The 210,739-nt window shown below is 40.7% G+C and overlaps 2 protein-coding genes and 1 pseudogene across 5 annotated transcripts; 2 read left to right on the plus strand and 1 right to left on the minus strand.

Annotated features, from left to right (window-relative positions):
- Positions 1-41,862: 41,862 nt before the first annotated feature.
- SIK2 (salt inducible kinase 2) lies at positions 41,863-162,691 on the plus strand. The gene is made up of 15 exons (XM_010334583.3): positions 41,863-42,142; positions 55,565-55,681; positions 60,031-60,094; positions 125,683-125,844; positions 136,975-137,099; positions 137,541-137,664; positions 139,360-139,580; positions 141,117-141,269; positions 149,364-149,528; positions 156,436-156,664; positions 157,136-157,420; positions 157,557-157,720; positions 158,458-158,568; positions 159,603-159,694; positions 160,739-162,691. Exons 1-15 carry the CDS (start codon positions 42,008-42,010, stop codon positions 161,358-161,360), a joined length of 2,769 nt encoding a protein of 922 aa, XP_010332885.1. The 5' UTR covers positions 41,863-42,007; the 3' UTR covers positions 161,361-162,691.
- On the plus strand, positions 141,276-149,350 carry LOC141584828 (large ribosomal subunit protein uL3 pseudogene; annotated as a pseudogene).
- A 2-nt stretch (positions 162,692-162,693) lies between the features above and the next one.
- PPP2R1B (protein phosphatase 2 scaffold subunit Abeta) lies at positions 162,694-208,301 on the minus strand. Of its 4 annotated transcripts, XM_074400570.1 has the most exons (18): positions 208,142-208,301; positions 207,204-207,294; positions 206,708-206,808; positions 199,792-200,024; positions 198,780-198,927; positions 192,971-193,126; positions 192,659-192,773; positions 191,883-191,953; positions 190,748-190,882; positions 189,752-189,925; positions 185,621-185,681; positions 180,761-180,915; positions 179,937-180,079; positions 179,482-179,573; positions 174,593-174,718; positions 171,174-171,203; positions 166,464-166,513; positions 162,694-164,455 (listed from the first exon to the last, which is right to left on the minus strand). In XM_074400570.1, exons 1-18 carry the CDS (start codon positions 208,253-208,255, stop codon positions 164,363-164,365), a joined length of 2,088 nt encoding a protein of 695 aa, XP_074256671.1. In that variant the 5' UTR covers positions 208,256-208,301; the 3' UTR covers positions 162,694-164,362. The 4 variants fall into 4 exon arrangements, with proteins under 4 accessions (XP_074256671.1, XP_003923772.3, XP_039326304.1 ...); XM_003923723.4 differs by lacking the exons at positions 162,694-164,455; positions 166,464-166,513; positions 171,174-171,203; positions 174,593-174,718 and adding an exon at positions 175,998-179,043 and having other exon boundaries at positions 208,142-208,298; XM_039470370.2 differs by lacking the exons at positions 162,694-164,455; positions 166,464-166,513; positions 171,174-171,203; positions 174,593-174,718 and having other exon boundaries at positions 175,998-179,573; positions 208,142-208,299.
- Positions 208,302-210,739: the final 2,438 nt, after the last annotated feature.

Raw genomic sequence — 210,739 nt, forward strand, 5'->3', positions numbered from 1 at the left:
ATGATTGTGCCACTGCACTCCAGCCAGAGTGACGCATAAGATCCTGTTTCAAAAAGAAACCAACCAAGGAAAAAAAAAAAAAAACTCATGTAGAAACGTATTTCCCAATGTGGCAGTATTGAGAGATGGGGTCATTAAGAGATGATTGGGGCATGAGGGCTTTGCCCTCATGAGTGGATCAGTCCATTCCTGGAATAACGGGTTTTCACAGGAGTAGGACTTGTGGCTTTATAAAAAAAGGAATAGAGACCTTAGCTAACACCCTCAGGCCCCTCACCATGCTATCCCCTGCACTGCTGCCTCAGGACTCGAGAGAGAGTCCCCACCAGCAGCCCCACAACCTTGAAATTCTCAGCTTCCAGAACTATAAGAAATACATTTTGTTTCTTTATAAATTACCCATTTTTAGGTATTCTGTTATAAACAACAGGAAATGGATGAAGACGGCCACTTAAAACCATATTTCCCAATCTTTTTTTCCACTGTGACACACGTGACATAAAATGTATGTATCAGACAACCACTTGAATCTCTTCACTCGACAAACATTTCTGTTTGCTTGTTTGTTTCGTTTTTGAGACAGAGTTTTGCTTTGTTCCCCAGGCTGTGGTGCAGTGTCATGCGATCTCAACTTACTGCAGCCTCCATCTCCCAGGTTCAAGCAATTCTCCTGCATCATCCTCCCAGGCAGCTGGGATTACAGCATGCACCACCACACCCGGCTAATTTCTCTATTTTTGTATTTTTTATAGAGACAGGGTTTCACCATGTTGGCCAGGGTGGTCTTGAACTTCTGACCTCAAGTAATCTGGCTGCCTCAGCCTCCCAAAGTGTTGGGATTACAGGTGTGAGCCACCGTACCCAGCTTCGACAGGCATTTATTGAACACCCACCGTGTGCCACACACATATAACAGCCAGATTTCAGATGGAGACTTGGATAAGTTGGGTTGTAGGTTATGTGCATTTCCCAACATGGTAGCTGTTAAGGCTGTTTTCATTCACTTATTGAAAAGTTTTAAACTCACATACTTTGTATCAGGAAACATGCTAGGTGCTAAGCAAATAATACACACAGACTCCATCTCACAGAGTTTACATTCTAGTGGGGAAAAAAAGATACATCAGAACATAAGTGTGTAGAAGAAAGTTTGCTGTAATTTGTTTTTAAAAATTATTTACAGCTCTATTCTCTCTCTCCCTTGCCCTTCCCATCCCTTCCTTTCTGTTCCTGAACACTTGGGTCCTAAAGTAAAAGGAAGATAGGCACCTGTGCTCCAGGAGGTGGCGGGGGGGAGACTTGGTAGTTTAATTGGGGTGTCAGGCCCTTGCAGGGTGAGGAAGATGTCCACTGGTGCAGGTGTAGCCTGGATAGGCAAGGAGGCCATCCACACAGGAGATGGGCACCAGCAACAACAGGAGACTGGTAGCACACAGCAGGACTGATGAAATCCGTAAGCTTAGGATACGGAGAGCAGGTTTTTTCACTAGCAGACAAGGCAGATACAGATATAAAAAGGGAGAAAACTCTCCTGGACCCTATGGTGTTGATCAAAATTAGAAACGCTGGTGTCACCGCATGGTTTTCAGCATTGAGTGTACACAAAAATATATGTGTATGTATGTACATACATCTTTCTTCTAGCTAGTGCCCTGATTGTGGCTCCTAAATACCATTGTCCACTAAAATAAACGAGAGATTCTTGAAAAAAAAAACCCTGGCTGATTCCAGGACCAGAACAGAGAAAATACAAGATTGGCTTGGAAATTATTTAAGTGCCAGAAAGCAAGGAAGTATTCAAGAATGATGGGAATATGGGCTGGGTGCAGTGGCCCATGCTTGTAATCCCAGCACTTTGGGAGGCCAAGTCTGGTGGATCAGTTGAGCCCAGGAATTCAAGACCAGCCTGGGAAACATGGTGAAATTCCATCTCTTTAAAAAAAAAAAAAAAAAAAAAAAAAGGAAGAAGAACGAATTGGATATGTCAGTGAATTGGGTAAGTCTTAAGGTAATGAAAGTCAAAGAATGACTGAGTAACAGCTCTAAACTAAAGGACGGTAAGGGAACATGACAACTAAAGGCACCACTTGATTCTGAACTGGATCGTTTTTGTTGTTTGTTCAAGACAGAGTCTCGCTCTGTTGTTGCCCAGGCTGGAATGCAGTGGCACGATCTCAGCTCACTGCAACCTCCACTTCCTGGGTTCAAGCAATTCTCCTGCCCCAGCCTCCTGAGTAGCTGGGATTACAGGTGCCCACCAACATACCTAGCTAATTTTTATATTTTTAGTGGAGATGGGGTTTTGCCATGTTGGCCAGCCTGGCCTCGAACTCTTGACCTCAGGTGATCCCTCTGCCTCATCTCGGCCTCCTAAATGTTGAGATTACAGGCATAAGCCACCATGCCCAGCCTGGATCATTTTTCTATAGGAATATATTGGAACATCTGGCAAAACATGAATGGGGTCTGAGGATTAAATGGTAGTAATGTATCAGTGTTAACTTCTTGATTTTGGTGGTTGTATTGAGGTTATCTAAAAGAAAGTCCTTGTCTGTAGGAAATACACATTAGAGTATTAAAGGATGATGGGACATCATGTTGGAAACTTACTCTCAGATGATTCTGAGAGGAAAAGTTCTTTATACTGTATTTGCAACTTTTCTTAGTTTGAAATTCTTTAAGGAACAGCATCTGCAAACACAGGTACTAGAATGGTTGGTAACAGATTACTTGTGGCACACCTTGCGTCTACGCTCAGCACACTGTTTGCCATGTTGTTGGAGTTGAGAGCATCTACGAACCTTTGATTCAAGATAAAAATAAATCATTGGTAAAGCTTGTCAGTCAGTACCCAAGCCCCATACTCAGGCCCAGTCCCCAAACCCCACCTTTGCCATTTCCTTACAGGCTACAGGGAGCCATGATGACCCACCCCACAAAAGTGAATCCAGAGATTCCTTTCCTCCAGAATTTTCTATCCCTCCCATGTGAGAACAAATAGGTTGTGTGATCTAAGGTGACTTCCTGCTCTAAAATTATTCAATATGATTCTTTTTTAAACTGTTTGAACATGTTATGCCCACGTTACTTCTGAACTTGTAGTAAGACACACCTAATGGTGGATAGCAAACTGAAGACAGAGGTCTCAAATGAGGTCTAGGAAATTGCAAGTCCAGAGATGGAGAAGCAACAGAGCCAATTATTCTGTACTGCCCCTTCCTTCTTTCTTCCAAAGAACAGTAAGTGATTACTAATGGCTAAACAATCTGAAGTTATTCTTGAATCTTGAATTTGAACAGCAGAAAGGAATAGTGACTAGAAAGAGTCTTCAGGGCACCAAGAGAAACTGGTTTTTTAAAGCAGAATAATACCACTTATAACAAGAGTCCCCAGCCACCAGGCCGATAACTGGGACCCATCCCCGGCCTGTTAGGAAGCAGGATGCACAGCAGGTGGTGTGTGAGCTTTACTGCCTGAGCTCCACCTCCTGTGAGATCAGTGGCAACATTAGATTCCACTGTGAACCCTGTGAACTGCACATGCGAGGCATCTAGGTTCCGTGCTTCTTATGAGAATCTGACTAATGCCTGATGATCTAAGGTGGAACAGTTTCATCCTGAAATCCTCCACCCCCATGGAAAAACTGTCTTCCACGAAATCTGTCCCTAATGCCGAAACGGTTAGGAACTGCTGATGTATAAATTTTCAGCAAAATTTATATCCCTTCAGGGGATCAAAGTTCGTGCTGCTCCCTTCTCTGTTTTCAGCTCCCCTGTGCTTGATTTAAAGTAGGATCAAGGCTGGGCACCGTGGCTCATGCCAATAATCCCAGCACTTTGGGAGGCCAAGGCGGGCGGATCACCTGAGGTCAGGAGTTCAAGATCAGCCTGGCCAACATGGTGAAACCCCATCTCTACCAAAAAATACAAAAATCAGCCTGGCATTGTGGCTCATGCCTGTAGTCCCAGCTACTTGGGAGGCTGAGGCAGAAGAATTGCTTGAACCAGGGAGGTGGAAGCTGCAGTGAGCCGAGATCGCACCACTACACTCCAGCCTGGAGGACAGAGCAAGACTCCATCTCAAAAAAAAAATAAAAATAAAAATAAAAAAAGTAGGATCAGGCAGACTTCACCATTGCTTGACATTGATATTAGGGAAAAGGCCTGTCAGGATTTTTGTGTGATGCAACTTTGCCAGGAAGTTCGAGGCTGTTTTGCTTTCACCACCAGGTGGCAGTATTAGACTGCCATAGAAATTTTACCTAATTATAATGACCAATTTCTGGCAAGCAACTGTAGAGAAAAGGGAGGTAAGGATATATGGAGAAATAAGAAAATACAATGCAAGTTAAAATCCTGTGTTCTGGAATCAGGTTGTTGAGGTTATAAGTCCTATTACTGCTATTTACTGGCTGTGTAATCTTGAACAAACTACATTATTTAACCTCGGTTTCTTCATCTCTAAAATGAGGATAACATTACCTACCTGGAAATGCTGCTATAATCAAAATCACAAAATGTGCACAAGTCGCCTGGTGCATTTCATAGGTTGAATTTCGTCCATCACCACCACCACCCTCAAAAACAGTATTGAACTCCTAACCCCAAATCCCTCAAAATGTGACCTTTTGTGGAAACAGGGTCATTTCAGATAAACTTAGTTAAGATGAAGTCATTAGTGTGGAACCCTGTTCCAATGACTGGTGTCCTCCAAAAAAGGGGAAATTTGGACACAGAAATGCATACAGGGAGTGCCCTGTGAAGATGAAGGTAGAGAGCATGGTGATGCTTCTACAAGCCAAAGAATGCCAAAGATTTTTGGCCAACCACCAGAAACTAGGCAAAAAGTGCAAAACAGACTTTCTCTTATTGCCTTCAGAAGGATCTAACCCTGCTGACATCTTGATTTTGAACTTGTAGCCTCTAGAATGATGAGAAAACATTTCCGTTGTTTAAGCCACCCAGTTTGTGGTACTTGGTTATGGCAGCCCAAGAGAACGGATAGAGCAGATAAGCCCTCTTTAAATATTAGCTAGTATTAGTCCTGTAGTCTCAATCTAATTGTACAGAGACAACAATATTGCTTTTACTGTAAATTGAAGTTCATTATCCAGGTATCATGGGTTTACATCTCCTGCCCTTTCCATACAGAATCACGGCATTCTGTGGAGCTACAGAGGGCAAAACTAGGGCAGAGACAAGTCACAGGGAGGGGGGGTTTCCATGACACACAGGAGGATGCCTGCTTACAATGAACACTGCAAGACCTTCACCCCTCCAGAGGCTCACAGAGAGACCACATGAGCCCTTGGGAGAGGGGAGGCTTCCAAGCCCCCAGGTGCAAGTTTTTGCTGATTGATGTGCTATCAGGAGTGACACAGGTGTGGGCTCTTATCGCCAGAGGGCTCTTATTCCACCTGATGGTCGAAACAGATTGGATGCCAAAACCTTTGGGACCCCTCCATCTCATCTCAATGCTCGCATCTCAGCCACTTTCCTTCGAACATATAGAAGCTGGGAATAGAAAGTGGGCAAATAAGGTTGTTGGTAGTTTGTTTCTTTTTCTTTGGTGGGATCTGGAATCCCTACCAGCTGGTTTTATTAAAGACTGAGATCAGCTAGGTAGGATCAAGGCTGAAGAACCCCAACCCCCAAGGCAATAAATAAGAGTGTTGAATAAATTCAGCTGGAATAGGCAGCTCTGAAAGTGACCACACATGGCAGACAATTCATCCCAAATCTTCCCTTCCACAGGCTCAGAAAGAGACTTGACCTTGCTGGGTTGGCTGGGGTGCTGTCAGCAGTCAGCGGGATTTGGAGCTGCCTCTATTGTATGTATGACAGAGAAAACAGGGAATACAGTTGGTCCTTCACATTCCCAAGTTCTGCATCCAAGGATTCAACCAACCATGGGTTAAATATATTCGGAAAAACAAAGCAAAATGAACTCTAAGAAAAAGAAAGCATTTAAGAAAGAAAGAAAGAAAATATTTAAAAAAGAAAAAAGACCAGAAAATGTTATGTTGTTGTTGAAGTTAGGCCTAGATGGTTACATCTGTACCCAACATATACAGACTCTTCTTTCTTGTCATTATTCCCTAAACAATACAGTATAACAACTGTTTATGTAGTATTACAGCATATTAGGTGTTTTAAGTAATCTAGAGATGATTTAAAGTATACTGCATGTGGTGGCTCAACCTGTAATCCCAGCATTTTGGGAGGCCAAGGCAGGAGGATCGCTTGGGCCCAGGAGTTCCAGACCAGGATGGGCAACATAGGGACCCACCGTCTTTACCAAAAAAAAAAAAAAAAAAAATAGCCAGAGGCTGTGGCGCACACTTGTGCTTCCAGCTACCAGGGAGGCTGAGGTGAGAGGATCAGTTGAGCCCAGGAGGTCGAGACTGCAGTGAGCTACAATCACATCGCTGCACTCCAGACTGGGTGACGGAGCAAGACCCTTTCTCAAAAAATAAATAAAATATATGGGAAGATGTGCTTAGGTTGTAGGCAAATATTACATCATTTTATAAAAGGGATGTGAGCATCCGTGGATTTTGGTATCCACGAGGGCCCTAGAACAAATACCGTGCAGATACTCACGGGCAATTGTATTGCCTGCCAGGGTGGCCCCAAAAGTCCCACACCCAGGTTGATGCCACAAATTGCCTCTAGGGCAGACCTCTCCCTCAAGATGGATTGGAATTTTAATCAAGAGGAATTCTGGATAAGATGGTCTTGTTTGGATCCTGATTTGAACAAGCTAATCAGAAAGAGACAGTTTGAGATAATTAGAAAAATCTGAACATGAACTGACTATTAGAGAAAATTAAAGATTTTTTTTGTTTTCATTAGGAGTGATAATGGCATAGTGGTTTTATGAAAGATAAAAGGTCTTATCACTTAAAGATGACAGTAAAATGACTCAATTTCAGCTGGATGTGGTGGCTCATGCCTGTAATCCCAGCTCTTTAGAAGGTCAAGGTGGGCAGATAACAAGGTCAGGAGTTCCAGACCAGCCTGGCCAACATGGAGAAACCTTGTTCCTACTAAAAATACAAAAACTAGCCGGGTATGGTGGCATGCACCTGTAACCCTAGCTACTCGGGAGGCTGAGGCAGGAGAATTGCTTGGACCTGGGAGGCAGAGGTTGCAGTGAGCAAAGATCTCGCACTGCACTCCAGCCTGGGCAACAGAACAAGACTGTCTCAAAAAAAAAAAAAAAAAAAAAAAAAAAAATGACCCAATTTCTTGGGCCTGTTTTAAAATATGCTATTAGATTGATGCAAAAGTAATTGCAGTCTATGATACTACTTTCTCTTTTTTTAGACTGAGTCTCATCGTGTCACACAGGCTGGAGTGCAGTGGCATGATCTGGGCTCACTGCAACCTCCACCTCCTGGGTTCAAGTGATTCTCCTGCCTCAGCCTCCGGAGCAGCTGGGATTGCAGACGCATGACACCATACTCAGCTATTTTTTTTTTTTTTTAAATTAGAGACCAGGTTTCACCATGTTGGCCAGGCTAATCTTGAACTCCTAACCTCAGGTGATCCTCCCCACCTCGGCCTCCCAAAGTGTTGAGTTTTCAGGCATGAGCCACCATGCCCAGCCTGCCATTACTTTCAATGGCAAAACGCTCAATTACTTATAGCAAGATTAGGTAGACAGAAATGAATAAAACAAGATCAGCAAACTGATCTTGTCTTTTAAATAAGTGAGAGGCATTTGGTGGTTCATTACGTTATTTTCTCTCAACGTACATTTTTATGTATGTGTGAAAGTTTCCATTTAAAATAAAAAGAATGGGAAGGAAAAAAGAATCACAGTTCTTTCTCCTGCTGAAGAAAGAACTTCTGTTGGGGTGTAAAAGAGAAAGGCTTAGAAATTCCACTGAGTTTCTCCTCACAGTAAATAATAAAGTGGAAGGAGAAACACTACGAGAACTAGTTTATCATGCACCCAACTTCTGCTCTCTCCCAGGGCCCATGATACTATAAACAAGAAGAAATCTTAATTCACAGAACACCGACTCTGTACCAAGTACTTTCACAAACATCATCTTTGTTAATACTTAAAACAATATTGCTCAAGTAGATGTGATTGTATGAATGAGACAGAAAGATCACCCAGTCAGTAAGGGGCAGGGAGAAGAGGCCTTTTGGTTTTGTTGCACATTCCACAAATCATTCCACAAATAGCCAAGCTGTGTATCCCACGGTGGAGGCAAACGGGGATGTGATTGTTTTTTTAATTTGTATTATTTTTTCTATTTATAAAAGCACATGTGGAAATCACTTGCATTTTTTCACATCAGCCCTCCCATTTTTTCATCAACATACGTGTCTTAAGTACTTTCTGTGTTTCCAACACTGTGGACATGAAGATAAATAAGGTCCTACCCTCAAGCTCGTCACAATTCAACTGAGTAAGCAGAGCTGGAAATGTCACTGTGTGTTACATGCTCCCACGGGGTGTGTCACAGAGGCAACTAGCAGCCACAAGGGGAAACCTGATGTCCTACCTCCTCCTCTTCACCCCACCAAGTCTTTACAGAAGTTCCAGCAGCCCATGGAAGCTTCTCCAAGCCCCTGGGCAAAACTTGCCCACTCTTGTTTCCTACAGCAAACCCTTTACCATGGCATCCTTCACAGTTGAACACACCTTAGAATTCACGTTCCTCTGGGTCACCCAATTGCAGGAACTACCTGCTATTCATTGTTGTGACCCCCAACTTTTAAGGCATCGGCTTGGACTTAACTGGCAATCAATAAATGCATTAAATGAAGACAAAAACCTTTCCTGGCAAGTACAACCAGTGTTAATTTTCCACCCTCCCAATTGCCTTTCAATTTGTCTTCTCCTTATTTTACTAACTAGAAATATTCAATCTAGAATCTTTTAACAGAAATCAGTGTTTTTTTAAAGTATCTACAAAATAAAGAAAAATCCAAAGATTGAGTCACTTTCTATAAAATATTGTTTATTTCATGAAATCCAATACAGAGAGATCCAACATAAATATTTACATTCTATGAAGTTGCTCTGCTCTAGAAAACAACTAGCCAGCCCATGTTTTTGAAAGACTGTTCTGTACTGTTTTGTTTTTGAGAAAGAAACTGCCTCCCTTTTGGAAGAGATCGCATTTTCCTCCCCCTTTATTTCTAGAAAGGAGCTTGCTCCAAATGGCTTTTTGAGGGTCAGTGAGACATTGAACAATGAATAAGTTCTTAGCATCTTGGGATCAGCTCTTTTTTTCTACCAATCTGTCCTTTCTCTGTGCCCTCCCCAAGCTAACGTCATACTTTCCTGCTTTTCTACTAAACATCATGGTGAATGTTTCCTCTGTTGATAGATGCCCACAAAAACAAAAGCCCTTATCACCTCATGAGTTTTAAGAATCTGCTCCTGGATACAAAGATGTGTCATCTGTTATGTGCTGCCAATGGAATGAGCAGGGAAACCAGGTGAAGGAGAGAGTGTGAGACATAAAGCCAGCCCCACCTGCCCTGTGGATTCATAGGGAATCACTTTCGTAATACGCGCAAGGCGGCCATTTATAAGGTTATAATGCATTCCTAAATGGACAGATGTCCCAGCATCTTCCTTCTGATCTAAAACCATCAATGACTTCTTGCTGTCTACAGAACCCAGTTCAAACTCCTTAATCCAGTATCCAGTGGCCTCAGTGATCTGGTCCAACTAACTACCTAATCTTACTACCATTCCTGTGATGTCAGTCAAGACTCATTGCTGTCCCAGAAACTCAGCACACATTTTCCCTTTGCTGTCTCCAGTTGCCCTCCTTCCTCAGACTGGAGTGTCCTTTCCTCAATTCTTTATATGACACATCCTACCCATCTGTCAAGACTCAGTTAAATGCCACCTTCTCCTTAAAGCCTCTTTCTTCTTCCAAAGTCCTTTAGCTCTTGGCCTGTTTCTGCCTTTCTCGTCATTCTCAGTATGTTTTGTGTATAGGAAGGGCATAGAACAACAGGAGGAAACACCCTAGGACCTAGAAATAAAGGGGCCATATGAGAATTTAACCATGGAAATCAATTTGTGTGTGTACAATGACTCACAACTGAAGAAGTGTCTCCAAGACATCTAAGCGTGACCCTCAGGTGAAGACTAGCTTAGGTCTGTAGTTACTGGAGAGTAGATGATATTCATGTGTCTATTCAGTGAATAAACAAATATGTACGGAGCACCAAAATGACAGTTACTGTGCCTGACAGTGGCGATGTGCAATAGGGAATAAGATACAGTTTCCACCCTCATGGCAGTTATACTCGTATAGTTAAAAGCCAGATTAACACGAACATTGATGTAAGTTACTATCATCAATGACTTACACAATGATAGGGCTGTGATAGCGATATGGCCGAGCCCAGGATACAGATACTTCCTAGGGAAGGGGTTGCCCAAGGCAAGAATGTGGCATATATGCAGGATTTCAAACAGTTCAGCATGATTGAGCTGGGGGTATTGGGGGGGTGAGTGACAAGAGGTGAAGGGGGACAAGACTGAAGGGGCTACAGAAGCTTGATAGTAAGTGGATTCATAAGCCTTGCTAGGGAATTTGGACTTCAGCCCCTTGCTGATTATTCGCCATTTGCCATCTCTCACCAAATCCCTGCCCACATCCATTTTCTACCCTACTCAGACCTGCTCTGTGCCCCAGCAGGATGACCCCTGCAGGCTACATCACCCAGCTCCCTTGCCAGATGGTTTCTTACAATTTGGGCAATGAGAGGCTACAGTAGGTCAGCTGTGGGCAAGGGGAGTGAAAAAAAGGTCATGGTATTGCTTGCACATTCCTTTCATATCAATAGCAGCAGTTGCACCCTCTACAGTTCAACCTCCACCAGTAGGCCCTTTCTCCAGCTCTCGATGTTATCCGGTAACTCTACTTTTTCTTCCTTGTCCCCTTCTAGCATGGTAACAGCTTCCTACTGTTGCTAACAAACTCATTCATAGTTTGCATTTTTAACTCTATCCATATATCTGCAAGCGGTACTTTCATTAAAGTCTCTTCTCTCCCTCTGAACCATCCAAGTTGAATTCTGTTTTCTGACAAGACCCTAACTGATACAATCTCGTAAGTTATACGGAGGCATTCAAGTGTAGGGAGCCACACACAAAAATATGGCAATCAATGCGTGCCTCCAACACTACTTAAGGGACAAGGCCCTCAAATTTTAGCCAATCTATTCTCAATGGTAGCACCCTGTGTATTGCCGAGATGTGTGCATCAGCAATCACAGACCAGGAACCTCTGAATCTTTGAAGTAAGCCCCAGTTCTGATGCAAAATTGTAAAGGCAGTCTTATATACATAAAAAAGCGCTCTAACAACAAATAAGGAAATAGGACATAGTTGCTTTGTTCTGCATGATATTTATTTTGTTATAGACACCACTCTGAGGCCGGGCATGGGGGCTCATGTCTGTAATCCCAGCACTTTAGGAGGCTGAGGCAGGAGGATCACCTAAGGGCAGGAGTTCGAGACCAGCAGGGCCAACATGGTGAAATCCGTCTCTATTAAAAACAAAAAAATTAGCTGGGCATAGTGGCAAGTGCCTGTAATCCCAGCTACTTGGGAGGCTGAGGCAGGAGAATCACTTGAACCCAGGAGGCAGAGGTTACAGTGAGCCGAGGTAACACTGCCATACTCCAGCCTGGGCGACAGAGCAAAACTCCATCTCAAAAAAAAAAAACAAAAAAAAAAACAAAAAACAAAAAAAACAAAACAAAACAGTATGAGTTTGGTTCCTATAACTTTATCTCCAGAGTCCAGTCCATTCTAAGACTCTGCAAAGAAACTGGATCTTCAAATAAACTGGATACAGGTTATTTTCTATCCCAAGACTCCATGTATATCTGCTGCTCCCTTTCTTACAGTATCCGTTCTGCCCCATTCTGCTCTGTCTGAACTCTAATCCATCCTTTACAACTCAGCTTCAAGGTTACTTTCTCCATTAGGCCTTCTCTAACCACTATATTTATCTGTCTTAATTTCGTGGAGCAACATAAAGTCAGGAACTTTGCTCACCTTTGCATCCCCAGCACCTAATTCAATGCCTGGCCCACAATTTGTCTTCCTTACTGGGTTGAAAGTAAATTGAAATCACCATATTTGCCTGATTCGTTTTTGTATCTTTCCAGAATGCCTAGAACAGTGCCTTGTACACAATAGGAGATCAATAAATATTTGTTAAATACATAAATGACAAAATGTAACAAGTGTGTTCTTTCTTCCTATACTTCAAGGGAACATACAGTAAATAATCATGATACCAGAGCTAAACAAATCCACAGGAACCTCCCAGGAAACCAAAACGTGCAAATGTGCCAGGAGGTTTTACACAGTAAGTCCATATGGGGTTTAAAACACACACACACACACACACACACACACAAGTGCTGTAGGACTTTATTGTGAATTGAATCTGCCAATATCAATGCTGAAAAAGCCAACCCTGAAGCTAAATACCAGCATTTGTTTCCCAAACACTGATTAAAACAAATATTTTTCAGTTGCCATAGCTTTTGGATCTATTTTTGACATGCACACTGAATGCAGCAAATAACATGGAAACTCTGGCTCCCTTCATTGCTGCTTGATATTGAGGATTCTAACTGCCCTAGTGAGGTCAGAAAACACCAGCTACACAACCACAAAAGGTACCTTTCCTTGGTCCTAGGCTGCCAACTGCAGTACTATTTTGGGGATGGTTCGTCATGTTTACTAGCTGCACATGCTTTAAAGCTGAATACAGCCTCAATGCAGCCTTTAAGTTTGGAAACTAGTCAAAATTAGACTAAGTCTTGTGTCTTTGTAGGAAAGCATTGACAATACCTCTTTGACGCACAGTGTAGCCCTGATATACAACTTTAATTTTTTACTGTGGAAATTTAAGAACATATCCAAAATTAGAGAGAAGATTAAAAGGATCTGAAGTACCTTTCACTCAGCTTAAACGACTATCAATTGTGAAAGGAGAACTCTGACACAAAACCATTAAGAAAATAATTTTTACTTTCACTATTCTGTAAGGCAGATCATACCTCGGAACAACTGAGCTATTTAAACAAAGAACCCAGCAGGTGTTTAGAGAAAAACACAGGAGGTTACCAAGTGTACAGTTAGTCTGTTCCTCACATGGCTATACTGTCTGCAAGGGTTATCACCTATATGTAGATATTAATATTGCAAAATCAGGAACTAAATTGTTTGCCTTAGGTCAGCAGCTTACAAAAAAAGGTGTGGGTCTTCAGTTACTGAAAACTGTTAGGGTGTTTCTGCCTTTTTTAGTACTTTTAAGAATTCCAAGAGTTTGGGGTTTTGCGGGTACAGGGGTGGGTTTTTGTTTTGTGTGTGACTGTGCTATACAATGTGCTAAGTCAAGATGGCAGCAAGGCAAGATATCATTCCTGCTTCCTCAGCCCCTCCTTCTGGCCACCGGCTGCCAAAGTGTAGATTTGACTACACGGGTTTGTTCAGAAATTTTCTGATCCATGTTATTAACTTGATGGGTTTTTCTCTTTGACCAGTTTAATTTACATAGGCTGCCACAGAAGATGTTGATTAATACTAGGAGATTTCTTTGCTGTATGGTTTTAAAAATTAAAGCCTTAAAATACCAAGGCTTAGAGAATTAACTTCTGTCTAGAGGTTTCATAAAGCCCCTAGTCAGACTTGGATCACATCAGTTTTGCAAATGATTTTAAATTGTTGTTCTCAGTCAGCTTGTCCTTTCTAGGTCTAAGAGAAAAAAGGGATCCAGTTTGCCTGTTTGCCTGGACCACGCTTTTCCTCAGGAACTACATAACTAGGATGTCCTTCCTTCTCTGAGGTCCCCAAGTCTGTCAATGTTCCTGCTGTGTCAGCAAGTGGCGTTCTTTAGTAACTGTAAAGCTGAGATTTCACTAGCCAGCGAGCAGGTACAACATAAGTTTCCTGGGAGGATTTTGTGGGCATCATTTCCACATATCAAGTACAGTCACTGTTTTATTTATTTGTTTATTTATTTAGAGATGGAGTTTCACTCTTGTTGGCCAGGCTGGGGTGCAATGGTGCAATTTCAGCTCACTGCAACCTCTGCCTCGTGGGTTCAAGCCATTCTCCTGCCTCAGCCTCCCAAGTAGCGGGGATTGCAGGCATGTGCCACCATACCCTGCTAATTTTTGTATTTATAGTAGAGACAGGGTGTTACCATGTTGGTCAGCCTGGTCTTGAACTCCTGACCTCAGGTGATCCACCCACCTCGGCCTTCCAAAGTGCTGGGATTACAGGCATGAGCCACCTCGTCTGGCCCAGTCCCTGTTTCTTAAAGTGAGCTTATCATGCCTAATTAAGTCAGACTTGCTTTAAAATGTGATATTTCTTGCATGGAAACTGTGACAAATTTTCTTTACCTAACCATATCCCAAGACAGAGGTGTACTGATCCTATGTAAATAATGACATGGTCATGAAAAATAAAGGGAAAGGGCACTTTAAGAGTAACCACTGTTAGATGCCATTTTACAGAACCATTTTTCTCAGAACCATTTTTCTTAGATTTTTCTCTTGATTTATCGACTTATAATCTATACCTGAAGATATTTTATAGATTTTTTCTGAATTCTGAGGGATCAGTTGTAATGAGATACCATTTAAAGAAGATTTTGTTCCACTTTGTATAGGGTTTGTTTATTAAATCGAGAATTAGTGATAGATCAAGAAGAAAGAAAAGAAATGTTGTTCTCATGTGTCAAACAATATAGATTAGCCCAAGCGAATTTTCTTGGGTTTTTTTTGTTTTGTTTTGTTTTGTTTTGTTTTGTTTGTTTTTTTAAGATGCAGTTTTGCTCTTGTTGCCCAGGCTGGAATGCAATGGCGCAATCCTGACTCACGGCAACCTCTGCCTCCCAGGTTTAAGCGATTCTCCTGCCTCAGCCTCCCAAATAGCTGGGATTACAGGCATGCATCACTGTGCCTGGCTAATTTTGTATTTTTAGTAGAAACCAACATGGGGTTTCTCCATGTTGGTCAGGCTGGTCTCCAACTCCCAACCTCAGGTGATTCGCCTGCCTCGGCCTCCCAAAGTGCTGAGATTACAGACGTGAGTCACCACACCCAGCCATGAATTTCATGTTAATTTATTTCCATCCTGCATCATTAATTCTTGTTTTCTAATCTTAGTTTAAGCAGCCCTACTATCACAAAGTCATCTGCTTCTGAACTAAATAAAAGGTCCTAGAAATGCTCAGTCACATAGTCCAACCATGGGCTCCTGATGACAGTGTCAGCTTATACTGGAAAGCCTATGTCCATGAATCTGCTCCATTTAGTGTCAATAGTTAAAAGAACCTAGTTCAGGCCATTGCTGAGGTTATGATCCCTTTGATGTTTCTTCCAGAAGACTCCATTATTGATTTATTGCTTAATAGCAAGGCTGTTTAGATAACTGCAAAGGAAAAGAAGAAACTACCTATTGATAACAAGACTGAATGGCTTGGGTTAATTTACTATAATAACAAACAGTATCTACAATAAGAAATATGAGACATAATGCACAGTATTTTTTAAGGATTTAATCAACAACAACTCTGAAGGTAGTAACATCATATAGACAACAAAGGCATTGACAGATCTCCAGGAGTTTTTAATTTATCCCACGGTGTGTATTTTATTGTAATCAATTGACACAGGTATTTTAAAACAGAAAACTTTGAATAAATCTTGCTGACAGTTATTGTGCCAGTCTTCATACCTTACCTTGAGTATGCTCTATCCATCCTGAAAGACTACAATTGCTGAAACACCTTCATTTTAATATTAATAACATGCCTTATATATAATTGACCTAATATTAATAATATGCTTTGTATATTTTTTGTATATTGACCTCAGGATGTTGGTTTGCTAGCTCTTCCCATACTGCGGGCTTGGCAAATGCTCTCACAAATACAGAGAATTCCAAGTATATTCGATGACTTCCAGCACCCCTCCTTTTACAAAATGAGAAAACAAATCCTTGATGTTGTCTAAGAAAGAAACCTCAAAGTATAGCTTGATTGTAAAAGATATCTTAACAGTTCTATTATTCAGAATATGGGAAAAGCCAACATAAAAAGTTACAGGTGGTGGCTCATGCCTGTAATCCCAGCACTTTGGGAGGCCAAGGTGGGCAGATCACAAGGTCAGGAGTTAGAGACCAGCCTGGCCAACATGGTGAAACCTTGTCTCTACTAAAAATACAAAATTAGCTGGGCATGGTGGTGGGCACCTGTAATCCTAGCTGCTTAGGAGACTGAGGCAGGAGAATTGCTTGATCTCAGGAGGCCGAGGTTGCAGTGAGCTGAAATCATGCCATTGCACTCCAGCCTGGGTGACAGAGAGAGACTCCATTGGGGGGCGGGAGGCGGGAGTTGTCAAAGGAGACAAGATGGGAGTATAAATGATAACTGCCTAAACATGGAAAATGGTTACAATCTTGGTTATGGTGAAAATACACACTAGTGTATAACAATAGTAGGAAGTGTAGTCTTTTCAAAAGCAGATTTTGTTTAAAAATTGTTTCAGTGAATGATTTTAAAAATCAGACAAAATGTTATCAGGCTTCAAATAAGTATATTTTAGTGACACCTGGAATCTCTGCTAGTTGAGCACAGAATAACTTTTTGTTATTTCTTGTGATATGGTTTGGCTCTATGTCCTCACCCAAATCTCATCTCAAATTGTAATCCCCAGGTGTTGAGGGAGAGACCTGCTGGGAGGTGATTGGATCACAGGGGTGGTTTCCCCATGCTGTTCTCATGATAGTGAGGGAGTTCTCATGAGAGCTGATGGTTTTATAAGTGTTTGGAAGTTCCCCTTTTCAGTACTTCTCTCCCTCCTACCACCTTGTGAAGAAGGTGCCTGCTTCCCCTTCACCTTCTCACATGATTGTAAGTTTCCTGAGGCCTCCATGGCCATGTGGAACTGTTAGTCGATTCAACCTCTTTCCTTTATAAATTACCCAGTCTCAAGTATTTCCCTCCCTCCCTCTTTCCCTCCTCCCTCTCTTCCTTCCTTCCTTTCTTTCTTTCTTTTTTTCTTGACACAGTCACACTCTGTCACCCAGGCTGGAGTACAGTGGTGCCATCTCAGCTCACTGCAACCCCTACCTCCTGGGTCCAAATGATTCTCCTGCCTCAGCCTCCTGAGTCGCTGGAACTGCAGGTGCTTGCCACCATGCCTGGCTAATTTGCATATTTTTCGTAGAGATGGGGTTTCGCCATATTGCTTGAACTCCTGAGCTCACGTGATCCACCAGCCTTGGCCTCCCAAAGTGCCGGGATTAGAGGTGTGAGCCACATCACCTGGCCTCATAGGCATTTCCTTTGTAGCAGTGTGAGAAAGGACTAATACACTTGTTACAAGGAGATCATATACTCAAAGCTCAATGTTCTTCTGAAATATTTAACTTTCTCCTCCTTATCACTTAAAGTTGACTTTGCTCAATGAATGTAATATTCTATTATTTAGACATACAAAATGCATTTAAACATACAAAAATAAACACATATACTTAAATGGCAAACAAGAGGCTTTAAATTTTAACTTTAAAATATATTGATCTTACCAGAATATTATGAGGTAATGTTTATCCACATTAAATTTACCATCTTAGTAAAACTATAATGCTTCTCTTGAAAAATAAATGGGGCCAGGTGCAGTGGCTCACACCTGTAATCTCAGTACTTTGGGAGGCCAAGATGGGCAGATGGCCTGAGCCTATGAATTCAAGACCAGCCTGGGCAACATAGGGAGACTCCCATTTCTATAAAAGAAAATTTTTAAGGAAAAATAAATAGACAAAATACATCCATTATTTTGTGTATGCATTTGTATCTCTTTGGAACAACTGTGTAGCTTCAACTACTATGCTTAGTGCTATGATGTCACTTAAAATGTTCTTTATCCCTATGTTTCCCATAGTGTTAGTTGAATCTAAAGGCTTAATCAGATTCAGACTCAATCTTTTTTGTTTGTTTTGTAAGATGTGTAGAAAATAATATAATCTTGTCCAAAACGAGGTCTGGCCTTTGCCCTCTATTTGGGGAGGTAATTCCTAAACCGTTGAAATTTCACAATAGGAGTGGTTTTGTTTGTGTGCACTCCTTGAGTTAAACTGGATAGTGTGATGGTGTGATACAGAGTGGGAGGTTTGAGTCACACATAATCAGCCATCAGCTCTGGAGGGGCTAGAGATGGAGAAGTCATGCAGGCAGCTAACCAAATAAATCTCTGGACGGGAAGGCTCAGGTGAGTTTCCCTGCTTGGCAAGAATCTGTGCATATTGTCATACACTGATAATGGGAAAGTAATGGTGTATATAACTCCACAGGGAGAAGATAACTGGAACATCCATATTTGTAACTCTTCTAGACTTTGCCTTATGTGATTTTTTTTCCCTGGACTACCTTTAATCTGTATCCTTTAGCTGTGATAAACCATAGCCATTAGTATAACAACTTCTAGTGACTTCAAGTCCTTCTAGCAAATTATCAAAACTAAGTGTGTTTAAAAAAAAGAAAAGAAAAGAAAGAAAGAAAGAAAGAAAGAAAGAAAGAAAAGAATAATAAAAAAAAAGAATGAAGGAGAGGAAGAGGAAGAAGGAGAGAGAACAGGGGTGTTGCTTTATTGCCTGGGCTAGAATGCAGTCTAAAAATGGGTATGCCTATAACTGTGCTTAATAATGAAGACACGAAAAAAAAATGAAGGAAGAAAATAACAAACAAGCAGCCAACCAATATTTCATTTAAACCTGCAAGTAGGTGTGATGTGGTAATGATAGGAGTGTGTATTTTGTGTATTTAAAGTGGAGAGATCTATAAATGTTAATTAAGTTTACTTGTTCAGGGGCCGGGTGCGGTGGCTCAAGCCTGTAATCCCAGCACTTTGGGAGGCCGAGGCAGGTGGATCACAAGGTCGAGAGATCGAGACCATCCTGGTCAACATGGTGAAACCCCGTCTCTACTAAAAATACAAAAAATTAGCTGGGCATGGTGGTGCGTGCCTGTAATCCCAGCTACTCAGGAGGCTGGGGCAGGAGAATTGCTTGAACCCAGGAGGCGGAGGTTGCGGTGAGCCGAGATCGCGCCATTGCACTCCAGCCTGGGTAACAAGAGCGAAACTCCGTCTCAAAAAAAAAAAAAAAAAAAAAAAAAAGTTTACTTGTTCAGGATCTGAGTTCAAGTCCTGGATGTCGTTATTAATTTTCTGTCTCATCAATCTGTCTAATATTGATGTTGAAGTCTCCCACTATTATTGGGAAACTTAATAATATATGTGAGTTTAATATTGCCATTTAATGTTAGCTGGCTCTTTTGCCCATTAGTTGACGTAAATTCTTCATTATGTTGATGCTCTTTACTTTTTGATATTTTTGGTATTTTTTGGAAAGGCTGATACTGGTTGTTCCTTTCTATGTGTAGTGGCTCTTTAAGAAGCTCTTGTAAAGCAGGCCTGGTGGTGATGAAATCTCTGAGTGCTTGCTTGTTCACAAAAGATTTTATTTTTCCTTTGCTTATGAAGCTTAGTTTGGCCAGATGTGTAATTCTGGGTTGAAAGTTCTTTTCTTTAAGGATGTTAAATATTGGCCCCCACTCTCCTCTGGCTTGTAGTGTTTCTGCTGAGAGATCTGCTATAAGTACGATAGGCTTCCCTTTGTGGGTAACCTGACCTTTCTCTCTGGCTGCCCTTACTATTTTCTCCTTCATTTCAACCCTGGTGAAGCTGATAATTACATGCCTTGAGGTTGGTCTTCTTGAGGAATATCTTTGTGGTGGTCTCTGTATTACCTGGAGTTGAATATTGTCCTGCCTTGCTAGGTTGGGAAAGTTTTCCTGAATAATATCCTGAAGCGTATTTTCCAGCTTGGATTCATTCTCTTCGTCACATTCAGGTAAACCTAACAAACGTAGATTAGGTCTTTTCACATAGTCCCATGTTTCTTGGAGACTTTGCTTGTTCCTTTTTATCCTTTTTTCTCTAATCTTATCTTCTCATTTTATTTCATTACGTTGGTCTTCGACCCCTGATATCCTTTCTTCTGCTTGATCAATTTGGCTGTTGAAACTTGTGCAAACTTCGTGAAGTTCTCGTGATGTTTTTCAGCTCCATTAATTCACTTATATTCCTCTCTAAATTATGTATTCTTGCTAGCATTTCATCAAACCTTTTTTCAGAGTTCTTAGTTTCTTTGCATTGGGTTAGAACAAGTTCTTTTAACTTACAGAAGTTTCTTATTATCCACCTTTTGAAGCCTGCTTCTGTTAATGGAACACACTCGTTCTCCATCAAGCCTTGTTCCATTGCTGATGAGGAACTGTGATCCCCTGTAGAGGGAGAGGCATTCTGATTTTGGGTATTCTCAGCCTTTTTAGGCTGTTTTCTTCCCTTCATTGTAGATTTATCCATCTGTGGTCTTTATAATTACCATCTTTATGATTGAGTTTCTGAGTGGACGTCCAACTTGTTGATTCCCAGCATCGGAATCTGAGCAACCCACTGCGCTAGTTAAAACAGCGGCATTAAGATTGATGGTGCTTTTCTGACTCTGCACCAAGAACCACCGAACCAAGGCAAAACCACCTCACCAACCCCAAGAGACAGTTGGTGACCTGTGGGGCTCCTCCGCTGGGAATCTCCTGGTACATGAGCAACAAAAATGTGTCTGAAAGTGTGGCATCCTCTCGTTCTCTGTGCCTTCACTGGGAGCTACAATCCTGAGCTGCTAGTGATCAGTCATCTTGGATCTTTCTCGGTAAGTGTGGTTTTGAGAATCCCCAAATTTGCAATTGATGCCAGAAGTAAGGGCAGCTTTGTGAGCTGTTCCCCAAACTCCCCACAAGACTACTGCACTGTGGTGGTGTCTAGCAGGAGGTTCATGATATCCAGTTGTTTATTTTTCTGCTGTTCTCAGCCACTGATAATCATTGCTTATGGTCACTACCTCTTTTAAGACTGCAAAATGGTGATATTCTATTTATATCCTTTCTTCTTTATTAACTTGAGTCTTCCCCTTCATCAATTATTTGGTTATCTGATATAGGCAATATAAAAAAGATAGGGAAAATGCTTCTTTTATTTACCAGTTTTTAAAATTAAGAGGTAGTTTTTGCATTCTTCAAAGTGACCAATGGCATTTTAAAAATCTTTATGTCATGAATTTAAGCATCAGTCATTACTGATGTTCTTCTTTGACAACCTGTGGCCAAGGAGAGTGTATGTAAATTGACTCCTGTCCTTTTGACATGATCCTAGTAATCTTTCATAGCTTGCTTCCTTATTTTCTGGTATCACAAGATGTTCCAGGTTTTTCTGCCATATCTTCTGATTCGAACCTGGAATCAGATATTTCTCTAAGAAGACTGTCTCAAGTTAGGTTCTTCCAGAAAATCGAGTCTGAGTTGAATATTTACATGCAATTCAGGGAATGCCCTTAGAATTAACACCTATGAGGGAAGGGCAAAAGTAGGACTGGGCAGAGAAAGCAGTGGAACCGCAGTGCAGTCACAGCCAATCCCACAGAGAACACTGGAGATGGTCTAACCCTCTAAGATGTCCTGCCTCAAGGCAAGAGAGCCTGACCTTTATAATCCACATTAAGCCATCACTGGATATGGGCTGCCTCTGGGGAGAATGGTATATAACCTTGGGTGAGGTGCCTCTCTTCATGTTAGGGAAGTGGTTCTCAATCAAGGCAATTTGTCCCCTAGGGGACATTTGGCAATGCCTGGAGACATTTTTGGTTGTCACAACCATAGGTAGGGTGCCACTAGTGTCGAGTGGGTAGAAGCCAGGGTTCTGCTAAACATCTTCTAATGCACAGAACAATCCCCAACAACAAAGAATTATCCTGTCCAAAATGTCAATAGTGCTGACACTAAGAAACTTTGGTTTAAGGCATTGCCCAAAGAGTGAGTGATTCAGGGACAGCCAACAGCCACCACTGTTCCCAGCATCCCCCCAGGCCTCAGTCTGAAAGGAGAATCTGGATGGCAAACCACAGCATCCACTACATGTCTTGATTACTTTTAGAGAAAACTAGTAGATAGAGACCTCTGTCTGGGAGCTAGGAGTACTTGTCGCCTCTGCTTTGGTATCTATTTCTAGGCCTGTTCAGGGGAGAGAACTAGGAAATTATCTTTTTAGTACACATCCTTCATTATGCCAATATTTCCAATTCAAAATCAGGACTCTGATATGATCTTTCTATTTAGAAGGTATAATCCTTCCATTTTGAGAAGCTTGGAACTAGTTGACCCTAAGAAGTTTTCTGAAAGCCATCTCGGTAAAGCCATTTTTGAATGTCATTAAGTTTGCATATTAGGGGGTTACAAAAGTAAAGGAAAACTTTGCAGGAAAATATTCAAAAATAATTCAAAATAGGGACCTAAAAGATCATCCAAAAAAAAACTCTGATTTTACAAATGAGGGAAAGAAGGCCTAGAAAAGTTCAGCAGACTTAATCTAAGGTCTGCAGCTACTTAGTGTCCTAACCAGACCCAGCATCAGGACACTAACCCCTCATATTTGTTATTTTTTCCTGCCTCAGCACTCTGACTCCCTAGTATTACCTCTCCCATCTTGCAGAAGAAGAAAATAGAGCAGAGAGGGACTGAAAAGGAGACGAACCTCACTCCTTTTTCACAATATATCTTAGTGGAACTGATAACTCAGATCTGTATGAAGAGAACTGAGCACAGATCTGTAGGAAGGAAGTGTTTCTTATCCACTGTTAGTGGAAACATCTGTTTAGTTGTTTTTCCAAAGCACTGTTAGATTTTGCTGTGCCTTCCACATTCTCTCCTGCTCTCTTGCTAATGATCAAGAGCAGTTACACACCAGCAAGGCTGACCAGGGTTGGGACGTCTTAGCAAAGGAAGAGTTCAATTAACCAGTCCATGCAGGGAGAGAATGATTGATTTGGTCTCATTAGCAGCATACACAAAAACAATCAATTAAGCTGGCAACATGGTGTAATGCCTTTTCAAATGAAGGTAATCTTTTTTTTTTTTTTTTTTTTTTTAGTCAGGGTCTTGCTGTGTCACTCAGGCTGGAGTGCAATGGTGTGATCACACGTCACTGCAGCCTCAACCTCCCAGGCTCAAGAGATCCTCCACTCTCAGTCTCCTGAGTAGCTGAAACTACAGGCATGCATCAACATACCCTGCTAATTTTTGTGTTTTTTGTAGAGATGGGGTTTTGTCATGTTGGCCAGGCTGGTCTCAAACTCTTGGATCTAGCCTGCCTCAACCTCCTAAAGTGCTGGGATTACAGGTATGTGCCACTGTGCCTGGCCATTAGGAACCCTCTTCTTTTACTCCTTTCCTTGGCATACTAATCTGAACTCTTCTTATCCTAGTAAATTGTTTATTATTTCTCTAGGGCTTCTTAAACTTTTCCACTGAAGTACTGAGAGAGAAGAATGAAAGCTACACAACACACACACACACACACACACACACACACACACACACCCTGGTGTGCACTCAAAGCCCTGGGAAAGTGACCCAAAGCAAAATTATTGGGAAATGCAAAATTTTTCCAAAGTCCTGTGTTTATCTTAAATATTCATTCAAGTCTCAGAACCTACTCTGTTTTTCTTAATGAAACAGAAGTTTAAAAGGGAAATTGATATTTCAGAACATGCAGTATGTTTAACAAGGGCTTTGAGAAATCCCTTCCCCTCCCAAATCATGACATACCTCTTATATCCCCATTTAAGAAACTCAGATTGAGAAATCACTTATATAATAGACTTCTATTGCTCTGAGTAGAATTCATATTCTTAAAAGTGGTTTGTCATTTTTTTTAAAACCCTGCATTCTATCTACTTATGAAATTTCTATTTTTCTTGTATTTATTTTACCAAAATCACTAATTTTGTTTTTTGGGTTTTTTTAAGAGATAGGTTCTTACTTTGTCACACAGGCTAGAATGCAGTGATGCAATCACAACTCACTACTTCTGGGCTCAAGCAATCCTCTTGCCTCAGCCTCCCAAGTAACTAGGACCACAGGCTCATGCCACCACACCCTGCTAATTTTTAAAATTTTTTGTAGAAATAGGATTTCACTATATTCCCCAGGCTGGTCTTGAACTCCTAGCCTCAAGCAATTCTTCCACTTCAGCCTCCCAAAGTGCTGGGATTACAGGCATGAGCCACACCAGGCCCAGTTAAGCTGTAATAATTAAGATTTTCATATAATTTGTATTTTATCAACAATAGTGATAAAAAAGATTGAAATTATAATATAAGTATATTCAAGGTGTATAAAATTTTACATTTTTCTTAAAAGTATAATCTAAATATAAAAATTTAAATGTGAAATCGTTTTTCATGTATTGTCAAAAAGTTATCCCTTCTAAAATATTGAAAAGCATCTATTAAAATCAAAAGGCAAAATATAAATTAAACTTTGTAATTTTTAAATGGGGATACCACAAACTGCAAGCCTTTATTTTTATTTTTATTATTTGAGACAGAGTCTTGCTCTGTCACCCAAGATGGAATGCAGTGGCACAATCTTGGCTCACTGCAGCCTGTGTCTCCTGAATTCAAGCAATTCGCCTGCCTCGGCTTCCAGAGTAGCTGGGATTAGAGGCATGCGGGGCCAGTCCCGGCTAATTTTTGTATTTTTAGTAGAGACGGTGTTTCACCATGTTTGCCAGGCTGGTCTCGAACTCCTGACCTCAGGTGATCTGACTGCCTTGGCCTCCCAAAGTGCTGGAATTACAGGTGTGACCACCATGCCTGGTCCAACCTGCAAGGCTTTACGGCATTCAGATGCAGCCACCTGCTGTTTTGAGGACATAAGGCAAGAGATGTGGAGGTTTTCCTGGGGCCTAACCAGTGTTAGTGGTAAGAGCAGACATTTAGACGTATGGCCATGCTGTGTCAGTGCTGAATGCCAAACTGAGAGAGGGGTTATGTGCTCTTTAATAATATGTGTGTGTGTCCAGGGGTGGGGCAGGAGTGGTTGTGGGTGGTTTATGATACGCAGGGCCTTCTAAGCTCCAACAGTTTTCACTTGTCCCAGTCTGAGGAAAGTCTGAAGTCTTCAGAATATGAATGCATAATGGATAAGGGAAAATGATTCTGACACCCCAGCCCCAACCCTCACCATTCTAGAGAGCACACAGAGTTTACAATATATTACCTACCTACCCAGTGAAGTTAGTATGTAAAGCAGATATGATTATTACTACTTTACAAATAAGGAAACTGTATTAGTCCATTTTATACTGCTATTAAGAACTGCTGGAGACTAATTTATACCAAGTGAAGAAGGAAGAGCCCCTTATAAAACCATCAGCTCTGAGCAGGACATAGTGGCTCACACCTCTAATCCCCCACACTATGGGAGGCTGAGGTGGGCAGATCACCTAGGGTCAGGAGTTCAAGACCAGCCTGGCCAACATGGTGAAATGTAGTCCCATCTACTCAGGAGGCTGAGCCAGGAGAATCACTTGAACCTGGGAGGTGGAGGTAGCAGTAAGCCTAGATTACACCACTGCACACCAGCCTGGGTGACAGAGTGAGACTCCATCTTAAAAATAAAAAATAAAAAAACCATCAGATCTCGTGAGAACTCACTCACTATCACAAAAACAGCTTGGGGGAGCCTTCCCCATCATCCAATTATCTCCACTTGGTCTCTCCCTTGACACATGGGGATGAATTAAATATGAGATTTCAGTGGGGATGCAGAGCCTAACCGTATCAGAAACTGAGACACACACTAAAATGAAGTGACTCTCCCCTGGTTAGCTAGCTACAACATGGTGGATCCAAGGGCAGAACTCAAGACTCCTGGCTCCTTGCCCATAGAAGCTGGCTGCCTCGGGTCTCACTTCCTGATGCTCAAAGTTGCTTCTGTATTACTGTCAGGGTTTCGTGGTCAAGTAGTGTGTGAGTTGAAAATAATAAAAGAACCATATTGTTTAGCCCTTTTCAGTGTTTAGGGATTTGGAGGTTCAGAGGTGGAGGAAAAGGGAAGTCATTTTAATAGATGTTTTCTGAACCTGATCATTGAACTCCAACATCTTAGAATCAACATGTCCTGAAATGTTTCTGGTCAAATAGTGATTATGGGCACAAGAGTAAAATTACTGTATTTAGTCTTCTGGTTCGTGGTCAGCATCTTCTTTTATCCTTTTGATTTGGATTTCCTTGGGCTACTGAGTAGGGATGTTTTCTGTTCTTACGTGGCAATTTGAGAGGGGTAGCTAAGTAGCATAATTGTTATTTACCATGTGGTATGCACTATTTGGGAGTTGGGGGCTGAACCTGACAGAAAATTAAATGTGATTTCTGCCCTCAAAAGTCCTCATTTTACTCTGATGAATAGATTTGACATGTAAACACAGGAAGGAGAGGAGAGCACCATTTTTAGGGGAAGTGGATAGAGATATATGCAATAAGATAGATATCTGTGAGTACCTAATACATTTAATTGGATGATGAATTGAAGAAAATTAATAGACTATGTTTAATTTTTACTGTTGTGTATAAAGCAAATGCTACAGATGCTGCCTCTAAAACTGATCTCCACACTTCCAATCTTATTTCTCCAAAATTATGGTATAAGTCCAGTTATATGGCATCTACCCAAAAGCCAGATTCTTGGTGACATTTTATCTTCTTCACACACACACACATACACACTATATATATATACACACACATACACACTTCTCTCTCTTTCCCATTGCCAGCTCTCCTCTCCAAAGACTCAGGGCACTAGAAATAAGCATCTTTGTTCACAAGGATGGATGGTTGTATGCCTGTTTAGAAAGACATTTATGACAAAATGTGGCTGACCAGTAGAGGGGGCATGGGACTTAACACTTGATGTTCTTTAAAGAAGTAAGAAACAAAGGTGCTTGAGTAAGGTCACAAAGCAGAATTAATTAGGTGTGTAGCAAATTTACAACTGCTAAAAAAGTTTGTGAACGTTCTCTTTTTATATTCCTGTGTGGGCATGTGGAAGAGGAATGTTGTGCAGACTCCAAGAGTGAATCACTCTTGATCCAACAGTGCATGACATTTCTTACTTGATCTCTCTTGAATTCAGATTCTTGTTACTCAATGATATATATGTGACTTCATTTTAACACAGCTTTTCACTTCATTTTAACACACATGTAAATTCCTCAAGTTGCTATGGAACACTTTCTGTGGCAAAACATTTAAATGTTAGGTCAACTTTTACCTTCATATATCTAGATATTGTTATCCATCCTCAGCAATAACTACTCTTAGTGGTACCTTCATGAGTAACATGGTCTTAAGTAACTGGGGGCCAGGCTCTAGAGTCAAACAGATGAGACTCAAATTCTTGATTCTATCATATGCTAGCTTCATGGATTTGAGTAAGTTATGTTAACTCACTACGCTCTGATTGATCTGTAAAAAGGGGACTATAGTAGTAACCAAAAACAGGATTATTGTGTAGATTAATGATAGCTAATAGTAAAAACAAAATACGGTTGGGATAGTTGATGTTTTTCTGCTCAAGTGCACAGATTATCTTTAATTTGTGACACACTGTTTTTCATCAGTCCAATCATAGCACCCTTTTGTTTTTATTTATATATACTTACGTACTTATTTATATATTTGTTTATTATGAATAAAAATATGAATACTTGTAAGCCAACCACCCAATATAAGAATTAGAACATTAACAATCATACAACCAACTATGAGCTTCCCCTCAATCCATTTCTCTACCTTCCCTTCCTTGAGTCTCACATTTATGGATCTCACATTTGATTTTCAGAAGTTCTTAATTTTAATATAATCCGATTCATTAATATTTTCTCTAATGGTTAGAGGCTTTTTGTGTACTTAATATATTCTTCCCTAGCCCAAAGTCAGAAAGACATATTTTCTAATAAAATTTATAAAATGTTACTTTCAACATTTAAGAACTTAATTTATGTGTTTATTTTTATATACGGTATAAGGTAAGGATCAGTGTCATTTTTTTTCCATATAGCTTTTTTTTTTTTGAGACTGGATTTTGCTCTGTTGCTCAGGCTGCAGAGCAGTGGTACAATCACAGCTCACAGCAGCCTTGACCTCTCAGGCTCAAGCAATCTTACCACCTCAGCCTCCTGAGTAGCTGGGACCACAGGCACATGCCACCATGCCCAGCTAATTTTTTCGTAGAGAGGGGGTTTCACTATGTTGCCCAGGCTGGTCTGGAACTCCTGGGTTTAAGTGATCCACCCACCTCAGCCTCCCAAAGTGCTGGGATTACAGGTGTGAGCCACTGCACCTGGCCTAGACAACCATTTTTTACAAGTCCATTTATTGAATAGTCCCTTCTTTTCCCATTGATCTGCCGTACCACTTCTATCATATATCAAAATTCCATATATGGCCAGGCATGGTGGCTCATGTCTATAATCTCAGCACTTTGGGAGGCCAAGGCCAATATATCACCTGAGGTCAGGAGATTGAGACCAGCCTGCCCAACATGGTGAAAACCCATCTCTACTAAAAATACAAAAATTAGCTAGATGTGGTGGCACACACCTGTAGTCCCAGCTACTTGGGAACTCAGGCAGGAGAATCACTTGAACCTGGGAAACAAAGGTTGCAGTAAGCCGGGATCACATCACTGCACTCCAGCTGAGTAACAGAGTGAAACTCCAACTCAAAAGAAAAAAAATTCCATATATACATGGGTCTGGTTTCTGAATTTTCTATTTATCCGAAGTTTTGTATATTTATTTCTGAACAAATCCCACACTATTTTCATACACTATAGCACTATTTTCATGTATGATTTTCAAAGTAAATCCTGTTATTAGTAAAACAAAACTAGATCAATAAACATTGTTTATTATCCTTGTTTTAGATTTGTTAATTTTGTTAACCATCTGATCTAACATATTTGCTTCTGGTGGCATCTATAATCCAAGTTGTTGCTTTATTTTGAACTGACGGCACTCCTGAGATGTCTCATTACTTTGGCCTGTGAGTATATATTTCTCTGATCCTATCAGCTATTCTGTTTGAGCATTCATAATGGAAAAAAACAGTCTGTGTCAACATCCAGTGAACTCAAGGAGAGGGGAAGGGACAAACATTAGGGTGGAGAGAGCCAAGCACCAGACTATCATAATTAATTGTTTAGGCTGGGTATCATGCCACTGAGCAACTCTTTAAGTCAGGGTCCTATCTTTAGACACACACTATCCTCCACCCATCAAGGAGAAGCAGCCTGAAGAGAAGGCACTTCTGGATTCTAATTCACCAGCCCTAGGGGATGAAGGGTGTGGTACAGTGGGAGAAAGATGCTCATAGTCATCCAATCCCCACCAGTTTTCTATTTCTACAGTCTAGCTTCTGTTCCGTCCTGACTGTTTTCCTTGCGTACACTATGTCTCTAAGCCTCTGCTTTCAATTTCCACAGAAGTCTCCTGCCCCAGGCAACAGATATACATCCAGATACACACACATCTACACACATCCACAGATATACACAGTACACACATGGAAATACCACATACCAATTCAAAACTTGTTCCTCCAAGATTGATCTTGGGGTACACAGCTAATTCTTTATCTTGGCAAAAATCAGGGGTTTACATACTGGACAAAATTGTGAAACAAGTATCCCCTGGGACCTTAGGTATGCTAAGACAACCCAAGGTTTAAAATATCCTTCACAATGCTTACCTACCTGAGCCTCCCATTCCTATCATCCCCCAAAGGTTACTGCTCTGTTCTTTGCTTTCTTTGCATTCCACTTACTGAAGCTTATCTCTCCCCTATGCAAATACCTGATTAACCCAATTGCTATGGTCTGAATGTACATGTCCTCTCAAAATTCATGTGTTAAAACCTAACTCCTAAGATAATGACATTAAGAGATGGGGCCTTTGGGAGGTGATGAGGTGGTGAGGGTGGATCCCTCATGAATGATATTAGTGCCCTTATTAAAGAGGCTGTAGAGAGACCCCTCCCCCTCTTACACCCCAGGAGGATGCAGCAAGAGGCACCTCTATGAGGCAGAGAGCAAGCCCTCACCAGAAACTGAATCTGCTGACTCCTTGGACCTTGGACTTATCAGCCTCCACAGCTGTGAGAAATAAATTTCTATTACTTATAAATTACCCAGTCTAAGGTACTTTGTTATAGCAGCCAGAACTAACTAAGACACCAACCGTGAAGCTAACGGGAAAAAAAATCAGAATAGCAGAGAGGAAGGGGAGGCTTTTTCTCCAGGTAAACTAAATACATTTTAATCATGGCTTCTGGAAGTCTGCCACATTTGCTTTGTTTAATCCAAAGGAATAAGATTATGTAGAAAGGAAGTAGCAGTATGCTGGAGGACATATTTTAGACAAATATAATATTTCAGCTTTCAAATCTCACTGTGTAGAATCACATCTCCATAATATTAATTCCTAGTGATGCTTATAAGCTACCAACAATTATAAGTTGACTCTTCCCATTTCAAGTCTCATGGGTCACAACATTCATCATGAATGAGCACATACTGGACCTCACGTAATATAGTGCCCCTCCCTTTCAGCCCCATCCCTCTGCTCCCTCATCACTTCCCAGCTGGAACACTTGCAGCTTCTCACCTCAAGATACTCAGACATTTTGTCCCTGGTAAGGCTCCCTCCTCATCTCCTCACTCTCTCCAGCTGATTCTTCCCATCTCCCCTTAAATTTCATTTCCTGAGGAAAACTTAATAACCCCCAACCCCCAGAGTAGATCCGGACTACTAGGAAATTATTTTAGAGTATTTACTGTAATTATGAATATGTAAAAGAGTGAAACTGGAATAATACACTGGAAAGCAGAAAATAGCGAATTTTTATTCAGTTTTTGAAGAAATATATATTAAGGACTTACTATGTACCAGGTATTGTGTCAGGTACTAGGAATACTGTGGAGAAAGAGGCAGACCCCTTCCTCTCACTTGAACCACCCATTCTTGAGGATATCTCCTGGATCTTATCACCATCTAGAACAATATCAAATTCAAATATGCCAGCACAGAACATCCCTTCTCAAGATCTCACATTCTCCCTCACTCTCATCTAATTTAAGCTCCAGACCCTTTTTATTTTTTTCCTTTTAGAGACAGGGTCTCACTCCTTAACCCAGGCTGAAGTACAATGGCATAATCATAGCTTACTATAGCCTCCAACTCATGGGCTCAATGATCCTCCTGCCTCAGCCTCTTGAGCAGCTAGGACTATAGGCACATACCACCATGCTTGGCTCACTCCAGACATGTGAGCCCACCATTTCTCCAGCCTCATCTAAAGCCTCCTACTCCTCCATCCTCACACTCCCTGCAGATATCTGCTTCCTACCTCACAGAGGAAACAGACACCAAGGTTAAACTTCTGCACTGTGCACTTCCCACTTACCAGCAAGCAAAGCTGCCCTTGCTTCCTTCTCCCACTCACATCAGAGTAAAAGAGGGGTCTCCCTCCTGACGAAAGAGTCTCTTCTGTTGTAGATTCCCTTGCCCTCAATAGGTTATCTCTAATTACCTTTATTTCAACCTTTTTCTCTTCTGGCTCTTTCCAGAAATACTTAACTCTACCAGTTAAAACACACACACACACATTTTCATACACTCACACACATTCACACACACACACATACTCACACATACACACTGACCACCAAACTTGACTCTGCATCCTCTTCTATCTTCATTCCTTCACAGACTAATTTTTTAAAAGATTGATCTACACTCATTTTTCTTCATCACTTCCCACTATAGCTTGGCTTCCACCCCCAGAACTCTGAAACCCTCTGCAAAGATCATCAATTATCTCTTTGCAACTAAATCCAATGAATTCCTTTCAATCTTCATCTTGCTTGACATCTTTTCAGAGATTGAAAGTACTCCTTCCACCTTGAAATTCTCACTTAAGGTATCTTTTCCCTAGACTTTAAGGTAATTTTTCCCTCTTTATCCATTCTCCTGTTTCTCTGGTCTCTACTCTTGGTGGGGAGGCGATGCTTCTCTTTATTTGCTCACTACTGTGGTGCTGAATAAATACTGTAGGATTTGCCTTTTCCTTCTTCAGTTTAATTTTTTTAAAGAGATGAGGTCTTGCTATGTCACCCAGGCTGGAATGCAGTAGCATAATCATAGAGCATTGCTGTCTTGAACTCCTTGTCTCAAGTGATCCTCCCACCTCAGCCTACTGAGTAGCTGGAACTACAGGTGCACGCCACCAAGCCCAGCCTCCTTCACCATACTCCCATTGAATAATAACTGCTCACATTCTTGACTTCAACTATCAGTACTACCAATCTATATTTTCACCCTAGATTTCTCCTCTGAGAGCCAGAATTATGTATCCAGAGCCCATAAATGGCAATGCAAAAAATTTGACTCCTATCACAACTCATTTTGCTCCAGCATACAGACATAATATGTATTGAATTCTGCAAATTAGTTAACAGTCTTCCATTACATCCTTATAAATATTAGACTCTAATGATTAGAGGAATAAAGACTAAATGTCTAAATGAAGTCGATTACATGTTCCTTGAGGGCTGGGACCATATTTCATCTATCTTTACATGTTCAGTGCCCAGCAGAGTGAATGGCATGTGGTAAACTCTCAATAACTGATTGCATCTGTTCACTCCAATCAATGACCTGGCAGCAATCTTCAACATCTCCCTCCCTTCATTCCTCACATCTTATCACTGCCACAGTTGGAATTGATCACTTCAGCAGTTTCCTACCCAGCTGCAACTTCAGAATTTCTATATAGAAGGGTTTAGGAGCAGCAGTCTAGCTGAAGGGACAGAGAGGGCCTCCCATGACCTGGTCCCAGGTGTCTTCCAGTTTTATCTATGGACACTCTCATCACTGAATCTAGATGTTTACAACTGATGGTACTTACCTGAGCATATCATGCCTCTTCCTACCTTTGGACCCACTGCTCATTCTGTTTCTTTCTCTTCAAATGCTCATCCAATCTTTTTTCATCCAGCCTTACTAGGCCTTTATAACTCTTCTCAATTTTCATCTTTTGGAAGCCTCCCTTTGAATTGAGCTGAGTGGCTCTCCTTTGAGCTCCCTGTGCAAACCTTTCATCTTAGCTCTCACCACATCACATTAAAATAGTTTGTCTACCCTCTTCACAATAATCCTCTGAGGTAAGTACTATTATTTAGCACTATTTAACAGCAATTCAAGCAGAGAGAGGTTAAGTAATTTCCCCAAGGTCACCAGTTAGTAAGTAGTAGAGCGGAAGTTCACACTTAGGCAGTTGGATTTTACAGCTCCCTCTCTAAACCATCAAATTATCAAGGGCAAGAACCGTGTTTTACTTATGTTTATATCTCCGATGCCTACCATGGTGCCTAGCACATGAATGCAGTGAATGGCAAACTAAACAGCACTTGTTAAATTCTGCTAAAAAGTTTTGAAATTTCAAAACTTACTGAGATATGATGCTCACCCTAAAAAAAGTTCATGACCTAGTAGAGCTGGGAAGATTAGTAAAATACTCCAATAATTGACAGGAATGAACTAAGGGGAAAGTAACTGAGAGTTAAGTAGCTTATCCATTGAAATATTGGTATTAGAATGTCACGGTGCCTCTTTAAAATCTTTTTTTTTTTTTCCAAGAGAGGATCTTGCTCAGTCACCCAGACTGGAGTACAGTGGTGCAATCTCAGCTTACTCCAATCTCTGCCTCCCAGGCTCAAGTGATCCTCTTGCCTCTGCCTCCGGAGTAGCTGTGGCTACAGGCGCATGCTACTACATCTGGCTTACTTTTGTATTTTTAGTAGAAACAGGGTTTCACCATGTTGGCCAAGCTGGTCTGGAACTCTTGACCTCAAGGGATCCACCTGCTTCAGCCTCCCAAGGTGCTAGGAGTACAGGCATGAGCCACCACACCTGACCTCTCTTTAAAGTCTTTTTCCAGCAGCATGAATATAGAATCTTCCTAGAACTCAGGGTTATATGAAAAACCAGATCAGGCACAGTGGCTCATGCGTGTATTCCCAACTACTCAGGAAGCTGAGACAGGAGGACTACTTGAGCCCAAGAGTTTGAGACCAGCCTGGACAACATAGCAAGACCCCATCTCAATAAAATAAAAATAAAACAACGACAACAAAAAGAAGCGCCAAATCAAATGAAGGTGGACCAATAAATTATGGAAGTTAAATTGGAAGATGTTTAGTGGCCAGGTCTAGGACTGTGGCCCAGGCTTTCCCCTATTTACCAGTTTACCAATCCACAGTCATGAACCTACTATGAGCCATACACTTAGCCATACGCTTGTACTAAGAGCGATAACACAAAGAAGAATGACTCCAATAAAGATATAGAAAACAGGTTGGTGGAATCTGTGGATAGCTTAGAAAACTAATGATTAGGTAATATGATAGATGGCAGAGCAAATAATCAAAATGATTCTTTTATCTGGAACAAGGAGCAAAATCAACAAGATGACATCAGAATTTCCATTTATATTTTTAAAAAATCAATTGTCTAAGAAAATTTTAAGGTTGACTTAATGCAATAGTAATTGCTATTTTTAAAGACCCAAGGGTTTTAGCTGGCCTTTGGTCTTAACTATGGGATGTGGCTGCTAAAACATCTAGCCCAATTTTTGGCTGAATTAATATGAACATGGAGTCCAGATCAAGGGAACCAATGTATACAGTCAATGGCCAGTATTCTGTACTGCTTAGACTACACCTGGAATACTATATTCAGTTTTTTGAACAGTATTTTAAGAGAGACATTGAAAAACTAGAGTCTAGAGAACCACAAAAATAAGGGTAATCATAGTCAGCTAGACGGTGAAGTTGGGAATGTTTTGCCTGGAAAACTGAAGAAAGGATATGAGAATACGTGTGTGTGTGTGTGTGTGCGCGCGCGTGTGTGTGCGTGTAATCTCTTTGTCCAGAGAAAAGAACTAAAATCTATAGGCAGAAGTTAGAAGCAGATATGAAACCAATAATAAGGAAGTGCTTTCCATTGATGCTGTCTCACAATAGATTGTGTTCCTGCATGAAGCAGTAAACCAAGGCTTAATGTCACCCAACAAATATTTAGAAATTTATGTTTCGGATAAGAAGATGAATTCATATGATACTATCTAAGACCCCTTTTACATTTAAGGTCCTGAGAAAAGCTGTCATCTGGGAGAAGATAAAAAATTTTTTGAAATTATTTTAAGAATTAGAGAGAGTCACATATTCTTCATTTAGAGAAGATCCATCACAGCTAAAACCAAACTAGGGCATGGTTACCCAAAGACTTTCCTCTTAGTCCTGCTTTTGCTGCACCCCATAAGTTTTGGCATGTTGCGTTTTCATTTTCATTCGCCTCAGGATAATTTTCATTCCCCTCCCCACCTGCCTTTTTTGAGATGATGTCTCACTATGTTGCCCAGACTGGCCTTGAATTCTTAAGCTCAAGCAATCCTTCCACCTTAGCCTCCCAAGTAGCAGGGATTACAGGCACGCACCACATCCTGGCTCTGATTTCCCTTTTGATTTCTTCTTTGGCTCATTGGTTTTTCAGAAGTATGTTATTTAATTTCCATGTATTTGTGAATTTTTAAATTTTCCTTTTGCTACTGATTTCTAGTTTCATTCCCTTGTGGTATGAAAAGGTATCCCAGAAAAGATACCTGGCATGATTTCAGTCATCCTACAAAAAGACTCATTTTGTTATCTAATTTGTGATCTATCCTAGAGAATCCTCCATGTGTGCTTGAAAAAAAAATGTGTATTTATATGTAACCATAAACAACTCTGAATAGCCACACCAATCTTGAGCAAGAAGAATAAAGCTGAAGGTCTCACACTTCCTAACTGCAAAATATATTACAAAGCTACAGTAATTAAAACAGTATAGCACTGGCATAAAGACAGAAATACAGACCAATGAAATGAAATAGAGAGCCCAGAAATAATATATGGTCAACTGATCTTCAACAAGAGTGCCAAGCATACAAAATGAGGAAAGGATAGTCTCTTCAACAAATGGTGCTGGGAAAACTGGATATTCACATGGAAAAGAATAAAACTAGATCCTTATACTATATAGAAAATCAACTCAAAATGGATTAAAGACTTCAATGTAAAACTTTAAATTATAAAACTCCTAGAAAAAAATGTAGGGGAATATTTTCTTGATATTGGTCTTGGCAATGATTTCTTGGATATGGCATCAAAAGCACAGGCAATGAAAGCAAAAATAGACAAGTGGGACTACATTAAACTAAAAAGCTTCTGCACAGCAAAGGAAACAATCAACACAGTGAAAAAGCAACCAGGGAATCAGAGAAAAAGAATTGCAAGCCATATATGTGATAAGAGTTTAATATCCAAAATGTGTAAGGAACTCCTACAACTCAATTTAAAAAAAAAACCTGATTTTAAAACAAGCAAAGGACTTGAATAGATAGTTCTTCAAAGCAGATACACAATTGGCCACTAGGTATATGAAAAAGTGCTCAACATCACTAATCACCAAGGAAATGCAAATCAAAACCAAAATGAGATAGCATCTCACACCTGTTAGTGTGGCTATTATTAAAAAAAAAAAAAAAGATAATGAGTGTTGGCAAGGATGTAGCGCAATCAGAATGCTTGTATACTGTTGGTAGGAATGTAAATCAGTACAGCATTATGGAAATCAGTATGGAGGTTCCTCAAAAAATTAAAAATAGAACTACCATATGATCCATCAATCCCACTTCTGGGTATTTATCCAAAGGAATTGAAATCAGGATCTTGAAGAGATATCTGCACTCCCATGTTCATTGCAGCATTATTCACAATAACCAAGATATAGAAACAACCTAAATGTCTATCAATAAATGAATGGAAAGAAATATATACACACACACACACATGCACACACATACACACACAACAGAATATTATTCAGCCTTAAAAAGGAAGGAAATCCTACCATATGCAACAACATGGATGGACCTGAAAGACATTATGCTAAGTAAAATAAGACAGTCACAAAGACAAATTCTGCATGATCCCACTCATATGAGCTATCTAAAATAGTCAAACTAATAGAAACAGAATAGAATGGTGGTTGCCTGGGGCTAGGGGAGAAGGGAGAAACAGCAAGTTATTTAACGGGTATAAAGCTTCAGTAATGCAGATGAATAAGTTCTAGAGATCTGAACAATATAGTGCCTATAGTTAATATTGTATTGTACACAGAAAAATTTAAGAGAGTAGACCTCAACTGTTCTTACCAACCCCCGCCCAGGCCCCTGCCCCTGGCACACACACATGGGAGAAGCGGGGAGCTTTTGGAGATGATGGATATATTTACTACTTTGATTATAGTGATGGTTTCATGGGTATATGCATATGTTCAAACTCATCAAATTGCATACATTAAATATGTGTAGCTCATATGTTAAGCACACCTCAATAAAGCTATTTTAAAAATAAAAGTGCTAAAGAAAGTTTTCTTTAAATAACCTCAATCCTTTATTTCCATAATAGTACCTTACATGTAATGGCATCCCCATATTCATTAACCTGACTGATTGATGCTTGTTTCATGAATAGCTGTACTTTATACTTATCAGAAGCCCTTGGAATGAGCACAGGTCAGTGTTTTGGATTTTCTTGTGTACTTTCTGTCTTTGTTAATATAAGAGGCAAAGTAGTCATTCTAGCATTGTAATCTACTTTTTTTAAGCAAAGTCATCTAATAAAGATTTCATCAGTTTTTTATTTGAACTAAACCTAAATCCAGGCCTAAGCCTATTATTATATTGACTTTCCTTCAGTTGGGAAATGATAAAACAGTAAAAATGCAGACATTGTTCATGATCAAGGAGATAAATAGTACATATCTTTTTTTCAAGTTCACAGGCTGTCTGCTTCAGCAAAATAATATACAGCATTGTGAGTCACCAAGTCTTCTTTCCTCACATTTCAGATCACTTCTTCATTACCTCTTTGCTAACTCCTCTCCTCATTCTACATTATTTATAATTCCACTTTATTCTAAATATGTTATAGAATTAATTCTTAGTCTCTCACCCTCTTAATTCTTTGTGTACACCTTTTTACCTTTTGAAGTGTTATGTTAACATTTTTTAACAATCTCAATGCTAAATATCATAGACTCACAGCATCAGCTGGGAATGCTGCATCTGAAAGATCAGGCAAATTGGTATTTGGTGACAAGAGCGCTTTATCTCATTGGCACTAAAACTAGAGATGAAAAAGAAAGATGAGGATTGTATGACGCTCCCTTTCTTCTCCTTCTCCCTCTTATCTTTTATTCTTTTTTCCTGCAGATGGGTGCGTGTGTGTGTGTGTGTGTGTGTGTGTGTGTGTGTGTGTGTAAGGAAAGAGAAAGAGGAGAAAGAGGGATAGAGGAAGAGAAAAGGAAAGCAAGAGTTGGATAATAATAATTGATAAAATGTATACAGCTATCATTTAATTGGAAAGAAAAGTACATAGGAGACATACAGGGTTGAAATAGGACAGGGAGAAGTAGACCTTTTGGATTAAGGAAATGGAGTTGAATCACAGAATCCAAGATTGCAGTATTCTAAATTAGTCCACATATATGTATTTCTTCAGGCTTTCATTTACAGCCTACCAGTAATGCTGAGTAGCACACCCACTGCATTTCCACATGAGCAAGCTGATTTTTGGAATAGCCCCTTCTGTCTCTTCCCTCTTTCTGGCCTCCTGTTCTCTAAATTGTAGACACCCAGAATGGTCACATTGAACTCTGGCTTTCCAAAACCTTTTGATACTCTCTGTCAACCCTTTTCTTCTTTCCAGTCCCAAATCAATTCTTATTCCCAGACTGTGCAAGTAGGTGTTTGGCCTGGTTATCTAGTTTAAATACTCAAATGAGTCCATTTCTGTCCAACAGATATACTTTAAAGGATGAGGTTGTTCACTCTAGTGGGTCTCCATGTGTATTTTCTGAATCTTGAGTAAGTGACTTTTCATCAGATTCCCAGAGGAACCCACCCCCAGAACAATTAAAATATAATCACCTAAGTGGCAAAATGCACATGGGAACTATTTTTGAACCGGTATACATATGTAGGTTCCTGACTTAATTGGAGTACCTCTCACCTAGTTAGAGGACCACTCATACACCACTCACTCCCATCAATCCAGAAATCTGATCAGTCTTACAGTCTTCCCCCACTCTCCCCTCACTTTTGCAAACAACATACCTCATAGTGGAATAAGGTATTGCTTGGGGAGAGGGAAGAGCAGAAGCACATTGAGCAGTGGAGGTCCCAAAAGCCATCTTGCACTAAATATATATATTTATATAGTGTATTTTATTTTAAAGAATATATTATCTATAATGAATATATTTACACATTTATTATGTATATTTATTATATTATATGTTACATATTTATTATATATTTTTTAAAAATAAAATACACAATATATTAATTTTCATTAAAAAATTAAAACCACAGAAAAGTTTTACCTAGATTTATCAATTTAACATTTTGTCACATTTGCCTTACCTATCTGTGCTAAACCATTTGAAAGTAAGTTGCATATATCAAAAGGTTTTTTTTAGACAGAGTCTCACTCTGTCACCCAGGTTGGAGGGCAGTGGCGCCATCTCCACTCACTGCAACCTCCACATCCCAGGTTCAACTGATTCTCCCACCTCAGCCTCAAGAGTAGCTAGGATAACAGGCGAGTACCACCACGCCCGGTTAATCTTTGTATTTGTAGTAGAGATGGGGTTTCACCATGTTGGCCAGGCTGGTCTTGAACTCCTGACCTCAAGTGATACACCCATGTTGGCCTGCCAAAGTGTTGGGATTACAGGTGTGAGCCACTGTGCCCAGCCCACAATTTTATACCTAACTAGTTTAGTGTGTATCTCTTAATAAGAGATACTTTTTTATAATCACAGTACAATTTTAAAAATCAAGAAGTTTAACACTGAAACAATATCTAATATGTAATCTATAGTCAAATTTCAGAATAGTTCTGAAATACTCCTTTATAGCATGTTTTTCCAAGATCACATGTTGCCTTTAGTGGCATGCCTTTTTAAATCCCTTAAATCTAGAATGGTTCCTCAGCCTCTCTTTGGTTTTCATGACATTGCTGTTTTTTAAGAATACAGGTCAGTTGTTGGGTAGAATGTTTCTCAGTTTGCATCTTTCTGATTGGTTCTAGATCATAATATGCATTTTTGACAGGAATAATACATAAGAGATATTGTAACCTCAGTGCCTCACATCAGGAGGCACGTGGTGTCATTTTATCACATAATTGGTGACATTAATTTTGATCATTTGGTTAGGATGGTGTCAGATTTCTCCACTGTAAAGGTACCTTTGTTAACCCTTTATCATGAATAAGAAATCCAAAGACTATGCAAATATCTTGTTCTCCGGCCAAATTTCACTCAATGATCTTAACATCTATTGATAATTCATGTCAGAATCCATTATTACTGTAATGGCCAAACTATTTGCTAATTGTCATTTTTCTAACATATATTAATTGGCATTCCACCGTCATTTCACTTCTCCCCCCTTTATTTATTTAAAAGTTAAAAGCAAGTATGCTCTATGGGTTCTTTTTAAAAATTCAATGTGTTAGAATCCATTTCCACCATTATTTATTCTTGATTCTCAAATTGTCTCAGATTTGGTAAGGGTGAGCGCCTTCAAGACATCTCTTTTCTTTTGACATATCTTCCTTGACATAGCAAAGAAACCTCCCTGCTTTAAGGCACAGGATCTTTCAAGGGCATTTTGTACTTTCCCTGTCTCTGCCCTCGAATCAGCCTTCTCGCCACGGAGTCTGGCTCCTTTAGGTGAAGAATGGTATTTAGAAACCAAGATATGAAGGCACATAATACATTTCAAAATATTAAAGTGTCATTGTCCCTGTTTCCTTGGGTCATATTTGGAAGCGTGGTGTGATTTATAATTCTACCTCTAGCATTAGCTGTGTGACCTTGGCAATTCCCTTTTTTCCTTGCGGTCTGCTTCGTCCTCTGGAGAAAAAAAAATTGGATTACAGAAATATTTCTTAACATTTTCAGGGTCACCAACACGTTTGGGAATCTGATAGAAGCTACGAGTCCATCTCCGCAGAGACATGCTCACATAAGCAAAAACTGGCCTATGCTGTAGGGAGTTCCAGACTCGGAAGCTCATTTGAGGCTCCAAATCTCTTGGAATAAGTGATCTCCAAGGTCTCTTCAGCGCTGACATTCTGTGAGTCTATAAGCGACCGTACTGCTGTCAGAATGACTCCTCGGAGACATCAAAGCGTAGAGGGGTTTATTATATATAGAAACGAGATGAGAAAAGGATACAAAGAAAAGAGCCTGTGAGCAACGCATTGCTCAGCCACAGTTCTTTGCAGGTGCCAAATTTAGGGCTGGTTGTACCTGTAGGTGAGAGGTTTTGGCGGGAAGGTCCCCGGGTGGGCGGAGAACGCCGGGATCGGGAAGGAGACCTCAGGCCGCATCCAGGTCTCTGCACCGCTCTGCACGGTCCGCCAGGGCTCGCTCTTGCCCTTTGCCTGGAAGGCCGAGGAAAGGAGCGGGCCGGGCGGCGACCCCGCCCCTGGCAGCGGCGAGGCAGAGAGGCGAGGGGAGGGCGTCTGAGCCCGGAAGGAGTGCGCTGGTCCGGCCCGCGCCCCTCCCCGCGCGCCTTTCCCCACTCTCCCCCTCCCGCCGCCGACAACGGCGGTGCTCTGGTCGCCATGGTGACCAATCCAGGCCCGGGCCCGCCCCCGCCCCCCTTCCCCGGCCCCCTGACGTCGGCGCACGTCAGCGGCGGCGCGCGCCTGGCTGGGCCCTGCGGAGCGGGAGGGAAGGAGCGAAGGAGCAAGCGGAGCGGCCGTCGCCCAAGCCGAGACGCGCTGCCAGCCCTCCCGCCTGCCCGCCCGCGCTCCTGTCCGCCGTGTCTAGCAGCGGGGCCCAGCATGGTCATGGCGGATGGCCCGAGGCACTTGCAGCGCGGGCCGGTCCGGGTGGGGTTCTACGACATCGAGGGCACGCTGGGCAAGGGCAACTTCGCCGTGGTGAAGCTGGCGCGGCACCGGATCACCAAGACGGAGGTGCGGCCCGGGGCTTGGCGGGAGCGTCGGAGGCGAGGGTTCGGGAGAGGAGCTGCTTACAGAGAGGGGCGGCCGCAGTGGTGGGACGGGGGAGCCCCGAGAGGCCGCGCCACTGGCGGAGGCGAGTGGGCCTGGGACTGTGAGGACCCAGGAGGTGCAAGGGGGTCGGTGAGCAGCGAAGGGATTGGGCCCTGACACCCGGACCCGAGAGTCGTCCGACTGGAAACGCCATCAGCCGGGGCTTTGCTTTCCCCTACGCCACCCGCGGTGGCCACCCGGAATTTCGCCCAGAGCCCCCCAGTCGGGCCGTGACCTGGTCTGTGGCCTCCGCTCCGGAGCCCAAGTTCCGCGTCTTCCCTGCTTTCGGCTGGGGGTGGGGTGGGAGGGGAAGTCTCGGTGTTCCCAGGCTGCGCCGTGAGAGACGTCGCCGGCCCGAGGAGGGGACCGCCTGTGCTTGGGCTCCGCGGATGGGGGACCGTGCGGCCCCCGTGACCCCAGCGCCCCTCCCCTGCCTAGCGAGGAAGGTCCCCGTGGCTGGGAATGTCCGCACGGCCACTGTCCATCTTCTCTCCTTCTTTTTGCCCCACGGTGTCTCTAATTTGGTGTCTGGCTAGCTTGATCTCTTGCCTGGGGCATTTCCATTTAATGCTCCAGACAATAGAACTGGTTAAAATGGTCATCTCTGCACTTGCACAGTAAGTGGGTTGATCTTTCTTATATAGGGTTGTCCCTGTACCAGGTGTGCATTCTGGCTGTAATACGCATTCTTTAAACCACATCAGATTCTGCCTCTACTCATAAAGCCCTCAGCTGCTTCCTGACGGTGAATCCTGCACTCTCTTCATTGCACATTCTAATGCACCGCACATATTCTCTCACAAGTCTCTGTTCTTACCTAACCCGCCCCCCTTCCTTCCACTGCCTCAAGCTGCTCTCCTCAGGGTCTCTATTTTAAGACGTGCAAATTAAATACCTTAGAAGAACAGTAGAAACAAAACCATTCTTTAGAATAAAACCTAGTCGTTTTGACATGCTCTACTCTGCCTTATTGTAGTTCCTCCTGGAGTTTCATCCTTTTCCTGTGTGTGTGTGTGTGTGTGTGTGTGTGTGTGTGTGTGTGTGTGTGTTTGCCCTCCGGTTTTGCTCCTATTCTCCTCTTGCCCTTATTAGTACGAATGTACTAGAGTTTGAATGTAGCGTAAAGTAGGACTTTTTCAGAATGACTTATATAAGGCGAGGGGCACTTACAAACCTGAGTGATTTTTATAGTTGCAGTTGTACTTAGAAGTTTTGCTTAATGCCCATTTCCAGAAGGAAGGGGTATATGTCATTCTGTCTTCTTTACTTTTTGCCTTCCTCTGCTGATCCTGAAACGGTCCAAATCTGACTTGTCTTTTAGAATAAGGACCAAGGTCAGATATTTTCTTCTCACACATTTACCTGTTAGCAATTTAGATGCTTTGTAATGATAATGGTAACTTGACTATAGTGATACTGATAAATCTTTGCATAGTTTAATCTGATCTCAGTATTTTTTAAAATGAAGAAATCGGTTCCATTCCTCTGCAGAGCCATGGCCTAATGCCATGGCATTTCCCTTTAAGTTACATAAAAGAAGGCATTTTAAATGCACATTTTATGAGCCCTTGCTTAATGTCTTTCTAAAAACAAACAAACTGTGAGTTATAGCGAAGTCCTACAAAACTTTTGAACTGTAGTATATTGTGTGGTTGAATTCCAAATCCATCAGTTGACAATATTTTTTTCTCATCGGCTCTTACCGGGATTAGTAGCAAGATTTAATTAAGTCATCTATTATTTATCAGGTCAAATTTAGTTAATACAGTATCTATTTAAGAGCTTCGTAAGTAGAATGACACTATCTTGAGATTGACAATTCAAATGGTGTCCCTTTTAAACTGATATATCTTAAAGAGCTAGGGGGCACTATGGAGTAACGTCGTGGTTTGGTTATCTGAGTAAGATCAGTGCATTCATTTGTAATTGAAAGCACTGGTCAGATCGTGCAAGAGGACTTAGATCCTAAATCATGTGTGTAGTATCTGTGTGTGAATTGATTGACGTTAAAAGCTAACTGTTTAGTCCACAGAACCCATTTCCCTTGTGCTTTTCTGAAGAAGTTGTTATTAACATATAAAAAGAAATAGTGTGAATTTGACTTGGGTGAATGTGAGTATCTGTAATTTGGTGGGTATGATTGGAGATACTAAGGTAGAGAGGGGTAAGTAAAATGTCAAAGCAATTGAACAGAAAAGTTCTATAGATCTCTAGGTTGTAAAGTTGTTCTGAATTTTTTTTTTTTTTTAAGATGGAGTCTCGCTCTTGTTGCCCAGACTGGAGTGCAATGGTGCAATCTCCCCTCACTGCAACCTCTGCCTCCGGGGTTCAAGTGATTCTCCTGCCTCAGCCTCCCAAGTAGCTGGGATTACAAGCGCGCATCACCACACCTGGCTAATTTTTTGTGTGTGTTTTTGGTAGAGACAGGGTTTCACCACGTTGGCCAGGCTCCTTTCGAACTCCTGACCTCAAGTGAGCTGCCTGCCTCAGCTTTCCAAAATGCTGGGATTACAGGCGTGAGCCACCTTGCCGACCCGGTTGTTTCTTAAATTATTCCACTGGAGTAACAATTCCATTGTTAATGAGGTTTTTTTTAACAGCAGTTATTTATCCTTATTCATTCGCTGGATAAATGTATTTTTTAATAAATAAAACTACCTTAAAAACTGTAAGATGGCTACTGAAAACTTTTGTTTTAAATTCAGTTCTCGTTGCTGAACATACTACAGTAGTTATCGTGAGAACAATGAATATGGTATAAATAAAATATCAGCAAAATATCACAATTATACTTATTACTAATAAAAGTTTCTTCATATACTATGCTTTAACATCGATACAAGTTTGTCTTTTAAAACTTAGAGGTATTTTTTCCCCAGGTTAGATCCTGAGGCAAATTTTAGGTCTCAGACATCTATGTAATGAACATTTGGACTCTTATTTTTAATTGGCTCTTCTCTGTCTCTTGTTCTATGTCACTCACAAATGATGTATATCTACGGAACTTGGGAGATTCAAGTCTCTCTTTTAGAAAAAAAAATAGTAGACAAATTTTGGTCAAATCTATCATTTTGGTCAAATCTATCAAATAGTTTAACATTGTTTATGAAATATAATTACATCATCATCTGAAGTGGTATTGTGTTAGTTCTCTATGTGAATTTTGCACACAAAAGGGAAGACAGGTGGTGGTAGAATTCAGCTTCCTAATACACTTTGTAAAAGCTTTGTAGTATTAGTTTGTGGTTTATGAATTAGAGATGCTAATTTTATAAAATTAGGATAATGGGAAAAGATTAATAGCATGTAAGCTGTTAAACTTTCAGGCAGTAGTGGTTACTTGTTTGCTGTTCTGCGAGTGTTCTTAAGCAGTTTATTTTACCAATACTATACAATACTAGGAAATAACTTTTTCCTTGTAGTTAATGGTATAGCTAGTTTTTTGTCTCTTAAGTAAAATTCTAGAAAAGCCAGTTGTACACTTAAATTTTTTTGTATTCTATTTAAGAAATAGTTTCTTTCTTGTTGTTCAGGACGAAAGAAAGAAAAATAAATAAATAAGTAGTATCTTACTATAATATAAAAAATAAGAGTATAATGAACAAAAAAGTGTACATATAATTCCTCCACCAATGGGAATAACCCATCTTTAACATTATGACACTAGTCTTTTTATTTAAATGCATTTTTTCCACATGAGAGCACGTGGTACATATATATAAATTTTGTTCTTTTTTTCAACTTAATATTATAATATAAGCATTTTGCTTATTATATATAAGTTTATAAAGACATTTTTGTTAGCTGCATGGTGTTCTACCTTGTGGATGAATATCATTTTACCTAACAATTCCCTTATTGATGAATATTATATAGTTTTCAGTTTTTGTTTATAGCAAATAATTTGCAGTGAATATTTTTGTGTCTATAGCTGTGTGTACATTTTACATTTTTGGGGAGGGGGAGGAGGAATTGCTGGTAAAGTCCGAAAAGGAAATTTACTAAGTAACAAGGTATTATGTTTACATTAAAGAGTAGTGTATTTTTATTACCAAATCTGTCATGTTTATTATTGAAAAATTAAAAGTATAAATAGGAGGCCAGGCTAGATGGCTGACACCTGTAATCCCAGCACTGTGGGAGGCCCAGGCAGGTGGGTGTTTTGAGGCCAGGAGTTCAAGACCAGCCTGGTCAATATAGCAAGACCCAGTCTGATTAAAACACACACACACACACACACACACACACACACACACACTCTATAAATAAATGAAAAGAATTCCCCGTAAAATCACAACCCGAGAGATAGCCATAGCTAGTTATTTTCAGACCTTTTCTATGGTAGATAACTGAGTTTTTCTCAATACCATAACTCTTATATTGCTTAGCTAAAGAGCATGGAAATGTATAGTCTATGGAATCTTAAAGATATTTCATAGAGATTCTATAAATGACCTTATTAAAATGGCATGTGGGTGTTAGGCTGCTTACTTACCCAAAGAGAACTTGGAATGCAAAACTGTTAACAAGGACATTCTGAAAACTGCATTTGTTTGCTGGAAAGCTTTCTATATGCATTTTGGGGATTTTATAGTTAGACATAATTCTTTACTACCTTAAAATGTAAGATTTGTTAAAGGTTTTCAAAATTGTTAAGGTATTAAAATTGCATTTTTATAGCAAAGGTAGAAACAAGAGAAAGGCATATTACACCCTGATTATGATGTTTCTTGAAGAGAACTCATTTTTAAAATACTTTTGAATTTTCTATTTTGCTTTAAAATTAATTTTAAGGCTCCTTTCAGCAGTCTTGGTATTAATCTTGTACTATGAAATATTCCAAATATCAAGAAGCAACTGTACTATGTGCAACAGAAGCACTTGTTAGCAAGTAACTCAATCACTGATATTTGTATCTAGTCTTTTGTATGATCTTTGTGTATTGAAATTAAAATTATATTTGTCATGGAATATATATGCTTTCATAGAATTTTTCTCTAGTTTACTGGCACCCCGGACAAATAGTATTTGTTAGATTATTCTGCTAACTATTGTTCAAAATGATCTGCTCTTTTTTGGGAGTAAAGCAAACATGCAAAGTAAGAGTTGTGTAAATGTTTATATTCTGTAGAAATTTTAACTTTAACAGAGTTTAATGTGTTCTGATTTTAAATCCTCTGGGAAATTCTCAGTACCAGTCAATTAAGAAAACATTTATTTGGAAATAACTGAAACTGGCCTATCTTCTTGGATTCATTTGATTTACGACTCACTGCTGATTGCAGATTCATTTCCTTGGAGGCAAATGGGTTCCAGAATTCATTAGGCTATCTTTCTTTTCGCTTTATTGTATGTAGTACCTCTTCTTTCTTCTACCTTCCACCTCCATCTTTTCAAAATAAACTATATAAAGGGTTCTTTATTCCGAACATTGATGTAGAATACTTTCCCATCCTTCACAGAGAAATAGTCTGTATATCCAGTTTGCGGTATTAGAAGATTGAAAGATAAACTTGGGAATTCCATCAGAAACTCATTTAAAATTTTTTTTTTAAATACTTTAAACAGATTAAGAGATGAACATTAGACGAATTAAACTGAGGAACATTCCTAAAATTTATTTTAAGTTCTTCTTGAAAGTAAACGTAGTATTTATGTGATTTCTCCCAGTTACAGAAGTCAGTGCATCTTCATTGTAAACATTGTTGAAAAGCCCAAAGAAGAAAATTAACATCCTTGTTTACTACTCTCCAGACCCAGAGATAATGGCTGTTAATATTTGGTTCATCTAATTCTAGTTATTTACATATATTTTTATGTGTATAATAAGTTGATGTCATGTATATGTGACATAATCTGTTTTTTACTTAACATGTTATTAACATTTCCCCAAGTTTGAAAACTATGTATAGCAATGGTTAAATAGTATTTGTGCATTTGACTATCCATCTTTTATTTAATCAATTTCCTATTGATTGCTGTTTCTCTTCCTAAAATAATGTTTCACAGAATATCCCTCTACATACATTTTTGTGCATGTGTCTGATTATTTCCTCAGTGTAATTGCATAGCAATGGAATTCTTGGGTCAAGGAGTATATTCATTACCTATCTTATGGTGTAGGTTGCCAAATTACCCTCCAGAAAAGGAATACTCATTAATTTTCACCAGGAAGAACTCACATTTGGCAGGAATATTATTTTCTAAATCTCTGTCAGTTTGATAACAGAAAGTAATATTCTTTGCTACTTTTAAAATTTTTTTCTACTTTTTAAATTGGCAAATGTTTATATTTCTGTTACTTTAATTTGCATTTCTTTGATTACTTTGTACAGTTTTATATGATGATTTGCATTCCTTTTATAAATTCTTTTTGTCCTTTGACTCATTTAATTGTATTGTCTTTTTTGTTGATTTGTTTAAATACTTTTTACGATAGGGGATTATTTTTAATCACTTCTTTTATAGTCTTAAAAATTCTCAGTTTAATTTTTGTGAGTATAAAACCATAGGACCATTTACCTTTCTTCCAATCTGTTTTTCTTACCTACTATTATAAAAGTCAGATCAATTTTTGTGGGGGAGGTAGGGGTCAGGGTCTCGCTCTGTTGCCCAGGCTGGAATACAGTGGCGAGATTACAGCTCACTTTAGCCTCCACCTCCCAGTCTCAAGTGATCCTCCTACCTCAGCCTTCCAAGTAGCTGGGACTACAGGTGCACACTACCACACCTGGCTAATTTTTAAATTTTTTTGTAAAGACAAGGTTTTGCCATGTTGTCCAGGCTGATCTTGAACTCCTTGACTCAAGCAGTCCTCCCACCTTGGCCTCCCAAAGTGCTGGGATTACAAGCACAAGCCACCATACCAGCTGTCAAATCAAATCCTAATGATAATTTATTATTTGAATAATTTTAAAAGCCAAATTTACATTGGACAAAAGTCTACTTTTTATTTATTCTGAGAGGGTAACTTGGGAATTCTTTGTTTTACTGCTGACTTTTACTGCTTTTAGAAATTGTTTCCTTATAGACCACACACTTGCTTTTCAATCAGATGATAGGCCAGTAGGTTGTAATTCCACCAGTGATTTGTTGTATAAGTTGAAAAGTGTATTTATTTTTTAATTTCAAAGGTCTAGCGTATGGTAGGGCTAATACTACTTGGTACTTCAGAAGGGCATTGTAGAAATTAGTATGTTTGCAATAGGACTGGAGCAATATTATCTAAGATAACAAACACATGTTAATCCCTTCTAATTTCTTATTAGAAGAGTAGTTCTTATTGTGTAATTATTTGTAAAATCTCCAAAAGCTACTTTTTTTGGTTTTAATCTGTGGATTTATAGAACCCAAAAGCAATTTTTATATGTATGGTTTCTTTAAATGCATGAGATTACTATTTCTTTTATGAGAAGTTAATTTTTTTTTTTTTTAAATCAGACAGGATAAGCTGGGCGTGGTAGTTCACATCTGTAATATCAGCACTTTGGGAGGTAGAGGTGGGTGGATCACTTGAGGTGAGGAGTTGGAGACCAGCCTGGCCGACATGGTGAAACTCCATCTCTACTAAAAATACAAAAAGTAGCCTGGCGTGGTAGTGCATGCCAGTAATCCCGGCTACTCGGGCAGGAAAATCACTTGAACCCTGGAGACAAACTTTGCACAGAGCCGAAATTGCACCACTGCATTCCAGCCTGGGTGACAGAGCAAGACTGTCTCAATGGAAAAAAAAAAAGATAACATAAACATTTTGAAAAATGAAACAATTCCTTTTATTCATCAGTTTAATACTTTTTACATTTCTCTCTTACATTTAATTCCTTGTCCTCCTACATAAAATTTGTATTTTATATAGTTGTTACTTTCATATGTATTTTTTTTAATTTCACATAGTTAGAAACATTTCCATTTATATGGTCTTCTTAATATTTAAACCATAAAATAATATAACCGTTTTCTGAAGAATTTTGAAAATGAGAAAATGAAAACTAGTATTTCTCAGATGAAGAAGTTAGTATTTGTGATAAGTAACTATGTCATTTTTACAGGGTTTTTTCCTTATTAGAAAAGTAATACATGTTCACTGAAGGAAAATTGCACAGAAAGTACAAAGCAGGGAAAGAATAATCCATGATCTTTTTACTCCGATAATATTTTTGCCACATTTGCATCTCGTTTTTTCACATCTTTTTCTTCTCATACCTTATGCTGAGACTGCACTGATATCTCATTTTTTAGTACTCTATTGATTATATGTACACATAAGACTGGGGAGGTGGCTCACACCTGTAATCCCACACTTTTGGGAGGCCAGGGTGGGAGGATCACTTGAGCCTAGGAGTTTGAGACCAGTCTGGGCAACATGGTGAAACCCGATCTCTACCACATATATACATATATACAAAAATTAGCACACTGTAGTGGTGCACACCTGAAGTCCCAGCTACTTGAGAGGCTGAGGTGGGAGTATCATTTAAGCCTGGGAGGCGGAGGTTCCAGTAAGCTGAGATCATACCACTGCACTCCAGCCAAGGCAGCAGAGCAAGACCCTCAAAAAAAAAAAAAAAAAAAAAAGTACACATATATCTTTGTCATCATTTAAGATTATTTCCTCAAATAATTCTCAGAAGAAGAGTCCTTAAGCTACATGAAATGGATGATTTTTAAGGTTTATAATAAAGACTGCTGAATTGCTTCCCAGAAAAATTATAATCTATTTTATATTCCTACTAACAATATCTAAAATGAACATCTCATTGAACCTTAGCTGACAAGGTTATTTATTTTTTAATCTTTGTGAATATGATATTTTGTTTTTAATTAATATTTCCCTGAGTATTTGGAAGTTGAATATTCAGTGTTGCTACTTTATGTGGGATTTAATTTGATAATGATCATTCTAGTTTGTCCTAATGCTCTTCAGTTTATAGAAGGAAACTTTCTTCAGTCCTTTAGTAGAAGGAGTATTCATTTTTGTATCGTCATATAAATTTATTGAAGATTTTTTTAAAGATGACGTATGTAATTAAGAATTAGAGAGTTGATTAGATGAACACGAAAAAAGGGATCTTTCCATTTGTGGAGTTCCCTTCTTGACCTACTTTCTTGTTATTTTGTCCCTTATTCTATGTTCAGAACTAAATAAGAGAGGGGATGTAGAGAGGAAGTTCCTAGAAACCTAAGTTTATTCTAATCCTTAAAATGAACTATTGGAACACAACCCTTTTGCAAATTAAGGACTTTCAGTGCACCTTTGGGGAAATCCTCAAACACAATTTTTTTTGTTGATAAAATGTGTTCATCTTCTTCTTACAGACCTATTAAATTCTTTAAGGGTAGGAATCAAATCTCATATATTTTTATATCCCAGGTATAATTCCTGGCACACAAAAGGTGCTCCGTAAATGTATTACTAATAGACGCTTTGAAATAGTGAAAAGATTGAAGTTGGAGTTAGAAGACCTGGGGTTTTTCTCCTTTAATTCATTAGAGTTTTAAGACCTTTGTAGATTATATGACATTATTTGAAAGTCATTTTCATCAAATCATGAGTATACTGCTTGTTCCATTTACTTCACAGAATTTGGAAATAAATGAGATAAAACTTAAAGTATTTTTAAAAGTGCTGTGCAGTTGTGAAAGTCATTGCCATTGTTAGTATTATACATATTTCTGGGAAGTACTTGATAGAGAGCTCCATTGTTAAATTACCTGAATGACTTTGGCAGAGACTGCTAGCTGATCACTGAAAACTCTACTGTTTCCCCTTCTTTCTGGGCCTACAGCTGGACAATTTCTATGCCTCCTTTGCATTTAGGTGTGGTCATATGCCGAGTTCTAACTAATGGAATGAACAGAAATAATAGGCACCACTTCTAGGCCCTGCCCATAAAATCACCTGTGAGGATCCCTTAAAGTTCTTTTTTCCTTCTATCTTGCTGGAATGGAGACCACCCTCAGGTTAACCTTGGAAGCCGCAAATTAAAGATATTAAAGCCTCTTTGAACGTCAAATGCCTGCCAACTTCATTCATCTAGTTCTGCTACATGAGCAAGAAATAAACTTGTATTGAGTTTAAATCATATGTTTTAGGGTATATTTGGTAAAGCGGTTAGACTACTCGTGTTACAAGGAACATGTTAATTCATGCTCTGCTTTTTCTTTAGAGAAGTATAATCCGCTTATAATAGTTCTAATAGCCTTAGAAATAAAGGATAGCAATGTAAATATATATATAAATGGTCACAGACAGATGGATAAACTCGGTAACCCAAGATAAAATTGAAGCAAGAATTATATCATTTGAGAATTATTTTGTTAAGTTAAACAATGAGATTTATAATTTTTTATTATTAAAGTTTAATTAGATAACATTTTTAACTTTTTAATATATGTCATATATTTTTCACTTTTTCATTGTTCAGGCCAAGGTTCCAAAAGGGTATAAAAAAGGAGATTTATCTGGGTAATACCTTGCTTTAATTGATATTTAGTATCCAAACTCTTTAATCCCATTAAATGCGATACTCAAGATATGTACAGTATAAAATTGTTGCATGATTCCTATCCCTCCAAAAACTGTGATCTCTTCTCTCCGTCTCTTTCTATTACATGATTGTGACCCATGTCATTATGAAAGTTTTTTGTTGGTTGAGGATATTCAATTAGACATTTATGCTTTTATCTGGCAGCTGTTACCCAAAGTAATGGATAATAATGAACTGTATCATAGTCTTAATTGAGGGGGGGTTTCTTTAAATATATTTAGGTTTGAGGTGGTCCAATAATATTTCTAATGGGAAGTATAGTATTAATCAGTCTACTTATATTTTGATTTTGGTAATAATTAAGACACCACCAAACATAATGAAAACAGCTATCACAGAACCCATGTCCTTTACTGCCTAGAAAAGAAGCTTTGTTCTTGAAAGTATAATATTCTTAGGCAATACATTTTATACATTGATTAGTAATCGGATTTACCCTGGGAAGCTTGGAGCGTTCTACAATTAAATCAGGAAACAACCTGTGGGCAGCAAGTTAGAAACAGAGAAAGGTAAGAAATGAAACTTAATAGAGCTTTAGGAGATAATAGCAAAGGATAGAGCAGCCACAAGGAAAGAAGAAAAAAATTACAGTTGACCCTTGAACAAGGCAGAGGTTAGGAGAACTGACCATCTCATGTACTTGAAAGTATAATATTTTGCTCCCCCCAGATTTTTTTTTCCCCGTGACGGTGTCTCGCCCTGTTGACCAGACTGGAATGCAGTGGTATGATTTTGGCTCACTGCAGCCTCCACCTCCTGGGTTCAAGCAATTGTCCTGGCTCAGTCTCTCAGGTTGCTGGGATTACAGGTGCCTGCCACCATGCCTGGCTGATTTTGATGTTTTTAGTGGAGACAGGATTTCACCATGTTTCCCAGGCCGGTCTGAAACCCCTGACCTCAAATGATCAGCCCTCCTCGGCCTCCCAAAGTGCTGGGATTACAGGTGTGTGCCCAGCCTGACTCCACCAAAATTTAACTACTAATAACCTACTGTTGACCGGAAGCCTTACCAATAGCATAAGCAGTCCATTAACACATATTTTGTATGTTACATGCATTATATACTTTATTCTTACAATAAAGTAAGCTAGGGAAAAGAAAATGTTAAAATCACAAGGAAGAGAAAATATTTATTACTTATTAAGTGAAGTGGATCATCATAAAGGTCTCCATCCTTATTATCTTCACGTTGAGTAGGCTGAGGAGGAGGAAGAAGAGAAGTTGGCCTTGCTGTCTTAGGGATAGAAGAAAATTTGTCTATCATTGGACCCATGCAGTTCAAACCCATGTTGTTCAGGGTTAACCATAATTGTATAAATAAGAGACTGAAGGAATTATGTGAAATGGCAAGCTGAGTCCTATTTTCTTGGATACCTTTTGGAAGCATTGAGCTATCATGGCATGTGCAATTGCTGATGTTAAAAGTTATCCTCAGCTGGGCATAGGAGTCCATCTCATAAATAAATAAATAAATAAAAGTTATCCTGAGGCCAGGTGTGGTGGCTCATCCCTGTAATCCGAGTACTTTGGGAGGCTGAGAAGGGAAGCCAGGAGTTCAAGAGCAGCCTAGTCAACATAAAGAGACCCCCATCTCTATTTAAAAAAAAAAAAAAGTTACCCGAAACAATAACATAAGGCTAAATTATGTTTAGAATACCCTTTGATATAATTTGAAGTACATTTTAGAGTTTTTTCAAAACTTAAATTTGGGTGATTCTCAATTATCTGAAAATTTATTTAAATCAGGATATTTTCCAACCAAATATCTACTAATTTTAATAAATTAGTTCCTTTTAATTGCATGATAAAAGCATGTAATCATTGGTTTCTGCCTACTTAGTCATTTACCTTCAAATATAATACCTTCAAATTGTTAACCTTGGAATTTCTGAAATAAAATTCCTTTTACAAAGTTAAATTTTAGTGTAGTTACTAACATTTTAGTTTTTGCACTTAAATTTTTAAAAGAAAATCCAGTTGGTATTTCTTAATGTAGTGAGTTTTGATTTTTTTATTTTTAATTTTTGAGACGTACTCTCAATTTGTCACCAGGCTGGAGTTCAGTGGTGCGAGCTCGGCTCACTGCAACCTCTGCCTCCTAGGTTCGAATGATTCTCCTGGCTCAGGCTCCCGAGTAGCTGGGACTACAGGCACATACCACCAGGCCCAGATAATTTTTAGTAGAGACAGGGTTTCACCATGTTGGCCAGGATGGTCTCAATTTCTTGACCTCGGGATCTGCCTACCTTGGCCTCCCAAAGTGCTGGGAGTACAGGTGTGAGCCACCGTGCCTGGCTGAGTTTCAATATTTTATATTCAGCTTTTTGTCTGTATTCTTTGAAACTTACCACTTGCTTTTCTAGGAAAATAGTATTTCACTGCAACAGAAGCTATCTTCTGAACTGTCTTCTCCTTTGCTGATTATTTGCTTATAGGTATTTTACAGTGGGATGATAAATAGTTGATATAGCTCCTAATTTAATAAAATAAAGATTTTATTTTTTCAGTTTGTACAGAAGTAAAAAGACCCATTACCATAGTACTAAAAGAGAAACATGTTTTCTTAAAGTAACTTTGCAGCGTTATTCTTCATAGCACTCTGAAGACACTGCCAAACAACATTTACTGCCTTACATGTGATATTAGTTTAAGAAATATTTGTTGAATGAATGAGCATTGAATTTAAACTAGCTATCATCAGGGTCAGGAACCTACAGGTGAAATCTCATGTCACTTATTGACTAGAAAATGTTAACTTTGGTATACTAATTGTATTTATTTGTGTTCTGGGATACAGGTGGCAATAAAAATAATCGATAAGTCTCAGCTGGATGCAGTGAACCTTGAGAAAATCTACCGAGAAGTACAAATAATGAAACTGTTAGACCACCCTCACATCATCAAACTTTATCAGGTATGACTCAGCCTGACACTGTCTCCATTCATTCCACAAAATAGTTCTCTACTTTGTATCATGATTTTTCTTCTTATATTTGTTTTTCTAATCAATGAAAGAAAATAAATGTATGCTTTTTGTAACTGAGTACATCCATTTTTCTATATTGTCTTTAAACTTAAAAATCAGAAATCTTAAGTTATCTCACAGACTGCAAGTTACTTTAAAAGTTTGCCATGTGGGCCAAGCATGATGGCTTATGCCTATAATCCCAACACTTTGGGAGGCTGAGGAAGGAAGATTGCTTGAGACAAGACTGGGCAACATGGTGAAACCCCAGCTCTACCAAAAAAAAAAAAAAAAAAAAAAAAAAAAAATATATATATATATATATATATATACACACACACACACACACACACACACACACACACACACGCAAAAATGAGCCTTATGTGGTGGTGCACACCTGTAGTCCCAGCTACTTGGGAGGTTTAGGCAGGAAGATTGCTTGAGGTTGCAGTGAGCTATGATGATACCACTACACTTTAGCCTGGGTGAGAAAGTCAGACACTGTCCCTTAAAAAAAAAAAAAAGAAGTTTGCAATTGTATGTTTATGATACCCTGCATTTTAACTGCAGGGTTTTGGTGCTACTGCCTAATGAGGATATGGCAGTTTGCTTATTTAAAAAGAATATGTTTTATGAAAATACAATGGCTAAACTAGTGTATTATTCAGTGGCATACTTTATAATAGATAGGACTACATTTATTTAGTTATTTGGCTTATTTTAGTAGAGAAAATAAATTTTCTGTTTTTTAAAAAATCAGTTTTGTTATAATAATTTTTGTAAAATGCACCATTTTAAGTGTAAGCTCTCAGGTTTTTAGTTGTTTTTCACAGCTTTAGGGGGTGCAAGTGCAGTTTCGTTATGCAACTATATTGCATGGTGGTGAAGTCTGGGCTTTTAGTGCACCCACCAACCATCCATGGTTTTTTAAAGGAGCATTTTTCTCAGATTTTTAAAGAGTAGTTTATGTTTAAGGAGGATAATATAGTACAAAATATTGAAAAAATATGTATTTCTTAACATGCAGAATTTTTCTGTTGAAAACCTCTTTTTAAACTGAAATGTTCTAATATCCTGGCTCATGACTTTGATCTCCAGAGTGTGATGTGTACACTCATGATATGCTGGACTCAGCCTGTACCGGCTTGTTGAGAGTTGATTGTTAAACTTTCAGAAGCTTTGCAGGCCAATTAACATGATGTTAGTAGCTCAAAATGCTCATTGGTGGGAATATTTACATCACAGTAATTGGTTTACCAATCAGGGCCTTTTTATTTTTTGTCAGAAAGCTGGTTTACTGGCACACCAGTATGTGCATTCAAATGGATTAGCACAGATGTCCTTGGGAGTATCAGAAGAAAATATTAAACCTCTAGTTATGTTTATTTTTTATATTTGTTTTCATGTGTGTATTTTATAATATACATAACATTTTACAGTGGCACATGTACGTAATGTGTGTGTAAATATACATGTGTCACCATGTATGTCGTGTGTGTATATATATATATATATATATATATATATACACATATATATTTGGCAACTTTATTTGTTTTGTGGCGGAGTCTCTCTCTGTCACCCAGGATGGGGTGCAGTGGCAGGATCTTGGCTCACTGCAACCTCCACCTCCCGAGTTCAAGCGATTTTCCTGTTTCAGCCTCCCAAGTAGCTGGGACTACTGGTACCTGCCACCACGCCCAGCTAATTTCTATATTTTTAGTAGAGATGGGGTTTCACCTTGTTGGTCATGCTAGTCTCGAACTCCTGACCTCAGGTGATCTACGCACCTTGGCCTCCCAAAGTGCTTGGATTACAGGCGTGGGCCACCGCGCTCAGCTGGCAACTTTGTTTTTAATGGATTCCCATAGGAATCATGTTTATTGTATTTTATTTTTTTTAGAGAGTTTCACTGTTGTTGCCTAGACTGGCCTTGAACTCCTGGGCTCTAAGGATCCCCCTGCTTCAGCAAGGACTGCAAGTGTATGACAGTGTGCTTGGCTCTAAAGCAGTGGTCTCCAACATTTTTGGCACCAGGGCCAGTTTCGTGGAAAGCAATTTTGCTACCTCAGCATTCGATTCTCATAAGGAGTACAGACCCTAGATCCCGCACATGTGCAGTTCACAGTAGGTGTCACACTTTATGAGAATCTAATGCCACTGCTGATCTAACAGGAGACAGAGCTCAGATGGTAATTTGAGCAATGGGGAGCAACTGTAAATACAGGTGAAGCTTCATGGAGTGGCCTGGTTGGCAGCCCCTGCTGTAAACAACTTTTATTGATAGAGATTTTCAATTAAAAAATGTGAAGACCATTGGCTTATGATATGCCTCCTGAGAATGAGAGACTATGATGTGCCATTCAAAGCATTTCCTAAAAATTCTAAAACTATAGAGGCCTCTTAGGTCAAATTTATATCAGATTAGCCCAGTGCAGTGACATGTAGTCCCAGCTACTAGGGAGGCTGAAGCAGGAGAATCTCTTGAGCCAAGGAATTCCATGCTGTAGTGCACCACGATTGCACCTATGAATAGCTACTGTACTTCAGCCCGGGTAACACAGAAATCCCATCTCTAAAAATAAATAAATAAATAATTCCGATTTCTTCTCCCTTTAAACTTTAAAATTATTACCTTTTTTTTTTTTTTTTTTTTTTTTTAGAGAAAAGGTTTTGCCCTGTCACCCATCCTGGAGTGAGGTGGCACAATCATAGCTCACTGCACCTTTGAACTCATAGACTCAAGTGATCTTCCCACCTCAGCCCTTCCTCAACTAGCTGGAACTGTAGGCACATGCCACTATACCTGGCTAATTTTTTTATATTCTTTGCAGAGACAGGATCTCACTGTGTTGCTCAGGTGTTCTCAAACTCCTGGGCTCAAGTGATCCTCCCATCTGGGCCTCCCAAAGTGCTGGGATTACAGGAATGAGCCACCCGTGCCTAGCCATTTTTTTTGTTTTAATCCTAAAGAAGATACTTTTAAGAAACTAATTATATTCTTCAAAGTCTCTGATTAACCATAAACTAAACTGAGGATCAAACTAACATAATTCACATAATAATTCTATCTGTTTGAGGGAACTAATTGGTTATAATTGATTTACTGATTTGTTTAGGCCCAAACTGTAGGTAGTTCTTCGTTTGCTGGCCTCATGGAGAATAGTCTTAAACCTATATCTTAGAAGAAAATTAATTTTATTTCTTTCAGTAGATAGCAGTTAGAGTGTTACAGAGAAGCACTCTAAAAATTGTTCATCTTGAATCTAAACATTCTTTTCCTTTTTATTTATTTTTATATATGTATATGTTTTTTGAGACAGTTATGCTCTGTCACCCAGGCTAGAGTGCGATGGTGTGATCTCAGCTTACTGCAACCAGTGCCCCCCGGGTTCAAGTAATTATCCCACCTCAGCCTCCTAAGTAGCTGGGATCACAGGCACATACTACCACACCTGGCTAATTTTTGTATTTTTTAGTAGAGACAGAGTTTCACCATGTTGGCCAGGCTAGTCTCGAATTCCTGACCTCAAGTGATCCACCTGCCTTGCCCTCCCAAAGTTCTGGGATTATAGGCATGAGTCACCATGCCTCGCCTTATTTTCTCTTTAAATAGATATCTATTTAGTGTAGTTTGAAAAATCAAATATATGACGATAACACACTTCTTTCTGAATCTAGAAAAATGAATTTTAATAAAGGTATTTAACAGTAGAGCCATGAATATGAAACTTTTGAACAATGTTTTTAAATTAGAGTACTTTGTAACAATATTAAAATATAGTATAAGGAATGTCACATTGTGCCAGATTAGCTAGGCTACAGGCCAGGTGAACTAAATTATTCTATTCTTTTAATCAGAATCTACCGTGATAACATAGAACTAGAAAAGTCAGTGAGGAGATGTTGAAAAGTTGATCTGCAAAACTCCTATTATCTATACTTACACTTCTCAAACTTTCATGTGCATAAAAAATCACTGGGCAATTTTGCTAAAATGTAAATTCCATTTCAGTATGTCTGGGATGGGGCCTGTAATTCTGAATTTCTTACAGGTAGTTGAGTAGTGCTACTACTGCTGGTCCATGAACCACACTTACAAGAGCAAAGATCTCAATTTTTTCACAAACATATTAATCATACGGATATTGTCAGGCTTATAAACTTAGCCATCTTCTGAATTGTTCATAACTGTGATTCTTTTATTAGTAGTTTCAATTAGGTAACTCCATAGAATGTTGTGGAAAATTACAGTACATTTTCTGTCAGACTAATATGGAATTATTTATCAATAGGTAATGGAGACCAAAAGTATGTTGTACCTTGTGACAGAATATGCCAAAAATGGAGAAATATTTGGTAAGCTTTTTCCTTTAAATTTTCTATTAATTTGAAAAATACACTAATCTGCATGAATAGGATATTTTCTATTAATTTTCTGCTTATTTAAGTGTTGGTAATATAAGAAAAAATTTTAAGTGTTAGAATAAAGTTTTCAGTAAGGTAAAATAGGAAATATAACTTATTTTCTTGTATTTATTATATTAAAGGTACTACTTAATTCTGTTGTCTCTTAGAGATTGGAGAATCAAACATATTGAGGAACTTTCTTTTTTTTTTTTTTTTTTTTTTTTTTGAGATGGAGTTTTGCTCTTGTTATCCAGGCTGGAGTGCAATGGCACGATCTCAGCTCACCACAACCTCCGCCTCCTGGGTTCAGGCAATTCTCCTGCCTCAGCCTCCTGGGTAGCTGGGATTACAGGCGTGTGCCACCATGCCCAGCTAATGTTTTGTATTTTAAGTAGAGACGGGGTTTCACCATGTAGACCAGGATGGTCTCGATCTCTTGACCTTGTGATCCACCCGCCTCGGCCTCCCAAAGTCCTGGGATTACAGGCTTGAGCCACCTCGCCCGGCCTATTTTCTTTCTTTTTATCATCCTTTTTTACCTTACTTTCCATAGGAAAGATTAGTCAGTAAATGTTTATTAAGCTGCTTCTGTGTCCCAGGCATTTTACTAGGTATTGGGGATACTCTGGTGACCTAAGTAGCACAATCTCTGTTATTGTGGATCTTAGTTTAGTGAAGTATTCACTATAGCTTTAAGACTTCAGGCAAGTCACCAAACCACTCTGGGACTTGATTCTTTTATCTCTAATGAGAAAGTATTTGATTAGTGTTTATGATTCATTTTAACTTTAAAAAAAATTTAAATATGCTATTCTAGCTTTCACCTAAAGCATCTGTTTATTTTTATTGTGTGGAATCAGAGCACTGTAGTTATCTAAATCTTTTTGTTCTTAACTTAAATCCAAAAGTATTTTTTAAGCAGCTTTATTGAAGAATAATTCATGTGTAATAAACTGCACGTATTTAATGTGTACAATTTAATAAGTTTCGACACACATTTGTGAAACCATCACCACAATAAAAATATCCATCACTTCCAGAAGTTTCTTTGTGCCCTCTTTGTAAGTCTCTTGTCCCATCTGACGCCCACACAACCGCTGATCTGTTTTTTGTCACTGTGGATCAGTTTGTATCTTTTGGAGGTTTATATAAATGTAATTATATAAGATATATTCAAATGTAATCATATAGGATATATTCTTTTTTTTTGGTTTAGCTTCTTTCCTTTATTATGATTATTTTGGGATTCATCCATTTTATTGTGTATATCAACATATAATTTCTTTTTATTGCAAGTATTATATGAATATATCCCAATTTGCTTATTCATTCATTTATATGTTGATAGACATTTGGGTTGGTTTAGGTTTTTGGCTGTCATACATAAGTTACTGTGAACATTCATATACAAGTGTACACAGTCTACCTTCAGGTATTACCACTTCACATAGCACAGAACCTTGGCTAGGCGCAGTGGCTCATACCTGTAATCCCAGCACTTTGGGAGGCCAAGGTGGGTGGATCACCTGAGGTCAGGAGTTCAAGACCAGCCTGGCCAACATGGTGAAACCCATCTCTACTAAAAATACAAAAATTAGCCAGGCATGGTGGTGCATGCCTGTAATCCCAGCTACCAGGGATGTTGAGGCAGGAGAATCACTTGAACTTGGAGGCAGAGGTTGCAGTGAGCTGAGATCATGCCACTGCACTACAGCCTGGGTAACAGAATGAGACTTCATCTCAATTTAAAAAAAAAAAAAAAAAAAAAAGAACCTTACATGAGTGTACTTCTCTTTTGCCCCTCCTGGCCTTTATGTTCTTGTTGTCATATTTTACTTATACCTATTTTATAAAGCACAATACAGTGTTATTTTTCTTTAAACAATTACCTTTTAAAGAGATTTCCATATTTTTTGAAAGTCATCTATTTATCAGTGTAGCTACCTTTTTCTTTCAACAATTATCTTTTAAAGAGATTTCCTTTTTTTTGAAAGTTAAATCTATTTAATCAATGTAGCTACTATTTCTGCATTCCTATGTATATACATATTTTTATCTAATGTCATTTTCCTTTTGTCTGAAGGATTTTCTTTAGTGTTTCTTATAGCACAGATCTGCTGGTGATGAAATATTTCAGCTTTTATATGTGTAAAGTAGTCTTTATGTTGTCTTTGTTTTTGAAAGGTATTTGTACTAGATATAGAATTCTAGATGGACTTTTTTTCTTTCAGTACTTTAAAGATGTTGCTTCACTATCTTCAAATTTGCACTGTTTCTGACAAAAATCTACTGTCATTTTTTTCTTTATTCCTGTGTGCCTTTTTTCTCTGGCTGCTTTTAAGGTTTTCTGTTTACTACTGGTTTCAACAGTTTGATTATCATGTGCCTTTGTGTGGTTTTCTTCATGATTCTTACGTTTCGTGTTCATTGAGCTTCTTGAATCTGTGACTATACTGTTTTCATCAAATTGGGATATTTTTCAGCCATTATTTTCTAACTAATTTTTTCCTCTCTCTTCTTCTACCCCTCTCTCTTTTCCTTCAGATATTCTAGTCCAACTTATATTAAACTGCTTGAAATTGCCCCACAGCTCACTGACGCTCTTTTCCATTTTTAAAAAATTCCTTTTCCTCTCTTTGTCTCATGTTGAGTAGTGGCTCTATGTCTTTAAATTCATGAATCTTTTCTTCTGCTATTAATCCCATCTAGCGTATTGGTCATCTCAAACACTGTAGTACTCCTTTCTATAAACGTGACTAGGATTTTTTTTATGCCTTCTATGTCTTTACTTAGCCTTTTGAACATCTGGAATCCAGTTATGATAATTTTTAATATCCATGTCTGCTGATTTCCAGCTTCTCTGTCAGTTCTGGGATTGGTTTTGATTGGTTGATGTTTCTCCTCAGTTTTGGTCACATTTTCCTATTTATGTACATGCCTGATAGTCTTTGACTGGATGCTAGACATTGCCAGTTTTACCTTGAGCACCACATATTTTTTGGGTTACTTTAGGTTTTCTTTAGCTTTGTTCTGGGATGCAGTTAAGTTACTTGGAAACAGTTTGATCCATTTGGGCCTTGCCTTCATGACTGAAACAGTTCTCAGTCTGGGTCTAGTTACTTCCCACTTCTGAGTACTCTACTCAATGACCTATGAATTCTGAGTTTTTGGCCTGACCAGAAGGAACAGGCACCATTCCTGGCTCTGTGTAAGCACTGGGCAGTGTTCTCTCTCAGCCTCTCAGATGGTTCTTTCTGGGCCCTCTCATGGTTTTCCTTCACACCTGAGCCTGTCAGCACTCTCTTGAGTGCTCAGGGGACAGATCCCTCTGCAGACCTTTGGAGTTCTCTCTGTGTGTAGCTCACTCTTCTTGGGGACTCTCGGCATTACCTATTCAACTGAAAGATGTTGCAGGGCCACACCTGGGTTTCCCCTCCGTGTGCTGGGGAGTAGAGATTCTCTCAAGGCATTAGTTGGAACATTCATCTGTCTCACCTCATTTGTCACTTGTCTCTCAGGAATCACTCTCCTTTGCCTGATGTCCAGTGTCTTATAAACCACTCTCTCATGTATTTCATGTTGTTGTTGTTGTTGGGGATAGGAAGGTTGTTTCAGGCAAAAGGTTAAATTCATCTTTGCCAAAAGCAGAATTATTCTGTCCTTTCAAATTTTTTGTTAAAGTATTTTAAAGAGAACTATATACATGTTTATAGTTTTGAAAAATGCACTATTTGTAGTTGGATTCTAAATAAATAGTTCTGACTGAACTTATTGTATTTCAGAAAAGATGTCTGCTTCCCTCTTTTGCTTATTTTTTTTATGCTACTGCTTAATGAGCTTATTTTAATTCTTAAAATATTTGTTTCAGCTAGCAGCATCTTGACTGATGCTATAATAGACTGTTATGGGCCTTGACGCTAAGCAAATCTGATTTACAATGACGGCTGTACCATATTAATTGTTACATTACTTTGAGCAGTTTCTTTTCTTTTCTTCCCTTTTTCGCCTTTATTCTTTTGTTATTTTTCTTTCCTTTTCTTTCCTGTTTCTTACATTCACTTACTCATTCATTCAGTCTTTCAAGAAATCTTTATTGAAAACCAACTGCTTGTCACACACTGCTGTGGAGTAAGAAAACTGCAATGAAGAAAATAGGCAAAAATCTCTACTCTTTTACATTCTAGTTTGGGAGAGAGAAACAAAATAGCTGAATTATGTAGTAGATTAGATAGTGATGAGTGCTTGTAAATAATAAAGCAAGGCTGGTGGATTGGGAGGCATGGGAGTTGATTGCAACATTAAATAGAGCAGTCAGAGAAGGCCTCACTGGCATTTGAGCACAGACTTGAAAGCACAGTCACGTCGATAAGGAAGAATGGGGATTATCCAGGGAGAGGGAAGAATAAATGCAAATCCCTGCGGCAGCAGTGTGCTTGGTGTGTCCAAGGGGTAACAGGGAAGGCCAGTGTGGCTCAAGAGGAACAAGCAAGAGAGAAGAGCAAGGAGGAAGAACAGTGGAAGAGGTCAGAGAGTAAATGGGAGGCGGAAGTGGGGCAGATTTGGGGGTTTGCATAGGCCATTAGAAGAATTTTGGCTCTTTGAATTAAATTAGGGAACCATTTTCAATCAGGTTTCAGCAGAGAAGTGACTGCATCTAATGTAACATTTTAAAAGCATCACTCTGGCTACTCTGCTGAGAATGGGAAAGGGTGGAGATAGGGAGACCAGGTAGGAAGCTGTTGGAGTAGTTCCAGTGAGGGATGATGACAGCCCAGACCAGAGTAGTAGCAATACAGGTAGTCCTAAGTGGTCAAACTCAGAGTATATTTTGACTTATAATCAGTAGGACTTCTTGACAGATGGAGACTTCTAAGTAGTAAGTATAATTATGGAAGAGGCCAGGGTCTGATCCCTGAGGCATTTAAACACTATAAGATTTGGAAAAGAGGAGAAAGTAGCAGAATAGACAGAGGAGAAAGAAAAGCAAGAGAATGTGGTGTCCTAGAAACCAAGTGAACAAAGTATTCTTAGAAGGTTAGAGTGAACATCTGTGACAGGTGATGCTGATAGATCAAGAATGATGAAGAATGACAGTTGGCCTTTGAATTCTGCAGTTTGGTTAGAGCAGTTTTGGTGGAGTAACTAGGGTAAAAGCTAGATTGAAGGGGGCTTACAGAGCAAATGAGAGAAGAAAAATGGAGAGAGCAAAATAGACAACCCTTTCGAGGAGTTCTGCTGCAAAAAGGGAAAAAAGAAATGAGGAGATAGTTGGTAGAGGCAGTGAGTCAAGAGAAGATTTTCACTTATCTGAGGTCACCTGTGGCCTGAAAATATTAAAATATTTTGTGAGAGAGATACCACATTTATATACCTTTTATTATAGTATATTGTTATAATTGTTCTATTTTAGTATTGTTATTGTTAACCTCTTACTGTGCCTAATTTACAAATTAACTTTATCATAGGTTTGTTTATACAGGAGAAAACATAGTATATATAAGGTTTGGTACTATCTGTAGTTTCAGGCTTCCACTGAGGGTATTAGAACATAGCCCCTACACATAAGGGGGGACTACTGTGTAAGATTTTAAGTGAATTGAGCCCAAACTGTTTTAAACCAATTGGAGACGTAGATGGAAAAAAATTAAAAAACCTAGATAAACAGTAATGAACTTTGTATTTTGAACTATATATTAAGATTTGTCTTTCGGGTTTATAACTTCAGAGTCACTCTTTATTTAACTTTGCAAGTATTCCTTTAGTGCTTACTCTGTGCCAGGAGGGTGTTATGTTCCCAATTTTTTTTTTTTAATTGTTAGTTTTGTATTTAGTTGGCCAGCAAATCATACTCTCTCTGTTCTTGCAAAATGACTTGAAATTAAAGCCTTCTGTTTCCCCAGTCATCACCCCTCTCTAGGCTTTCATCACTTCATGTCTCAATTAGCATATCCTTCATGTTTTACCATCCCATCTTTCTTCTCTAGTCAAGTACATTTTATGTAATTCCTGTTTAATCTTACTAAAATCTTATTTTTATTATATTATAAAGTTATATATTGTTATATATTATAATGATATTATATTATAACTGTGTTCAGTAACCTTCACTCACCTTCCTATTGCTTATTGGATAAAATCTAAACTCCTCAGTTTGCAAATAGGGTAGCTGCACTAAGTGAAAGGATGTGTCCAACTGTTCCTTGCATAGGTCTATTTATTTAATATTATCCTTAGGTATGGACAACCAAATTGCAGAGTATAGTACATGCTTCAGTATAAACCAACCATCCTTCCTTTCTGCTTGTGTCTTTTGGGCTGTATCTATCTTCCAAGTTTTTGTTTTTTGTTTTTTGTTTTTTGAGACAGAGTCTTGCTCTGTCGCCCAGTATGGAGTGCAGTGGCGAGATCTTGGCTCACTGCAACCTCTGTCTCCCGGATTTAAGCAATTCTCTGCCTCAGCCTCCTGAGTGGCTGGGATTACAGGTGCATGCCACCATGCCCGGCTAATTTTTTTGTATTTTTAGTAGAGACGGGGTTTCACCATCTTGGCCAGGCTGGTCTTGAACTCCTGACCTCATGATACACCCACCTCTGCCTCCCAAAGTGCTGGGATTACAGGCATGAGCCACCACCCCTAGCCTCTTCCAAGTTTTTATTTTTGCAAAAGTTAAACATTTACTAATATTAGTTTAAGGAGTTAAATAATTGTGCAGAGTTTGTTACAGATGCTATCAGTCCCCGTTCTCCTGCCCCTCCTCCCCCATTTTCTCCTCTTTAGAGGCAACCACTTTGATATGTTTCTTTCTTTTTTGAGACAGGATCTCACTCTGTCACCCATTCTGGAGTGCTGTGGCACAGTCACAGCTCACTGCACCCTTAACCTCCTGGGCTCAAGCAATCCTCCTGCCCCAGCCTCCTAAGTAGCTGGGACTACAAGTGTGTGCCACTACACCAGGCCAATTTTTAAAATTTTTTTGTAGAGATGGGGTCTTGCCATATTGTCCAGGCTGGTCTGCAATTCCTGGGCTCAAGCAATCCTCGTACCTCAGCCTCCCAAAATGCTGAGATTACAGATGTAAGCCACTGCACCAGGCCTCTATTTTAGGCACAATCTCTTTTGGATTCTTCCCCATCCCTATATGTAAGAGGCATATTTTAGAGAGTCATATAAAGACCAGCTGTGGGAAACCTTAAGTATTAGGAGTAGGAGAAAGGGTTAGGATCTTTTTGTTAGAGTGGCCATCTGTGAGCCAGGAAGTGATGATGTGTATAAGGGAGTTTTTTAGGAAGATAAATCCATCAGTGATGTGACAGCTGAATTCGAGGAGGAGAAAAGCCATTTAGGAGACTACTTTAATTGTTTAGATGTGAGAGGATGAATGCTTGGGTTAAAATGTTGTCAGAATCATGAGAAAAGACTTTAAGCAAGAGGCATTTCTAATTCTAAAAATAACAACTACTATTATTTATTGAGCACTCTCTTTTTGTTGGGTACTGTCTAAAGTACTTGATTTATTTTTTAAAACCTTACAAAAAATATATAAGGTAGATACTGAAAGATTCAGTAATTTGTCCAAAGTCACACAGCAAATAAACAACAGAGTCTGGATTTGAACTAGGCAATCCCAGAAACTGTACTGTTAGTGATTATACTTTAGCACCTGTCAAAAATTCCTGCTGAGTGTCAAGAAGCAAACACCAAGAATTAGGATTTAAAGCAAACATGATTGAAGTATATTGTGGTGTGGTTGACAGTAATGCCTAAGTCTGTTTTCAGAGTGAAACATGACAGATTAGATTTTAAATATGGTTTGGAGATAATATCAAGACAGTTAGTTTGTTATGGAAAATTGACAGTTGAAAATATGGAAGCAAATGAAGTTCAAAAGAGATTTAAATTCAACAGTAAAAAGACAACCCAGTTTAGCAATGAATGGAAGACTGGAACCAGACAAAAGACAAAAGATATACAAATGGCCAGACAAAAGATATACAAATGGCCAATAAGCGCATGAAAAATTACTCAACATTTTTAATCATCAGAGAAATACAAATTAAAAACCACAGGGAGACATCATTTTACATCAACTAGACTGATTAAAATTGGAAAAACTGACAATAATAAATGTTAGGCTGTGAAGCAACTAGAACTCTCATACATTGCTGGTAGGAATGTAAAATGGTACAAACACTTGGGAGAACTGTTTGGCAGTATCTTACAAATTTAAACATGCATATGCCCCACCACACAATTCGATTCCAGGTATTTACCCAAGAAAAATGAAAACAAGTGTCCATAAAAAAATTTTGAAAAGAATGTTCAAAGCAGCCTTTTTTCACAATTACCCAAAGTAGGATCAACCCAAATGTCCATCAGTGGGAAAGTCATAGTATAGTAATACAATGGAAGATGATTCAACAGTAAAAAGGAAATGAACTATTTATACATGCAACAACATGCATAAATCTTACAGACATTGTGCTATGTAAAAGAAGCTGGACACAGAAGAGTACTGACTACATATGATTCCATTTACATGAAGTTCTGTAACAGGCATCACTAACGGATGGTAATAGAAGGTGGAAAGCTGTTGCCTCCAGGGAAAGGGGAGAATTGACTGGAAAGGGACAAGAGAGAACTACCTTGGGTGATGGAAATGGAAATGTTTTATTTTTGTTTTGAATGGTGGTCATACAGAATATGCAATTACCAGATCTCATATAGTTAACTATCTAAGATTTTGTATCTTATTATACTTCAATAAATCCTTGTCTCTCTCAAAGGAGATTTTAGTAATAGAAGTATAGATTTGAGGATTACCTGAGTAAAAGTGTTGAATGATGGCCGGGCGCAGGGGCTCATGCCTATAATCCCAGCATTTTGGGAGGCCGAGGCGGGCGGATCACGAGGTCAAGAGCTTGAAACCATCCTGATCAACAAGGTGAAACCCCATCTCTACTAAAAATACAAAAATTAGCTGGACATGGTAGTGCATGCCTGTAATCCCAGCTACTCGGGAGGCTGAGGCAGGAGAATTACTTGAACCCAGGAGGCGGAGGTTGCGGTGAGCCGGGATCGTGCCATTGCACTCCAGTCTGGGTAACAACAGCGAAACTCCATGTCATAAAAAAAAAAAAAAAGAGGCCGGGCGCGGTGGCTCAAGCCTGTAATCCCAGCACTTTGGGAGGCTGAGGCGGGTGGATCACGAGGTCAAGAGATCGAGACCATCCTGGTCAACATGGCGAAACCCCATCTCTACTAAAAATACAAAAAAATTAGCTGGGCATGGTGGCGCGTACCTGTAGTCCCAGCTACTCAGGAGGCTGAGGCAGGAGAATTTCCTGAACCCAGGAGGCGGAGGTTGCGGTGAGCCGAGATCGCGCCGTTGCACTCCAGCCTGGGTAACAAGAGCGAAACTCCATCTCAAAAAAAAAAAAAAAGAAGTGCTGAATTAAGCTGTAATTAATAGAGATTTCAGAATGAAAAAGGCTAAGAAGTGAGTTGGTTGCGAGTGGGCATTGGAAAAAAGAAATGAGTTGGTTATGCCTTTTATTAGAAGCAGGTGGAAAAAAGGAATTGGTGAAGTAGAAGAGTGTCTTGAGAAATATGGACAGTTTCTTGATTAACCAAAGGAGCATGGAGTGAAGTTGGGGGTATTTGGTCATTAAGAGATCACCAGTCACTTTCAAAGAAAGTACTTTTCAGTAAACTGGAAGCTACAACCAGATTTCAAGAGGTTAAACATACGTGGTGGTAAAGGGAGAAAGATAATATAAAACTACCTTTCGAAGTTTTCAAGGTGGAAAGAAAAGGAAAGGATTGAGGGGTAATAGAGCCTACATAGGATTCAGTGTTATGTAATGGTTTTCTTTGTGTTCTTGGTGTTTGAAGCAGCTAGAAAAGAAAAGAATGTAGGCAGGAAAAGAGATGGTGAAATAAGGTCCCAGAATAGACAAGAGACAGTGGGATTAAGGGCACAGAGCGAATGTTTAGTTTAGAAGAGAGGAATTCCTCCTTCTCTGAAAAGGTGTGCATTGGTGCAGTTATAATGATAATTAGAGATCATGCCAAGGATTTGGCTTACAGAGGCTTTTTGTGATAAAATGGAAGATGAGTTTGTTGATATCGGATAGAGATATTTCATTCTGTAGTGTAGCTGATGAGGCATCAGAGAAAGAGCAGTACATTAGATAATATAGTGAGAGAAAGGTTTATAGTGATTGTCAAGGGATGAATAAAAGGATCAATAATTAGCAGTGAGGGAGTTTATAGTAGACTCACAGTCAGCAGTGTTTTTCAATCCAAGGAGAAAAAGTAGACAATAGGAGTGAATGGCCCAGGATGAGGATTAGAATAGTGGAAGATCAACTGCATGTAGGAGTTGCTGTGGTCAGAGAGGTTGTTGTTGAAAAGGCTAATTGTGAGATCCAGGTTCAGGAGAGAAATAAGTGAAGCAACGAAAAGGTCTTATCAGCTGAAATAATAGAACAGTAGAGAGACTGAAGAGGTTGAAGTACTTTAAGGGAAAAACATTTATATACATAAAAAATAAAAACTCTAGCCACCAGCCAGTGCATAACTCTCAGCAGCTTGCCACTTTCAAATTCTCTTCTACTCTTGGCACAGTTGCCTTAACCATGCCCTGCTAATTCTGGGAAGGCCTTAGGTCTTTGCACTTTCCTCTTCTTCTTCTTGCATGGAGAGAGGTTTCCTGTGCCATCTGGTTTTCTTGCTCTATCTGACTAGGCTTACGCCAAAAGAGCAATTATGGTGGCATGCTGGGAATGCATCTACAGTGCGTGATTCATGCATTATGAGGCTTTGATAGTTGTGCTTTATTTTTGTTTGGCTAATTATACCTCATTCTACAAAGAGTTGAAGTAGTTTCAGAGGAGAATAATACCCCCAAATTCTAGAACATAAATAAGAAAGAGTTGGATCAGAAAAAATAGATAAAAGCAGAAAACAGTTGTCAGGAGGAAAAAGGAACACAAATATGTAGGATATAAGGGCCTAAGAACTTCACATTTGGCTCCAAGGTTTCTGACCGTCAAGGTGAATAGAAGTTGCAGGTGTTACAGAATTTTATCTAAGAGTAAGAAAGGTACCTCTTCCCTGAAGAAAGCAAAACTTTTCTTAGTAAATTCTAGAATAAAATTTTTCTTTGGCATTTCTAATGAGAGGTACTTAGTAAGTCATCTTGTTACAATAAAAATATCCTATTAAAATTTTTCAGGGACTTCCCTTGCTTTTGGGATAAAGTCCAGGATCCTTAACAAGGTTATCAAGGATCATTGCACTCTATACACCCTACTCTTAAAAATAATAGCAATAAAAAGATTATCATTTCTTGAACTCTTAACCATGTGTCAGGCGTTGTGCCAAGTCCTGTACATAAACTTTATCGTTTCATCCTCTCAGAAATCTTATGAGATGGGTTTTCAATTGAAGAAACTAAGGGACAAAGAGGTTAAACAATTTGCCCAGGGTCACAGAGCAAGTAAGCAAGTAAGTGGCATAACCAAGACTTGAAGCCATATTCTGACTTCATGTACTAACTGATGATATGCCTTCTGGAGTTTTTTAAACTTAACAAGTTTCCGTCTGCTGATTTTGCACATTTGTTTCTTCTGCCCCGCCCCTCTTCTCCTTAAGCATGTCATTTAGTTTAATTGAATCTTGATGGATATCATTAATTTAATATATTAACAGTAAAGAATAGAAGCAGGGAAAGCATTTAACAGTTTTGCTAACTACGGTGAATATAACTGTTCTCTTGATTTAATATGTGGCTTTGGTCCTGTATTCTCTTCTTATCTATAATGTAAGTAGGAAGCATTTGGGCTCCTATCTTCTGTACTTTTGGAAACTGGCCAGTGAACTGCTTACCAGATCTAATGACCAAATCTAATTATCTCCCACAAAACCCATAGCTAAGCTAATCTCCATATTGATTCCCAAAATAGAACATGTAAATCTCTGATTCAAAATCTGTGCTCATGTTGATTGGGAGCCCTAGAAAGCCCTTTGCTCTCTACTGATTGAAACCCTGCCTGTTTAAAAGGTCTAACTGAAGTTCCATCTCTTCAAGTTTATCTCAATTAATTCTATCCACATAGATTTCCTATTAAGAGAACACTGTAGTTCTCTTTCCTGCACAACTGATTTTTATCTACACCCTGCCTTTAGCTGTTACTTAAAGTCTGCATGTGTATCTTTTATCTCTTAATAGATTGTAGGCTTCTGTTGAGGACTTGAGCACAATACAAAGCATTTCACAAATACCTGTTGAATGAATAGTATAATAGTCTGCTTTGGCTTTACAGACTTTATTTACTGAGTGAAGCCAACAAGAGAACACTGCCAGGTTAAGTAGGCTGAGGTACTTCTTTGTTCAGTTTTTGAAAGGAGTTTTCTGTTGGTTTACTCTTCAGGAGATAAACATGAATGAGGAAATACTAACTGAATCAAAGGAGAAAATTGGCTTCCTCTAGTACACTGAGCAGTTTTTGAGTGCTTACTGGTAGTTATTACCATACAATTACGTTTTCTTCTAACTCCTGCACCTCCCTTAACGTAATCTTTTCAGAGTATAATGGTAAATAAGAGCATATGCATTTAACCTGAATAACTTTTGTTCTTCAGGACTCATATGGCAGTTGGTGCTCATCTCTGAAGGATAATATTTTCTGTCTGGCAGCATGAAATGTGGAACGGCAAATGAATTTGCTTAAGAGTCCTTGGGTTATTTATGAATATGATAAGGCTTTTGACTACGTTTTTTTCTCTGGAATCGTAGGTGTGACTAATGAAAGTTATTCACTATTCCTACATTCTTTAGAACTATTTCTTAGATTCATCCGTGTGGTCATGTGCAGTAAGTGGCACAAAGATCTTAGGGTGGTCACCTCATCAGACAATTTGGGTACTGTTCAAACAATTAAACCGGCAGTCAGCAGATTCCGGCCTGGTAATTAAATTACCCAGGGCCTTTGTTTGCAGATTTCTGCTCCTTGATATGCTTCGTCTTTCTAGGCTGAGCATATGCCTGGGGTTTATTGATTCATTTCCTGTCTTTCCCTTTCAGTAGTAACATACTAGGATGCCAGCTGTGGTAATTGAAAAAGGGCTTTGTTTTAGCCAAAATACCTTTGGACACTGACTTACTTAGAGAACCTGAGGGACAGTTTTTGTGGTCTTTGGTTAATATCTCAACAACCTGAAGGTAGTACTAGGAAAGTAGTTCATTTGTTTTCTATTATGAGTTTAAATAAACTTCGAAGGTTTTTCTCACTTTGTTTTGCCAGTATGACCCTAAGTTAAGTTTTAATCCTTTTTTTTCCTCTACTTGTTATTAACCAGGGTCCCACGTCAGTATTGCTTAAACTTCCCCCCCCCCCTTCTCCAGCATCTTCTGTCATGGCTTTAGTTCGGATGGCCATCATTTCTCACTTGAATTACTTCAACACCTAAGTCCTTTTTGCCTCCAGACCTGTCCCTCTTCTCATCCATCCTCCATATTGCTATCAAAAATTATCTTCCTGTAATACCAAGATCTGATCCTTGTCTTTTTTTTTTTTTTTTTTTTTTTGCTTAAAATATTTCTGTGTCTTCCCATTGCCCTTATTATAAAATCAAAAATTAGTGCGGAACTGGTATAATGATCTACCGCTATCTTCCAGTCAGACTCCAGGCATGTATTGTATAGGTTTTATAGACTGAACATGATCTGCTGTGCAGATTTACAGACAAACTTTGCTTTCACATGTGTGAGGATGGTAGATGTTAGTGTAGAAAGATATTAAATTGGTGTGTACTTCAGAAGGCTTATGCAAATGTTGAATGCATGCAGATAAAATTAGACTATGCTTGGCTGTAAAATTTAGGATCTTTCCTTTTGAATTTTTGTTAGATGTGTATAATAAAGTTATCTTTAAAGAGGTCAGATCTAATTGGATTATTTATATCTTTCTAGTTAACTTGCAGAGAGACTAGTAACTACATGAAAGAGCCAGCATGATTCAGAAAGTTGTTATTGCTTTCCCTCCCACCTTTGTTTAAATTGGGTCAGACATTAAAAGAAAAATCAGGAGTAAGCTCTGTGTGCTAGTCCTAGTTCCGCCATTGACTTCTACTATAAACATCCTTGAGTAAGCCACATAATGTTTCTGAACCTCAATGTGTTCTAAAAATGAAAGGGGTGTATGAGTTTAGTAAGTGCCATGTGCTTTACTGTGACTAGTGCTGGGAATTTAAAAGAAAGAAAGAAAAAGGAAGAGCAGGAAGGAGGAGGAGGGAGGGAGGGAGGGAAGGAAGGAAGAAAGGGAGGGAGGGAGGGAGGGAATTTAGGGAAGGAGCGGGGAAGGGAAGGACAGAGGGAGGGAAATAGGTAACTTGACCACTGCTCTAGAGGAGTTCACAGTCAACTTTCTAAGTCTAAAAAATTGTCTGTAAATTAGAGGAAATAAAGTTTTTCAACAGAGATTTGAAGAAGGAATGGATCTGTCAGAGATGATTAAATAAATTGTTTTTAAACTTAATATGTTTGGAAATACAAACATAGGAAGCCTTAATAAAATACACAAGTTTCTGAAATGCAGTCCAGTTTTCCTGTTAACCTCCATTTTAAATTTCAGCTGTCTCCTGCTGGTTATTGGCAGCCTGCTGTTGGTTATGGTTCAAAGCTGACATTCTGTACTGTGAGCAGTGAGCTGCTCCCATGTCTGGCAGCTGCAGTTGTAGCTAGGCTACAGTGAAGGGAGAGAGTGAAGCATCAGCTATTCTGATCTTGGCCATAACCATACCCAACTGAATTCTATTAATGTGAGGATTTTGGCAGTCTGTGTTTGATTTGTTCCCTAGTTTTCTGTTTCTTTCAGGATGAATTTCTATTAAGTGAATCATTGTCTTAAGGAATTTCAGTTAGATTAATTTGGAAAAAGCTAATTCTTCCTTTGTGAAAGGGGATAACCAGAGGTAGATTTTATCTGCTAATTTCGGTGGTAAAAGGGGTAGATTTCCTACTTAAAATAAAATGGGAAAAACCATAGTCCACATAGGGGAGGATCTTTTCTTACCCCTTTGGTGAATGTCTTTCTGCTTTCAGAAAGAGGTCTCCAAGCGAGATAGCTGAAGACCTTATATTTCTGTTATATTTATTTCCTTGTATTTCTGAAAATGCCTTTGTTTTATCCTCATATGTGAATTGTCTAATTACTGCTACTGCTCCATTACCCACTTTTGCAAAGTTATTTGTTTATTTCTATTTGTTTATTTCTATGAGAGCAATACATTATTTATTGGTGGCCTGTTATGTGTCAGACACAGTTCTAGGTGCTAAGAAGTCATCAGTTAACAACGTCTTTGCCTTCTTTGAGCTTATACTTTAGTGAGAGTGTTTTAAGTTATGGGATTAAAAGAAAATGTGTTATGTCAGTGTTTCAGAGCCAAATAAGGAAGGTAAAGGGAATAAGAAGGACAGGATAGGGTAAAGATTTGTTCTTTTATCAAAGATGATCAGGGAAAGCCTCTTGTATACATACGTCAAAAAAAACCTGAAGAAAGGATATACAAAGTAAATATTTTGAGATCTTACATGTCTTGAGATCTTGTATCTCTACCATAATACATAATAGTTTATCTGATAATAGAATTTTAAGTTGAAAATAATTTTCTTTTAGAATAATGAAAAATTTGTTCCATTGTCTTGTAATTTCCAGGGTTGCTTTTGAAAAACTTAGTGTTTCAATTCCTGATCCTTTGTTGTGAGTTATTGTTTTCTGTCTATAAGCTTATAAGATTTTCTTTTTGTCCTCAGTATTCTGTAATTTTCCAGTGATATGCCTTGGTGTAGGGTCTATTTCAGTTTGTGGTGCTGGACTATAGGTGGGTGCCTTCAATTTGAAAATTTATGTTCTTTGTTTCTGGGAAATTGCATTGAGTTACTTAGTAAGTGATTTTTTCCCCTATTTTTCTCTGTCTTCTCTTTCAGCAATGCCTTTTATTCAGATATTGGCCTTTCTGAACTAGCCTTCTAATTTTCTTTTTTTTACTTTACTTTTGTTGTTTTCCTATTTACCAGGTTTCTTTGTCTTGTTCTGCTTCCTGGAGGATTTCATAAACTTTATCTTTCAACCTTCATTTTGCTGTCACATTTAAATATCTATGACTTTATTTTGTTCCCTAGTTATTTCTTTTAAAATAACATTCATCCTTTTTTTCAACTGTTTAAGCATTTTACTTTTTTTGTTTTTTATTTTGCTCTAAAATGTATTGCCTAAAGGCTTTACGTTCAAGGGTACATGTACAGGATGTACAGATTTGTTACATAGGTAAACATGTGCCATGAAATAACACCCTTATCTTATATGATCATTTTATAATATCTTTTTTTTTTTTTTTTTGAGACAGTGTCTCCCAGGCTGGAGTGCAGTGGCGCAATCTCAGCTCACTGCAACCTCTGCCTCCTGGGTTCTAGCGATTCTCCTGCCTCAGCCTCCCCAGTAGCTAGGTTTGCAAGTGTATACCACCACACCTAGCTAATTTTTTTGTACTTTCAGTAAAGACAGGGTTTTACCATGTTCGCCAGGCTGGTCTCGAACTCCTGACCTCAGGCAATCCACTCACCTCAGCCTCCCAAAGTACTGATATTACACGCATGAACCACTGCACCCAGCATATAACATCTCTCTTAAACGTCTCTCAAAGCAACAATAATTTTGTTGTATTTTCATTTATTTGTATAGTCTTTTTATTTCATTTGTATTTCATTTCTTTGTATATTCTTTCTTTCTCCTCTATGTTGAGTTGTCTTTTCCTATTGGTATGTTTGTTTTCATGTACATATTTTGTGTTAGAGTTTATTTAGGTGATTACTGCATATATTTGTTCATCAATTCCTATTTAATAGCAGGGAACCAAGAAGGTAACCGGAAACTGAGCCAGTGGAAGGGATTTTTCACTGCTAGGGTGATCTGACTGTGTTCTTATATTGGATATTTCCAGTGTTTGTATCTTTACACTTGAGTTGATGGATTACCGGGAGAAGATTCTTTGTCTTCTGCCCATAAGGTAAAAGCCTGGTTGCTATAGTTTTGGCCTTATGGATGAAGAATGCTAAGGCATGTCAGTATCTGGTGTGCATGTTTACTTAATCTTTCCGTTTTCAATATGGCATCTCTCTCCTCAACTGCACCTAGGGTTTTTAGGTCTGGAGACCCTTCATTTTAGTCTCTCCTCAAAAGGACAAGCCTCTAGATTTCTACTGGGGTAGAAGTCAGGGCACTCACCCAGTGTATAAAATGAAGAGAGGAGATCTGGGGATTGAATTACTTCTTAAACCATCTTCACCAGATCATCCTTACTTTAGCTTCATTTTACACCAACTTCCAGTTTTTTGTGCTATCAGTTCCTGAATCTTTGGGGCGTTCTACTATGTAAATATTATTGATTCAAAGCATTTTCTGTTGCTGAGACTTCAAGTTTCTCAAGTCAGTTGAGTTGATATTTCAACAGTAAGGGTTTTTTTTGCTTGTTTGTTTCCAAGTTCTTTAGTTGCTTCTTTTTTCTGTTTCCTATTCTGTTCTGTAAAATATATGTGATATAGTCTCTTATCTCTGGGAAGATATTAAACATATTTTTTTATCTCTAGATGTTCCTTTTTTCTTATAATATTTTTTTCTTTAAATACTTAAACATAGCTGTAATAACTACTTTAACATCATCTGGTACTTCCATAATCTCTATAATTTCTAGGTCTGTTTCTATTGTCTTTCTCATGGTTATAGGTGACATTTTCCTGCTTCTTGGTATGTTTAATTTGTTTTGTTGGTGGTTGTTTTTTTGGATGAGCTAGCATTATGAGCTTTACATTGCCAAGTCTCTGGATTTTGTTATCTTCCTGAAACAGTGTTTGGTGGACAGTTAAGTTACTTATAGTTCGGTTTGATCTTTTCAAGTTTTGTTAGTGTTGGGGTTGGAAAAGCCCTGTGCTAGTTATGATCCTTCTGAGGTCTCTATTGAATGCCTTGAATGATCAGTAAACAGTCTCCACTTTGGCTGGTAGAAATTTAAGTGGTCTGCAGACCTATATGAGCTCTGGGAACCATTCAGCTCACAACACCTTGTCATTCTTTGCCCAACCTTATAGAACTTCATGCTAGGCACATATTTCTTAGTATCTAGCAAAGACTTAATGGCACCTCTTGCAGATTTCTGAACCTTTTTTTTTTTCCTGCATAGTCCTCTTCTCCAGAAATTTGCCCCACATCTTCTGGAAACCTTAGACTTCTGGAATTTCTGTCTCCTTTACACAGCAAAATTACCATGGTATGCTTGGGATCCCTGTACCTGCTCAGAAATCCAGAATGTGCCTTCAGACAGAAAGCCAGGCGATCATAAGCCTCACCTGATTTTATTTTTGCCATTTTCCTGGTTGTTTTAAAAGAAGGTTAAATCTGATTCTTGTTGCTACGTCATGGCTAGAAGCATAAATCAAACATGCTTATTTTCAAATCCTATTCTGATTATATGTTAACCCTGTTTCTTTGGATGTGTACCTCATTTGCTGAACTTGTTTTCTGCCTTAAATGAGATTTACATTCCTCAAGCATCTGCTCATTCTTTGATTGTATGTGCATCTTTCTTGCTGAAATTCCTTGTTATACTCTCTCCTGCTTGCTGTGTAGGCAGCCTGCTTAGGAAGGGGACTAAAACCCGCCATGGGAGTTTTCACTTGGGATTTTTCAGTGAAAGTAGAGGAGGGTGTAGAAAGTATTTCTGGGCTAGATATCCCGTAGACTGATCTACTAGGAATGAATGCTTCCTTTTTTTCCCCCAACCACCTAGGACACTGCCCTGTCTCTAAGATTTAAGACTCTCTTTAGGTGTTGTATACCCTCTGTTACTGCCCAAGGTGTATGCTACAGGATGTGAACATGGACTGATCTGACTTGACTACACCCTCTGTGGTATTCCAACTAATAAGACTGTTGACTGTCCTTTAGCCCTTTCCTCTTCCAATATTCCACCACTGGGCATGGAACACTTTGGGCACAGAACTACTATTGCTGTATTTTGTGTCTGTATATCTTAGCTTGTGATTTTCCTCTTTAGTTTGATTTAGTCTGTTGTAAATCACAAAATATTCCCAGTTGCTAGTCCATCAGTTCCTTTTGTTCTTGTGTGACCATTAATTAATTAATTTTCTTTCATTTCCAGGAATTAATGTAGAAGAGAAAACTAGCTGGTTCCTAGTCTGCTGTCTTGAAACAGGCAGAATAATCTCTTTTGCCCTGCCTATGCACAACCATTTAAAAATAGATTTGCTTTTCATTAAATATTGGGGGTTCTTAAAATGTAAATATCCAGCATTGCTGCTGGAAAACTAAACATTAAATAGCATAATATTTTCTCTTTGTTACTTTATCCCATTGTGAACCATTGGCCCTTCGTTCAAGAAGTAATTACTGGGTTTCCTGTCTTGGTATTTGAGGAGGAGGGTACTATCTAAGGGAGAATTAAAAACACTTAGAACTATGCTATACTGTGCTATGTTATAAGTGCTACTGGAAACTTTGAGACAAGTTCTTTAGAAGGTCAGAAGAAATAGGCTATGATTAACCAGCAAAGATAATATTTGTAGGCATAGAGTTACAAACTCGGTGACAATATAGCATCTGGTGAAGTCATCAGTGAACTAATGGGGAAATTTACGTGCTTCTTTTTAGTCTTCATTCTCTTTAAATTCACTGCAGCAACTTGACTCTTAGCAACCACTCTCTTTTTTTCTTGGAAATTCCCTTTTGTAACTGTTTCCTTTTCCCACCTTTGAGACCATTGTCTATCTGATTTTCCTGTCCTGCAAGAGAAGGAGTTCTATGCATTCCCTCACTGAGCTCTGTACTCCCAAGCCTTCAGGCCTCTAGGCAGATGAACCTCAAATCCTTAACCTGAGCCTTTACCTTTCCCTAAATTCCAGGTCCTTGCTTTCTGACTTGTTGAAAAGAAAATTACAAACTGAGCACATTACCTTCTTCTCCTCCTCTACATTAGCTTTTCCTGTTTTTAAAATTCTGTTAGCAGTTTGACCATTCATTCTTCTTCTACCCCTGAATTACCTTGGACTCATTCTTTTTTGTATTTAATTAGTTGCTTAGTCTTACAAATTTTTCTTTCAAATATCTTTTTATTTTCTGCTTTTGTTTACTTTATATTTTCTGCTTTTGTTTCCATTTTCTGCTTTTGTTTACTGTATATTTTCATTGCCTTAACCCTAATTTAGTCCCTCATTAATTCATTTCCAGCTCATGATTAGGATCCCAAGTGGTCTCTTGCTTCTGTATTTCCCTTATCAGTCTTTCCTGTGCACAGATTTTTTACTTCATTTCTTAAAAATCTTTTGCATTTTCTCCTTGCCTACCAACTTCTTTGGCACTTAAGATCTATTATAGTGTAGACCTAGCCTTTTTATTACAATTTCATTTCCTGTTCCCTATATGTACTGTATGAGTGACAGTGGGCTCTCGAATCAGACTGGGATCTTTGTCTCATCTTAGCCATTATTTAACTGTGTGAATAAGTAACTTTGGAAGAGTTGCTTAACTTTCCTGAGTCTCACATTCTCATTTGTAAAATAGCTAATGTATGGAATGAATAAGGTAAAGTAAAATTTCTGGTACCATAGTACCAGACTTAGTAAATGTTAATCTCTTCTTTCCCTTTGCTAGGTCAGTTTGGTTGGTCCCCTGTTCTTAGAATGCTCCATGTTTTCCTATATTTTTGCCATCACCCTTCTGAACGGTTTTTCACTCCCAGAACTTCTGACACCAAATGCAGGGGTAGAGGGGTTCACTCCACACCAACCAATTTTCCAGTACCAACTGAGTGTCCTAGGATTCAATTCAATTCTGATACTAACTACCCAGAGCTAGCATCAGACATGACAGGTTTAAGGGCTCAATCCCACAAGACTGCCCTCATCTCGTATCAGAGACCAGTTGCAAGTAGCAGGTCCCCAGGCTACACACACCTTCTGTCCCACTTGGCTACAGTTAGGAATCCCTATGACTCTCTACTCAGGTTCTATAATTTGCTAGAACAGCTCACAGAACCTAGAAGAACAGTATACTTACATGTACTGGTTTGTTATAAAGATTACAATTCAGAAACAGCTAAATGGAAGAAATACATAGAGCAAGGTGTGGGGGAGGTACAGAGCTGCCATGCCTCTGGGATGCTACCCTCCCAGCACCTCAATGTGTTCAACAACTTGGAACCTCTCTAAAACCTGTCCTTAGGTTATTTATGGAGATCTCATTACATAGGCATGATTGAGTAAATTATTGGCCATTGATGATTAACTCAGTCTCCATCCCCTGTTCCACCCAGAGGTGGAACTGAAAGTACCAACTGTCTAATCACATGGTTGGTTCCTCTAGCAACCAGTGTCCATCCTAAAGCATCTAGAGACTCACCTCATTAGCATAAACTCTAGTGTGGTTGAAAGGGGCTTGTTACAAATAACAAAAGATATTCCTGTCACTTAGGAATCCCACAGGTTTTAAAGCTCTCTGTCTGGAAGTGGAGACAAAGACCAAATATATATGTCGTCTTGTCGCAACTCTACAATTCCCTCACCTGTTTTCACCAGGAAAAATTTTTTTCATTTTTTTATAGCTCAGTTCAGATTTCACTTTATTTGTGAAACCTTCTCATCTGTCCTCTAGTTAAAAGAGGTCTTTCTTTCGCTCTCATGATTTTGTCTGTTGTAAAGTACTATTATTGTTGATTTTTGTCTCTTTCTTCAACCCACTGTGATTTTCTTGAGCCTATTTCTTATTCATTTCCTATATCCTCAACACCCAATAAAATGCTTTGGAACATCCTAGGCATTAAGTAACTAAATGATTAGTAGGATTTGTTTTGCTTTAAAAATTTATTATATTTTAGAGAGGGGAACAACATACACCAGGGCCTGTCAGAGGGTTGGGGGCGAGAGGAGGGAGAGTATCAGGACAAATACCTAAAGCATACGGGGCTTAAAACCTAGATGACAGGTTGATAGATGCAGCAAACCACCACGGCACACATATACCTATTTAACAAACCTGCACATTCTGCACATGTATCCCAGAACTTACAGTAAAAAAAAAAAACCACTTTATTGCACTTTAAAATGTAGAGTAGACAGGTAATCATTACAAATGTATAAGCTGGGCGCGGTGTCTCACACCTGTAATCCCAGCAGTTTGGGAGGCCAAGACTGACAGATCAACTGGGTTTAGGAGTTCAAGACCAGCCTGGCCAACATGGCGAAACGCCATCTCTACTAAAAATACAAAAATTAGCTGGGCATGGTGGCATGCACCTGTATTTCCAGCTACTCAGGAGGCTGAGGCAGGAGAATCCCTTGAACCTGGGAGGCGGAGATTGCAGTGAGCAAGATCACACCATTGCACTCAAGCCTGGGTGACAGAGTAAGACTCTGTCTCACAAAAAAAAAAAAAAAAAAAAAAAACTGTTCATTGGGAGTTTTATAATTATCCAGGCATGGGGGCGTGCATGTGTAGCCCCTGCTACTCACGAGGCTGAGATGGGAGAATCACTCAAGCCCAGGAGGTCGAGGTTACAGTGAGCTGTGATTGTGCCACTGCACTTTGGTTGGGATGACAGAGTAAAACCCTGTCTCAATAAAGAAAGAGAAAAAGAGAGAGAGAGGAAAGGAGGGAGGGAGGGAGGCAGAGAGGAAGGAAGGAAGGAAGAAGGAGAGGAGGGAGGGAAGGAGAGGAGGGAGGGAAGGAGGGAGGGAAGGAAGAAGGAGGGAGGGAGGGAGGGAAGGAAAGAGGGAAGGAAGGAGAGAGGGAGGGAGGGAGGGAAGGAGAGAGGGAAGGAAGGAGGGAGGGAGGGAGGGAGGGAAGGAGAGAGGGAAGGAAGGAGGGAGGGAGGGAAGAGAACCCTTATTTTCCTCAAAAGGCGTAAAGCCAAAGAGGGAACGTTTTTCTTCAGATGTGTTGGCCACAAAGCCACAAAGCCAAAGGGAACATTTTTCTTCAAATGTGTTGGCCACAAAGCACATATCTCATTTTCTGAGTGACTGCACTCAGCCTTTCAACTGTTGAAGATTTATCATCATTACTAGTTTTGGAAAACTCAAATTTGCTTTAATGAAAAAAGCTCTGCTACACACTTACCTGTTAGTTTATTTCTCATCTTATATTCTAAACATACAGTATTATCTCATACTGTAAAACAAAGGAATCTGAAGAACAGGAAAACTAAAAAGCTCAGAAACTGTTATGAAGTTTTGCTACCATACTGTATGAGGAATTTGATTTGCAGGTTTTTAAACTAACACTTAAAAGCTTTTTATTCTTACTCTGTGTGTGTGTGTGTGTGTGTGTGTGTGTGTGTGTGTGTGTGTGTATAAACATATGTATGTTTCCATAGTTGGAATCTCATATATAAGTTATTATGTAACCATTTTTTATTACATAACATATAAGCATTTTTTTGAGTCACTGAGAAAGGCCGGTTGTCCTTCTAATGCACTCCTGGCTGAAGTTACTAATGGCTGGGATTTTCATTTACTCATTTAGTAATTCAACAAATACTTGTTCAAAGCCTGTCGAGTGTCAAGCATTGTTTCGGTCACTGTTCTTTGTGCAAAGAGTAAAGCCAGGGGACAAGTTAGACCAAGTCCCAGCTCTCATGGAAGTATAATCGAGACTGAGGGAAGATGTTAAACAAGTTAACATAAGCAAGAAAATTTCAGGTAGCAACAAGTGCTGTGAAGAGAATACATGGATATGGAGCAACAGGAACTCTTATATACTGCTGGTGGCATATAAAGTATTAAGTAAAATGAAAAGCAAATATATCCCATGACCCTGCAGTTTTACTCTATTTCATGTACATATAAGCCAGGATGCACTTAAAAGAACATTCACAGCAGTGTTATTTTTAATAGTTCAAAACTAGAAACAAAAAAATGTCCACCAACAGTAGAATGGATAAATACATTGTAGTATAGTCATACAGTACAGCAACAAAGCCAGTGTACTACAGTCAGTGGGAATGACTCATAAATACATTGTCGAGGGAAAGAAAGCAAACATAGAAGAGCACCTTGTATGTTTGTAAAATCCAAAATTAAGGTGTATTATTTAAGACTACGTACTTTTAAAAATTACTTTTAAAAAACAAAAAACAGGCCAGGCACTGTGGCTCACCCTGTAATCCTAGCACTTTGGGAGGCTGAGGTGGGCAGATCACATGAGGTCGGGAGTTCGAGACCAGTCTGACCAACATGGAGAAACCCTGTCTCTACCAAAAATACAAAATTAGCGGGGCCTGGTGGTGCATGCCTGTAATCCTAGCTACTCAGGAGGCTGAGGCAGGAGAATCACTTGAACCCAGGAGGCAGAGGTTGCAGTGAGCTGAGATCGCACCATTGCACTCTAGCCTGGGCAACAAGAGCGAGACTCCATCTGAAAAAAATAAAAAATAAAAAAATAACAAGGAAGCAACTACCATAAAGTGAGAATACGGTTCCCTGTGCAGGATGAGAGGGAGGAAGTTGTGATTAGGAATGGAAGTATAGGGAAGGTGTTTCTGGAGTGCTAGTAATTTTTTATTTCTTGACCTGCATGATGGTTATATACGTATTTAAAATAATTCACTAAACTGCACATTTATGTTTTAGACACTTTCATTTGTTTTATATTTCAAACAAAAGCAGTGGGATGATAGCATAAGTATAGTTTTTGTGTATGTGCGCTGCATAAGTGTCAGTATGTATTTTACAGCTTTATTGAGGTATGATTGATATGCAATAAACTATAATTTAAAGTATTCAGCATGGCCAGGTACAATGGCTCACTCCTATAATCCCAGCATTTTGGGAGGCCAAGGTGGGTGGATTACCTGAGGTCAAGAGTTTGTGACTAGGCTGATCAATATGGTGAAATCCCGTCTCTACTAAAAATACAAAATCAGCTAGGTGTGGTGGCACATGCCTGTGGTCTCAGCAACTTGGGAGGCTGAGGCAGGAGAATTACTTGAACTCAGGAGGCAGAGGTTGCAGGGAGCCGAGATTGCGCCATTGCACTCCAGCCTGGACAACAAGAGTAAAACTCCTTTCAAAATAAGTAAATAAATTAAATAAGTATTCAACTTGAACAGTTTTGGAATATGTATTAACCCATGAAACCATCACCACAATCAAGGCAATGAATGTGTCCACCACCCCTAAGTTTCCTCATGTCCCTTTTTAATCTTTCCCTCTTGCCTGCTCCTTCTTATCCCCTCACCCGCAAGCAGCCACTGATCTGCTTTCTGTCACTAGAGCTGTGTATAAATTAGCTTGTATATTTTAGAATTTAACAGAAGTAGAGTAACATAGTGTATACTCTTAGTTTTGTCCGGTTTCTTTCATTCAGCATAACTTTTTGAGATTCATCCATGATGTTGCTTGTATGTGTAGTTCATTTTTATTGCTGAGTTGTTTTCTCTTGTGTGCATATGCCACAATTTGTTTATCCATTCACCCGTTGGTGAATATTTTAGTTGTTTCCAGTTTCTGGCTATTACAAATAAAGTTGCTGTAAATATTCATATACAAATCCATTTATAAACATACGATTTCTTTTCTCTTGGTTAAATACTGGGAGTAAAATGGCTTGGGAGTAGCTACATGTTTAACTATTTTAAAAATATAAGTATGGTTTTGTAACCCTGTATCTTCACTTAATATAAAAATATTTCAAATCAATTAATATATTCCTATAAAATTATTTTTTAAACTGTGTAGTAGTCCATCAATTAAACATGCCATAGTGTATTTAACCAATTCTTTGTTGGTGGACATTTAGATTATTTCCAGTTTTTTCACTATTGTAAACAGTATTACCATGAATAGCCTTGAGACTAAATATTTCTTAATTATTTCTTTAAGATAAAGGACTAGAAATGAGATTGCCTGGCCAAAGCTTTTGTTACAGATTCCCTTCCAGAAATATGACAAATTAAGTCATCAATCAGATTTTTTCATTTGAGTACTAGATTTAGATACAGTTAGTTAAAATACTCCTTTTTTCCAGACTGGGCAACATGACAAAACCCTGTATCTACAAAAAATAAGCCAGGCATGTTGACGTTGAGGCTGCCGTGGCCATGATCACACCACTGCACTCTAGCCTGGGTGACAGAGGGAGACCCCATCTCAAAAAATAAACAAAAAAACAAAACCTCCTTTTTTGTAATGAAGATGGTTTTTTAACTTCTTTTTTTTTTTGTATTTATACATGAAAATAAGTCTAGAGTCTCAAAAATGATGTATTCTATTTGTATCATATAGTAAATGAAACTTCTCTTTCTAAATCCAGTGCAGCTGGGAAAAGAATTACCCTTGGAATTAGGGAATCTGTAATGTAAAAAAATAAGTTGTTTGAGGATGAGCTTGCAGTCAAAAAAAGAAAAAAGAAAGAAACAAAAAATGAAAATAAATAAATAAGAGATTTTAAAACATAGCAAGTTGTAGAATACTATGCATGGTATGATTTCACTTGGGTTTTTTAATGTATTATTACTATTTAATAGTTAAAGCAGTTTATTATAATGCCTTAGTTCTCTTGAGCTGCTATAATAAAATGACTTAGACTGGGTAACTTATAAACAACAGAAATTTATTTCTCATAGTTTGGAGGCTGGTAAGTCCTGGATCAAGATGCCAATGGTGTCTGGTAAGAACCTGCTTTCTCAGATGGCACCTTCTCACTGCATCCTTACACAGTGAATGGACAAGTTAGCTCTCTTGGGTCTCTTTTATATGGGCACTAATCCTGAACAATGCCCTCATGACCTAATCACCTCCCAAAGGCCCCACCTCCTGATATATCACATTGAGGATTAGATTTCAGTGTATTAATTTTGGGGAAACACAAACAAGACCGTAGCATATAATATGGGCTCCTATTGATATATTTATGTACTGTAAATATATTTATACACGAAATATTTATATTTGATTATACATACATATTTTCACAGACAAAAAAGTTTAGAAAATAGAAATCAAGCTGTATAGTGGTTGTGTCTATGGAGTGGGATTATGGGGAATTTCATTTGTACTTTGTGTGTTTGTTCCTGTGTTTTAAACTTTTTCACAATGAGTGTATACTGTTTTTCCTACTGGAAAAAAATAAGTACTATATTTCCATCTGGAACAAAAATGAGGCACCTTTACAGTTCAGCTTAGAGACATGTTAGCATGTACATCTTTCGGTGAAGATACAGTGAGAGGAGACTATGGCAAGGGTGTCTTATTGCTGCAGTATATGTTTCCCTACCAATTATGGTCTGCTCAGTGTGTTCTTGAATTGTTAGTTCAGCAAAATGAATACTTTTTACCTTTCCTAAATTCTGTCAGGCTACACGTATTTTATAATTGTTATGTAGCTTATCATTTAAGTATTCTAGTGCCCCTTATATTTCAGCATACTGTAGCTGATTAAGATAGATAGTGTTAGATAGTTTCAGTCTTTTTTCTGTGCATTTGTCTCTCCACCTGTGAGTTCTTGCACTGTGTTCATTCTTGCACATGTTCCATATATCTGTCTATACTCTGACTTTGACTCTGCTAATCAAACACTGTATACTTTAGTTGGTAACCACTGTGTCCTAAAATAATATATTGTTACTGCAAGTACATGATAAATTATTTTCTCCAAATTAGGTAACATCTTATTACATATGAAGGTAACCACAGGAAGGTATTTGAATATAGTACTTATAGTACTTAATTTAGTATAAAGTTTATACTACGGTAGTGGAAAAGTCACTCATTAGGTACCAGGAGACTCGTGTAATTATTCAGCTGTATTATGTACTTGGGTAGTTATATTATCTACTTGGGGCTAATAATGCTTGCTGTGGTAACCTAACAAGGAATGAACATTCATTCATTCATGAGGATTAAGCAAGATAATGTATGAGAGAGTATTCTATAAATGGTAACATACAATGCAGATGTAAGTAGGTACTTTTGTTATTGTGCTAATACAGAGTCTTTTCAATGGCATAGGTGGTAGTGGTGTCATGATAGTGGTGGGAGTATAGAAGGAAGATACTGCAAATACTTTTTTCAACATCGCTTTCTCATAACAAGATCTTTTCTCCAGAATAGCTTTAATTAAAAAAAAATTAATTGTGCTAGGAGCTTTCGTAAGTATTTGCATATCCAGAAGTTGACCTAGGGAATAAAAAGAGGCAGAAAAATCCTTTAGTGGCCTACTAATTAACATAAATTCGAGGTATATGCAAACTTAGTAGTATCTTCTCAGCATTAACTACAAACAGTTCATTTGTCCTGAAAGCTTTATTGTTTCATTGTGATTATGTAGATCTTTCTCCCCTAAAACATTGGATTAGTAGGTGTACATATATGCTAAACAACTAAAATACAGCTCAATATCCTTAATTTAGATACATTTTAAATCTTAGCTTTGGCAATTATCTTTTCCTTTGGCTTTTCTGAGCAACTAGATTTCAACTCATGACTTGGTTAAGCCATCTGCATTTTGAACTTTCTGAAAAAATGGAAGAAAATCTCTGATTGTTATAGGAAAACATAAATATAATTACTGGTAGGTATATATTCTACTTGCTATTTTTGAAAGCTTTAGAGAGAATTTCAACCTCTACATTAAAAGTCAGTCAGAAAAAAAACCCTTAGGACAATAACTCCCCTAAAAAGCACAAATCCTTCTTTGCCTATCATTTAAAAAGTATTTATTGTGCACTCAATGCAGAAATTGTAATGATATGATGCTCTAGAGTTATAAAATCTTTGACATAATTATTAGTTTAGGTATCAATATCTAAAAATATTATAAACATTTTTTGATTTTCTTAAACAGCCATTCTCAACCTCCAGTTTTTTGCTATTCATACCTCTCATAATTCAGACAGCAAAATATAAATCCTTTGAATTGATTATATTGCTTGTTTTTTCCAAGTTACTCTATGTTTAAAATAGGAAACATGATTTTCATAAAGTTAGGTAAGATAAAGGAAAGTCATAGGCTTGTGAAGCAAAGTTGTATTCAATAGAGCTAAAACCAAACTGAGGTCTACTTTTATGTTTACTCAAAGTCCTAAAGATACAGTTGGTCTTGGTAGGCATGAGTTTTCTAGAAATAGTACTATTTTGTTTAATTTCAACATAGAGGAAAAGCAGTATTTTATATCTTTTGATTTTATACATGAAAATAAAAATGGTTTTACCACTTTTAGTGGCCCTCTTTGTCTTTTAAGAGCACATCTGACTTCAAGTTAGAGTTATATATTAAGTTGCCTCAAGCTACATATTCTTTACTGAAATGTTTAATAGTTCACATATCTTATAAAAGGAAGATTGTTCTTTAATTTACCAAGTTAAAATTAACTAAAAGTAATTTAAATTTCAGTTATTAGTGTAGCAACCTGTAGGGATTAGGTAGGCTGTAAGTTTTATTAGGAAAATTGCTTATCTTTAGTTGTGTGGTTTTTTTAAGATAAAATAATATGCTTACAAAGATATGGACTCAACCCAAATGCCTATCTATGATAGACTGGATAAAGAAAATATGGTACATGGAATACTTTACAGCCATTACAAGGAATGAGATCATGTCCTTTGCAGGGACATGGATGGAGCTGGAAGCCATTATACTTGGCAAACTCATGCCAGAACAGAAAACCAAACACCACATGTTCTCACTTATAAGAGGGAGCGAAACAATGAGAACACATGGACACAGGGAGGGGAACCACACACACTGGCACCTGTCAGGGAAAGTGATGGGAGGGAGAACATCAGGATAAATAGCTAATCCATGCAGGGCTTAATACCTAGGTGATGAGTTGAAAGATGCAGCAAACCACCATGGCACACATTTACCTATGTAACAAACCTGCACATCCTATATGTGTATCCCAGAACCTAATAATAATGTGTTTATACTTGATGTGTATATAGGTAACCATTGTTTGTTCATTCATTCATTCATTTATCATACATGCGTTGAATACCTACACTATGGCAAGAACTTCATTTTAATTATTTTGCTACAGCATATGTTGCTATTTTAGCATATGTTGCTATTTATCAGTGGCAAATACATTATCCCAGCCAGGAGGACTTTACAGGCTCGGTAACTTTCTTCTTGCTGAGCTGGTAATTTCAATGGAAGTCATTTGCTAATCCAAAAGCTTTACATGAATGCTACATAAGAGTAATTAGCAGCTGTAATAAGGAGCCTATTCTTCGTATAAATATTTATCTCACATAATTTCATATGATTGAAGATAATACATTGGTGCCTCTGAGATCCTACCTAAACACAGTTTCTTTAAAAAATTTGTCAAAATTATTGAATATTCACTGTGTAAAAATACAGAAATAAAAAAGATAACTATTACATATACATCTATATATACACACACACACACACACACACACACACATACACAAATATGAAACAGTATAATCAATCCTGAGGTAACAAAAAGCACAAAGAACTTTAAATCTTGTCATTAGTTACATTAAATCTATGGGAAATTGGCAACGAAAGAATTATGACCAAAATTAATTACTTCTGAGTTTTTAGCCATTTTTTCAGTCAGTTGGGACACTCGTATGTGGGGATTATGGAATGGATGGAACGACAGAAATTGGTAGAACAGTGAAATCTAATCTCCCAGTTTGCAGTTTTGCCGAGAAACCTGGTGAGAAATGGTATGTCATTAATATCATCTTGAGGCTTCCTTTTGATATACCACTCCAATTTTGAGCAAGTTATTATGGAAAACATGGATCACTTAGATGTGAATAAGAGTAACTTGAATTCATGTAGCCAGGCATCTAATTAATGTAAGTTCTTGAAGAAACAGAACCAACTAGATTCAGAAGGCCTTGATTAGAAAAGGTACTTTTGAAAATACTGGTAATAATGTTAAATACAATAACTCGATGAAAACATTTATTGAATAATTACCATGTGGGAAGTACTCTACCAATCAATCACCTTGTATGTCTTTTCTCATTTAACCATCACATAGGTGGATGTGTTATCATTATCTTCATATAGATGAGGAAAGGTAGACTCAAATTGGTAAAATGAATTTGCTCATATTGACACAGTTAATAAGTAGAAGAGGTAGTATTGATTAAATCAAAGGCAGGTGAGTCTTTGTTTTAAAAACTCATGTTCTTAACCATTATAATATTGTTTCTCAGAGTATATTTTGTAGACCACAAACCTTAAAATTATAGTGGGTAACTATATTAAAAGATTCCTAGGTCTCATACCAGACCTTCTGAATCTAGGATCCAGGGCACTGCATTTTTAACAAGCTTTTCAAGGTGATTCTTATGGATGCCAAAGTGTGAGAACCACTGCACTACCAGGGTTGAGGGTCAAGTTAGGCCAACTACCCTTCCCTTCAACCAGGAGGGCCACCCCAAGACCAGGACTGAGAGGAAGCCATCCAACAGTAGGAGTAAAGGGAAAAGACATTATTACTTTGATTATGAAAAGACAATTTAGTTGGAGATTCTTTAGTCATAGTATACATTATAGAAACAACTTCAGACTTGAATTTGATTGCTGTCATTTATGGAACTGTTCTGGGTACCACAGATGGAGAAAAGCAACCTTTTATCCTTCCTTCTAAGCTCAGAAATGCTCAGTAACTTGACCTTCACCTTTGGCACCAACTGCCCTTTCCTGGCACCAGAATTGTTCTAATAGAAGGCAAGAAAAGAGAAGATCCAACAAGATAGGCAGTGAGAAAGAGAATTAAAGGGAATTGTTATTTTCATAGGAAAGAGGACTACTTCAGAGAGAGATTCCTAAAAATGAGTTTTAATAAAGGCATGTCTTCCTCACAGGATGGAGATCAGATTAGGTACAGATATGAATATGCCTATTGCCTTGAAAAGAAGCTTTCTAAGAACATGAAACAGTGAAAAATAGTCAGTTATGGCATGCAGGATGGAGATTTATGCCAAAGAATCTTATCGGAAGTAGACTCCATCCATTTTCAGTGCCAATACCAAAATGTTCCACCCATAATTTTAGGATTGCCCTGGGGCAAGCTGGGAGGTCTCTGTGGTGTGACTTCGCTTTTTCCCTTCTCAGATCTATCTTCCCTTCCCTTCCATGTTATCTACATTTTATGAGTTATCTATACAGTTTAAACACATCTTTTATTTTACTTTGCTTTGTTCTATTTTATTGACCACTCTTTGACACTTGCCATGTGTGTTTTAAAATTCGAAAGTCAATTTCAAGATGGTATCCATTGTTAAGAATTTGAATCAGAAGACTGTGAGGAAAGCAAATATAGAAGTTTTTTAGGAAAAACATGATTATAGTATAGTATATATTAGTAAATATTTTTCTGCTCTTTAACAATGATCTTATTCCCTCCTAAAGGAATTTCTATTATTTTATTTCCACTTTTTAATACAAAATAAGTGCATCTGAAGGGGAGGGAAAACTCTCAAACCTCCAATGGTTGGGTGAATCTTCATGGAAAAACCATAAAAAGCAAAAACCCGATGTCAGAGTATCCGATATCCTTTTCTCTGCCAGACGTTTTATTTGCTTGTTGAAATCTCTGATTGCTATATTATCTTCTATGCTGTAGGTTTTTAATCTTTGCAGTGTAGACTGCTTCAAGACCTGAGTCATTATTATTCAGTAATGAGAGCAGTATTTGGCCATTGTCAGATCGTTTGGCCAATATAGATCCTGTTTGCCAAAACCTTTTTCTTATTTCTTGACTCAGTTGTGTGATATTGTCACTTGTATGCTGTTTATAGTTCTATCTGTGTAAAAACCAAATTATGAGTTACTTAAAACAAAGGTAAGTTCTTTTAATATTGTGCTTTGTTTAATCAGTATAAAACAACTTTTCGAAGTGTTGTTCTACAATTCTGAGATAAGCATCTCAAGTAGCTTTTAAATTGGTTTCCCACACCTAAATACGAGTGAGAATTGTGCATTTTTCTGCTTGTCATCAACTGCCTCTTCTCCTCAGTCTTAACCATGTTTCACTAACCATGCCCATCTGTTGTGTCTTATTAAGAATCTGTACACCATCAGCTTCACACTTTTGGAGTATTGTACAGAAGCTTCATGGAGAATGTGACTGTGTTTTACATGAAGTGAAATTTTCCTCCCCAGGTAGGGATTAGTTTTGTTTTTCACTTGAAATGGAGACACTTCAGTAGATGATTATGAGTATGAAACTTATTTCAGAATACATTACAGTCATTCCTTTGACAAAATTTAATCCAAATATTTAAAGCATTATTCTACAGTGCAGCAGTTTATCGGTAGATTCTTCAAATAAATATATAAATTTTTAAATTTTTCACTTAAATATATACATTAAAAAGTGTTTTTCTCTGGCCCAGCACGGTGGCTCACACGTGTAATCCCAGAACCTTGGGAGGCCAAGGCAGGTGGATCATTTGAGGTCAGGAGTTCAAGACCAGCCTGGCCAACATGGTGAAACCTCTTCTCTACTAAAAATGCAAAAATTAGCTGGGTGTGGTGGTGCACACCTGTAATCCCAGCTACTCAGGAGGCTAAGGTGGGAGAATTGCTTGAACCCAGGAGGCGGAGGTTACAGTGAGCCGAGATTGCACCACTGCACTCCATCCTGGACAACAGAGCTCCATCTCAAAAAAAAAAAAAAAAAGAAAGAAAAGAAAAAAAATGTTTTTCTCTTGTTTACCTTACCTACTGATAAAATCTGAAATCCCGAACTACTTTATGTAGGTCAGGCAATATCAGTAATTTTTATTTCAGTGTTTTATATTAACTGTTTCTTAAAATCCATGTGGAGAATCTGCTACATTTTGGGGTATTTAACAGAGGCTTTGACAGTGGTAATGATAGCAGTGATAGATTTTGTTGAAAGACAGTGGCATGAGAAGCCGCGCTGGGCTTTTTAGCTTCCTGGGTGGAGATCTCTTCTCTGTGGTCCTTCCTAAAATGGCCTGTGCATATCTCTCAATGCTTTCTTGCTATTTTACAATTCTGTAAATTATAGGTCTGTCTCATGTACTAGACCGAACTCTGTGGGGGCAAAGAATGTTTCTTATTTATGTTTGTATCTCTACTTACATGGCAGAATGTGTCCCCCCACAGCATGTTGTAAATACTCTTTAAATGTTTATTAAGAAATTGAGAGAACCAGTTGCAGTGGCTCACACCTGTAATCCCAGCACTTTGGGAGGCCAAGGCGGGCAGATTGCTTAAGCTTAAGAGTTTGAGACCAGCCTGGGCAACGCAGCAAGAATCTGTCTCTACTAAAAATAAAAAATAAAAAAATTAGACTGGTATGGTGGTGTGTACCTGTGGTCCCAGCTACTCAGGAGGCTGAGGTTGGAGGATTGCTTGAGCCTGGGGGACAGAGGTTGCAGTGAGCCGAGATTGCACCTCACTGCACTGCAGCCTGGGAGACAGAGCAAGACTGTATGGCGTTGGGGGGGGTGGCGGGGGGGCGCAACGGGGAGAGAGAGAGAGAGAGAGTTGTTTTTCAATTTACCAAGAAGGTTCAACATTCTAAATGCATTTATATGCAGATAATTTTGTTCAGTAGTCAAATGGTGTTAAGGACTTAACATAAGAACACTTACATCCTGGTTATTATGTGAATTCAAGGCACTTTGTTACCCATTCTCCCTCTGTACAGCTCACCAATTTTAACATTCCATGAGGATAACTAACATAGTTTTCATCATTTCTTGAATGTTTTTAGAGAAACTCATTGAGGTTAATGGAAAGAAACAGGGACAAGCCATTCATAATGCAAAATAACCCATTCAGCTTGTTTCTGAAATGCATTTCTTAATGTTTCTGAAATGTCTGATCTGAAATTTTGTTATATGTTGTATGTTATTTACTGCTGGTGATTTTTGGCATTTCAAATAAAATTTAAAAATTACGCTATGGAATTCTGACCTGAGTTGCTAGTAAGCTAGTTGCCCAATTCTCATTTAATTTTCTGATTTAATTTTTCCCTAGAAACTTCTATTTCTCCCTTAATGTAATATCATCACCCATTTTGTGTCCTTATACTCTAAACTGGATGTTTACTAACTTAAATTCCCCTTGAGAGATAAATAGAAACTTTTTAAAAGGTGTTTTCTATTATTTTAATCTGAAGATAGAAATGGAAAGAAACCTGAGGGTCCTCTTTGTTTTCCAATAGCCTAAGAATAAATATATGCAAATATTTATTGGGCATCTATTACTTGTAAGCTGTTATTCTTAGTGCTATGGACTACTGCTTGTATAAGATGTGTTTTTTTACTTTCAATTATTTTGAATAAATGAGATGTATTTATATAACAAGCTTAAAGTACAAGGCAGGATTTTAAAAAATGAGCTGGCATTTGAGTTGGAACTTGAAGGACGATTGAAAGTATGTAGTGTGCCTGACTGGTATTTTTGGATAGGACTTGGATTATCACTGCCCTTGCTGATAAACTCTCATTTTGCTTGCATGTTTTTTCTGTTTTGGTAAATGTTGCTGACTTTGTAGTCCTTGAGGTGATTTTGTATATGTTTACTCTGATCCATTCATATGCTGATTTTATTAATTAGAATATACCGAGGGTCTTTTTGGGTTTGGTTTGGTTTTGTTTGAGATAGGGTCTCACTCTTTTGCCCAGGCTGCAGTGCAGTGGTGCAGTCATGGCTCACTGCAGCCCCAACCTCCCAGACTCAAGTGACCCTCCCACCCCGGCCTCCAGAGTAGCTGGGACTATAGGCACATGTCACCATGCCTGGCTAATTTTTATATTTTTTGTAGAGCTGGGTCTCATTATTTTGCCCAGGCTGGTCTTGAGCTCCTGGCTTCAAGTGATCTGCCTGCCCTGGCCTCCCAAAGTGCTGGGAATACAGATGTGAGTCACCATGCCTGGCCAGAGTAAAAGTAATAGATATTTGTTTTCTACAAAGATGGAAGAAAATTGGGTAGGTGGTGGGCGAGGTAAGTTTCAGATGAAAGTAAGCATGAGCTCTAGAGTACAGAAATTTATGAGGTTTATATGAGAGCAAAGCAGTTCAAGTTGACTAGAGCAAATGGGAGAGGAAAGGTAGATAGGAGGAGGAGAGAGTAAGGGAATAAAATGGGCTGAAACTATACATCATGCAGGTTCGGTAAACTAACTAGGCTAAAGAGTGTACTTCAGTAATTCCATAGGCATGGAAGAGCTATTAAGAAAGATTTTTTTTTTGAAACGGAGTCTCGCTCTGTCCCGAAGGCTGGAGTGCAGTGGCACAGTCTCGGCTTACTGCAACCTCCACCTCCCAAGTTCAAGTGATTCTTCTGCCTCAGTCTCCCGAGTAGCTGGGACTACAGCTGTGTGCCACCACACCTGGCTCATTTTTATATTTTTAGTAGAGACAGGGTTTCACCATATTGGCCAGGTGGTTTCAAACTGCTGAGTTCATGATCCACCTGCCTTGGCCTTTCAAAGTGCTGGGATTACAGGTATGAGCCACCGTGCCCAGCGTAGAAGTATTAATTTGTATTCGAATTGAGAGATATGGCCAAGTGCAATGGCTCACACCTGGAATCCCAGCCCTTTGGGAAGACAAGGCAGGCAGACCACTTGAGCCTAGGAGTTCGAGACTAGCCTGGGCAACATGGCAAAACCCTGTCTCTACAAAAAATATAAGAATTAGCTAAGCATGGTGGCATATGCCTGTAGTCCTAGCTACTCAGAGGCTGAGGTAGGAGAATCACCTGAGCCCGGTGATTAAGGCTGCAGTGAGCCATGACCACGCCAACTGCACTCCAGCTTGGGCGACAGAGTGAGACCTTGTTACAAAAAAAAAAAAAAAAAAAAGGAGATACTAGAGCCATAGTAATTACTTTAACAAGTACTACAGTAACCCAAGTGAAATGTAATCAGTACTAATATGAGGCGGTAGCAATAGAACTCAACTGGAGAGGAGGTTGTAGAGGAAAGAGGCACCAAATGGGAGAGAAATTACAGGAAGAAAATGCAAAGCCCCGGCATTCTTTTTCAAAAACATGAGAATCAATGAAAGGTTAACGTGTCAGGAAAGGATTTGAAAATCAAATGCTTGATCCAGATACCTTTTTATTAATACTATCTGTGGAACATCTTTGACACTTACGTGATTTGTTGTCTTTTAATGGCCAGTTTGTGTGATACTAATTACATGATCATTTTTTCATTTGTATTTACTTTCATAGTCTTCTTTATTCAGCTTTACTATCATTGGAGCCATTCTTTAGCCTCTCGTCTGTATTGTTGGTGTCTTTTAATTTTGCAATTTTAGTCTCTCATCTGTTATTGTTGGCCTCTTTTAATTTGCAATGTTAGTCTGATTTGACTTTTGCCTTTTTATCTGCTTCCCATGTTCTAGACATGGCTTGTTAAGTAGGAGAACAAATATTCAACCCAACTCTTGTGAAGGGAAATACAGTGTAAGGCTACGGAGATGTCTCCTGGTAATTCAAGGATAAGAAGTGCAGCTTAGCCAGGCTTTGTGGGAACTACAAAGTTAAAAGATACCTTTTTTCTCAAAGGAGTAATGTTGCTCTTTCTAATGGCCTCTCTGCTTCTTGAGACACATCTTTCTATCCCTCTTCATTGTCCCAGCTGGCTTCCTCCGTCTGCTTATTCCGTTTACAGGGGCTCATATGTGTTCTCCGTTTTTATATGCTCTTTCAGCTCATTTCCACACAGCTTCTGGCAGCTTCCCTCTTTGTCTCTCATTTTCCCAAAAGAGGGAATCTGATTCATTCACCTCACTTTTCAATCTAAGTCACAGTATCCTTCCTAATCCAGCAGCCTTTCAGCTAAAAGTAATAAAAACCTGCTTCAAATTGGCTAAGAAATGAAGAAATGTCTTATCTCCTGTAACAGGAAATCCAAAGGAGGGGCGGCCTTTAGAGTTGATTGGAGACTCAGCAGTGTCAAGGAGACAGGTTCTTCGCATCTCCTCACTCTGCCAACCTCAGCTGTATCTTTAGTAAAACGGCTACAGCAACTCCAGGCATCACATCCAGATAATCGAATGGCCATTTCTTCCTGTGGCTTTTTCTTAGGAATAAGAAAAAAATTGTCTAAAATCTGCCCTGAAAATGAGCCTCATGTTTCATTGGCTAGATTTGCAGTTCGAGACCTGTTTGGTTTAATAAGCTCTGTTGGTATGAAAGAGAAACCACCAAAATACACCATTTCAATACATATCACTGACAAGGGGAATAGGATTGCCCTGAGACGCAGTAAGGCCCATATGTGAAGTTGGGATTGAGGTCATTTTCCTCTGTGGTTAATGAAACTTTGTATCTGGAGGATGAAAGAGAAAGGCAGTCTACTGATGGAGTCCCGGAAGAGCCCATAGGTCCATATACACTGGTGTATAAGCTCTTCTTCTAAAATGAAAATTACTGTGAGAATTTTACCTGAAGAAAATTGAGTTTACTACAACTATCTTTGGGTCATGTGTGTACGTATGTAGTATATGTTATATACTTAGTGTATATACTGTATTTGTGGTGTAAAAGAAGGCCACTTAGTGCTATGAGTCAGGACTCCCCAAAAGGGCATGGCAGATGGGTACCCTGAAATATATCTGGCATATACCTCTTTGGGATCAATCTTCTGAGATCTTATAGTCACAGTCCTTCCTCAGGTTTTCCGTAAAGAATTATATTGATTTCAGTTAAATAGTGCTTCAATTTTGTCATAAAAAGTATTGAGTAATAAGTCAGATGAAATTTTTACAAAGTTTTGAATATCATTTAGGGAAAAGTTGCTTGATCACAATGAATATACTATGTGAGATTATAGTACCAGTAAAGACATACTTTCCAAAACTTGAACCTGACAGATTTAATATCCAAGCTGTGGGGTTGGGTTATTTTTTTTTCAGTTGGTTCTTTTTTTAAGAGATGGGGGTTACACTGTAGTTTCCCAGGCTGGATTTGAACTCCTGGCCTCAAGTGATCCTTGTACCTCACTTCTTGAGTAGCTGGGATTAAGGTACACACCACCACACCCAGCTAAGTTGTGTTATATGGTTTTCAGGATTCCTAGTAAGGAGTGTCACACTTTGCATGGTCTGTATCTTGCTGAGTTTGTGCATACCAGTTGAGACAAATCTAAAAATACTGAGTATCTACTCTTTCTCTTTGTGTGGTACAGCATACTAGGTATGCATTACAAGGAATATACTGAATTAGGTTAGAAGCCCAGAAAAGTTCTTCTTTTTAAGGATATATATCAATACCCATACCTGCAGTTTGAGATTGAGTGATTGATTGGTTGGTTGGTTGATTTTTGTATAAGCCTTATTGGAAACAAAGAAGCCACAGAATGGGGAAGAGGGAAAAGAAAAGGAAGCAGGAAGGGCACTAAAGATAGCTGTCTGTCTTCTTTTCAGTTTTACCAAGAGCCCTGATGGCTGCTTTTGAAAATGGTTTTAAATATTTCTATAGGCCAGTATTTCCTACGTATTCAACAGAAGCCAGCCCCTGACCGGCTCCTTGAAAAAGGATTCTGTAGTCACAGATACCATAGTAGAAAATATTAAATTCTTCTCCTGGGTATTTACACTGCACATTAGTAAATTAAAAGACTGAGACTCTCTGTGTATTAGTTGATTCTCATACTGCCATTAGGAAATGCCTGAGACTGGGTAATTTATAAAGGAAAAAGAGGTTTAATGGACTCATGGTTCCACATGGCCAGGGAGGCCTCACAATCATGGCAGAAGGTGAAGGAGGAGAAAAGGCACATCTTACATGGCAGCAGGCAAGAGTGTGTGTACAGGGGAACTGCCCTTTATAAAACCATCCGATCTCACGAAACTTATTCACTCTCATGAGAATAGCATGGGAAAACCCTGCCCCCATGATTCAGTTACCTCCCACCAGGTCTCTCCCATGACATATTGGGATTATGGGAATTACAATTTAAGATGAGATTTGGGTGAGGACACAGCCAAACCATATCAGCCTGTAATAAATAACTCAAATTTCTTTATTTCTATATTTTCCAAACTTTCTTAGTTAACAAGTGTCTCTTTTCACGTACGTCTTTTTTTTTTTTTTTTTTTTTTTTTTTTTGAGATGGAGTTTCACTCTTGTTACCCAGGCTGGAGTGCAATGGCGCAGTCTTGGCTCACCACAACCTCTGCCTCCTAGATTCAGGCAATTCTCCTGCCTCAGCCTCCTGCGTGGCTGGGATTACAGGCACGCACCACCATGCCCAGCTGATTTTTTGTATTTTTAGTAGAGACGGGGTTTCACCATGTTGACCAGGATGGTCTCGATCTCTTGACCTCGTGATCCACCCACCTCGGCCTCCCAAAGTGCTGGGATTACAGGTGTGAGCCACCGCGCCCGGCCCTCACGTACATCTTTTAACATCTTGCAGGGCACGCTGGGAACTGCTGAGGTCAGAGAGGAGTAATCTTGACCAGAGGAATGACATTATGAAAGCAGTACTTTAGTCAAAGTAATGTATAGGATGATTGGAGACAGAAGAGATTGGAAACATAAGATCCTATTTGGAAGCTGTTAGAATATTTTGAGGTCAAGATATCACAGATGGATAATAGCAAATATTTATTCATTCATCAATTCAGCAAATATTTGTTAAGCACTAACTGTATGACAAGCATTGTTCCAGATCCAGGGGATATAGGGAGAAAACAGTTCAAAATCCTTGTCCTCATTCTTATCCTAAAAGAGGGAGAAATACAGTAAAACAGACACATATATAAAATGGCAAGTGGTGAAGAGTACTAAAAAGAGAAATAGAGCAGGGTAAAGGGGCCAGGTGCAGTGGCTCACACCTATAATCCCAGCACGTTGGAAGGCCGAGGTGTGTGCATCGCGTGAGCCAAGGAGTTTGAGACCAGCCTGGGCAACGTGGCAAACCCCATCTCTACAAAAAATAGAAGAAATTAGGCCCAGCTCAGTGGCTCATGCCTGTAATCCCAACACTTTGGGAGGCCGAAGCAGGCAGATCACTTGAACTCGGGAGTTTGACATCATCCTGGGCAGCATGGTGAAACCCTGTCTCTACAAAAGATACAATAGCTGGGCATGGTGATGTGCATATGTAGTACCAGTTACTTGGGGGGCTGAGGTGGGCAGATTGCTTGAGCCCAGGAGGTCAAGACTGCAGTGAGCTTTGATCATACCATTGCACTCTAGCCTGGGAGATGGAGCAAGACCTTGTCTCAAAAATAAAATACTTTTTAAATGGCAAGTGGTGAAGAGTACTAAAAAGAGAGATAAAATAAGGTAAGGGGCCAGGCACAGTGGCTCACGCCTGTAATTCCAGCACTTTGGGAGGCTGAGGCAGGTGAATTTCTTGAGCCCAGGATTTCAAGACCAGCGTGGGCAGCATGGCAAAATGCTGTCTCTACAAAAAAAATACAAAAAATTATCCAGGTGTGGTGGTACACATCTATAGTCTCAGCTCACTGAGAGGCTAAGGTGGGAGGATCACCTAAGCCCGTTAGTCAAGGCTGCAGTGAGTTGTGATTACACCACTGCACTCCAGCCTGGGGACAGAAAAAAAAAAATAGGGTAAATAAAGGTAGAGTCCCTGGGGTGGTGGTTAGAGGAAGACCTTTGTGATGAGTGGTCATGTAAGCAGAGAAATTAAGTTAGGAAGAAAGTTAGGAATTAAGTTAGGAAGAAAGCAATGTGGATATCTAAACACAGAGAACAGCCAGACAAAGGCCTTGAGGTCAGAACCCAAGGCTAGTGGGTGGTAGAGGGTGGTGGGTGATGTAGGGAGGCATGGTGAGGCACAGGAAGGGACAGGGAATGGCTGAGATCACATGGGGTCTAATAGATCATGGTAGAGACTGAATTTTATACCGAGTGAGACTAGAAGCCTTTGGAGCATTGAGCAGAGGGGTGACATGCAAAAACCCAGTTTTTCAGTGGTTACTCTGACTTCCGTGTGGAGAACAGACTGGAGTGGAGACAGGAGACTGGTTAGGAGCATTGCTACAGTCCAGGCATGACACAATGGTATCTCGGCCTCAGGAGGTGTAGGTGGTAGGAAGCAAGAGCTTCAGGGTACATTTTGAAGGTAGGAGTTGACAGAAATTGATGATACCATGCTCCAGATTTTAAGTGTTTAAGCCTAATTATTTGATCCTTATAAAAACCTTCGAGAGAAGATCGCATTATTTATTATCTCTGTTTTACAGTTGAGGAGACTAAAGCGCAGAAAAGTAGCTTGCCTAAGATCATACAACCAGTAAGTGGTAGCACTGGATTTGAAGCTCCAGAGCCTGTGCTCTAACCATTAGGCTACACCCTTCACCATCCTTCATCTTTCAGGGAGGAAGTAGAAAGAAACCCTGGTCCAGGGCCAAATAGTACATAAAGCCACTGCCTTACACCTTCCAGCCAGTATGTGCAAAATTCCTAAGAAATGAAATCAAAATTTCTCCTCTGTAATCAGCTTTTAAAGTGTTGACCTAGTTCTGTATAACCTTGTCCTTTTCTGTATTTTTCTATGAAACAATTTTTGAAAGACTTTCGGAGTTTTGGGGGGCCAAATCATGTTTTCTGTTTGCACCACAGAGAAGGGTTGGGGCAAGGTAAACTGGTGGGCAGACTGAAGTGTGGGAGAGCATGAAATAAGAACCAGGTATTTGGCCGGGCATGGTGGCTCACGCCCGTAATCCCAGCAATTTTGGAGGCCAAAGCAGGCAGACCACTTAAGGTCAGGAGTTTGTGACCAGCCTGACCAACATGGTAAAACCCCATCTCTACTCAAAATACAAAAATTAGCCAGGCATGGTGGCACATGCCTGTAGTTTCAGCTAGTAGGGAGGCTGAGGCAGGAGAATAGCTTAAACTTGGGAGGCAGAGGTTGCAGTGAGTCGAGATCATGCCACTGCACTCCAGCGTGGGCAACAGAGCAAGACTCCATTTCAAAAAAGAAAAGAGTTCTTTTGGGGTTAATTCTGACAGTTTTTTGAAACGTTATCTTCCCCCCACCCCCCATCACCACACACACACACACACACACACACACTCCTCTATACCCCTCTCATTAGAGAAATGGGATAGCAGTCAGGGCATTTGTACACTGCCTTCTGTTTCTCTGCCTAAGTTGGCTTTACTACTTTGATTCTGATAGGTTAAGTTGGAACAGCAGAACTCCCTAATGCTGCTGATCATATCACCCTTATCTTTTCCTTTTCCCCCGTTAGCTTGGAAGCTTGGGGGGTTTAGAGTACTTTCAGAGAGGGAGAAGACAATTCTAAGAATTTACACATTTGAAATATTTTTTTCCAGTTACGGTGGCTAACCAAATAAATCAAAGTTAAATTAAATATCTCCCACAATCCTACAGTCAAGTGAACTCTGCTTCTAAAATAGTAGACTTGGAGAATGGTTGAAATAAGAAAGGAATGGATCCAGATGCTATAGGAATTTGATAGGATTTGGTGATGTACCAGGGGTACCATGGGATGAGAGACCAGGGATGGGATGGAATGATCACAGTAAGACCAGAGTGGGTGGGAGATACTAGAAGCAACATCTAGAAATGTCAGAAGTTCAAGACCAGCCTGGGGAACATGGTGAAAACCCATGTATACAAATACACACACACAGACAGTAGCCGGGCGTGGTGGTGTGTGCATGCTGCAGTCCCAGCTACTAGGGGGGGAGGTGGGAGGGTATATATGCTTATACACACACACACACACACACACACACACATACACACACACAAACTAGCCAGGTGTGGTGGTGTGCACATGCTGCAGTCCCAGCTACTGGGCTGGGAGGTCGCGGGGCCACTTCTGACGTTGGAGAAAAGTAGAGACACTGAAACCTTGTCTCTGCTAAACCTCGAGCCCAGGAGGTCAAGGCTGCAGTGACTGTGATTGAACCACTGCACTCCAGCCAGGGTAGCAGAGCAATACGCTGCCTAAAAAAAAAAAGAAGAAGAAGAAGAAGAAGAAAGGAAATGTCAGAACCACTAAACCTATGGTTCTGTTTTTCATAGACTTTGGTACCCCATGTGTCGCTGTTAGTAGACCACCGTTAAGGGTCAGAACCTTGGAGAGTTCCAGTCAGTAGAAGCTGTACAATGTGTATGACTACTGCACTAGCATGAAATGAACAGGTTGAAGACTAGTATAAATCATGCTGAAGCAGACCTCTTGTGTGCTTTCTATTGAAATCTCCAAATTTAAAAGGCTGGTGCCTCCTCCTCCCCCTAACCTCAAGGAGATGTTGGTGCAGTGAAAGATTTCAGTCCATCTTGTAAAACAAGCATAAAGTCAGCATAGTTACCGTAGAATTTCTGTTAAATTTTGATGTTGCAGAGGGAAGTTGGAATTCTTTCAGGTTCTGTGCTTTCTCCTGAGGTCTTTTCTAAGAGTACAATATTGCTTCTCTATGTTATTTCCTGACCCATTATAAAATTTATTGGAATCTTTGGTAGGGTTGGAAGGGTGAATTGCCTAAATCTACCCTTGTTGTTTTCTGGTAAGTGCTTATATTTGTAACAGAAAGATAAAAAAAAAAAAGATACTGTGTGTCATAGAAACAGTTTTGTAAAAGCTGAAGGTAAGTTTAGGCTGTTGCTAGCCACAACATACTTTCGCAGTGTAATTAAGTTTAGGCTATCTCTGCTTTTTACCACCTCTAATTTCAGTAATCCTGTTTGATTTTGTGGCACTAAAATAAATCTAGACACTTAAATTTTCATTGTTATAATCTCCTTTTCTTCAGTTTTAGGAAAAATCATGGTTTTCATATCAGATTAATAAAATTTATGATGCGTCAATTAAAATTTCATCATACTGTTTTTAAACATTTATGATGTCGTATCAGGCTAAAAATAGGAACTTGAGTGTAAATATTAGGAAATATCTAGCTAGCAAATCCTGGGAGTAGCAGAGAGCAGAAAATTATATGAAAATAGAATTGTTTGCAGAGAAATAGTCATGACATTTACACTCTGTGTTACAGTTCCAAGATGTAGCCATCATCTTTGTTTTTTTTTTGCGACAGAGTCTTGCTCCATTGCCCAAGCTGGAGTGTGGTGATGCAGTCTTGGCTCACTGCATCCTCCGCCTCCCAGGTTCAAGCAATTCTCATGCCTTGGCCTCCTGGGTAGCTGGGATTACAGGCTAATTTTTGTATTTTTAGTAGAGGTGCGGTTTCGCCATATTGGCCAGGCTGGTCTCAAACTCCTTATCTCAGGTGATCCACCCGCCTCAACCTCCCAAAGTCCTGAGAAACCATGCCCGGCTGTAGTCATTATCTTTTTATACTATTTGAGAGAACAGGAGCATTACAGTAAAATTTCTAAATAGCCAACTGATTTGCAGTGCCAGAAGTGAATACCGATCCTAAAAGCCACGTGATGACAAGGGAGCCTCCAGCATTTCAGTCAGATTTTGGAGATGATTTAGCTATGGATAAGAACAATAGGGATTGGTGAGAAATATGTAAGATTTTTAAATTATATCGATCAATAGTTATTGTTGGTTTTCTTCTTGTTGTTGTTGTTGTTTTGTGACAAAGTCTCACTCTGTCACCCAGGCTGGAGTGCAGTGGTCTGATGTCAGCTCACTGCAGCCTCTGCCTTCCACATTCAAGCAATTCTCCCACCTCAACCTCTCAGTTAGCTGAAACTACAGGCACGTGCCACCACGTCTGGCTAATTTTTATATTTTTAGTGGAGATAGGGATTCACCATGTTGGCTAGGCTGGTCTCAAACTCCTGGACTCAAGCAATCCACTCACTTCGGCCTCCCAAAGTGCTGGGATTACAGACGTGAGCCACTGCTCCTGACCTTCTTTTTAACATTTGATGAGATTGAGTTTAATATTGGCTTCATTCCTTTTCCATAACCTAATAATGTAGTCCCCAGATTAGTTTTCTTAAGGATATACTTTTAACCAACTATGTAGATAGAATAACTGTTTGTTTGTTTGTTTGTTTGTTTGTGACAGAGTCTTGCTCTGTTGCCTAGGCTGGAATGCAGTGACGCAATCTCGGCTCACTGCAACCTCTGCCTCCTGCACCCAAGCTATTCTTCTGCCTTGGCCTCCCTGGTAGCTGGGACCACAGGCACCTACCACCACACCCAGCTAATTTTTGTATTTTTAGTAGAGATGGGGTTTCACCATATTGGCGAGGCTGGTCTCCAACTCCTGACCTTGTAATCCACCTGCCTCAGCCTTCCAGAGTGCTGGGATTACAGGCATGAGCCACAGCCAATAAGTGTTTTTTTAAAAAAAAAATCACCTTTGGGTTTCCTTTTACAGTAATCGTAAATTGATGGTTTCCAAACTCAGAGACTATGTTTAGTGTTTCAAAAAATTACTTTCCTTGTGAATGTACTAGAAAATATTGAAGTGTGCAGTTTGAATGGGTGAATTATATGTTGTATATCTCAATAAAGCTGTGAAAAAAAACTTTCTTTACTGCAACACATTTACTTTTTATTTTTTACTTATTTTCGAGACAGAGTCTCAATCTGAAACCCAGGCTGGAGTGCAGTGGCATGATCTCGGCTTACTGCAACCTCCGCCTCCCTGGCTCAAGCAATTCTCCTGTCTCATCATCCCAGGTAGTTGGGATTACAGGCACACGCCACCATGCCAGGCTAATTTTTGTATTTTTAGTAGAGATGGGGTTTCATCATGTTGGACAGGCTGGTCTCTAACTCCTGACCTCAAGTGATCTGCCCATCTTGGCCCCCCAAAGTGCTGGGATTACAGGCGTGAGCCACCGCGCCTAGCCACTGCAACACATTTCTATGTAATGTTTAAGACTAGTGGGGAAAGGCCATATAGTTGTATGTCAGTGGTAGATCTTGTAACATATACATAAATTACATTGGATTTGCAGAGAAGAGAATAGATAACAATTAATTTTGAGGATGAAGTTTCAAGCAATTTTTAGAATATAGAAAATGTAGATTCTTTTATTTATTCTGTTCAGCAAACATTAAGTGCATGTGCTGCCCAGCCAGAGGAGTCAGGAAAGGCTTTCTTAATGAGAAGATACTCTGATATGAGTCTTGAAGGATGGGCAGGAATTAGTACCGTGAGGAGAGTGGAGATACTCAGAGGGAACAGCGAGGGCTGTATGTCGGAAGCTCCTCTCAGTACGGAATTACTAAAGTAAGTGTGTGTGTGTGTGTGTGTGTGTGTGTGTGTGTGCGCGCGCATGTGTGCAGGTGCATGCACATGCACGCGCACAAAGGAAAGAGAGAGATCCTTACATGTAAATGCTTAAGGGTTCATCACATTTTTGCAGCTTCACAGTATTCCATATAGTATGATTATATGCCATAATTTATGTAACCATTCCTCTATTGATAGACATTTAAGTTGTTTTCTGGTTGAGCTATTTCAAATAATGTTGCACTGAGCAAACTTGCACATTTGTTCTTGCAAACTTGTGTGATTCTCTGTCAAAGATTAAGGTTTGGTTTTAGTAATCACCATTGATAAATTTGAGTACATACCTTAGGTCTGAGCTATGAACAGTCTCACATTTCATTATATTTTATAATTTTTGAATCTTCAACTATTTTAATTAAATTAAATATGTCTTTAGTTTCTAGTCATATGGGAGCTTATTGGGCCATGATTAACAACTTTGGCTTTTACTCTGAGTGATATGGGAAGCCATTGTAGGATTATTGGCAGAGGACTGATACAACTATTTCTAAAGATTACTCTGGCTACTATGTCAAGAATAGAAGACAGGGATGCAAAGATAAAAGGAAAACCAGTTAAGAAACTATTCTGATGGTTCAGGCAAGGGATAATGGTGACTTGAACTAGAAGAGGATTGATGCAGTTCAAGAAAAATGGTGGGATTCTGGACATGTCATACTTAAGAGTTGAAAAGATTTGTTGATGGATTGGATGTGGAGAGAGAAAAAGGGTGTGGAGATTAGCTCTAAGATTAAAATGGCATCACAGATATCCATGTGGAGTTGGTGAGTAGACAGCTGATAGTTGAGGCTACACATTAATGTGCCCAATATTTTATTAATGAATGGATAGCTGATAGATAAGTCAGGAAGGAACTATATAAAATGAAAGTTTGAAAGAGAACACAAATTACAGTTAACTCCTTTATTATGACTCACCTACATGGTCTTTTTCTCTGTGCTTCCAATCAGATCTCATTTTGACTAGAATAGAACTAAACTGGTTAAGAATTTGGACAGAGACAAGGAGAGTGAGAGTGCTAGAGGAAATACATTTGCATGTGTGTATTTATTTCTCTCAGAATCTAAGTGTGTCTCTCAGAATCTAAGACTTGACATCAGAAAAATTTTGTTGCTACTAATCTGTGTAGAGATATTACAACTTTATGGAATTGTGTTTAATTAAAATTATTTTTAAAACATTCATTTTAACTTCCATATAAAATTAGAAATCAGAAAACATTTCTAATTTCTAATTTTACATGGAAGTTAAACATTAAAATTAGAAATGTTTTCCCAAAATCAGGCATGAGGCTGGAGGCTGAGGCAGGAGAATTGCTTGAGCCCAGGAGTTCAAATCCAGCCTGGGCAACACAATGAGACCCCCCATCGAGAGAAAGAGAGAGAGAGAGAGAGAGAGAGAGAGAGAGAGGGGAAAGGAGGGAGGGAGGTTGGTTAGTTTTCTCACACCAAAAAAGTACTAATAGACTGAGTTGGAAAACTAGGTAAACAAGCAATTAAGGTGTTAATCCTTTGCTGTATTCTGGCTATGGCAGATTACCCAGTATTTAGACTTTTTGGCCTTTAGACCGTAACTTCATTTGCCTTTTGAATGTATCATTTCCTTAACCCTCTCCCATCCTCTCTGATCTTGTCTCTTTCTTGCTGACCGTAGTCTATCTTTCCAAACCCTGCTCCACATTTTCAGCTCATAAAGTATCTTTTCTACCTTTTTTTAAAGTTGTTTTATTGATATGTAATAGATGTACGTACTTTCAGTGTACATGTAATAATATCTTCATATAATTTGTAAAGATCAAATTTGTGTAATTGGAATATCTCTCACCTTAAATATTTGTCTTTATGCTGAAAACATCCTATTGTAGTATTTTCATCTAACTATTTTGAACTATACATTAGATTATTGTAAGTTATAGTCACATTATATAAGTTATAGTCACATTATATAAGTTATACACATTATTGTAAGTTATAGTCACATTATGTAAGTATGTCAATATATACATTAGATTATTGTAAGTTATTGTAAGTTATATATACTGATCTATCTGATGCTAGGTCTCATTTCATCTCTCAAACAGTGGGTTTGTACTCATTAATCAACCTCTCTTCATCCTCCATTTTTGCACCTTTAATCTATGAGTTATGGGGATGCCCATATTTGATAAAACTCTGTGCCATTCATGGCACAAGCTGCAACCTAATTATAGTAGTTTAAAATACTGTGAATGAAATATTTGTCATATATCTGCATAATTAAATTTTAAACTCACTGCATGTGAATTATAAATCCGTAGTGGCACTGATTGCTTAATCCTGCATATTTCAAAGAATCAAATTCAAAGGCATTGACATATTTCACTGGCTTTTTCCAACTTGTCTGGTTAATAGACACCCTTATTTATATAAAAGTTTAATGGTCCACAAAATATTTGAATAGCACATAAGGTAATCTGTTTGAAGTGTTGGTAATATTAGTACATGATGAACTTTAAAATAGAGAAAGCTCAGAATTTCTGCAAGGCTTTAGCTCCGCTTGGATTTATGCAGTTCTAACAGGCCTAAGTGTATGATCAAAATTATAAAAGAATCATAATTTTTTCTTTTTTGATGGTTGGCAGAGCTAGCTGGGGCTTTATTTTGGAAAAAAATAATTGAACTAATTTTTAGTTGGGGGAATGGGCAAGAGTGGGTACTGCAGGCAATAAACTCCTCCAAGAGGGCTGAAGGATAGGGCTGAGCCTCAGGTGAGTCTCCTGTTCCTTATGCTCCCCTGCACAGCTGCCTCCCCCACAGGCTCTGGCACAGCCACAGGAGAAGGTAGGCAGGGAGGAGTTGTCATGGCTGTTCACTTGGACAGGACATCAGAGGACTCAGATACCAGCTTCCCATCATGGATCTTGATCATCTTCACAATCAGGCCCCTGGAGGATCTGGGGCAGCTGAAGGAGCCAGAATTCCATCAGAACCAAAGCTGGAGCCCAGGCCATAGTTGAGACAAAAGTTTGTGAGGCCCATGTAGGCCCAGCTCAGTCTTCCTATGGACACTCATATTCTGCATTTCAGACTCCAGCCAGCTCTCCCTGTTCTGAAGCAGTTTACAGCAGGTAGTAATCTCGATGTCTAGGGCTCAATTGATGTTCGTGAGCTCCTGGTCCTCATGCAGCTCCCCCACCATGTCCTGATTGGCCCATTGCAGGGCGGCCTCCAACTCCACCAGCTTGGTGTTGGCATGCTTAACAGCCAGCTCCCCACATCCTGCTCACCATCTATGATCGCAGCCTCCAGGGAAGCCCTCTGGTCTGTGAGGCCCTCACCCTCAACCTGGAGCCAGCTGATGGTCCGGGTCATCTCTGAGATCTCTGTCTTTATGCAATGCACGTCATCCCAGTGCTTCCCAGACAGCTTCCGCAGCTCCTCATATTTGATCTGGTACATGGTCTCAGCCTTGGCCTGACTGGTTGGAGATGTCCTCATACTGGGCACAGACCTTAGTGATGATGCTGTCCATGTCCAGAGAGCAGCTGTTGTCAATAGACAGAACCATAAATGTGTCCAAGATCTGGGACTGCATCTCTCAGATCTCCTCTTCCTACAGCTGCTTGAGGAAGTTGATCTCATCAGTCAACCCTTCCAGGCGAGACTCCAGCTCTGCCTTGTTCATCTTCATCCACATCTTTCTTGATAAAGATAAATGCATTTTCCATCTCCGTATGCTTGTTGATCTCATCCTCCTACTTATTCTTGAAGTCCTCCAGCTGCCCCTGCGTATCGCCAAGCTCCACCTCCAGCTTCAGCTTCTCTGACCCAGAGTGTCTAGCTGCCTCTGAAGGTTGTTGATGTGGCTTTCGAGTGTCTCATCCATGTTGCTCCCAGCCATCTTCTGCTGCTGCAGAAGGCTCCACTTGGTCTCAAGTGCCTTGTTCTGCTGCTCTAGGAACCACACCTTGTTGACGAAGGAGGCAAACTTCTTGTTGAGGGTCTTGATCTGCTCCTTCTCCTGAGTGCACACAGCCTGGATGTTGGGGTCCACTTCCATCTTAAAGGAGCTCAGCAGGCTCTGGTTCACCATGATGGCTGTGATGCCCCCACATACTACTGACCCCTGCAGAGCCTTCACTCAGACCTAAGCTGGCACCCAGGCCAGCCGGGAAGCTGCTGCTGCTGCCAACGAAGTTCAAGCTCATGGAGAAGCAGCTGCTGAAGGCCTGGAGACCAGAAGGACTTCTGGGTCACAGTGGAGGTAGGAGTGGAGGCAGGGCGGCCAAACCAGACAGATTTGAGAAGGAGCTGAGAAGCTGCTTCTAGATCATAATTTACTTTTGATTAACAGCCCCATAATAATTGGATAGTTAAATAGTGATTAGATTGAGCATGTCTTAATTCTGAGAAAGCAAGATGAATTTATCATTAAATTATTTTTTTTTACTTCCTCTAGAAGAGTAAAGAAGATGGTGGAAAAGATTGATTAGAAAGATAGGTCAGAGACTGTCAAAAAGCTGCTGACTAAGCACCAACGAGGTAGTCAGAAAACCCTTGCTCTGAAATCTTTAAGAACACCTTCAAGAGGATACAAGGACTTTTAATGTCTTTCAAGTCCTAGAGCCATCTTCTAACCTTGGTAGGTCCAGCTTTGAGCGAAGGACGCAGAGTGAGACACTTTCTAAACTCTCTTGATTCGACCACTATTCATTTAAAATCTGGCTTTAGCAAAACATAAGGGTTAGTGAGAAAGATACCAAACTGTATTTTTGAGGCTATATTTTAAACTTGCCTTTATTTTAAACTTTGTGTTTCAGCATTACATGGAGATTTGGTTTTCCTAAGAATAATGATTGGAATCCCATGCTAATCTCTTTACTGGTTAACTACTCCTGTGGTTCAAGACTAACCACTTAAATCACCTGGACACATCATTAAATGTAAATGTTGAATCTGCAAACCCAACTCTATGAAGTCGTGTCTTTTTGCTGAATATGAATCTTTTAAACACCACAGAAGAGAACCTTGCTCAAGACTATACTTGTTTCTCTGTTAGTCAGGGTCATTATCACTAAGTTCTTAGAACCAACAAGTTTTAGAAGCATTGTCAGTTTCTTTTTCTGTTGTTGAAAGAAACATTTATTAAATAGCTACATGGCCACAAAGTTTAATAGCCATTCTGTCATTTGATTGTATTTCTGCAACTCTCAGTACTCCTGTTTTGGCACATTACTACTAGCTTTGTGAAATGTCCGGTCTTGTTTTCTGAACCTATTGTGGTGGAGATCCAGGCTCTTCTGCCAGTGTTAGATCCCTGAATACTGCCCAGACTGGAGCCGTTGACCTTTAACTTTACTGTGGGTTTCTTAGATTTGTTCTGTTCTGGCTTCTAGCAATCAGATATTTTCTGTTTAGGATGTTGTCCTTTCAGCCTCACTGCTGAGTGAGAAGCAATTTCAGAGTTGCCATTCCATGCATCTAACTTCTCTCCAGTCTTAAGTACCCTCAGAATTTTCATACTAGAAATTATAGGGTAAGAGATGAGACAAAAATAAGCCAAAAGAATATTTGAAGTCACATTTTTATATAAAACTGATAACCACTGAAATATTAATGTTAAATTAAAAAGCATCTGAGAGGCTCATACCTGTAATCCCAGCATTTGGGAGGTTAAGGCCGGTGCATCACCTGAGCTCAGCCAACATGGCAGAACCCCATCTCTACTAAAAATACAGAAATTAACCAAGCATGGTGGCACGCGCCTATAATCCCAGCTACTCAGGAGTCTGAGGCAGGGAAATCACTGGAACCTGTGAGATGGAGGTTGCAGTGATCCAAGATTGCACCACTGCACTCCAGTCCCGGCAACAGAGTGAGACTCTGTCAAAAAAAAAAAAAAAGCATCCTTAGAGGTTATAGAATTATATTTAGAAATAGGCCTACAAAGACTAAGTGATGGCCCGGGAGCTGAGAACAGAGCTCAGTGGGTTTTTTTTTGTTTTTTTGAGGCGGAGTTTCACTCTTGTTACCCAGGCTGGAGTGCAATGGCGCGATCTCGGCTCACCGCAACCTCCGCCTCCTGGGTTCAGGCAATTCTCCTGCCTCAGCCTCCTGAGTAGCTGGGATTACAGGCACACGCCACCATGCCCAGCTAATTTTTTGTATTTTTAGTAGAGATGGGGTTTCACCATGTTGACCAGTATGGTCTTGATCTCTTGACCTTGTGATCCACCCGCCTCGGCCTCCCAAAGTGCTGGGATTACAGGCTTGAGCCACCGCACCCGGCCTCAGAGCTCAGTGTTTTTAACATTAGTCCATGTTGTTATGGAGCTGTCTTCTTTCTTTTATTGCTCCCTTGATTTAGGAGTTAGCCATAACTAACCCCTCTGTCTCTTTTATTGCCCTGTATTTCTGATATTGGATCATATGATTCTTCAGAACCATGCCTACACAGTTGTCCCCCTTTTTCAGTATTGAAGTCAGAGATAGGAAGCAGTGGGTAAGTCTGGTGGGTGAACTGGCTTGGAAAAAGTGCTCGAGTGACTTCTTTCTGAGGGGAAACTTGAGACTAGTCTTTTCTACATCGTCTTACTTAATGGGGCTAATAATTAATATAGTCTGCATGAATAGTTCCCAACCAAATGTTTTTTAAGGCCAGTCAGATTGGTCTTAATATCTAAAGATGTCATCCAGATGTGTAAAAATAATACATGTATAATAATTACGGAACCCAAAATATCACAATCATAAATTGTGTAGCAAAAATGTTCAAAAGATGTCTTTGTACATTTGTGAGTTTTGTAGCTGAGTAAACTTTTTTCCAATATTGGAAATTGTATACCAGTTATATTTCTACTGTGATAATTTTTTTTTTAATTTATTTTTTGACACAGAGTTTTGTTCTGTCGCCCAGGCTGGAGTGCAGTGGCACAATCTTGGCTCACTGCAACCTCTGCCTCCCAAGTTCAAGTGATTCTCCTGCCTCAGCCTTCTAAGTAGCTGGGATCACAGGTACATGCCACCTCACCCAGCTAGTTTTTGTATTTTTAGTAGAGACGGGGTTTCACCGTGTTGGCCAGGCTGGTCTCGACCTCCTGACCTCAGGTGATCCACCCACCTCGGCCTCCCAAAGTGCTGAGATTACAGGCATGAACCACCGTACCTGGCCTCTCCTGTGATCATGTTACTTAACAAACGACCCCTAAAATTTAGTGGCTTACATCAACAGATATTCTTTGTCTATGAGTCATTTAGGGTGACTCCATTACAGGCTATATAATTGGGTTCAGATCTACTCCTCATGTCCCTCATTCTACATATGCTTTTTTCATGGTAGATGATAGAAACTTAGGAGATAAAATCAAAGCACACACATTCTCCATAACCAAGACCTGAAGCAACAAGGCAGGGATATGCGCCACCTATTCTACTGGGAGGCATTGCAAAGTCACATGACAAATGGCATGGATAAATTTCTTATGGGCAGGGGTGAAGAAATGGGAACAGTAACATACCACAGCAGTATTTCAGTCCTTTCAGTTCATCACTGAATTAAGCATCCTCTTTGATTTCTAAGCAGGTGAGCAGATAGTTTCAGTTTTTGCAGCTAGCCCTTCCCTTTCACTGCTATCTTCTTTTCTCTGACAAATGACTTCACAATGTCATTATTATTCACTCTGTGGGACCTCAGTAAACACATCATAGTCAAGCCACTAGCTAATAAACTAGGGCTTAACTTTTCATGAACTTGTTTTCCCAAGAACTTTGATTTACTAGTTAGCTAACTGTATTGAGAAAGCTTCATTGAAAAATTGTTCCTGCTCAACACAGCTTAATCTATATTTTTGGGTTCCCAATGCCATTTTTTTTTCTTTCTTCCAATTTTTATGTTAGGTTCAAGCAAGTACCTGTGCAGGTTTTTTACATGGGTAAATTGAATGTTGCTGGAGTTTGGTGTACCAATTATTTTGTCACCCAGGTAGTAAGCATGTACCCAATAGGCTGTCTTTCAACCCTCACGCTCATCCTGCCCTCCACTCTCAAGTAGACCCCGCTGTCTTTGTTCTCTTCTTTGTGTCCCTGTGTACTCAATGTTTAACTCCTACTTGTAAGTGAGACCATGCAGTTTTTGGTTTTCTGTTTCTGCTTTAATTCACTTAGGATAATGGCTTTCAGCTGCATCTATGTTGCTGCAAAGGATAGTATTTCCTCCTTTTTTATGGCTGTGTAGTATTTTATGGTGTATATGTATTATGCTGTCTTTAACCAGATGACCATTGATGGGCGTCTAGGTTGATTCCAGGTCTCTGCTATTGTGAATAGTGTGTAATGAACATAAGCATGCGTATGTCTTTCTAGTCGAATGATTTACATTCCTTTGGGCATATACCCAGTCGTGGGATTGCTGGGCTGAACAGTAATTCTGTTTTACCTTCTTTGAGAAATCTCCAAACTGCTTCCCACAGTGGCTGAACTAATTTTTATTCCCACCAGCAGTATATAAGCGTTCCCTCTTCTCCACAACCTTGCCAGCATCTGTTCTTTATTGACTTTCTAATAGCCATTCTGACTGTTGTGAGATGTTCTCTCATTGCGGTTTTGATTTGCATTTCTCTAAGGATTAGTGATGTTGAGCACATTTCTGAATGAACCATCCAGCTTGGCTTCATTGTTTTTTATTCTTTGACCTGAAGAACTCAAGGAAAGAAGTAAAAGAGATATGTTTGCCCTTTGATTTATGAATGAATGATGATATCTTAGATCTCAAATATTTGCTAAAAATGTAGATATCTTTAGAGTACTTCTATGCAGAAACCAAAATATTAAAATTAACAAATCTGCCTCCTTCATCAATATCTTACTCTCCAAATTTGACATTTGAATCCTAATTCCTAAAAATTGAATGGTTTGGTAAATCATAGTCTGTTCTTTAGACTACATTTCTCTCCTTCTTAAGAAATAATTGCATATCAAAATAGCTATCTGGATGTATTTATCTGTGTAAAGAATATGTTAGAAGTGTGACCAGATTGCATTTATAAATATTATTATAACACTACCATAAATTGAGTAAATAGCACATAACATCAGTAGTTCAGCTTAGAGTGACTCACTTGTCAGTCCAGTCATAGTCATCACTTAGAAATAATTCACAACAGACTTTGAGGTTCTGGAGAAATGATAAAAATAGGTGGGATGAAAGTACCTATTTGGGGAATTGTCTGGAATGTTCAATACCATCCAGATGACATCATCATAATCTGGTAATATTAAATGTGACTCCTGCACTTTCCCAGGCTATTCAGTTATTTTTTTTTAATTATTGCCTAAAAACCAGCTCTGTGACAGTTAATGAAATGTTATTACATATACTGAAGTCAGTAAGAAAACGCAGCTATTGTTCTGGAATTATATTGACAGTTCTGATGTTTCAGACAGTATCTCATCTTGTCTGTAAGCCAGTATTGCCTCATGACATCTCTTCTATTACTGTCTTGAAGTACTGATTAAAGTGGGGTGTTTTTGTTTTTGTTTTGTTTTGTTTTGTTTTGAGGTGGAGTCTCACTCTGCCACCCAGGCTGGAGTGCAATATCATGGTCTCAGCTCACTGCAAACTCCACCTCCCAGGTTCATGCGGTTCTCCTACTTCTGCCTCCTGAGCTGCTGGGATTACAGGCATATGCCACCACACCTGGCTAATTTTTTGTGTGTTTTTAGTAGAGACAGGGTTTCACCATGTTGGCCGGGCTAGTCTCAAACTCCTGACCTCAGGTGATCTGCTGGCCCCAGCCTCCCAAAGTGCTGGGATTATAGGCTTGAGCCACCATGCCTGGCCTAAAGTTTTTACTCTTTAATCTTCTTTTTTTGTATGTATTTGTTTGCATTAGGGACTGAATTTTATTGCCTTCTGATTCCATGTTAGCATTTAGGACCATTGTCATAGAGGTGCTTAAATTTTTTGTTTTAATTTTTGCTTAATGGGACTATACAGCTAATTAACATGAGTTCACAGTTTCATATTATTTTTCAATGCTTTTTAGAAATGTAAATTAGATTAGGTCTATCACCTACTTAAAGCCCTTCAGTGACTATCAATATTTTTAAGATACAGACCTGTCGTTAGGCCTAGAAATCCTTGCTTAGTTTGACTTTCACTTCCTCAGTTTCGTCGTGGTCTCCTTTCAGTTTCGTGAATGTGCTGCACCTTTTTTTAGAATGCTTTTCTCCCAGTTGAAATTGTACCTTCAAAAAGAAGCCTTTCATCATCGCCCTGCCTACAGTGGCCTCACCCAGTTACTTTCTAGTTAATCATCCCTGTACCTTTAGCATGTATTGCCCCCTGAAACCGTAATATTTGTCTTCTTATTCATTGTCTTTTTCTCCACTCAAAGAGAAGTTTCATGAAAGCAAAATGCCAAGCATCATGAGAGACACAAAGAAGTCACTCAAATATTGTCGAATGGGGTTTGTTCTTCAAACTCAAATAATGTTAACTTTCTTCCTTAATTTGATTTCGTGATGGAGAAAACACTGTGCTTTGATTGGCCTGAAAAAAGTCAGGACAATTGAGGGCCCTGAGTCCTGTGCTACTGTGTTCATCACTGTTATGTAATTGGTTTTATTCTGATCGCCTGAGATATTTAGGGGTTTTCAAAGATCTATTTTTATATATGGAAAATGGCAAAAAATTATGGTTTTTTGTACATGTTTATCATATATGTTGATTTGCCCTATTAAACATTTCAAAATTAGAATTATAAATTTCTTCCTAATGTACATTTTATGTTGTAAGTACTAGGTTCTTATTTGATGCTGCAGACAGCATATTCTTTCATGACAGGACAAAGAAATTGCTATGTATGGGCAGAAGCCAGTAGGATGATGTGGAATAAAACCCCCTTTAAGCATTCTTTGCCATCAAGTTACACAGTTCATGTGCAGAGCAATTTAAGGTATGACTTTCCCACCAAAAACAAAACTTGGGTTTTTTTTTTACTGAGAAATCAGAGTAACCCAAGTCCTGAATAACTTGCCCAAGGTGACGCAACAGTGAATAATAGAGCCTCGGTTCAAAACCAGGCTTTTCTGACTCCAGAATTTATTTCTACTACATTTTGAAATCTTCCTAGATAGAAAGAAACCTAGAAATGTATTTTACTTATGGGTTTTTATTAAAGATGTGAAAAATTTTTGAAGTCATCTGTTTGATACCTGTTACTGTCATCATACAGTACAATCTAGTGGCTTCTAGGTAGGGATTATAAATTTAGAAAAGTTTGACTATATTTGCTTTTACTTATTGTTGAAAACTTGAACATATAGTCATGAAAGTCAATTATGAATAACCTTTAAAACTTTAAACTGGTCAGGCGCAGTAGCTCACTCCTATAATCCCAGCACTTTGGGAGGCCGAGGCGGGTGGATCACCTGAAGTGGGGAGTTGGAGACCAGCCTGACCAACATGGGAAAACCCCATCTCGACTAAAAATGCAAAATTAGCCAGGTGTGGTTGCGCAGGTCTGTAATCCCAGCTACTCAGGAGGCTGAGGCAGGAGAATCACCTGAACCCGGGAGGCAGAGGTTGCAGTGAGCTAAGATAAGGCTATTGCACTCCAGCCAGGGCAACAAGAGCAAAACTCCGTCTCAAAAAATAAAAAAGGAAAATAAAAAATAAACTTTACACTATGTAACTAAAAACTCATTGTACTTCTCAGAAGACCATGGTTTGCTTCAGTAGTTGCACATCACTTGAAGAACTGATTCAAAATCTAACAGATGCAAACAGTCTAATGTAGGGAAATTGCTGAAAGCACAATTAAATTGCCAGAGTATACCACAAGCAACAATTTCCTTAATTTTTGTCAAACACACAATTTGAAATGATTATGTGCTTAACAAAAACAAACAGAGAAAAGCAAAATGTTTTACAATCTGTAGTTTTATATTAATAAATATGTCTCAAGGTTAAAAATTTAATATTATAAGTACTGCTATAACCTAATATTTAAAATTAAGTAACCCATATAATCCTAATTAATACAAATTAGACACCTAATCGACTTTCTACTAGTGTTCACATGTCAAGTAGTACATATATTAATATGTGCTAAAAACAGTTCATATTATTTCATCTAATGGGCCTTCCTTTTTTAGTAATATTCCGAGAGTGATTAGCAAGAACCAGCACAAGCTAAGCTGTCAAGATTGAAGTCCTGATCTACAATAAGAAGGGTTTTTTTGGCCAGGTGTGGTGGCTCATGCCTGTAATCCCAGCACTTTGGCAAGCAGATCATGAGTTCAAGACTAGCCTGGCCAACATGGTGAAACCTCGTCTCTACTAAAAATACAAAAATTGGCTGTCTCAAAAGAAAAAAAAAAGAGTTTTTTTTAAGAGTAACATTTTCATACTGATTACAAGAAAGAACTATTAGAGGAAGAGATGAGTGTAGAGTTAAATTTGAAGATTAAAAATAATAGCTCTTCAGAGTATTTTGAAGAGAGCAAATGAGCCAGTTTTGATTACCTTATTGGAGCTTAATCGTTCATAGTGGTGATACTCCTGAAAACACTATTTTTCTTCAAATATAGTAACTAGAATTGTGAAGTCTGCAGATTTGTGAGTTAGGAACCTCTTACCAGGATTTAATTGAGATTTTTTTAAAAATTATTTAAGCATAAAATATTAAATTGGCATCAACCTTTTTACTTTACTCCCAAATTACAAATTGATGAAATTACAAATTAAATCCTTTTAACATAACACTAAATATTTCATTGCATAAATTATTAATCTTTTTTGCTATTATTCAGCTCCACGTTTGAGGAATGTTAGTATTTTCTGGCTGAAGAAATGAGGCTTAAAGGTAATCATGCAAAAATTCTCACATCCCTGAGACTTGAGGGAACTCGGCTGTCTGGGTTTCCAGACTTGTTTGATAAGATACTGGGAAGGCTGCATCTTATCCCTGGGGGAATAGAAGGGATACCACTAAGCACTGATGAAGATGATGATAGCAACTAACATTTATTGAGCATTTATTATGTGTCCCGCACTATGCTATGAAATGTACTTATCTATAAGTGCAGACTGAAAGCATTGATTAATTATATATAACTTTAATCTGTATAACTTGAAATATGCTTGTTGGGTCATCAGCCTTCAGAGTTAATAGAAGATGACTTGAATTTTTGAGGTTGACTGACTGTAAGATGATAATTATAGTGACTTAAAAGGTGGTAATGATGTTTACAAAAAGAAAGATGAGCTCTGTCTTGATAACATAAAAGTGGCAGAAAGAAAATCTGCATAAATGTGTAATTAGGTAACTATTGAAAGGTCAGATGTCATGGGCAAATCTGGAGATTATTCTTATGAAAATTCTAAGGAATTTCTTAACCTGGTATTAAACCTAAGATTTTATAGACCTCCTTAAAATTATATACTAAATTGTATATGTGCATATGTATGTATGGTATCATTTTCATTAGACTTTCAGTAGGGTCTGTGAGCAGAAGGCCCAGTACCAGAGTGACATTGACTAGGGTGATGAAAGGCACCCTCAGACAGGTACTAAATGAGAAGATTATGAAAAAAAACCAACATCATTCAGCTAAGAATAAAGCAGATCAAAGATCAGCCACATGAAGGTAATAGTTTATTTTCTTAGAAACATTACCATGTTGCCTAGGCTGGTCTCATACTCCTTTGTAGTTATTTAGCATGTTGCTTGAATCGTGAAAGAAGGAGAAAAGAAGGCTGGGAAATAAAACAAACACACAGACCAGGTGTGATCGCTCACAACTGTAATTCCAGCACTTTGGGAGGCCAAAGCAGGTGGATCACTTGAGGTCAAGAATTCAAGACCAGCCTGGCCAACATGGTGAAACCTATCTCTACTAAAAGTATAAAAATTAGCCAGTCATGGTGGTACGCACCTGTCATCTCAGCTAGTTGAAAGGCTGAGGCAGGAGAATTGCTTGAACCTGGGAGGTAGAGGTTGCAGTGAGTCGAGATCGCACCACTGCACTCCAGCCTGGGCAACAGAGTGAGACTCCATCTCAAAAAACAAACAAACATACACACACAAATCTTGATGGTCATTGTTGGAAGTGGCTAGTGTGCCAACTCCTTACTTTGAAAATTGGTACCTAAAGAGGAGGAATTTAGCATTCATTATCCCTACATATCAAAGTTGTTTCTCAGAATAATAACTATGGTTGACAAGAAAAAATACTTCTCTACAGAAGAATTTTCCCTAAGAAGTGTTGCAGGAATCCATTGGAAAATCACAATTTTGCAACCCTTAATGAAGTCATTGATTCATGTAACAGCCACTAATGAATACTAAAACTGTTAGTGCTGTGGTTCTCAATGTCTGGCCCCTGTTCCAGCATCTTAAACACCACCTGGATACTTCTTTTAAAAAAATACGAAATCTCAGGCTCTTTCCAAAACCAACCATGTCAGAAACTCTAAGGGTAGGTCCCAGAAGGCTGTGTGTTAACAAACCCTCTGACAGTTCTGACAATCATCAGAGTTTGAGAACCATGATATTAGGAGAAAGACTGATAAGAATCTTTAATGCAAGGATCAGGCTGTCATTCCCAGTACTTACTGACTAATCTTAGCACTAGAACCAGATGTTATATTCCTCCTCATAGATGCACCTGTGATGTATTCTTGCCACTCCCAAAAGATATTAAGCCTGAATCTATTCAGTTTTTTATAGAAACTATAGGAGACTGAAGAATAAGTTAAACAGTAATGTGAGGAAGGAAAGGAAAAATCCAGAATGTAGGATTGCTAACCCAGTTTCTTCAAGTTAGTGGCATAGGAAAAAGGGGGAGGGTAAGGGTAAGGATACTGTTCCAGAGTAAAAAGGCTCCAGAGGCAAAATAAACAAATGTAAAATGTTCGTCTTAGTTTGCATCCTGATTCAAACAAGCCAACCACAGGGATTTGAATTCAGACTGGGTTTTAGATGATACTAGGGAACTGCTAATTATGTTAGGTTTGATAATGGTATTGCACTTATATAGGAAAATGTCATTTTTAAGAGATACATAGAAAAGTATTTAGGGTGAAACAAATTGATGCCAAAATTTGCTTTATGTTACATGAGAAAAAAGGATAAATTAAACAAGTATGGCAAAAATGTTAATAACTTGAATTTGGATGATTCATTATACTAGTTAATATAATTTTATGTGTGTACAAAACTTTCGTAATAAAAATTAGAAAATTTTAAATGATATCTGTGTAATAATGTATTTATTAGGCAGTTCTCCCTGTGCTAACTTTCATCAAGTGCATTGTAACGGTCTGTTTACCTTGCCTGTACTAGTATTTCTCAAACTATCAAACTGTCAGTATTACTGAGTTTAAATTAGTCTGTTGCAGACCATGATTTTTGTAAAAGGCAATAAAAATCAATTACCAGAAAAGCAAAACTGGAGGGGATGTTGGCATATAAAATATAACCTTAAAAGTTTTCGTTATTAAAGTTAACAAACATAAAATTACATTTCGCTTAGCAATCAGAACAAACAGAAACATAGGAAACAAGAATTTTCTAAAACCTGTATTTATTCATCAAAAATACACACATAAGCAGATATGAGGGTGATCTGGCTGCAACATCTGTCACCCCATTGATCACCAGGGTTGATTTGGCTGATCTCGCTGGCTGGGCGGGCATCCTCTTCCTTCCTCACCCCTCCATGTGCGTCCCTCCCAAAGCTGCACACTCGGTCAAGGAGGACGACCACCCCCAATAGAGGACCAGTCTTTGGTCAAGGGTATATGAATAGCTGCATTCCCCTGCTAGAACCTCCAAACAAGCTCTCAAAAATATACCCATAAGCAATTAGAGTAGACAAGTGCTATTACATTCATAAGTTGGTTCTGTAATCATAAATAAAGCTTTTTTTTTTTTTTTGAGACAAGAGTTGCTCTGTCGCCCAGGCTGGATTGCAATGGTACCATCTAGGCTCACTGCAACCTCCACCTCCTGGGTTCAAGCGATTCTCCTGAGTAGCTGGGATTACAAGCGCCCACCACCACACCCAGCTAATTTTTGTATATTTAGTAGAGACAGGGTTTCACCATGTTACCCAGACTGGTTTCGAACTCCTAACCTCAGGTGGTACACCCCACCTTGGCCTTCCAAAGTACTAGGATTACAGGCATGAGCCATGGCACCCAGCCATAAATAAGGTTTTTAATCTGAAACATGAGAGTGCTTTTTGTATGTTAGACTTTGTGCATTAACTTGAGCTTGGATTGTGTTCCTCAAAGCGGGTGATATATGCCTAAACTACTTTTATTTGCAGCCACAGGTTTCTGGCTCACTTTCTTCTATTACTGATTTCTCGGCAGATGTTACAGTTTTCAGGGATGCCTACATTGCAGAAATCATAAAGCATGGGGAAGATAATAGATAGACTGGAATGCCTGCTGAGATTTTCACCTGAAGAGTGAAAGTGCCACCTCCTTAGATAGTTTGTCTCAGGAATTTGGATGTTGTCATTTTTCTCACACTCTGTGTTATACATTTACTGATATGTGACGACTCTGGCTTTACGTGGTAATTTTAGGTTCAGATATACCATGCCTTTGTTTTTCAGACAGTGACTTTCCTGATGCCACGTTTCAAAGTTTTTCTTTCCCCTTGCCTGTGGTACCCCCAATGTGGACTGATAGCTTCAAAAAACAATAACTGTAGATTCCATTGTGCCTCCCAGGACAAATTTTGTAGTCAGTAGTTTGGGGTCTCTTTCCATATATTAATAATTAGCCAGATGTAGTGGCATGCATCTGTAGTCCCAGCTACTCGGGAGGCTTTGGTGGAAGGATCGATTGAGCCCAGGAGATTGAAGTTGAGGTGAGCCATAATTGTGCCCCCGTACTCCAACCTGGGCAACAGCGCAAGACCCAGAATCAAAATTAAACAAATAAAATAAAAGGATTGTTAGGATTTCAACAGAAGCCTGGTAAAGACCCTTAATATAATTTTTTAAAGTATGTCAAATATTCCAGCCCCAGATTGACTGTTCAGTCACCAGTTGCACAAATTCAGCCAGATGACTTAACCCCTCTGATTGTCAGCTTTCTCATCTATAAAATGGGAATTGAGTAATAGTTATCATAGAGGGGTTTAGGAAGATGAAATAAGACATTGTGATACAAATATCCTTTGTAAACTGTAAAGTATTGTGTGAATATTAATTTTATAGTAAATAGGTGGCTCACACCTGTAATCCCAGCACTTTGGGAGGCCAAGACAAGCAGATCACCTGAGGTCAAGAGTTCGAGACCAGCCTGGCCAACATGGTGAAACCCTATCTGTACTAAAAATATAAAAATTAGCCAGGTGTGGTGGTGTGTACCTGTAGTTCCAGTTACTTGGAAGGCTGAGGCATGAGAATTGCTTGAACCTGGGAAGCAGAGGTTGCAGTGAGCCAAGATCGTACCACTGCACTCCAGCCTAGGTGACGAAGCAAGACTCTGTCATGAAAAACTAAAATAAATAAAAAATTACAGTAAATATTGAGAAAGGCATGGGCCAAAGTCAGGGAATTTAAAAAACGGTAAGCTAGTAAACGCTAAAGCAGAAAAGATGTACAGGACTGGGAATATTGAGTGACTCATACAGTTCCCTATTTAGGACAGTTATGCTATATTTAAAAGTCTTTCAAGATTTGTCTTGATACTTCTTTGTGTTGATCAAAAGATAATTTCAGAGGACTTTCAGATCTTTGGGTGAAATTTTAATGAGTGGTAATGTTTAGTTTTATTGAATTCGTGTATATAGTTACGTAGAATTAATTTTCAGATAAGCTGCTTTAATAAAGATTATAACACTGCATAAAGATAGTGTATTTTGCAAAATATATTTGTCTTACAGTTTGGAGACAGGTTGTCATGACAGTGTTTGGTTTAGAGAACAAGTCTGCATGTTCTTGGGCAGATGAGAATTCCTTCCAACAGAACAGGGTGTTCTAGTTACCTAGACATTTAAAAAATCACTTGGAGTTGTACTGTGAGTATTATGCTGCTCACCATTTATTTGGACTTCAGTGAAATATGATTGGAAATATTTCTCCAAAGGCAAGAAACTCATAAATCACCATATTACTTTATCGATAATTACTGTTTATTTAAAAAAAAAAAAAACACTTTTTGAGGAAAAAAATTTCCTGACTACTAATGGTGGAGTTATTTTATTTTGGTGACTAATTCTTAATCCTCTCTTCATTTACAGACTATCTTGCTAATCATGGCCGGCTAAATGAGTCTGAAGCCAGGAGAAAATTCTGGCAAATCCTGTCTGCTGTTGATTATTGTCATGGTCGGAAGGTTGTGCACCGTGACCTCAAAGCTGAAAATCTCCTGCTGGATAACAACATGAATATCAAAATAGCAGGTAACTGGGACACAACTGGCTCTAACACAATCAGATGTGAGCCACTGCGCTCAGTGTGCAGAAACAGACCTGCAGGCGCAGATTCAGCAGCATTTCTACCTGATGACATTAGGCTTTCTCAAAGTCCATTTTATTCATTTCCTTCGTTCTGTGTGTGATTAAAAGTAAGGGAATAAGTTCATTATTAATACACAGTGTCACAGCTACGTCTGGGGTCTGATGTGTCCACATTCCATTGTCAGGGTCCGGGGGCTCTGCTGGAAGAAGTACATTTGAATGTCAGAGTGATTGGAGAAAGGACGGCTGGAGGAGCAATGTGGTTGCTGGTGCTTTGGCCTGCTCTTCTCATTATGATTAATGGCTACAGCCAGAAGCAGAGAAAACACAAAGGAAGTGATGGAAGTAGAATGAGAAATATTTGAGACAGAAAAGCACCTTGCCTTGCTCTGATAACAATAGGGTTTTGATTTATAACATGAAAACTGAGTTTGGTAGAGATTAGTTTGCTTGTTTTCTCCTAGCCTTTTCACAATTGTAAAATGTTTTATTTTATATTCTGAGTTTCTTTATTTACATAATCGAAACTCTCATTCACTCAATAGATATGTATCAAGCACTGTGCTGTGTTAAGTACAGTATGATATGTGGAAATAATTTCACAACATATCCATATATTAAAATAACATGTTTTACACCTCGAATATATACAATTTTTGTCAATTACACTTTAATAAAGCTGAGAAAACACAGTATGATAGTTGCAATTTTAAAAGTATATACAGACTGCAGTAGGAGTTTAGTTGAGGGAATAGCAGTCCACCTGAAGAATCAGGGAAGCTTCACAGAGAGGGAATTATTTGAACTTAGACCTGAGAGATAAGTTAGAGAAACTTGTCAGGACGATAAACGGAAGCAGAATGTTGCAGGCAGGTAGACCGAGATTGGAATGGTGGGGAACTGTAAATTCAAAATTGGTTAAATATAAAATCTGCAGGCATGCAGGATTAATACAGGGGAGCAGATAGGTAAAGACCGCAATATGAAACATCTTGAATGCCCTGTCAGATTTTAGAGTTTATTATGTAGGTAATGGGGAGGCTAGCCTACTAAAAATTATAAGGCATGGTTGGAGGTAAAGTGGAATTGGGATAACATGATTAGATTTGCATGTCAGAAATATGTCTCTGGCAGCAGAGTTAAAGATAGGTGGAAGATGTGGGTTAGGCTGAAGACAGGAAGACTAATAAGGAATCTAGTGCAGCAGTCTGTTTAAGAAAACATGAGTCTGAACTAGAGCAGCAGCAGTAGAGGTTGAAGGTATGTAAAGGACATTTTGTTTGACTTGGGTTTCGAAGAAGAGAAAAAGCATGGGTTAAAAGCTTAACAAAGTTACACGTGGTGGTGTTTTGTTCTAATCTTGTTAAAGAAGAGCAGGGAGACATCCAGATGACAGGAGCTGACCAAGAAATTACTAATTAGGGCTGGGCGCGGTGGCTCAAGCCTGTAATCCCAGCACTTTGGGAGGCCGAGGCAGGTGGATCACAAGGTCAAGAGATCGAGACCATCCTGGTCAACATGGTGAAACCCCGTCTCTACTAAAAATACAAAAAATTAGCTGGGCATGGTGGCACATGCCTGTAATCCCAGCCACTCAGGAGGCTGAGGCAGGAGAATTGCCTGACCCCAGGAGGCGGAGGTTGCGGTGAGCCGAGATCGCGCCATTGCACTCCAGCCTGGGCAACAAGAGCGAAACTCTGTCTCAAAAAAAAAAAAAAAAAGAATTATCTTCTTGGCCGGGCGCTGCGGCTCACACCCGTAATCCCAGCACTTTGGGAGGCTGAGGTGGGTGGATCACCTGAGATCCACCAGGTAGGAGCTCGAGACCAGCCTGACCAACATGATGAAACCCCGTCTCTACTAAAAATATAAAAATTAGCCAGGCATGGTGGCAGGTGCCTATAATCCCAGCTACTCGGGAAGCTGAGGCAAAAGAATTGCTTGAACCTGGGAGGCAGAGGTTGCAGTGATCTAAGATCGAGCCACTGCACTCCAGCCTGGGTAACGAAGTGAGACCCTGTGTCAAAAAAAAAAAAGAAAAAGAGAAAAAAAAAAAGAATTCGCTTCTTATCTCTGAGAACTCTTAAATCTTAATGGAATCTAACACATGGGAAAAATAGGGCTCCGTGGGAAGAAATTATAAGAACTCTTACAAAGTTACTCCCTCAAATTATACTTTTTTCTTTGTTTGTTTCTGAAAATCTCTAGTTACAAAATAAGCTGAGTAAATGAACTGGTTTAGCCATGTTGTATGTTGAAATTGAAGAGAAGCACAAACCAAAACTAGTTTTCAATTAAAATATTTTGTATTTATAAAACAAAGTGGAATAGAAGTATCAAACATAGTTCATTTTAACAAATACAGAAACATGGCTTTGAGATCAGTTTCCAGGTTATGCTCCCCCAGTGGGTAAAAACTTCAGACACTAATGAGCCATGGATTCACCCACACCAGTGTGTACTCATTATTACCTCAATCATGAGACCTCCAACCTTTGTAAAAAGTGAGTGTGAGGACATTCGCAATAAGAGGCTGAATGCAAAGCCATACTGGCTTTCAGTAATTTTAGTAATTGCAGTTCTATTTCCACCTAGCTATTTTGGCTCTGGCTAATCAGGCATTAAGTCGAGAATAAATGGACGAAGAATATTTAGTTTTATTCTCCAACTTTCCCAGTCCAAAATCTTTACAATAAATATTTAAATAAGGATAAAAATCTATGAATTAATCACAAGTCAAACAGGGCTTTATGTAGAGTACTGAGTTGAGTAACAGTGCTGGTGCAAATTCTGGTTTTGCCACTTAGTAGCTTTGACCTTGGGGTGATTATTTACACTTGCCTGGGTTTCCATATCTATTAAATACAAATCTGTTTTTCAGGAACAGATTATAGGGATTGGTGATAATATTGGAGACAGGGAGGCGATGTAGGGTAACAGGTAAGCGTATGTGCTCTAAAGTCAGGATACCTGAGTTTGAATCCTGCCTCTGCAACTTACTAGCTTTGTGACCTTGAACATGTTTCCTGACTTCTCTCTTCTCAGTTTCCTTATCTGTAAAGGGAGAATGATGAAAGTTCATATCTCATAGTGATTATTACTTGAGTTAATATTTGTAGGGTATTTAGAACAGTGCCCGGTGCATAGTGCTAGTTAACTGAGTTAACTGTTTGTTAAATAAATTGTTAGGTAAAGTTCCTGGCACCATGTAAACACTCAGTACAAGCTAGGTATTATTTGTATTCAATGTATAATTGATTCCACATGAAAACAAAGCCTTAAAATTTTAATGGCCATATAACCCTTTCAGCATGTTTTTTTAATTAACCAAGGCTTTAAATCCTTATTAATACAAATCTTAAAGGAGCAAGGAAAGTTTTTCACATAGTCTCAATTGTCTCTGGTTGATGCAACTTAATTTTTTGCTGAGAGAGACCTTAAATGTAATTAGTATTGTGTAATTAGCCTAATTAATCTGACCTGTGCCTCAGGAATCACTTGTCTTTAGCCCGAAAGGAACACTTCCTATCCGATTTGAGGCAGTGGCCCATCATTGCTTCTAGCAACCTTCCTACTTCCTAGATGACCTTGAGACAAGTTTCTGTATATATGATTTCAGATTTGTTCCCTAGAGCTGAAAAAGGGTAGAAGAGGCAAAGACAGAAAAAGTACTTTATTAAAGTTTTTAAATATTTTATATTTATTGGGAAAATATTTATTAGAAATCTTCCATTTGTTATTCCCCTGCCACTAGCATTATGTAAAAAGTAAAAAGAGCTTTACATCAAAAAGCACAATGAAACTTTGTCTCCTTAAGTCCTACTTAGCATTGCTGGGGATATGGAAGATGGCTCAAACAGTTCATTTTGGTCTAATTTTTTTTTTTTTTTTTTTTTGAGACGGAGTTTCGCTCTTGTTACCCAGGCTGGAGTGCAATGGCGTGATCTCGGCTCACCGCAGCCTCCGCCTCCTGGGTTCAGGCAATTCTCCTGCCTCAGCCTCCTGAGTAGCTGGGATTACAGGCACGCGCCACCATGCCCAGCTAATTTTTTGTATTTTTAGTAGAGACGGGGTTTCACCATGTTGACCAGGATGGTCTCGATCTCTTGAGCTCGTGATCCACCCGCCTCGGCCTCCCAAAGTGCTGGCTTGAGCCACTGCGCCCGGCCGCTCTAATTTTTTTTTTATTCCCCCTCTTCATTTTCCTTCCCCTTACTTCATTTAAGCTAAGGAAATTTTTTTTTTTTCTTTTTTGGAGATAGAGTTTCACTCTTGTTACCCAGGCTGGAGTGCAGTGGCAGGATCTCAGCTCACTGCAGCCTCTGCCTCCTGGGTTCAAGCAATTCTCCTGCCTCAGCCTCCTGAGTAGCTGGGACTACAGGCACGTGCCAGCATGCCCAGCTAATTTTTGTATTTTTAGTAGAGACGGTTTCACCATGTTGACCAGGATGGTCTCGGATCTCTTGACCTCGTGATCCACCCGCCTTGGCCTCCCAAAGTGCTGGGATTACAGGCTTGAGCCACCGTGCCCGGCCCAGGAAGATTATTTACGTGCTCCTTAGCTCATTGAACTCTCTAACTGGACAAATAGATGTCTTACACTGGTCAGCAGGATCACATTTCATCTCAACTGTGATGATTGTTCCCTTCCCTCCTGTTAGACAGGGAGAGTGACTGATGTTTGGAAATGAACTGTGCACCTGACCTTTTCTTGCTGGTGGGCAACAAAGTATGCATTGACGTCATTGTTGGCTGATCCACATTCAGTTTGTGCAATGGGTCAGCTTCATCTCTATCACTCTTCACCTTTCATTTGTCAGCTTTCATTTCCTCATAATTGTCTTCTTCACTCCTATTATAATTACAAAGGATATGTAACTCTTCATCAAAGCTGGGTAGCTGAATTCTACTGGTAATTTTAGAAACGAGGATAAATTTAACCCTAAAGCCATCTGCTGCTCTGTAGGAGGATTTTTTAAATTATAAATTAGACATTATAACACACTGCTGGAGATTAAAAATCGCCTCAGTGGTGTTGATTCCTAGAAATCATTTACTTTTTCTTAACTTGAAGATTGGTTTTCAATGTTTTGTTTGCTTTTTTTCCTTTTTTTAAAAAAAGTGACTTAGTTTAACCTAACAATTTTCTTATTTAGTCTCCTATTTAAATAAAAATACTAAAAGTATTTAGCAAGTGTAATCTTTTGCAACAGTAAACATTGACAAACTGTTTAAATCTTTTCACCGCCTCTGTTTCATTCTGTTTTCTGGCTAGTCAGAGAGTGGTCTGGAGACAGCAGCATGAGCATCCCTTCATAGCTTATTAGAAAGGCAGAATCTGAGGCCCATCCCTAAACGTACTGAGTCAGAATCCACACTTTAGCAGTTTCCCCAGGTGAGCTGTATGCATGTTAGTATATGATTTATTTCATTATTTCATTCCAACAAACAGAATTCTCTACCTTGTACTTGGTTCCCATTAGACAATAACCATCAGAGGCAACTTATTTACTGTATACAAGACCCTCTTATTCCTAAAACATTGGCCCTTTGCTAATGATGTTTGGGCACTGATAGTTTATATAATTTAGTGATGACAGTAATAATGGTTTGTGTTAGGGTGATACAGGTCAGTCAGCGAACTTTCAAAATATAGAACAGAAAACAATAATGGCAACTCTAGGGCTGTGTTCAGATATATCCTTGGTCTGCTGTTGCTGGTTAATTAAGAGATAGAGGACTCAGCTTTTGAGGCCTAGCTGATTTTCATGAGAGTCAGTAACTGATCTGTAATTAAAGACTACCCCAAATCCTATCTTCTATAAATATTTCAGGCCATATAGAACCCAGCTGAGAGAATATGAATACAAATTAGAGAAGACTAAGGAGTCATGACGCTCAATGCAATGTGGAATCCCTGAACTGAAAAGCAACACTGGGGACAAAACTGGTGAAATGTTAAGTCTATGGTTTAATTAACAGTAGTGAATCGATGTTTTGATAATTTAATCTTAGTTTTGATAGTCATACTATAGGTATGCAAAATGTTAACATTAGAGGAAGCTGGGTGAAGGGTATAGGGAATTCTGAATTTACTGTTGCAACTCTTCTATAAATCTAAAAGTATTTCAAAATTGAAAGTTAAAAAAAGTCAAAATGGGGGGCCGGGCGCGGTGGCTCAAGCCTGTAATCCCAGCACTTTGGGAGGCCGAGGTGGGTGGATCACGAGGTCAAGAGATCGAGACCATCCTGGTCAACATGGTGAAACCCCGTCTCTACTAAAAACACAAAAAATTAGCTGGGCATGGTGGCGCGTTCCTGTAATCCCAGCTACTCAGGAGGCTGAGGCAGAAGAATTGCCTGAACCCAGGAGGCGGAGGTTGCGGAGATCACGTCATTGCACTCCAGCCTGGGTAACAAGAGCAAAACGAAGCCAACATTGCATGGCATTAATGTTTTGCTTATAATAGCAAGCAAAATGTCTGAAGAACATAGCCATAGTTTTAGGTATTAACTTGCAGATCAGAGGATTAGAGAAGATACTAAACTAGAAAGATGTTTGCTTTCCAGCAGGGCTAGGCTGCATGTAAGCCTGGCAGAGAGAGAGACGAATGCCCAAGTGATTGTTTTTATAATGCTTTCCAAAAATCAGATGCTGATGTGGATAGAGTCTTATTATTTTGTGTTGTGGCAAGACTTCTGTGTTTGCAGAGTGGTTGACGTGTATGGAATGCAGATGTTTAATAAAGGAATGAATGAATTTGGTTAGTATAATGAAACATGAAATAGTCCATTTCATTTGAATAAATGGCAGTAAGAAATAAATCCTGCATTTTTATATTTCATCCCTCCCCCCCACATTTCACTATATGCATTTAGGCAGAAAGCTGCAGACTGGTAAAGCAAGTTATCCATATTCCTGTGAAGAAATTAAAAGGCTCTTAAGTGTCTTTTCCTGCCACTTCTTAATTCTGACAGTTATTAACTTGTTCAAAGATAACTGTTTTTGACGTGCCAGTGAAAGACGTAAGGGTGGCGGTTATCAATGAAGGCTTGAAGTAGTTAAACTTGGTTTCTATTCCAGTGCTGCAAATTAGTAGCTAGCTGTATAACCCCTGGCAAAGTACTTAACTTTGTACCCCCACTTTCTCCTAAAATAAGGATACTTCATAGAACTACTAAGAAGAAATTATCTTCAGAGAACTTAAATCAGCTCCCGTTACATAGTAAAGCACTTTTAAAAGAGGTACAGTATATTCATATAGCAAACTTTTATCAAGCAGCTGTTGTCTGCAGACGGTATACTGAGAGGGCTGGGAATACAGACTGTCATCCCCCATTCTCTGCTCCCAAGGAACTTAGTCTAATGGGATAGACAGATGAATAAAATAATAAATAATAATAGCAATGACACCTACTATGACTACCTACTATGTTTATTGACTACCTACTATGTTTCAATCACAATGTAATAACTATTTATATTAATACAACAACTTTATGAAATGTAAAATTGTTCCTGTTTTTCAAATGAGGAAACCAAGGCTACAGGAAGTTAAGTAATTTATCCAAGATCGCATAGCTAATAGAAAACCCAGAATTTGATCCCAAATGTGCCTGACACGAAAGTCTTCTTTAACCCATTCTTCAGATGATTACAAATAGTGTTTGGCAGGGAGCAGTGGCTGACACCTGTCGTCTCAGTACTTTGGGAGGCTAAGGCAGGAGGATCACTTGAGCTGAGGAGTTTAAGACTAGCTATACAACATAGTGAAACCTTGTCTCTACCAAAAAAAAATTTTTTTTTTCAATTAGCCAGGCATGGTGGTATGAGTCTGTGGTCCTAGCTACTTGGTAGGCTGAGGCAAAAAGATCACTTGAGCCTGGGAGATTAAGGCTGCAGTAAGCTGTGATTCATACCACTGCCCTTCAGCCTGGGCAACAGAGCAAGACTAGTCTCAAAAGAAGTTATAAATACAACATTTAAAGTGCTTTGACAAGGTTATAGAAGACCTCAGCACATGTAATATTGTAATAGCTTAGTGACCTTGCTTTTCAGTGTTTCTTTTAATATTCCTTTAGACCCAAGTTTTAGATTCATATTACCTATAGAAAATAGAAATAGCTACTTAGTACCACTCCTCTCTTAAGTGAACAGGAAGCTTTCTTTGTGCTAGATTTGTAAAGCAGAAGTTGAAACTGGGCTACCACAGGTCCAGAGAAGCATTCCTGGCTCTTGTTCTCTTGCCTCTGAAGATGTAGCATGAGAGCCTAAGGCAATGAAGAGGCCAGGCTGCCTTCCTGACAGGCCTCTGTCCCATTCACTCCTTTGAGTTTATTTCACCCAGTATGGGAAGCTCAGAATGAAGTGGCTTTTCAAGGGCTCCTGGAGACATTGAAACTTACCAGTGAGGCCGGGTGCAGTGGCTCACGCCTGTAATCCCAGCACTTTGGGAGACCAAGGTGGGCAGATCACAAGGTCAGGAGTTTGAGACCAGCCTGGCCTACATGGCAAAACCCCATCTCTACTAAAAATACAAAAATTAGCCGGGCATGGTGGCATGTGCCTGTAATCCTAGCCACTCAGGAGGTTGAGGGAGAAGAACGGCTTGAACCTGGGAGATGGAAGTTGCAGTGAGCCGAGATTGTGCCATTGCACTCTAGCCAGGGAGACAATGCAAGATTCTGTCTCAAAAAAAACCTTACCAATGAGCCAGGTGTAGTGGGTCATACCTGTAATCCCAGCACTTTGGGAGGCCAAGGCTTCAGCCCAGGAGTTGGAGACCAGCCTGGGTGATACAGCAAATCCCCATCTCTACAAAAAATACGAAAATTAGCCAGGTGTGGTGGAGCACACCTGTGCTACTCAGGAGGCTGAGGTGTGAGGACTGCAGTGAGCTGAGATCATGCCACTGCACTCCAGCCTGGACAACAGAGCAAGACCCTGTCTCAAAAAGAAAAAAATAAAACAACCTTACCAATGCTATTTAGAGGCACTAAAACTCATCCTGTGATTATGGTTTAAAGTGCAGCAATTATTGTATGTATTTCAGGCTTTCTGAACACGCATCCCAGAGCTTCTTGTGCTACTTTATCCTGTGGGTGAAATTAACATTTGAACATAGTCCTTGACTCATTTAACATCTAGTCCTTGACTCATGAGAACATCTAGTTTTTGACTCATGGGAACATCTAGTCCTTGACTCATTTGAGAGTATGTTTTTTCTAGAAAATTAGAAATATATATCTGTATGTGTCCATGTGGGATATGACGTGTTAGGAGTGGTTAGTCATAGAGGTGGTATTGTGAAGATAAGGCCTTTCTGACAGACATTTTGGAAAGTGGACTGTGGAGCTGAGCTGAGGTTACATTGTAAAGAGAGAACTCCCTGGCACCCCTTTGCCTCACACTCCTGGATACCAAAGGCAGACCACAGTGTTATTCACCAGTTTAGACTGTGTCTGAAGCCCTTTCTCCAGATGTACCCTCTTCTCTCTCCTGAACCCTTAAGCTCCCTCTAAACTTTTTCTACCCATCCTATCTACTTTCTTGGGACCTTTTTCTCTGAAAGGCAACAGTTGGTATGGTTTCACAGGAGGAGAGCTGACCTTTCACGTCTACTATGCTCTGACATTTTATATTCTTAATCTCACTTAATCCTCACAGCATCCTATCTGGGTAGGTGGATTATCCCTATATTTATAGATATGGAAAAAATAACTTTCCTAGAGGACTTGAAGCTTGAAAGTGACAAAACTGGAAATCAGCTCTAGTTCTCATAACTCAATAGTTGTACTCTTCCATGGAGCTGTGATGATGCGGATTGTTACTGTTGTTACTGTTGCCACTGCTTGCCACTAGTTTTTATGTTAGAGAGCTAAGAGAATGCTTTGCCTAAGGTGTACCTGTTTGTATGGTCTCAAGGTAATGGAGTGAGCTTATTTTAACACATTGGGCCCTTACAGCACCTGCTGACTAGGTATATTTATCACTTTACAGATGGGGAAACTAAGGCTCACAAAGACTCATCCAAAGTCACAAAGCCAGTCAGTCTCTCTGGCAGTGGAGACTCGATCCAGTCTTCCTTGAGGCATCTCTTAAAGCCCACTATGCATGCAATGCTGCACTCCAGTTGGGTGGAGAGTCAGTTCCTGTCACTGAGACAGTACTCTTCAGTCAGGAGTATGTAGCAACATAAGACAGCATGAGTATAACTTAACGAAATAATAGGAATTTGTTTCTTTGGTAAGAACATGAGACTATAAAGGCTTAGCAAAAGGGTATACACTTGCATTTACAACAATACTTACTAAGTTTTTAAATGCATATTGAAGGCCTCTGAGTAGTGTTTCCAGAGTACATTCTGTGTATCAAAACTGTAGATTCAGTATAGCTAAGATTGTAAGGAGAAGGCCATTAACTGTTTTGAACTATAATGCCACTGCAATGTATAAATTAGTAAATAAGTAATGGTGATGGGTGGCTTGTGGCTGGGCTATATAGCTATCATATGTTAATGAGCTATTCAGATGGGTATCTGCCTAAAACAGGATATGTGGACCCACACTTAGAAGGTTGTTACTTACGAAACACTACACTCAGTTGCCTTAAAGGGTAATGTATCTGGGGTAATGGCAGCCAGTCACTCAGTTGTGTTTAGGTGAATATCTTAGAGTTTTACTCATTTGTTTCTTTCCTTATAGACCATTTAAGATAAAGAGCTCTTTAGCAGTCATTGGGTAATTGAAGTTCTAAGATTATTGAATTCTAGTTGGTGGTCCACTTTAAGGCTGATTTTCTTTCAGCCTTAACACTCATGATATAAAGTCTTACTCTCTTTGGGAAGAAAACTTGATTCATTTACACATTTATTCAGCAACATTTATTGAGTACTTACTATTTGCTAGTCATTGTGCTAATGCTAGGGAAACATCACAGCATAGATGCCATCCCAGTCCTCACAGTAAATAGTAGTCATATTGTTAATATAGCACATTATAAAATTTATTACAGAGAAATGCAGTATAGTTTGAGAGCATAGATGAAAGTAACATTTATTTCCATTCCAATAGATTTCGGTTTTGGAAATTTCTTTAAAACTGGTGAACTGCTGGCAACATGGTGTGGCAGCCCCCCTTATGCAGCCCCAGAAGTCTTTGAAGGGCAGCAGTATGAAGGACCACAGCTGGACATCTGGGTACTGCTTTGCTTTGCTGTGTTGTTAAATGCATCTATAGTGATAATACTTGGGGCTCTGGCCCATCTTAGAAGCTCCTGGCACTTAACACATAGGCAGTATTTCATATTTTCCCCATCCTCTGAACTATAATTAGTCAGAGCATCTTGAAATGGATCCCTAGGAAAAAAATTCTAAGGATTGGTGTTATCATCGTAATATCAGCAGTAATTTAAAGTTAAGTAGTAATCAAAATGATCAGATTCAAATTCTTTGGTATCTGCTATAAGATACTTATTGTAGTAGTCAGGGTTTTGGATTTTTTTCAAATTCTGAGAAAATAATAAATTCAAACAGGAATTTTTCAGTCCATATGATTTCAAGAGCCCTGAGGATGTTCAGGAAAACAAAGAGAGTTTGACCTTCTTGATAGAAAAGTCTCTGCATTGTTTTCTTCCCTAGAGTATGGGAGTTGTTCTTTATGTCCTTGTCTGTGGAGCTCTGCCCTTTGATGGACCAACGCTTCCAATTTTGAGGCAGAGGGTTCTGGAAGGAAGATTTCGGATTCCATATTTCATGTCAGAAGGTAACAAATTGTTCATCTTACTAATGGTGTTTTACAGTGTTTGTGCTGCAAGTGAAATGCCTAGGTAAAAGTTTCTTTTTTTCAAAGAGTTTGGGTGCCAAATAAAGTGTGACTGAGTCATCTTAAAAGCAATAGAAATAAGCAACCTCCTTTATGTAGGTGAGACAAGTTCCAGCCTTTACTTGCAACTGAACACAGAACATTTCCCAGATTAAGAGCAGCATGTCTTCTCATTCATTCTGGGTCTATAAATGTCCCAGGTTTATTTTAGATTTAACGAAGCCCTTTGTAGATACAGATTCATAACCATTTTACTCCAATATGAAATGGATTTTATAAAATTAAAATTTTTTTAATTAAATAAAAAGCCAACTGGCAAAACTCTGCTAAATTCAAATGATATGCCATAATCCCTGCCTGTCATGTATTGAGATGTTACCTAGACAGCAGTTAAGTTTACCCCTTAGTTTCATTTTTGGTTATCAGTCTTAACTCTTCTTTCTACTAACAGTAGAAATAATAGTCTTCATAGTTAAGAGCATGGTTGTGAAGCCAGACTACCATACTGTCTGGTTTTCATCCTGAATCCACGAGTTACTGGCCATATGAGTTTCACAAGTTTTATCTCCTCTTTGTGCTTCAATTTCCCCATCTATAAAATGGAAATAACAATAGCTCCTATCCTAGGGATATTATAAGGTTTAATTAATCTGTCAGCCAGGTGCGGTAATTTATACCTATAATTCTAGTGGTTTGGGAGGCCAAGGTGGGAGTATCTCTTAAGGCTAGATATTAGAGACCAGCCTGGACAATATTGCAAGACCCTGTCTCTACCAAAAAAAACAAATTTTTTTTTTTTCAATTAGCCAGGTGTGGTGGCGTGCACCTATAGTCCTAGCTACTCAGGAAGCTGAGGCAGGAGGACTGTTTGCAGTGAGCTGTGATTGCATCACTACATTCCAGCCTGGGCAATGAGACCTTGTCTCTAAAAATGATAATAATTAATAATAATCATAATCATAATCAATAACCATAATCTGTGTAAACCATATGATTATGGTTATTAATATGGCTATCATCCTCCAGAATGAGACCCTGTCTCTAAAAATAATAATAATTAATACCCATAATCTATGTAAAGCACCAGTATAGTGCCTGGCTTATAGTAACAGGAGGTTAGCTTATGTGTGAGTGAAGAGAATCATGTCAACTCAGAGAATATGCTAGTGCTCAAAGTTGCAGCAGTGTAGTTTTCTTGGTATAATCCAAAGTAATAATATTTTACATACACTTTTCTTAGCTGCAGTGATGTGGAGGAGAGCAGCAGCCCATCGGAGAGCTCTTTGCCTCTCCTACATAGCCTTAGTATATCAGCATTAGGTATGACCAAGGATCAATTTATTATTTGCTTGTTCTAGGCATGAGGCTTATTTTCATTGCTTTGTGAAATTCAGTACAAAGTTTTATTTAGCCCAGAATCTGATAGACCTACACCCTCTTCTTTTTCTTATTTGTTCACCATGTGAACTTGACAAATATAAGTAGCCTTTGTGTATTCATTTATTCATTTGACCTTCCATTTTCCAGTAGAAGATACAAAGATTAACAACCTTGTACAAAATCACATGAGTCCAGTAGATAACCCTGAAGTGCAAGGTGATTTATGTGACTTTTGTAACATTATGTTTTCTGTAGATTGCGAGCACCTTATTCGAAGGATGTTGGTCCTAGATCCATCCAAACGGCTAACCATAGCTCAAATCAAGGAGCATAAATGGATGCTCATAGAAGTTCCTGTCCAGAGACCTGTTCTCTATCCACAAGAGCAAGAAAATGAGCCATCCATCGGGGAGTTTAATGAGCAGGTTCTGCGATTGATGCACAGCCTTGGAATAGATCAGCAGAAAACCATTGAGGTAAAGTGATCAGAGATTTGACTAAAGGTATTTCAGGTTCTGCTGCACTTAGTTACTTGAAATTTCATGCTCACACCTGTCATCCTGGTCTTTTAGCACATGTATCCCCAACGCCTAGGCGTACTGTCCCGTGTTCCCTATTGATGACATCAGACTCTATTTATATTTGCTTTTATCCAGCTTCTTAAATTCCTTTCTTTGCCCCATCTGCCAAAATATTCAAGAGGAGGCATTTATAAAAGACCCAGAAAAGGCATAGATGGAAGCTTAACAAATACAAGGTAGAAAGTTTCTTCCAAGATGAAGCATGAAGTTTTACATAGATATTTAACTAGTTTCTATGGAATGTAAATGTGCAGATAGGCAGAGGGCCAAGCAGGAAACAAGAAGGGTAGGTATCAGGTTTAAGAAAGCCAGGGAATTTAGATTGTGAACTGGAGAAACTAAGAAGGCAAAAACAGGTGGGCTCCTGATTTGGAAGTATTAGGGGTCATAGAACTGCAAAGGTCATGAACCTGGAAAATTCCTCTTGGCTTTTATTTCTGTCCTCGAATAGTTAGCATGCTTATAGGATATACATATTTCTAATACTGCTACAATAGTAAAAAGACAAATGGTGCTTTTGAGGAAGAAACCTAACAAGAAAGAATATCAAATGCCGCCTTTTTTCCTGTGAAAGACCAAGGCTCCAGACTGTGCTGCCTTCCCCCAACCCACGTAGCCATAAGTGAAACTAAGCTGACTCTGCTTTGCTCACTGTGCGCTCAGTGATGTTTTGTGGTACTTGTCCATGAAGAATATCCAGAGCAGTAGCTGGGCGTGCCGATTACACTGACCTGTGATTTTGCTGAGAGTGCTCTGCGTCCTGGTGCTCTGCACAGCACGCATGCTGACTGTCAGGTGGAATTGGAAGCCAAAGGAGCAGTTGTTTCTCTGTTCCCTCTGGGAAAGCTGGCAGGCTAGAGATGGGAACATTTGGGAAGCGACTTTATTTTCAAGGTTTTAAGAGGGTGGGACTGCAAAAACAAGAGGAAAAAATTACCTAAGAACAGAGACACAGTGTCTCTCAATTTAGCATCCAGATGTCATTCTCCAGCCCAAAATAATCATCAGAAAGTTCTCCACATACTTGAACCATTCACTTCAGAGTTTGCAGTCGTTCAGATTTGTGTTGAAGCTATGGAATTAGAGCCTCGGGCTCAGGTTGCTGATTGACCTTACCCATTAACAACTATGAGATGAGGCCATATGACAGCACTGGGGAATGTCTATGTGACGGCAGAAAAATAAATGGATCTTGTTCATGTAAAAGGGCTGGTCAATGTACTTAAAGGGATCATCCTTTATATAATTAATTCTAGGACTTGAAGTTTTCTGCCTTCCAGTCTCAATTTTGGAGCAGCTTTCATCTTGAGGCCCATTTTGGTTTTCACCCTATTTTTAAGAACACAGTTTCTTTCCTTTTATTTTTTTAGGCATGTATAGATCATTGCATTGGTCTTTATAGTTGTCTTTACCACTTGTTTTTTCTTTCAGTCTTTGCAGAACAAGAGCTATAACCACTTTGCTGCCATTTATTTCTTGTTGGTGGAGCGCCTGAAATCACATAGGAGCAGTTTCCCAGTGGAGCAGAGACTTGATGGCCGCCAGCGCCGGCCTAGCACCATTGCTGAGCAAACAGTTGCCAAGGTAGTGCCCCCTTAGCTGACAGTCTTATCTGTGCATGTGCCTGTTCACATTTGACAGATTTTTCATCTTAAAGTCCAAAGGGTTAGGATTTCATCCTCTACTGTCTGTTTTTCTGTAAAGTTTCTGCTTGTCAATTCACTAGATTCTCAAATGTTTTAGCACTTTCTCATTTTTAAGATTTAACTTTATTTCAAGCAGTTTTTTAAAAGAGGTGTTTCTCTTTTTTGTCATTTACTATGTTGAGAATTACTGTAACTAGCCTGTACATTCAATTCCATTTAACAGATTTTTATTGCAGATTTACCACACATGAGCTTCTATTCTTAGACACTGTTGGGGGTAGGATATGTAAAATACAGTCACTGCCCTCAGAGACATCATGCTATAGAAGTGAAGTAAGATGAGATCATAAACAACCATCATTCAAAATAGGGAAAGATGAGTGCTATAGCAGAGCCAAGGACCGGGGAGGGGGGCACATCTGAACAGGGGAAACGGTGTGTAAGACAGATCTCCACAGATGGGTGGGACTTGGTGAGTGTGAACAGAAGCATTATTGGAAGAGTTTTGAATGCCAAGGTAAAGAGTTTACTTATAATTCAGGAGACAACAAAGACGTGCTGAAGGCTGCTAAGCTGAAAAGTGATATAATTCTATCCATGCTTAAAGCTAATTAATCTGGTAGCATTAGGAAGGATGGGTTAGGTAGAGAAAAGAAGAAATTTGGAGAGAGCAGTTGGGAGAGTTTTATAGTAGAGACGAGAAATACTGATAGCTTAAACTAATTGGAAACTAAACTTTAATTGGCACTGTTGGAAATAGAAAAGAAGGGGCAAGTATAAGAACCGTTTCAGAGGTAGACTGTATGAAGTTAGTGGTTTGGAGAGGCAGCCCAGGGTGGTGGTTAGAATCAGGGACTCTGGAGCAAATCCCAAATTCTGCCACTTCCTGCTTTGTGACATTTTAAGTTTCTTAAGGTCTTTTTGTGCCTTGGTTTCCCAAATGTGTAATGGAAATAATAATAGGATACCGTGACAATTAAATTAGTTAATATTTGTGAAATACTATATGCCTGACACATAGTAAGTGCTGTGTAAATGCTTGTTAGATAAAGATATAAATAAATGTTGGGGAGGAAGGGACAACAATTTAGAGATGACTCTGTTCTTAGCCTGGGCCTGAAAATATAGGGGTGGCATGAACTCAGTTGCTTAGGAGGAAGATGTGGATCTTGATCCAAGGAGAGAGGCTGGGACTAGAGATTCGGGAATTATCCATGTAGAGGTTGAGAAGAATCGTTGGTTAGTATGCTCTATTGACATTCCTGTCCACTTCTGTGTGTAACTGACTTTGTTCAAAGTAAAAATAAGGGCAGAAGACTTACTTTTGTATTTCTTTGGCAGTTTTACAAGACTTACAGGAGTATAATAAAATTTTGCATTGACATCTACAGAGTATGTTTTTAAAAAGGAAATTAAATCTTAATTTTAGTAGGTAAATGGTATATTTTATTATGCATACTTTATATATAAAATGTGAGTATTGATACAGATATGAGTAAAATAATGTACGATATAGTTCCAGACACTTGAGTTAGAGTATCTTTGAGCACTTGGAAATCTTCAAAGTTGAGTGGTATTGCTTTCAAGACAGAGAAAGGAGAGAAAATGAAAAACATGTAAAATGCCATGGAACCCCCTCCTTCTTGCAAATACCACTAGACAAAAGGATAGGAAGCTGGAAAGCCCCCAGGGCAGCAGGCTTTCCCTGCCAAGTCTCTTTATTCTTCTTGAACATTATACAAGTGAGGGAGTGGTGAGGGGTTACATAAACAGTTGTTCCTGAGCACGTGCATATGTTATTGTACACGATATCCTTTCATGTCTAGACTATGAGCAAATTCCCTAGGATATCTCAAATTTTATTTAATTTGGCTTAGAGTTCAAATACGTAACATGGCTCTTATGTTCGATAACTTTTTAAATTACTAAGCACTGTTTGATAACTTTTTAAATTACCAAGCACTCTGTGTTCTTTTTACTTGATGCATTGACCCAAGTCTCAATGGAAGCTACTTAGTGTTACTGAAAATGCATCTACTTCAAATGGAATCTTTGGTGCTCAGTCACATGCTTGCCTGAGAGCCTTCTGCATGCGGAGCAACAGGCTCCCTCCCCTCAGAGATTTCACATTTTGAGTTTTAGTGTTGAACTTGTTAAAAAATGGATTTCGGTTTTTATGGATATAAATGTGCCTAAAGTAAAGGCTTCTCACTTTAATTCTTTTGATGTTCTAATTTTTTTTAAAGAAGTGGCAAATCACTTGTTTATTGATATGGTAGCAAGAAATTGAGAAAATAACGTGATTCAGTTAATACAAAGTTAACATGAGCCATGGAATCATGCAGACCTCAGGTTCCACGCCAAGCTGAGTGAGTTCTGGCAAGTCAGCCTCTTTGACCTCCTGTGCCCGTAAATTCAAAGTGGGAACAGCAATATGTACTTTGTTAGATTGCTACCAAGATAAAATTAGTTAACGTATACCAGGAGTTCAGTTAGGCAAATAGAGCGCTTATGTGCCAGGCACAGTCCTAGCCACTGTGGCTTCGGAAGTACACAGGAAACAGTCCCTCGCCTTAAGAAGTTCATAGTCTAGATCTCTACCGGCTGGATTTGATGGTGTGATGTCTCACAGGAAGTTCTCCGCTCCCAGACATGGGTCCCTCGGCTTCCTGCCTCGGAAGTGCAGCAACAGGCATCGTGGGAAGGGGAAGAGCTTCCCCAAGGATGACCCTTCCAAGCTGGTCCACCTCACAGTCTTCCTGGGATACAAGGCTGGCATGACCCATATCGTGCAGGAGGTCATCCAAGGTGAACAAGAAGGAGGTGTTGGAGGCTGTGACCATTGTGGAGATGCCACCCATGGTGGTTGTGGGCATTGTGGGCTACGTGGAAACCCCTCAAGGCCTCTGGACCTTCAAGACTGTCTTTGCCGAGCACATCAGTGATGAGCGCAAAAGGCATTTCTGTAAGAACTGGCATAAATCTAAGAAGAAGACATTCAGCAAATACTGTAAGAAATGGCAGGATGAGGATGGCAAGAAGCAGCTGAAGAAGGACTTCCACAGCATGAAGAAATACTGCCAAGTCATCCACATCATTGCCCACACCCAGATGCACCTGCTTCCTCTGCACCAGAAAAAGGCCCACCTGACGGAGATCCAGGTGAATGGAGGCACTGTGTCCGAGAAGCTGGACTGGGCCCGTGAGAGGCTGGAGCAGCAGGTACCTGTGAACCAGGTGTTTGGGCAGGACAAGATGATTGACGTCATCGGGGTGACCAAGGGCAAAGGCTACAAAGGGGTCACCAGTCATTGGCACACCAAGAAGCTGTCCTGCAAGACCCACCGAGGCCTGCGCAAGGTGGCCTGTATTGGGGCATGACATCCTGTCCATGTGGCTTTCTCTGTGGCACATGCTGGGCAGAAAGGCTACCATCACCGCACCGAGATCAACAAGAGATCTATAAGATCGGCCAGGGCTACCTTATCAAGAACGGCAAGCTGATCAAGAACAACGCCTCCACCGACTATGACCTGTCTGACAAGAGCATCAACGCTCTGGGTGGCTTTGTCCACTATGGTGAAGTGACCAGTGACTTTGTTATGCTGAAAGGCTGTGTGGTGGGAATCAAGAAGCGAGTGCTCACCCTCCGCAAGTCCTTGCCGGTGCAGACCAAGCAGTGGGCTCTGCAGAAGATTGACCTTAAGTTCATTGGCACCACCTCCAAGTTTGGCCATGGCCGCTTCCAGACCATGGAGGAGAAGAAAGCATTCATGGGACCACTCAAGAAAGACCGAATTGCAAAGGAAGAAGGAGTTAAATTCCAGAAACAGATTTTGCAACTGGTGGGGTCTCAATAAAAGTTATTTTCCACTGAAAAAAAAAAAGTTCATAGTCTAGTTACAAAGTACCCATTATGGCTGGGCACAGTTGTTCACGCCTATAATCCCAACACTTTGGGAGGCCAAGGCAAGCAGATCACTTGAGCCCAGGAGTTCAAGACCAGCCTGGGCAACACGGTGAAACCCCATCACTACTAAAAATAGAAAAATTAGCCAGGCGTGGTGGCATATGCCTGTAATCCCAGCAATGTGGGAGGCTGAGGCAGGAGAATCACTTGAACCCAGGAGGCAGAGGTTGCGGTGAGCCAAGATCACGCCACTGCACTCCGGTCTGGGTGACACAGCAAGGTTCTGTCATAAAAAGTAAAAAATTTAAAAAATTCAGTACCCATTGTTATTATTTAGACAGCAGTGGGATTCCCATTTTAGATCTGGAGTGCTTATGTTTGCTGTATAACATGCAGGAAGTATTAGATCTAATTGAATTCAGACTATTTAAAAAAATATGTCGTATCTTTTTCTCATAAATTCTAAACACTAGTTGGTGGGGTTTGGGGGGAGGTTTTGTTTTGTTTTTGAGATGGTGTCTCACTGTGTCACCGAGGCTGGAGCACAGTGGCAATCACAGCTCACTCTAGCTTCAACCTCCTGGGCTCAGGCAGTTCTCCCTTAGCTTCCCAAGTAGCTGGGACCACAAGTGCATGCCACCATGCCCAGGTAATCATTTTTTTTTAATTTTTTGTAGAGATAAGGTCTTGCTGTGTTGCCTAGGCTGGTCTCAAACTCCTGGGCTCAAGCAATCCTCCTACCCTGGTCTCCCAAAGTGTTGGGATTGCAGGATCTGATGAAGGTCACACAATTTAGTGAGGCACCACACCTGGCCTAACCACTAGTTTTTAACAGTTCTTCCACTGCAAGTTTCCATCATCTGTAAACAAACAAGAATGAAATAATTACCTCCAATTCTTAAATTACTGTTTAGAGTTTGCCCTTCACAGCTATAGGAAAGCGTTGGACTTGTTTGCTAGGGTTGCCACAACAAAATACCGCAGACCTAGTGGCTTAAACAACGGAAATTATTTTCTCACAGTTCTGGAGGCTGGAAATCAGGATGAGGGTGCCATGAGGGTTGCTACCTGGTGAGGCCTCACTTCTTGGCTTGTAGCTGGCTATCTTTTCACTGTGTCCTCACATGGCTTTTTTTCTCTGCCCAAGTGTGGAGAGAAAGATCTCTGATGTCTCTTCTTCCTCTATGAGGACACCCACTGTGTGTGAGCAGGGCCCCACCCTTAGGACCTCATTTAACCTTAATTAACTTCTTCAAGGCCCTGTCTCCAGATACAGCCACATTAGTGGTGAGGGGCTCAACTTGTGAATTTTGGCAGGACACAATTCAGGTCATAACAAGTATTTACTTATTGGGATAGTAACAATTTTCCCATAGGAAAGAACGTTATTGTCATTTTAATGGTTCTGGAAAGCACAAAGTCCAAAGAAGAGATTCAGAGCAATAAACATGTGTTCTAAAAAGTTATCTCAATTGGTTGGACATAACCATTGCGTACTGACACTCTTAAAGAATGTCTTGACCGGGCGCGGTGGCTCACACCTGTAATCCCAGCACTTTGGGAGGCCATGGTGGGCGGATCATCAGATCAGGAGTTCGAGACCAGCCTGGCCTGCATGGTGAAACCCCATCTCTACTAAAAATACAAAAAACTAGCGGGGCGTAGTGGAGTGCACCTGTAGTCCCACTTACTCGGGAGTCTGAGGCAGGAAAATTGCTTGAACCTGGCAGGCAGAGGTTGCAGTGAGCCGAGATCATGCCATTGCACTCCAGCCTGGGCAACAGAGTGAGACTCTGTGTAAAAAATAATAATAATAAAAATAAAAAGAATATCTTGATAATATCTGCTTTCTTGGGATATTAATTGACCATATATTTATTTAATATGTGCTAATCAGCTGTGTAATGCTGAGCATGCCATTTGTATATTTATACCGTGTCTTGTTCCAAAAAGACTTCCTTAGTCCTCTCAGTGATTGCAAGATTCCCAAAACCCACCATATTTCCTAGGAAGTGATTGCCACAACAAAAAGCATTTTTCCTTTATCCTATCCGTTATTCCTCTAACCAGGTTCACAGTCAGTTGTAGCAGTCCAGATAGGATGTGAAAGCTATCAAGGACAACGTGCTGTACTTGGTCTAGCACAGCAGCGTCCAGCCATTTAAAGCGTCCGAGCTAGTGAGAGTCAGGGACTGAGAAGGAGCCTTGTGTCATAGTTAGCACATGGGCATCTCATTTCCATACAACACCCTTGGTCATGCTTTGCCCTAATAATTTAGACTGCTTCATAGAGAAGGAGCAGTGTAATAAAGTTGGGAAGTAGAAATCAATCTTCAGTTTCCTCCTTTGATTGAAAAGCTAATGATGGGGTTAAGAATAATGTAGCAAATATACTTTAGTGGGAAGTTTAAATTTTACACAGTAACTAGATAAAAATTTTACATAGTAGCTAGATAAATTGATTTAAATTCCTGATGTTTGAAAGGAAAAAGTTGTTTAACCTCAGAAGTGGCACACAAATAAGTTTGAGGAATGACAATACAAGGAAAGCGATTGCCTTCTCACACTCTGAATGGCATGCAGTTTTTTGTTTGCGTGTGTGTGTTTGTTTGGGGGCATCCATACCATATAATGTGACTTTATTCTTTATCTTATACAGTATAGCCAATGATAATAATATTGGAATATACCAAACATAAAGTATGTTGAAAATATATGCAGAATATATTCAAATATAAAGTATATTTCTAACACATCCCCTCATCCTTGAAAACCATCAATCTGAGATTCTAACTGGAAACCATTAGTATCTGAGAACGAGACTGCATTCATTTGCAGTCTAATTCTTACATTCTTGTGGTCAGTTGGAGGCTTTAGAAGAAGAGGAAAGAAAGAATTAATGTTACTGACTTAAGCACATCACATGTTACCTTTTACAATCCTGACTTCACTGTGAAGTTGGGATTGTGCTCTTTCATAGTTGAAGAAGATAAGTTTCAGAAAAGTTAGGAAACCTGATTAAGGTCACACAATTTGTAAGTGATGGAGCCAGGAATCAAACTCAGGTCTTGGGAGAGGAGAAGCTAGAATCTCATACCATTTTGTCCCTTTGATTTGTTTGAATTTAAAATTCACCATCCTATATCCCTTGAAATAACTATAGCTGGTAAAATATAGCCGTCCTTCTGCCTTTTTCAGTCTCATATGATGATTGTTTTCTCAGATGTTGTGTAGTGTCTGTTATGTTCACAACACATTTAATAAATTATTCTGGTGGTTCTGAAGGATGGTGATGAAAGGATCATTCAGCAGCTTTAAAATCAATCTTTACCAATTGTTGTAAGGAAAGATTCTCTTTTAAATGATTTTTTAAAAGAAGCATTTGTAATGCTTGTTTCCCTAGAGTAGTTAACAAAGGAGACATGAGAACAGACTTCAAGCCATCAGGAGCTTTCTATAGTAGGTTGCCTTCAAAAACATAGCTTGTAGTCAGCGTCTCTCCTTCCACTGGGCCAGCAGGCTGAGTCCAGGCTGTGCATCTCCTTGAAGGAAGGAAGATGTTCCTATCACCCCAAGTGACTGCTGCTTCCCTTTCTTCCTCTTTGCATACACCCTTGCCAATAAATGTATCTCATCTCACCTACACCAAAAAGGCGGGTGGGGTGGGCAGAGACAGCACTGACTTCAGCGTCCCTTGTATTGTAGTTACTTGTGGGGGTGTGTGTATATCTGTCCCTGGTTCAATTTTGAGCTCCTAGGACTTTTCTTTATCTGTCTGGGTATTATATTTAAAGAAAGAGACAAATAGGTTTGTTGAATTGAAATTAGTAAGATTCTTGATTCCTCACAAAAGCTAGCTTTCTTGTCACCTGCGTGAAAGTTAAGCATCCCCTCAGGAGGCAGAAATGAAATTCTTTACAACCTCGTTCAGAGTAACGGATTGCTGCGTCTGCTTCACTGCCTGCACCATATACACGTTTCACCAAATCTTTCTGGAGTTTCCAGTAAATAAATATTCATTCTTTAATTGCCACCGGAAGAATTATTGTATTCTTAGAACTTTGTGTATTTATAGAGAAGATATTCATGTTCCCAAACTGTCTGTTCTTGCCATATTTACAGGCACAGACTGTGGGGCTCCCAGTGACCATGCATTCACCCAACATGAGGCTGCTGCGATCTACCCTCCTCCCCCAGGCATCCAACGTGGAGGCCTTTTCATTTCCAGCATCTGGCTGTCAGGCGGAAGCAGCATTCATGGAAGAAGAGTGTGTGGACACCCCAAAGGTACAGCTATGTTTAGATTCTCAGAGCTTGCAGTTCGGCGAGAGATTTCACTTTGGTCCACAAGTGTTGTATTTAGCTTTACTGAACTTTATAATTTCCTTACATCACTTGGGAGTGATGTTTCTGTGGAGAAAAGCCTGATGTTTCTGTGGAAAAAAACCTAAGAACAGGAGACAGGCTCAACTCTTGTCAGTGTCTGTCATTTGACATTACATCATTTGTCAGACCTCGTGGACTTATGTCTGAAAATCCCTCCTCATCTTTTCTCCCTAATTCCTTCTCTCTTCAAGTTTCCAGATCTCTCACAAGTGTTTGGGCTTTTTTTTTTTTTTTTCTCCTAACAAACTAATTCTGAAAACAAAAAATTAACTTTCATGCCAAATTGGGCTTTGTCTATTTGATTACTATTGCCTATCTTCTGCTTAGAATACTTTAGGTACAAAATGATGGGCCAGTTTGGAAATATTTAAAAGTTAGTGTGCTGGGCCAGGTGCAGTGGCTCACGCCTGTAATCTCAGCACTTTGAGAGACCAAGGTAGGTGAATCACGAGGTCAGGAGTTCAAGACCAGCCTGGCCAATATGGTGAAACCCTGTCTCTGATAAAAATACATAAATTAGCCGGGCATGGTAGCAGGCGCTTGTAATCCCAGCTACTCGGGAGGCTAAGGCAGGAGAATCGCTTGAACCTGGGAGGCAGAGGTTGCAGTGAGCCGAGATCATGCCATTGTACCGTAGCCTGGGCAACAAGAGCAAGACTCTGTCTAAAGAAAAAGATATAAGCCGGGCGCGGTGGCTCAAGCCTGTAATCCCAGCACTTTGGGAGGCCGAGGCAGGTGGATCACGAGGTCGAGAGATCGAGACCATCCTGGTCAACATGGTGAAACCCCGTCTCTACTAAAAAGTGCAAAAAATTAGCTGGGCATGGTGGCGCATGCCTGTAATCCCAGCTACTCAGGAGGCTGAGGCAGGAGAACTGCCTGACCCCAGGAGGCAGAGGTTGCGGTGAGCCGAGATCGCGCCATTGCACTCCAGCCTGGGTAACAAGGGCGAAACTCCGTCTCAAAAAAAAAAAAAAAAAGAAAGAAAAAGAAAAAGATACATATATATATATTATGATCATTCCCTTAAGGAAGTATAAATCAGAATGAGACCAGAACGAGGCAGGGCAAGTTGCTTTTAGCTGTTTGATCAGGAAAGTCCAGGTTAACTGTCAGAACTGGGAATTAAGAGGCAGGTATGGTGCCTCTTACCAGGATGGTGATTAGAAACTGGGGATGTGGCATGATGTCTACAGTAGAGGCAAAACTAATAAAAGCAAGTACTAGGGAAGCCTAAGTCCATCTCCGTAGTGGGGGGTTCAGATGGTCTGTGGAAAGGGCATATGCTGGGAAGCTGTGTGAAATAAAGATGAAAGAGGTTAGCATTGAATGGCAAGCCAAGAAATTTAGATGTTTTCTCTAAGCGAGTGCTTTCAATGTGGGGATAGGTTTCAGTATCAGTTGAAACAACTGAAGGACCAATTGTTAGCGTAGCAGGAGACTGTTGAAGATATTTGAGCAAGGAAGCTCTGTGATCCATGTTGCACACCAGAAAATCAGCCTGCAAATCACACTGTGTGCACCGGAGCACGAGAGAGACTGGTGACCAGGAAGACAAGTTAGAGCGTGTGTCCAGAAGGGAGGTGATGGGGCCTGAACTAGGATGATATGGCCATGAACCCAGAGGGGAGGGGATGACAGAAATGAGATGCTGTCTCATTTCTGATAGAATATTGAGGTCTAGGGAGAAGTCCAAACCAATAACAAGATTTTTAGCCTAGATGGAGGGTGAAAGGAATGGGGAACTAAAGGCAGGGCAGAGTCAAGAAGGCTGACCATGAGTTCAGCCAGGTGTCGCCCGCAGCAGGCAGCTCGGTGCGAGGCTGCCACAAGCCGATGTGGAGCAAGTTGTTGACCACGAGGATTTAGCATCTGGGCCCCTGAACACAAGTCCACTGCCTAGAGGCTGTCTTTCTTCCCTGCCTGTGGTTGCTACTACAGTCCCACTCGGAAATTTAGACATAAATTTGGGCAGTGTCATTCATTGATTTTAAAGATATAATTCCCTCAAAAGAATTAAAATGCTGTTGACTGAAGGCCTGTGTGTGAGGGCATCAGGCCTAAAACACAGATTGGGCACTGACTGCTGTATTATATAGGGCAAGCTATTTTTAAAGCTTGTGATTGTTACCATAGCCAGGAAACAGGCAGGAAATGAATGATTTTGCAAAAGATATACACAAGAGCTAGATGGTATATGTGCATTTGTAGGAAGAGCAATGCCACGCTGGAGCTGGCCACCCACACAGGCAATGCCATGCTGGCACTCAGCCAGGCCATAGACATTCTCCGGGCTTCTTTGTGGACTGTTTTATTTATGTCAGCAAAACTGCTTGTCCCTCTTCCCTCCCTAGGATCTCTTTCTCGGGGCCCATAAATAAGTACATGCACACACAGAAAAACTGTCAGAATAGAGACATGGTTCCATTTTTATTGATACTGCTTCCTATGCATTTACTGTAACACCCATTTGTTGTTTTCTGATTGATGCCTCATAGCTGCATGTCATTTCTCCTTTCAACTGAGGACAGGTATTGTGCATCTCAAAGAGACTTCAGCTCTCCTTTCCTCCCAGAAACCTTCAGTGCTTAAAACTGTCAGTAAAATCCCTTAGAGAGTCTGAATGGAAACTTTGGTTTGCAGTTTCAAAAAAAAATAGTGCCTTTCTGAGATAGTCGCCCAACTCTAGGTAAGAATGGTTGATCAGGCACTCCAAACAGGAACTGAGATCCACAGGTGACATGGCCATATGGGAGGGCAGATGCATAAACCCTGCAGAATAAATCTTTCTCCTTTGAGTGGTTTTTTTTTTCCTCGAAACAATGAATTTTTTATACACACATATACACACACAGGAGTCATTTTTAGCTTTTTTTTTTTTTTGAGACAAGGGTCTCACTCTTGTCACCCAGGCTGGAGTGCAATGACTCAATCTCGGCCCACTGCAACCTCCCGCCCCCTGGGTTCAAGTGATTCTCCTGCCTCAGCTTCCTGAGTAGTTAGGATTACAGGTGCCCACCACCACACCGGGCTAAGTTTTGTACTTTTAGTAGAGACAGGGTTTTGCCATGTTGCCCAAGCTAGTCTCAAACTCCTGACCTCAGGTGATCTGCCTGCCTCGGCCTCCCAAAGTGCTGGGATTGCAGGTGTGAGCCACCACCCCCAGCCCATTTTTAGCATTTTTATTAGAACTATAATGAAAGGATTTTCCAGATTACCCCCTTCATAGCTGAATAGCAGAAGGGAAGTGTGAGGGTAAACCCTTAAAATGCAGGTATAGTGGAGGTGTTTCTTGTCTACTTACATTTTTTAATAACTTTTTTACGACAAAGGTAGTACACATAAGGTGTGAAAAGGATATACATCTGGCAGGGCACAGTAGCTCATGCCTGTAATCCCAGCATTTTGGGAGGCTGGGGATCACCTGAGGTCAGGAGTTTGAGACCAGCTTGGGCAACACAGCAAACCCCAACTCAACTAAAAATTAGCTGGGCATGGTGGTACATGCCTGTAATCCCAGCTACTCAGGAGGCTGAGGCAGGAGAATCACTTGAACACGGGAAGTGGAGGTTGCAGTGAGTCGAGATTGTGCCACTGCACTCCAGCCGGGTGACAGAGCAAGACTCTGTCTCACAAAAAAAAGAAAAAGAGAAAAATCAGATAAATGAAAAATCAGGTCATTGTTTTCTAGCTGTCAGAGGATAAAATTGAATTCAGCAAACATTTTGTAACAAAAATTCCTCTTGTAGTCTAGATGAGAAAATAAATGTATAAACTGACAATTTTAAGTAAAACCATAAATTGAGGGGTACTGCTGGGTGTTTTGAGTGACTCAGTAAAAATATTAAGGAAAAAAAACCTGCTTGAAGAGAAACACTGAACAGCCAGCTGACAGAATGAGAGAACGTGTTTTCAATCTATCTATCTAACAAAGGGCTAATCCCAGAGTCTATAAAGAACTTAAACAAATTTACAAGAAAAAAGCAAACAACCCCATTAAAAAGTGGGCAGAGGACATAAACAGACACTTATGAAAAGAAGACACTGTGCAGGCAACAAACATGAAAAAAAGCTTAACATCACTGATCATTAGAGAAATGCAAATCAAAACCACAATGAGATACCATCTCACTCCAGTCAGAATGACGACTATTAAAAAGTCAAGAACAACAGATACTGGCCTGGTTACAGAGAGAAAGGAACACTTTTACACTGTTGGTGGGAGTGTAAATTAGTTCACTCATTGTGGAAGACAGTGTGGCAATTCCTCAAAGATCTAAAAGCAGAAATCCCATTTGACCCAGCAGTCCCATTACTGGGTATATACCCAAAGGAATATAAATCATTCTGTTATAAAGATACATGCACAAGTCGTTCGTTGCAGCACTACTCACAAGAGCAAAAACATGGAGTCAATTCAAATGCTCATCAATGGTAGACTGGGTAAAGAAAATGTGGTACATATACACCATGGAATACTATGCAGCCATAGAAAGGAATGAGATCATGTCCTTTGCAGGGACATGGATGGAGCTGGAAGCTGTCAGTAAACTAATGCAGGAACAGAAAACCAAACACCACATGTTCTCACATGTAGGTGGGAGCTGAATGGACACATGGAGGGGAACAACACAAACTGGGGCCTGTTTGGGGGGGTGGGGGAGGGAGAGCATCAGGAAAAATAGCTAATGCCTGCGGGGCTTAATTACCTAGGTGATGGGTTGATCTGTGCAGCAAACCACCATGGCACACATTTACCTGTGTAACAAACCTGCACATCCTGCAGATAGACCCTGGAAGTTAAAAGTGGAAGAATGCGGGGAAAAAAGAACCTGCTTGTATGGCTTATCCTGTAAGAAATGTGTGGTAAAATTTTGATGGAGGCTGTAAGTGTAAGGATGCTCAGTAGATAATGACTTAATGATCTTTTCTCTGTTAGTTTATTCATTTCTAAACCATTCTTGGCTAGTTTTAGAAAATTATATTAGTAGACAGTTACGGAGCTTAGAAGTATGAATATAAGTTCTCAAATAGCCGTTCTTTATTCTAGGGAAACTATTAAGTTTAGTCAAAAAGGAAAGTTTATCTGGGGAAGGACCAAGGAAAGAGTAAGAGTTGTTGGCCAAGTTTCAGAGTTTTGCTTTCTGCTGCCATGGGGAAGGTTGGCCAGTCTGGGAAGGAAGCATTTGCCATTCTTCCTCTTAAATGACTGCTTATCGCTTTAAAACCCTGTAATGCATTAGCCACCTTACCCAAGTGAGGGCTAGAGCCCAGAACGGATGTTATGGAATAACCCTCCCCTCCCTGCAGCAAACAAAGATCTGAGTCACCCAAGTCTCCTCCAAATAAAGGGCCTTGCAGTGCCTTCAGATTGGCTGCCATAAGAGGAAAGTTTCCTGTGTGTCTGGCAAAGGGAAACCCCATGCCCCCTCTCACATACATGAGCTTCTTCTGCTTCCAAAGGAAACAATAGCTCTACCCAGTGTTTTCCAGGTGAAAGTGCTGCTTAGAACTGAATGTCTTATGACTGGCTGTTCCTGAGCAGCTATTCATAGGAGAAAATGGATTGATTTCCATGGGGGAATAGTTAAGGTAATGAGGTAAATAATTACCTCCTCACAGGGGCTTTTACCAGCCAGAACTTGCAACCACAACCCCACCCCCTTTCCTGTTGTGCCTTCCATTAGGCGGTTTGCATGGCAACTGCACGGGAAGGGCGAGTGCTTAGGAGGGGCTGTGCTGCGCTCACCCCTGTGGGATAGGAACCATTGATAACGTGTGTGTTGCTGGAGGAGAGAGAATTCAGTGCACCGGGCCTTATTAGCCTCTGCTGGAATTTTGGGCCAGTGAGCCATTTGTTACTCTACAATGAAAGGCTTTGGCTGTCTGCCATTTGAATTTTTTTTCAATCCTTTTTGTGGTATCAGTCTGTATAGAATTTTTACTTTCCATTCCTCAGGCACATAGAACCAATTAAAGACTAAATCTAAATCAAATGGACAGGCACTTAAATTATGAACATAAAAGTATTTCTAAAACCTTCCAGTATGCTTATAGTTGAAAAACAGAAGAATGTTGGTGACTACCCCTTTTTTTTTAGCAATGAGCCATGTAGTTAAAAAAAAAAAAAAATCGGCCGGGCGCGGTGGCTCAAGCCTGTAATCCCAGCACTTTGGGAGGCCGAGGCGGGTGGATCACGAGGTCAAGAGATCGAGACCATCCTGGTCAACATGGTGAAACCCCGTCTCTACCAAAAATACAAAAAATGAGCTGGGCATGGTAGTGCGTGCCTGTAATCCCAGCTACTCAGGAGGCTGAGGCAGGAGAATTGCCTGAACCCAGGAGGCGGAGGTTGCGGTGAGCCGAGATCGCGCCATTGCACTCCAGCCTGGGTAACAAGAGCGAAACTCCCTCTCATAAAAAAAAAAAAAAAAAAAAAAAATCTCATTTTTCCTCTCTTCATTTCCCTTATTTTAAAAAAAAAAAAAAAAAAAAAAAAAGCTGGTAGGCCTCAAACTAATATACCCCTGTTCTTCTGGAAACCACTAAAAAAGTTGTTTATTGTTGTAATGATGACTCAGAGAAACCTGGGCAGCAGTGCCAGTTCAGATCATAATGGGCTTCTGTCTCTGAGTCCTGCAGTTGACTTGCCTTCACTTCTAATCTGTGTGTTGTCATTCATAACAAACGCGCATTTTAAAATATTTTACTTAATTTCTAGTTTGCCACAAGTCTTGACATGTTTTCCTCTCTGGATTTTTGTGTCTCAGTGGTGCGGAAACTGAGTTTCCTCTCTCCTGGCGTGTAGGTAAATGGCTGTCTGCTTGACCCTGTGCCTCCTGTCCTGGTACGGAAGGGATGCCAGTCACTGCCCAGCAACATGATGGAGACCTCCATTGACGAAGGGCTGGAGACAGAAGGAGAGGCCGAGGAAGACCCCACTCATGCCTTCGAGGCATTTCAGTCCACGCGCAGTGGGCAGAGACGGCATACTCTGTCAGAAGTGACCAATCAACTGGTCGTGATGCCTGGGGCAGGTACAGTAGAGAGGCAACACCAGGTTGAGTCTTCATGGCGTCATCTCATACTCCAATCACCAACAAGTGGTCATGATGCCAGCCAACTCCTAGAATTGAGTCGATAGTTTATTCCTTTATGGAGCAGATTCAGCAGGCGTAGCAGGCCCAGTCTGGCAGCAGCTATCAAAGGTGATTGAAATATCCGAGTTGGTTCCCGTAGCCCCCAGGACTCATCTGGGTGCTGTATGATTCATCAGGGACTCTGCTCTTTTGGAGTGGCAGAGATCTTACAGATGCCACTTCTGGAGTATTTTCCCCACTAAACTTGAAGATGACTGAGTTGGCCAGTTAAAAAGGCTCTGGAAAGATGTTTTGATTAGAGATTAAGGACATGGTAATTGTCAAGACTCAAGCTGGTTATGCTTTGTACCCTGTGTTCCAAGAAGATACTATTGCTGTTGGTTTTATCTGTTCTGTTTTCTCTTAAAGGGAAAATTTTCTCCATGAACGACAGCCCCTCCCTTGACAGTGTGGACTCTGAGTATGATATGGGATCTGTTCAGACGGACCTGAACTTCCCGGAGGATAACCCTTCCCTTAAGGACATCATGTTAGCCAATCAGTCCTCACCCCGCATGACATCTCCCTTCATAAGCCTGAGACCTACCAACCCAGCCATGCAGGCTCTGAGCTCCCAGAAACGAGAGGTCCACAACAGGTCTCCAGTGAGCTTCAGAGAGGGCCGCAGAGCATCAGATACCTCCCTCACCCAAGGTGAGCACTTCCTCCTCTGCGTTTTGAAACTTGTGTCGTAGGAGGAGGGTTTCTTGCCTTGTTGGTGTGATCACCTAAGATCACTGAAAGGCCTTGTATTTTATTTAAACTGTTTGATCTTTGTACTTTCTTTCAGGAATTGTAGCATTTAGACAACATCTTCAGAATCTGGCTAGAACCAAAGGAATTCTAGAGTTGAACAAAGTGCAGCTGCTGTATGAACAAATAGGACCAGAGGCAGACCCTAACCTGGCACCAGCAGCTCCTCAGCTCCAGGACCTTGCTAGCAGCTGCCCTCAGGTGGGTACCTTGGGCCCTTTCCTTGATGGCTCTGTGAGGATGAGGTGTGAGTTTGTCCTGAAGATGGTCACTTTCAATTAGAGGATTTCCTCCAGTCCTGGAGCAAACAGGTTCTTTTGGGAAACCCACAGCTCCTTTGGTCAGTGGACAGGTTCAACCTATCCTTGCCGCTCCCAAGTGTTTGATACCACATGGAGGCCTGGAAACTCTCAAGCTGTTTTTGGCTCACAGGGCAGAGTATAGATGAGTGACCTCTTACAGTCGCCCTTGAACTCCCCTGTCCCCGCCACACATGCACAAATGAAGAATAATGAACTGCACTCAAATGAGAAGCTTCTCACCACTACTTTTGCTGTGGTATTACTTTAGTAAATATTACAAGTGGATTATTCAGACTAAAAATACAATACTGCTACTTATCTGGTTTTATTTTGAGCCTATTTTCAGTGCATCCAAGAGGATTATAGTTCAAGGCCCACATGAAGGCAATGGCCTCCTGGCGACACCAAGAGCCTTTGCTCTAGTACTGACTAGGTAATTGTTAACTAGAGGTAATACATGCATGAATGTTCTGCAGAGTAACAAGCCCTTAGCCTGCTGGCTCTGTAAAAGCTTTGAGTATTATGTCTTAGGGAGTTGGGATTCCTCTTGGACATTTGCAAAGGTGCTTCAGCTAAGAACTGAGACATTTTTCCCCATGGGGAATTGAAAACTGTTTCCACCCCCTTGCTCCTCAGGAGGAAGTTTCTCAGCAGCAGGAAAGCGTCTCCACTCTCCCTGCCAGCGTACATCCTCAGCTGTCCCCACGGCAGAGCCTGGAGACCCAGTTCCTGCAGCACAGACTCCAGGTGGGGTCCTTCTTCTTGCAAGTCCACCTCACTCTGCTTATCCAGAATCTGTCCTTCAGCAAAACAGAAACCTGTTTTGCCTGGCATTTATTTAGGGTAGCTGCTTGATTCCTTATAGGCAAGTAGGTTTGACTCTGTACTTGTAGTTTCTGGAAACATGCAGATTCAGCCTTATGCTCTGTGTTGGTAGTGGAAAAGGCAGAAAGGCTTTGTCCTCAGGCCCCATGAAGGGATATGCCACTGACAGGTAGGAACGGGAGACCTGGCTTCTTTGTCTCTAATTATATTCCCCTTAATGAGTAATAAATAAAATGAAAATCTTAAGTCTGCAAAATTTCTGCATGGGTTTTCTATGTTGGTGCATAAAAATCTTAAAAAGTGATAAAGCGGCCGGGCGCGGTGGCTCAAGCCTGTAATCCCAGCACTTTGGGAGGCCGAGGCGGGTGGATCACAAGGTCGAGAGATCGAGACCAACCTGGTCAACATGGTGAAACCCCGTCTCTACTAAAAATACAAAAAATTAGCTGGGCATGGTGGCGCGTGCCTATAATCCCAGCTACTCAGGAGGCTGAGGCAGGAGAATTGCCTGAACCCAGGAGGCGGAGGTTGCGGTGAGCCGAGATCGTGCCATTGCACTCCAGCCTGGGTAACAAGAGCGAAACTCCGTCTAAAAAAAAAAAAAAAAAAAAAAAAAGTGATAAAGCATAGATCTTGTAAAGAATGAATCATTCATTCAGTGGGTACTGAGGCTTTCGAGATCTAACTCCACCTTCCTCATTGCTTTTTAATGTCCATGAGCCTCATAGTCCTAGTGGACTTTTGGAAATAGAGTGGATAGTGAAGTAGGTGAGATCTGAGATGGCCCAGGCCTGCTGGCCCAATGCTCTTTCAGGGTCTTGGAGCAAATGTCAGTCCCTTCCCCCATGTGGATTTTGCAGAATACAGTTGGATTCATCCTGCAGGCAGAAGCACATCTGATGACAGCATCCTAGGTGACAGCACATGTCACACGTGTTGTTTTTCTGCTCTTCCAGAAGCCCGGCCTTCTGTCAAAGGCGCAGAACACCTGTCAGCTTTATTGCAAAGAACCACCACGGAGCCTTGAGCAGCAGCTGCAGGAACACAGGTGAGAAGGGGGCTTTGGCCAAAGAATTTGCTTCCTTTTCTGGAAGCCTTGAGAATGCTGAACATGTTGTCCTTTCCCTCTCACATTCGCCACTACTAAGAAAATAGGTTTTCCGCATCTGCCACGAGCATGATTACTCAGAGGATATCTCAGCATCCAAGGAGGACGGCCCGTCAGGCAGTGGCAGCCCTATGGTGTATTTTGTTTTCCTTTTCTTCTGGCATTTCCTCTTTGGGGTATGACTAGCCCCAAGCTTTCACAATCAGTGGCCCAGAGCCACGGAGGTGGGGTAGGTGGCAGAGGAGCCTTCTGTCCTCCTTACTGTCATGTGTGCCATGGGCCTCGCTAGTAGGAGGAGCTTGGCCAAGGTAGAGCTACCCTAATCAGTCCATCAACTGCAGACACTGTATGATTCTCTCCCCTTCCAGCCTCTCCAGAAGGGAAATCACCCTCTCATTGTATAAAGAGAAAAATTTGGAGTTGGAGAAAATGCATTTCTGCTCACATTAGCACGGGAAGGAGCATCAGAACTGGGGGACAGAAAATGAGATTAGGTTTAAGGAAACTCAACACAATGGGTTCCCATTCCCAGTTGTTTTTGCTGACATGAGAAAAAGACACCTAAGTAGAGGACTGAAGCTAGTGACTGGTATTGCATTTGCATTAAAATTGCCATCACTTGGCCGGGCGCGGTGGCTCAAGCCTGTAATCCCAGCACTTTGGGAGGCCGAGGTGGGTGGATCACGAGGTCGAGAGATCGAGACCAACCTGGTCAACATGGTGAAACCCCGTCTCTACTAAAAATACAAAAAATTAGCTGGGCATGGTGGCACGTGCCTGTAATCCCAGCTTCAGGAGGCTGAGGCAGGAGAATTGCCTGAACCCAGGAGGCGGAGGTTGCGGTGAGCCAAGATCGCGCCATTGCACTCCAGCCTGGGTAACGAGCGAAACTCCGTCTCAAAAAAAAAAAAAAAGAAAGAAAAAAAAGAAATTGCCATCACTTGAGAAGACTTAAAATTCTTTCCTTTGATATTACCAATTTAGGCTCCAGCAGAAGCGACTCTTTCTCCAGAAGCAGTCTCAACTGCAGGCATATTTTAATCAGATGCAGATAGCAGAGAGCTCCTACCCACAGCCAAGTCAGCAGCTGCCCCTTCCCCGCCAGGAGACTCCACCGCCTTCTCAGCAGGCCCCACCATTCAGCCTGAGCCCGGTCCTGGAGCCTTCCTCTGAGCAGATGCAATACAGCCCTTTCCTCAGCCAGTACCAGGAGATGCAACTTCAGCCTCTGCCCTCCACTTCAGGTCCCCGGGCTGCTCCTCCGCTGCCCACACAGCTACAGCAGCAGCAGCCACCACCGCCACCACCACCGCCACCACCACGACAGCCAGGAGCCGCCCCAGCCCCCTTACAGTTCTCCTATCAGACTTGCGAGCTGCCAAGCGCTGCTTCCCCTGCGCCAGACTATCCCGCTCCCTGTCAGTATCCTGTGGATGGAGCCCAGCAGAGCGACCTCACGGGGCCAGACTGTCCCAGAAGCCCAGGACTGCAAGAGGCCCCCTCCAGCTACAACCCACTAGCCCTCTCTGAGATACCTGGACTCTTTGATTGTGAAATGCTAGATGCTGTGGATCCACAACACAACGGGTATGTCCTGGTGAATTAGTCTCAGCACAGGAAGTGAGGTGGGTCAGGTGACGGAAGAGTGTATGTTTCTATTTTTATTCCAGCCTTTTCAATTTAAAGCTTATTTTCTTGCCCTCTCCCTAACGGGAGAAATCAAGTCACCCAATGGAATCAGAGGGCCTGGCTGGGGTGGATGTTGCTTCCTCCTGGTTCTGCCCCACCACAAAGTTTTCTGTGGCAAGTGCTGGAACATAGTTGTAGGCTGAGGTTCATGCCCTAATGTCAAGTGGAGCAAGCTCTCAAGGGAGGCACTGTTCCTAAGAAGACATTCAGACCCAGGTTTTATGCCGGATCACATCAGTTTATCATCAAGGGCAACCTTGGTGAAAGCAGAAAAGGTGTGTGCTATGGCATATATATGGGGGAAAAATGGCAATATATTTTTCACTGAAGGTGAGCAACAACATACTACTATAAGGCAAATCAAGAAGACATCAGGAGATCGGGTGCACAAGGAATCAAGGAAAGCTGTGCTTCGTCATTGAATCCCGAGTTCTTACCTGCTGATGCAAGTTCTCACCCAAGGCCATCACAAACCAGTGGATCGGAGCCACTAAATAACAGCTGGTACCCGAGACCACCTTCATGTCCATTCAGGAGCAGGTGACACACCTCTAAAGAAGGTGCCCTGGGTTGCCGAGTATCAGAATATACTCAGGACTCCAAAGGTGTCACCCGTGGAACTGACAGGAAACCCACCACAGTGGAGGCAGGGGGCAAGAAACTCAAGAAAGCATCAAGAGCACCAGCCCTGGGCCAGGGAAGACGGGCTCTTCCTGCAGTCTCTCTTGGACACTGCTGGCTTGGGGGCAGTCGGTCTCCAGGATACCTGTTGTCTCTTTTCCGATGTAGTAACTACTTTGACCTTACACTATATGTTGCTAGTAGTTTATTAAGCTTTGTGTATTTGGACAGTTTCATATAGGGCTTCGAGATTTTAAGGACACGAAAAATGAACTTTTACGTCCCATGTGAAGTGGTAGTGCTGTGCCTTTCCCCCAGATCATGCTTTAATTCTTTCTTTTCTGTAGAAACCAACAGTTTTCCATTTATGTCAATGCTAAATCCAAAGTCACTTCAGAGTTTGTTTTCCACCATGTGGGAATCAGCATTCTTAATTTCCTTAAAGTTTTGACTTGTAATGAAATGTTCAAGTATTACAGCAATATTCAAAGAACCACAGATGTGTTAACCATTTAAGCAGATCATCTGCCAAACTCGTTATATTACTAATAAAACTTAACCAGTGCTTACAATTCAGTCATCAAAGTAAGTGAAAAATAGACGCTACAGCTAGCTATCCCTAGAAGTGATGAGTAATTTGTCATTTGGCCAGTTAACATCCAGGTGTTACAAATTCAGTGTTAATTCTAAAAATGATGGTTTCTGCCCTTCAGAATGGCTCGTTCCATCAGCAGCTGAATGTGTTAAGCACAAAGCATCTTCTTTAAAGCACATAGAGAGACTAACTGATGCTGCATCTAGAAAACACCTTTAAGTTGCCTTTCCTCTTTGTAGTTAGTGTCTAGGCAGGTGAGGAAGCATGGAAAGCCTAAGGGCAGGCGTCCCCAAACTATGGCCTGCGGGCCGCATGCGGCCCCCTGAGGCCATTTATCCACCCCCCCCACCCCCCGCACTTCAGGAAGGGGCACCTCTTTCATTGGTGGTCAGTGAGAGGAGCACAGTATGTGGCGGCCCTCCAACGGTCTGAGGGACAGTGAACTGGCCCCCTGTGTAAAAAGTTTGGGGACGCCTGCCTAAGGGGTTCCATTCTGGCCATGCGAGCCCAGCCCCTAACAGCGTCGGTAACCAGAGCAGTCCCTGTTCTGGCCAGAGACTGCCTGGTCACCAGCCCTCACCATGGGTGCCAGGACGCTTTGCAGAGGCACTGTGCTCACGGTTGGACTCTGGGTGTCAGTGGGAAAGGGTAGTGTGGGGACCGTCATTTTTGTGATTTAATCACACACAGTGAAAATCCAGGAAGAATGAATTAAGCTCCTTCTGGGAGTTGTTTATTCCTACTCATGCTTAAGATTGATGATTTCGTGAAATAAAGAACATGATTTCATTTAAGAGATCATTTCATTAAGATCTCTAATCTGAGTCTTTGCAAAATAGCCAGTTACAAAATGGGGCTTGATTTGTTTAGACTGAAGGAAGACATTTTCCCAAGATATGCTACAGAAGTGCTGCTGCAATATTTGCGATATTAAAATGCTTTCCAGATTGAAAGTGGGGGCTGCTTATTTCAGAACTGCAGGAATGGTATAGTTATGGCTTGACATAAACTCCTGCCCCCCAACAATGCCATGAGTTGCTTAGTCCAGGAGACCTGGGAGCTAAGGCAGAATGGTTAGGCCGACAGATGAGGGACTGCAGAGAGGCTATTTGAAGGTTAAGGACCCAGAGAGAAATCAAGAGACACCCTGCAGTAGCCAGGCCCATCAGGAACCGTCAGGCATGGCAGTGGTGTGAACACCGGCCTGATGCAGAGCATGATCCCTCCTGCTGGAACCTGTGTTGTAAGCTCCTATTTGCTTATCTCATTTATTTCAAGCAGAAATCAATAAATTCCATAACCCTCTGTATTGACTGCAATGTAAGCTGCTGAGGAGACTGGTTCTGTTGGTCAGTCAGGTGTTTGCTCAGCCCTGTCTGATCACATCTGCTGCCCTGTCCCCAACTAGTGACCCATGGAAGCTTCCAAGCAGTTTTCTCTTCATCAGTACTAATACAACACTAAGAAGGCTTAGTACCACTCTTTCTGCAGGGCTCCTCTGAAGCACTGACTTGCTTTCCAGTCTGTTTCACATGAGCAGTGTGTCCACTACTGTATCATCATCATTAGCTTCGTCATCCTGTAAACCAGGCTCCTCTGAAGAGACTCTGGTGAGATGAACGTGAGGTAAAAATTTCATTCGGCAAGAAGTGCAATATGTGTGGTACTTTATTTTTTATGTTCTTTGTTTTAATCCAGGGGTATTAGTCTCTGCTCTGGGAGAAATGCACTAGCTCTGCAATTTCCAGCTGGGCAAGTGTGTCTCTAGTATTTCCATGCAACTGATATGCTGGCCCCTGTAAGGCAAATAGCACGTTAGCCCGACAGGAAGAGGGGGTCCACTTTCACATTCCCAGTGACACCAACCATCCCCAGCTGCCCCCTCGCCACTCTGCCTGCACTGCCCTCTGCCACCATGGGAACAGGAGGAGGTTGATGGTCTACACCGACCACCTCCAGAATCCATGGGCGGGAGAGCACCAGGGCCCACCAGGGAAGTGGAGCTGGGGCTCAGGAACTGTTCGTGCAGATCTGAGCAAACCCCTTCTCTTCTCCATCCACCTTTGCCTCCTAGGAAAGAAAAAGTCAGTGGCCCTTTCTCCCTCAGAAATCAAGAACTCCTAAGTGTTTAAACCTGTCCTGGAGTCAGTGAATGGGACAGGAGCCCAGGACTGAAGCCAGCCCTCACCTCTCATGCCCCTTCCTGACTCTGGCCCTGGAGTAATGAGGGGCTCTGTGCTTTGATGGGGAGCAAGGGGGAACGCCCTGTAAGAATATCAGCCTCTCTTCTGCCCCCTACCCTCTCCCGTTGATCGAAGGCCCCAGCGGAAGAGACTCCTCCTGAGACCAACTACCCCACCTCCACCCATACACCAAGTGTCATCCATCCTAAAGGCAGGGAAATGCTCACAGAATTCTGCCCATGGGTTAGACGTGGGGAGGATATTCCCAGCTCAAGAGTGATTAGGTGATCAACCAGAAACTAAGGCAAGGTGACAAGCAGCAGCCTTGCTCAGGGTCCCAGGCATGTGGGCACCAGAGCAGCGTTGAGCCACGCGGGCAGTTCAGGATGCAAGGTCAGAGTGAGTGAGCGGTGCTCCTTCTGTGGGTCCTCCAGCCTCTAGTCAAGCCCCAGGCTCGTAAATACGTTTGGATTACATTTTTAAAACCTGTACCAATAGTCACACTTAAGCTCCCGATCGGCTTAAAGAAAATTCATACTCCAGATAACTTTTTCCCATTCAACCTCCTGTAGAGACAATACACAGTGTCATTTCACAGTATTGGTCCCCATGAACAGTGGCTGACCCCGGTGCTGAGTGACTTTTGCTCCACTAGAAACCCCTAAACAGTTGCCTCTACTGCCTCCTCAGAAGCCACCCCAAGCCACTCAGTCTCTCGGTGCCTAGACATCAAAGGTGAAAAGTGGAGATCAGGGAGGGTCATAAGTTGGAGTCATTGTACAGGTAGGGATCTTTGATCATTTTGTTGCTTATGGTTTTTTGTTGTTTTTTTTTTTTTAATCGAGATGGAGTGTCATTTGGTTACCCAGGCTGGAGTGCGGTGGTGCGATCTTGACTCACTGTAACCGCCTCCTGGCTTCAAGCAATTCTCCTGCCTCAGCCTCTCGAGTAGCTGGTACTACAGGTGTGCGCCACTGCATCCAGCTAGATTATGTATTTTTAGTAGAGATGGTTTCACCATGTTGGCCAGGCTGGTCTTGAATTCCTGACCTCAGGTGATCCACCCACTTTGGCCTCCCAAAGTGTTGGGATTACAGGTATAAGCCACGATGCCCAACCTGGAGGTTTTTTAATAAACTTACCTTCAGAGCGATGTATCCTCTGCCTCTGTTTCTAAACTGGACAAAGATTTTCCTAAAGTTTCTGTCTCCCTCCTGGCGGGTTCCACAGTGTGGTCTGAAGCACCTGTGATGTCAGAGTTCTTGTCTGGTTCTTGGTGGCGGATGCACAAAGACAGTGGAGACTTTCACCTCCCAGTAGCCTCTCACGTACTTATTTTCCCATTTTTTCCCCCCAATTAAGGTAACCTGGCTGATTCTCAAGACTAAAGCTGGCTGGGGGTGGTGGCTCACGCCTATAATCTCAGCACTTTGGGAGGCCAAGGTGGGTGGATCACAAGGTCAGGAGATCAAGACCATCCTAGCCAACACAGTGAAGCCCCATCTCTACTTAAAAAAAAAATACAAAAAAAAAAGAAAGAAAGAAAAAATTAGCCAGATGTGGCAGTGCACGCCTGTAGTCCCAGCTACTCAGGAGGCTGAAGCAGGAGAATTGCTTGAACCCGGGAAGTGGAGGTTGCAGTGAGCTGAGATCGCACCACTGCACTCCAGCCTGGGGACAGAGGGAGAATCTGTCTCAAAAAAAAAAGACTGACAGCTATCCTAGGTGCACCCCTCATCTCCGGGCACGTTTCAACACATCAGCAGACTCAGGCACAGACTGGGGCACAGATAGAGAACTGGGCAGCAACACTGCCTGCAGACTCACCCAGGGAGAGCTTTGATGGGTTCTGGCAGATACTCCACCTGCCCACCCACAAGGGAGCAATAGCGTGTATTTGTACATTAGTTTTACCAAACACCTTCATAAGCAATCTCTTCTAATCTCACAACAATTCCATACAATGAGTTGGGGGAGATAATGTCCTTATTTTTCACAGCTGAAGAAACCAAAGCTCTTGGAAGTTTGTGACTTCTCTGAGGTCACAGCTGGTGAGTTGAGGAGCTGGGACAAATGCTTGGCTTGACTGGCTTCTGGGTTTGGTGCTCTGCAAGAAGCCCTCTCTTTCCCCTCTTTCCTCAGTAGCATCTGACGCTTTTCACAAGCAAACAGCTGTATAAACAAAGCCCCCATTTTGGTCAAGCACAGGGTGGAAGTGACATTGTTCCTACAACCTTATTCTCTACTCAACAGCCACTTGGCTTTGGGGGAGAGGCCGCCTTCAGGTGACAGTGCAGCTGTCCAGGTGGCCATGCACTGAACCAGGCTGAGAGAGACAAAGACCCCACAGAACCACCTGCCCGTGAGCATCCAGTTAACTGCAGAAGTTTAGACTCACCTCAAAGATGTCTACTTTTTCCGTTACAATATAGCAGTTTGCTACAGAACACGCCCCTCCTCGATTGCCAAGGAGCCCCATTGCATGGCATCGGGCCACCACTGCCGGCCAGCAGATTCCACCCCAGGAACAGTCATGAACTCCGCCTTTGTCTCAAGGAGGGGTGAAACATTTCCTTACAGTCAAGCCCCATCAAACAGAAGTGCTTATTAGATACTTTTAGGATTAAAAAAGTAATAACAGACTTTGACTTAATACTGTCCTTTCAGAGGCAAAGGGAGTGAGTAGGGTAAGCTTTAAAAATAGAAGTTCAAAACAACATCCTGGAAACATATGACCCCAGACGGAATAATGTCGCATTCCCCTGTGCAGATAACTGGGCTGCTGCTGGCTCTCTGGTGCCTGTCTGCTGAAGATTTGCTCAGTCAAGGAAATTCAAGTGGTGAGACCTCTCCACCACGGGTGGTAAAAGAAACCTGCCTTCTCCAAAATCTCTGAAGGGGAAAGAAGCAGAGAGAAAGGGGACTGCAGTTTGAGAAATAAAAGGGATACAGAGATATTTGCACTTTGTAGAAAGGGCAAGATTATTTGCGTTTATCTGAAGGGAGGATGTTTGGTCTTAAAGAGTTACTTTTGATAAAGTTAATCTAATTGTAGTTATTTTTTGTGTGCTTTTTTTTTTAATTACTAAGAAAAAAATTGGTGAGTTCAATAGCTTTGGTATTTTGAGTGCAAATCATAATAGCTCCAATGTGACAACAAATCAAAAGTGTAACCTGTTCAATGTTAGAAAATTACCTAAAATGCAGTGTAATAAATAATCTTTGTACCAAATGGTAATTTAAATGGGGTATTCTGCAAGGAAAATGTACTGTTTTTATGTTTCCAACCCTCTTGAATTAAAATAAAAACAACTTGTTTTCTAAGAGCCTGGGTGATGTGAATGTCAGGCTAACAAGATAGGGCTTCCGCCTCATCGGGCCTTGGGTGGAATTTTTAGAGTATGGAAAGGGGCTGTGTTCTCTGAGCTCTGGTGCTCATTTCAGGCTGCAGAAAAGGACAGTGGATAATATGTTCTCATTGACGTCAGCAGGGTAAATAATACCTTGCTCCGAATCGCCTGAGTACACGTTAGCCGCTGCAGATCGCTGACGGAAGCACTGCTAACCGCAGCCTGCACAAGGACAGGGCCCCGCTGGGCACTGCTTAATTACTGCTCCTTGATTCTCAGAGTCCCAAGGCAAAGCCCATTGGCCCAGGTAGTCTGGGCAAGGGCCTCGTGCTGCAGTAGGAGGAAGGGCGGCAGATGCACAGGGCTCTCTCGTGGGGCTCTCCAAGGACAGGCAGCTGCAGAGCAGGGGATGGAACTGGGAGGGGGGTACTGCGAGCTGCCAGGCAAAAGACTCTGCTACTTAGTCAGGATGTCACATCTTCTCTGAGGTCTGCCAAAGGCCTCGACACCACACGCACAAGCGCACGCGCGCGCACACACACAATGCACTCCCTCACAGGCACAAGCACCCTTTTTGAGGCCCAGCTCCGTGCCCTCAGGGTGCGGGAGACACCATAAGCCATGCTGCTCTCCTGCGTCCTGGACCTGTTTCAGTGCCAGGCCCAGCGTGAAAGGCCACTGTTACATCCAGCTTGCTGGCAGCAGGGTCTTGACTGAAATTTGGTTTCGCTAACACCATTTCAACTGAGCCCATGCCATAGAACTAAGACAGTGCCCACCCTGTGGGGTGGCGGTGGGAGGGTGCAGTCGGCAGGGCCCACACTGCCAGAGGCTGGCAGGAATGGAGCCTCACTGACTTCCACTACTGCCAGGCTCCACTGACAGTCGCTCAGTCCTGCCTTAAACTGGCGGTTACCCCTCGGCTACCCAAAATTTCAGTATTGCTGAGTTTCATTTCTTAAGGAAAGCACTAAATTTCCATAACGATGTTTTGCAGACTTTTTCCTTTCCCACCAAATTTCTCCATTCTCATTCTGTGTTGCCAAAAACAACTCCAGTGCCCCAGGACGCAGGCAAAATAACAGACCAGCGGCCAGCCAGGCCCCAAACCCGCACTCCCCAGGACACCCTTCAGTTCTGCGGCCTTTGTGAGTCGAAGGCTCCACCAAGGTGGGGAAGGAGAGCCGCAGGGAGGCCTCTACCCTGTGGAAGGAACCGTCCGGCAGAGCCTGCACTTCCCAAATCCTTCATCACGATGCAGGACAGGTTGGAACAGGGCCTGAGGTTCTGTTCTTGACGAGGAGCTGCTTTCTGCCCCACTAGATCTTAAATCAAGGGTTTGCAGAGCCCCTTGGCACACTGAGAAAAGCAAGCTATGAACTCTTCCCAAAGAGTATGTACATAGACCCAGAACTTGGGACATAGAATTTCAGGACAGAGGTTGGTTCCTGGGCCCCATGAAGCCCCCACTCCCTGCCATGGACCAAAGTTAGGAACCTCTGGGAGGCAGAGGCAGGCGGATCACCTGAGGTCAAAAGTTTAAGACCAGCCTGGCCAATATGGTGAAACCTCATCTCAACTAAAAAATAAAAAATTAGCCGGGCATGGTGGCAGGTATCTGTAATCCCATCTACTTGGGAGGAATCACTTGAAGGAAGGCAGAGGTTGCAGTGAGCAGAGATGATGCCATTGCACTCCAGCCTGGGCCATAGTCTCAAAAAAAAAAAAAAAAGCTCACAGGGACCCTCCTTGCTGAAGGGGTTTAATCTGTCCCTGGGTGGATCCAGATGACAAGGAGCCTCCTGCCCTGCCTGCAGCCTGTTGGCACCATGGGAGGAAGTTCTGGTCTTTATGCACTAAATCCTGGATTCCTGGATGCTATGTGGCTACAAAAGAAATGTCACCTGCACAGAACGTGGCTGCTCTGCTCTGCGGGCTGAGAGCATGGCTCTGCTGTTCTCATTTCAGCCCCACCAGTGACTTCAAAAGCTGAGCAGCAGCCCTTAAGCAATGGGTTATTGCACAGGAATCATCCTGGACAACGTCCCTTAGGAGGCAGATGTGGGTCCTGACTGAAGCGAAGGGCCTGGGCCCTCCCTCAGATAGGCATCATTGGCACACCTGCTTCCCCCCAGGTATGAAGCTGTGCCCACAAATAACTCAGGCCGAATCCAAGGTCAGGCAGGACAGGCAGCTTGCCGGGCACCTCTGCCACTGGTCTTTCCAGCAAGACTTCCTGCTGCTGCCTCCCTTTGTATGTGTTTCTGGGGGGATTTCCTAGGGCAGACTGACTCAGAGCTGCTCTGAAATTGGCAAAGAGAGAGTCCAAGCCCAAGGAAAGCATGAGCTGGGCCACCGAGCCAGCACAGGGTCTGGGAGGGAGGAGAGAGAAGGGAGGGAGCGCAGCATGGGAAGCAGACTTCCCCTGGAGCTGAGCCCCCAAAAGCTGGACAAGCAGAAAGGCAATAGGGATTGAGCCTCTCAAAAGCAGAACTGAGTCACTCTCAGGTTGGCTGGGAGAGCTCTGGCTCCAGCTCCCTCCTCATTCCCCAAAAGTGAGATGCCCAAAGTAGGCTGACTGACAACTTGGACCCTGAGGAGTCCATTCATTGTCACCCAAGGGTCACCCACATAGTTGGGGGTGGGACACAATGGAATGGAGGAAAAGCCACCAAGGCCTCTCCTCCAAGCATGCCACACACAGCGCCCGGAGTCCACAGTCTTGCCTGTCTCTTCCATCTGGGACCCACCAGAACTGCCTTCCAGTCACTACACAGCCAGAATGCTTACCAGCACCCCTGTGCCAGCAAAGTGAGAGCCGAAGGGCAAGCAGGCAGTGGGAGGGAACCAGGGATGAGAGGGCCAGGCAGAGGGCTGGGCACGGAGCAAGCCTGGGAGAGGAGGACCCAGCTCCCATCCAGCCCAGGAGCTGCCACCTGGCCACCCTCCAGCCAGGGACAGTCCGGGAGGCAGCACAGAACTTCTGGCAAGAGGCCTCAGCCCCTGGCGCCCTCTCAGCCCTGCCACTAACCCTGCTCAATCATTGTAAAGGCTGGTATCTCCAGCGGTAACTTGGAGCACAGGCTGGCTGGCCTCACCCTGGGTTTAATTCAAGGGGCAAATAAATGCAGCCTGGCATGGCACTGCCTGGAAGACCCCCACCCCCTGGAGAGCTGTCACAGAGTCCCACTTGGCCTGTCTTGCTTTAACGCTTGACTGCCGCATCACCAGATACAGAAAACGGCTGCTTCTTGCCTATGAGCTCTGTCTTCACAGACATAAAGGTGGTTGTGCTGTTCTGAGCATGTGCTCCAGGCTAAGAACCAGGAACTCTGCCCCAGGAGTTCTGAATTTCCGGAAATGAGTTATAGGCAGCATCAGCCACAGGTACCACAAACATAAGAACATGCCTGAGAATGTATGTCACAGTAGGAAGACTTTTTTATCCCCAACTTTTAGGTCAAGCTCCTGGGTGGAAAGGAGTTGGAAGGCCTGGGGGAGTCCTTTTGTGCAAACAGCTCAGTCTTCAAGCGCCACAGGGAAGAAGGTGCCAAGAGCAGGTCAGAGCTGAAGGACCCTGCTACAGCGGGTCCAGTCACCAGCCTATGTCTGACTTCCTGATGGACTTCGTGGTCCAATTCCCTTAGCTGGAGACCACCAGGAATGGGATCGAGCATCCCTGGGCTTTGATTTTTGTCATCAGTCCTCAGTTCGACTGGACTCACACCTCCTGTAGTCTTTCTGGGTTCAAGGGAACTAATGCTCTGGCCGAGAGGTTGGGCCCTTAAGAAGCTCCTCCCCTTCAGGAACCTCCCAGCGGAGCTCCTCAGAGCTGCCCTTGAGATCCCCAGGACAGCAAGTAGGCCCTGCCAGCCTAATCTCTTGGAGTGACAGGGACACGTAGCCCTCCCCCAATGCTAGAGGCTGGCTCTAGGACAAGCAAGGTTCCTGAGCTGCAGAATGACCCCAGCCTCAGGCCCAGAACGGCCTGGTTCACCAGCAGTTTAAATCCACAGAAGAGACACACATCAACAGGCACAACTCAGAGACCCTCGGGGCTCAAGGGACACTCTGCAGAAAATAAGGCAGGCAGGAAAAAACAGAAACCAGAGTAGAAGGGGCAAGGGAGGAAGGTGGTGGTCTCAGTGAGTCAGTATGTATACAGGACAGACTGTCCGCACAGAGAAAAGGAAAAGGTGGAGGTTGGACGCAGCCAGGCCGTGTCTGCAGCCATTATTTATGGATGCTTTACTTGACTTCAGTCTCCAAACCTGGGCTCAGCATAGAGACTGAATGTCCCTCACAGCTGCTCCTTCCTGCAATAACAAGACTGACATCACTGTTGTCAGGGAAATGGTGTTTTGATTAAAATCATGTGACAGCTACTTCGTGATTCAATAAACAAATCCCCTGTTAACCCTCGCCTGACAAGGCCTCCCAGCAGCTCCATCGACTGACCGTTCGACCGTCCAAGAGCAAGCCGCTGTGCTGACCTGGGGCAGTAGGGCATGGGAGTTGACCCACACTGCTCCCTGGCAGGTACTGCCTGGGGGGACACACATAACATCCAACACACAGGTACCTCTACAGACTTCAAGGGCACCAAGGAGGTACCCCTCACGAAGAGGGACTGGCTCTCACCCCTTCCATTTTCTCTTCAAGCAGCAGGCCCAGCGCCTGGGATGTCCAGTGGCTCCCTGAGGGCCCTGAGGCTGGCTGAGAACTGACATAAGGCACTCACTCTCACACCCTTTGGACAGACTGGCAAGTCAACTATGCACCCTAGACAGTGAGGAGTTAAGAATAATTTCTGGTTGCAATTGGATGACTTCCTGGATCACTCACTTGGCTCCTGGCCCCTGACACACAGGGCTCTGCCTGGCAACAGCCAATTCCCTTTCCATCTCACCCTGGGGTCATTTTCCTTAAGTGAAACAAATGCATGGAAGGCTCCCTGAGTCATGGGGCGGGGGATTTTTGTGAGTTAAATGAACTGAAGCCTCAGAGGCCTAGCACTACCCGGCCTCCTTTCCTGGAAAACAGATTCCCAAATAGACATGACAGGCTGGGGGAGCTTCAGGACAGACCAAAAAATAATGACAGTGCCTACCACCGGGGGTGAGTGAGGATTACATGAGATGTGAAGTGTCTGACAAGGTGCTACAGTTACCAAGGCTCAAGTTAACAGCAGCTCATTCTCAGTAACTCCTCAGCTAGGAGGCGTAGCCTGGGCCATCACAGCTGACCACGTCAGCCATAGGAGAGCCACCTCAATGATCCACGCTCCATCGGGTCATACCATGCACCAACAGCATGAACAGTTAGTTCCGAATTTGTAGAGACGTAACCCCTTTCTTCCCAAAGAAGTCTGTGGTTTAGACCTAAAAAATGTGTACTCTCGTTCCCACTCCTTCAGCCAGCCTCTCCTCCCTGAGGCCCAGTTCTGTGAAGGGGACATGGACTCCAAGGGCTGGCCGCCCCAGGCATCTGTCAGGACAGTGGTCACCCAGCACTTCCTCCCACCATGCAGCCACTGCAGAAACGGCTGGAGCTGCCAGACAAGTATGCAGCCCCTCAGGAAGGCAAGAACATTCTAAGATGAGTAGCTGCGATTCTGGACCTGAACAGAAAAAAAATGTTTTCATGGCTTTGGTTCACATAAAATGAAAAGCCATGTGACTTAAAAGGCAGCCTTTTTGATGTTGCTTAATAGAATTTCCACTTAATAGCGAACCCACTAGAGTGGGTGTGGGAATGTCAGATTTTTCCCCATGAACTACACGCAGTCTGACATCAGCACAAGGCAGCCAGGCCCGCTGCACTCCTTTGCTGAATGTATCTGCAAGTTACAAATCACTTTCCTCATGAATGGCCCTGGGGCAGTGGCTGGCATCGACTGCCAAACTGGGACTTTTGCACACCATTCCCACGCAGAGTGGCATCCAATGGGGCTTGTAGAACGTCTGAGCTGTTACAGAGAAACTTGCAACTATTTTTATCTTGAATGAAAATAACTGAGAGGAGTTGTGGCAAATCACTTCCTATATTCTATGAGGAAAATGGGAACAGCCCCTTTATACAAGCAACTCTTCACCAAACTACCAGTGTTCTCTGCATGGGCCTTGCTGTCCGACTGGGAGGCAATGGGAGATGGGCCTCAGGCCACAAGTGACAGCTCTGGCCGCTGACCCGCCCCACAGAAGGCATACCCAGAATAAAGGAAGTAAACCAGCAACAAGCTTTAAAAATCTACTCTGGCCCTTAAAACTGGACTCTTCCCCTGGAGACAAAGTGAGAGGTGCTAATTCTCTGCCTACCTTGCGGCAGCTCCCTGCACACCAGGCCACCCTGGCTGCACACAGCCCCAAGGGCAGGACTCAGCCCCATGCTTCCAGGGCACTTACCTTCCCTGTGTCCTCTCCAGGCACTCTGGGTCTTGGAAAGTGGTTCTTGTCAACCCAAGGGACACTGGGCTCTTCACTGCCCTTCACAGGAAAATCTAGCTTCCTCAGCCTTTGTGCCACTACTAGAGACACAGACAGTGGTGCTGTAACTCTCTGACCAGAGCATATCCCAAGCCCACCTGTGCTTCCCAGCCAGGATGCCCTCAGTTGTGCCAGCACAGAGACAGGAAGTCCAGCAGTAACCTACAAAGATATGGGGCCCTGGGCAGAGAAAGCCGGAGCAACCCAGGGCCTTGCTGAGGTGTCTTTCCCTCGGGGCCCTGGAAAGCACCGCCCCATCGGGCCTTTTGGTGCCTACGTGGGTGTTCCCCATATCTTGGTCACTGATGGCCTCTGGAGCCCCAACCACAGTAAAGACCTGGCTCCTTTCAGAGCTCATACTATCAGTTTAAGAGAACAACTCTGGAGACAGAAATGACTTGGCTTTTCAACGCAATGAGTAATTAAACTCTCTTCATCCTCCAGCCTTCCATCCCAACTGAACGTTATGTAATTTCCTGGAAACGGCAAGCTCGTGGAGGCAAACGGGGGACAGTGAGACTATTCTAGGTACAGAGGACTGGAGGGAGACATGTGAGGGAAGAGGAAAGAGGGGAGTAAGGAACTGCATGGAAACAGGAATACTGGAGAATCAAAGGGAAACAATTACGTCACATCAGCCTGGGGCAGTCACCTCAGCTGGTAAAGCAGGAGAACACTGGGCCACAGGGCCTTTCCCTCTACAGTTTCATATCCAAGCAGTGGAGAAAAATAGGAAGCTTTACGATAAGAGTTTCACCATTTTTTAAAGTCAGAGGAATTTAAGAAAAAGGCAAGAAGACAGAATAAGCACCGGACCTGTTTGGCCACCCTGCCCTGCTGTCACCACAGGAACAGAGCCAGTGTGACATCTAAGGGCGAGCCCCAGCTTTTCAACTTAGTGACAGCACAAGGGTTGACAAAGGAACAAAAGTGCACCAAGAAAACACCAACACAGCTTAACCACAGGGTAGGAAGGACAGGCTTGCTTCCCTGGAAGTCTATGCAAGCAACCTGAATGCTTGCACAAACCAGCTCAAAGGTCAAGCTGCCTTCTCTGTTGAGTCAGGACAAGTTGTCTGGCAAAGACCCCCTGGGGCTCTGCATCACAGTGGCCGCACTGTGGGATTTCTGTGAGCTGAGGGCAGCCCGTTATTTCAACAAGGCCTCATTAGAAATCACATATTCACCTGTTTTCCTTCTTATGAAACAAGACGCATCCTCAGGTTCACATCTTCTTGGTAGCACAGACAGAGAAGCAAGACCTGTTCTCTTAAACCTGAAGGGTAAACCCCACATAAATTGTAGAGACAAACACCAAGATGAATTCCATTGTTGCTGAGACATTTTTATTGGCATAGGTTGTATGTTTGTGCGTGTGTATGTGTGTGTCTGCTTCATATTTTCTAATCAAACAAACAACTAATGTAAGCTGCCTAGGATGAAAAACAACAATAATACATGTTTGAGGCAATCAAACAAATCCACACACAACTGTAGCCAAAGCCAGCAGAAGGGCCACATAAAGCTTGTTTCCTGAGACAAGAAAACCTTTGTGTCAATGGGAGAATAAGACACAGTCTGGTTCTTTTGACGATTTGATCTATGCACACAACACATCAGGATATTTTAGAAACTCATCCATTGAACACATTTTTATTGAGCACCTATTATGTGTACCAGACACTGTTCCAAGCACTGGCGATACAATAGAAGATAAAACAGACAAAAATCCCAGCCTTACAGAGCTCCAAAAGCCTATATTCCAGTGAAATCAAGATAGGAAACTTTTCCCTTAAGTTTAAGGTAGTTTAAAAAAAAAAAAAAAAAAAAAAAAAACAGGAGAACTAATTCACGGAGAACATGGCCAAGTTACAAGCCAAGGAACAATTCCTCTGAAGAGCACCAAAACAAATTCTCTCTCTATTTCTTAAGTCAGAAAGAAACAATAAAGCCCCTGCGGGGTCACCCCAAAAGACAAACCCCCTGACCCATGCTTAAGAAAGCCAGGGTCCACTCTCCCTCTGTCAAACAGTTTTAGGATGGAGAGGTCAATGCTTAGGGCTCCCCAGGGGGAGACGAAAGGGCATTTTAAAAGTCTGTCCCCAAACCAATGGCATTTCCAACCAGAGTAAAGCAATGGTTCCAATGCAAATGTCTCTCAAATATGAAATCCAACAGAGGCACATAACTTGCAGATAATAAAAAATAAAGAACCATGAAACTAAAAGTAAAATGTTTATAGCATAATAGCTTAACATATTAAAATGAGAATACAGAAAAAGGTTTTGCTTAGGAAAATACTTTTCTTAGTCCAAAGTCATAAAATGGAAACTTACTGTAAGGTAATTTGGCAGTTTAAAATGCAGACAGATAACCTTTGATTTACAATTTCTGTTCTGTTTTTCTAAGGTAGGACAAATTTGAAAGTATTCAGTAAAACTTGGTTTTATGTAACAAATGTACAAAGTCTTAGAGTCATCTTTGAGCCTTCACTAAACAGAACAGGACTTGCTAGATTTCAAAGAGGCTGTGAACAAAATCAACAATTCAAAAACCAAAAGGGTAACAAGCAAACTGCATAGCAAGATGCATTGAGAGAAAAATAAACTATAGTAAAACCTCATTAACCAAAATTCATGAGACAAGGTGAGTTTATGTGAAAAAAAAATTTTTTTTTTTTTTTGAGACGAAGTCTCGCTCTGTCACCCAGGCTGGAGTGCAGTAGCGCAATCTTGGCAGACTACAACCTCTGCCCACCAGGTTCAAGTGATTCTCCTGCCCCAGCCTCCTGAGTAGCTGGGACTACAGGTGTACGCCATCATGCCCAGCTAACTTTTTTGTATTTTTAGTAGAGAGGGGGTTTTACAATGTTGGTCAAGCTGGTCTTGAACTCCTGACCTCAAATAATCCCAAATGGGTGCTTTTTAAAAAGGGCTTTAAAACTGCTTAAGTAGTTCAAATAGGCTTCCTTATTATTAATTTGTTTCAGTAAATTCTTTGGCTTAACTCATTATTTTACATTTCAGAATTAATGAGGTTTCACTGTAAAAGTAGAAAAGCAAACACTTCAAGTAAGACTCCAGCACCACCCATACTAAAAAGTTAGCAATAAAACTGCAGTTTGAAAAGCTACCGTACAATGCAGCAAGGACCAGGTGTTAATACTGCTAGAAGCAAGGCAAGGCAGAGTAGGAAACCTGCATAGTATTATGCGTATGGTTCTTAGTCATTCAAAACACAGAACTGCAATCTTACAATGAAACAGAAATACTGCTTATTAGAAGAGACTACAAGTAAAGCTTTTTAGGAAAGAGAGAGAAGTATTTTTAAACGTAGGCACAGTGGTAAGGTATTCAAATTCAGTCAGGTGTCAACACCACACATTAGCAGCAAGATGCATCCACACTTCAGGTTTCTGAATGACATGACTACAGACAAAATCAAGCAAATAAAAATTAAAACAACCACTACACTAACCTTGAGCTTCCACATTCCCCGCCACCACCTTTTTTTTTTTTCTTTTGAGATGGAGTCTTGCTCTGTTGCCCAGGCTGGAGTACAGTGGCACAATCTCGGTTCATTGCAACCTCTGCTTCCAGGTTCAAGCAATTCTCCTGCCTCAGCCTCTCAAGTAGCTGGGATTACAGTGCCCACCATTGGACCTGGCTAATTTTGTATTTTTAGTAGAGACAGGGTTTCACCATGTTGGCCACACTAGTCTTGAACTCCTGACCTCCTGATCCGCCCACCTCAACCAAAGTGTTGGGTGGGATTACAGGTGTGAGCCACCACACCCAACCTCACATTCCCTTTTCATGTGAGACTGATGCAGACCATCATAATCCGGAAAATGTGGCTTTCCCTGTGGTCAAATCTCGACATGTCTCCTGAAGAGTTTATAAAATAAGTTATTCTAAACATGTACATTTAACTTTGGAATGATGGAGAGACACAGAGATATATGTAAACATCAAGAGAATCACTCTACTCCACATCTGGGTCCACACCTCTCCAGGCTTTGTCTGGAACATTATGTGGCTGGGGCCTGATTGCAGTGAGGGTGTGGGAGCCCAGGTGGCAATGGATAAAGCATTAGGAGACAATCAAGTATCAAGTGTCAGGAATTGGTCCATCAGAATGGCTTAAATAGTTAACAAGGAAGATGAATAAAAAATCCCGTTTCATCTTTAGAAAGAATTAAGTCACTAAAATTTGATTTCTTCTAAGTTGTTGCCATTTGCTTGGATAAGATCTTGAAGGTTTTCCATGTTTCTCCACCCAGTTAAGAACACATTGACTAGAAATCTGTGATAAGAATTTAGTAAAGGCTTTTTCCCTCCTGCTCCTCATTATGCCAACGCAAGAACTGGAAAATTCCAAACAAAATCAGGTTAGTGGTACAGAAAGTTTATGAATGATCTACGTGAATATTAAGCACAATAATGATCCAACACATCAGACTAACAACTTCTCATTGTGGTCACTGTCTTTACTCAGCCAGGCTAATCAGAAGTTCAACTTTAAAAACTGGTTAAATTACAAATGAAAAACTGTTCTTAGCAGTGAGAATCATATTTCCTACCGAGTCCTAGACATGTAACTAAGAAAAACAGCCCGCTCACTGATGAGAAAATGGTGGGCCAAGAGGGTTCTAATCAGAGAGACACCAGCATTCTGGGAACTCACCACCCTCCCTGCTTCCCATAACACTTATCATCCTACCCCCTTAACACCTCTCACATAATAGAGATAAATCCCAGTTAACCAAACCATACGCTGCAAGGCAGAAGGAGGAAATACATACCACTTATAGCTTCCTGTGCGAAGTATTTGACATCCATGTCTTCATCTTGACCTAATTTCTGTAGTACTGGCTTAACTTCTCCCTGTAAAGCACTGACATTCAAAAATATTATCTGTGAAAGATGGTCTAATGCGCCAGAGAAATCCTTTTTGGTGTATATGCTTTATGGCAATTGTTAAAAGTTAAAAAAAATTTTTTTAACTTGACAAATACACAATGTCTAAAGAAATTCTCAGCAAAAGTAGCTTCAAACAATGATCTACACATATATAGAGCTTAAATATAAAAGTCATAGTGGACATCCTCAAGAATGGTTGCTAAATTATTTTCTTTAAGTAAACCCAGATCTTAGGTAAAGTGAAAATCACTGAACTTAATTTTAGCTAACTACCCCCCCACTATATTGTAAAACTTAAAATACACTTTAAAAACAAGACTAAACACTAAAATCTTACCTGGTATCTAGAATTGGTCCAATTTTTTGTAGAGATTTGGCCACATTGAAGCGAACATTTGCTACTTGGTCTCCTGCCATTTTTAATACAATGGGCAGCATTTGCTTAGTGGTTATTTCCTGACCACAGGCCTCAGAGAGTGCCTAGCAATATAAATAAGATGGCACATTTAAAACACTTTAAAAAAAAATTGCAATATCTAATGAGATAAATTAATAAGAAAATAATTGACCAATAGAAAAATATTTCTAGTTTGAGCAGCTCAGTGAGGGACACAGGAATCAAATGATCAGAGAATTAGACCAGAATTCACAACTAAGTTGCACTTTTAAAATACTGTAGTTTTTTTTTTTTTTAGACAGAGTTCACTCTGTCACCAAGCTGGAGTGTAATGGGTGTAATCTTGGCTCACTATAACCTCCACTCCCTACCCCCACCAGGTTCAAGGGATTCTCCTGCCTCAGCCTCCCCAATACCTAGGACCACAGGCGCACACCACCATGCCTGGCTAATTTTTGTACTTTGGAGTAGAGACGGGGTTTCGCCATGTTGACGAGGCTTGTCTCAAACTCCTGACCTCAGGTGATCCACCTGCCTCAGCCTCCCAAAGTGCTGGAATTACAGGCATGAGCCACTGTGCCCAGCCAATACTGTAGATTTTAATATGAATTTTAAAATTGACATTTTCTCTCATCTCCTATTCCAATTAATCAAAACAAGACATATATTCCAAATAGAAGACAGTATATTCAGAATTCAGAAACAGTCATGAATGATTTTGCTTTAATGCCTAAGCTTAGCAATAACAGTTATGTTATACTTACGTTAATGCAGAATAAAGTGGTCATTCTATGCAAGTAATTAGGATCATTTGCCATTATTAACACTTTGGGAACGATGGTATTTTGGGCCCATTCTGTACCAAACTTCTGAACTAGTTTCATGAGGTTGTTCGTAGCAGCTTCTCGGATGGCATATACTGAAGAAGAGGTCAAAAACACATTCTCATGTTGCTTATTGTTTTTTAAGCATAACCTAGTTTACTTACATGAACATCAAACGTGGACCAAAAGCAAAACCTCTCTGCAATCAGACTCCACATGTAATCATGCTGCAATGATAAGCATACTGAGCTCCAACTCAGTTTCCAAATGTGCATATCCGAGGGTAAAGGGAGGCAAAGACCTATGTGCATCATCAATTATTTAACAAATACAAGTGCCTACTATGTGCTACAAAAAGAATACAGAAGATACTTTCCCTCACAGGTCATATGCTCTTATCAGGGAAATGAAAGCTAACATACTCCATGAAGTCACATGGTGTAAGAGTAATTAGAATGAAGTATGGCAATGTGTAGTGAAGGCTGTGAGGGTTCTAACAGTGCAGAGAAGAGAGAATAAGGAAGGTCTGGGAAGGTTTCAACAAAGGAAGAAGGCTTGCACTGGGCAATGAAGATTAGGGAGGATCTATGTAAGTGGAGAGAAGCAGGGAAGAATTCCTAGAAAGGGCAAAGACATGTATCCAGGATACAAAGGGAAAAAACTGAAACCAGTGAGACTTCAAAGTTAGATAATTAGGGTGGACCCAGACCACAGAGCATCTTGAAAGACTCAAGAGTTGATTAGAAAAACAGTGACGGGTTTTTAAACCAAACTTGTGACCTGATGACCAATGTGGAATTTTAGCAAGATTATTCCAGCAACATCACAGAGAACCAATGTTGAGTCAGAAAGACATCAAGGAAATGGTGTAGAGGCCACTGTGGTCATCTATACAACAACAAATACAAACATCAGACTAACGCGCATTCTCCTCCATTAAAATGCTTAGGTTAAGACAAGATGTCAAATGTCTTTGAATCAATGTGCCTGCCTTAACATTTAATAATTCTCTATAGCCTCTGATAAATTATCAGAGACATAAAGCTAAACAACAAAGGTCAGAGCTACAATCCTCTCACAATTAGTTGCTATATACAGCACTGAACAAAGACAAGCCTGGTGTCACTTCACTTTACAGATCCAGTGAGACTCAAAATTTGGGCTTAGATTAACAAATCAAGGCTGGTAGGTACTGATTCCTTAGTCTACTTCTTTCTCCAGGTGGGCCCAACCTTCCTGGGATGACAAGAAGGGCAAGATTAGCTAGCCAAGCCACAGTCCCAGTTGTAGGCAATTTATACAAGCCCCAATCGAGAAATAGCCAACTTTTTCTATTCACAGATCCTTCAGGGTAATTACATAGAGAACAGGCAAGACAGCATAGACAAGTAACCATACAACTGATTATCAGCACTTAAACTGACAGCCTATGGGAGAAGCAACCTGTCAGTAATACTCAGAAGCACTAAGGAGTAAATTCAAGTCAACTGTTTAACTGTTAATATGGGTTCCTTCCTTTCATATCCATAGTCTTTATCTTTGGCCCAAACCCTTCCCTGTCCTTCCCTCTAAGGTGAAGCTAGCTAGAAAATGTGTGTCTTCTCCTCTAATTATTTTTTTTTTTGAGACAGAGTCTCACTCTGTTGCCCAGGCAGGAGTATAGTGGCGAGATCTCGGCTCACTGCAACCTCCACCTCCCAGGTTCAAGCAATTCTCCTACCTCAGCCTTCTGAGTAGCTGGGATTACAAGCGCCCATCAACACATCCTGCTAATTTTTGTATTTTTAGTAGAGACAGGGTTTCACCATGTTGGCCTGGTTGGTCTCGAACTCCTGACCTCAAGTCATCCGCCCACCTCAGCCTCCCAAAATGCTGGGATTGTAGGCATGAGCCACCATGCCCAGCAAATTACTACTTTTTTTAAACATTCTTAAGATTTTTATCATAATGTCACTACCATAGAAATGGATTTCACCGCCAGAACCAGAAACTGGGCACACACACACATAGCCTTGACTAACTGCACTGAACTCTACTTGGCCAGATGCCTACTATGTTCTTGGCTCCTCTGAAGTCTGTTTTCAGAAGAATGCAAACCATTCCACAGTCCTGCCTGTTTTCTTTTGTCTATTTCTTTCTCTTTCTCTATCCCCATTTCCCCTCAACCTGGCTGATCTGCAAGGTTTCTTTGAATGTCTGTGCTCACTAATACCTTCTCCTTTCTCCTATAATAAACAGATAAATTCCCCTTCTACACTCCTCTCTCTGATTAAAACTGTCTACTTAACCACGGGAATACAGGTGAGTGATACTTTCTTCCTTATATGTCTCTGGAATTTTCACAATGTTCTTTTAGTAGTTTCATAACTAGGAAAAAAGTTTCAAAAACTCTAACTGATCCAGTGATCACTATGTAACACTTATCTGAAAAGCAAAAGCAAAAAAGTTCCTGTGATTAATTAGGTACAGAACAATTTCAGAGCTGTTATTTCATTGGTTCATGGAACGCCTGGAGAACCCACTTCAGCATGCCGCTACAGTGAAATAAACAAGGGTTTCTCCTGCTCCCAAACTGAAAGACAAAATCAGAAAAGAGGAAGGGGTAATCAAGTTGCACAGAGAAAGCAATCTTACAGAGAAAGGGTATCAGGAATCTAATTCTTTGTGGAATATTAGAACTTTAAAAATTCCTCAAAATAAAACACAATCTTAATCTAAAATGCCAATTTTTAAAGAAAGCATAGAATGACTTGGAACCAACCCAAATGCCCATCAATGATAGACTGGATAAAGAAAATGTGGCACATATACAGCATGGAATACTATACAGCCATAAAAAAGAATGAGTTCATGTCCTTTGCCAAGACATGGATGAAGCTTGAAGCTATCATTCTCAGCAAACTAACACAGGCACAGAAAACCAAACACTGTATGTTCTCATTCATAAGTGGGAGTTGAACAATGAGAACATATGGGAACAGGGAGGGGAACATCACACACTGAGGCCTGTCAGGGGGTGAGGAACGAGGGAAGGGAGAGTATCAGGACAGCTAATGCATGCGGGGCTTAAAACCTACATGGCAGGTTTATAGGTGCAGCAAACCACCACGGCACATATTTACCTAGGTAACAAACCTACCTGCATGTTCTGCACAGGTATCCTAGAACTTAAAGTGCAAAAAAAAAAAAAAAAAAAGCATAGAATGATCTGCTAGGACACACCATTCCCCAGTAACATTAAGTATTTATCAGACATAACATAAACATTTTTTTAAAATGTTATTTCTTTCCTATGATTTGCCAAATTTAAGTTTTATTTAAAAAAAAAAAATAGGCCACAACAAGATAACTTTAGAGAAGAAAAAGAGAAAGAAGTCTTTACAATCCAGTTTGAAAACACTGGAAATACCCATATATATAAGCCCTTATAGATTTTCACCTTTTTTTTTTTTTTTTTTTTTTGAGACGGAGTTTCGCTCTTGTTACCCAGGCTGGAGTGCAATGGCACAATCTCGGCTCACCGCAACCTCCGCCTCCTGGGTTCAGGCAATTCTCCTGCCTCAGCCTCCTGAGTAGCTGGGATTACAGGCACGCGCCACCATGCCCAGCTCTTTTTTTTTTTTTTTGTATTTTTAGTAGAGACGGGTTTCACCATGTTGACCAGGATGGTCTTGATCTCTTGACCTCCTGATCCACCCGCCTCGGCCTCCCAAAGTGCTGGGATTACAGGCTTGAGCCACCGCGCCCGGCCAATTTTCACCTATTTTTTCACATCCTTCCTCTTCACACTCTTAACCATGTGATCCTCCATATGATGCAAATATGCCTTTAACAAAACCACCTACATGTATAAGCAGACACAAATATCCTCATTCCTCTCAAATTTCCAAGCATTAAGCATCCACAGATGAACAAAGAGATACACTCAATACATATATAAAGTACATAAAAGATACTGTGAAACTCAATCAGGATACCTCTTATATGCCCCAAAACAAGGAACCAAAGCTCAAGAGCAATGTCGCATGAGCCCCTGGGGTCACTTACGCTCATCAAAACAGGTCTAAGGCAACACTGAAGCTGTCAAATCTAGACCTGGGACCTGGCACAGAGAGTACATCTCTCACCCACTGCTGCCTGGCACACAAGGGAATACATGCATATACCTCTACCTGAAGCCTCACCAGGAAGTCACCTGCCCATTCCTGCTGTCCTACCTGACCTGCCCGAGCTCACCCTCTCCTAGCATTGTAGCAGCAGCAATGAGGGCACAACCAGTAAGCCTTCCTTTCACCAAAACCAGAAATCCAGGCCCTCTCTAGTCCTATGGCAAAGCTAATGTTTCCCACACCTAAGACTCCTCTGCTGTCTCATTGTGCATCTCCTCTTCTATGTCAACTCAAAAAAGCCAAGTGGCCATTTCTCCCACCTAGGCCTTTTATCTGATTCCAGTCTCTGTCCAATCTACTGTACAGCTGCTGAAGACACCAATTACAGGATGGTCAAAAAGAGGATCCTCAGATATGGGAGGAGTACGTAGACATATAAAAGAAATGGTCTGAAGATAATGTAATAGATTAAGAAATAATGCAAATAAATTATTTAATGGAGAAAATAAAATCTAAGATACAAAAAAATTGGTAGAGATATCAAATTTATATTCAGAAGACTAAACTTTAAAGCCTTTCTTCATTCCTATAATATTAAGGCAAAATATCTGGTCAGACTGAGATTCCTTTCTAAAAGGAAATGAACATGATGGATATACGGGATTTCAATTATTTGTTTTTATCTACTCACCATGGTCCACAAGCCAAGCCATACATAAAGAATTCAGCTTTTCATCGAAGAATTCCACACCCTACAGATACAGAAAATTCCATTAATATACATTGTCAAATTCAGAAATAAAGATGGTCTATTTATACACCAAGTTTACCTAAAGGCTAAAAAAATTGTTTCCAAATAAACTGAATTCATTAAAGAGACAGAAAGGAAACACCAAAGGATTCATAAACAAACCATAAATCTATTTTATTGGATAGAAATCATAAACAAACAAAAAAAAGCATAAGTGAGCTGGCATAGGCCCTGCTAGGTAAAAGAAAACAGGGTGGCCAGAAGCCAGCTACAACACTGTAAAAGAATAGGATGAACGCACTGTGGATGGTCTGCCAAGCAAAATCTGGATTACCCATAAAAATGAATTACCAGGAAAAGACCTGTCAGTAATATTACTGATTCTCAATTGTCTTCCCTTTTTGGTTACTATCATAACAAATCCTTAAGGATAAAGCAACTAACCTCAAGACAGAGATATCCCCAATTAGAGTATTTTTGAAACAACAGGAGAAAGCCCTGGAGGGAGAATAAAGCAAACCCAGGACTATAGGAAATGTGGCTCAGGCATGGCTTGCTCTCCCAGCCCTGTTCCTCTTGACTGTCAAAAGGTGGCCACTTCAGTGCAGGCTGGGGATGGGCGCCTGGAGCAGATTTACAGCCCTCTTACCCTGGGTCTTCTATACCACATGGGAGAATGCTGTGATAGAAACTTTCCTAGTGCCTCCCTTCTGGGGTCTATATGTTTATAGTCTTGCTTCTTTGAACTCTAAGAAGTTCCTGACCGGTGATTCTATATTTTAAATAAAGAGAGGTAATATAATGTTTCAGTACTTTGAAAATAGTGATTGAATAAAACAAAATAGCTTTTTTTTTTTTTGAGAGCGAATTTCATTATATTGCCCAGGCTGGAGTACAATGGCACATTCTCAGCTCACTGCAACCTCTGCCTCCCAGATTCAAGCAATTCTCCTGCCTCAGCCTCTCAAGTAGCTGGGATTACAGGCATGAAGCACATGCCCAGGTAATTTTTGTATTTTTAGTAGAGACAGGGTTTCACCATGTTGGTTAGGTTGGTCTCTAACTCCTGACCCCGGTGATTGGCCCACCTCAGCCTCCCAAAGTGCTGGGATTGCAGGCGTGAGCCACTGCGCCTGGCCCAAAATAGCTTTGTATTAAAAGATTATAAACAAATCTTGGCATACACTTAGATTACATCAGCCAAGATTTTTTTTTCATTTCAGGTTGTGAATTTTCCTTCAGTTTTAATTAACCTTTATTTTCCAGTTTTTTGTTGGTGGTCATAGCGGTGTTTTTGTGACGCAATGTCTCTCTGTCACCCAGGCTGGAGTGCAGTTGCATGATCTTGGCTCACTGCAACCTCTGCTTCCTGGGTTCAAGCAATTCTCCTGCCTCAGCCTCCTAAGTAGCCTCCCAAGTAACAGGCACCCACCACCACACCTGGCTAATATTTTGTATAGCAGAGATGGGGTTAAACCATTTTGGCCAGGCTAGTCTCAAACTCCTGACCTCAGGTGATCCACCTGCCTCAGCATCCTGAAGTGCTGGTATTACAAGCGTGAGCCACTATGCTGGGCCTATTTTCCAGTTTTTGTAGTTTAACTTTGCACTTACTTACCATGGTCCACAAGCCAGGTCATACCTAAAGTCTTGAGAGAATTTTATAAATTCACTATTTGATATATAAAAATATTTAGAGATAAAGAAAATTAAGAATATATACACTAACAAGAAGTTGAAACTGTAAAACAAAATGTTCATGACTGAGGCATGTCACCCCTGACAGACAGGTTATAAGTCAGCCAAACACACCATCTGCCTTGCTTTCACACTGCTCTCTATAGAGCTAGCAACCCTGGGAAACTTTCCAGGTCTAGAAGGAGCAGAGGTTAAAAGAAATGGTAGTAAAATGCACCCTCCCTTCCAGACAGTCTTGGTCTTTAGCAAATCAGTTAACCACTGCTCCTCTCCACTCTGGAGAGTAGATCCATGACAATCACCTGTGAAGAGATGATGACCCATAGCACTTGGGAGTGACAGAGGAAAAGGATGACAAAATAACTTCACTTGATCCCATTAGCTATGCACTAATATCCCTGGCATCCTTTCAAAGAATGAGACACTTTAAATTTTATAAAACATATAATGACACAGACTCCATAAAATGCATGTTCATAAACTAAATGTACTAAAATTAACAATACAAATTCAGGAGTTCAAGAGAAGAAAAAATAAATTCCATATGCTGTGACCTGAAAGGAATGGGAGTGAGGAAGAGAAAACAAACTGTAGTATAAACTGACACAGCTTTCTCAAAAAATACTCAACAATCAACAAATGTTGGCCATGCACAATGGCTGATGCTTATAATCCCAGCTACTCAGGAGGCTGAGGCAGGAGGATCATTTGAGGCCACGAGTTTGAGACCAGCCTGGACAGTAGGAATGGGAAATAAAATACAGTCCCTGTCCTTAAAAGAGATCACCCATCTCCCCAAATAGACTGTAGCAGACAGTTACAATACTCTGTAATAAGTGTGCTACCAACGGGATAAAGGTGCATCAAACTTAGAACTGTCTAGGCCACCTACTCGAAAAAAAGGGAAGAAGTGGCTATAAAACCCAGCTTTGAAATTTTAACTAACACGGTATTAGTTAGGGTAGAACTAATCATGAAATCCAAATAGTAACAGATAATGTGAGAATGTGGACTCTGACTAAAATACTAACATTACAAGCTTCAGTACTCCTTTTGTTTTTTGTTTTTTTCTTTGACACGAAGTCTTCGCTCTGTTGCCCAGGCTGGAGTGCAATGGTGTAATCTTGGCTTCACTGCAATATCTGCCTCGAGTTCAAGCGATTCTACTGCCTCAGCCTCCTGAGTAGCTGGGATTACAGGTACGTGGATTACAGGTATGTGCCTCCACACCCAGTTAATTTTTTCACTTTTAGTAGAGATGGGGTTTCACCATGTTGGCCAGGCTGGTCTGGAATTGCTGACCTCAAGTGATTCGCCTGCCTTTGCCTCCCAAAGTGCTGGGTTTACAAGTGTGAGCCACCACGCTCGGCCTTTCAATACTTCTTTTCTATATGATGACTCCTCAACTCCCTTTAATCAGAATATAGGCAAAGTGGCACCAAGGGACATTTTGCTTAGAATACAAGGCAAACAACAAAGTTTCCTTGAGCAAAAATCACAGCAGACTCACCCTAAAACCATAATCCCTTTTTTTCTCAGTTAAATATTTCTTAAGTCACAAAGGCATTAAATATTACAAAATTTACATTATATATATACCAAGAAACTGATCTTACTATTCTATGGCTTTGTTTTTTGGTGGTGGTAAGGTAAAATATGTTTCTGTAATACAGGCTGAGGATCCCAAATCCAAAAATCCAAAATGTGAAATGCTCTGAAATCCAAAACTTTTTGAATGTCAATATGATGCTCAAAGGAAATGTTCACTGGAGCATTCTGGACTTTGGATTTTTGAATTTGGGATACTCAAAGAGTATAAAGCAAATATTCCAAAATCTACTTCTGGTTCCAAACATTCTGGTCCCAAGCATATTTATATAAGTGATACTCAACCTATACTTTTTTGTTAGAAATGTATGCACTAAAAGGCAAGCCACAGTCCAGTACTTTGGGGACCAAGGTGGGTGCATCACCTGAGGTCAGGAATTCGAGATCAGCCTGACAAACATGATAAAACCTCATCTCTACTAAAAATACAAAACTAGCCAGGTACGGAGGCGCATTCCTATAATCCCAGCTACTTGCCAGGCTGAGGCAGGATCATCAGTTAAACCCAGGAGGTGGAGGCTGCAGTGAGCCAGGTTTGCACCATTGCACACCAGCCCGGGCAACAAGAGTGAAACTCCATCTTTTAAAAAAAAGGAATTTATGCACTAATAAAAATAAAAACCATCCCATAAGCAACAAGAACAAGGCCATACTTTCATGCATCTAAATAAACATAATCATGCAGGCTACTAGGCCTCCGACTTGCCATGGTAAACTGCCACTATTTAACACTACCCTGCAATTCATGGAGCAACACATACTCACCAGCTGGCCTGCCAGCAGTGGCATATACTCAATGATAGCCAGCCGGACCCTCCATTTGGCATCTTCAGCCAGCTCCACTATGGCAGGAAGGAGAGACTGAGAGAGCTGATGAATTCCAATCACTTCATTTACACAATCCAAATTGGAGATGATACTCAAACGAACTTCAGGACACTGCAAGTACACAAGCCACAAATGACCACATATAAAAATTAAGTCGTCTGCCCAACAGTCTCCTGTCAGGATAAGATACAAACTGCTAAGTAAGTTTTAAAATTAGAAAATATTGACTCAAGTGAAAAAAATGGATAGTCTTGAAGAAATAATACTGAGTACATAAATAATTCAAGGAACATAAGTGATCTTAATCAGAAATTTCAATTAAAAGTCTGCAAGACTAAAGACTATGAGAAAAGTCTCTAAGATGGTAAAGAGCATAAACTCTGGAATTAAATCAGATGCACTCAAATTTCAGATCTGTCACTGTTGAAAGACCTTGCTCAAGTTACTTTAACCCTTTGTATCTCAGCTTCCTCATCTATAAAATGGGATAATAATAAGCCCTACCTCATAGGACTGTTTTGAGCATTACATGTAAAAATACGTGCAAAGCACTGAGGATCATGCCTGGCACATAGTAATTACTCAGTGAATATTAGTTATCATTATAATTTTTGATACTATATTTAAACTTAAATTTAAAAAACTTTTTAAACAAAGATACATTAGCTATAAAGGAACCAGGGAGTATAAAGCAAAAATCAGGTAAAGATGACAAATAGACATTTCTAGATTTACTTTAATGGGTCCTTGTGACCATTTTTGAGGAACCTATAACCCCATACCCAAAATCACAGGTGTTGTCATTGGTTTAAAGGAAGTTACACTTTTTTCATCCATTTCCTTTTTGGGGGTTCTATTTTAGTGAAACCCCAAACCAAAATCTAATCTAATAAAATTACTATCAAGGGCAACAGAACATAAAGTAAGACTCACCTCATCCTTTAACTGAGCTAAAAAAAGAGGTAGAAGATGTTCAATGGTATTCTCTTTGCCCACAATAGTAGACAATCCCATAATTACAGAAGCTAGAGCCGATTTGACATGTTGACTGGTATCAGATACTAATTCCTAAAATAAAATCAAAATTAAATTTGACATGTTGACTGGTATCAGATACTAATTCCTAAAATAAAATCAAAATTAAAAGCCTTTATTACAAGACAACAGAAACTTCCATACCATTTCCTAAGGACATATTATTTATTTACTTATTCTGGGAGACAGAGTCTTGCTCTGTTACCCAGACTGGAGTGCAGTGGTGTGACCTTGGCTCACTGTGGCCTCAACCTCCCTAGCTCAAGCACTGCAGCCTCCAGAGTAGCTGGGTCTACAGGCATGCACCACCAGGCATGGCTATTTTTTTTTTTTTTTTTTTGTATAGACCGGTTCTTGCTATATTGCCAGGGCTGGTCTTGAACTCCTAGGTTCATGTAATCCTCTCGCCTTGGCCTCCCAAAGTGCTGGGATTACAGTTGTGAGCCACCACGCCAGCCCGATTTTTTTTTCTTTTTGGGACAGGGTCTCACTGTCACCCAGGCTGAAGTGCAGTGGCATGATCGTAGCTCACTATCATCTCAACCTCCTGGGCTCAAGTAATCCTCTCACCTCAGACTCCAAGTAGCTGGTACTACAGATGCATGCCACTAGGCCCAACTAATTTTTATATTTTTTTGTAGAGATGGGGTCTCACTATGTTGCCCAAGCTGGTCTAGAACTCCTGGGCTCAAGAAACCCTCCCACCTCAGCCTCCCAAAGTGCTTGGATTACAGGCATGTGACACCATGCCCAATCCCAAGGAATTTAAAGACAGCACTATTTCAATATTGATTAATTGATAATGTTTCCTCGGACTACCTGTTAGGTAACATAAACCTAAGTACCAAAGAGTATTTTATAATTATAATAGGTTAATAAGTGATAAACAACAATGTCACACGTTAACATATCTTCCCCATTCATTCTTTGTCAACACCTTTAAATTCAAAGAGCTTTAAGGTAAGCAAAATGAGATTAAGGTTTACCTTCCTATAAATCAGAGTGAAAGAAAATAAACTGAAGTCAGGTTTACCTTTATATAGGGCAGAATTTGATTCATAATTATGGTCTCTCTATCGTCAATGGGCAAGTTCTCACAAAGTTCTAAAAGATAAATAGAAAAAAAAATGTTTTCGCAGGGCCATTTACAAAGAGCCAAATAAGGACATTTAACCAGGCTTATCAACAATTTCAATTTAATTCATGTTAAAGCAAGTAAGGAAAATAGCTCTTGTTCTAAATACACTTTTTCGTGAATCTCTATGCCACTGTGTACCACATCAATCCAACCGGAAAGGCTTTTTTTTTTTTTTTTTTTTTTGAGACGGAGTTTCGCTCTTGTTACCCAGGCTGGAGTGCAATGGCGCAATCTTGGCTCACCGCAACCTCTGCCTCCTGGGTTCAGGCAATTCTCCTGCCTCAGCCTCCTGAGTAGCTGGGATTACAGGCATGCGCCACCATGCCCAGCTAATTTTTTGTGTTTTTAGTAGAGACGGGGTTTCACCATGGTGACCAGGATGGTTTCGATCTCTTGACCTCGTGATCCACCTGCCTCGGCCTCCCAAAGTGCTGGGATTACAGGCTTGAGCCACGGCGCCCGGCCCAGGCATTTTTTTTAAATAAAAACAATATGAAATGATTTATTGGTTTTAAATATAAGGGGAGTATCTTTATGTGACAATGTGGCATTTCCACACACTGAAAACATCCCTATGCATTTTTAAAACATATTCTAGAACAAAAACATGCAAAATTCACTAACAAAAAAAATGAATGACACATGTTCCAACATAAATTGAACTCCTTAACCTTTTACTTTGTGGGCAGCAGCCGCCCGGACTTCAGCTTCACAGTCTTTAAGTAGGTTCTGAAAGGCGGGGACGAGGTCATTTAGGGTGATTTTAGGACCCACAGCTTTCTGGAGCTATAAAAGAATTTAAATGGGTTTTAATGTACACCAACAAAATAATTAACAAGAACAAAACAAAATTGTGCAATCTTTAGGTACCTATTTTTGCCACAGCACTTCCCACTGAAAAAAAATTCAGAAACTTTGGGTAAAACAGCATATCTATAGGCTTCCAGGTTTATTTCCTTAGTACTTAAAAATGATCATTTTACCTCTGAAAATTTGTCAGCTACCATATAGCGAACTCGCCAAGATTTATCTTCTGCTGCTTGTCGAACTGCAGGCATCACCAAGGTCTCAAGGTCATCCTGGGACAATAGCTGGGCAATACTGACACAAGCTTCCACAGCTAGGAGGCGCACTGAATCCTAAAGGAACAAAATTTCTATAATTCAGACCTTTACTGAGATCTATGGGAACTGTTGTGGGGTGAAGCAGCTGTTTAAAAAAAACCACCACGACAACCACCACATCTTATATAGTTTCACGTCTTTATATTCTTTTTTTTTTTTTTTTTTTTTTTTGAGACAGGGTCTCACTCTGTCACCCTTATTGGAGTGCAGCAGTGCAATCTCAGCTCATTGCAACCTTCACCTCCCAGGCTCAAGCGATTCTCCTGTCTTGGGCTCAAGCGATTTTCTTGCCTCAGCCTCCCGAGTAGCTGGGATTACAAGTATGCGTCACCACGCCAGGCTAATTTTTGTATTTTTAGTAGAGATGGGGTTTCACCATGTTAACTAGGCTGGTCTTGAACTCCTGACCTCAAATGATCCACCCGCCTCCGCCTCCCAAAGTTCTGGGATTACAATCGTGAGCCACCATGCCTGGCCATGTCTTTACATCTTGAAAGAGCTGCTCCCTTTGCCTGGAATGGCATGTCAAAATCATTAAGATAGAAATGACTTTGTACAATGAGTAAACAACGAAGTAATTACCTTGGCTAGAATGCAGAGTTTTAGGAGGAAAAGGAAAATAAAAATTTAAAAATTAAGTGGAAAAAAAATTTTTTTTATTTATTTTATTTTTTTTTTTTGAGACAGAGTTTCGCTCTTGCTACCCAGGTTGGAGTGCAATGGCGCGATCTCGGCTCACCGCAACCTCTGCCTCCTGGGTTCAGGCAATTCTCCTGCCTCAGCCCCCTGAGCAGCTGGGATTACAGGCACGCGCCACCATGCCCAGCTCATTTTTTGTATTTTCAGTAGAGATGGGGTTTCACCGCGTTGACCAGGATGGTCTCGATCTCTTGACCTCGTGATCCACCCACCTCGGCCTCCCAAAGTGCTGGGATTACAGGCTTGAGCCACCGCGCCCGGCCCTGGAAAAAAAATTTTAATGATGCCTTCAAAGCCCTACTATAATAGGAAGTTGAGGGATAAAAATGAAAAGAATACTTCTACAAGTTATTTATAACAGATTAGTACAAAGGTAGAGAATAAGGGTAAAGGAAATCACTTAGGAAGCTCAGTTTTGAAAACACTCAGACCAGGGTGGCAGTAACAGGAGTGCAGGCAGCATAAAATGATGACTTGGGAAGAAATACACAGAATTGAAAGTTAGAAATCAGAAACAAAAATCAGTTGGATTTAAATGTTAAAGATCTTGGGAGGCCAAGGCTCGTGGATCATGAGGTCAAGAGATTGAGACCATCCTGGTCAACATGGTGAAACCTTGTCTCTACTAAAAATACAAAAAATTAGCTGGGCATGGTGGCGCATTTCTGTAATCCCAGCTATTCAAGAGGCTGAGGCAGGAGAATTACCTGAACCCAGGAGGCAGAGGTTGCGATGAGCCAAGATAGCACCATTGCACTCCAGCCTGGGTAACAAGAGCGAAACTCCATCTCAAAATAAATAAATAAATAAATAAATAAATGTTAAAGATCAAGGACAGAATAACTTTGAGGAAGCTGTGGCTAGAAAAACACAGAAATTAGAAAAATATGAGATTAGTGAACTTAGCTTTCCAAATGTAAACAGCCAATGTCAACGTGACACCTATTTCCTTTGAGCAAGTGGAAAATACACAATTAAGACAAATCAGTGAGGGGCCTACTGCGGTAGTCCACCCTGTAATCCCAGCACTTTGGGAGGCGGTGGTGGGCAAATCACCTGAGGTTAAGAGTTCGACGCCAGTCGGGCCAACATTGTGAAACCCTATCTCTACTAAAAATACAAACATTAAAAAAAAGAAAAAGAAAAAGAAAAAAGGCCGGGCGTGGTAGCTTACTCCTATAATCCAAGCACTTTGGAGTCCAAGGCGGGCGGATCACCTGAGGTCGGGAGTTCAAGACCAGCCTGATCAACATGGTGAAACCCCATCTACAAAAAAAAAAAAAAAAGAAAGAAAGAAAGAAATACAAACATTAGTTGGGCATGGTGGTAATCCCAGCTACTCAGGAGGCTGAGGCAGCAGAATCGCTTGAACCAGAGAGGTGGAAGCTCCAGTTAGCTGAGATTGCACCACTGCAAGACTCCATCTCAAAAAAATAAAAAAGACCAATCAATGAGAAAATAGAAACTGAGACTCTAGATTTATATATTAGACTATATAGGTAGAATCTTAAAACATGTAAACATTAGCACCCAGGAGAAACAGGCCAAAAATTTTAAGTGTGTACAATAACTGTTATGTATATATGCATACATATACTTGAGAGACATAAAGGTAACTCCAACTTCCAAAATATTACATATCTTAAAAACTGTATATCAGCAATAACTGACTATATGCCAAAGACAAACACACTCCTCTGTATGCAAGCATACCGGCTAAAAAAGCCAGGACTATGTTCTTGGTAGGGATTACACAGATATTTTTGGATTTTGAAAATGATGGCTAAATCATGGGACTGCTAATCAACTACTGAAATATAAGCTAATACACATTTGTTAAAAAATTACTTCTGGCCAGGTGTGATGGCTCACGCCTATAATCCCAGCACTTTGGGAGCCCAAGGCAGGTGGATCATCTGAGGTCGGGAGTTCAAGACCAGCCTGACCAACATGAAGAAACACTGTCTCTCCTAAAAATACAAAATTAGCCAGATGTGATGGCACATGCCTATAATCCAAGCTACTTGGGAGGCTGAGGCAGGAGAATCGTTTGAACCCGGGAGGCAGAGGCTGTGGTGAGCCAAAATCACGTAATTGCACTCCAGCCTAGAAAACAAAAGCAAAATGCCATCTCAAAAAAAATAGTTTTTAATTACTTCTCTGGCTGAGCATGGTGGCTCACGGCTGTAATCCCAGCACTTTGGGAGACCGAGGTGGGCAGATCACAAGGTCGGGAGTCCAAGACCAGCCTGGCCAACATAGTGAAACCCCGTCTCTACTAAAAACAAAAAAAAAAAATTAGCCAGGCGTGGTGGCAGGCACCAGTAACTCCAGCTACTCAGCAGGCTGAGACAGGATAACTGCTTGAACCCAGGAGGCGGAGGTTGCAGTGAGCCAAGATCTTGCCATTGCACTCCAGCCTGGGCGGTAAGAGTGAAAGTCTGTCTCAAAAAAAAAAAAAATTACTTCTCATCCAGAACTTCTGTTTTTCTCTCCTATACCTGTTTCTCCTCTCAGAATTTTCTCCATCTTAATGATGATACCACCATTCACCCAGTTGCTCACGCAAAATATCTAGATCTTGATTCCTCTACCCATCATCCAATCCAATAGTAGCAAGTCCTATTGATCCCACTTCCCAACTGACATCCAGATCCTTTCCATCTTTACTACTGCCACCCTATTACCATCATCAACTCATGCTGAAACTTGAAATGTGGGTGGTATACATTATTTATTCACAAATAATTTTGGAAATTTTTGGTTGAATACAAACATTGTTAATTTCACCTAGTTCTTTTTACATATATATATATATATATATATATATATATGTATGTGTGTGTATATATACACATATATATTTTTAAAAGTATATATATATGTGTGTGTGTGTGTGTGTGTATATATATATTAATTTTTTTTTTTTTAAAAGATGGGGTTTCACCATGATGGCCAGGCTGGTTTTCTACTCCTGACCTCAAGTGATCCACCCACCTCGGCCTCCCAAAGTGCTAGGATTACAGGCGTGAGCCACCACGCCCCATCTATTTCTTTTTACTTTTAAAAATATGGCCATTGAACTCAATTCAGGAATTCATGGAAAAATAAAAAATAAAAATATGGCCAGTAGAAAACTTAAAATTAACAGATATCTTACATTATATTTCTGTTGAACAGCATTGTTTTAAATTGTAATGTTTGGGTAACAGAAGTGCAAAGGCAGCTGGGCATGGTGGCTCACACCTGTAATCCCAGCACTTTCGGAGGCCAAGGCAGGTGGATCATGAGGTCAAGATATCGAGACCATCCTGGCCAACATGGTGAAACCCCATCTCAAAATACAAAAATTAGCTTGGCATGGTAGCACGTGCCTATAGTCCCAGCTACTTGGGAGGCTGAGGCAGGAGAATCACTTGAACCCAGGAGGGGGAGGTTGCAGTGAACCAAGATCGCAGCACTGCACTTCAGCCTGGCAACAGAGCAAGACTCCGTCTGAAAAAAAAGGTGCAAAGAAAACTAAGGAGGTGCTTACCATAAAAGTCAGGATAATGTTACTCTTAAGGAAGTATGGAGTGGCAAGGGGAGGAGGAGAAGACTGTGTTTGAAAGGAAATCCATGGAAGGATTCTGGGGTAGTGGCTGTCAAAGTGATGCCTCCTATCATAGCTGATAGTAATGGTAACTATCACCTATGATATTAAGTTGGTATTACCTTGTAATAGTTCAGTAAGTTGTACATTTATTTTGTGCAGTTTACTATATGTTATTCTAATAAATTTTTAAAATTCTTTTGAAATAGGATTTAGATCTTTAGATTTAGGATCTGAAAATGAGACTCATTAATGTGTCCTGGTGCCTGTGGTCCTGTACATATGAAATGATCTTAGGGCAGACAACACGCAAACTAAAGACTCTTCTACAGTTCAGGAACTCTGGGAGCTAGCTGTGAAATGACACAAATTCTGGAGCCAAACCACCTAGATTCAAATCCTGACTCCACTACGGCTAACTGTGCAAACTTGAGCAGGTTATTTAAACTTTGTGTGCCTTTGTTTTCTTTTTTTGTTTGTTTGTTTGAGAAGGAGTTTCGCTTGTTACCCAGGCTGGAGTGCAATGGCGTGATCTTGGCTCACTGCAACCTCCGCCTCCTGGGTTCAAGCAATTCTCCTGCTTCAGCCTCCCAAGTAGCTGGGACTACAGGCGTGCGCCACCATGCCCAGCTATTTTTTGTATTTTTAGTACAGACAGGGTTTCACCATGTTGACCAGGATGGTCTCGATCTCTTGACCTCGTGATCCACCCGCCTCGGCCTCCCAAAGTGCTGGGATTACAGGCGTGAGCCACCGCACACAGCCATGTGCCTTTGTTTTCTAATGTGTAAAATGGGCTATCTCATGGGCTGTTATAAGGACTGAATTACTTAATACACATAACTACTTAGAGGCAGAAAAAAATTAAGTATTTAATAGATATTTGCTAGTTTTATTATTTCTACATCGAAGAGATCTAGATCTTCAGAATTAAATACTATTATGTGAAGTAATTCCATGCACTACTATACAGGAAACAGAGGGTCAGATAGCTTTCCTAACACATTCCAAGCTTACTTATCTGAAAAGTCAAAAATTCCAGGAAACATTACTGCCTCATATTACAATACAGCCAGCAATTCCCAAAGGTACGTTATGCCTCTATGGAGCTTTGGTCTTCCTTTCTAATTATGGCTCCCATTTCCTCTCTGACTCCCCCTTCTTTTAACAGCTGCTAATGTAAGAGAGAAACCATGGTCTGGTTAAGAAAGAAACATAAAAACGTTGAGATGAGCATGTTACACTTTAACAGACCAGAATCAGCACTAATTCTGCAAAAAGAATCCTAACAAGAAAACCGAAACTCCCCAAAGAAATTCTAAAAATTTAGAGGAAAGGAGCATATCTGTGCCCTTTAAATACTAAGAGCTAGTTTACCTGTTCATCTGAAGCTAGATTAGTGAACAATGGAACAATTTCACTTTTCACACTGTCTAATTCCAAAACTTTTGCAAATTCACCCAATTTGGAAGCAGCAGCACGTCGTACCATTGGTGTGTCATCTGAGCACAAGGAACGGAAGTGCCTGCAACATAAAACAATGAACATATTTCCCATCAAATAACACTGACTAAGCCTGCCCCAACACACAGACTTTTAGCGGTTTTATCTTACAATAATCAGTGATTAGGCTTCTACTCATAGAAGTAATGAAAATAAAACATATTCAACTGGATGATAAAAAAAATGACATCATAGGCCAGGCATGGTGCCTTGCACCTGTAATCTCAGCACTTTGGGAGGCCCAGGTAGGACAGCTTGAAGCCAGGAATTGAAAGAAGACTGGGCAACAGAGCAAAACTCTATCTCTACCCCAAAAATACTTTTTTTGTTGGGGGAACTCAAGTGATCCTCCCACCTCAGCCTGCTGAGTAGCTAGGAATATATTCAAATCCTGAATATATTCAAGTCAGGATTTGAATATATTCCTAGGTGCATACCACAATGCCAGCTAATTTTTTTTTTTTTAGTAGAGATGAGGTCTCAGTATGTTGCTCAAGCTGGTCTTGACCTCTTGAACTCAAGCAATCTTCCTACCTCAGCCTCTCAAAGTGCTGGGATTCCAAGAACAAGCCACTGCACTCAGCCAGAAAAATTTTTTAAAAACTAGCCAGGAGCAGTGGTGTATGTCTATAGTCCTAGCTACCTGGGAGGCTGAGGCTGGAGGATCACTTAAACACAAGAATTTAAGGTTGCAGTGAGCTATGATTGTGCCATCATGCTCCAGCCTGGGCAACAGAGCAAGACCTTATCTCTTAAAAAAAAAAAAAAGGTATCATAAATCCTACTACCCCAGTATCGGCCACTCACTGATAACAAGGTACTGTGTAAATTGTCAGCTACAAGTCCCCAATAATCCCAAATAACTCAAAAAAATACCACAGCTTACTGTCTAATGTCTGCTTTAACAGCATTTGATGCCCTGGGATAGCAAACGCTGAACAAACCACATGCAGACGTGCGAGAGGTGAACCAATCCCCACTTGCTAGGCGTTTCACCAGAGGTACAAAATAAGCTTCCAGAGCAACAGGAGTATGCTCCTGGGAGATCTGTCTCAGGGACTCCACAGCTCTGTCACGAACAACAGTCTCTTCCACAGTCGCCAGATTTTCCAAAGGAGGCTGAATGGATTAAAAAAAGAAAACCAGAGAAGAAAACTTATTGAATCAGGCTAGAAACAGATTATCACCTTTTACAGTGAGTGAAGGGAGGTGGTACACGTAACCAGAATGTTAGCTGCATCACACCAAATGGTTACTTTCAGCTCACACAGTGGTAACATATGGTGCAGACAACCCGAAGACACGACTTCTATAGAAAAGCCAAAATCTCATGTCCCAGATGGCAATTCCCAGATGGTGTCTACAAATGACACAGTGTAAGAGACTTGACACAATATTAATATTACTGTGAGCTGAATCATTAGGTTTAAAAGATATATAGCCAAATTCAGACAGGATCATGTGTATTTCCTCAAGAGTAAGTACAAAAACATGATCAACACTGGGCACCACATTTACAGGATAACAGCTTGTCAGGTCACTGAGTCCACAGCCTTTTCAGTATTATTCCACCATTCCCAGAGGTGCAAGCAACCCTTATCCACCATCTCCATGCCATCCTTTTATCCAACCTATAAAATGCTGAGTACAAAATTGCTTTTTTCAGAACACATTCAGCAACTTTCCATTAGCCATAGGGCAGGAGTTTCTGACAGAACAATCAACCGAAAACTACAGAGATAGCCAGGTGCAGTGGCTCACACCTATAATTCCAGCCCTCAGGAGGCAGAGGTGGGCAGATCATGTGAGGTCAGGAGTTCGGGACCAGCCTGGCCAACATGGTGAAACCCTGTCTTTACCAAAAAATACAAAAATTAGCCAGACACAGTGGTGCACACCTGTAATCTCAGCTACTCAGGAGGCTGAGGCATGAGAATTGCTTGAACCCAGGAGGTTGCAGTGAGCCAAGATTGTGTCACTGCACTTGAGCCTGGGTGACAGATGACAGAGACTCTGTCTCAGGAAAAAAAAAAAAAAGTAAAGAGAGATCCAAGATAGCTGATCACTAGCAGCTCGGGATTGTAGTTCCCAGTGAAAGCGCAGAGAACGAGAGGATGCCATACTTTCAGACAAATTTTTGTTGCTCATGCACCAGGAGATTCCCAGTGGAGGAGCCCCACAGGTCGCCAGCACGTCTCTTGAGGCCAGCGAAGCAGTTTTGCCTCGGTGCGGTGGTTTTGCCTCAGTGTGGCGGTTCTTGGTGCAGAGTCAGAAAAGCACCATCAATCTTAACACCGCTGTTTTAGCCAGCGCAGTGGGTTGCTCAGATTCTGGCACTGGGAATCAACAAATTAAATGTCCACTCAGAAACCCAATTATAAAGACGGTAGTTATAAAGACCACAGATGGATAAATCTACAACGAAAGGAAGAAAACAGCCTAAAAAGGCTGAAAATACCCAAAATCAGAACGCCTCTCCCTCTACAGGGGATCACAGTTCCTCATCAGCAAGGGAACAAGGCTTGATGGAGAACGAGTGTGTTCCATTAACAGAAGCAGGCTTCAAAAGGTGGATAATAAGAAACTTCTGTGAGTTAAAAGAACTTGTTCTAACCCAATGCAAAGAAACTAAGAACTCTGAAAAAAGGTTTGATGAAATGCTAACAAGAATACATAATTTAGGGAGGAATATAAGTGAATTAATGGAGCTGAAAAACACAACAGGAGAACTTCATGAAGTATGCACAAGTTTTAACAGCCAAATTGATCAAGCAGAAGAAAGGATATCAGAGGTCGAAGACCAACTTAATGAAATAAAACAAGAAGATAAGATTAGAGAAAAAAAGATAAAAAGGAACAAGCAAAGTCTCCAAGAAATATGGGACTATGTGAAAAGACCTAATCTATGTTTGATAGGTATACCTGAATGTGACGAAGAGAATGAATCCAAGCTGGAAAATATGCTTGAGGATGTTATTCAGGAAAACTTTCCCAACCTAGCAAGGCAGGACAATATTCAACTCCAGGTAATATAGAAACCACCACAAAGATGGTTGGTCTTCTCAAGAAGACCAACCTCAAGGCACATAATCGTCAGATTCACCAGGGTTGAAATGAAGGAGAAAATACTAAGGGCAGCCAGAGAGAAAGGTCAGATTATCCACAAAGAGAAGCCTATCAGACTTTTTTTTTTTTTTTTTTTTTGAGATGGAGTTTCGCTCTTGTTACCCAGGCTGGAGTGCAATGGCGCGATCTCGGCTCACTGCAACCTCTGCCTCCTGGGCTCAGGCAATTCTCCTGCCTCAGCCTCCTGAGTAGCTGAGATTACAGGCACGTGCCACCATGCCCAGCTAATTTTTTGTATTTTTAGTAGAGACGGGGTTTCACCATGTTGACCAGGATGGTCTCGATCTCTCGACCTCGTGATCCACCCGCTTCGGCCTCCCAAAGTGCTGGGATTACAGGCTTGAGCCACCGCGCCCGGCCAGCCTATCAGACTTACAGCAGATCCCTCAGCAGAAACCCTACAAGCCAGAAGAGAGTGGGGGCCAATATTCAACATCATTAAAGAAAAGAACTTTCAACCCAGAATTACACAACCAGCCAAACTAAGCTTCATAAGCAAAGGACAAATAAAATCTTTTGTGAACAAGCAAGCACTCAGAGATTTCATCACCACCAGGCCTGCTTTACAAGAGCTTCTGAAAGAACTGCTACAGATAGAAAGGAACAAGAAGTATCAGCCTTTCTAAAAAATACCAAAAAGTAAAAAGCATCAACATAATGAAGAATAAACATCAACTAATGGGCAAAACAGCCAGCTAACATTAAATGGCAGTATTAAACTCACATACATATATTATTATTAAGTTTCCCAATAATAGTGGGAGACTTCAACAATATTAGACAGATCGATGAGACAGAAAATTAACAACGACATCCAGGACTTGAACTAAGATCCGGAACAAGTAAACTTAATTAACATTTATAGAATTCTCCACTTTAAATATACAAAATATACACTCTTTATCAGTACCACATCACACCTACTTACAGGTTTAAATGAAATATTGGTTGGCTGCTTGTTATTTTCTTCCCTCATTTTTTTCGTGTCTCCATTATTAAGCACAGTTATAGGCATACCCATTTTTAGACTGCATTCTAGCCCGGGCAAAAAAGCAACACCCCCGTTCTCTCTCCCTCTTTCTCTTCCTCTTTCTTCCTCTCCTTCATTCTTTTTTTTTTTTCCTTTTCTTTCTTTTAAAAAAAAATAAATAAATAAGTAATTTTATTGTATACCAAACAATGCTAAAACAATATTAACCAAAAAAAAAAAAAGTAAAGTACAAAGATGGCAGGACACCTTGCTTACAGCTTTAGAAACAGAAGAGGCCAAAGCAGGTAGTTGGTCTGGATTAGGATCAGTAACTGAATATGGCACGGCCTAGTAAAAAGCATAAACAGGCTGGCTCTCTGAACCTCTGCTTAATGAGTTTGCATGTAATCCAGGTAGAGTCTATACATGCCATGAGCAACAAATTTTAAAGCATAAAACCCACCTGGAGAACTAACCAAGAGTGAAACAGAAGCATAATGAGTTATTAGTTATCTAATAAAACATTCTAAAAATTGTTTGACCCAGGTAGACAGTATTCAGCTTTCCTACAGGGTATTTCCTACAGAAACCCATTGAAAAGATACTGTTTTTCACTTGCCAAGGCCTTTCATGATCTGTCCCCCGCCTACTGTAATCTCCTCTCATGCAGTACCACTGGATAATTGCTATCACTACTACAGGATGAGGCCATGGTCCTCAGAATTGCTTATGAGTAGTCTTTTTTTTTTTTTGAGACGGAGTTTCGCTCTTGTTACCCAGGCTGGAGTGCAATGGCGCGATCTCAGCTCACCGCAACCTCCGTCTCCTGGGTTCAGGCAATTCTCCTGCCTCAGCCTCCTGAGTAGCTGGGATTACAGGCACGCGCCACCATGCCCAGCTAATTTTTTGTATTTTTAGTAGAGACGGGGTTTCACCATGTTGACCAGGATGGTCTTGATCTCTTGACCTTGTGATCCACCCGCCTCGGCCTCCCAAAGTGCTGGGATTACAGGCTTGAGCCACCGCGCCCGGCCATGAGTAGTCTTGATTTGAACTCTGCTTGGCCCTTGATGACCACTCTGCCTGCCAACTCCAGCCTCAACACTTCACACTCCAGAAGTCCTTTTTTTTTTTTTTTCCCCAAGAGACAGGGTCTTGCTCTGTTGCACATGCTGAAGTCCAGTGGCACAACCATGGCTCAGTGTGGTCTCAAACTTCTCATCTTTCTGCCTCAGCCTCCCGAGTAGCTAGGACTAGACATATGACGCCATGCCCAGCTTTTTTTTTTCTTAAGAGATGCGGTCTCACTATGTTGCCCAAGCTTGTCTTGAACTGCTGGCCTCAAGCAATCCTCCTGCTGCTTTGGCCTCCCAAGGCTAGGATTACAGGTGTGAGCCACCACGCCTGGCCACACTCCAGCAGTTTTGAACCCAGCCTGTTTCACGCTTCCAAGCCTCTGAAATTCATTTTTTTCAATACATGATTATTGTTGTATTCTAGCACTGGGGACACAGAAGAAACAAACCAGACAAGGTTCCTCACTCTAGTGGCATTTACATTCTAATGGAGTAAGACAATCAATCAAGAAGACAGCAGATGGTGATGAGTACTCTGTAGAAAAAAGGAGTTGGATGATGTGGTAAGGGGTGACTGGGAGGCTATTTCAAGCTGAGTGGTTGGGGAAAATCTCCCTGAGGAGATGCATTGAAGTTGATCCCTGAATGACAAGGAGCCAGCCACAGAACGCTCAAAAGAGCATTTCATTAAGAGGGAAGACCTAAGGCAAAAGTCTTAAGGGAATAAATAATGAGCTTGGTTAGTTCAAAGAACAGAAAGACGACCAATGTGAATGAAAGACATTATCAAGGCATTTGAGGTCTGTCCCCTGCCTACTGTGACCTCTTCTCAGGCACTACCACTGGGCATATGATAAGCCTACAGAGGTGAGTCATAAAAAGTCTTGTAAGCTAAGGTACAGATTTGGATTTTTTAAGAGCCATCTATGGCAGACAGTGAGTCATCTGCTGGGTGATATCAACTGTAAGGGTGGGGTTAGAGGCAAGAGTGGAAGGTATTGTTAGGAAGCTACCACAGCAGTCTAGAGGAAAGATGATGATGGTCTGGACTAAGCTGGTAATAGGAGGGATGGAAGAAAGTGGGCTGATTTGAAATATATGTAGACTCTATAGGAATTATTAATGGATTAGATGTGGGAAACAAGGGAAAGAGGATTCAAGATTATCTTCTAAATTTTGGCTTGTGCAACTGGGCAGATGGCGATACCGTTTACTGAGGTGGAATAACTAAATGAGAGGTGTATTTGAAGGATAAAACTAAGTTTTGTTTTGGGTATGTTAAGTTTGAAATACCTGATATACAAGTAGAAAAAAAGCATACATATTTTTCTATATACATACAAAAATATAGCTCTCTCCATATATACACATTCATACTTATCTATTAATCAATCTACCTCAGGAGTTCCATGGAAAAGTCAGAGCTAGAGATAGAAATCGCAAGAATCAGTATTACATACCCAGTATTGAAAGCCCTGAAGCATATATCCCTACTTAGTCCAACTGTTGAATTCTTGATCATCTTTTAAAACCTAGTTCAAACATCATCTCCCAAGAGGTCTTCCCTGATCACCCTGAGTTAATCCCTTTCTCCCCTTTATTATGTGGGTATTTTGTAGATACTTTTATCTTTCTATATAAGACTGCACAGTAATTATTTGCTAGCACATAAAAGCAGGGACCTCATTCCATTCACTTTGGTGGCCATTTTTTTTTTTTTTTTTTTTTAAGAGATAGGGGTCTCACTTCCTTGCCCAAGCTGGATTCAAACTCCTGGGCTCAAGTGATCCTCCCATCAGCCTCCTGAGTAGCTGGGACTATAGGCTTGTGCCACAAGCCCACTCACATTGATCTTCTTTAACATTAACATTGCAAATTACAATGTGTCTGATAAAGTAGACTCTCAATAAATGTCAGTTAAATTGAACTAAATTCTTCAAACTCACAAAGTCAGAAGCAAAAGTTATACTAAAAGACAAAATGCCACTAGATGAGAATTAAGACTTTCAACCTGGGGGGGTGGGGAACCATAAAAACAATCAAATCCTTTTCCTCCCTACATCTAAACTACTAAGTATACAGACACAGAAGGACAAAGTTCTCTTATTCATAGGAAAAAAAAAAAAAAAAAAAAAGAATGGGTTGAGTCCAAAATGCTTACATTATTTATTCTCTCAGTGACTAACATAATGACTATCTGCCCATAAAAGATCTGCATAGGCCGGGCGCAGTGGCTCAAGCCTGTAATCCCAGCACTTTGGGAGGCCAAGGCGGGTGGATCACGAAGTCAAGAGATCGAGACCATCCTGGTCAACATGGTGAAACCCCGTCTCTACTAAAAATACAAAAAATTAGCTGGGCATGGTGGCGCATGCCTGTAATCCCAGCTACTCAGGAGGCTGAGGCAGGAGAATTGCTTGAACCCAGGAGGCGGAGGTTGCGGTGAGCTGAGATCGCGCCATTGCACTCCAGCCTGGGTAACAAGAGCGAAACTCCGTCTCAAAAAAAAATAAAATAAATAAAATAAAAGATCTGCATAAAAAATGCTGAAGTGTGCCTATCACCAAACAATGTATCATTTATACTGCAGAAGTTCTGGAAGGAGGGTCAGCAGCATTATAAATACTCACCAGCAGACAGTGGGCAAAGTCAGGACCTCCCACTAGGCCGGTGAAATTTCCCAGCTGCTCAGCAAGAGCTAATAGTACCTCATCTTCATCATAAATTGTATCTGGAAGTGACAACAACAGGGACTCATCAACATAGCTCTCCCACAGCTGGACAATGACACAAAACCAGGACCAGATTCACTATGCAACCAGTAAGGTGGCCCAGTCAAAATCCTAACAGCATTTTCTTCCTTCTCCTCAATCAACCCTCTTCCTAGATCTGTTTTGCGCGACAAATTAGAAATTCATACTCTCATATCAATTACTTTCCCAGTAGCTAAATGGTTGATGTTTGAATATATCTAGCCACAAGTAACAATATACTCTGTTCTGTTTCTTTTGCCGCGGAAACCACCTGGCTCATTTTAATGTGTGTAACAAACTAAAAAAGTCAAAGTGTTGAAAACTACTGGAAAATGGAATGTCCCTGCCTTTCTTTAAACAAAGATTCACATACCTGTAAGGAATGGCAGCAATTCACTTCGTGTCCTTTCTACTCCAAGTGCCAGGGCAATTGTTGATAACTTCTTAATACTGTTGAGTCGGAGCTTCAGAAAAGAAAGTAGAAAGAAAATAAATGTAAAGAAACGGTTACATTTAGATCAAAAGACAAAAGGTGCTAACAGGTGAAACAATGACACGGGTAAGAATGAAGATAACTAACATGTCATTTACATTTCACTGTTAAGGGACTTCCAAGAGGAGTGTAACTCGGTCTCACTAGCCAGCGGAAGATTTCCTAGCAGAAACACTCAGAAGGCCCCAGAAGAGAAATGAATGAAAGATAATACAACACCCAGGAAGTAAGATAATTTTAAAAAGAGGGCACTTTGGCAGTGTTGTGAAGCAGGTGAAACGATTGAATACAATGCCTGTCGTTTCAAAGAAAAGTTTCCGTACAGCTGATACGACTCGTCCGGGTTGATCGCCAATCCCACCTCCTCTTTCTACCCAACAAGCCGAGCCAGTGCTAAGCCGAGAAGAAAGGATTCCGAGGCACTTCAAAGGGCTTGTGCACCCTGCGCCCTCAGCCGCTCCAGCCCTGTGTCGGCCCCACACCGCGCTCCTCCAGCCGCCTCGCCTACGAGGCGCGGTCACCTCGCAGCCCGGAAGGGGTGCCCAGGCGGGAAGCGGGCTCCCAGACAACCGCCCTGGAAGGGCCAGGCTCCTGGCGGACGCCTCAGGGGGTCCGAAGCAGAGGTACTGGAGAGGTCCCGGGGAAAGTCGGGGCGTGCCACCACGGCACCTCGCGGGGCTTTCCCCGCCTCCCCTTCAAGTTTCTGCTGAGTCCGGTTCAATCAGTCCCCCGGCCACCCTCACCGCGGCACAGGCCTTCCCCCTTTTCTACCACGCGACCGGCGGGCCCACCTCGGCTCCCCGGGCTCAGTCCAGTACCTGCACGTCTTCATTGCGGAGCTCGTCGATTAAAACCGCGATAGGGTATAGCGAATCGTCTCCATCTCCGCCCGCTGCTCCCGCGCAGGTCCCCGTCCCCGCTGCGCCCGCCATGTTCTTTCTCCTCCTACAGCTGCTGGTCACCGCCTCCCGCCCCGCGCACAGGCCCCGCCCCGCACACAGGCCCCGCCCCGCGCCCTGGCAGGAGGGTCTAAAGCTGCCACGGGAGTTTAGCCGAGGTTGGGGAGCTGAGTTTCTGTCCCGATGTTTAAGGGTCCCTTCCGACCCCCAATGCAGGAGTTGTAGGTCTGAACTCAAGAAGATGGGTGGACTTAGAAAGCGAATGGAACCCCTGCGTCCTTTCCCCAGCCGAAAGAAACAGGGACAGGGATTCATCCGGCTCTTTGTCCGAAGGGGCCAGGGACCTACCTGGGTGATCCGCGCTGTGCCCTCTTAAGACTCAGGCGGACCAAAGAGAGTGCCCGAGGCCAGGAGGAAGAAGGCTTTAGCACCTCCCCTGACTTCATCCTGGCCCTGAGCCACAGGATCTCCAGCCCTAATTTCTCAGCTCAGCCTCAAGCTTCCACAGAACCCCTCCACCTCTTCCCTCGGCCTGTTCTCCAGAATGGTATCTGGCTCCTGCTCCGTAAGACAAATAACGCGGGCGGTGAGAGAAAATGAACAGTGCTGTCCAAACTCCCCAGTCAATATTTTTTCCACGCAAGCTGTTAAAAACATGCTGCTCTCTTGTTTTTGTGTTTCTTTTCAGTTTGGTACTGGAATGGTGCCTTCTGTTGTATTTTCTTCCTCCCATTTTTTAGCTCTTTAGCATGCTAGAAGTACAACAATGAAGCAAAACTAGGACAAGCTTTAATCCTTCCAAATTGGGTGGGGTGGCTACTTTGCTTGAACAAGAAAACCCAGACTGGCCTCCCTAGACCCCCAAGAGTCCTCAGAGGCAGCAAGGGGAAGAGGTGGAGGTCTGGGAGATCTTTCTTACAAAACTGAATGGAAAGTTTTCACTTATCCTTGTGAGGGCAGCACAGAATAACTAGAATGTCCTTTTTGTTTTAGACTGGAATTTAAGCAGCTTGGAGTGATAACTACATATGGTGATCATAAGTTCCGAAATGGTAATTCTATGTGCCTGATTAATAAAATTAAAACTATTAATGAAGTGTGTAGGAGGCAAACTTTTTTAACACATGGGGTTCTAAGGCTGAGGCGGGTGGATCACTTGAGGCCAGGAGTTCAAGACCAGCCTGGCCAACTTGGTGAAACCCCCATCTCTACTAACAAAACAAAAATTGGCTGGGCTGGTGATGGCCGCCTGTAGTCCCAGCTACTCAGGCGGCTAACATGAGTGAGAGTGAGAACTGCTTGAGCCCGGGAGGCGGAGGTTGCCGTGAGCCAAGATCGCGCCACTGTACTCCAGTCTGGACAGCAGAGTGAGACCTGGTCTCGAAAATAAATAAATAAATACAAACACAAATAAATAAATGGGGTTCTTAGAAGTAAGCACAATAGATAGAGCCTTTGGTAGTAATGAAAATTTGGGGGCTGTGGGGGGAGGCCAGGCGCGGTGGCTCACGCCTGTAATCCCAGCACTCTGGGAGGCTGAGGCCGGCGGATCACCTGAGGTCGGCAGATCACCTGAGGTCAGGAGTTCAAGACCAGCCTGACCAACATGGTGAAACCCCATCTAAAAAAAAAAAAAGAAAAAAGAAAAAAAGAAAGTTTGGGAACTAGCAGACCTGAACAGTTTTTCTCAAATTAGGTCTGTGAATGTATTCTTTAGGGTTTTAATTTTATTTTCATTTTCATATTTTTTAGATTTGCAAAAGCATATTCTGAATTATCTGGGTGACCACCTTACAACTCAGTATTACCACGCAATTTCAGCACCTATATTTACATGTGTGTTTTAGTGCTGCTTTTAGTTCTGGGATAATGAGAAAAGAACAGAGGTGGTTTTAAAATGAGAATGATACTTCCATGCACAATAAGATAGCCAAATGACATCATGAGATTGCAGTATTCAATAGTTGTAACAGAAAAATGGTGAGAAAATGAAGATGTCAGAGGTCACTTGCTGGCATAACCATGTTGAACACAAAAGAAGCTGAGCTATAGCAGGCAACACCATAGTAACAATATGAGGGATGATAGTTTTAGCAAAATACATCGTTTGTCATGTTAAATTACTATAATATGTTTAACTGAATAGTATTCATTTTGTGGTTTCATTTGTATTTACTTTGTAAATTTGTTGTGGTATTTTAGCTGTATAAGAACTAGAGGGCCGGGCGCGGTGGCTCAAGCCTGTAATCCCAGCACTTTGGGAGGCCGAGGCGGGTGGATCACGAGGTCGAGAGATCGAGACCATCCTGGTCAACATGGTGAAACCCCGTCTCTACTAAAAAAAAATACAAAAAACTAGCTGGGCGTGGTGGCGCGTGCCTGTAATCCCAGCTACTTAGGAGGCTGAGGCAGGAGAATTGCCTGAGCCCAGGAGGCAGAGGTTGCAGTGAGCCGAGATCGCACCATTGCACTCCAGCCTGGGTAACAAGAGCGAAACTCCGTCTCAAAAAAAAAAAA

The sequence above is a fragment of the Saimiri boliviensis genome, chromosome 6, assembly GCF_048565385.1.
Source record: "Saimiri boliviensis isolate mSaiBol1 chromosome 6, mSaiBol1.pri, whole genome shotgun sequence".
In the NCBI taxonomy this organism is placed as follows: Eukaryota; Metazoa; Chordata; class Mammalia; order Primates; family Cebidae; genus Saimiri; species Saimiri boliviensis.

Coding starts and splice junctions, on each gene's coding strand:
- SIK2 (XM_010334583.3), top strand. CDS start 42,008: ATGGTCATGGCGGATGGCCCGAGGCACTTGCAGCGCGGGCCGGTCCGG. Junction 42,143..55,564: donor ACCGGATCACCAAGACGGAG/GTGCGGCCCGGG, acceptor TCTGGGATACAG/GTGGCAATAAAAATAATCGA. Junction 137,100..137,540: donor GACCACAGCTGGACATCTGG/GTACTGCTTTGC, acceptor TTTCTTCCCTAG/AGTATGGGAGTTGTTCTTTA.
- PPP2R1B (XM_074400570.1), bottom strand. CDS start 208,255: ATGGCGGGCGCAGCGGGGACGGGGACCTGCGCGGGAGCAGCGGGCGGA. Junction 198,928..199,791: donor GTTAAAGCAGACATTAGACA/GTAAGCTGTGGT, acceptor TTTATGTTGCAG/GCACTTCCGTTCCTTGTGCT. Junction 174,719..179,481: donor CGCACAGGAAGCTATAAGTG/GTATGTATTTCC, acceptor CTGTGTCTCTAG/TAGTGGCACAAAGGCTGAGG.